The 201,901-nt window shown below is 38.9% G+C and overlaps 4 protein-coding genes across 20 annotated transcripts; 2 read left to right on the top strand and 2 right to left on the bottom strand.

Moving 5' to 3' along the window:
- The first annotated feature begins 20,982 nt into the window (after positions 1–20,982).
- RBBP7 (RB binding protein 7, chromatin remodeling factor) lies at positions 20,983–29,103 on the top strand. The gene is made up of 12 exons (XM_067297000.1): positions 20,983–21,206; positions 21,566–21,710; positions 23,683–23,825; positions 24,290–24,463; positions 24,773–24,888; positions 25,490–25,650; positions 26,103–26,229; positions 26,323–26,400; positions 26,963–27,039; positions 27,473–27,530; positions 27,686–27,796; positions 28,618–29,103. The coding sequence occupies exons 1-12, from the start codon at positions 21,191–21,193 to the stop codon at positions 28,684–28,686; spliced, it is 1,275 nt and encodes a 424-aa protein (XP_067153101.1). The 5' UTR covers positions 20,983–21,190; the 3' UTR covers positions 28,687–29,103.
- Positions 29,104–35,072: 5,969 nt separating this feature from the next.
- Positions 35,073–58,195, bottom strand: TXLNG (taxilin gamma). Its single transcript, XM_067296989.1, has 10 exons — positions 58,055–58,195; positions 51,720–52,014; positions 49,363–49,454; positions 45,602–45,772; positions 45,046–45,240; positions 43,495–43,614; positions 42,330–42,404; positions 39,991–40,083; positions 39,392–39,487; positions 35,073–38,442 (listed from the first exon to the last, which is right to left on the bottom strand). Exons 1-10 carry the CDS (start codon positions 58,175–58,177, stop codon positions 38,122–38,124), a joined length of 1,581 nt encoding a protein of 526 aa, XP_067153090.1. The 5' UTR covers positions 58,178–58,195; the 3' UTR covers positions 35,073–38,121.
- Positions 58,196–68,539: 10,344 nt separating this feature from the next.
- On the bottom strand, positions 68,540–92,059 carry SYAP1 (synapse associated protein 1). The gene is made up of 9 exons (XM_067296980.1): positions 91,773–92,059; positions 87,459–87,577; positions 82,723–82,789; positions 80,940–81,013; positions 80,447–80,586; positions 78,570–78,715; positions 72,043–72,101; positions 70,830–70,977; positions 68,540–69,717 (listed from the first exon to the last, which is right to left on the bottom strand). Exons 1-9 carry the CDS (start codon positions 91,963–91,965, stop codon positions 69,590–69,592), a joined length of 1,074 nt encoding a protein of 357 aa, XP_067153081.1. The 5' UTR covers positions 91,966–92,059; the 3' UTR covers positions 68,540–69,589.
- Positions 92,060–92,153: 94 nt separating this feature from the next.
- Positions 92,154–183,417, top strand: CTPS2 (CTP synthase 2). 17 transcript variants are annotated; one of them, XR_010884215.1, is made up of 25 exons: positions 92,194–92,339; positions 94,524–94,610; positions 94,940–95,073; positions 96,458–96,520; positions 98,598–98,803; positions 100,910–101,080; positions 101,370–101,470; positions 103,441–103,557; positions 104,422–104,505; positions 107,890–107,970; positions 110,623–110,774; positions 111,035–111,167; positions 116,977–117,065; positions 117,850–117,944; positions 118,860–118,922; positions 119,487–119,530; positions 150,764–150,860; positions 153,513–153,568; positions 155,135–155,231; positions 158,587–158,731; positions 167,880–167,990; positions 168,637–168,794; positions 169,698–169,739; positions 173,121–173,250; positions 177,512–177,823. XR_010884215.1 is itself a non-coding variant. In XM_067296929.1 (22 exons), the coding sequence occupies exons 3-21, from the start codon at positions 95,036–95,038 to the stop codon at positions 167,947–167,949; spliced, it is 1,902 nt and encodes a 633-aa protein (XP_067153030.1). In that variant the 5' UTR covers positions 92,154–92,170; positions 94,524–94,610; positions 94,940–95,035; the 3' UTR covers positions 167,950–167,990; positions 169,698–171,245. The 17 variants fall into 17 exon arrangements, 5 of the variants coding, with proteins under 5 accessions (XP_067153030.1, XP_067153023.1, XP_067153071.1 ...); XR_010884210.1 differs by lacking the exons at positions 168,637–168,794; positions 173,121–173,250; positions 177,512–177,823 and adding exons at positions 181,649–181,820; positions 183,062–183,417; XR_010884208.1 differs by lacking the exons at positions 168,637–168,794; positions 173,121–173,250; positions 177,512–177,823 and adding exons at positions 181,649–181,820; positions 183,018–183,417.
- Positions 183,418–201,901: the final 18,484 nt, after the last annotated feature.

The raw sequence follows: 201,901 nt of genomic DNA, 5'->3' as shown, positions 1-201,901 counted from the left end.
CTGAAGTAAGAGGGTGTCATTTCTCTGCTCTGACATTATCCCCTCTGTAAAAATCCACATAGACACAGAGATGCACTTTCTTCATGATTAAATGATCGTGAGAAAATACTTAGCAGTAAGATTGTAAAGTAGAGGAGGTGAAAGTATAAATCACAGTAACTTGTCTCTTACACCAGAACTCTCTTCACAAAGTCAAAGGATGTTTTGGTGAAATTAAAGGGCAAAAGCTGGCAGTCTGCCTGGTCTCACAAACCTCTGGAGTGCTACAGTAAGTTCAGCAAGCTGCTTATATGTTGCCCGGTCTGACTTCTAAAGATATGATGATTTTTAACAATATTTATAAATAAAGTTTATTTGTATTTGTATTAAGAGAATACAAGAAAGAGAAAAACAATCAATCTTTTGTTTTGCAAACAGCCTTTTTGCAAATTTGTCCAAATTTAAACAAGTAGGCAGCCAGTGTAGTAAGAATAAGGCCCACACTTGCTACTCCATAATTGAATCAGTGTATGTGCATCCCAGTGCTGAAATTAGATGAATATGCAAAGACTGTTAAGACTGTTGTTTCCATGTATAGCCCTGCTGACTATTTTGGGTTCCTCATGAGTAAAGATACATAACAACATACTGACCTAATGACAGGGCTGATCTGTCATGAAATACCTCACAGTATAGCAGAGTCACATGCTAAAGAAAGGGGAAGAAGAAAGAGGAATAAAAAGCTCAGCTCTATCTTTTCAGCACTGTTCAAGACACTAATAGCAGAAAATGAGGCGCCTAAAAATATCTGAATATAGATTTCCTCACACTACTGATGAGTGGTTATGCTCGTTTCTCTCCAATGTATCAGTTTGCCCAGTTCTGTTGTTCTTTTATTTCTGCTGCTCGACAGCAGAAGCTGAGGATGTTACTGTCTTACAGTACTAGCTGGTAAACAGATGCTTTTCAAAGCAACAGCTGCCATTTAACAAAAAACTTTAATTTTCTTTTACAAAATTTGCAATGAGAAAAAGCAGCTGGAATGCTTTTGAGATAAAGGAGCTCATGAATAATACATTTGACACCTTTATACTGAAGTATGGGTGTCTTCATTAAATAAAATTGCCTCCTGTAAGGGCAGTGAGGGACTTTTGGGAAGAAGGAAAAATCGTTTCCCCTTGAGACCCCAGAAAATGACAGTTTGTGGCATAGTGGAAATTAATGTCAGTATCATTTTGCAACTTCCTGTGTATTATGACCCTTTAGATCCCTTCAATAGAACAATCACTTGGGTTCAATACTCCGGAAAGTAATGAAGTCGAAGAAAAATACTACAGTGGACGTGTAGATTACAAATGCTTATGGCCATCTAAAAAACCAGAATATGCATATTTATATACATGATTAAAATCACATACTGCTGTGTACAAGGTATTTCATTCACTTTTAGCATGTGGTGGTGCTGCACGCCCCCCAGGGTGTTAGGGAGCGGGGTCTAGGGAGGCCATTGCCCCAGAGTGGTATAGCTCCTTGGGAGCTGGGAGTTGCTGAGCTTTGGGGCTGTGAACACCTGCTCGAGCACGGCTTTGTTAGGATCCAGCAGGACCCTGGCCTTCCTGCAACCCCTAGAAGCAGAGCATTAAGTTGCAGGTATTGTGTGCCATTGCTGCTATCTTACTGGCAGCATTATGAAGGATATCATTTCAGTGAACAACTGCAGAGCAGGAGTGTAGATCTGACTCTGGTTAGCACAGGGCGAGGACAGAAGGTGCAGGGTCTTTATCTGGAGGGTGGAGAGGACTGCAGGGATCTGACATGACATGGCAGCCTGCTGCTCTCCTGCAAAACACCTGCCTCCTTGGATCCAAGAACACACTGCAGCTCTTCAGCAAGCCCCTATAGCTCATACAGCACAGATAAGTTACTACTTAAGGGGAGCAGGCAAATTCCTTAATCAGGTAGACAATTATGTATTTAATAAATTACACAGGGAGAAAAGACAGGACTATGCCTATAGCAGAGAATGATCCTGAACTGCTATCTGAAGCGATACAGCCCTTCAGTTAGGCTCTGCCAAGATGGAGATGTATGAAGAAAGCCATATCAAGGTATCTATGAACAAATGAAAAAGGGAGTTTTGGGAAGGTGGTTGAGAAGAAAAGTGACAGTGAGATACCTCCTTCCAACCTGTGAACCTGCAAACTAGTCCAGATTAAAATAGGATGAGAATTTGCAGAAGAATAGCTCTTCAGAAGAACTCCATGTGTGATCAACTCCTGTTACAGAATTAGGAGTCTCTTGCTAGTGTTGTATTACTTACTGGCAAAGTCTACTAAACTAATTCAGAAAAAAACATTCTTATTCCACACATCATTTCAGAATAATCCTGTGTCAACAAAACCCTTTGGGGAAAGGGCATAAAATCCTCATTAGCAAATAGTTTCTGATAGCCAGAGCTTGACCAGTGAAAGTACTGAGTAAAACAGAATATGTTCCCATGCTGCAATCAATATGTGACTGCAGCTTGTAGGGAGAGTCTGGAGTTAGTTTCTGACTAAATTATTTGCAGAAAGTTGTGGTAGCAGCTCAGCGTGGCTAGCTATGCAAACATTTACCTAGATTCTTAAACTGGCTTTGCAGCCTCTGCTAGATGGCCTGACCTAGATGGCAACATCTTCTATACACTATCTAGTTAGCTTTAAGCTAGCTTCAGTACATCTACTTAAGCTATACTTACGCCTTTGCCTTCAGGGTAGAGATGCCATGAACTATGTTACTTGATCATGCTCCCACAGCTCATGAAGGAGATGTAAATACTGTGACTACAGCACCACTAAAAATCTTCCACTCAATATTTTTTCTTGCTTCCACCCTTGAAGGCATGTGCTTGTGTATATTACAATCAGCTACAGCCTTCTAGGCAAATCTATTGTATTGTAGAGAGAACTCCACTATCTGCAAGAAGCATAACTGTTTCACACTGGCCAGCTCTTGGCCAGACTTAGTTATCTCTCTTCTACTTGCAGCCACTTTTTGATGTGCACCACTGCTATTTTGTGCACAGCAAAGAATTTTGTTCACAGTGATTCAACTGCACCGTTGTTGGCAGTTTTAGCATGGACAGCGCTGCCAACAGAAGCCTCAGGAGCAAGGATAATTGACATAATACCAAGCACAATGCCAGCAACTGGCAAGGCTGTCTACAAATATGGCTCTTAGTACCACTGGCTGTGCTAAGCAAGGATGGAAAACTTCCTGCAGCTTCCTTGGTACAAGCATGAGTGCAGAGTCATTCCTTGGGTTTTTCAGTTTGTCTTGTCGAAGCAAAGAACAACAGGGGAGGCTGCTGAGTGATGCTGTCTGGCAATGTTCCCATACTACAAATACAGCAGAAGATAACTGCAATTTTGTCAGGAGAGTTTTCCTCCTCGGTTTTGTTTGTAGATTTTATACTGTGCAAATACAATACTGAATGGGAAGTATAGCAACTTTTTTTTTTTTTTTTGCTCAAGCTCAAAAATTTCGTCTGTCTAATGCCTCTTCGCTGGTGTATATTTTTGTTCCTAGGTACACTTCTGTTGAGGTGTTTAATGGCCTTATCATTCTGTCAATTATAATTTATTAAACACAAGATAGGTCTTTACACATTCCTTTACCTCTTACTGAGAATGGTTGATAATTTATGGGAGAAGAAATAGCATCTGTTAAATTTTGGAATCAGTGGACTTCTAACCTTGCATTCTTCAACACCGATTTGCTACCTCAACATTTTGAAAGCTGAATTTCAAGGCACAAATCAAATGGTATTGCCTTTTCTGATGCAGCACAAAAGCCAGACTTCTTAAACCATCTCATGAGTGACTGATGGCCATACTGCTGGAATGAACGCAAGTGAGCAGACTATTTATACTGAACACTCTTATCAGCTCTTCCAAGGGGTTTGTAAATGACAAAACAAAGTGGTGGTACAATAACTACTGTGACAGCAGACTAGAATTTTAAGGCTCATGTGCTTTTTCATGAAAGAAACAGTTGCAGTGATTTAAGATGTTACCAGTCCTTACTTTCCCTCCCTGCCCAATCCCAGTTGTCTTACCCAAACCTTTTGAAAGTAATGTTTAAGTGCTCCTAAGCCACAGTCATACTAAATCTGGAAGCTTAGCATCAAATGCCTCTCACAGCAGTTTAAGTTCAGGTACTAGACTATTAGATTTCACATGAAAGTGGCTGAAGGACCATTCTGCTTTACTGATTCAGCAGGGGAGGATGTGAAGAATGTGGTTGTGTTCATCTCTGGCAGAAGGACAACAATAAAGATTTGGGCAGTAACAATTTAAATTGTTGCAGCTATTTTTTTTACTGAATGTGTATCTAAGTCCAAAATTACCATTTTGCAAAACTGAAGGGAATAAATCTGGAGTTAATCTCTGCAGATGATCATCAAGTTAATTACTGCATCAATATTTTTTTAAGACCTATGTAATTTTAGGGACTACTAACTGGTTACAAGCTACTTTAATAAACTTAATCAAATAAACCAATCATTTTTAAGAGGCATGAAAGAAAAACTATTCCCTTTGGCTATGCAGTTCTCCATTATTGGCTGGATGCATTTACTATTGACTGGAGACAGAGCCCTACTAGATGGACTCAAGCCAGGATGACAAATTCCATATTCCAGATGGAAAAAATATTTTCCACCAGGCTAAAGCAAAGAAATCCACAAACAAATGAATGATTATCTTTCAGAGACAGATCTCTCTCATACAGAAGATTCCAGTCTTGCGACTACAATTTGTTGGAGTTTGAACTTAATATTCTTTATTTTCAAAGATAATGAGTTTGGGTTTGTGCTTGTCAATAACTTACAATAACTGTGAAAGTGTCAAAACCTAATGTGCTTAATGTTAGGATAAAATAGTAAGGGACAAATTCTAAAAGACCATCATCAAAATTTTTCCACATGCACTAAGAATGGACTCTTACCTACTTGAAGAAAGGTTTGAAAGGTTTGATTTTAATTTGCCACTGACCTAACATGTTGATAACATGTCAGTCTGCACTCCTGCATGAATGCAGCAAGAAGAAACAGCTGAGTGAAATATGTAAATATTTGAAAGACTTACGTTAATCATCATTGAAGTGTTTTTGTACCCCAAGTGACCTGCTGGAAGAACTTTGAGCTTGACCACTTGTCTCTTTTTTCCAGTTACACGAAGAAGTAGTACCTTTTGTTCGTACAAGCTTTCTATCTGTCAAAGAATTCAAGGCATTCCTCCACCTTTTTCTGTGTGATAGTGGGGGGAATACTGGTTTGGAAAGCAGGAGTAGTAGCCTTGGGTCAAAGGAAAGTATCCAGGCTTATGAAATGACCTACAGTTGACTTCACTGCAGAGTGAAAATTATTTATGTTCAAATGATGTCCCCTGGAGGCAGTGCACTTTAAAATACTTGCATGCAGCACCAAGATTTCTGGAGGAGTATCCCAGGATTCTCAGCACTCTACTAAGCTAAGATATACTGCAAGTTTCTTTACAGTGAATCGCAGGAAAAATGGTTTGTCATTTCAGGATGCAGAGATATGCAACAGTCACTTAGATTGGTATGGATGGAAAGGTGTGTGTAAAAGCACCTGAAGAAACAATGGAGCAAGGTGACAAAACTACACCATGGCGGAAATACCATTCCTCTTCCTGTTATCTCAACATTTAGACAGACCATAATTGTAAAGATATGAAAAATGAAGAAGCAAATAGAATGGGCAGCAGCCTTGTTTAAGATTCATGGAGGATGAAGTAAACAAGCTTCTGAGGCAAAAGGATCACCCCATAATAATTGTTGACTCCTAAATGGTATAAAAAACTGCCCCAAACCCAGTTTATTGTCACCAATCAAGAGGAACCCAAGAGATGTAGCGAAGATCTGACAGCCAGTTGTCCGTTGCCCTCTATATTACACACAGTGATCCTGGCCAAATTGCTTGGGCACGCACACATCTTAGTACTTGTAAGTATGTGGGCATGAGAATATGAATGGGTAGAATCAACTTATTTAGATGTTTGAAAATTACAATCATGTTCTGCCTTCAAAAGGTCTTGTATTGCCTTTGGTTCCTGCAAGGACAAGTATCTTTCATCGTGTGATATTGGGTTACGAACTTATTTAATGGGTTTGCCTTTGTCTAGCAGAATGCCTCAGAAATTCTCTCTGATTCTGTTCTCACAATACTTCCTTCAGCATTTTCAAATTCAGATAATTGTGGGAGAGTGTTGGAGGATTTCCAATATATGCACCAAGACAAGCTTAGCTAATGGATATAAAAGTGGAATCTGACAAATCTGGATGGAAATGTACAGCATGATTGCTTATGACAGAGTAAGGGCTAGTTCTGATCACTCCATTGGTACCTTGCAAATCAATATCCTGTACTGCTGTGACCATTGTGAATGATATTGTCATATAGCTGTGTATGGCAGAATTGCTGTATGAATAGCTGAGGACATAAACACGTCAGCTTTATGCACTGCTTTCTGCCAGCCCAGACAACTTGAGTTAAAAGCTCCACTACGACTAGAGATATGCATTCTTCTGTGAACAGTAATTTTAAGGCAATATTCAGTAAAGCAAAGCACAGAAAAATTTGGTTACAGGGGGCACAGCCATTTCATGTCACTTGGTTGTCCAGAAGGGACAGAGATGATACTGTTACAAGATATGCCAGCTATCCATTTTTCTGATGTAGTCTATATTTAAGATGAAAAGATTGCACCTGATGTTAGCTTACGTGAAGTATAAATCTCACATTTTTAAGCTAATTGTTTATTTCATTTTTCTCTGCTTTTTCAAAACAAGGAGTAACTTCATCTGGATGTACTTCATCTGGATGCCCCTAAATAAAAGAACACCCCTTAACCTTTAGTGAAAGATACCCCCTCTGGAAGTAGCAGAAGCCCCTTTCCAGAAGCATAGAGAGAAGAGTCCTTACCCAAAGGGATATAGAAAAGAACAAGAGCAGAAGACCAAGAGGAAATTAACCAACTGTATCAGCTGTTGACAACCTGACAGACAGCATCTGGAGTGGATATTGTTCACTTTAACATGAAACTCCCGGTACTGTTTGCCCCTTTTGCAGTATCAATCATAACCTTTGCTGGCCTCAAAGGTACTGAGCAAGAAGCTTAGGAAAAATGCAGTGATCACATCAGTTTCCTGCCTCACCTTTCTGCTACACAGTAGAGTCCTGCTTTCCTCCCTCTACTTGCTAGCCTAAGTCCTGGTGGGAAGCATTGCTATCTTTCATTGTGCAACATTGTGTCATGGATCTATTTACTGGGTTTGCCTTTGTCTTAAGTAGAATGGCTCAGAAATTGTCTCTGACTATTCTCATAGTTCTTCATTCACTAAACAAACTGTAACCCAGCACATCACAAGAGATGGCATCTCATAGCTAGGGGACCTGTGTTCTTCCATACTCCTTTGCTTTTGTTTCCCCATGTGCTTCCTTTTGGGGAGAAGTGGGCAATCTTGGTGAAAACCAGAGCGTGCACAAACACAAAAAGAGATGTTTTCATACCTTAAAAAAAATTGAGAAATATAGCCTATTTCCCACTTCCACAGAATTCTGCAGCACTTGCTGGTAGAAAGCTTGGTTAGCTAAGTCTATACCCAGCTGCAGCCACAGATATAGTCTGAGCGCTTATAGCCTTCACTTTCCCATGAGAGAATCAATTTGCAATATGCTGTATGTGTATTTCATCATTACTTTATGCAATAAACCAAATGCTAGTTATTATGCAGTATATTCACTAACACCCATTTGTGAGGAGTCCTCCTCTTCCTCCTCTTTCTTTTCTCTTAGCTTAGCAGGAATTACTGTGCTAAAAAGGGTTGGGGTTTTTATTTTATTTTTTTTAATGCAATTTCATTTTCTTGGTTAGAGTTTCTGAAGTGATCAAACATGACCTGCTTAGAGGGGGTCTGGTTCCAGACTCATTGGAAGTCTGTGCCTTACGCAGAAAGATCACCTGGGTAATAGGCATTACCCAGGTCCTGCTGAATTCTGAACTCAAAGAAATGAGAATACTATTTAGCATTGTACCTTCCTGTGTGGCAACAACTCCCAAACCAGCTTATTGCCCAGCTTGTAGGATATAAGTGGGAGCAGCTGATCACCCATAGCTTGCCTTTCTCTGAGCCAATAGCTACCATGGCACTTCTTCAGGCTTCCTGAAAGCTGCTGTTATCCAGAAAAGAAGGGGCAAGCTGAAATAAAAAATAGCAACAGGGCATATCGCCACATGCTGCCCCCACCCCACTCCAAACACGTCTTTATATAGGCTTAAGTTCATATTGGTATGTAACCAACACATTTAATGCCACTATCAGTTACTTAGAAAAATACCACTCAAATATAATACCCTTTGATGATTCTATTCTACTAAAGTACTTCTGTCGTCTTCATAGCACATTCTTGAACTCCTTTTAAGAATGCATTAAGCAGTGTGACTGACACTTGTAACAGTGGTTTGGTATTCTTTTATCCTTTCTTAGGAGAAGGGTTATATACTTAAGTGTTTCAGCATGATTTTTTTCTTTCATGCCATTGTTTCTTAATGCCTATATTGTTACTTACTTATACTATATTACAGAGGCTTTGTTGAAGAAGTGTGCCTGGGATCTGGGGTGACAGGTGGTGTAATTTATTGTCATACTTAGTTCTTGCAGGAGTTCATTCCTGATGTAATGGATTATTCTGGGACCACACTCTGTGACATTTTATGCATATTTAAGCCCTAAAACACAGCACTAAAGCAGAGGCTGTGAGCAGCTGTACTAATCCAAGAAAAGTCTGAGGGAAGAACTAGGTTTCATCTGCCTGGAGCCCTCCTTTTCCCTGTGACTGATTGTATGTGCTATGTTACCCCTTAACAACCTGTGGAAAATCCTCCCCTTCTTTCCCCTTTTCCCTGCATATATGGAGACAGGAGAATGTTTGCACATCTCTGCCTTCCACCTTCTCTTTGGGTTCCACATTTTATCAGAACATTACTCTTCTAAACCATTCTCTAGGATCTGAAAATGTGCTAAGCCTTAATAAAACACATACAAGATCGATAGTATTCTGCCCCTAGATACCTCCATTGTGGAGCCACATAAAGTAAGTGGGGAGGAGTGACTGATAAATGACTCTATGGCCACACGTGGAAAAAGGGGAACAGTGTTTCCAAATGTTTCTGTTAAAACATGTAACATATTTTCAAAAATTCTAACATTTCAAGCAGAAATCCCCTGAGACAGAATTTCTGACCTTTACTATCTTTAAGAAGGGTTTTCCATATGAATCTATGCCATTACCAAAATACTGATAATGAATAGGCATTTGAGACATATCTTCAATACACCATTTACAAGATGCACATCCTTATTGTGAACCTAGAAACCTTGTCCTGAAATAGGTGCAATTTCACTGCACATACTGAGCAAAGCATATGACGCTACCTGAGCAAATGCCACTGAGGCATTAGAGGTGAGAGAATATCAGCATACTTAAGAAATAAAAGCAAAGAGGCAAAGAGCACTTGAAACTCTATCAAAAAGCTGTTCTCCTTTCAAAAAAACAGATAAAAGAAACAAAATAATGTATGTCTACATTAGCAAATAATGTCATGGAAAAGGAGTGGATCTGTAGAGCAGAGCAATTGGTTTTGAGGAGCTTTGCTCTATGCTAAACTTTTCTTTTTTTTTTACTTTAGACTATCTCTAGTTTGCTTCTGTATGACTAACCATCATTGGCAGTTGGAGCATATTTCCAATTTAGTTTCATCCGAAAGGAATCCAGTTCATGTGCTCTGAGACCACTCTGTGCTGTAAACCAAAGTGCGGGAAGTGGGGAAAATCAGAAGGTTTGCTTAAAAGTGCACTCCTGATCCAAACTAAAAAGTGAATTTTAACCCTAGAAGACTAACGACCAGGATACTAAAGCAACTTTTGGGGGAGGTAGCCTAAATAAAAAATAAAAATCATCTGCAAAGTCATCTACCCTTTTTTTTCCCTGCTACTTGCTTGTTTTACCTGTGAAGAGATCCCCCCCTAAGCATTCACAAAGACGCTTTGTGTCTCTTTCAGATTTGTTCTTTATGTATTATTTATGCTATCAGGGAAGTTGCAACCATGATGAAAACTGCTTATTTTGCTCACCAATAACTGTCTCCTTGGACAGCCTCATCTTCCTGTATCCAGCTGTTTTCTCCTCAAAATATAAGAAGGTCTTCAGGTCAACAGCTGACTTCTTCCTATGATGTTTGCAGAGTGCTGACAGAATCAGATTCTGATCTGATTCTGATCTGGTTGTGATATGCAAATGTAATTGTAGCACACAATTAATAATAAAGCCATACTGACATCCAGCTACCTACATCTCAGTCAATGCTCCGATAAACAACTTTCCTTAATTTCACATGTGCAAACTTTTAAAAAAGTGAGATATAGCCAAAAATGACTTCTCATGCAGAAATGTTATCATGTAGTCTGTTCTTGCCTCCCTAAATCTCAGCAAGAAACAGGTCCTGCGTAAAAAAGAGAGCAAAGATGCCCTGTTCACAGTCTTCACTGCTCTACTGTCCTCACAATGCACCTCACAGCAGAAATTAAGGAAGGCAAAACACAAAATAGGAAGTCCAAATGCTAGCATTCTGAGCAGGCAGCTAGAAACTTGAGCTAGGATTAGAATTCAGCAGTTCTGATTCCCTAAATTATTTTGGCCAAGTCACTTAGGCCCTGCTTACATTACATTTCCAGCTGTATGGAGAAATAGTTCAAATATGTAAGCTTAGATTTTTCTAAAGCCTCCTGTGTTAGGGATTTCCTCAGTTGATGCTCAGTCTCAGACACCTTTTAAAGAGGTTCTCTGCAGCATTTCAAATCTCAAGGTGTTTTTAAAAGTCAAGCTTTATTTAATTAGACCCAGTTGTGCTGCCTTCCAGCAAAGCCATCATTTTGCTAAAACTTTTTTCCTTTAAGGAAACTCTTTAGATAATATTTAAATGTATGTCAAATAAGGCCTTGACAGTATCCCATGATACTGGGAGTCCCTGTACTCATATTTAGCTCAGTTGTCTCCCACTGAAGTCCTACCTGTATACCCCAATTTACTCCCATGTCAGCAAATGAAATCATATGAATGGAGTTTTCACCTTCTTTATCAGTTTCCTCATCTGCAGAAGAAAGACAAGTGGTAGAGAGAGAACAATACTTGCTGGCTGTTCAGTGGACTCAACACTCCAGCTATTGCAGTGAACTAGCAATAAAATGCTAACGGTATTGATTTGCGTGATGTCTATGGTGCAGTTTCACAATCAGTATAAACTAATCTGTCAGCAACAGGGTTTTGGTTTCTATGACCATGGGATCCTGTTTGAAGATCAACAACTGATTGGGAGAGATGGGATCCACCTCACTAAATGGGGCACACGTGTCTTTGCCAACAGGCTGCCCAACCTGATAAGGAGGTCTTTAACCTAGGAAAGACGGGGGAAGGGGAGAGTTACAGAGACCAGGCAGTCAGCAAAACACAGCTCAAGTGAGGACAACTCCAGCAATTGTATGCATCTAAGGAAGCACCTACAAGACAAGACCATGGGGAATCCTCTTGCATCCCTCCTGGGAAACCAGCATGCTCAGTCACCTCTCTGAAATGCCTGTACACCAACGCACACAGCATGGGGAATAAACAGGAAGAACTAGAGATCTGCGTGTGATCGCAGGGCCATGATCTCATTGCAGTTACAGAGACATGGTGGGATAGCTCACATGACTGGAGTGCTGTCATGGATGGCTACATGCTTTTTAGGAAGGACATGCCAGGAAGGCAAGGTGGGGGAGTCACCCTTTATGTGAGAGAGCAACTGGATTGTATTGAGCTGTGCCTAGGGGTGGACGATGAGCAGATTGAGAGCTTATGGGTAAGGATTAAGGGGCAGGCTAACATGGGTGACACTGTTGTGGGTGTTTACTACAGGCCACCTGATCAGGAAGAGGAAGTCGATGAGGCCTTCTACAGACAGCTGGAAGTAGCCTCACGATCCCAGGCCCTGGTTCTCATGGGGGACTTCAACCACCCTGATATCTGCTGGAAAGACAACACAGCTAGGCTCAAACAGTCCTGGAGGTTCCTGCAGAGCACTGATGATAATTTCCTGACACAGGTGGTGGAGGAGCCAAGGAGGAGAGGTGTGCTGCTGCCCCTTGTACTAACAAACAAGGAAGGGTTGGTTGGAGATGTGAAGGTTGGGGGCAGCCTTGGCTGCAGCGACCATGAGATGGTGGAGTTCAGGATCCTGCAAGGAAGAAGCAGGGCAAAAAGTAGGATCGCAACCGTGGACTTCAGGAGAGCAAACTTGGCCTCTTCAGGACCTTCTTGGAAGAATCCCATGGGATAGGGCCCTAGAAGGAAGAGGGGTTCAAGAGAGCTGGTTAATATTCAAGGATCACTCCCTCCAAGATCAAGAACAGTGCATCCCAATGAGAAGAAAGTCAAGCAAAGGGGGCAGGAGACCTGCATGGACGAGCAAGGAGCTCCTGGCAAAACTCAGACAGAAGAAGGAAGCGTACAGAAGGTGGAAGCAGGAACAGGCCACTTGGGAGGAATATAGGAACGTTGTCAGAGTACTGTGTCCAGTTCTGAGCTCCCCAGTACCAGACATTGAGCTACTGGAGCAAGTCCAGTGAAGAGCCACTAAGATGATGAAGGGACTGGAGCATCTCTCATATGAGGAAAGGCTGAGAGCTGGGCCTATTCAGCCTGGAGAAGAGTAGAATTAGGGGAGATCTTATCAATGTGCATAAGCATCTGAAGGGAGGGTGTAAAGAGGATGGGGCCAGACTCTTCTCAGTGGTGCCCAGCAGTAGGACGAGAGGCAATGGGCACAAACTGAAACACAGGAAAGTCCATCTGAACATGAGCAAAAACTTCTTTACTGTGAGAGTGACTGAGCACTGGAACAGGTTACCCAAAGAGGTTGTGGAGTTTCCTTCCTTGGAGATATTCAAAAGCTGTCTGGACACAATCCTGTGCAATGTGCTCTAGGTGACCCTGCTTGAGCAGGAGATTTGGACTAGATAATCTCCAGAGGTCCCTTCCAACCTCAACCATTCTGTGATTCTGTGAAACCAGATGCTTAGTGGTGCCATTCCTGCTCTTACCCCTGGCAATGTGTTCCCCCTTGTGCCAGGCTTAGACACCCTGGAAGTCACACAGTGAGTATGCACAGCTTGATGATCTGGCTGAAAAGAAACTCCGCTAAAAAAGAAAAACAGCTAGACTAGGAATGTGATTCAGCTCCCCATTGACCATATGAACATTCGTGCTGACACAATGGCAGGGGCAGGAACAATGGCTGGCAAGAGGAGAGATCAGGCCTACTCCTTTCAGCATGAATATGGTCTTATATTGGCTTAAGCTGCTCATAAAAACATACTCTGAAACTTGTTTCAAAATGGCATTAACAGCGTAATGACCTTTGAACTGGCCCACAGGGTTTATAAGACAGAGTGCTAATTGCAGAACACGTTGAAGTACAGCTCTGACCTGACAGGCCAGTGCTGCTGTCTTTCTTTTCTCCCATTTCTGAACATGTGGCTATGCTGCTTTAGCTGCAGACACCATTGGGAGTACCTAGCGTAGTAAATAGCAGCAAAGTGTATTTGCTGGATACCCCTAAAACATTGGGTATTGTTGCTTTTTGGTCATGTGGGTAAGGGATATATCCACCAGTTTTAGAACTGACTGCAGGAATGCAAACAGGCATCCACAGGGCCTCAGCAGATCTTCCATCTGCCTGTTCCTTCTTTACCTTATACGATGTCCTTAACACACTGTGAATTAGTAAGTAACCTGACCCCAGCCTCTGCCTCCAAAAGTAAAAATTTTCTGGCCATCTAACATTCTACCTATGTATTACTAAATACGCTGTACAGTACTGTGGTTCTCAGCATCCAGAAAGAATGGAGGCTATAGAATTTAGGATCTCCAGAGCTTCCCAAGATTGCGCCTGAGGGTTATCTGCCATGATGACTGAGTAAATCAAGCAAAACAAACAAAAATCTTCACTACCACAGAAGCTGATCAGTGAGCTAAAACAGCTTGGCACAGTTCCTGTCTCAGTGGATTCACCTCTGAGATATCCAGAACCTTGAAGATAATGCTGTTATTAATTGCTTAAAGTCTCAAAAGAATGAGAGTGAAGAACAAAGAAAAGAAAAACATATGGTGACCTAACAAAAGTTTCTGAAAAAGATGGCCAGGCAGCTCAGGTGAAAAGAGATTCCCAGATATTACAATCAGAGATCGCCTTCCTTCACTGAAGACTTGAAGGAATTTTTAAGCCCTACAGTGGAAGACACAGAGGAAATGGATGATAATAAACATCTCTCTTTCACCTCCTTTGGCACCTGTAGTCACTCATAGAAGACTTATGCTTTACTATGCTCACTAAGCTCATTATGGAGAGCAGCAGTTTGCCTTGACTCCCTCCCACATAACTGAAAACTACAGCTTCTGGATTACAGTCTCCTCTGATCCCTGTGTCTCAGACATGGGCTTGGAGCTATCCCATTCTAGCTCTCAAAATTCCTCTGAGATCACAAGGGGAAAGGCCAAGGCAACACGCAATGAGGAACTTCACTGAACTGAGCCAAATGCTGGAAGCCTTGGAAATGAGATGTCTCCTTCCATTTTACAGAAAACCCTTGTTGGCACTCATTTAAGCACTTGTACTTTTAGGGAAATAAAAGATTCTTGTACAAATTTGCAGTCTGCTATTTCTCTCTAAAAGCCAAAGTATTTTCTGCAGACTAAAATCTTATTTTTCATTTCCTTTGGTATCCCTACAGGTGAAGACTCCACATATAGGCAATAATCTGTCTGGGTTGCAGGACTACAACAAAATATATGATGAAAGCACACCCCACATCCTCCTGGAAATTTACAGCATGCAAAACAGCACATGTTGTAGCACTGTTTCACAAGATGACATGTCAAAAACCATTGACAAATCCCCCTGCCCCCCAATAATTCAATCAGTTCCACTATTCTGTGTAAAAAATAAAAGTGTATCAAGCCAGTTACACAAATGTTGTTACCTATGATTCAGAGAATTTATGCATCATTCTATATGAATTATTAAAAAATGCATAGAAAATGATAAGCAAATGCTGCAGAGCACAGAAATAGCCCAGCAGGTCAAGGTGCTGAGGGAATGCTGTCATGCCCATGACAAGCAACAAAAAAATATTCAGTGGGACAGAACTTATTTTGGGCTTATTGCCATGTTAATGTTCTTTTTTTGTGGGGAGGGCTTGTTCTATGAGCACAAGTTTAGTTTTCCCATGACTTATCATGTAAACATATTCCACATCAAAGGTAAAATGCTGTATATTCCTGAGTACTGAAGGAATGCACAAGACTGCCTTCGGATTCCTGCCACGGGCTCCTGTGGTGGCAGGGCAGGGCCTTGCCAGCCAGGGCCCATCCCACCACCCCATGAGGGAGCAGGGCAGCCAGGGGCAGTAGGGGGCAGCCCCAGCCCTGGGCATCAGACACCTCCATGGGGATGAGGCCAGGATGAGGCTGGGGATTGAGGTCCAAATTAGGCCTGGTGAGAGTAATTGGGGTCAGACACAACTGGGCAGGGCCATGCTGATGGGTCCAGGCCAAGGCCAAGGCCAGGCAGTCAGCCTGTGCGTTGGGGTCTGGATCAGCAGGGCCCTTGGCCAGGCAGGGTACACTATGGCTGAGCTGGAGACTGACACTGCTATGTCATTGCTGGGGCAGGGACTAGTGGCCCTGGGTTGTGGCTCCTGTGCCCTTGGGCAGGGGATGGGGGGAGGCCCCAGGTGAGGCTGCTCAGGGTCAGGGCCAGCAAGGCCTGCTGGTGCCCTCAGGGCCCTGACACAAGCTAAGTTTCCTATGCAGAACTGAACCACCAGAAACATGCTGGTTTTGCATTAGATGAATCCCAAACTGCATGCCACAGATGGAGAACAAGAAAGTCCAAAACACTGCTAGAGTTCAAGATCTTATGCAATGGCAGGGTATTGATTAGGTGAGATTTATGCTGGGGAGATAATAATCACTAGGTAAATACAAAGAAATAATGGTTAAACAGTGGGAAAAAGGATGCAGTCACATTTCAGGAAATTCTGAATGGAAGTTTGCATCAATTTATCTGAGGCATGCTTTGCTTATCTGCATTTTTGATGAAAATGATGCTTTATTCGAAGCCAACCTTCACGACTATGCAATGATAGTAAACATATTAGAGAATACTAAATGCTGTGGCCGCTATTTTACTTTCTGGAGTGCACTTTTGAGTTTTTGTACAGACTTGATTGCCTTTAAACAATCTTCTAATTGAGATGGTCATTCATGGTAATACCTACATCTGCTTGCTGAGTTGAACATTCATCTGCTCTGCATAATGTATAAGCTGTAAGCATCAGCAAGCCAGCTAATTCTTTGCAGAGTAATAAATCAGCACATGTCTTCAAGCTGAAAATTACTAAGTGCGGATAATTCCTCGCAAGTATATCTGGCAATTTGATGCACGATGCAGCACATACAATCAAGGATGCAGAAGACAGTCTTTTTTTTTTAACTGAAATGAAAATGCAGTATTTCATGCATAGGTTTGAAAGAAGTATAGCTTAATAAAATAAAGTTTATGATTCAAGTCACTGTTGTACCTCACAACTAATTTATCATCCATTTTACACATACTGAATGTGATGAACAATGGCCTTCGATAATTATTTCCCTTACAAAGCATTGGAATCAAAGGATATGTTTTAAATGTTTGGTCACAGATATGACCATGCTGATGAATCGCAAATAGCCAGCCTTAAGTGGCTGATATGCATTCTTTGATAGTTGTAATGTTTATAAACTGTCTTTTCCATAGCAATCCTGATGGGTGAAAAGCACTTAATAGCAGGATTATTGGTGTGCCTGCATATAAATTAAAATAAAATTTGGCTGTGTGCAAGTATAATTGCTAACGAAGGAGAAGACAACTGCACAGATCACTTAGGAGCTACTTTGATGAACAGGTGTAACAGATTTTGTTCACCAAAACTGGTACTATTCCTCACAGCCCACTAAAACACAACTTGACTTGCAGAGTCTAAATTGAGTCTTCCAAAATTGGTGGTGGGGGAAGAATGCCTCTCTTAATTTATAGTTTAATCAAGCCCTACATGACAACATTGAAAGACAATTTTTTTTACTATTCTTCAAAAATAAATCACACTTTGCCAATCATATTCCAGGCAAGCAGTGGCAAAAAACCACTGATGTTTACAGAGAAATGCACACACAATATCCCACCCAAACACTCATATTGGCTTAATCCTTCAAGGGGCCATGTAATTAAACTTCAGTGAGAGCTAACAGAACTCACTTACAGCCAAGAAGCCTGACAGAGATTTCCTTTGTTCAGTATCTGAGTTTTAACAGATCAACACTCTGTAACAACGCACAGGCTCTGAAAAGCTCAGTCTTCTCTCTCCTAGCATTTTAGGAAGGCATCAGCACTTTGTAGGTTTAGACACATACTTGGCAGCAGATATCACAACAACTAGTAAATGTTGCCAAAAGCAAGCTGGTAATTTATCTTGTATGATCATCCATGTCTGTGTTAACATATTCATTAGTGCATTCCTATGTAGCAGATTATTCCACAGCTTCTAAGTAATTCAACAAAATTCTCATTTTCAATAAGTAAGCCATACATAGCTTTAATTTCCATTTGTGCAGGTTCAAGAAGATTAATATATGGTTATTTGGCTTCTTCACCAGAACATTTCTGTTTTTCAACACTCTGGCCTGTAAAGGAATGGTTCATTACAAATGTTTCCTGTTTGAGGAGCTGGCTGTCTATCTCAGCCTTCTCCTCCAATTCCCATGCTACAACCTTTGGCTGCTATTACTAGCCTCTGCACTCCCCAGTCTCTCCTAGACATAAACATTTTCCATAACTGGATTCCTTCTTCAAAAAACTGGAGTCCAGACCATAGAAGGCTTAGCCCATAAGGAGTTCCTCACAGAGTGAATATAAAAATGCTGGCTCTTACTTTTCTGTGCATTTCCTTCCCTCTTGCCACTATATTGCTAGCTGAGCACAATGAACTCCACTACAGAGCTAATTTTAGCCCCTTCTGGGGCTCAAGGCCTTAGTAATACAGGAGTCTGCTTCCCGAGTTTAATACCAAAGCAAGCATTGATTGAAAGACTTTAAGTCATCACATGATAAAAGAACTCATGCAATGTGGAAGCAGAACGTTCCTCTGAATTTTTAGGGGCATTTCGGAGAATTTAGCCTGATTCCTAACTGCCTTTATTTCCATTATTCTGTTGGAAGATGTTATTAGCTGCCCTCAAGATCTGCTCTGGTTAAGGCTATTTTATGTGCCAAGTACTGTTTATTCAAGCTGAGTAGAAAGCAGTTAAATTAAATGGCCTTTTGGTTAGTAGTAGCTGAAACAAGTGAAGAGAACAGAAAGGTTGAGTGTGAAATGTATGGCAAAGCCACACATTTGATTTGTATGTGACTGCTTAAAAGAAGCTGTGTCACTCACCACAGTAGTCAGACAGTACTACAGACCCTAACAGACAACTGTAGCATTTAAAACTTTTGTAACCCTGACTGCTATTATGTGAGTGGGAATTCAAGAATGCAGTTCAGTTTATTTGCATGCCTTTATTGCAACAAAAACATCTTTCAAATAGGTATTTCTTGTAGCAAAATAAAACAACATATTGTCAACACCATCGCTGAAAAATAGTAACTATTTAGCAGTGGTCTCTCTAACCATTTTTAGGTATATTTTTCAAGCAGTAAAGTGGGCTTAAAATCTGAGTTTGTAATGTAATTTAGTGCTTATTAGTTAAGACATACTAAATAATGTCTATCACCATTCTTTGCTGTTGCACCTAAGTTTGTTTCAAATGTATAGAGGCTTCCTGATAGTTGCTGGATCTCCAAGAAATCTTCATTTTACTACCAACGCCCCAAATATACATGCATCGTGGAGCATGGACCAGAATAGGGTGTAACCGATACCGATCAAAGAAAGAAACCAACTTCTGCGGTAAGACCCTGCTTCTTGTGCAAGGAGTTGTGACTACTTCTTTCCCTGCATGGCTTCGCTTGCAGCCCGCATGTAGCTGTCTGGTGTCAAAGTAGTGCCACCTCCTGCTCAGACTGCTGAACTGCACATTGCAATCTTGCACGTCCCCCCACTCTCCCTACTTCTTTCCCTTCTTCTTTATCCCCTCTAACCCCCTCGTTTCCTGAACTTAGCTACCTCTGCTTGTTTACATAAGACTAATGTCTATTTTTCATTCCTGAGATTGTTTTTTAACTTATGTTAAATATGTCAGCTGTTCTTTTCTCTTTTAACGACTAAATTACCATTTCTGATTGGTAAAAGGGAATATCTTGTATTTTGGGCATTTCTGTAGAAAGAGTCTATTTGTTTTCATTTTGTCTTCTCATTGACTGCACTATTCCTCCTTTCTGGATTTACCCAGAGTTCTGCTCATGAAAACTGATAAATGAGTTAAGTTCCATTATCACTTCTGTTTCACAGTTTCCACTTTCAATGTGCAAACAGTGATTCCATATTCAGTAAGTCTGCCTTAGAGTTGCAGTAACAAATAAGATAGAGAGCCATAGTAATATTTTCATTCTTTATCTACTCCTAAGTGCTGTACAGATTTTAATACTTCCAGAATTTTGAATTTTTATTTTACCCCTCTCCTAGGAAGATCAGTGTAAATCATATTTGTGAATAATATTTTGGTACTTTGATCTTCTACAGTGGTACTGTTGGGAATGCTTCCCATTTTGATCTCAGGCAATACCCACATTCGTTCTTCTGTGTTATTAAAAGGGAAAGTGCTTGTGCTCTTTGCAGTAATTGTGCCTGCAACCCAGGGGCACCGTGTGGCTGTCAAAATTGTGTGTCAGGCTTCCCCTTGGGGTATTGTCCAAGTGGCGAAACTGATTATTAAGCGTAGGGTCTGTATCTTGCTTACACTGCATTATGCACGATGCTCAACAGCTTCTATAGGGGCTTCTCGGTAGCAAAGATGTCCCTTTTCTATATTGTATTTTTTTACCAAATGCAAGTTCTTGTTGAACAGATCATGAACACCAAATTCATGAGTTTAACGCATGTTCCTTTCGGATGTCTCTGCAGGATGAACTCAGCTTGTTTTAGATGTTCTGAGGCAATTTTTGAAACGAGCTGGCAGGTTGCTCTGTAACGCCTTTAAACATGGTTAAAAAGCAACAAAAACCATTTGCTAAATCCCACAGCAGTACTGTCAGTGGTTTATTTTACTTAAAGCCCCACCTCGTGGCATAAACATGTCCACGCCAATCTTACCTTTTTCTGAATAAATAGACGCGCACTTGTATGAAACCCTGGCTCCTCCTCGCCCTCTGTAACCCACTCGGTAACGCCCGGGGAGCCGTCCATTACACGGGCACGCCTGGGCGTAGTGACTACCCGCTGCGAGTGCGGACCCGGACTCCCGGCCGAGTCCAAGCGCCTTCCTGGACGAGGAAGGCGCATTGCAGCTGGCCGGGAAAAGTCCAGAGCCCCTCAGACTCGTCTGTCAGGCAGGAGCCCCCTCCCCGTTCCTGCCCCCCCCCCCCGCCCGCCGTCGCAGTGGATTCAGGGGGACGAAGAGCTCCGGCGGGGGCTCCCGACCGTTAGAGGCCCCACCCCCGCCCCACGCGCGTGTTCAGCGCGCGCGGGCGCCTCATCAGGGGGCCCCGGCCGGCTCGCAGCCCCGCCTCGCGCCAGCCGTTGGGCGCGCGCGCAGCCCTCTCACCCTCCTCATTGGCCGCCGCGGTGGGTGGAGGCGTTGCAGGCGCCGCGGGAGGGCGGGGCGGCGGCGCATGCGCGGCGCCGCGAGGCGCGGGCTGGAAGGCGGCGGGGCGCGGGCGCGGAGGGGCGTCTCGCGCGGGAGCGGCCGCAGCAGCGGCGGTGGCAGCGCCGCGTCCTCACCTGCGGCCTCACCTGCGGCGCTAGCTGCGCCCCCTCCCCTTCCCCCCCCTCCCCCGTTCCCTGCCGCCAGCCGTTGCGTCCTGCCGCCTCATCTCACCTCGCCTGCGCGCGCACGCTCACACGCACACGCACGCCCAAAATGGCGAGCAAGGAAGGTAGGAGACCCCCCGCCTTCTCCCCCGCCCTGGGCTGCGTGGGGCGGCGGCGGGGCGAGGCGAGGCGAGCGGTGCGTGAGCTGGGAGGGCGCGGGCGGCGCGGCGGCACCCGGGGCCCCTCTCCCGGGGGCTTCTGGCTGGGCGGTAGTGGGGGCGGGGCGGGGGTGACTGTCACCCTCCCTCCCGCCGCCCCTCAGAGGGCTTCGGGGCCCCCCTTCCCCACCCCACTCCCCCGGGCAGCCCCCGGCGCGTGGCGGCGCCTCCCCCCGCAACCCCCGGCGGCGCGTGGCGGCGCCGCCCCCGCGCGGCCCGGCGCGCGCTGAGCCGTTGGCTCTCCTCCCTGCCCGCCCCCCGCCCAGCGCTGGAGGACACGGTGGAGGAGCGCGTCATCAGCGAGGAGTACAAGATCTGGAAGAAGAACACCCCCTTCTTGTACGACCTGGTGATGACACACGCCCTGGAGTGGCCCAGCCTCACCGTCCAGTGGCTGCCTGACGTGACCAGGTGAGAGGAAGAGAGAGGGCTTGCTTGTTCTGCTGCTCTTTCGATCTCTGTGCACAATGTCTGCTACATAATTTGAAGGTAAAACCACAAGAATACTTTGGATTAGATTCCCCTCTCAGTAAGCTTGTAAGGGTTTATTTTACTTGCAACTCTCAAAACCCTTTGGATAGACAGAAGCTTTGAGGGGGAAAAAAAGGTACAAATTAATACTGTAGAGAACTCTAGTCTAACAGAGTAAGACCTGCCTTGAGATGTGAGGGAAGAAGTCTTACTTATTTATTTATTTTTTTATTGATATGTAAGAGAACTAATTGTTCTATAGTAACTTCTGTTCAGAGAAAGAACAAACTTACTAAACTTTTACATGAAAAATGTTTTTCCTCATCTGCATTACAGATTGCTGTTCTGTAGAAGACATAATCTCTCTTCCCTTTTTCTTTTTTTTTTTTTTTTTTTTTTTGGTCTGGCCATGTTTAAGGGGATATTGTTCTAATAAGACTGTGGTCCTTAATATTGTAGTTCTGTCCCTGGCATCGTTAGCCTCAGATATTTTAATTTTGCCATTCTTCTGCCTCCCCCTAAAAATTTGTAGAGTAGCTGGTTAATTTCTTAAAGAATTTTTAAGATAGGGATAGATTCCATTCATGTGCCAGCTACTAGAAAACTTAAATTGTCAGAGTAACCAATCAGGACTCCATAGAGCTAATGGACAGGTACTGGGTCCTTCATGCCACTGTATTGCGGATACAGCTCGGCTTTAAAATATCTTACCCTTAAAGTTCATGCAGTAATCAGAAGACAGTCTCTTTCCTCTGTAAAATTCCACTTACATAAGTGGTGTTATACTTGGTGGTTAGATGATCACTTAATTTTGTGTGCCAGAATGTTTGGGGAAGATGTGGAGAGATGTGAGCTAACTAATCATGGCATTGGAGGAAATGAAGTGGGGAATTTTTTTGAGGGTATGGAGCCCTTATGAGGAACACTTCTGCTTGCCTCGTATTTTGCAGATTGACTTAATATTCAGTTAAAAACCTGATATTTCCAATTATCCAGTGTCAAAATATGTAAGCCATTTAAGGCAAGGACTGTCTCTTTGTATGGCACCTGACATGATGGGACACCTATTCCTGAGACAAGTAAGTGCGTGTGCATTGTGTGTTTTTTATTTTATTTTATTTTTACTTCCCCCTCAAAATGTATGATGATGCCCTGGAAGAGGTGTAATAATACCTATGGTGTTTTTTGATTGCACACATGATTCCTGTTTACTCTTTGCTTGGGTTCAGACAGCAGAATTAATTTATTGCTTTCAGGAATGCAGAAGTTGCTTGTTTTTGTTTGAGTGTTCTAACTTTCCTTTCACAGATATATGACACTGTCTTTCTGACCTTTCACTTATTACTAAATATTGCGTTTAACTATCAAAAGAAATTTAATTATAGTTAGCTAGGATTTGTGCAGTGTTTAAAAATGAACTTCTGAAAACTGTTATAAAATACCAACTGGTAAAAGCTTATTGAAAGGAAATTAACTGAAATGGGGTGCTGCTTTTCTCAGTTTTTGTTTTTTTTATAAAACAGAGAATTGATTGTCTTCTAAACTGATACTATGACATTGCAAGGAAAACTAAAAATAGGAGAAGGTACTAATATTGCCTGTAATTACTGGGCAAACTTTAATTATCCTATTCAAGTGGCAGTGTTTACTGACTTGTATTGTCACTCTTGGCTTGCTGGATGTATCCTTGGCTTGCTTATGTCAGATAGTTCACTTAATAATTCACAAGTCTGTTGTGGTAAAGGAAGGGGTCTCTTACTTGAGTCTTTGTTTTGTTTTTTTGTGGGTTGGTTTTGTTTTGTTTTTAAAGCATCCTGAAGAATTTTGGATCTTCAGTGTTACTGACACTAAGCAACAAACTTCTGGAACTGAACATTTTAATTTTATTCTGTGTTTTTATTACTCTAAACAGGCCAGAAGGAAAGGATTATGCTCTACACTGGCTGGTTTTGGGAACACACACCTCTGATGAGCAGAACCACCTGGTTGTTGCAAGAGTCCAGATTCCCAATGACGATCAGTTTGATGCTTCTCAGTATGACAGTGAAAAAGGAGGTGGGCTCTGCATGCATTCTTAGCTGGTGTTCTAGCAGTAGTATTAACAGATGTCCTGTCCAATGATATTTTAACTTAATCTTGAGTAGTAAAGCTTACATGGTCGTACATTAGTTTGCACTAATTCTACATTATTAATAGCAAGAGAAATTACTTGTTTCAAAAGAATTTAAGTAAGATTGTGGTATGCATTGTCAGCATCTGTACTAGATCTGTCAATTGTGATGAAAACTGACATGCATCTAGCTCGAATAGACTAATACTCAAAAAGAATTTGTATCAGAGGATTCAAAATATTTAAAGTGTTAATGCTGTGGTGCCATGTGGTGCTAGTCTTTCATAGGCTTGTATTGCTCTGTTAAGATGCTTACCACTGCTTCTTGAATTGGGGGGAAGCCTGAAGTGCTGTTTAACACATTTAAAATAACTGATGTGATAAACTGACCTTTTTATGACAAATACAGAGTTCGGTGGTTTTGGATCTGTGACTGGCAAAATTGAAACGGAGATAAAAATTAACCATGAAGGCGAAGTAAATCGTGCTCGTTACATGCCTCAGAATCCCTCCATCATTGCTACAAAAACACCATCTGCTGACGTGTTGGTATTTGACTACACTAAACATCCTTCAAAACCAGGTTTGCCAGATTCCTTGAAATTGTGCAAAATGTCTCTTGGCATTGAGGAATAAACTTGTATTTGACAGTAATTGGGAGGAGAGATCATGGGCTCTGGAATCAGAGTATGAAGGCCCAGTTCTTTGATGACTTTAGCTGCCCGGTTATGTTTAATATCATAACTCAGTCTCTACAAAAGCAGCATTTTCCTATGAGGTTGATGCGTAAAATATGATTTCTGCAACTGAAATCAAAGTTCTTAAGCAATAATGATGCTCATATGGATTGATGTGAAGGATTAAGCTACATGAAAGGAATTTCTTTTTTCAGACACAAGTGGAGAGTGCAATCCTGACCTTAGATTAAGAGGGCATCAAAAAGAAGGATACGGCTTATCATGGAACTCCAATTTGAGTGGACATCTTCTGAGTGCATCAGATGATCATGTAAAAACAAACTTCCCCCTAAAATATACTAATCTATGCTGTAATAGATAATCAGGAAAAAGTTGGGTTGCTATAGCTTTATATTGTTACTTGGGGAAGCTCTCATATAGTTCAGCATTGTAACATTTCTTAAGGCTGTAGTCAGCTGTGTGTGGTTTTGCTTGTTTGTTGTTGTTGTTTTTGCTGTAATCAACAACCAGTTCTGTATCACGTTCTGGGTGAAGTAAGAACAGAATGGTTTAGGTCTGAGGCTATAAAATTAGTAAGACTCTTGAAGATTAATATCAGATTGAATTAATAACTAGCAAATTTCTTTGTGGCTTTACAAGTGAAATGTAAGCTACTGGAATAGGGATGCTTTTTGTAAATTGCTTTTGTGACCACCTTAGAAATAATCTTTGGGCCTTGAACCTGCAGAAAACTGATAACATAGCTCAGCTGAGTTCCCACTTATGGCATAGTAGATGTTCCTTTTCAAAAAAAAAAATACTGTTTCAGGAATGCCATCTCTATATATACATCAAATGTGATTTGTTTTCTTTTTTTGAAAGATAACACAGTTAAAACTTCCATAACAACACAATATGGCTCTTATTTGCAGACTGTCTGTTTATGGGATATAAGTGCAGGACCAAAAGAAGGCAAAATTGTTGATGCGAAAGCAATCTTTACTGGGCACTCTGCAGTTGTAGAAGATGTGGCATGGCATCTCCTCCATGAATCTCTGTTTGGATCTGTGGCTGATGATCAGAAGCTAATGATGTAAGTTGGGTTTAAGCAATTTTTGAGTAGTGCCAGCTGTGTGCTGTCAGTGGACCAATCCAGAGCACTTCTGGATTACTATAAAAATCTGAATTCTGGAATGGTTTAATGCATCTCTCAAATGTTATCAACAATAGTAATGCTGCAGGATCTCAGAAATCTGCATATTGTTTAATGTGTGCACATTGTGTGTGTGTGGGGGGGGATGAAATGGAATTAATATGTATTTAAGCTTCCTGATGTGAACTATTAATGTACTTTCTACATACAACAGACACAAAATTCCTGAAGGTTTTAGATTAAAAACTGTAGCTTTAGACTAATGTAAGTAATGATGGACCTAGGGTAGCTTAGGTTAAGGTGGGGGGAACCCTCCTCTGAAAAATCATTTGTTTTCTCCTGACTCTTTTTTGTTCTGTCTCTCCTCCTCCCCCAAACCTTTATCCTGACAGTTGGGACACAAGATCTAATACTACATCCAAGCCAAGTCACTGTGTAGATGCCCACACAGCTGAGGTCAACTGTCTGTCCTTCAATCCCTACAGCGAGTTTATTCTAGCAACTGGTTCTGCTGACAAGGTTTTTACTTGTGTATACTTTACATTTATATGTATTCTAGATAGCAGTTCTACAGCCATTATAGTCTAAACAATTTCTTGTTCCTTCTCCCAGACTGTGGCTTTGTGGGATCTTCGAAACTTAAAATTGAAACTTCATTCTTTTGAGTCTCATAAGGATGAAATTTTTCAGGTGGGTAAACTTTTCTCACGGCCTGTAACAAAAACTAGAAGAGTAGTGACTTGGACAAAAACAGGTGGATTTTTGTGTGGTGACTGGCCTCAGTAAATAAAATAGATTATTAAACATGGAATATTGAATTTTGGTTCAATAAATAGACTACCATGTATTTCTACCCAACCTCACTTTACTTTGAAGCAAGTAGCCAACAACTTACTGTTTAAAAAAATACTGGGAGCTTACAGCTACTCAGTATGGCTAGAAGGTTTCTCTGAAATGTCCTCCTATAGAGAGGATGTGGGTTCGAATCTAATACTGTGAACTCTATCTAGTTAGCAGTGTGCAAGTAACAGTGACTTTTAGGCCCTTAAGTTTTGTGATATGGTAAATCCCTAACAGGGGAATGATGTTAGCTCTTCACTTTGAGAAATCTTAAGTGCTCTATTTGAGCTGCAGGGCATCCTTTGTGCTGGAAGAAACTAACTCACTGAATTTAGTTGCTGAAAATTAATGGTCAGGATATGCATTAGAAGTCAGTAACTGTGCTCCAGTCAAGTTGTTGTCTTTTCAATAGGTTCACTGGTCCCCTCATAACGAAACAATTCTTGCTTCAAGCGGTACTGATCGTCGGCTTAACGTGTGGGATCTAAGGTGAAGAGCAATTCCTTTCATTTAATATCTAAGAAGGTAATACAAGGCAGCAGACCTACTTTATTTGGTAGACTTCATTTGTGCTGTTCTCTAGTTTTGCTTGGTTAGTTAACTCGGACTAGGTTTACAGTAGAAACAACGCAGTATTTCTAACTTTACTTATCTATGAAGATTTTTAGCTGATATAGTTGTGTTCTATTATCTTTAGTAATAAGTGATTCCTGCCTCAAGGTTCTTCACAAGTCAGATTCTATTTCAGTAGCAATAACACCAAGCAATTGATATTCTGTGCCTGAGGCTTATAATTCTTTGACAGTGAGAGAAACAAATAGCAAAAGCAAATACTGGCAACAAAGACTAGGAACTAGAAAGTTATACTGATATGGGATGCAATTTTTGTTGTTAATAAAAGGTATAAACTACTTTATTACAGTAAAATTGGAGAAGAGCAGTCTGCAGAGGATGCAGAAGATGGGCCTCCTGAACTCTTGGTATGCTTTTATTTAAATCAGCAGTCAGCCAATTACTGCAGTAATCTTCTGAACCTTCTCACCTGAATTTAACTTCTGAATCTTGGATTTAAGCAGACTTTCTCTAGAGATTAAATAGTTCGCTGATTTTTTTTTCATTTGTTTGCTTTTAACAGTTTATTCATGGAGGACACACTGCCAAAATTTCAGACTTCAGTTGGAATCCTAATGAGCCTTGGGTAATCTGTTCTGTATCAGAGGACAACATAATGCAAATATGGCAAATGGTGAGTGTCAAAACAACTCCTGAGTTGCTCTGAAGCTGATTACATAAACTAAACCAAGATGGTTTGTCCTTAGGACAGCTCGTGTCTTCAGTGACTGAAAGGAGGCTTTCCTCTGTATTTGTTGTACCATTTGAATGGAGAGTAGGACTTTCAAAAGAAAATAAAGGGTAAAACAATGCTGTTAAATGCAACTGGTAATTATTTTCCTCCAAGTCTTAGGTACTAATTAATATTAAGAATAAATGTGGCAATTGCAAACTTCTATCTGATGCTACCTAGGGCTTGGTTTCTTGTCTAACTGTTGAATGTGAACCCAGATGCCAACCCAGATGCCTTCTAGCTCGGCATATGGTTTATATTACTTTACATTGCAACATGATTGATCAAATCCCTATAAAGACAGAATAAAATCACTTGGGAATAATTGAAGTCTCATCTTTATATCAAACTATAACGGAGTTAAATGTGTCACAGGTCAGTCTTTCCACTTTTAAAATATCTGTTCTTTAACTTGTCATGTGTGTTCAAGCTGGGGTTGAAATAAATCACAGGAATGAATGTCCATGGTAAAGAAGTAAAAGGATAAGGTTCATCCTACTGAAATAAGATAATGCAGGAAGACAACTGCTGAGGTCTAGCCATTGTACATCCATTTCTAAAGCTGGCTGCCCTTTAAGAAAAGGCAGGGAGAGGGTCTCCTTAAGAAGAAGATGATCTCTGTATCTTCTTGGGATTATCATGGTTTTACTGCAGTAAGTGTAGAAGACTGTTTAAAAACCAGATCTGTCTACCACTTGTAATGAAATAATTTGTGTTTTTAGGCAGAAAACATTTACAACGATGAAGAACCGGATATAGCGGCAGCGGAACTGGAAGGTCAAGGAACGTAATTTTTCTTCCTTAAGGAAATACTGGGTGTGGCATAATATAATTTGACTACTATATACATTAAGAATATTCTTGTTTGGATGTAATGCTTTTACCCAATGCTTGATTTTTGTCAGGCATAAAAAGCTTGTATAGTCAAGTTGTAATGGTATATCCCTGGTTACTTGGGCACTCTGAGCTATTGTATACTGTACAGCATTTAGCTTTTAGGGAAGATGAGAGTGACTGAATACCTATGTCTATATTTTTAAACAGACTTAGTAGCTTCCTGTAAATAAGACAGTTAAATACTCTTCCCACAATGAAATTTCAAATAAGTTTTTATCACTATGTAAAAAGAGCTTTTCACTTTTACACAACACTTTCTGATTGGCTTTGCATAAATAAAATTTATTAAATAAAATGTTTGGTATGTTTAACCATTGTCTGTTGACATAAGGTGAATGCCTTTTTGCTTGAATATAAAATCTCATAATAGAAAGGAATCTTGTCTAATTTAGAGGAGTCTTATTTAATTTCTGCAGATGATAAAGGTATGTAATTCTGAGATAACGTTTTACTGCATAATTAAGGATCTGGAGAGATGAGAATTGTCTTGCTGATATGAAAAATGTAGAGAAAACAGAGACATTGTATTCTTCACAAGCAGAAAGTAGTTGTCTGGTATAGAAAGCTGTTTAGGCAATACCTAAGAATGACCAGTCAGACTCCCTTGAAGTCCAAGGGTAAGTCTTGAGCAAACTCAAGTAACTGCTTTTTGTGGAGTGGTGGTGGAAGCACTGTCCTCTAACCTTTTCTTTCTTTATCTAAGATGGCAGTGCTGTCTCAATGAATTGATATCACCTGTTTTTAAAGATGTCTTGTAGCTTTCTCTGATTAAAATGATGTGGGGGAGGGGTCAGGCAGTTGTCTAAAACACATTAATATCTAAACAGATATAAGACAAACATACTGCTAGGTTCTAAACCCCTGCTGCCTGAAATCAGGCTGGAGGACTTGGACCATCTAGAATTAACAGATCTTCATATTTACCATGGTTCTAGAGGCAAGTTACAGGTCACTTTTGGAATTTTCAGTCTAGCTGATTCTCAGTCTGACAAATATAAAAGTCAGTGTCTGTTGATGAGTTTGAGTTCAACTTCAAATCAAAGCTTTTAGTTACTTAAGAGAGGTCTCAAGATTAAACAAATCGTTAGCTGTATTGCTCTTTCTGCTTATTCTGAAAGAAATCCAAAGGCTTGGGTGGCTGATACTGAAAATGCGGTTTTTGATTGTGAAAATATTACTTCCTTTGATGCATAGCTTACCATTGTCTTGAATTTGAACAAGTTGGTAGGCTACAGAACTCAAGTTGCATATCTCAAACTACTGTTAGCTAATGGAAAGCTGCTATTTGGGTAAATGTTTCCATTTTTAAGGGTGAGATTTGAATGGATAGGTATTTTGATTTAACTCCTCTTTGTGTTATGTGTGGAAAATAAGTACCTTGGACACTCCGTGAGTCTTGTAGACTAGCTTAAATATTACATCCCATTCTCGTAAGGGTTGATGCTTGGGAGCAGGGTGGGAAGGAATAAAAGATGAATTTGAAAAACTGAGCTAATTGCATTTGCATGAGACAATTAGGTACTAGTACTGTAATGCTGATTACTGGTTAGCTAAAGCTAGCTCTTTCCAGGATAAATGCAGCAGGTGTTAGCTGGAACATGACTATAGGCATCTGTGGGTCAGCATTTTCTTCCTCAGGAATGTGTTCTTCACCATGTCACTAAAAGGACTAGCTCCCTTCCAACATGCACTCTCCTGGGCATATCTTCTGGTCACTGACTACAGCCAATTATCCCTGTGCTATTGCTGTGAGGGAATGGAAGTAAAGTTGTGGAATGAACTTGTTGCTAGCTTCCTCTTTTTACTATTTGACTAATGGTCATTCAGCTAACACAGTCAAAGACCAAGTCTTAGAAAATTTCTGGCAAGGCAGATGTACCAACTGTTTCTTGCCCCACAAGTGATTCTCTGCTTATAACTCAACAGTGGTATGTAAGGGGCACTGTGTTTTTTCTGGATGTGAATTTAATTTGCAAATTACTATAAATGATAATCATTAAACATACTTAATTCAAGGACAGCTTTGGCCAGGCCCTGCTTCCTTTTGACATTCATCTCAACATGCACAGCTCTGCAACCAACTCCTGGTTGAGGACAGGATTAAAAAGTAGAAAATTAAGAGGTCAGTATCTTGCCTCTGTGCTACTGTAAAAACAAAAGTGCTTCCCAGAGAGCATGGTGGTGGTTCTTCTTGGCACAGATGCCACTGTGGACTCTTATGCAACCCCTCCCACTGCTGTTGCTCTCTAGCACTTATTCCACCCAGACATACTGGCCACTTAAAGGAGTACAGTGCAGTGCATTGCTGTAATTAGTGATCTCAGCTTTGTGTTACTATTACAGTGGTGGTGTTTACTTTGAGTCTTCTTATCACCTACTAACTAGAGTGGGATGGAGGTGATGAAGTACTTACTGCAGCTTTCTTCTAGGTGTTAGTCTAGTGCTGCTTATTTTTAATTCCCTGCCTGCTGTTACCAGGATCCTTGGGGTTGCAGGCACTGGATTATCATGCATAAACACATCTTCCACTCATATTTCCAGAATGGATCTTCTAAAAGTGCAGAATGAAGCTCTTGACAAAAATGCTGATCTTTCTACGTTTTCCCAGCATCAAAGGTCCTAGACCATGTAACCTGAACTGTAAGATTTCATAGCTTGTAGAAGATAGGCTAATTATGTGAGCATCTTGAGAGTAACCAACTGAAGCAGCTCTTGGTGTTAGAGGAGGTAGAGTCTCTAAACTGATGCAGGTAAGTGCAAAAACACTTAAGCCTTCCTGTGGAAGGCTTAGATGCCATCCAAGATTGATGCAGATAGAAGGCAGCTTGAGATGATGTGCTAAACAAAACGAAAGGTCAAAGCTGCTAAAGGACAGACAGGCCACTGGCCACTATCCATTTAACCAAGTTTCATTCTAACTGTTACTGTTCATGTGTTTAAAAACACTAGTGTCATGTCCAGGAAGGGGAGGTGAATGTATTCGCTAAGTGTGGTTTTGGTTTGACTAACAGATACTACTGTGTGTGGGAGGCATCTGTTGCTAAAGGGTGTGATCTAGCCTGAGACAGCCAGTATTGGTGCAGTGCTGCTAGTTTCTGTCCTTGACTGTCTGACCTGCTCACACATCACCTTCAGAACCATCTTGGGTCCTAGTCTTTCCCAGTGCTGTGACCTCAGGAGAATGGAAATTGGTATTAGAGGCCCTCGTGGTGGATTGTCTCTGTAAGTTAGATTTCAGCTTCCCTGAATTCATTCCTGTTGGAACAAGAGGGAAGTGTGCCTGTTGAAGTACCAAGATGTCTGGCAAGAAAAGGCAAGCTGTTTGGGTCATTCTTAAAAGCCTAAAGGCATTCAAGGTTGGTTTTTTGTTTTTTTAATGACCTTGTTTTGACTTTAATTGGATGAAACTAGATCATGCAAAAGCAAATCCATCTGATTAGCAGCATAGCATTGTACCAGCACTAATATTTTTGTGATGGTGTTGTATAGATCTATTTGCCTTTAAAAAAAAAAAAAAACATTGGCAGTGTTCCTGACTTATGGTACTGAGATCCCAAGAGCTCCAATACTGTATATGCTAACAAAGTATTTAAAATGCTTAATTCCTCCTTACCCACCCATGCTGCAGTAAATACAGCCTCTAAATTGATTGATTTTCCCCAAGTCTGAGTTGTCTTTCAAACTATATATGTACAACATACTTTCCTTAAATATGTAGAAAAATTTCACAAGGCTTATGAAGGTAGCCATAGGATAGCTTGGTCCCACAGCCAGTTCATGAAGCCAGAATGTAAGTCAGTCTACATCTTATCTTAAACCTTTTCATTACTGAGAATATGCTGCCAAGACTATTAAGTTTTTTATTTGCAAGAAGACCTATACTTTTTTTAATTGCCTTTGTAGAATGTTTGCGAAACATTTAAAGGCCATCATTTTTAAAACCTATATGCATGTCTGAATGCCTTAATTTGGTTTTAAAAGTTGGTGACTGCCATAAGTAAATACTGCTTAGGCACTGCATTTAGTAATGAGAATAATGGGATTTGAAGTTAAAAAAAAAGTGAACCTGAACAATGGCTACAGCAAGATATGGTTTGTTTTGTTTGTTTTTTTGCATTAAATAGTAGTTGCTTTAGGTGTATTTATACAGTGCTTGACTGTACTTAATTCAACAAGTTGTTACTTCTGCAGGTTCATACATGCTGGGAAGAGGTGTAAACACCAAGGGTGCCCTTCACTATCCCTTATTTTCAAGGGAATGGGATATTGAGTTTTCAGACCTATCTTCTATGCCCTAGCTATTTCCAGAAGCTTGGGCAGAGAGCATAACAAAAACTACACAAGGTAACTTGAAGTGAAGCATTGCTGGTTTAGGGTGACTTCCTCACTTGACCTCATCCCTGTATATATTTAATGCAGTTTTTCAGCAGAGAGAGTGACTGCATTGAAGAAATCTAACTCTTCATTCATCTTTTTACTGAAAACGAGTGACAAAAAATATGCAGCTTCCTGAAATTACACTTACAACCTATTTTATTTCAGCATGGCTCAACCTTGCAAACACTGGTTGTCTAGTCACATCAACTGAATGCTTCAGAACTGTGGTCAGTAACTGCAGAGTGCTTTAGCACTGAGTTGCAACTGGTTAATTACTAATAAAGCCAATATGTGTTACTAGTCTGCATCACAGTATTTTTCTACTTGTTTTTTTTTTCCCCTAAGGATCTGAAGGTTTGCATCACCAACTGGTCCAAATGTGAACTTGAAAAACAAAAATGTCTATGTGAGGAGTTGAAAATGGTACTTCAGATAAAGGACTTTCAAATTCAAAGTTGCCTGCAGTCCAGGCATGGCCAAACATGCATAACAAATGGTAACAGGGTTGACTGAAACCTCAAAATGTGTTTGAGGGGTGTGTAATATTCCCCTGTAAAAGGCAATTATCCTCTGCTTTAAAAGTTCAGCCTGCGTAAGAGCCACATCCCTTAAAAAAAGAGAGAAAAAGTCAGTAACCTAGCAGGAAATAGCAGAAAAGTCAAAGCTAGCAAGGCTTAGATGAGCAGGGTTTGTAAAAACAAAACTATGACCAAGATCAAATGGTTTTATAAAAATGCTGGAGGTGTAAAAATCAAATTAGTCAGAAAAACATGGAATAAATACCAATAAGACATCTTGGACATGGCAGAACTGAGGTAGTAATTTGGACACAACATCAGGGCATAAATTCTGTGGAAGTGACAGTGAACTGCATCAGTATGGAACAGGTATTACATAGCTAGAGTTAGAATAGGGTGAATATTAGACTACACTACAGAATGTGAGGACTGAAATTCCATCTGAAACAGGTGAAGTTTCACAAAAGCATCATAGCCAGCCCACAGTTATTGTAATGACCACAGTACACCTGGGGATACAGGAGAGACAATGAAGGTTAGAAAAGGGAGGCTTCCATTAATCTCCTATCACAAGATAAGGTATTTAAGTTGTTAGATGCCATAAGTGATTGCTTTCTTGAAGCAGTTAAGAACAGTATTCTTGGCATAGGCTTGGGCTATGTGCAAGGCCTGCTGTAAAATAGAACCAGCACAATCCATAAGCTACTTGAAACCCAAATCCTCACTGAAGCAAGAATTCCAAAATAACATCCAACCTCAAAGCTAGATGCTAACAAATGATTTAAAGGGGAATTCAAGTAGTCTTTGCAAGCAGCACAATATTCTCAAATACACTTTATTAAAGGCTCAGGCTAAATGGGTGCCAGAGTCAATAAAAGGATCAATAAAAGCTAGTTTATTTAGATGAGAGACTGAATTAGGCTATTAGAAGAAAACAGATACTTCTTCCATGAAAACTTGTCTAAACAAGAAGAAAGAGTGGATAATGGGTAATGTAAATGCAAAATCATAAAGGAAGCAAAAAGCAATTGCATGCAGCAACTTATTAAAGGCATAAAAGCAAGCATCTTTTTCAAGTAAAAGGATGTGCACTCCAGCTTAGGAAGCCCCCAAACAGGAGCCTGCTGGAAGAGCATAGGAGATCCAGCAGTTCTGTCTTATCTGTTTCTCCCTGTGCAACTTGTACTGGTCACCATCAGTGACATGCAAGTCATCAACATGACTCCATACACCACCATTCTTGTCATTTAACTTGAACAATGCACTTACTCTCAAATTTCACATCTTTTAATTTTCATTCTTGAATTTTTAAACAAATACAGTAAGAGTTCAGTAGATCCAGTCAGACATGAATATGTTGTTAAAGAAAAACTCAGAGTCCAATATGTTAAGCATACTTATTTACTTAGTCTATACAGAATTGAGTAGATAAAATTTCAGATTCACATTAGTGAAAAATCTCTACAAAATGTTTTTGAAAAGCAAAACAAAGACTGCCTGTTCATTTATCATTTTTTCTCATGAAAGCAGACATGGGTTGTAAAAATAAAGCAGTGTGTTTAGCACAAACTAGATTTCTGCATCACTTTTTTCACAGTTATTTCCATCTACAGTCCAAAGAGGTAGATTTTCTGCAACACCTGAGAATTGAACTGTAACATAACCAGGTGTAAGTGTAATGAGAGGAAGGACAAAACATTAGAGAGATACAGTCCTAACTTACTTGTGTATGTATACACATATTTGGGTCTTGCATCATGTATAATTTAGTTTTGCAGCTTAATCATGGTGAAACTCTCAATCAGGCCCCAGAGTTTTGACAATTAGACATACTTATTTCAGGCTATATAAATCTACAGCCCAGGTTAAACAGTTTATGGTAGTGGAAGAAAGGCATTAATACAAGTTTAATCTAAAAACCCTCCTGGAGCCAATTTGGCTGCAGACCGGCAGTGCAATAGCCTGCTGTATGGCAGATCAGTTAGAGTGCTGAACATATCCCATATATATATATATATATATATATATATATATATATATATATATATATAAAAAATATATATATATATTTTTTAAGAACAATACTCTTCAAGCAGTTCATGAAATTGCTTCCTGAAACCAGTCAATGCTAAGTATAGCTCACCTTGGCCAGATGGAAAGTTGGTATGATGTGGGTATGTCACAGGTAGGAGAGAGAAAATATCCCCATTTTAAAAGCCTTTTACTTGGGGCACTCTGCTTCACTTACACACTAAGTCAATAACAAATATATTGTATTGCTGTTCTATACGTCACATCTCTAAAAGCCCTTTAAAATATTCTTGCAGCAGGGTCCAAAATTCACTCTTACTTCCATATAGAACAAGCACGATAGAAAGAATTGTTAAAGATACAAATGTTCAAATAATAAACTGTAAAAATAGAAAACTGCATGTCCTACCTTGCCAAGGGTATGATGCATCATATACAAAGTTTTTCACTTTCCCTCAGGAAAATTATTTCATGCTTAGTGTTACTGAAAACCAGTTCTTGCAGTAACCATTTTTAAACAGTTTGATTCTATAAAATAAGTCATTTGAAGAGCAAGTCTGAAATACTTCTTTCCAATATTGATGCCATATGGTTAACGTGATTAACATATCAAAGCTCTGAGCCTAACTCAGCTGACTGCTCATTGCTACCTTCTTTTCATTCCTGCGTTGTGCTTGGACCACAAACACAAAAACTGCACTAATCTGGGAGAAAAATGGCCAGCTCCCCACCTGCTCCTCCATTAAAGAAATGTCAGTTTCATACAGTTCCCTTCAGTGGTATGAGCTAAAAAACCCACGTTTATCAGGCCTTATATAACCTTATTCTCTTTAAGAGACAGCTACATTATTTCAATGTACATTACAACAGAAAAAGGATCAGGAGCTCAGTGCAGCCTGAACATTCAAGTAAATTTAGCCACTAAACTGTCAAGGGCAACGAGGGTGGGAAGCTCCTTAAGAGATGTGCTTGATTCAGAAATCCCCCCCCCCCCAAGTAAGTGCAAAGAACATTAAGTACCAGAAAAGACTACACATTTTCATATTTCTTAAAATGACAGCAACAAAACTGGAAAGCAAATGCATGTGAACTAAAGTTAAGGGTAGCTTGTGGTTATTTAACACATCGCCTTGCCAAAAAAGTAGTTGTTGGTCCTCATTTCTCTCAGAGAGAGAAAATAACTCAAAATGCAGATATCAAGTTTTCTCTGGAAAGACTATGTGGTTTAAGTGTGAATAAAGGAACTTTGCTTGTAACATGTTAGTTTAACAGAGTCTAAAGTACCATTTTTACCAGATAACCTTAAGGAACTGGTAAGGCACTCTGCCAACTGGTACAGCTTCAAGGTTGAGTGTGCAAGAAATTTCACATTGTACTTTGGGAAAAATATATGAATCTACATGTTCAGTTATAACCAGTATACTCAACTGATGTTTCAATACATTGCATATAGGGCTATTAGAGAAGCCTATATGCCAGAGACACATTTTTCTATAGCTCAAGCAGCAAGTATCCATGTTCCACACCTTCAGATAAGACACTGAGAAGCGTGTAGACAGTAATAGATTTCTCTAGTCAGAATTAACCATGTTATGGACACACTGTAGCCAAGACAAAAGAATGTGACCAACATCTGTGTAATAAGATACACAACTGCAAAGTCCCACTCCGTAACATTGTTGAACACTTTCTCACACATTTATATTTAATTTGTTCACAGGCAGGGCAAATAGTCTAAACTAACCTTTACAACACAACCCTGAGAAGTCTGCAAGAAGTTGTACACCCTGTTTCACCAGCTGCAAATTAAGGTATTTCAAAGTTGTTTTTTCATACCACAAAGTACACTAAACCCCCTTAACATAACTTTTACTATATTCTGGACCCATACTTTTTCATTCATATATATGAAAACATACTAGGGGAGAAAACTGAAATTTTTACTGGCCATTAGACATCCTGATGTAAATTAATTTACTGAAGAAATTGGTAATCATATTAGTATACTGAGTGGCAATTCAATGGACAAAAACAAAACGCTGTTCTTTAAATCAAGGAAGTGACATGCTGTCACTACTGTCCCCTGAAACAATGTTATATCTTTACACAGTCTTCAATGACAGTGATTTGTGTTGTGGGGAGGAAACGCACATGCATCCTTTTATGGAAAAATATTTTCTTTTAAAAAATGAGGCAGATGTGCAACACAGTTGTGAAAAATTTATAGTTTAAGCTATTTAAAGCTGCTATGCAGCTTCCTGTACCACATAAGTCCAGTAGTTCTAAGAAAATACAGATATGGTAGAAAAAGTAAGAAAATTTTCACCACAAAACCAATAGTTACCACCAACAGAGAAAGTTATACACAAAATATATCTCTCAATACAGTGTTTACACTTCACTTTAGTCAACAGATTCAGTGCCAGGAACAGGACTTGTTGAGACAGTCTTTTCAGAACTACTTGCTGCACATGATTCAACATCAGGTTGGATTCCTGGTTCCACGTCAGTGGGAGTTCCCAGCTCCTCATGGGAATTGAGTGTGCAGGACTGCAGCACCTGCACAGCTAAATCCATGTCTGCCTCCCTGAGGGAAACCTGTTCCTTAAGGACTTCCACCTTCTCATTCAGCTCGTTCCTTTCTGTCTGAAGAGCCCTGCACAGCTTCTCCAAACGTTCCAGTTTTATTTGAAAACCTTTGTATTCTTTATCTCTTACTGTTTTCTGAGGGACAAAAGAAAACAGAAGCTTTGTGATCCAATTAAGTGTTTTTTGTTTTGTTTTTTTTAAACATAATGAAAAGAATCACCACTATTTAATCTTGTAGATTAAGTCTTAATGCATCTGGTAGGTCAAATACTAGCTGTGCTAGAGCAAATTTGCTCAGAGTACTTGACCACTGCACTTTATTACTCCAGTCAGTTACAGCCCAAGTAACTGCAACGACAGGAGCAGCAGGGAATAAAGGCAGAAAATCTAGAATCCAGCAGCTGTTACAGTCAGAAGTTACCATACTGATGACTCGCCTAATTAACTCCTTAAAAAATACGGAAAGATGAGCAGAGCTACAGTGGAACTTATATGAACAATTAGGTATACCCTAGTAAGGTTTAGAAAGATTACACCTACTATACCTCAACTAGAAATTAGAAAGTGTAGGAGAATGACTCAGAACTGTATGGGTAAGGCCTGTGTAAAAATGTTTTTTAGCTTCTCTCTTACTGGAGAGTAAATAAATATAATGGCACCTCATGACCTCAAAAGAAGCAGCAATGTAAGCAAAGTCTCACAGGTCTTTTCCTTCAGGTAAAGATTAAATATTTAAAACAGACTTCTACTGCAGAACTGACAGAACTTTGCTCAATAGATTAAAAAATTGTCAATACATTCAGCTTGTATAATTTCATACACACTATCCCACCAACTAAACGGTGAGCAAGGTAAGATGACTATTTTTTTGTGTCAGGCAAAGCAACTATGAAAAGCCAAATTCATCTTCTGTGTTTTGGGAGAAGAACAGCACATTTACACAACAGAAAACATAAGAGAATCCATGAACAGGTAGTGATGCTGTATCGTTTCTATCCAAAACTGAAAAACTGTATGAAGTTCTCTGGAATGCAGACTCTGGTTTAGCCATACTGTGGCTTAAGAGACAGCGATAATTACTCACCTCTTCGGCCATTTGCAGAAGAGCCTTGTTGTTGTTTTCCCATTTTGTACGCCATACTATTGTTTCCTTTTCCAGTTTCTTAATCTTCTTTGTCATCTGCAAATAAAAGGCTTACTTTTTTGGCTTGCACTGTAACATAGGTAGGTATACATTACTGATTTGGCTTTTTGTCCAAACTGGACTTTGGAAGTAACATTACAAGTTACTTTACAGAAAAATCTTTCTGCACCAAATCAATCCCACAAATTCTGGGTATGCAATTCAAAGATGACAAGATTGATTCCTCAAAGAAACAGATTATGAACCTTCCTCAAAAACAGCAAAAACTGTTCAAAGAAGTTTTAAAACATAAGTACAGCACACAAAACCAGACAACTACTACTGCCTTTGATAAAACACTGGAATTAGGATGTAGATATTATGGAAGTATTTCAAAAAACAGAAAAATTACATCATATTTCTCTTCCCTGATATTGCAAACCCTTATTTCCTGTCTTAAGATCCAAAGAAGGCAAATGCTGTAATGAAATCCAAAAATGCATCCTACTAACAGCATACATTTTTATATTACGTTTCATGCAGGTCTAATATTAAAGTACCTTTTCCATTTCCTGCCTGAAGGTTGTAAAGAGTTCATTACTCTTTGCCATGGTGGTCTGGAATTCTTCAAATTTATCCATGTAAAGAGAAAGCTGTTGAAAAATGGCAGGAACATTACCCTATACATCTGTATTTCCATACAGAAACATTCATTAAGGTACAGGAGGAAATTCAAGTCAAAATGATGGAATATCAACTTTTTTATAGTTTTCTCATACTATCCCACAATTTTAATTTGAGGAGCAAGCAGAAGCAAGAACAGCATGCTATTCAAGTTCTATGTATGAGCAGTGACCTATGTTTATAAAACAGCATTATACATTCTGAATAAAAGGACATCACACCAGCTCAATTAAACATGTTATCTTTCAACGTTTTATCACCACTATTTCATTTTGCTTCCCCTTTAAAAAAATCTTGTGGGTTTTAATATACAGGAAATACAGTTCTTGTTAAGTGAAGTGAAACTTGAAAAAGACCTACCTTCCCATCTTCCCAAGCAACCAAAGCTAACAAATAAGGCTGGGATAAAACAAACCTGACTGAATCCGGAAATTGAGACACACATTCATAACCTATGAAATCTGGCTAGTGAGCAAAAACCACGGAAGCTGAATATTGACAGGAATTCATTTAGTAAGTGAAAGTGTTAATTTTAACTAGTGAAAAGCATTGATATTTAATGAGAGAGAAGTTTCTTGTTCTATACAAGAAATTCATTCATCTGGAATAGCAAAATATGTTAATTAGCATAGTTTTTCAAGAGCAGGAAGTTTTAATACAAGAGAAAAACCTATAAATAACTTAAATTACCATTGTATAATCTAATGCTCTGACAATAGACAATTACGAAATGCCATGACCTTTTACTAGCAACTTCTTACTCTATCTGAAGAAACTCCTCAGAGCTGATCAATTCTCTCAGTTCTTACATGGGGAAGGACAGTAACATTCAGAGCACAGAAATAAAGTTTTTCTCTAATAATGGAGTGAAACTAGAATTAGCCTAGCTTATCATCAGTAGGTCATGACTCTGCAATTTTTGTGGCTGAACTTCCCAAGCTCATTTTATTCTACAAAGGTCTGCTGTCCCAAAGAAACCTCAAATTATATCATTACTATTAAAAAAAAAAATTAAGAGTGAGTGAGAGAACATAAATAAAACAGAAGGCACTGGGAACAGATTTTAACAAAAGGGTTATCAGCTTGAAAGATTTTGATAAAAGACTACCCATGCAAAAGCTATTTGGGAGAATCCAGACATTAATGAGTCCAATTTCAAAGATGTGCTGTATATATATACAAAATATATACATATATGATAATTAGCTACACACATACTTTAAATATAACTGTTGGAAGCCTTGGAACAGAATTAGGTACAGTAAGTGTTAGAAAGGGCATGAAACAGCTTGCAAGATGACAATCAATACAAAACTCAAAAATGAAGGAGTAAGAGGCAAGGTAGTTACTTAAGATACACTGAAAGGAATAGCTGCTGCTCCTCAGGTGCTACCACATTAGCTTAAGCAAGCATTTTCCTTTGCCTTAACACAGTCAATGACTGCAGGTGATCTGAAACAGCAGCACAGTCACTGGAGGCCACCTCTCTGTCACAGACGATTTGTCTGCAGCATTTACAGTGAAAACAGAATTTGAAGACAGTGAAGTTTACAGACAGAGACTCTTAGTTTTAGGTTACTGAGTCTGAATAACTACATGGATAATACCTACTATTTGCTCCCTTTCCTCCTGAAGGAGGGAGAGGATGGCAGCAGGGGGCAGTAAGGAACAAATTCTAAAACCCACATGGGAAAAAAAACACCCAACTCTTGACAATCACAAGGGCCCATCTGGTCCTGAACAACTATAAAAAGGATAAGAATACCTTGGGAAAAAGAGAAGAACAGTTTCAAAGAATGCAAGGAATGGTAAAGTAGTAGCCACAATGAACAGGTTCTTAAGCTTTCATGTATTCTAGTCTTTGTAATATTAACATTATTAATTTAAAAGGATACCAACTCCAGCAACTCCATGTTTAGCACCTTCCAGGAACAGTACTTTTCAAAGGTCAGCAACTACAAAACACCAAGTCTTTACAACTTACACTTCATACCTCACTCTTGAGGAGTTGCTTACTAAAGATTAAATTTAAGATTTGTGAAAAATACTTGCTATTTTTAATTTAAAGGTAGATCGTATCTGATGAATAACAGCATGCAGGTTTTGCATGTTGTAAGCACTATATTTTAACCATTCCACAAGTCTCTCGATATTTTCATTTTGGAACAACTGCACTGAAGATCACTCCATGAAAAAAAATAAAAATAAAAATTACCTGCTGTTTCAGCTGGGCTTCCTGCTGCTTCATCTGTTCACATTTGTGTCTGGACTCAGTAGCTTCTTTTAGCAGCTAAAAAGAAAAAACAAAAAAAAGTCATGTATTTATTGCCAACTGTAGGAAGCACAGAATAAAAGAAGTACTCATTTAGAATGGCTTAAAAGAACTTGATCTGTAATGAAAAGTGAACGAAGTTTAACAAAGGAGGTCACTTCTGAAAAGCAAAAACTAACCTCACCTAGGGGTCATTCACCATGTTTTCTCACCAAGTTTTTTGTTAACTATTTTAAAGTATGTGCTAGCACACAGAAATAGTTTTTACTGAGATGTTTTTTCTAATTGGTAGCATGATTTAATTTGTTTATATTTTGTTAGCAAGTTTGAACAGCTAAAATTATACAAGCAGTTCACTAATGAACTGAAAGTTACATAAGCCATTTTTCACCGTTATTTCTAGAGTCACTAATATTATCTCTACAAATTATTTCAATATAGTTTTACTTCATTTTTGAGACCACCCCGCATGTGAGTCTAAGAGATTTTCATCAGCTTATGATGCCAGAACTATGGTTTCCTAATGTAGGGCAGTCCACTACAGTGGATCATCACTTTAAGAATATACAGGAAAAGCAAGGCTTTTTTTCCCCTAACAGTTACAACTCCATATGGATAAAAAAAACAGTCTTTTCCTAAGGCTTTTTAATTGACAGCTAACTTCTTGGAAGACTACTGATGATCAAAATACAGTCAAAATATCAGGCATACTTTTGGGGACAGACAGTTTAGAGAAGCATATACTTTATTCTGCTTTTGTTATTTCCTATAGCACAAATATAAAAGTTAAAACCACAAGACAGCAAAAAAGCACATCCTTGGTGTTTCAGCTCAAGACATTCCTAGTTTAAGAAAAATCTAAATCCAGCACATTTGTCAAGGAAATGCAGATAGAAACACTAGTTGCCTGTGCATATGGGTGTTAACATTGTAGGCATAATATACACATAAAGCTATTTAAAAAAATCCTCTGTCTTAATGTTGAAAGCTATTCTAACTTTAAGAACACACTACCCTCAGTTTGCTGCCCACTGTATTCACTTTAAATTATGAAAAATCTCTTCTGTTGGGTTTTGTTATTTCTCTAACATATACAGCAGTTACTTACAAACTCTCTTTCTCGCTGATGTTTTTCCTCTGCTTCTTTTATAAGCTGAGTAGTTTGTTGAAGTTTGGCATCCACAAGTTGCTGCTGCAATTCTTTATGTTTGAACACTTTATCAATATGCTAAAGAGAAAGAAAAATCAGGTTAGTCAAATATGAACAGTGCACAGGTCAAGTAAGATAGTATGGAGGGGGCAGGGAAGAAAACGAGTATTCTTGAGAAGTTTCATGCAAAAGTAAGCAGACAGACTGTTTTACACGTGAATTTTCTTCTCCTTTCATCTCCATCCATTATAACTAGACTTTTTTTTTCCATCTTTCATAGAAGCTTTAGTTACAAAGCTGTTTTATTAAATTGGCAGAAAATTGTCAATCACTTTGCAACAGATGTTTCAAAAATCCTAGAACAAAAACCCTACATTCTTCCTTCAAAAGCTAGTATCTACTTTTAACCGTATTGCACTTTAGATATTACTTTTAAAAGCTCTAGTCCTCATAGTTAAAAAAACTTGAAACCAGAAAACTTTGCAAAGGATAGGCTACTTGGCCGATGAAATTCCACAAATAACCAAACAATTACGTAGTCCTACTTCCAGCTGCTAAGTAGCATAAGTCAACTTCCTGCCTTTTCCCCAAATCATCTCATGGTAGCTACAAATATTCTGTGATCACAAAAGGTGGGAAACTAGAGTCCACAGTGAACTTTCCCATTGATCCAGATTTAAAAGAAAAACAACAAAAAAACAAACAAAAAAACTATACCCCAAACCTCCTATGCCAACTAAAACCAAACACTAGCCTTAGCCACAGAACTCCATGAGACTTAGTTTAAGCCACAGAAGTGTGGTAACTTGGGGCTGGCCAGTTCTTCCTGTCAGAGAACTATCTACTTCACACACTGGTGCCAATTAAAGCTAGCTCAATTAGCCCCAATATACAGTTACTTCTGTGATGCCAACCCAAATATATTCTTAAAGCATGACAGCTTAAGATGATTGAATGCCAATAACGTGAGCTTATACAATACAGAGGAGTTTGCCAAAAAATATTCCATATCTTTACTTGTTTTGGTTCATTTAGATTAACTCTTATATCTAAATTATAATGAAAAGTTGCACTTCTAAATATACATTTAATATTTGAAGGTCTTTTGGTTGGAAAGAACCTTTGGAAACCACCTAGTCCAATCTCCTGCTCAAACTAGGGCCAACTTCAAGTTTGATCAGGTTGCTCACACCTTGTCCAGTTGAGTCTGAATATCTCCAAGGACAGATTCCACAGCCTCTGGACAACTTGCTTATATTTGACCACTTTCATTGTGAAAGATTTTTTTGATGCATCTTTAATATATATGTGCAAAACCACAGAGACTGAAGAGGTAGATACTGGGCCAAACAGCCACTTTATTTTTCTAGGTAATGAAGTAAAAAATATTTTACATTATCTACATGATAGGTGTAAAATATAAAGGGTTTCTCCCCACCTCCCCTAGTAAATAATTATCTGATCCCTTTAGCCAAGGAACTAAGAAGATCCCATCAGAAGCGTAATCACCTCTTCTCGCAAAGCATACTGCTCAATGAGTTTCTTCAGTTTTTCTCCCAGTTCGATATTTTCCTGACGGAGCTTGGCATTGTGTATATCGTGCTGTTCCAGTTGAGCCTGAATTTCATTCAGTGTAATCTGGAAGTGTGCAGTTGCTTCTTTACGTCTTTCCTCCTCTTCACGTGCTTGCTGCATGTTTTCTTCCTTTTATGAAAGAATATTAATCATGTTCAAGTCAAAACATGTACCTTTTTCATATTTGAGTTAGATGTGATGGTAATAACTCGCTTCTGTATAGTTTCAAGTTCTAGAGTTATCATAAACCAAATTCATAATATGTTATGCTGATCTTCCCCTGTAAAGGGCATGGAATGAAGAATCTAGAAGTTCTGTAACTTTTACAGAATCTTACCTTATGCTAACACCACATGCCCCTTATCTTCTATGGATACAGTTAATGGACAAAGAGATAAGTGAAAAGCAGCAGCTTTGATTTTAAGCAGTAATCAAGACATGGGACTTCCCTTCTTCCCCACCTTCATGCAATTTATGTAAATAAGTTAACCTTTAACGTCTTGTTGTGACGCTGAAGCTCCCGGCAGAGAGATTCCAGTTTGCTACGTGCTAGAATGGCCTTGCTATGCTCACTCTGTAAGTGGACTTTCTCCTTCACAACTTGTGCTTGTTTCTTCTGCAGTATCTTCATTTGCTTTTGAACATTTCGGCTCTCCTCCAACTAAAGGTAGAGAGTATATTTATTAAATGAAAATGGGTGTGATGAGACTTTATGCATATAGACAAGCAATTTAAAGTAGACTGAACAAAAACATTTCAAATTAATTTCATCAAGACCCCCGAAGCTGCTCTTACAAAGAGCTCCCATCATCCTACAGACATTTTTAAATGCGTAAGGATAGACGAGGGGAAAAAACAAACAAAACCCCATACAAGTTCCAATTTGACAAGCATTTGCCTTTGGTGAAAAGAACAATAGATCTGTTGACCATGGGCTACCAGCTTGTTTTCAGCTACTGGAGTAGGACTAGCCCTGAGAAGGAAGAATGTGGCAGTTTTAATAAAAGCCAGCTGAGATTACCAGCAATTATCAGTCCATTAAAATTTGTTTTTGCTGTAGAAACAATAAAATTAAGTGTTACTCAAGATTAATTTTACAAACTAATTTGAAGTATTACCCTCTGGCCAAAAATATCTTCTTTATATAAGATCTTTGCGCTCAAAGACCTTCAGCAAGTCACATTGTTTTTCATTCTCTTATCTGTAAGGTACACACAACTGTTCAACTAACAGGTAGTTAGCTAAACTACCTGTAGTTAGCTAGGTAGGCGAGTTTTTACTATCAAGCCTTTTCAAAAATGCTCAGAACTGTGTATAGAGTCCTTTAATGTTAGGAGGAGCTCCTATTGAAGGAGGCAGCAGTTGATATGAGCTTGTAAAATGCTAAAGTATTTCAGAAGTGGACACACGCAACCGGCAGCCCTGATGCAAGCCAACCCAAATTATGTTAAAGCTGCACAGCCCAGGCTTTGATGGCTTGAAATTTACAGTCTCAACCATTTTAAACAAAATTCTGATTGTATTTCCTTCAGGCTGTTTAGATGGTAGAAAAAGGTAGAGCATTAAACTTGGCACAAACAAAATCTGTTCTATGAACATCCAGTGAATGGGAGAGTTTCTTGCTTGGATAGCAGGTTGAGAGTAAATACCATTGTGTATGATTTTTTTGGGCTCCCTGAGAAACCATATTGTTTACAAAGAGTCTGCTCTATTGTAAGGAAGGTACCATAATGTTAAATGTAATACTGCTCCTTATTAGATAGTGCCTCAGCCTCTAGACAACACAGCAAAGGAAGGCTGGCAACCAGGAACAACATCATGACAGAGAAGAATACAACGCTGGTTTTCTGAAAGAGCTCAAAATAATGTTAAAGCACAGAAGAAAGAATAAAGAAGAAAAAGAGTTAATGACCTCCATGACAACAAGTTAAATTCATAGCTCACCTAGTTTAGAGTGAAGGAATGTTAAGGAAATGTTTTGATATCCAAACATAAAAGCCCTTTTCTTAGGTGGCATGAAAAAACACTTCAGGTGGCTGTCCTGTTTGCATACATAAGAAACTTCAGACAGACCTGTAAAAGTATTCCTGTCTGACATACATATCACCAAGGATGCAAACTTTTCCGCATCACAAATTGATCTTCTTATAGAGTCCAAAATAGGGAAAAAATTGTGGAAGATCTTTTGCCAGGAGAGAGGCATTCCTACCTTAATTGTACAGTCCTTTTCATGAGACACCACTGAAAAACCTGATAGTGAGCTTTAAAGATGATGAATCTTTAAAAAAAGAAAAAAAGCATTGTAGGTGCACTGTCATAAACAGTTCAAACCTCTGCTGGCATTAGAACTGACACCTGTGCCAGTGGTTCACCACCAGTATCCTAACGAAAAGAATGCATCTTAAAAGGAGGACAACTGGATCAAACTGGACCTTTCTAAGGGTAACAAAATACCCCTAAGAGTCAATCAGCTAAAATGGGGCCACTATCACACCTGGACAAGCTCCCACCCATCTTCCCAGCAGTTCTGAGCATCATGGGGAAAGCAATTGGTTTTCTAGGATGGCGGCTCTACCTGTAGATTGTGGACCCTCTTCTGGGAAAGCAAAAAAACCACAACAATGAATACATCTCTCCTGATGGCCAAACTTCTATGGACTGAAAAACATACCGAAAGAGATTACAATTCATTTAGTCTAGCTGTTCTCCTAACCAGTTTGAGATCTTTTCTTCAACAACAAATTCATACAAACTGAAGGTGGTGCAGAAAATCTGTTTTCTTTATGCATAAGTGAGGAATTCATCCCAAACTAACTGCTTATATAGGCCATTATCATCACATGGAAGCTGTCTGCTCAAAGAGAAAAAGCACAACATCCACAAAGAATTGGTCAAAAGTTTAACTCATTTATTGCATTTCCTCTCTCAATATCCAAGTTCATTTTTACATGGGCTCCTCATTCTTGAATTGCACTATGAAAATATATTGTTTCTCAGTTAAGCAAAAGTGATAAGCCACTATCTTAGAGAAGTTGTTGGGTTCGGAGAAAATTCACTCATCCCAACATGTGAGAGAGAGTAAGAAACAACAAGAAAAACAAAGCAAAAAACAAAAAACAGACCTCTGAGGAAGACTCAGGTTAGTTTTGTTTATGAAATTCTAATTCTGTTCTTAAGAGACTATTATTGTCTTAACAATTAAAAAAAAGACCATCTCCTAACTCATTCTCAAAGCTCTGGAGACAGTATTCATCTCAAAGCAAAAAAAAATGCATATATATATTTTCAGCAAAATTATGCTATATTGGCAAGCATTATGTCATTTTCAGAAACATTTCCAGGTATAAAACACTTGACAACTAGTTTAGAGAAGACAAACCTCATGCTTTTTTCAAGCTACTCAGGTGTCATCTCTTTACTTTTGTATTTGTTTTATATCTACAAATGTGGTGGAAAACAGAAAACATACACACACTATTTCCAGTCTTTCTGGATGTCCTTGCCTCAGGATGAACATATGAAGTATTTTTGTCTCCAGACTCATTCTGAAAAGTAAACGCACGAGCCAGCTTTTTTTCTTCTTTTTTTTTTTGCTATCAATTTAGAGAGGAAAATATCCTTTATCCTACTCCTCATTGTGGGAATGTTCTCTATGACAACTTACTGCTAGTGTTCTGTCTTTTTGGTCTGTTACTGAAGAAAGAGATGCAAATAAGTGGATTTAAAAAAAAAAAAAAGAGTATGATCAGAAAGCACAAAGCAAAATTAAACCTAGATCTTTCCAACTTCCAAAAAATAACTTGGAATATAAGTAGTTAAGCCGTTACTTAAGCATAACTAAGCTTTTTTTTTTTCTCTCTCAAATCTCTATCACACTGTTCTTTCCCTTTATCCTAAAACATGTAAATTACAAAATGCTAGCACAAGAGCTAGCATACAACATAAAAAAACTAGGAAAATTTTAATTGCTCCAAAAACCAAACTCTTAGCTTTTTTGTTAGTGTTATGCTTTAGTACCAGGTTATGAGAAAGTTATCATAGTCTAATTTTTCTTTGAGTTTATGCAGTCATGCAGAAGTGAAATGACTGCATGAAAGTTTAAAGCAGTATTCATAAGAAGCCTGAGTGCTCATCATTTTTCTAACGCTGCAAAACATCTGAAAAAGTTAGGTGTCCTGCGTTAAAAGTTCTGTCATCCAACAGTTAATATTAACAAATGAGTAACTCTTGCTATCTTTACAAACTACTTACCAGATCAGCATACTTTTTGCACAAAGCTGCCAACTTCTCTTCTGGAGTAGAAAGCGTGTTCAAGGCTTGCATTAATAATAGCACTTCTTTTCCTATGAATTGAATAGGAGATGACTATATTCAGGGAAAAACACTACCACCACACAGAAGAGTAGCCTGTTCATAAAAGCAAACTGCATAACCACAACAACTTAGTATGATTTAAACTGCACTGTGTAGTATCTGACAAAGGGAGGACAAATGGAATATCATCACAAAATAAGAAACAGTCGTCTTGACTATGTGCCATTATACAACTCGGTGAAAGTAAATTTAATCTTAAAAATCACGAAAATATAATTTATAATATCAAATACAAAGATAAAAATCTGAGACAATGAAATTTAAATGTTGAGTTTTGCCAATAAATGATGTTCACATGAGTATTTTTAATAAGCCTTTGAAATTTAAATATCAGCAGTGGTGTGATAGTATTGAACGCAGCACTTGCAGATTTTAACATTAATCTGCCAGCAAAACCTCAGAATAGTTGGGGTTGGAAGGCACCTCTAGAGATCATCTGGTCCAAATCCCCTGCTCAAGCAGAGTCACCTAGAACAGGTCATTCAGGGCTGTGCCCAGTTGGATTTAGAATATCTCCAAGGATGGAGACTCCACAACCTCTCTGGGACAAGGTTCCAAAGTTCAACTGCCCTCACAGTGAAAAAGCGTTTTATGTTCAGATGGCATTTCCTGTGTTTCAGTTTGTGCCTGCTGCCACTCATCCTGTCACTAGGCACCACTGAAAAGAGTCTGCCTCCATCATCTTTACACTGTCCCATTAGATATTTATAAGCATTGATCAGATCCAACTGGAGCCTTCTCTGCTCCAGCCTAAATACTCCCACTTCTCTCAGCCTCTCTGCCTATGACAGATACTCCAGGCCCTTCATCATCTTAGTGGCCCTCTGCTGGACCTGCTCTAGTAGGTCCATGTCTCCCTTGTACTGGGGAGCCCAGAAGTGGACCCAGCATTCCAGGTATGGTCTCACCAGGGCTGAGTAGAGGGGAAGGATGCCCTCTCTTGATCTGCTGGCAACGCTCTGCCTAATGCAGCCCAGGATGCCCTTGGCTTTCCTTGCCACATGGGCATGTTGCTGGCTCATGTCCAACTTGATGTCTACTATGGCCCCCAGGTCTTTCTCTGCAAAGCTACTCTCCAGCTGGTCAACCTCCAGCAAGGTGTTATTCCCACCCAGGTGCAGGACTTGGCACTTCCCTATGATGAACTTCATAAGGTTGCCCATTTCCCCAGCCTGTCAAAGTCTCTCTGAATGGCATCACAATCATCCAGTGTGTCAGTCACTCCTCCCAGTTTTATACCATCTGAAAACTTGCTGAAAGTGCATTTACTCCTACTGCCCAGGTCATTAATGAAGATGTTAAATATTATTTGCCTCAGGATTGACCCCTGGGGGACACCACTAGTGACTGGCCTCCAGCTGGGCTTCATGCTGATCACAACCTTCTGATCCCAACAGTTTAGCCAGTTTTTAATCCACCTCACTGTCCAATTACCTAGCCTGTACTTCATCAGTTTGTCTATGAGGACGTCATAGGACAGTGTTAAAAGCCTTACTAAAGTTGAGATGAACAACATTCACTGCTCTCCCCTCATCCACCAAGCCAGTCATCTCATCATGGAAGGCTATCAGGTCACTTAAGCATGATTTCCCCATTGTAAATCCAGGCCAACTACTCCTAATCACCTTCTCATCCTTCATGCACCTGGAAATGGTTTCCACAATTAGTTGCTCCATCACCTTCCCCAAGATCAAGGTGAGATTAATTGGCCTGCACTTGCCCAGATTCCCCTTCTTGAAGACAGGGGTGACATTTACTCTCTTCCAGTCCTCTCCTCTCTTTTTCCAGGACCTCTCTCTCCCGATTGCCGCAACCTTCCAAACATAATCGAGAGTGGCTTGCAATGACATCAGCCAGCTTCCTCAGCACTCATGGCTGCATCCTATGAGGGCCAAGGACTTGTGTATGTCCAGTTTCTTTAAGTGTTCCCTAACCTGATCCTTCTTCACCGAGAGCAAACAAAGTTTAAAAAGCCAATTAGTAGTAACATGAATCTTTTAAAGCTGCTATAAAAATAACAGTACCAATAGAAGGACTCTTACATTAAGATCTATTTTTTAAGCAGAAGTACACATTTTCTCAGAATATCCTGTTAAAGATGACAAAGTTTGGCTACAAAGTGAATTTAAGATGAAGACCTAGATAAAATATGTAACTATTTTATGAAAACATTAAAGCCCTTTGAAACTAAAATAATTTAAGATTTGAAAATCAAAATACCAAAGAAAACATACCTAAAGTTTTCTCTTTGTGTTTTTCACTCTCTGGATCTTGTTGGCCATCAGGTGGATCAGTACGGGCTTCTTCCCTCCCAGGAGTCTCCTCACGAGATTCCTGAGAGCAGCATGGGGATCCCAGGAGCTTTCTATTCCTTGTGATATACTCAGCTTCTTCCATGCCATCGCAGTTGGACTGTGTAAGCTGCAATGCTGTATCAGACAGCTCATTGCACTTGCTGTTCACCAGCTGATCCTGGGTATTCATTCCCATTTTCTGGGACCCAGCTGCTTCCATTGCACCAGTGATCAGCTGGGTAAGGAAAAGGAAGAAGTCAGCAGTCAAGAGACTGTATTAAAATGAAAAAACATTCACCTTTCTTTCACATGGAAAAATAAGATCCAGATTCCACTGTTTTACTCAAGTTGATCTGCCCACTGTTGTCAAGACAAGTATATGAAAAGCAACCAAAGTAACTGTAAACAGAATAAGCCTAAAGAGCAATGAAGGAACCAACACAGAACAGCCTGAAAGATTAACTTCTGTTATGAAACAATTTCAACACTTTGTCATCGCAAAATATTTGTACTCTAGAAATAAAAGTTCTCATGGAAAAAAAAAGAGTTCCCCCCCAAAAAAAGTTCTAAAAGCTCCAAAACTATTTAAGCGTCCTTTCAGCTGTTAAAATATAGAGTCTTAAATGAAAACATTTCTGCTTCACAGACCAAAGAATATTACAGAAATCAACACCAAGTATAGAGCATTTAAACTCAGCAAAAGCATAACTAGCTTACATAGTGTATTTGAAAAAAAATGGTCTAGAAATTGAGGAAGGAGGACATCATTATCAAAAACCAGATACCAACTTTATTCCATACTAGTTTCAGAAAACTGAAAAATATCAGATTTAAAATAATTTGAGACATACAGCAAAGACTTTAACACTTAATCTGCTAGGAAATCCAAAGAAATCCATAGAAATACTTATTGTATGCCATTGAAATAATGTAAAAGTTTAAATAATAAATTATTTCAATGTCAAACTGTTTAAGCACTACTTAATCTCAAAAGCGTGTCAATTCTTAAAACCAGGAGTTTGCACTGGTTTGTATATTCTATACAGATGGATCCTTTCTCTCTTCAAAAGAGGTTATCCAACATAGCTCAAAGGAACACAGCCAACACTAGCAATATACTGTTCAACTCCCAATTTCTTCAACCTGCCTAGAAGAAAGTTATTTAAGATCATGAAATAAACGTGTACTAACATTGTAAAAATATATACACACACAACAGTTTAGGTCTTCTCTACACTCAAAGCAAATCGTCTGCTTCACACCTTATCTCAGGGCAGTCTTATTCTTGACAGGATGGAATTCATACAATACCTTTCAGGTAGGACAATAAGCTTTGTAACTGCAAATCTGTATAGACACCAAGGAGCAACATTCATTTTATTAAGGAAAGCACACTCCCTCAAAAACTAAAGCTCAATGACTCTTTTTGTAATAATATTCAATTTTCTTGCTTAAATCTCATTAAGAATTGGTCTCCATAGACTAGAACACCAGTGGTTCTACTAGTAGCTAGAACAACTTGGTAAGATACAAAAATAACTCGCATCTCGTTCATTTCATCGAATTGTAGTCCATAAACTCTTGCAGACTGATTGTAGTGGTCAAACATATTAACATCCTAATGCATTTAATCTAGACTAGGAAGTGGGGTTTTTTTGTTTTCATCAATTTGTGAAGTCTGCTATTGCCTGATAGGGGCCACAAATACTAATAGCTAGATAACTTCCTGCATATGATTAATATTTAGTATTTTCTACATTAGTGTTGAGCTTTCAGTCACTTCACAGATAAAAAAACATAACCAAAAGTCTAAACAGCCTTCTTAAAGTCTTAACTTTATTCTTAAAGCACTCTATATTTCTAACTACATAAAATTTCAGGTTTGATTTGTTACAATCTTCAAGTTGAAGCATAGCAATAATAAATGTCACTCTGAGAATGTATTATGTACCAAACCATATTAATGTCACTGAAATTGCCCCAAATACTGGGACAGACAGACTCAACTCTTACCATTATCTTTTTAAATACACATTAATCAGTAAAGTGAACTTCTCAGTTTAACATTCCAGCCAGAAGGGAGCACTTCCAACAGCACATTGTATAATAGTGCTGATTCAGCCACTACTGAACTAAAAATAAAAAAAAAGCCACCATCTATTGAAATCAGTACTACCTCTTTTAGCTGCTACCATGACCTTTCCAGCTTCCAGCTGACTTCCAACTTCCAGGTTCCAACCAGCTTTAATGATACTCAGTTTAAAATCTGACACAAGACCAGAATAGCATTGTTACATACCCAGAAAGATTTTTCAGTAAAAGTTAGAAAGAGCATGTTGCACAGGAAGTGTGTCACCCCATAACAGACCACAAAATTACTTACCAAAATTTAAAGGTCTACCATTAGGAAATAAAATACTTGATACCTATTTAGCTGTAAAAACAGCTATTACAAGACACCAAGACACTGACATTTCTGAATAAGTATATCATCTTCAGGCTATTTAAGATAGTTACAGACTAAACAGATTAAGGATGCCTGCAGGAACATTACCAGTAATATCACTCCTGCTCAGCCCCAAGCTTTAGTTCAGTATTTTGCTCTGTTATCCAGACTTGTACCTTGATCAAAAAGGTGCAAATCAGAACAACTCTACCTTATTTCACATTTAAAAGATAACAGTACAAAGATAGCCAGTTTCATAAATAGTACGCCTATGATCATAAGAACCTAAGCCAACTTTATTCTACTTCAGACAGAACTGCTTTAGCAGCATGCAATACCCACATAAGGACAAACAAGCCATCTAGATAGAATTTATCCTACCATGCCAAAGCATATCATGAATGTGTTTATTTGTTCTAGAACCTACAGTAAGCATTTAACATACAGTGCTATCTAAAAATATATTATCCACGGTATTGATGCTATATATAAGGTACTTGCATTTTACACTTCATGTACTAAAATATATACTTTACATGCACGCATACACATACTCTTACTATCCAAAACATTTGAAAATCCCTCTCTGTATCTCTGTTATTATAAGAAATCATAATGAATAACTGTACCAGTCTACTTTTATCCTAAACACTAGCAAATTACCCTAAGAAAATCTAAGCATTAACATTAATATATCAAAAGCAACTCCTATGTTCCTGGAGTAGTAGTTGGCCTATATCATGAACAGACTCCTACCACCTTAGCCTTCAGATTTAATACTTTCAAAAAAAAAAAAAAAAAAAAAAAAAAGCCTAGAAGCTTTAGAAAGAGCATATGTACATAAACTCAACTTTCAAACCTGACTATATGACAACCTAAATATACAGGCAAATATGTAATCATCTGTTTGGTATCAGGCTACAGAACAGGCCGTTCGAATGACACTGTTCAGCTGAATATTTGCAAGCCTGTCACATGTGCAACTGTACAGAGATTTTTACTTATGCTGACTAATTATATAGAAGTATTGTGGCAAACACAGTATATCATCTTTATCACATATGTTTATGGGAAAGTTCTGGGCTTCCTGCATCCCAAAGATTTACTTTTACTTGCTAACACAGAAAAAACTTGCTTTGTCAACCTATACACAATATACTTTTCCTTAGTGCAGACATTCAAGAAGACTTCATTTTTACATTCTGTGCAAAAAATTCAGCTTAAGGTCATTCTTGCTGGTAACTTTATTTGTAACTTTTCCATAAAAATTAGCATGTTGGGATGTCACAAAATTGAAGGTTGAATTTTACAGCAGGTGCATCTTCATCCCTTGGTCTTGCAAGAAGAATTCAGGTGCTTGGGTCCACTAGTTCATTAAGGTTATTCCTCTGAGCAATACTTCTCTATACTGTGCTCACTGAGCTAAATCATCCTGCAGTCTAATTATACCCTTTTAAAAGCATGATGGTCTCCGAGGTAGCTTCCTAACTAAACTCTTAGTTGCGAGGTCAGAAAGTCATTTTAAACAAACATTTCATCCTGTTCTGTAATCACATTAAAAAAAAATATGCTCTATGCACTCAGTTACCTACTTCAAAGTATCAGACTAAGGCATTAACAGTATTGCTCATCATCAGTTTCAGAGCATTGCACAGTTATAATTCCCAATTCAGCAGAAAGAAGATTATGACACATCTACTTTGAAAACCTGTAAGTATTTGATCCTTATAAGAGTTAATTCAGAGCCAGCCTTGACAGGGTTTCATTATGAATGCTGTTGGCCTTACATTCAAGATATATCCTTTGATATTGGTTCAGACATGTATGCTCCCACATCACCTCTGCTTATGGACCTTACTTTTTTCTATTATGCTTTCCATGTTTCTTGCACTTTCTTTCAGTGGCCCTGTGACAAAGATTCCTGCCCTTAAAGATAACTTTCATTTACCTCAAATATGACATCAAAAAAAATCCCACCAAAAATCATTAAAAAAACAGAGACTGTGTTTGTACCATTTTTCTTCTCTGTGCTGTGGAAAAAAAATATATAAATACATATATAAAAATAAATAAATAAATAAATATGAAAGGTTTCTTCCATGTTTTAGCTTAAAACATTAGAAAATTTCTTCCTGTAATTCTAGCAAGAATTTCACTGGAAGACCCCAGAGTTTAAAAGGAAGCTTTCTGTACATTTACATGAAGAGCAAAGTGCTGCACATTTCACCAGTCCCTTTTTAATGAAAGCATCCAGGACAGGTGTTAATTAAATACTTTATACAGCATGACTCACTTCCCCTCAGTGCAGTTTCACTTCCTCTTTACTTTAATCCTAATAGTTTTCCAGTCATCCATACAACATTTCTGGAAAAAACAGGGTAGACAAGTTCTGAATTCCCAATACAAACAGGTCATAAGTAACCTAAAATGAAGAAGCTTCTGTGTACCTAAAGAAAAAAATTCTGCAAGAAATGGTTGGAGGATTTTACTTTTAATTCTCAAAAAACACTCTAGAATTTGCTCAATACTCCCTGCCACTTTTCAAGCTCTTCTTTAATATTATTAAATTCCATTTGATTGTGTGTACATTCAAAATACAGCAATGCCGATTTTTTAGAAAACACCTGCTTTCATAATGGACACTGAAGTTACTCACAAGTCACTTCCTACTAAAGAATCTCCTAAAACTCACAGGAGAAAAGATGTGTTCTCGTCAAGGAAAATTAGTTCCACAGCCTCCTAAGTGTTCTTCCAACATTCAGAATAAACAAACAAAAATATCATTTTTAGGATGTCACTATCCTTCATACCATTGAAGAGAGTTACCACAAGAAACACTTGAATTTACGTGTGGGCACAGGATGAGATACTAAAACAAAACATGAGGCGAGATTACCAGAACAGTTCGGTTGCACAAAATATTGTACTGGTGAGATCAAACACGACAGATGAATTACATTTTAAGACTTTGCTGTTTGGTGCCAGAAAGCATGGATGAAGTTTTAGGCCTTTCTTACACTGACGTGGAAACAAGAGTTACTGTAAATTCACTGAGGGCACTATGACCGGGTTAATCTTTTAAGGGTCGTTTCAATTAAAAAATAAATAAGCAAGCAAACAAACGAGACCAGTTTTACCTATTTCTCAGGTAAGGCAACACTCCCCAGCACCACCTTGCCACAGGCAGGTAGGAGCCGCTTGTACTCCGGCGACAGCACCTGCACCGCCACGCGCAGGGCGGCAGGCAGCAGCCCCGCAACCCCGCGCCGGAGGCCCCGGGGCCGCAGCACCCCGGCCCGCCGCCGCGCCGCCAGGCGCTGAGCCGCGCAGCCTCGCCCCGCGGGGAAGCCCGCAAAGGCGGCCGCCCCCTGCCCCCCCCGGCCCCAACGGCGCCCCGCGCGCGCGGCGGGGCCGCCACGTGCCGCGCCCGCCCCCAACGGCCCTCCGTGCGCGCGGGACCGGCGCCGCCCCTCCGCCACCCCCGGGACCCGGCCCCCTCCCCCCCCAGGGGTAACTCCGCCTCCCACGGCCGAGCGCGGCGCCCCCCGGGGCGACGCTGCGCGCCCCCTCCCCCCCCCCCCCCACGCCGGCGGCGACGGCCCCCCGTGTCCCGTCCGGGGGCGGAGGGAAGCGGAGCGCCGCCGCCTCTCTCCCGCGCAGCCCCCGAGGGCGGCGGCACGGCCTCCCGCCGCTCCCCGGCAGGAGCCGCCGTCTCCGGGGCGCGGAGGCCGCACGGGGGACAGGGCGGAGGGGAGCGAGGCGCTACGAACCGATAATGCAGGTAAGGGGGGCTTCCTGCCCCACGGCCCCGACCGCGCGCCGCCGTTACCTCAGGACTGCTGCACGGGACCACTGCCGCCGCCTCCTCGCCGCTCTGGCGCCGGCTCTGTCCCGCCGCCGCCGCGCTGCTGCTGCCTCCTCCGCGCGCTGCCTCCGCTCCGCGCGTCGCCATGATGTGACGGCAGCATCCAAACAAGCTGCCGAACCGAGGGACACCGGAAGCTCTCCCTGAGGGCCCGCCCCTTCTCCCGATCATAGCCAATAGCCATGCGGAATTCCGTACCACGTGGGAGATTTGCCCCTCCCTCTCCCCACCGCCCCCAGGCTCTCCCGGGGCAGGAGAGGTGAAGAAACCAGTCTTGGTTTCCCCAGGGCCAAACGGACTACATTTCCCAGCGCGCTCTGCGTACCATCACACGCCGCCGAGTCCCAGCATGCACTGCGCGGACTCCCTCTGCTCTAGGCAGAGCAGGGCATGCTGGGAGCGGTAGTCGAGTCTGCCTCAGGGGGAGCCGGGAGTTGTAGTCGCGGCGGCAGAAAGCGCTACCTGGGACGGGCTGATCCCGCCGGCGACGCAGAGCTCAGCGCGGACCTTGCGCCCTCCAGCCGCGCTGGCAGCGGCGGGTGTGCAGGGACTGCTATTCTCCTCGCTCGGGGGAAGGACGGGGGTTGTGGTGGCGCGGGGGGGAGAGCGGAGGACCCTCCCCGCAGGGCTGCGGTGCCGCAGAGTCGTTAGGGGCGGCAGCCGTTAGAGCTGCCGGGCGCTCTCTGCGCCCCCCCCCCGCCCCCCGCCCCGCGCGGCGGCGGTGGCCCGGGCGGCGCGGCCGACTTACTGCCCGCGGCGGCCGCGGCGCTCGGCTCCGCGAAGCTGTGACCTGCCGCTGGCGCCGGCCGAGGAGCAGGGAAGGAGGCCGGAGCTGCGGGAGCGACTACATATATAAAGCTTGATTAACGTCCGGTGATTGAGGGCAACTTTGCCCCCTCCCTCTCTCGAGCTTTATTTTATCTTCCTTGTAGCTATTAAGGCTTATGAAAGGCATTTGTCATAGCTTTGAAAACCCAGCCAGCTCAGCTACCCGACTGTGACACGGAGCCTGAGTGTACGTGGTGATTCCTGCGGTGCCATCCTTTGGTGGTAGTTGTGGTTAGCGTGACCTGGTTCTCCTAAAGGAGAAGTAGGACATCTGTCAGAAATCTGAGTTGCACAAGGAAGTTTTGTAGGAAATCACATTGTGTATGTAGCCAAGACCAGGACTGTGGATCTTCTTAGATCAATACAGCTGGAGAAATCACTTTAAACCATAAGCCCTTCTTGTGAACATGGCAATATGCTAGAACAGTAAGTACCCTCACCTTAGCCAAACCCTCCTTCTCTGCACGTGGCTTCTACTTTCAAGAAGGTAGCTATGGTTTTAAGGATCACTTCTGTGGATGACATGATGACAACATATGCTAAAGGAAAGACAGAAGTTGCTGAGGCACACATGAAGTCCTTCAGCCAACCATCACTTTCATAAGCACATATGGGTCTTGTTCTTCTAGAAGACTATTGTAGAATAATTTAACATAAAACTGACACATGCCAAACACAGATCTTGGAAATACATATGTTCCTGCTTTGCAGGAAAATAAACTTATCCCCTTCATAACTCAAAGTCTTTATGTTCTTTTATGTAGTTATTAAATAGAAGCATTACACTAAAAATCTTTAAATGCTTATTACCTCCAGAAAATAGGTAGAGTGGATACTTACCTTGACTAAAATAACTTCTGTAAGGCAATATCTGCTTAAATTATTTTTGTCCTTACATCTTAAATCTATTCTTATAAGAACTATCCAATTGCTAATTTCAAGAAGAAAATTTTAGATTTTTGGGGTATCATCCTGATTATTGTATAGGGTTTTTTATCCCCAAATAAGACTTGTTCTTTTATAAACATCCATAACAGTGGTATCATTCTTGGAAAAAGAAAAAAAGGACCCTCACCTCCCACTTCTGAATGTTGATGCTTCAGAATCTCTCCCATGCATCCCTTCTATTGAGAGTAGCAAGAAGTCCATCCAAATATGCTCCTGTTGATCCTAGAAGGGCTCATGCAATCCTTAAACCTGGATTTAAGATTAATTTCTCCCAAGCATTATTTGAAAGTATACACACACACCCCTACATATATACCTGTGTGTACTTATACATACATACATACATACATACATACATATATATAAACATAAATTACTCTTGCTCGTTCCCTCCCCTCCCCTAAGTAGACCCTTTCTGGAAGTAAAGGAAGAAGGAAATTATACATTTGAGCTACTCTGAGAGAGAGGAGGAAAGAAAGGACCACAGATTTCTTTCTGGTTTTAAGTCTTTACTGTAATAAAATTCATTATAAGGCCTGCTTTGGTGAATTTAGGTGCCAAACAAGTTAGAATGTATCATTCAGTAGAAGTATGCATGAAGCCATTATGTCAAGTAGAACAGTTTTCCTCAAAAAGTACCAGATGTTAGAGAACATATTTTCAGCAGTAATTCTTTTCACACTTAAATTGGCAGCTATTTTTTTCTGATGATACAATGACAGAGAGCAATTATAATTATTTTGTGAAGAAAAATACGGCTTCCTAGTAAGTCAGTTTTTACACAAGTTTAGTATTTTTTGAGGACAGCTGATGCAGGCATCTTGGAGAAGTAACATCAGCTTGCAAACTTAGTTACAGATCTGAGGATGCAAAGACTGTTTGCTGTGTTATTGTCCTATGAAGAATACTGATGTGAAAATGGATTAAGTAAAAACTTTTAGTATTTTCAGTTACATTTATGCTTGCAACAGAAGTAGTTATCACTCTATATCTCTTTACATGTTTTAGTGAATTATTTTCTTCAAAAATGCACTTTATAGCAAAGTGTATGCACTTTATATCACTAATACTGGGAATTAGTATTTCACTCCTGCAAGGACAGGAACACACTTGCAGTTATACCCTATTAATGACTTTCCTGGAGATACTAAGTATTAGGGATGGATTCCAATTAATAAACTAAGAGCAGTCAAGCAGCTATTCCACCAAAATGGCCATTTCTAATAAGCACTTCCAATAAGACCACCAAAAGTAGTGGCCTCATGTTTTAAAGTGCAGGAGGACAAAATTTTAGGAAAATTACTTCATTTTTTGAATTAAGATGTACTAAACATCTATTTGTAAATATCTTTAATAATTCATTTTTTATATATTTTTCAGGCAAATCCATTTTTTCCAAATACATCCAAGATATGCCTGTACTATTACCAGACTTAAAAATACCCTAACTTCATGAACACTGTACACATAAGCAGTCAATCTGAAACTTTTCAAGCACTTCATTGCCCCCAGAATTGTGATGGAGACAATGTAGTGAAAAATTATTGCTTCAATATTTTTTTAAACACAGTAAGAATCCTATGGTGATAACTAGAACAAGATGTTTACAAATCTAAACTATGACAACTAGGAAACTATGAAATAAGGATAATATTTATTTACAGCATTATTAAATGCAAGGCAGTCAGGAAACTTAAAGTACAGCACCAGCTTTAGTTTTGTCCTTTTCATCGTGATTACCATTAGGATTACTTTCATGAAAATTTCATCAAGAATTATGAAGCTAGGATTTTTCTTGTAATACTTTCTCCCTGGTACTGAATAGGAAGTGTAATTCTTCCAGTGTTACTTTTCACAAGATGGCCAATCAAAAATGAAAATGAAAGAGGGGGATGACAAAAAAATTACTATTCTTATACTTCACAGGATACTAAAATTCAATGATGGCAGGTAGGGAAATTGGCCTGGGTTCCAGTGTGGACACTGTTGTAAACATGTACTGACTTAATGTATGGCTGTAAATAAAAAGCAAGCAAGATGTCAGGATACTCAAGGAGCAGGATGAGAAGTAATACAGAAAAATAAAACCAGCATGTGTCAGCTGGGTGGTACATCTTCCTACACATTTGTTCTATTTGTCACACCTCCATCCCAGTAAAAGAATCCTGAAGTTAAATGAGCTCTAAAAAAAGCTGGAAAAATTATTGGGGGCATAGAAAAACTCCTGTAAGACAAGACTGAAAAGTCTGAAACTGTTTGTCTTAGGAAAGTAGCAAGGGGGACATGGTAAAGAGAAGGCAAGTCAAGATCTTCTGTTTTCCTATATATCACAGAGTTCAGTTAAATTAAAAGGTGGCACATTTAAAACAAATAAAAAGACTTCCCCATTCACAATTAAGAAATTCATCACCCCATGATACCAGTGAAGTCAGAAACAAGTTTAAAAAAGGAACTGGACATTCATATGGATAGGGATCATAGCCAGTTACAGGTTCATGCAAATGTAATTTGAAAGAGAATACAGATGTCATTCATTAGGGTCTGAAGGCAAATCTTTGATCACTCCTGACTACGATCAGTCTGGGGATCTGACTAACCCTGCTCTGCTTAACGCCACACTGCTCGTGTCATTGATTACACCAGCCAGCACTGGAATCGGAACGCTGCAGCCAGGAACTGTGCTTCCAGCAGCGAGTGAAATCTGCTTGGGGTTGTTCTCTGCCATTGAGACCAACTGGATGGAGACCATTCCCTATCATACCGCTAACCTTTCGGCCTCAAAAACTGGGTAGGTAGGCCACCTCTTCTGGGAACAGTGCCTGGCCCATGCCAGCTTAATGGCCAGGAACAGAGGGAGAGAATGCCAGTTGCCTCAGGGCAAAAATGTGCTAGGGGTCTTTCTCACAGTTTAGCACTATAGGCATTCACATTTCAGCACATGCTCAGACACTGCTTAATTGACTAGCACAGACATAGCCAGAGAGACCAGAAGCATGGCTGTTAAACAAGTTCCTCTGCCTTAATGATCCTCTGCTCCAGTATTTTTGCCTGCTGAGGCAATGGCTCCAGCTCTTTCATTCATGTTCCCACTAATTCTTTGACTCCACATCCCACCGAGAGAGATTGTTGTTTCCACATCTGCACTAAATGCATGCAGAGACTGCTGTCTACCTCAATAAAGCTCTTATACTAGTACTTTTCATCCACCCAACATGATGGGCTTGAAAGTCTTGTTATACATGATACAGGATGCATGTTGATGATGATACAGCAAAAGCAAAACTGTTTGATGTTTAAATTACAGGCATCAAAGTCTTGTAAGGGCACATGGCCAGCATTAAAACTTTTCTGAACCACGTGGGATAAGAAGTTAGATGTAATCAGTCTACTCTCTGGCCTTTGTTTGACTGTTAAGTAAATTTGGCTCATTTCTCAGGAAGAACAGGAAATGCAGAGAACCAGTAGTTTTACCTGGCTCTGAAACCTTCACTTTTGCACAGGAAAACCATAGCTTAAGAGAACAAATAAACAATAGTAATTGCAGAATTAGGGTTTTGTGCCTGCATGCAATTAAACCCACACTAAGCATGGTTTTCTTTATAGTACCATATATCAAAGCAAGCATCAAATCTTTATTATTCTAATTTTATATGTAGCCCTTAACTAATTGCATTATTCTTTTGTCTTTCCCTAATTTGTCAGAACCACTTGAATTGAAAAAAAGCAACCTTTCTGCCCATGTAGTGTTGGGTTAAGCATAACTCCTAAGTATATCTGGAGAGGTTTGTCATAGCCTCATGAATCCCTGAATTAGCAAAGGAAAACATTCACAATCCCTTCCATAATGGAAACCACACTTTCATGAAATGAAGCATGTGATTCATTCTTCAAGAAAAGTTCTGCATAGTTTTGTATCTCATTAAAATTGACAGTGACAAACTAATGATAATTATTTTGGTTGCTGCTCCTCTTGCAATGGTTTTGAGTTTGAAATAACAGCTGAAAGGGAAAATACACTGTGATTTTTGCAATATATTTAGACACAAAAATACATGTGACTGTGCGTTTATATATATGTATATGAAGACCATGCAATCTTGAGCTATACTGAGAAGAAAATGAAGGCATGGACATCTTCTGATGTTTTACAGAAATTGCATCAGTGCTGTTTTCTGAAATAATTAACTTCAATAATAATACAAAGAAAATATAGCAAAAAATTCATTCACTGATACCAGTCTGTTTAAAAAATTGGAACTCTGAAATAAACAAATCCTTATGTTTAAAACTAAGGAAAAAACACTGAAATTGTATAGTTGAGAACAAAAATCCACAAACATAACATTGTTTAAGGCTACCGTACAATTGTTATCATAGCAATATCAGCCAACACTCCCGAGTCACATTATGCTGGGCCATACGATGCCTCCTTCTTCTAAGCTTCTGCTGAATCAAACCCCAGCCCATTACCAGGGCTGTTCTCCTGCTCTGATTCTACAGCTAGAGTCTAGACACGGCACGTGCATCCAGGGCCCAATCTGGCTGCTGTTGCTTGTCAGTGCACCAGCAAGTAGCTAGATGATACACTTCATTTGCCTTTATATAACAGCTATCACAAAGAAAAAGTCAATAATATCTGAGTGCCCAACAGTTCAAGGATGCATCCCATGGTCAGGCGATAAGCTTCTGTACATAGTGTTATTCTTTAAATGTATGAGGTTAAAACTGACATACTGTGCTTCAGCACTACATACAGAGCCCCACTAGACAAACACAAAGATATCGAATAGCAAGGGGAAAAACAGCTTTATGATCCAGCTGAAGTGACAAAGTAAAGAAATTCAGAGTTTACTGAAACAATTCAGGAAATGGAAAACTTCAGTTAGCTTTTTTTCTAGCGAACAACTGTAAATAGTTTAATAAAACAAAGGGGAACATTTTATTACTTAAAATTTTTTTTTTCAAGCTTTTATGATCTTTCCTCCTCCAAACAGATACCTGAATCAAAAATCACATAAGTGTGTTAACCAATAGCAACTGGACTAGTAAACGAATAGTTGAGTAGGATGCTTGGTGCACAGAATAACTGAAGATGTCAGTATTCCAGAAGAAAGCTGTTTCACTATTCTGAGATGACCTGAATGGCTTCCTGGTAATCTTTTTCCAGTTTCTCAGCTCTGCGAGTTTATTTTCTTCTGAGAAAACTTATTAACAATCTTTTTTCGTTTGCTTTTCCTTGATGTTTTAAACAGCTGCATTTTCTCTTACATTGTATTTACAGTTTGCTATTATATTCCTGTTATTCAGATCCACTTTTTCTTTTGGTTTTGTTCTGGGTTTCTTACTGTAGTTGTTTTGCTGGACTTCAGTGTGTACCCAATCTCAGTGCTTGGAATGATGCTGGTAAGAAAATGCCAGTATACTTGCTTATGTGAGTGAAATGTATTATTAACACACATTTGGGATACAAAGGCCTATGAAATTTACTGTGAACACAAAGAGGTCTACCTGTGTTCATCTTGTTACAAGAACTGAGCATAGACCCTCTTCCTATGTATAAGCAATTAGAACTGTTAGACACTCATCATGCCAAATTAAATTAAAGGCACTGGAAAGTCCAGAAAACTGTGCAGGATTACAACTGTTTTCCAGGTTAAAATCAGGTAAGCAGACTTGAAAATATTAAGATGATTTTTGAAGATAGAGACTTTAAGTATCAGAGCTCAATCAGATTCAGCCTTGTTACATTATTGCCTTTTAAAATGTAAAAATACTTATTGGGCTGGGTTTTTTTAAACATTTGCTTTCAGAGACTTAGTAAACACAGGGTTTTTTTTGTATATAGGAAATACCTTTTATAAAAGATAGGATTTTTATATATATAACCATTATATAGGCTATGATTACATGAAAAGAAAGATGAAGCTTGATATAAAGGCCCTGTGCACTTAGCTCTGCTAAATTCAAGTAAGCAGGTCATGAATTTGAAAACATGAGAAATGATGGCTGGTTTTCAGGAAAGCAGACGTTTGACACAGTGATACTCAGCTATGAGCCAACCAGGGAAAATGTCCACTGTCGGAAGAGAACTACCTGGCTTTTAAGAGTTGTGTCAAATGTTGTGTCAAATTGCATAATACATAGATGATAACGTCTCCAGCTTAAATCTGTGAGCACCTGTACTTGTCAAAATGTAAAAGTAAATACTAAGCTTTGAATAGTCTGATTTTTATGAATGTAACTGGTTTAATGTTAATGACCTTTAATTAATTCCAGAATATAAAGAGCTCCTAAACAACCTCTTATTTTACCACGACTTGTATCACATCTGTTAATTAGAAGGGAAAGTAGATCTTAAAAGTGAAAAACAGTATAGAAATACAGATTATGCTCAAGATAAGTTGTTGTTGAGAAAATGTATGGTAATAAAGACAACTAACTTGAAAAGCCAAAAATATGCAAGTTTAAAAATTCATTTTCCATGATGAAAAATACAGGAGGGCTTTCTGTCCAAGTTTCTAATAGAGACTATTTTAAGTAATCCTTTCTTACAGTAACAGTAGTTAAAGCTACTTGGTAATTTTCCATTCTCAAGTGATGAATGTTGACTGAGCAGTTACAGCTATAGTCTTTTCAGTCTCTTTACAAAAGTTTTCTGCAAAATGATGTCATCAAGACCCTTTCACCTGCTTGACTGCATAGTGTTGCATGGCCCCTAGGTATTTTATGCATTTTATTTTTTGGAAGATTTTAGAAGACACTACAAAGTGAGATGAATGAAGTTCAGAGAGCAAGATTAAGAACTAAGGACAGGAACACTTGTCTTTGGGTCACATGCCAATGAAAAGGCATTCCTGGAATAACAACCTTATATGAAGGGAGTCACAAGTTTGACCAAACTCTTTCTATAGTTCAGGAAAGTCCACCAAGTACCATGCCATTGCCACCACTTTGTCTCCTTGACTGTAGCTCTATTTCCTTTTCAACACACTGACTTAGCAAACAGCAACAGCTTAATAGTTCATATTATCTTATGAACTATTCCTTTTTAATATTACTGTTAACCTGGATACTACACTACCTGTCTGTTATGCTAAGAAAGAATGTGTGCGTATGTGCACGTGTGCATATAAGCTCCTGTAAAATCCACAAGCAGGCACTAGAAAAGTTCCAGTGTGGGAAGAGCCATAAGCATCTCAGATTTTTCCCACCTTACATTACTTGAGTTTCAAAGAACACTTTCATGTTTACTGTCTGAAATCCCTTTAATCTATGTTACTAGCAATATTTTACAAATTTAGGTCCTATCCTACAGTTGTGATCATGCATCATCCCACTAGGCTAACAGAATCTATTTCTATACCTGGTTTTAGACAAACAAAACATCAGTTTTTCTTCATTTGGACAAACTCTTCCTTGACTATGAAAATGCATTAAAATAAAAACCTGCATGAACATGATTACTGGTTGCCTTGAAGAGCAATACAGCAATAAACAAACATGGAAACAGCAAGTGATTTGAAATAAGGTAATAATATCTGAATTATATACATATTACTAAATCACTCAAGTTTGGCTATGAAGATTATTTCTGTTATGTGCCATGAAATCCATCTGTTTCTATGCAAGCTTTGATTTTTGTTCTTGGTGCTTCTACATTTAGTTGCACTTGTGTTTTCTAGTTTGATTCTAGTCTACATCCATCAAATGCCACCTTGCGAAACCAAGCTCAGCTCTTCCCCAAACCATCACTGTTTTTCTGGTTTGCAGATCTACATTTACACAGCAAACTTACTTATCAATATTACTTTTCATGGGAAAACTGCCAAATAGTTGGATTTTCATAATGAAATGAAAGCATCAGATTTCTTCTGCAATGTGACAGTGCTAATGAAATCTCATTATCAAAAATCACTTAGGGATAGTGTTTTGGCAGTAGAAGCAAACTCGTGAGGTCCTTATCCCAGTGTTCCCAGCAGTCTAGGTTTGATTTTTCCCTATAAGAGATTAATATCCAAATTCTATATACTTCAAGCCCACCTGCTGTTCATATTGATGGAAATTTTATAATTTACTAACAATGGAAAAAAACAATTCTTGAATTAAAGGATTTGTTATGCCATATCTCAGCAGTTATTGAACTACAGGCACATTGAAAAAAATCCAAACAGGTGCAGATTTCATAAATTTTACAAGAGATAGCTATTTAGCATATGTAAGCTTTTACTCTCTCTCTCTTTTTTTTTAAAACACATTCTCTGAAGTACTTATTGGCTCCATGGCTCAAGAATGGAAAGTACTGTAGAAAACATGTAAAAGTGGGTTCTATTTAAAAAAAAAATTGAGAAAAATGCAAAGTTGTTCAGTAAATTCCAAATTAAGAAATTTAGAAGAACTGGTCCATTTTGCAGCCTGAACAGACTAGTAAGGGAGTATTGCCAATGCGAACAGAACTTACTGTATATAACTTTCATATAATTCAATTGTGCTCAGTAGGTCCTACTTCATTTTACCCCTTTTCCTTCATATTTAGACTCTTACAGGTGTTTTGTTACAGGAGTTTATGGAACAGATGACAACTAGAACATTAAATTTTCATTTATATACATAAAGGTACTAATTTAATGGGGAAACTATATGTAATATTCAGATGTCTAATAAGAATCAAAAAAATCTTTTAAAGAAAACTTTTTATTTAGATTTCATGACTTATGCACTGTGACAAAGTATATTTTTGAAATATGCACAAGTCTGAAGTATCCAGCCAAGGTCAGACATATTTCAGTATGTTTGCCCCTCACCCTGCCCTCACTCCAAAGAAACGAACCAATTTTATACATATCTACAGTATTTAATAAAGTAGTCCAAACCAGCCAGAGTTTTATATTTTTCAGCAGTTAAAATAAGAAGAAACATTTAATTTGCTCTCACACAGACAGCAAAATTAAATGGAAATATAACAATCTTCTGAAGAAAGAATGCATTGAACCATCTCTCTCTGTGGGGAAAGGCAGTATCTTAACACGATGAACTAACAAAAACAACAGGTTAAATCAAGCAGGAACTATCCTTGTATTTAAATGTGTAAATATTTGCCAGTTATATCACCCGATCAATAACAAATCTGTACTTTTTTGGAGTCTGAATTAGTATTTTTTTAAACACATTATGAGAAGTTATTCTGATAGGATTTTATATAAATTCTTTGGCTAAATATGTTAGGGAACTTAAATACACACAAAAGCTACTAGTTACAAGTACCTTAATAAATGGTACACATTTACAGATCATATAGGGATGAGAGTGCAAATGTGATGAAATACAGTTATTTTCAAGAGCTAAGTTACTTACAACATCCAATTTTACATCCCAAACAGAAGGCTGTAGACAAACTTAACTTGAGATTCTTCAATTTAGAAGTGTTTCTGTAGAACAACTTGGCCACCTAAGAATGCCTCACACTAAACTGTTGCTTCATGTAATACTCTTACCACTTTTAATTATTACATGTAACCTGTAGTGCTTCTCTTTTTTCTTTTCTTTTAAAAGAATGGTGAAGAAACTGCTCGTATAAAGAACAGCAATACTAGTTATATCCCTATATGGAATTATAATGGTTTTAGATTCTTTCAGGTCATTTGAAGATCTTTCGTAAGCAAAATAGCAGAATTTCATGTCAGTTTTTAGAAAAAGTTTAGGGTTATAGTGATTTCATGAAAATGCTTAATTTTCTTCTTGCAGCATTTCTTCTATTTCTTTGTCCCAGTTATCATCACGTTTTTCTGATTCTGTCACCACCTCATATTCTTGAAGCTCTTGCTGTAGTTCCTTTTCCCAATCAGCAGTCTCTTCTACAAGAGATAAATGATGTGTGAGAATCAATTTGGTAATATCAAATGTTGCCTTTTTTTTTTTTAATAGAACTAGATGAATTTGCATTGAATTAATCTTATTTCCCTTGTATTCTATGGAAATTCTCATTCAAAATTAAAGAAACGATCAAGATAAAAAATTTTATCTTTTGACTGACCATAAATAGGAATTAGTACACACATCTGGATTCCCGTGTGCATGCTATAACAAAGATATAAAGTAAATAGATAAAAAAAGCAAATACATGGCTTAGCTGTAACAAGTTTCCTTTTCCAAACTCCTTTCCCATAGTGAATTCAAGTCTTTCACTCTATTATCAACTCAATCTCTATCAAGTCTCACCAAAAAAATTGTGTGCTATTCAGGAAATGAATAAAAGTTCCTAAGTTTGTAGAATAAACATTTCTGAAAAATCAAGATCAAATATTGTGGATGATTTTAAAAAGAAGTAGGTATTTTCCACACTGACATTTGTAGCTAGGCAAGTTAATTTAATCAGGGTTAAAGGTAATCATATTTCATACTTCAGGGCAAAAAATGAGTCAGAAGGCATTCCTGTGTTGTTAATCTCTGTTTTAATTGACTCTACCTATCATATGCAAGAGAGTGGGGGAGGAGATGAGCATTTGAAGTATTACATAATAATTACTATTATAATACTTTGGATATGAAGGTAAGTAATTCCATAGTCCAAGTCAGTAAGGCCAGCTGAGATTTTTCTAAACAAATTGCATGTTAATGGCTTACAGGTTCTTTGGACTTAAACTCCTCACAAATAACATTCTGCAGGAGACATGGCTTGACTGTCCTAATAACTATTACTAATTTCTGTAATATTTCCTCGCAGAAAATGTCTCATACATTTTGAAAAACAACCATAAATTTATTTTCCTAAATTTAACTATAGTATGTTTTTTCTGAATCAACCAATCTTAAAATTACTCTATTTGGTAAATAAATATTATGGTAAAAAAATAAACTGCTTATTATGCAGCCCTCTATGACCATTAAAAAACCCCAAGAACAGATGTGGTAAAATAGCTGTCAAGATAAAGCAATTATCTTTTTTTTTTTTTTTTTAAAACCTTACCTTCTACTACTGAAGTCTCTTCTCTTTTTTTGTCTAGCACCAGTTGTTCCATTTCTTTTCTTAGGTCTTCCTGATTCAAATTACAGGCATCAAAAGCATCACTCACAAATTCTGATACACCTGGACTTGTGGAAATCTCCTCCTCATCCTATAATAAGATAGTTTTGTAGAAGCTTATCCAAAAAGGGACAAAAAAGTGCCACCAATACATACTTTCACTTGTGTGGCTGCCTTTTAGATAGAGTCACCAAACAAAACAAATGCATTACAAATGCATTTTTAAAGAGTATTTTTGTACAGACAAGAATGTTAGATAGCTGTACTGAAAACAATCTGCTATCCATCCTAGGTTCCTTTTTGTATTCTCCTAAAAACTTTAATTGTGTATTTGTAATCTTCAGGAACAATAATGAACTCATAAGTAGTTCAGAACAGTAGCTATGGCTAATATTAAGTTTTGAACACAATTCAGTAACAACTTTCTATATACAAATAAGATTTAGAGAGGACTGTTCTTTGGAAATATGCTTGTTTAATTTAGTGCACTACGTATTATTGCCAAATGAACACACAGCTCTGCTTCTGCCAAGAGAGCTCTCTGGTACTGATTTTACAACACAGAAATGAACAAGTGTCATTAGGTGGCCAAGTTGATGGTTTTTGCAGTGTCAAGCAAAGCGCTTATTTTCACAATAAAATAATGTTGCTATGGCAATGCATAATTTAGATGTCCTAAACTTAAGCTGGCTACTGCTAAAGAGTCGGACAAAACATGGCACACTGTCTGTGTGTGCGTATATGTGTGTGCGAGAGTCTATATTCTAACGAAGCTATCATATTTAAATACAATGCAAACTTTGTAATCCAAACATGTTGGAACCCCCTTACTCCTCAGAGTTGGAAAACAAAAACAAAAACAAAAAACCCCTTGTATTATTACAGTGTGGAGAATACTAATGAAAGTATTTACTCTTCAGATACACTACTGCTTTTTCTACTAAAAATGAGCTTTAAAGTATATATACTAAAAACAAATATTCTCACAACAGAGCAGCAGAGGGAACAGCAGGAACAGCAGCAAGTTAACATAGAACTGGCAGATATTTATATTATTACAGTTTCATAGTACAACTAACTCAAAAGGATGCATAATTACATATTAAATGACAGTTTCACATGCTAAATACCAGATAAAATATAGAAGCATTTTTACCTCTTGAGATTTGAGCTGAGACTTTATTGTAACAGGTGGTGTTTTGGGCCGTACTGTTTCTAAGAAGGGGGGGGGGAAAAAGGTAAATTATATTTAAATATATAAAGATCTCATTTAATCTGCATAGCTATTAAATATACAAGGAAACACTGTATTTTCAATTTTAAGGAATCCTCGTGGTGAAAGACTGAATTCAGCCATGGGTGAAGCATTTGCACTAAAAACAAGACTGTGAAGAGAAGTGATGTTATATGCCTAATTAATTTTAAATCAAATTTAACAAACTATTTCCTCATTCTGAATCCAAAGTTAAACCATAGGAACTGCTCTGCCCACCTCAAAATGATCCAAATAACTATGAAATATGAACAGTTGGGAATCAGGAAGAATGTCTTTTATAAAACACTCATGGTTTACACCATAGGGCGCAAAATCTATAACGTTATAAAGATGTAGACTTGCTCCTGAAATCCAGTTACTGCCTAGAATAGTTCCCAAACTTATCTGGTTGGCCACCACTACAGACATGGGCAGTAGCTAGCTCTTAGATCTACCAGACTACACCTGTATGCACATCCCTAAAAGCACAGGAGAAGGGTGCTTTGCAGCCTTACCTTTTCTTTCCACATGGGAGGAAGGAAATCGCTGAAAAACAGAAACCCTAGAAGCTGTCCCCAATTTCCTAGTAACGCTTACTGTGCATTCTGAATTTAGTAGCATGGTGCTAGGTGGGCATGATCATTTATATGCATGGACAGATCTTATTCTTGGTAGGTAAAGAACATTCCAGGCTTCCTCCTCCTCATCCTCCTCATCCTCCTGCAACTAGAAGGGTAGAGGAGTTGCCATGAAAAGCCATATGGTTGCAAGAACAATTAACATACTGGGCAGATTGGGGTAGTGGTTATGTGCTTGTTTAGCAGTTTTATTTGTTTAAATGTGCAAAGCAGCTCTGACCTTACAGCTCCGTGTACTGTGATGTGCCCAGATGGACCTCTTCTGCTTACTCAGCAATTTCTGAAGGGGGAATTTTGGGGGGTTTAATTTGTAAAATTAAGATCAGCTCTAATTAAAATAATTCTTTAATTGGTGGTTGCCATTGCTTATACAGCTCATCTACTCAATGGCTCCTGTCACACCCTCTTTATTCCCTCCCCTTTCCAATCTGCAGAGGATCTGCTACTGTACCCAACATCACCCCTACAGGGGTGGCAGCACCCCCGGCAGAGCAGGCTGCAGGACTCCTGGCTGTTCAATGCCTAGTGCCCAACGCACAGGGCAAGAGAGGTGCCTCAAGTTCCATCACCCTCTCTCACGTAGACGCAGCAGAGCAACTTGGCCCTGGGCCACATACCAGTCTGAAGTGTCTAGCATACCATTAGCACTGGTTTGGAACCGCTGGCCTAGCATCGTCTCCTACAACCACCTCCTTTCTAAGTAAATAGCTCCTGATACCTGGAGAAAGATTAGAACCTGGCATTTGGTTACATAGCTTGTGCATATAGCTTCTCTGTTAGAATGTGGGATATCTCCAATTTTTCCCTTCTTTTTTCCTCCCCACCAACCATGCTAATTAAACTTGGTGAAAATAGCATATAAGGAAGAGACAGATGGAGATAAAATGGAAGGCAATTAACTCTATTTTATAGACATCAGTCAGCTTGGAGGAGAAACTCTGAACATCAGGAAGGGTTACTAGCAAACAACTACTTCTAGTTTTATCCACCACTTAGGGAATCCAACCTTCTAAAAGGTCATTTTAATCAAAAATAAAACACAGATGATTCACAGCCCCCAAGACCTGCTAAAACTCAGACTCAAACAAAACATAGTCTAGTAAATATATCTTTGCCATTACATAAAATGTAGTGATTAGGACAGTAAACCTATCTGCATATCCTATACTGGTCTTCTGAATTGTATGAGATACATGTCAGGTCAAAAAACATTGCATTTTGTAAACTTTTGCTGAAGATATGTTTTGTTTTCAGCTGCGATGATAAGTTTTACTAGCAGAACTCTTTGGGTGTTATCCAACAGATTTCTCTTTGATTGCAATTTCTAAGAGTGTGGATGACTCAAAGATAAGAGGTTTGTTGTTCAATAGGGTGAGTTGCCCTGTCTCTCCTGCAGAGTTGAAACACATCCATTGAAAAAGCCATGTCTTGGCTTTGCAAATGTGACCTACATACTGTACTACTTAAAACCAAGGTTACATTGTCCTAGGAACTTACAGTTTAACACTGGCCATTTAACTACAGGTTTAACTTGCGTAAAGGAAACATTCAGCATTGTAATTAATGACAGAAGTACTTCTGTCTATTTGACGAGCCAATCAGCCACAACAGTAGCAGCTTTCTATTTTCTGAAATTGGTTTACTGAAGCAATGAAATGCAGAAACAGAAATCAAATAAGAAGCTCTGTGATGAGAGGAAGCATACTAATAGTAACCAGACTTCACAGTGAATATGCTTAAAAACAATTGTGAAGAAAATTTCTTTTGGCAGAACTTATGCTTTAGTAAGCGCAAAGAAATCTTTTCAAATGTCACCTTTTTCTCTACACTATGGACTAAAAGGCTCAAAGATCATCAAGATATATATATATACACTCAAAGATCTATTGTAAGGCACTGCAGAAACCAGAGGAGAAGACAGTCACTACTCCTAACAGTTTACAATATAATTCTCAGTTGATATAATGAACAATCCAAAGGAAAAAAAATCCCCAAAAGATAAAGAAAAAAAATCCACAAAAAGAAATCCCCCCAAAAGAGAGAATGATATAAATGCATTCATATGCCAGTTAGTTGTTGAGGTTCACAAAATACAAATATCAGAGATTCCCTGAGTTCATGGTAGCTGCACACAGAAAAGAAAACTGCACATAAAACACAAGTTGCTTGTCAGGAAATGACAAAAATGGGAGCTGAATGTGGGAAGAGCATAGAAGTGATATGACATGAACAGGTGAATAGGTAATGGGCCTAAATGTAGTGCACTAAAAGGTAAAGAACAAGAACTTTGTTATGATGAAAGAGTTGGTGTAGGACATTAAAGAATAGCTCTTTTACACAAGGAACAAAAAGTCACAGCTTCCATGAAACTGCACCTTGCAAGATTCTGAGGTATCTGATAAAAAAAAGACCTTATGTTGTCAACTTGCTTGTGTTGGAATCAATAATACAATATCTCTCCTTTACCCAGACACCAAGTTACATGAAATACACGAAGAATTAATATCTTTGAGGCTTTTTTGCTCATATTGAGTTGACATTATCCACTAGTCTCAAGCTATTCTTCCTTTATAATTTTTGGCCAATTTATGACTTCCCGAAGAAATGATTTTCTTTGCAATTTTTTTAATCCTGCTTTTTGGCCAACATTTGAATAAGCACAAAAAGAGCCAATTAAGATGTGGAGGTCTCAGTTTTGCATGAACAGATAAAAAAAATTATGAAAAAAATCAGCAGCAACACTAAACAACAATACCAGCTAACAATATTATTATCCATCTTGTCAGGCTTCTAATTAAAGTAAATACAGGGAATGAATATAAAAGGAAAGAAGAAAAATGAGGTTCACAGGTTTGGCCAAGCAAAATAAAAGTTGATGATAAGATACCTGGGAAAGGATGTTAGACTTGCATGAAAATACAGAACTAGATGACACATGAATATTGGAGGGGTAGATTTACTAGCCACTGGGTTAAAAAAAAAAAAAGGAAAAAAAGGTGGGGGGGGACAAAAAAAAAAAGGTACAACTCCAAGGCCACATACACAGTTAAGATTACACAAGAACATGAGTGCAAGTGGATAGGCAGAGTCAACCAAAGACAAAATCCTACAGCATAGCATAAAAGGGCAGGAGAGTATCCACTGAAAAAGTTACCACAGAGGCAGGCAAGGTGGGACCAAAAGACAGCACCTTTAGTAGTGTAAAAATGATCTGTGATAGTACAAATATGGGATATATACTCCATTGGTCAACACAGGCCAAGAGATTGTTAGCGTTTTTGTTAAAAAACACAGCACAAAAGAAAACAACAACCAACAGAAGCGGCAACTTGGAACAATGTTCATAAATGGTACATACAGGGCATGTACAGAAAGAGCAAATGAAAACAAAATGGTAACTGGAGAGGAACCTGAGGTCAAGGATTTCTTTTTTTAGGATATTTTATCATCTACTGAAAAAAATCAACAACTGAATAAAATGTTTAGAAGCACAGGTAGGTAACCAAACAGATTAATACATAAAATAAAAACAAGCCAGTGAAAGCCATTTCTCATATACATCAGGTAATAAACAGACACTGCCTACAGAATAAGTCTTCACTTTAAAACGGAAGTAACTTGAAGCAACTCAGGAAAACTCGAATATTTTAAACATTTTCTAACAAGTCTCTCAGTTGTTTCCCTATATAATCTTATTTTCTCTATTGCTTCTCTGTTGTATAAATAAAAAAACTCCATGCTTACAAAACCACCGAAACAGTAGGAATATTCACTATCATGTAGCTTGCAACTTCATTTTTTGTAACTGGCACATTTTTAAATTAAAGGTGCAGAATAAAATACACAATTTTTATACTCCTTTGCTTAAAACGGTCCTTTAAACTACACTCAGGAAAAGAATGACATAATTACAGTAAATAGATAAATCATGCTGGGCTACCTCTATACTGTCTTTGTTGACCTCCTCAGAGAGAGGAACCCTGGTCCCCACAGCCCACTGGTGTGGGCTAATAGTTACTCTGCTCAAGGGCTAGCATCCTCTGGAGCCCACTGCCTGTGGCCACATTGCATAGATCTGGCCTAGATCTCCTCTGTGCTCCACGTAATACTGTCATGGGCCATAATTTCTTTTTTAGCTTACAAAACCTAAAATAGTATGAGCAGTGTTTTTATGATTGACAGTGTGCTGTTCAGCGCGGGGACATGCTGCAACGTCTGAGTATACACAGCCCATTGGGACAGCAGAGAACTGTACTGGATAAAATAAGTCAGAATTGGTGCCTTCCTGTCTGGAGTAGATTCCAGAGTGAACTGTCCTGTCAATGTTGCTTGGATTTTGACTGAGAGAAAACTACCTGATTCATTCTAGAAGGGGGCCTTGCCTGGGCTAACACGCACACACTCAAACAGAATCTATGAGAAACAGAATTAGCCAAACTGTTGGCAAACTACAGTCTGTTTTCAAAAAGTATCTTCTACGCAACGCAAAAACCTTGCTCTGTAAGCCACCTTGCAACCTCCGCCTCACCCCAAGATTCAGCTGCTTGTGCCCAAGGAGTCAAGGCCCAGCTGCGTAATGTCAGCTTAGACCACTGAGAAAACTGCCCAGTTGTACAAGAGCTGTGAGAAAGCATAAAAAGATAGGAAAGGTGAAACAACAAACTGAAGTAGGATTACAGAGATGGGATCATTAGTTGCATAAGGACTCAAGAGGAAAAATACCAATATAGAAAGTTGTAATATCCTGAGAAAGTTGTAATAAAAAGGTGGAGGGTGGGAAGAATGAGTCAACTTGACATTTATCGTTTGGTTGTCAGCCTGCCAGCGTCATCAGTGTCAATGGATTTGATGGAAGATGACAATTTGGGGATCTGAGAATTTGTTGAGGGAGCAGTGGAGGCTGACCTTTCTCCTTCTGCTAATGCCTGCTGGGCTGGCAAAGATTCTTCGGATGTCTTATTGAGGTGGTGAATGTATCTAGCTTAAGTTAGGATTTAATGAGCTACTAGGTATCTTTTGTGTGTTAGCCAGTAACTGTTTTATACTCTTAAGCTGTACATACACTGCTTGCAGAGTGTCTTTACACATGGCTAAAGATGCCCAGTGACCTAAAAGGGGGCCTATAACGATACACCGTATAAACTGCTCAGCCTAACAGAGGAAACCATAACAGAGAACCACCTAACCTATGGTGGCTTTTTCCATCTCAAGGTTGAATCTCAGCTAGCCTCATGTCCCCCCACCTTTCCCACCTTTCCCCATTTCTACAATACATTCTGTCCCTTTCCACATCCTGTACGCTTCTGTGCCTCCCCCGTCTACAGTAATCCTACCTCCACATCACCAACTTACTTGTTTGGCCTGAGGCCTAAGCAAAAGAACATGTGCTGAGACAAGCCTAGAGCAACAAGCATGGCAGCTGGCTGGGTTGGCTAGCGCCTCTTGTCTATCAGATGTACCAAAGGTACCTCCTATTTCTCTCTGACAGGTCAAAAAAGAGCTCCAGAGACCACTTGAGTTTGTGTCTTGAGCTGTTATAGGCCAAGGACAAAATTTTCTCTCTCAAGATTTCCACTATTCTGTGAAAATTGGTTGAAATTGGAAAATGGGTTAAAAATGCTGGGAGCACCATCTCCTCCCTGACTAGACAAAAACATCCAGCAAGATGCCTGATTTCATAGGAAACCCAGGATAAAAATTCTATGTCACCCAATGCATATAGTCAGCATGCATGACAGAAGTCACACTATCCAATTTCATGAGCCATGTCAAAACAAATCCTTTCCATACCTTTCAGTTGACTATCCTCTTCTCTCCCTTTGTTCTCTTCTTTCCCTACTGCTTGCTGTTGAGCAGCAAGTGCGGTGAGTTGTGCAGACTGTTTAATTAGGGACACCCTGTAGAAGTAATTTCTCCAGAACACCTCCTCCTTTACACTAGAGAAAACAAACAGGTTTTGATGACTACATGTGGGAATGTGGTTTCTTCTACCAACTAGCGATGAAATAAAACTAAACATGTTGAGGGAAAGAGTAGAAAGAACTGCCTCTTAAGTAAAAACTTAGAAATTTGTGAAATAAATGCAGTTTAAAAAAACCGCAAAATTTTGGTCTCTTACAAGATAGTTACATTGGACTTGAAAATACAATGGTAACAGGTTATTTGTTTAAAAAAAGCTTAACAGCAGGCAGCAATGCATATTTGGAAAAACATTATGCTGTTCTATCCCTCTTTCCAAATCATGTAAACAAACTCAACAAAACAATAACCCTGTTCTATTTACTTCCTCTCTAAAACCTACATTTTCTCATTGTGAAAGATATATTCACGTACATCTTCTCTAGACCTCAAGTGAAAATGGTATCTTTGATTTACAGACAAAAGCCCTTCTAAGATTGCGGCAAGACTATTTCACTTTCTGCATGACTTTCAGCATGCCCTAGTCTGCAAGTGCAGGACGTTCAGTAGCTAGAAACTGCCATCTAGTAAACAATCAGCTCTGATAAAAGGAAGATAATCCCACCTCTTGGGTGACATTTCCCACTGATGATCCTCCAGCAAAGAGGAGGAGACCCAGTTTTAACCCTGAAGAAACAGAAGCCAGAAAAAGCTAGGCAGCTTGGGAAGGAAGCCATGTAGGTCAAGAAAGAAAGAGGAAAGACTGGAGTTACCTTTGTTTTTTCATGTCCAGGCAAACAGCGCCTACTGAGACTAAGAACAGAAGAAAATCTATTAAGCAATGGGGTAGGCTAGGCAAGGATAGCAGGACCAGAGACTGAAGACAGCATTGGAGCAGATCTGAAGAGCCAGAATACAGGCAGAGCATTAGGTCTGACAGACCAGAAAGAAACAGCAGGGAAGGGGTAAATACAATGAGAAGCTATGAAATTTTACAAAAGGAGAAGACTTAAGACAGAGAAGCTCACAAAGCTGTTTACTTTCCAGTTTCCATCCTCAGACAAGGAGACTAATGCTGGAAACTCCTACTTAACAAGAAAGGTGACTTGTGAAACAAGCTTAAGGAGCAGAGTCTGGGACTGGGTAGGGAAGGAGAACAGGACTAGAATAAAACTGAGATTAAGAAGCCATACTGGAACAGGCTAGAAGTGCTGGCACAAAAACATCACTTATCTTTTAGTTAAGTCCGCTAGAAGGCAGTTACAACACGGAACTTTTTCCCTAGCTGTTCAAAACTAGTTTTTCTTGCCTGCATTACTTCTATTAGAATCAGTCTCTGTAATGTGTTCTTTTGTCCTTTCTTCAGAGGGCCTCTATCTCTACTAATCTCTTTGGGGTGTCAATTACAGCACTAGATCTGAAAAGTTCTGTTGCAATATTTACCTTTCTTTGGGAAAAAAATTCTCAATCAATTTAATGCCTCGAACTTGGAAAAATTTGAGATCACTTTCATACTCAAATCTTAACAGGTCCTTAGTCCTTCTGAATTCCAAACAGACCTACTTCTTTTTAGCTTTTCTTTTAATTGCTAAACTACAGTGCACCTACAATATTCCATGTATTTGAAATTAGCAGATACAAAATACATACAGTGGAAGTACATACTGGAAGAATTGAAGGAAGTTAAAAGAAGAAAGCGTAATCTACAGATATTAAAGCAGAAATATTACAAGTACAATGATATATAGTTACCAGCAAAAATTACTTACTGTTTAGGAACGAGATCAAACCTCATCCTATTGAGAAGTTCATCTTCTTGTAACATAACCATTGCAACAGGGTACATTTGATCAAAGTCAAAATTAAACTGAACACCTGCTGGAGGATCCCGCAGAAAATTTCGTTTATCCTTTGAAGAACATATTATAGTTGTTAACGGATATCAAAAAAGGGATATTGCATTCAACACACATGACCAGCAAAGCAATCCCACTTTCCACATATTTCTAATAATAGCACAAAGCTGCATAACCTTAAAAAAAAATAAATAAAAATTGTATCAGGGATCTACTTTAGCTCAAGTCAGTGCTGGAAGAACTCCCATTTACTCTTGCATGTTACCGGTGCAGTGACAGACATCTAAAAAAAAATGCATATTGACAATACATAACTTAATAATGCCAGACAAACTTACTTTGAAAAAAAGGAAGTTTTAATATCTACGACAGAAAAATTCCAGATCTTACAGCAAACAATACTTACTGCTGATAAGGCCAGTATTTGTTGTTGAATTGTTTCTTCTTCATTGCTATCTACCCAAGGAGGCACTGCTGCTTCTATAATTAAAAGGGGAAAAAATAATTACCTTTTTATTACATTTAAATACAAAATACAAAACCCTATCACTAAACAAAATAATGTAAAACGTCACATATATCAGTACACCAGTTCATTGTTCCTTTATCCTAAACTAAGCTCAAGGCATAAGAGATGAGCTCTAGTAATGGATCTTTGCTTAATAAAAGTAAACAGAAAATTTAAATAGCTGCTGATTTCTGATTTGCTGATTTTAAAACTAAAACTTCAGGGTTTTCTTCCCACTGTTCTCAGATTTGCAGTTTTTTAGTTTAGTTACTAAAGCAGCGTTGTATAACGGGCTGAGCGGTCTGCACACAGAAATTTCTAGACGTACTTTAAACTGTGTCTGATTTTTAAGTTTTCAGAATAATTTACTATTGAATCAATTTTTTGACATCCAGAAGGCTGGTATCAGCTAAGGAAGCAATTCCTTAGCTATGGAGAAAAAGAAGTTCTAAATTTATAATATATTACAACATGTTATACACTGAATAAGCATACTCCAGTTGATCTGATTTACATATCTACACAGATATTTCCAGAACAGTTCATTCTGTAGGCCATAAGCAGAAAAAGTGAACTGATCTAGATGCACAAAAATAGATTAATCTCTTCACTGTCTATACTGATTCAGCCTGCAGAGACATCATGATGCATTGCTAGTAGTCCACAAATAATTCTTGTGCACTAGAACTAATGAAGCTTGGTTTCCTATGCACCTGGCATATTTAAGATCTTTCTCCCACATGGATTCACTGATGTCCAATAGGTATGTGCTGATGCTAATGCTTCTTTCAGTTAGGCCACCTCTCTCTCTCTCTTTTGTCAAGCCAGCTACCTATTTTCATGAAATTTGTAGAAATGTATTTATCAGCAGATGTCAAAGTTTATTAATAGAAACAAAAAGACAGATATACAGACAGCATGATCACATGAGCAGCACTGCAAGAAGAAGCCAGATTAACATATTAACTACAGACAGTATGAAAAATTTCATCATGATCCATTTAAAACTGTCTCATATTCAATGTTAAAAACAGAGACACTACTTATTCAAACTGTAACAAATTATGGTATTCAGGTTAACACATTAAAGAAGATAAGCCAAAGATGAAACGTAACATAGAAAAAAAATTTGTTTATTAGAGTCTCAAATAGATCCACTGATCTCAGTAATACATGGGTGGATAACTCAAAGAAGGATTTAGATCACAGATAATTACAAAGCAAATGACTTATGGGAAAGCAAAAGAGCAATTATGCCTTTAATATAAGTGCAGCAACTCCCACAGTAAAACTAATTAAATACTATAGTGCAACCCCCACCCCATGTTTTTAATTTTATTATTAAAATGTTACATGATTGCTAAAGCCCAAGAGAGGTAATCAGTGTGTCTCCTTCCAATAATACACACACTTGAAATTCAAAACAACAATAAAGGATCAGCTTTGCTAACACATTGATCTTTGTTTATATAATGGTAAGTTAAATTTGGTTAAAAAAGCAATCTAAACTAATGTAACACTATTGTTTTACTAATCTCGCATAAAAATGGCATCTTTTTTCCCAACAACACGCATTAAGTTCTGCTATAACTATGTTTCATTAAACAGAATGAGCTTAATTATTCAGCTTCCAGTAAAACTTTAGTTTATGCACAATTACCCTAATAAAAAAGTACAGTACCAGATTTTTTCGTCTGTTGCTCTTGGACAAATTTCTCTTGTTCCTTCTGAAAGTCTCCAATAATTGTCTAGAATAAAAATGAAAGAGCCACAAGAAATAAAAAACTTCACTTTTTTCATGTTTAGACAGAAAATACTTTCAAATACATTGCAGTGTCATATTCTAATATCCCCGATCTTTTTTTTGTAAGCTAACCACAGATGTTTCATGTCAATCACACATTACCCTTTACTGAACCACTCCATTTTGCCTTTAAAATCCTAGTTGACAAACTTAATTTGAACATCAGCATACTATGAAATACACTTATCTCCTTACCAAATCAAATACAAACAACACAGATTATCTGTTTAGACCTATATAGAACAGCTTTTTAAAACACTATAAACACTCAAATATACCCTTGGCCTTACAACATGTTTTAAGGATTGACTAAGGAAATATATACATTGCAATAACAATTTTACAAGTCAAATTTAAGTATGATTTTCAGTTTGACTCAGTGAATCTCTGAAATTGAATCATTTCTCCTTTTATGATGCTGACAAATTTTCATCAAGGACTTACTTCCAGGAATACCCTATATTGAAGTTAACCTTAAAAATGGAGAACGGTCATGGAAGAGCTATATGCATCACACAACTTTACAGCATAAGATTTAGTGTTTTCAAACATATTTCCAAAGTCAGTATGCCATAATCTAGAAGTAACAATGTGAATGCCGTTCTGCAGTAGAGAGCAGAGGCAAAAAAGGAATCAAGCTAGAAGTTAAAACTATAATATTTAAATTACTAGTAAGATAAAAAAAATGTGAAGAGTGAGATCTACTGATCAATTAAGCAAGTTGCCAAAAAGCATATAAATTCTCAAACCAAATCACGGTGAATCCCTATAAAAAAGTTTCCAGCTAAAAACCACAGCATTTCAGCACAAGGTAACATCAGTGAGAGAACTACTGTAGTGCCTGTTATGCAAATAATCGCATTGTTTCCTCCTGATCTTAAGTGATATAAATGTTTAGCGTTTAGAGAATAAAATACTTCACATGGTACAAGAGAAAAGCTTTAGGATGCTATAGAAACTATAATCTGATTTCCCAGTATGCAAGCTTTTTAGTCAAAATAGGGAATTCATGTATTTGCAGGTATTCGCAGAAAAAAGAAAATGCTATTTTAGGCATAAGAAATTGTAGCTAAGTTACCTACAGCATATTTTATGAGCACTACTATTTCTATAATAAAGAAGCATTATCAATAACCTTCTCAGTCTATTTCTCCTTTTTTCCCAGCTGACACACAGCTGCAGATATTCTGTGGATCAAAAGCATGCCAGGTAGACTCTGGTATCCTGGGTAGCAGGGAGTATAACTTTGCTATTACGTACAGATAGCTGTCATTAAAAAGTCAATGAAACCTGGAGATAAAATACAGTCATAAGAAAAATTTAAGAGTCATTTGATGATTATTTTGAGAGAGGGCATGAACACCAATTATAGCAAGAAACTTAAGCTCACTGTATTTTATTTCAGGGGAGGAAAAAAAAAGTGCAAGGCTTTATTTCCCCAGGCAACCAAATCAATGCAACAGCTCACTGATGCTGAGACAGGGAGGTCAGAGAGAAGAGGAGTAGGGGTCTGGTTGCACCTCTCATCTCTGACACTCTCCCACTACACTTGGGTTGACTTTGGATGGTTCCCCTCCCCTTCCAAGCTGCCTTTGCCCACAAAGCGCACAACACAGACTTTTTGCTGGATTTTTTTTCTGCCAAACTTGTGAGTTAAAGCACTGAAAAAACATAAAATTAAGCAATGGAGCCAGCAGCCAGGAACAGGGAGAGGAAGCAGAGATAAGTGGCGGGATCAGGGACAGAACAAGATAGTAGTGAGCTGTTTCTTTAGCTCACTGGGCCTTATGAAACCGTAACTATACAGCTCTAAGGGCTTCCTAGACAATATCCATAAAGCTGACTTAATTCTGATTCTTGCTTCAGAGATGCATTTAAGAGACAGGTTATAGCATTTCCTCTTCCCACTTAAGTAAACTGAAGACAACTGCTGGGAAAAACAAACAAAACACACCTTACTTCTCCCAGACATCCCCCAACTGCCTGTCTCAGCAGGAAAATTACCTTAAACAAGCAAAAAGTAGTACCTGAGCTAGATCAACTTAAAATAAGTTTAAGTCAGTGAGCTGTTTAACTGAAAAGCACTGAAGAGCAACTTCCCTGCATCTCTTCCTAAGAAGCAAGAAGGCAGCTCCAGGCAAAAATGTCTTCCTCTAGCACAGCTGGACACAGAAAATTATGCCTTCAAAAATACAGCCGGATCATTTGGTCAACAATTATAATTGAATCTGCTTCTCCCCTATGACCCTTCAGACCTTTTGATCAGGCTCTGATTAACAACAACATTGCAACTAACCAAACTTCGGTCAAAAGAGCACACACTTTCCTGTTTTACATCTTAAATGTGAATTCAAATTTAGTTAAGAATTGTAGAAGATTCTCTCATAAAGCATATTAAATGTTCCATTTCCTGGTTACTGGCTTACAGAGGATAACATCATGATATGCTTCCAAAGCGGGAGGGACAAGCAGTTCTATATGCATTTTTTTTTTTTTTAATTACAGGATCACATTATACACCTCCCTCCATAAGAGTTCTGTCTCACTCATTGTACCTCGTTTTTCCTCTGTTGGAACTAAGGACTTTAAAAGGAGGCAGCTGTTGTCAAACCAGAAGACATGTCATAAATGATGCAGAAGACTGCAGAGAGAGAAAGGACTGTCTTAATTGAAATAACTGAATGCAGCCCTGGAAGCTGATTTAAATCCCTGAGCAACAGAACTGCTTTAAGTGTAGGCAATTAAACCTAATTTTTCCACAGAACTGACCTGCAAATGTGTTGAACGCAAATGGGCTGAACACTCATTACTGCATTTAAGTTGATGGAAACTGTGTGTTTATACCCTGCTATTCACTCTGGAAATTTAGGTCAAAGTTGTCTCCTACTGAAGACTCAAATTAGTGAAATCTTCTGAACATGTTGTAATCCCCCAAATACACATAAATCCAAGCAGTAATACAGACGTTTTGAAAATGTGCATCTCAGAAGGACCCCAATGGTCATCTAACTCATTCTTTTGCTGAGACGTGATCAATTTTGCCTCACAGCCATATAATTAAAGCTTTAAATCTCCAGTAACAGGGGCTCTATATCCTAAGTTACCCATTCCCAAACTTACTCATCTGCATTGTTGGAAAGATCTTAGTTATTTCACCCAAGATTAGCAGCAAATTAAGTTGTTTACTACTTGAACAACGATCACTAGAAATGGCAGATAGTTTATCACAGGCATCTTTGTTACACCCCTTCCTTAACCCTTGTAAAAAGACTAAAACAACCCCAATTCTTCCAGCCTTTCCTCCTATGTCATCATATCTAAAACTGTGTTCTGGTCTTTCTCCAGTTTATCTACATCCTGAAGGATACTGAACACAGGTGCAATATTGAGTAAAGAAGCGTGTTAGCACAATTTGAGACTTCCCACAGTGATAAATAATATACACACACACACACACACACACACATATATATATACTTTTTGCAACAGCATTCATGGATGACTTGTATACATTTTCTGGTGAACAAAAATCCCCAGATGATTTCCAGTAATACTTCTTCTAAATAATTTTGCTTCTTCTTCATCTCTTCAGTCCTGAAATTTCCAAAAGGGAAATGCAAAATACTGTCTTACTGGATCTTAGACATGTTTCCAGTCTTGCAAGGAATTCAGAATATAGTATGGAGATTGAAAATGATATTGTAACTTTTCCTACTCTGGAATAGTCTGCAAACTTTAAGTGTACTCTCTCTCCTGCAACAGTTGAGCTCTAAATGCAAATATTAGTGGAACTTCAACTATTATGCCTTTAATTTCAAAGCAAACCTTTTTTAGTGTGTGTGTGGCTTTTTTAATATAACATAGTTGCAAAGAAATTTTTTTAAAAAACATAAGCTGTACCTGACTTACAATAACTTTACCAGGTCATTTTCATAAGCACAATACAAAAACATGCTCACGTGAAAACCACATCACACTTTTCAGTCACACAATGAGGCGTGGTGTTCAACATATAGACCAGATGTCACAACATGAAGAAAATTACCAAAACTGCCTGCCATCTCACCACAGCAAAACTGAACTGTTTCCTACTCCTAAAACTTTCAAATGACTACTGCAAGGGACAAATGTTTTAGAAAAATACATGAGAAAGTCAATTGTGCTTTCTGGTAAGAACTTGAATGCTGTGAAGTGAACAGGGCTAAGGACCACAAAATGAACAACGTGAAGAAACCCTGAACAACTCTTCAGTTAGCGAGCACTGTATAACAGTAAGCCTTTAAAGTAATTTTATTATATTAAAGAAACCCACCATGGTTAGATATTTAATGTCAGTTGTTTTAACAAGTGCATATATTATTAAGCTAACAGAGAAGCTGTTCTATTAACTGCATTTTCATGTACAAGTTATCTATTAACAAGTTTTTGGCATGTCTACACTGTACACACACTTCAGTCAAGCTGTTAGTCATGACAGGAAATAGCCGCGCTTGAACCATCGAATTCCTAAAGCAAGTTTAAAGAAATAAAGTGTCATGTGCCAGATTTGTTACACATTCCAGTAACAGTAAGCAAGCAGATGTTACAGATCAAGTAACCGAAAAATGAAATACCTTATCAATTATACTGTCGATTTTTCCTTCTTCTACAGACTTCTTTATAGTTTGTGCTGTTTCTGCAACTGATTCAGATATCTTTTTTGTAGCAGCAGTGGCAAAATTGAAGAGGTAACCTTTCACAGATGAGAAGAGAAAGAGTTGAAAAATCTCTCTTTACATCCAATCTTACTAGATTTCTTTTATTTTTCTACGTTTGGCTACCTACCTGAAGTCTTCTTTCAGAATCATTTAACTTAGCTTCTTGTCTACAAAGAACTCCTAAAATCCTATTTATCCTTTTCTAGTTCTTGTTATTTAGTTATGTAACTGTATGTTTGATCAAAAATTTCTGTAAACCGTAAACTATCATACCTTAAACTTGTTTACTAAACCAAACATTTCTAGTAGCCTTTGAAATGCTGCCCTCCAATCAATTTTCTGAAGCAATGTCTTTTATAACTTCAATTATTTAAGTAGTATTCAGACATTAAGCAATGAAGTAGCTTTAGCAACATGAATAAAACAGTTTTTTTTTAATTAAGAAAATCAACATGCACAATAAAGTCTCATGAAGTGAGTCAACAAACACATTAAAAATTTCAGGTAGATAAGACTTCAAACTCCTTCGGAAGTCTTAAGGTAGAATATCGCTCTTGATGTGGCCCCTTTTCTACTTTGCATTGTCTTTTTTAGCTTCATTAGAAATAATGTGGCTCTTTATTTGTTACTGCTATTCTGATGCCATTCAGAAAAATACTTTTTAAAACTCTAATTACCATCTTTTTAAAATTCTAATTACCATCTTTTATACCAGCAGTGCTGAACTGAAGAAAGGTGGCAAGAAAAGAACCATATAGCAGAAACAGTTGTCCTGTATTGTTAGTTTTTAACTAAGGGGTCAGAACATACTTGAGAAGGCAAGCATCAAAATGTAAATCATTAACCTTCAGAAACATTAAAAATCAATTTACTGACAAAGTACCTTAAAACAATATTGAATTAGTTTATTTCTCAGATAGTTACACTATGTCATAAGCACTGTATTAAACAGATGTATTATTGTCTGTAATTTCACAATTACAGTATATACAATGTCAGTATCTATAATTTAGGCTTGTAGGAAGATGTAATGGTGTTTTTAAGCTGTATGGTGATTATCAGAGACATATTTGAGGCATAAGAAAGAACGCAAAGCATGTGGGATAGCAAGGATCTTTCAGTTATTCCAAGAAATTTACTTTTACATAGGGGACTTAAAAACAGACAGCAGTTGCAGAGGGTGGGGGGAGAGAGAGGGAAGAAAACAAGTATCTTCCTTTTCAGGACCTCGAAAATTCAAGTTGCCTTATAGGTTAGAAATGTAAAAAATAACCTTAGCATGTGAAAAAATGTGAGTTATTTTAACACACACAGCTGTTAACAACTAACAGAATGAATTGCTTTGGAGTAGTCATGTCACTTTTTGCAAAGCTGGCTGCTGTTCTTTGCGGCTTATAAAATGTTCTTTCTTAATGACATTGCCAAATCCGTACTGAAAAATGTAGAGGTCTAGTCAGCCCTTAAGAAAGACAGTTTTCTACACATAACTTCCATTTATAAGTCACAGAATAGTGACAACCAAAATTCCTCCCAGTGCTTGCTAGCATCTTTGGTATCTCTTATCAGGCTTCACACCACATCACAAGCTTCATATTGTATATAAAAATGCCTATCTTACACTATATATATACACACATACAGTATACTCCTTATGACAGTAGAGGAGAGAGCAGCCTACCGGATTGCTTCCCCCAACCTTTATTTGTTGTTTTATGCATCCCTGGAAGGTTTCTTGTATACAATTGTTTCGGATGCAAAAGGTCCTGAAACATTTGTCATTGCAGGTGGTGTATGTTACACTACAACATAGCAACTTCTCGGTATAGTTGAGCAAAGTGTTTTTGCCAGTCTTATGGCCAGAACTGAAACTAGTCTGAAGAGCAAAATGTTTTTTCTTTCTATTAAAGACAAGTATTCTTCTTATTTCTTCTTATACTAAGGTACTTATAAAGCCTCAATAGGAGGCAGTACTTGGCCTAGTGAACTAGTGGTGGAAAAACAATGCTTCCACTTTCAAAGACCGAGAAAGTTTCCTTCCCTCTTCCAAAACTATGTCCCTATTAAGATTATTTGATGAGCAATATTTATATTTTTAGTTCATATTGACGAATTCTCCAACCACGGATGATACTATGCTGGCAATGCTACCTTTTGTAATAACTTGATAATGAGCATACAAACAATATATGCAAGATTTCAGTTTTACTGGTAGAATTCTTTATGTGCTAGGGAAATCTGTAATGTCCAACTGCTTTTAAAAAGACGACCTTTCTACCACAATCTTCTGTTGTGTCACAGACACGGATGGACACAGACATGCGTCAAATCCATGGATCACTAGATCAAATTCTCACTTCCAGAGCAAATTAATTCACTGAAATTGAATCTAAAGGAGTTACATCTTTTACAGATTACTGTGTTTACTGTTATGGGATGGACCTTTAAATGCATAATGGTCAATACTTATTCTTCCTCTGAAAATTCAGTCTTTTTTCTGTCTTCCACAGTCAGAGTGACTGCTGGATTAGGATCTACTTAAAACACTAATCAGACAAGCATCTATGAACAATTTAGATAATCTGCTGCAGTTCAGAAAGCCCAAGGCAAACCATTCATGAACCATCTCAGACTAAGCTTTCAAAAGATATTGATCCAGTATTTCAGAGCATTAGTAACAAACATTTTATCAATGGAGTTCCACTTTGTATGAACTAAAATTCTGAGAACCTACTATAGTAAATTTTGCCTACATCTATTCTTGCCTACACCTAATTACAACCCTGTCTTATTACAGATGAGTTTAACAAAATAGTTAAAGTATTTTTACATAAAAAATCGTGCAAAACCCACAGCACTTCACAAAGTACATTATTCTGCATGCTCACATCACTTCTCCCATAGTTAGAACAGAAACTTAAAGAAATACTGCTCATTTAATAACTTTTCTAAGAAAGATAACTGACATGTTTGTAGTCAATGCCTTGATTTGTATTTCAAACATCCAAAAAGATTTTTAAATGATTTTTGATTTCCAGTGTGGCAACATCCTTCAACAGCGCACAGAATTGTTAGCAACTCACTTAAACACTTCTTGTTGTCAGTTATTGTTATCTAAAAGGAATATCTAACTACATCTTCATTTTTTGGACTTTATGAGAATCAGCTCACTTTCAAGCTTTCAGCTTTATCAATTGCATGGGACTGTTTCAGAATTGTGGAGCACATTGTAGGAAAAACTCCAACCTGCGAAATGCACGGTAGTGATGCATGTCATAGATCACAGTTAACAAACATGATTTAAAAGAGATGCAAAACAGGAAGATATACGGGAACATCAAAGAACAAAAGGGTAGAGAAGAATGGCTTTTAACACATTCTTCACTGAGAGAACTTTACAGACTAGCTAACCTGATCTGAATTACTGTTTACATCTGGAAAGATATGCTTTTTTTTTTTTTTTTTTAAAAGAGTATTCTGGTCATCTTATAAGCTTGCATTCCCCTTTTTGCATCACTAAGCAAGCTACATCAGAGTTGTAGTTATCTAGATGCAAAAAAAATTTTTCTTTTAACTTTGGTGAACTGAGAAGAAACATGCTTAATTCAATTTAAAACCAATTTGTGCCCGCTTAGTTCAGTTAAAGCTTTGCTTTAAAGGAAAATGATAACTATTTTTAACTTCTATCCTAACTCCTAAACATGCTTTAAACTGTCCTACCTTTGCTCCTTCAGTTGTTGCCCTGTGTTACTGTCACCATACAAAGACAGTTTTACTGCTTTAAAACCACTATGTTTTTTTTTCTCTCTTTTTAACACCACTATAAGCACCACTCCCCAGGTGAGGTGGCCAAGGCAAGACACCCCCCCAACATGGGAAGCTATTCTTTTACTGAGACCTTTTCCGTTTCCCCTGGCGTGAAGCCCTCCCAGCAGCGGGGTGGGTGGGTGTGGGGGGGTGGGTGTGTGTCGCGGGGGGGGAGAAGCACTACTTGGAGCGTCCCCACAGCTCTCCGCTACGTCGCAGGCCGGCCCGGCCGGGCGTACGGCGGGGGAGCGGAGCAAAGGCGGCGGGGACACACGAGCCGCCAGGGCCGCATTGAAGGCGGGGGGGGGGGGGGGGGAAGGTGGGACACGCTTTTCGGTCAGGTGCAACGGCCCCCCAGCCGGTGTCAGGGCCGGGTCGCCTCCGCCCGGCTCCCCCGGGCGGCGGCAGCGCAGGCAGGACACTCACTGCCGAGTCCTTTGGCCTGGCTGAGGAGCGGGTCCGAGTCCGCCTGCAGCTCCGCCTGCTCCTGGCTCCGCGCGGCGGGCTCCTCACCCGCGCCTGCATCCGCAGGGCTGCTCCGGCTCCCCTCCTCGGCCGGCAGCAGTTTCTCCTCGCCTGCTCGCTCTAGTCCCAGCCAGCTGCCCAGGCCGCGCAACATGGCGCAGGGGCGGCCGCGGCCGCGCTCGGCGGTTACCGGACACTCCTAACGGCACGGGCAAGCGGCTCGCTATGCGGAAACCCGGGCCGCCTGCTCCTTCCGCGTACGCCACTTCCGAACGTCGCAGGGAAGGGCGGTGCTCTAGCCCGCCTCCCTATGGCCCCAAGGGGCGGGGACGGGCGGAGCAGCTGAGCTGGCGGGCGAGGTAGGAAGAGCGACGCTCGTGAGGGGCGGGGAGGCGTGACGAGCTGGGCGCGCGGCCGCCGCGGGGCACCTGCCCCACGCGGGAACCGCTGGTGGCGCCGTGTGCTCAGACACGCGCGCACACCCACGCGGTTTCTCTGTATGCATCTCGCGCGGAAGACGTATGGCAGGTAACTCCCCCTTGCTGCCACCAATGCGTTAGGGTTTCCTCAGTCTCGACTAGCAGAAAGCGAGTGAGGCTCGTTCGCTGTTTACCGGTGGGGTCTGGGTAAGCGCTTTCTGCCAGAGGCCGCAGGAGTCTTCAGCCAAAGCTAGGGAAAGGTGGGCAGAAAGCAGTAGGTGCCCTTGTATTTCTCTTTCAGTGTAATGTGTCTGGTCTTTAGGGAGATGCTTCTTTTTCCCCCCAAAGACTTGCTTCTGTATGAAGATCTCCTGCTGTGTGGTTATTTCAATATTTAAAACTGCCTAAAGAAGCTGGTGACCTGGTTTATCTGAGTACAGAGTTTGATTCTGGTCATGTGTGCCAATACCTAACTTCACTGCTTTAAATACGGTGACTGAAGCTTGTGCACCCTGGGGTAAGCGCTTGCATGAGGGTTTGCCTGGCTGAGGCCATAGGCTGTAATCAGACCGTACTGGCAGCCAAGGTAAGTCAGGCTGTTTTACCATGGTTTTTGCGCCTATTTTGCAGCAGAGCTGGCAGAAGGTCATGAGTGCTTCCCCTTCGCCTCAGATGGTCTGACACCTGACAGATCCAACCGAACTGCATCCTTATGTGGTGCAGGAGGATGTTTAAAGGTCTCAGAAAATGTTAAAACCAGATTTTTGTCAGTTAGCAAAGTTGGGAAGACAACTGCTCTGTATTTGAGGACTGAATTTAGTATGCGCTCAGAGCTTCAGGCCCTACAGCAGAGCCCGAAAGACAGCGGGTTTGCTTCCTAGTAATGACATCTCATCTTCAACCTCGGGCTGTTGGTTTAATTATCCGTTTTTTTTAAAAGCCGTCTGCCCAGGCCGTGAGCCTGTGCTGGCTCAGGTGAGAGCAGGCCCGCACCAGCACCTTCCCGTCTCGATTCTGCCCTCCCGCCCGCGACGGGAACGTGGCGCCCGGCGCTTTTCTCCGCGGTCTCCCCGCGCCCTCCTGCGGGCCGAGGTGCCCCCCGCTGCTCCGCAGCAGCGTTCCTCGGGCCGCCCCTGGGCCGCGCCCGGGCCCCGCGCAGCGACGGGGACACCCAACGGCCGCCGCCAACGGCCGCCCTCGCGCCGGCACCTGGGCGGGAGCAGAGCCGAGGTAACGGCCGCCCGCACCGTGTCGCCGCCGGCAGGGGGGGGATGGGTGGAGCGGCCTCTCTTCCGGCGCGGGCTCGCGGCCGGCCGTGGCCGCGGAGGGGCGGGCGAGGCCGGGCGGCCCCTGCGCAGGGCGCGCTGCTGAGGTGAAACACAGCGGCGGCCGCGGGGCGGGGCTGTGAGCCGCCCCCTCGCTGTGTCGGCGCCATGTGGAGGCCGGTGCAGCCCGGCCCGGTCGTGCTGGCTCGTGGCGCTGTCACTAGCAGCAGGGAGCACATTATTCTCCAGCGATTGTCGTGACTTAGAAAGCGTGTTCCCTGTCCCGCTGAGTGCTGTTTCCAAATCTCAGTATCAGCAGCAAGCACAAAATAAATATTTGCCACCACGGCTATAGTTTATTTCATAGTATAGAGCAGCACATTTGGGGTAGAGTTCTCCAAAATCTGTACTGATCAAAGTACAGTCCTGCTGGTAGGATTACGTGGAGTAATTTGTATTTCTGTGTGTCCAATTGTGCTGATTTACAGTACCCAACAGAGTGCTTGCTTCTAGTATTCTGTTTTTGCTTTTTCTCCTCAAACTATTAAACTCCTTCTCTTTTTACAAGTGCTATTGTACTTGTACTACTAGTACTGCTTACATTATTACAAGTAATATAGTAATTGGAAAGAATTGGAATATGTGTAAGTGGAGTTATTGAGTGAAACACAGAAAGTAAAACTGCAATGTGCATCTTAGCTACTGAAGTTGATGAAGGAAAGGCAATAAGTTGAGTTGCTGCCCAGAGGAGCCTAGCTGCCATTTTCAACAGCACTTGTGACTTCCCAAACAACCTTTTGTTCTCTCTTTTTTTTTCTATTGCAAGTAAACAGTGTGTTTCCTTAAGCTGCTGGGCAGTCTCTGTTCCTGAAGAAATTACAGTGAGCTTTTCATTTTGTGCATTTTCAGCTTTTCATGCCAGTCAGTGAGGTGATGGGGTTTGCAAATTTTGATCTGTCAAATATTCAAGATTTATACCTGTTGTTGCCTAAATTTATTTCTTTTTTTCCCCTTTTTTCTGGAAATAGCTTTGAAAGTGACTTAGATGGTTACAAAATGCTAATGTTGAGAACTACGTTATCTGATTTGTGAAGGAAGAGTCTGAAACAAAGGAGGTATGCTCCAAATCTTAAAACCTATCCTATTAAAAAAAAAAAAGTTACATATTAAGAAAAAAATAAATGGTAAGGAAAAATTAATTCCTGGTGACATGGAATAATTTTTCTTTTTTCCTGTGTGGACCACACTTTCATGCTTTATGGGTCTTTAAAATTTGTCGTAATTACTTCCTGATTTTGCCTGTTTTATGAAATTTATGCCCATTAATTTTTTCATTTATTGATTTGCCTTATGTTATTCTGAATTCATGTCATTGGCATGTTTGCAAATAACGAGGGGGAATGTTCCTCTTTTTTTCTTCTTTTTTCTTTTTGTTTTTCATTAGTGTTTGGTGTGAGCCCACCCATGACCAGTCCTGAATAAATTCCAAGGGTCCTTTTCTCCTGAGAATCATCTTTATGTTTGAAGTTACATACTTCTGATGGCTATCATCTTCCCTTTGTCCACACTGACAAGGAAGTAATAGTTTATTAAATCATGACTTCCTGTTATCAAGAATAAGCATGTCATTGTTGTTATGTTCTTAAACTCTGCCTCCTGAAGATCTAGGACCTTATTTATGTTACTTCAGTATAGTTAGAGGAAGAGCTATAATGTTCATTCACCAGCTGCTGCATACTACCAAAGTTTGAAGAACCATCCTGCTTAGATTTATCCTGAGCATTGTTAGATCATGTGGTGTTGCATGTTGTAGAAGACAGTAGTAGGACACACTTATTGCATTTCTTTTGAGTGGATTAGGTAAAGTAAGGTACCTAGGTAAGGAAAGATTGTTCTTGACCCCAGAATTTCAGGTCTGCGGCATGCCGTGCTGCCATTATTCAAAAATCAGTACAAGGGTTAGTGCCTATAGACCCCTGAATGCAATGTGAATGCAATTATGGTAAGATACACGCAGTGCCATCCTATTGCAGATGGGGCCGAGAAAAGATAGCAAAATCTGTGCATGTGTAAAAGCCAGAAGACGCTGGAGAACAGCAGAGGGAATTGTAGAGATAGCCTCTGCCTAGGCTATCATCCGTAACTGGATGATGCCACAGAGGCAGAGCATGCTGCAGTCTGAGTTGCACTTTTGAGCGATGTTTAACTTCTTCCTCCCTCTTCCCAGCGGAGAACATGCCATTACTTGTGTGGCTGTGAGGGAGGAGAGAACTTTCAGGGCATGCAAAGCAGGCCAGAGAAGGGGGAAGGAAGGAAGAGACAAGAGTAGGATAGAATTTTTCTTGGAGGACCTTGTTGCTTTTCAGAGTGAATTTGCCTGCTCCGTACCCCCAGTTTGCAAAATTAACTAAGATGTTGTATTGAGAACACCCTTTGTTTGAGGAAATAAAGGAGAGGCTCTTTGTCTCATGCAGGCTCAACTCCACCATTTTACTAGCAACTATGTTCTCATTAATGATAGGGTTAGATATATTGTTAGAATAGTTCAGCTAAAATCCATTAGTGTTTTTTTTAACATGTATTTTGGTCATCTTTGACTATTAGGCATCTAGCAGTAGTGTTATAAACTGTAGTCTACCAACATGATATTCCAAAGCATAATTTGTAATTAGTTTTTTGGGGGATAGACAATACTTTACTAGACAATATTTTCTTAATCTACCATGTAACTCTAGACCTTGATACATTTATAGCTGTATTTCATGGTATGAACACATATTTTAATCATAAAGAGGCCTGTTAAACTTTAAAAACAGTTTTCTGTAATTGTTTTGCAGTTAACACTTGAGTTTTGCACCCATGACTGTGTCTTCTATAGGAACCTTTCTGAAGATGTCTCTCTTCTGTGATTTGTCTTATGGACTTGCAGAAACAGTGATGTGCATTGGTTTCTGCTTTTCAGGCTTGTCTGGGATGCTGCAACACTGAGAAGGTCCACATTGCTTGCAGCTGTATATCAGAAAAGGTAGAATTTCAAAGTTGTTTAACTTCTTATGTATATTTGATAACACTCACTTTATGCTGTTTTTATGACTTGTTGAACACTTGTAATGGAAACACTGAAAAATGGCTTTGTTTTCACTGTTCTGTGTCTGGACATCTATGATTTTGTAACTTGAAAGATCTTTTCCCAGTATAGGTATGTATCTTTAAAGGTAATCTGTCACTCATTTGCTCCTTTCCAACATCGTGAATAGGAGTGAATCTGTTTAGTTTGTTTCTTGTTGAGGATATTATCACTATTTAATTTCCATGTTTTTCATCTGTCATCTAGTAAAATAGTGAGTAGAATAATCAAATAAAATATTTATTCTTAAAATCAGGAATTTAAAGAAATTTATCTGAAAACAAGGTTTCTTTAATTCTAAAGCAAAAAATGTCTCAAAGTAGTAAGTATCAGTGATAAAGCTATGTCAATTAGAGGTGAAGTTGAAAGGCTTAGGAGTGAAACGCAGAGGTACCACAAACAACATGGAGCTAAAGAACCTTTCTGTAGACCTTTTTTACAAGTGTAGATATATTCAGGTTTTGGACTTGCAGTCCTAAAGCCCTTTTACTGTGGTGAATAGAAAATGTTGGGTTCATGGTCAGTTTTACTGTCCTGGAAGGAGAATAATCTAAATGTACTGGAGCCCAAGCCCGTGTATTGTGTCTTAGCTATCCTTTTAAGAAATAAATTTGGACTGAATTGGATTTGCCCCTGAATCCATAATAGCACTTCTAATCAAAGCAAAGAGCTGTGTTTGCCAGTACATTCTTTACCTGAGATTTGCTGTATAATACAATTTTTGTTAGTTCAAAGTGTTTGTTCTGTGCACAGTATTAATTAATAAATAAAAAGGTGAGGAGTACTTACCTCCAAGACAAGCAGAGAGTTGTCCAAGAACTTGAAAGTGGGTCCTTAATGCAAGAATTTTATTAGACATTTACTTTTGGTGGAATTATACATTTCATAAATGAAACTAAATAACATTTCATGAAAAGTATGTGTCTTTTTTTTGTTAATGTAGACTTTCATGGGTAATGTATGTACTTCAGTATTGATTGTAATGGTTGGAATAATCTCTGTTCAAACCTCAAAGTTCAAAAAAAGAAAGTAAACACTAATTTCAGCCTATTTTCAAATAAATGTTAGTGATTCTTTTCTAAACATAATAAGAACAAAAGACCATTGACAGTTTACTTTATGAAAAAATTGATAAGACTAGATGAAATGACTAACTAAAGGTTTAAGCTAAACCGAAGAGATAAGAGGTAGTCAGTGCAAGATGGCATAGCAATTTTTTCCCCTAAATTTTATGGTGTGCCCAGTATTGTATTTAAATCATACCAGCGAGTCCCTTTTTTTTTTTTTTTTTTAGCTTTAATTATCCAGGCTTTTTTTGAAGAGCCAAATTTTCAAGAGAGAAAGTTTCTGAATACCTGTTGTAGTATATGCTGGTATTATTGTAAAGCATTGTGAAATATGATGTTATATCTCTTCTGATCAAGGCTTTAGCACCATAATATTCATTAACTATCATGTCTATATCTTCAAGTAAGCTATAGTCACTATTTTTTGAAGGGAAAGCTACTGGGGAGAGAGCATGAGTGTTTTGGCTAATGTGGCAATGAAAAATCTTTGAGCTAAGTTCTTGGAACACATGTGAAATGATTAACTACTTTAACTTGGAAAGGATCAGGAGTGAGATTCATCTTGCCTAACTTGTGTTTCTAAAAGTTAGCTGCCTTTTGCTGTCACAGGAGAGAAATAGGTCAGATGAACCATCTTTTGGAAATGCCTATCTTTGGCATCTCCATGGGGCAGTGTATCAAAGTGGTACCTGTTCTCCACTTACTACGGAGAGGACTTAGGAGCTTAGCTTAGATATTGGTATGTAAGCTGGGAGAGAGGAATCCTGCTCCTGGAGTTCAAAATGGTGAGAGATGATTTTATTTTTTGTCTCTGAAGGCCATTTCAGCTTTCATTCTTTGCATATTGGGCCTGTGCTCTTCCCTGGGCTGAACTGGTATTCATCACAGGCATGTCTTTGTCATTCTAGATTTCCAGCTCAGGATCTGTGTGCTGCTGATGATTTTCCAATGAAGTACATCCTGGTTACTGGTGGTGTCATCTCAGGCATTGGAAAAGGGATCATTGCAAGCAGCATTGGCACCATACTGAAATCATGTGGTCTACGTGTCACTGCAATCAAAATCGATCCTTATATAAACATAGATGCTGGAACCTTCTCACCATATGAACATGGTATGTTAGATAAAAGATTATTTTAGACTCTTGGGAAAGACTAAATCATCTTAAAATTTTAGGAGCTGAATTTTCAAAGCACATGTGATTGGTATCATTCTCCAGGTTATTACCCATGGATTCCTGACTGGAAAAAAATTGCCAATGAGCTACAAGACAATCTCGCATCCAGAAGGTTCTCATTTATAATGGAGAACATTACTTTAGCTCTCTGGCATATTATTAGTACATTCATTAAAAACAATTGTTTTCAAAGTTCCAGAATGCCTTCATCTAATAGGTGTTTCTAATTCTTTTTATTTGTCAAATTGTATCCGCTTATTTATAGCATTTACCAAAATTTTTGGAGCTGGAGACAAATGTGTTGGTTTTATATAGAAACTTTGCTGCCTCTACCAAAAGTCCATCCATTTTTTTTCCATCTCCAGAGCTTCCAATCTCCATATATCCATACCTTCCACTATTAAAAGCTAGCAAAAAAAAAAAAAAAAAAAAGAAACCCTGTGGCAGAACTGAAAACAGACTGCTTTGCTTCCAAAGTGGAGGAAGAACATAGTGCAGCAGCCCTCTCTCAGAAAGCCAAATTTAACTAATCCAGTAGTCATGAACTTTTGGAAGCACATCTGGTGCAACTTAGGCACTTGACTAGGGAAGTTCTGCCTTTACCTTTGGTGGTAAGACTTCTGCAATGACTTGAGATTGTCAGGACGTATTCCTACCCTGGCTCAAACACAGGGGAAGAGAGGGCAAGTGTGGCATCTTATTCCCACCTGTCATTTTTTTCTCTCAATTTGCAGAAAATTTTCTTATTACTTGTGAAAAAGCACAGGCCAGCAAGCTAGTAAGTACAAATTAACTGAATGGCAAGCCTCTTTTATTAACATTTTGGTGTAAATATGAGCCAAGTGATAATAATTCAGTGATTTCCAGATTTCTAAAAAGATTATTATTAAAAAAACCCCTTTATGCTCCATGGGCCTGCTTATGAGAAATATTGGCTGTGCTCTGCTTCTGTTGACTGAGATGGCAATTTAGGAGTACTGAGGAGGAGCTCAATGCTCCACAGTATTAGGCATAAGTCATCCACTCTGTTATATGTGCTTTTTCTTTTACTATTTATTGAAACAGAGTGTTGTATCTAGGTGGAGTACTTATTTCCATAGGCCAGAGTAAACCTTCAGGGGAATTACTGCTTTTTTTCTTTTTTTCTTGGGCATTAGTCCTGTAACTTGTCTAGCTGTTGATTCATTGGCTCATGGCAAAATGCTTTAGGGTTCTTCTGAAGAGCTTTCCAGTCTTACCTTAGAAACTAGAGTAGAGGCAGTAAGTTTAATTGCTTCAGAAGTTGACAAGATTCAGAGTTTAGACATTCCTTAGATGTTTAAGAAAAATCTGAACCCCAAAGCAAACTCCACAGCAGTCAGTGGAAGATTCTCTCTAGATTTTTCAGGGTCAGAAATAACCCTGGCCATGGATATAGTGGACCAAATATATGTGATGAAACAACTGAACAAGAAGCAGTGATCATATTTGTGGAAGTATTTATGTTCATCATAACTTTACTCCAGATCTAAGTCTTAATGATTAAAATAGATCCAAACAGCAAGAATTTATGATGAAGCACTTTGAAAATACATAATAATTCATGCTTAGAAAAGCACAGTTTTTGGCTGCCATATGAATTAATATGTTATTTGTAGCTGATTTATCATACCTGAAAATTGTTTTCTTCCCATCAAGGATTGTAGCATGCTGTTGAAATACCTGTAAAATATTTTTAAGTGACTTAAATATTTTGGCAATCTAACTTAAGTTCTTTTTCAAAAGCATTTGTGACTGAGGGATAGACATTCTTTGAAAAAGTAATTGTATCAGATATTCAGTCACACACGGTGGCGACACAGAGCTAGCTGTAGCATGTACTTTATGATACAAAGTATTGCCCTGTGTCACTCTTTTAAAATCAATTCTTCAGTCTTAAGATACATTCATGGTACTCCTGCTGTTTGCTTAATTTCTGATTATTTTATTGCTTTTCTGTCTATTAAAATTTTCCTCGTAAACTATCTTATGTTATTTTTAATGATTTCACTTTCTTTTTTTCAGGTGAAGTTTTTGTATTGAATGATGGTGGAGAAGTTGACTTAGATTTGGGAAATTATGAGAGATTCTTGGACATTAATCTCTATAAAGATAACAACATCACCACTGGGAAGATATATCAGCATGTCATCAATAAAGAAAGACATGGTGATTACCTGGGAAAAACTGTTCAAGGTGATATTTTTAATTCTGTGGGTTGTTACTCTGTTCAGTCTTCACAAAAGAGTGCTCTGGCTAGAGCAGCTGCTCCTTGCTGCATTGGCTTGCTCCTTCTCTCCTTCCCAGGAAATGTGGTCCTATTCTTGTGATGCTGGGCTTCTGCAATCAGGGAAAGGCGGAATATAAATAGGGGCTGATAGTTCCCTTTTCACTTCCTGCTCATTTTTCCTCCTTTCCTTTGAAGAGTGATATATGGGCCTAAAATAAGAAGTGCTTCCCTTATTTGTTTTGCTTTGTCTTGCAGTTGTTCCACACATCACTGATGCGGTTCAGGAATGGGTAATGAATCAGGCAAAAGTTCCTGTGGATGATGACAGAAAAGAACCACAGATTTGTGTAATTGAGGCAAGTGTGGAACCTTTTAGCATATATATCTGTAGTGAACACAAAGACCTAGCTTTCTTTCTTTTTGCTATTTGCCATAAGTAAATCAGACTGAAATTTTATGGGAAGCAGCAATACGAAGAGACATGTTGTATATTCTTTATGATTTGTTCTGAGAGTGATAGGCATGCTCTACGGCTTCTCTTAACCTGGCTAAATCCCTTCCAGAATACTGCTGAAACTGAATTGCTTAAGAGTTTATTAATTTATAAAAATAAAGCAGTCAGTAATTGTAAAGTGAAGTACCTGCCACAAGACAAAGATATTGGACTGAAGCTACGTGTACTCTGTTAATAGTATTAAGAAAACTTGTGTAGTATCTCCAAATCTCCTACAGTCAGTAGGATAACCCATAACATTTTAGCTTTCCATATGGCTTCAGATGCTCCATTATGTTGCTCATGGTCCTATTTGCAGGAATATATTTAAGCACTGTATGAGTTAACTTTTGGCTTTCTGGTTTTATTTTTAAGATCTCCTAAAGTACCTTAGTTAATCATTTAACTGGTTCGTGTTCTGCACAATGGAAATAATGAGTTTCACCTATCCTTGGTAAGGTGTTTCAGACAACTGGAAGAAAGGCAGCCAGTAAGTGCTAGGTATTACTATTACAACGTTAGTGGAAAATGCAGAAAAACATGATACCTGGGAATTTGGCAAAAGAATATGTTGTAGGTTTTAATGCTAGAAGTGACCACTGTAGTTGCTAGTGTGATAAACTGTGTGACCCAGGCCACAGAGAATTGCTTGTTATTTCTTATAGAAAGCCCATAACTTCTTTTTGCTTTCTAGCACATAATTTTGGAAGTGATTCTGCCTTGCTATCAAGTATTAACCTCAGGTTTTGCCTTGATTAAAATATACTTATTTATATAGCTATAAATCTTTTTATGAAGTGTGCAGAAAACTCAAACATTTCATTTAAAATAAGTGGAAAAACAATAAATAGAAAAGTTGCACAAGAACATTAACAAGTGGTGGGATTGTCAGTCCTTTAACTTAAAGCTTAATTTTCTGTTTCTTCCGTGTAAGGTTTTTTTCAGTATGGTTCAAGACTCATAAAAATACTTTTTTCGGGGCTTTCTGATACATGTAATTGTCTTTCAATTGTGAAATACTGAAGGAGTTAGATTGAATGTGTCTGTCAAGTACAAATGTAGTTGTCAGAAGCTTTTCCAGTCCTGGGTCAACACATACATGCATTTCTGCCAGCAGCCACATGGGGGCACAGGAAGACCATATTCTGAAATATGTTCACTCCACAGACTTAAGAGACAATTACTTTATTCAGTGTTTAGTGTCTCTATTACAGCTCTTTCTGTCTTTAAGAGAAATCTAATTCATGTCTTTATAAATCAAGTTCGTCATAGTCTTGGTCTGTATCCCCCTTTGGTTTGGTAATAAATGTTTAAATGTTTTTAAAACTTGAAAAAATATTTCGTATTGTCCATATGGCATTTCCTGATGTTGGAGAGCTATGATAATGTTGCTAGATGTCTGTATCTTGTTGGCCCCAACTGTTTATTAATCTGGCAGTCAGGAAAATAAAAACAGCTTCTCTGTACAAAAGCCTTCACATCAGCTAAATGATGGTTACTTGTTCACCACTTTGAAGGTAATGAAAATCATCTGAAAGCATGCATTTTTCAATAGCACCACATGTCTTCCTGTGCGGAATATATATGTTTGGTGTTAAGAGAGTGTAATGAGCGTGGAAAGTCATTTAAGTTCTCCACAGGAAGCAAAACATGCAGAACAGATGAGAGTTGGGCTCTTTGCAGAGTAAACTTGCAAAAGCAAATTTCAGTTGCCCCCCTTTTGTCCCCCCTTTTTTTAGATAAAGATAAGAGAAATTGATGAAGCTGTAAGAAGTAGACTTTGTTTTGTTTTCACTTTCTGCCACTCTGACAGGTCCAAGCTTTCTTTTTCAGCTGGGTGGAACTATTGGAGACATTGAAGGAATGCCATTTATTGAGGCATTTAGACAGTTCCAGTTCAAAGCAAAAAGAGATAACTTCTGTAATATCCATGTTAGTCTAGTACCACAGGTAAGTTATTAAAATTATTAAAATTGAATATATTTTAATTTTTAGCTAACTTTTACTCTGTATTGGATTTTATATTTGTTTACTTTGTCCCCTTCAGAAGGGATGTTGGAGGGGATTAGAGATTAAGAGACACAAAACCCTGCCCTACTGGAATTAAAAAAGGCCCTGGCACTTTTTTTATTGATGCAAGAATCTGTTTTCATGTTCCAAGTTACAAAAAAGAAGAATTTATCAATATTAATTTATCTAGAAAGTTGCATATACTTCTTGTACAGGGCCGAAAGTGTTTTTTTCATTCTAACTCTAAATTTTACTTCACAAAGAGGTTTTGTTATTATTTTAAGAGATAAATATTCATTGGGAAGATTTTGGTAAGCAGATGTTTGGTGGTGATGACATGATTGCACTTTGTATAGATAAAAAGAGAATATTAACCACTGCAGCTGATTTTCAGTGGGATTGATTCTGTGTATTTGAGAACAGAATTATTTACTATATCTGATTATTTCCAAGGATAGTCATTGAAGGCTTTGTGCTGTGTTGGACATTTTCCATTTATTAGCAAAGTCCAACTTTTGGAATTTTCTCCTTCTCCTATCTGAGTCAATTATATTGAAATTTTTTATCTGAAAAAAAACCAAAACAAGCCTCACTTGAATAAGGGCCGTATGTTTCTTCACAGATTTTCTAATATATGCAATAACAGTGTTTGAACAGTGTCTGTTTCTGGCATGTTGCAGCTCTGTTTAGATGTATGCTTACCTCCTGCATGTATTATTACTTGTAATGACTTTTCTCTTTCTATCTGTAACTGCTCTGTTAATAGATATTAGTTGTTTGAACTTTCAAAATATGTCTTTCCAGCCTAATGCCACTGGTGAACAGAAGACCAAACCAACACAGAACAGTGTTCGAGCATTGAGGGGCTTAGGCTTATCTCCAGATTTGGTGAGTTCATGAGTCAATAAATACAGATTTTTATCTATATTTCATCTAGAAGTATCCTTGCATGAGCAGTGTTCAGAGTCTGCCTTATTCTCTCGTGAGAGATGAGAACTTTAAAATAATTGCAACATATAAGAGGCACTGCTGCATGAAAGCCACAGGAAATTAAATTACACAAACTCACTTTAAGTTAACACAGTCCAACTCCCTGCAGTATCCTGGGACTGTAGCTATGTTCTTCCTGTAAAGGGATCTTTATAGAAAAATCACTTTTCACTGCTTAAAAATTGTCAAAAGTTCAGATTTCTCAGTTCACTTTGTGGGACGACCTAGAATGCTTTTGGGATCAAACATTCTTCCACAAATTTCTTTTTATGCATGAGTAAAGAGAAGCAATCTTACCTTTGAAAATATACTGCCTTTAAAAATATTCCTGATTGGAACTATAAAAGCTATGGATTCATTTTCAAAGTAAGGCTCCTTATTCCTTTTGTGCAATGAACTTGCACTTGTGGTATAATGATCCCAAAGCCAGCAAGTTTTAGCTTATGCCAATGGGCAGAAGATGTCAAAGGCTGAACTCCTTCCATTCTCACTCCCCAGTGCTCCTGTTAGCCAGTATGTGCTTATTCTCTGGATGCAATACTTGCTTCTCTGGGACTTTTCCTTGGGAGCAGAGAGGAGATAGAAGTAGTTTGCAGCTCCCTGTTGTCATATTGGCCTGCTATTGAGAAGAGAGCCTGGAGCTCACTTTAATTTGCTTGCTCAAGCGTTAGTAGCAGGGAGGCTGGGGCAGCACAGGCTTCAAATGCCAGTATAACCTCAGTTCAAACTTATTCTTCACATCTTCCTGAGCTGCAGCTGACACAGTTGAAGACAGTCTGTTTCTTGATCTCTCCCTGGAAGAGAAGAGGACGATTTTGCCCTTTTCTGTAAGGCTGCTTGTTAAGTCACAAGTCTGGAAGCTGTCAAACATTTTCGTTCCCTGTGCTATTTCCATTCACCTACATTCCCCTGGGAGAAAAGGCCTCTTAGCCCTTCTCAGAAATGAAAGAGCAGTGACACTAGTGTTCACTGGTTCTGTATAATAGTGGTATCCTCAAAAAGGAGAAATGATTCTTAAAAGGATATTCACACAATTAAATTCTGTTGTTGTGCTTTTTTCTGTGTTTTTTTTTTCTTGAACTTTTGCAAGAGTTGACTTTTTGGTCTATGTGTTTTTCTAGTTGAAAGCTATTTTTTCAACTGAAAGTTAAATTATATGGTATCTCACAAGCATGACATAAGGGGCATCTTTTTTCTTTCTTTTTTTTTTTCCTGTTTGTGGAGGGAAAGCCTGATTTATTAATACACTGCTGCTCTACATTCCAAACTTCAGGGCCTAAATTTCAAAATCCCTCATGTGCTGCTAATTGCATATGGAAAGTTACACCTAATTTCTGGAAGCTGTTAAGATAATTGCTGGTGCCTGATTTTTTTTTTCCCCCCCAGATCAGTTTTTAAAAGCCTGTTAAATGTGTGTGTGTGAGTGTGAGTGTAAAATAAAAGGAAAATGGACTAATATAGTTACTTTCTCACATCTTGAGTTACTGCCTGGGGCAGTCCTGGGACTGCCAGAAGGGCAGTCAATTTTTTTTTTTACTGATGCTGTTGACCCCTAAAGCACAGAGAGATTACGCTCTGAACAATGCTGGTCTGCACTGTCATAAAGTTGCCAGGGCATTGTTTCAATAAAACTTTTAAATTGAGTGCTCTCTTGGCCAGGGGCCCAACGCAAGACAGCCCGTGGGGAAGGTCCTAGGACAGCAGTTAGGAGGGCTTCTTCTGTAAGCTCTGCTGCCAGGCTGCCACGTCTAAACCTGGCTAGACTTGTTCTTGCTAGCTGCTGCCTCACTGTTTGGTCCCAGGCATCCTTGAGGTGGCGTGCTGGGCCAGTCTCAGCTGTGTGTATATGGGGGACTGCTCTCTGTGGTGTGTTCTGAGAGCTTAGTGAATACACTGTGTCTGCAGGTTTAATGGACTTTGTTATGGCATTTTGAAAAATGATTGTATGTTTGCCAATGCTGCCCTATTTGGTTGAATCATTCCTCTTCCTTTTTGTATTCTGTTGCTTTGAGATGCATCTCTCAGCCACTGTTACTATAGTTTTGCGTTTTCATGATGCTTCTGATGCTTCTAATTTGACTCCATTAACTCTAATTTTTAACTTTAAATTTATTGCAGCAAGATGAATCTTAGATTTCAAAGTGGATGTGATCATGTGCTCATACTATCGTGGTTATGAATAATGTCTTCAAACAGTACCCAGTTTTTAAATACAATTATATGTTCTGCTGTGCTTAACTGAAGAGAATGTACAAGTTATGTCAAAATTCTTTTTGATTATTGAAGTATTTGCTAATTTTCCCTTGCATTTGGCATTGTTTTTCTGATTCTCAAATTTCTTGCAGGGGTAGGGGAAGTTGATTAGATTTTTATCAATTTAAGCATAGCTAAGTTGCATTCTAGAAGGTGATCAATGATCAGCCACAAGTTTCTGAACAAAAAAAGGCTTAATGTGTTAAGTAATTGCATTTAATGTGTTAAGTAGTTGCATTTACTAGACAGAAGGGGAAAATAATAAATTACTCTTTTAAGAGGATTGTTATACTTGAGGCAGGATTCCAAATAAATGACAAAGGTAAGTAACCTATAGGCACATTCAGACAGCAGTTCAGTGTTCCTAAGTTAGTTGCCTAAAGTCAAATATTGCAAAAACCTTCCAACAAACTCCAAAGCACATGCTTATTTTCTTTGTTGGAAAAAATTGCAAGTATTTCTTAAAATACTTGAGTTTTACTTCTATCAGCAAAATAATCACAGAATAATTGCACCAGAAAAAAATAGAAAATTGTAAAATAGTTTCTTTTCATTTTCTGCCTTCCTTTTTAATCATGAATTAACAACTTCAAAAAAGGCATTGAAATACTGAAGGGATAGAAAACACACATGTAAACTAAGTGTGCTGCTCTGAGCTCAACTGATAAGGTCACAATACTTCTTTTGATTCATTGTATTATTTGTACTTACAGAGATGCTTGACTTTTACTTAAATAGTGTTACAATAATGGCTACAAAAAAGGAGAGCACGAGAAAGCAACATTATAGAGGAAGCTATAGAAAGATTAAGTAATAAAAGTGGGCCAGTATGAGTGAGTGTTCTTGGGGTAATTGATTTACTTCAGCTTTGCTAGCAGATATTTGCGAGCTATGATGTATAGTAGAGCTCAAAAAAAAAAAGTATATTTGCACTGGATTTCTGAAGGAGATGATCTTCATGAACAGTATTGAGGATCTTCTCCAGGTTTTCCTAGTAAAGATTTATGATTTTTCTTTCTATTGTGACAGATTGTCTGCAGAAGTGCAAAGCCTATAGAAATGGCAGTGAAGGAAAAGATCTCCATGTTTTGCCATGTGGAGCCTGAACAGGTCAGTAATGAACAGTTTGTTCATCATTACATATGTAGGAAAGCATCCAAATATTTATGTGCATTTCTATTTTCAACTTCAGATAATTTTATTAATATGGTATTGTTTCTACAATTTTTCTCTTGCTGTCATATGCACTATAACTCTTAAAAATATTGGGATTTTATATTTTAAATTTTATACATCAAATAGTCATTAACAGTGTAAGCACATTTTATATTATGGTACAATTATTTAATAGGTTATAAAGAATTAATAAAAGGAATAGATTTTGAATGCATGGTTAATTGTTATAAATTGTCATGAAAACTGTGCAGTTCCATAGACTGCTGAAAGCTATGGTTGGTGACTGTTCATAAATCATCTCAGGTGGTTATAATAATGGATGAACAAAGTGTGGTTGAAGTTAAGGATTTTGCTTATATCCATAGATCATCACGGTCACGTGAAAATTCCTACAGTGATAATGTGTAATAGGCTATTTGTGCCCTTTAACATGCTTAGAACATCTATGGTATAGTTATATATCCTTTTGTAATTCACGTATGATTTTGACTTTAATTCCTGTGGCTAACTGCTATTTGAATACTAATTTTGGTAAATCAAATGCCCTTTAATATTTTTGGAAGTGAAAGCATGTTACTCTTTAATGTAGCAGATAATGTTAAAAGGATAATAGATGCTAACACTGATGCTGTATTTCAAATATGTGTCAGTGTTGACCTCTCTGCAGATGTGTAAGAAATAAATCTTTTTATAGTAAGATCCCAGATGAGGACATAGAGGACAGCATGGCCATTAGTTTTCCCCCCCTTGCCCATCTCTGTCTTACTATCTATAGGAAACAATCCCTTTGAGCTAGCTTCTGGAAAATCTTCCGCTCATCTGCATAACCATACCAAGAGTCCCATGCATACCTGAGCTTTCAGAAGAGCTCAGTCTCAGGGAAGGAGCTCTCTGCCTGGCATTGCACTGTTCCAGAGATCTGCCTTTGCGGGTAGGAGTTCGATAGCTGTGCTGCTCACAGCTTTCATGAGAAGCTGGCTGTATCAATCTGGACAGAGTGCTGCACTGTTCCTGTACTGTTCTGGTTAGCTCAGATTTCTATACACAGTAATACTGTGTTGTGTAATATAGGTGTGCCCTGGGTGGTAGGACCCAGTGGACTGACATGTCATTCTGTCCAGGTGCCATGCTCTGTTGCAGCCTTATCTTTTTCTTTTTGTAACTGCTCCCATCAGAATTCTGGAAGGCCATCCTTAACTACCCTGTGTGTCTTAAAATTAATGAACCACTTCTGGATTTCTGAAGATACTGGCCATTGAAACAGTCTTTCCAGAAGAGACCACAGATTCCATGAATTTCAAGCTCTGTTGGCTAGATCACTCAAGATGTGCTTCCCTGTAGTTGGAATAGTACAAAGACCACATCTCTAGATATTTCCTGAAATGAACCTGGATTTTTTGTGAACTGAAAGATTAGGTGCATTATCAGTCTTTTTCCTGGAGCTATGCTCACTGCGGGCAGAAGAGAAGCTGCAGATTTAATTTGTGTCTAGAGCTGTGGTTTATTACCTCAAGGGGATCAGGCTTTTTAGCTCACCTTCCCCATTCCATTTCTTTGCTGTCATAACTAGTCCAAGACCATATGCTATTTTGTCACAGACTTCCTCTAAGTGGATTTTTTGATTTGCTTTTATCAAGTGGCTGTTGAGTGGCTTCCTCCTCACTTCAAAGTATGTGCCACTGAAACAAAAGCAGTGTCTTTGGCTTGTTTCAGGATTTTAGCAATCTCCATCGTCAGCAAGACTGTAATCCAGGGCAGCCAGTGGTTCTTTCTAAATATTATGTCCTTAACATGGTAGCTTTTAGCTGCCAAGTTTGGAAGAACAGTTGGATAAGCCTTACTTCCATTGTAGGAGGGTTGTGGCTGCCCTGTTCTTTTTGGTGTGGAATGGGCACACAGAGAAGCGTGTGTACATACTTTACTTGGTGAACAAAAATAAGTAAAGGATAACTAAGGAAGCATCCTTTATTTCTCATGTGTTTCGGGGAGAGGACACTTGTGGTCATGATTCTGAACTCTACAGTCTCATGTAGGCTAAATGCAATGAACTTAACTGCAAGCAGCTTGGACACTGTTTATAAATACATGTTCTTAATTAAATGACCCGTGAATGGGCTACATTAATCATTTAATTACATAATCTAATTCACTAAGGAAATCCTTTGTAGGAGATTCTATCACAATATAGACGGATCTGTTTTGTGAGGTTCCATTTGTGTTCATTCTTTCCCAGTAAATATTTTCTGTGAGAGAAGAAAGTTTTTTTTTTTTTTTTTTAAACAAACACGACTTCTTGTGGTGCCAGATGTTTGTATTAAAACGGACATGTTGATAGGCTTGACAAGCTGTGTTTGTACCATGTTGCAATGAAGAAGGGGAACTCATTTTTACTTTCAGGGTAACTTTTTCCTCATAGATTTGTAGAACCTTAAACATTGGCTGTATTGTCCTGCTCATTCACAGAAAAGTGTGTGAAAAGTATAATGTATGTAGAATACAAAATGCATGTGATATACAAAATGTGGAATGTATGTTTTCTGTGAAAAATATTTAGATAACTTTTTTATGTTATGCTTTTTTTATTAGGTGATATTTATCCATGATGTTTCTTCCACTTACCGAGTACCAATCCTGCTGGAGGAACAAGGCATCATTAAGTATTTTAAACATAGGTTAAATTTACCTATTGATGACCAGCCAAGTGATCTTCTAATGAAATGGAAGAAAATGGCTGACAGGTATTCTAAGTCCTGATACTCTTTCTGGAAGTGTTTGAATTCAATCAGTTAGATTCTTAGCTGCTGTGAAGTGACCAAACTGGACTGCTGCGTTTAGTAGAGTGCTGCTGATCAACACCTGAGGATGCTTTGAATTTAAAAACATGGATAGTTTTGAGATTTTAGAAGGTGTTTTGTGAGATTAAAGACAGAGCAAGCATTTGTTAAAGTGCTTTCTTTGTGAAAACTAGAGTAATAACTAGAAAACTTGTTTTTGTCAGGTATGAAAGGTTGCTGAAGGTGTGTTCCATAGCTCTCGTTGGCAAGTACACGAAACTAAGTGACTGCTATGCATCTGTTTTCAAGGCTCTGGAACACTCAGCGCTGGCAATTAATCACAAACTGGATTTAATGGTGAGGATATGTCTGCTTTTTGCTTTCAGGAATACTTTGAATACACTGTGTTAGCTTCCATCACATGAGGCAGTTTTAATTCATATTATAATTAGGAAATAAATCATGAAGATAAATACAGAATGGCTATACATTTCACTTTTTGAGAAGTCTTTAGAGATTTAATTTTTTTTTTTTGAACTGAACTTATCTGAAAAGAACACTGCAGTTACCTAGCATTGGAGCTGATGAAAAACAGACTTTACCTGCAAATTTTTATTTACTACCAAGGGTAAGTTTTATTTGTTCTAATGAGACTACTTATGTTGGTGAGATCAGCCCAAGAAAGACAAGAGAAAATAAGAGAAAATAAATTTAAAAAGCAGTTAAGTTTCTTTTTAAAATCTGGTGTCAGAAGCTGCTGCTGCTCTTAACTTCTGGTAATATTCTGAGAGCAGCCCAATATCTTTTCATCAGGATTCTCCATGGTGTGACATGTTATTCAGTGTTTGTGGGTAATGACATCAGAATTGGACCAGAAACTTGGTTTCTCCAAGAAGATAACTCCTCAAGTAAGGGACTATTTAATGACTTAATTTGCCTCTCACTTTAGAAATAGAATCTTGAACTCTACATGGAAAAGTGTTACCAGCTCTCTTACTGGTGGAACTATCTGCTTCCATTGCTGAGTTTTGCTGCTAGGGTTGGCAAGTCTGGAACAGGAAAGCAGTGCTGAAGTATATGTTAGTATCAGTTAATGGGTACAGAGGACATTTTGGTAACTTACAGTAGCAAAACAGTAATAAGTGGTCACAAAGTATCAGTAACAACATGTTGCTCTAGTATGGTATCACTACGTGATTTTAGAAAAATTCACCAAAGTGAGCAGTTGCAGGCTGTACTGTACATAGTGAAGAATTTATGCATTGTGTTCACTGCTGCAAAGTATCTATGAAGTTATAAGGAATAAGTGGGATTCAAGTAAGGATTACGTGTTTATGTGACTAAGAAGCCACTTAGTATGTATCATGGAAAATATATTAAAAAACCCTCAGCTTAGGGAAAATATAATAGCTTACGTTTCAAGGCTAAAGCTTGCTTTTTTCCCTTGGCGAAGGGGAGGAAACCTTCTGTTACTGGGTTAGGTGCTCTCCTTGTGTATAGGGTTAGTACCAGGCCTATGGACTACTTAAGTTCTACCTCAGTTCAATTCAAATATTTAGGGATTTGCTTGACAGGATCCCATGGGAGATGGGAGAGCAAAGAGGCCTAGGAGGGCTGCTTGATCTTCAAAAACAACTTCTCAAAGCATGGTAGTCAAGGAGGAATGGCAGAAGGCTGGCATGGATGAACAGGGAACACCTGACTGAGCTCAAATGCAAAAGCGAAGTACACAGAAAGTGGGAGTGGAGATGAGCTACCTGGGAAGAATATAGAGACACTGCTTGAACATGCAGGGATGGAGTTCAGCTAGAGCTGGAACTAATGACAGATGCAAAGAAGGCCAACAAGAAAGGCTCCTTAAGTACATTGTCAACAAAGGAAGGTTGAGGAAAATGTGGGCCTGCTGCTCAATGGGGAAGGAAACATAGTAACAAAAGATGTGGAAAAGGCCGAGGTACAGGCATACCTCATTTTATTGTGCTTCACTTTATTGCGTTTTGCAGATATTGCATTTTTTACAAATTGAAGGTTTGTGGCAACCCTGTGTCAAACAAGTCTGTCGGTGCCATTTTTCCAACAACATGTGCTCACTTCATGTCTTTGTGTCACATTTTGGTAATTCTCGCAATATTTCAAACTCTTTCATTATTATTATATCTGTTATGGTGATCTGAGGTCAGTGATCTTTGATGTTACTATTGTAATTGTTTTGGGGCACCACGAATGGCGCTCATATAAGACGGCGAACTTAATCGATCAATGTTGTGTGTGTTCTGACTGCTCCACCGACTGGCCGATCCCCCATCTCGCTCCCTCTCCTCGGGCCTCCCTATTCCCTGAGACACAACAACATTGAAATTAGGGCAATTAATAACCCTACCATGGCCTCTAAGTGTTCAAGGGAAAGGAAGAGTTGCATGTCTCTCACTTGAAATCAAAAGCTGGAAATGATGAAGCGTAGTGAGGAAGGCATGTCGAAAGCCGAGACAGGCCGAAAGCTAGGCCTCTTGCGCCAAACAGGTAGCCAAGTTGTGAAGGCAAAGGAAAAGTTCTTGAAGGAAACTCAAAGTGCTACTCCAGTGAACACACCAATGATAAGAAAGCGAAACAGCCTCTTGCTGATGTGGAGAAAGTTTTAGCAGTCTGGATAGAAGATCAAACCAACCACAACGTTCCCTTAAGCCAAAGCCTAATGCAGAGCAAGGCCCTGACTCTCTTCAGTTCTGTGAAGGCTGAGAGAGGTGAGGAAGCTGCAGAGGAAAAGTCTGATGCTAGCAGAGGATGGTTCATGAGATTGAAGGAAAGAAGCTGTTTCCATAGCATAAAAGCACAAGGTGAAGCAGCAAGTGCTGATGTAGAAGCTGTAGAAATGACAACAGAGGATTTAGAATATTATTAGAACTTAGCAGCGGCAGGGTTTGAGAGGATTGACTCCAATTTTGAAAGAAGTTCTACTGTGGGTAAAATGCTATCAAACAGCATCGCATGCTACAGAGAAATCCTTTGTGAAAGGAAGAGTCAATTGATGCAGCAAACTTCATTGCTGTCTTATTTTAAGAAATTGCCACAGCCACCCCAACCCTCAGCAACCGCCACCCTGATCAGTCAGCAGCCATCAACATTGAGGCAAGACCCTCCATCACCAAAAAGATTATGACTCGCTGAAGGCTCAGGTGATGGTTAGCTTTTTTAGCAATAAAGTATTTTTTAATTATGTACATTATTTTTTTAGACATAATGCTATTGCACACTTAATAGACTACAGTATAGTGTAAACATAACTTTTATATGGACTGGGAAACCAAAAACTGCGTGTGACTTGCTTTATTGCGATATTCACTTTATTGTGGTGGTCTGGAACCTAACCTGCAATATCTCCGAGGTATGCTCATACTCCATGCTTTTTGTGTCTTGATTTTTCACTGGTCAGGTCTGGCCACTGGCCTCCTGATTCTCTTAACAGAGTTTGTGGGAATGCAGCATTACCATAGCAGAAGAAGATGATACAGTTAAGGAGTACTGGAACCGACTGGATGTATACAAGTCCATGGAACTAGACAGGATGCATCCCAGGTTCCTGAGGGATCTGGCTGATATCACTGTGAAGCCACTTGCCAACTCTGAGGTGTCATGGCAACTGGAGGAAGTTCCTGATAATTAGAGAAAGGCAAATGTCACACCCATCTTCAAGAAAGGCAAGAAGGAGGGTCTGGGGAACTGCAGGTGGTTAGTCTTCATTGTTCCCTTGGAAGGTTGTGGACTAAATCCTCAGCATTGTTTCTAGTCACATGAAGAACAAGAAGGTGATTGGGAACAGCCAGAATGGATATACAAAGGGCAGATTTTGCCTCACCAATTTGATTGCCTTCTGTGGTGAAATGACTGGTTGTGTGGAGACAGGAAGAGCAGTGTATGTTGTATACCTTGACTTTAGCCCAGACTTTTGACACAGAGTCCCATAGTATCTAGTAGTCAAATTGATGAGATAGAGACTGGACAAGTGGATGATAAGGTGAGGGGATAATTGGTTGGACTAGCAGGATCAGTGGGTGGTGATCAGCAATACAAAATTCAACTTATGTTTAGCTTGCTTGATCTAATTTGCATGCCTCAGGAACTGATACTGGGACCAGTACTGTTTAATGTCTTTATTAATGACCTGAATGGAGTGCACCCTCAGGAATTTTGAGGATGATACCAAACTGGGGGCAGCTGTTGGTATCCTGGAAGGCAGGGTTGCTATTCAGAGGGACCTTGACAAGCTGAAGGAATGGGCTGACAAGAACCTCATGAATTTCAGCAAAGGTAAATTCAAAGTCCTGCATCTGGGATGGAATAACCCCATCACTAATACAGAATGGGGGCTGGCTGGCTAAAAAGCAGCTTGCAGAAAAGGACATGGAGATCCTAGTAGACAAGTGTAACGTGAGCCAACAGTGTGCCCTTGCAGTAAAGAAGGCCAACAGCATCCTGGGCCATCCTATTAGCAAGAGTGTAGCCAGCAGGTTTAGGAAAGTGACTGTTCCTCTCTCTTTAGGACTTGTGAGTCTGCACTTGGGCTACTGTATTCAGTTTTGGCCTCCCTGTACAAGAAACACTGACATACTGAAGTGAGTTCTGGGGAAGGTCACCAAGATCAGGGGGCTGAAGTGCATGGCATGTGAGGAGAGGCTGGGAAAAGTGGGTTTGTTCAGCCTGGAGAAGAGGAAGCTTTCAGGGGGGATCTTAATGCTGTGTACAACTATCTACAGAGAGGGTGAAGAAGACACATAGTCAAGCTTCTTTCAGAAGTGCACAGCAAAAGGTTGAGAAGCAACAGACCCAGTTAGGAACATGAGAAATTCTGACTCCATAAAAGGGGAAAAAAATTACCGTGAGGGTGTCCAGATGCCCTGAGAAACTGTGAGATCTTTGGCCTTGGACATGTTCAAATCTTGACTGGAAATGACCATGAGCAACCTGCTCTAATTTGACGTGCTTTGAAAAGGGGGTTAGGCTAGACTCCCAAGGCCCCCTCCAACCTGCATGATTCTGTAATTCTGAATAGTGTCTTATACTGGCAGTTGCACAGTGGAAAATTTTTATGATATGTAAATAACTCTTTTTAGCAAAAACATGGAAGACACCAAGTCTAGCATCCACATACCTGAATGCTGAAATGTATGATGTTCCTAAAAGTGATAAATGTGCTGGCTCAATATGTTTGACAAGGAAACCAGAATTAATTTTAAGTGTAATTATTTTCTTCCTCCAACCACCCAGCATGATAAACTATCCTTTTAGTCTATCTGTACTATCCTGTTAGTATAGAATAATAACTATTTATGAATGTTGTTACTCTGTTGCATTTTTTGATACCTTTTGGAGTATGGAAAAAGTAGAAAATATTTGCTAGAAGGCAATCCTATCATATCTGGAAAACTTCAGACAATTTTTTCCTCGATTTCATTTCTCTGCACACAAATGAGTTCTGTCAGTCCAGATGATTTATTTTTTATGGTGGATGGCCTACAGCAAGATGTTATTAATTAAGTTATTCTCAGAAAAAGACTGTGTCAAAGCCAGGAATCAAACCGGAATCTTTTGTCCTCAATGCGGTACTTAACCACCTAGTCATTTGCTCTGTTTGTACCTCTGGAGCCATGTTTGTTAATGGCAATAGAGACTAATGCAAGATCTCTGGTAGATCATATAATGAGGCTGGCTCCCTCTGTACAGTTAATGTTTTCAAGTTAATCCACAGTAGTGCCTTTCTTGCAGGCTAGACATTCTAGGTTTATCTAGTTTTACAATAACATTAAATAAATTGTGGCACCCAAGAGCTGTGAAAGTGAACACCCTGACCACATCCCAGTTGGATGTCAGGATAAGGTTGGCACCATCCCTCAGTTGGTGCCTTGATTTCCATAGGAAGCAGATCTGGGCAGCTGTAGAGCACTCTGACAAGTCTGCTTGCCTGGAGAGTAGGAGAATGAGGACTGGAGACAGGCAGCACTTTCAAGCCACATGCATACTGGGTCTTCATTGTAGTTGTTACAGGTCTACTGGAAAATTCACTTGAAAAATGTAGTAGATTTGTCTTAATGCTATAGAAGTTGGTTATACAGTGTATGCTGCTTTTTCTGTGGAAGGAAGTACTGTTTTACTGCATATTTTTCTTTCTTAGTACATAGACTCAATAGATCTTGAACGTTCTACAGAAGTTGAGAACCCAGTGAAGTATCACCAGGCATGGCAAAAGCTGTGCAAAGCAGAGTAAGTGGCATCAGGTATTCTGTATACCAAATGCGGACTGTGATTTACTTTACATGATGTAAAATGCTTCAGTGAAACATTTCTCAGTGCATCCAAACTTGTGTTAGTTACGGAAAGAGATGGACTTGTATGGTGATAAGCATCAGACATAGCAAATTGTAGTGTTAGGCTGTATCCTCAAACTCTGTTTTAATCTCTTTAGACAAATTACAGTGTTTTGGATAGCTAGGCAAAATACTTTCTTTAGAGTGCAGATCAGTTGTCAATAATTTTTCTTTGTCAACATGCATCACAGTAAAAGGCAGTTAGATAACAGCTGTGTTTGGACTAGTAAATGCTTGTGACACTTGGCAAACCTCTTCTTTTGAGTGTCATCATTGTCAGAATTTCAGTTTGTATATGTGAAGGGATGTTATCAGTTACCAAAATGCATTCATTTATTTAGATTTACTTAATAGCCATCAGATTTTGCTGTTAAGATCCTAAAGTGATGAATATATAGCTGGTTTATTTAAGCAATGTGAATTTTGCCGTGAAGGATGAGGTTGATCAGATGAGAACTAGGATGGGAAGATGAGACAGAAATCTCTAAATTTAGATCTATATTCTGTGTACTCTGCATGGTAATACAAAACAGGCATGTCCATGTTGAATTGAGGAATTGGAATGTATTTCTTGCACTGTGCTTGCTTTATTGAAACCTGAAGATCTTTCTTCTTGCATGGACTTCTTTTGCTGGCTTGATTTTACATGTTGGTCACTTTATATTTGGCTCTCATTACAGTGGCATTCTGGTCCCAGGAGGGTTTGGAATTAGGGGAACAGAAGGCAAACTCCAAGCTATCTCCTGGGCAAGAACAAAGAGAAAACCTTTTCTTGGTAAGATAGTGAAGGTTGGAAATTATTGTGCTTTGGAGATGTATAGCAAGCTAATTGATCTGATTTTTAAAAACTGTATAGTTGTAAAAAGCAAACAAACATCTGCTAGAACAATTGAGAAGGCTTATTAAATGATGTGGTCAGTGAGTAAAATGAACTATAGTAGGGAAGGATCCTGTCTTGTGGAAGTAGGTGTCCTGTTGTGAATATCTGCCTTGTAAGGAATGCCTGTGGTCATGTACTACGGTGTTGTACAAGGAAGGAAGAAAAACTCTCCCCTCCTCAAAGGCTTTATTTGATGTTTTATCTAGAAAATCATTCCTTCTCAATATAATTAAAACAGCATCATTACAGTTTTAATCAGTGTACACAAAACATAGATCTCTATGTACACATTTGTTATATTAAATAATTTATGTTGATTTAGTGATATATCTTATTGTGGTAACATCCAAAGAACCCATCTGGCCTATGAACTGTGCTGTTTGTGTAAATGCCTCTGAAGCTTTGGTTCCTGCTTTAGATTTTTTATAATTTTATAAGTAATAGTGACTACTTTAGCTAGTTGCCAAAGCAAAATTTGAATTTGGACATACTGAGGCTTTCGGCTTTTATTTAGCTTTACAGTAATTATTGCTAAAATAGACGGGAAGAAAAAAAACAATATTTTTAAAAGGGCTTAAAGCGCATAATTATGTCACATATATTCACAGTATGCCAGGTCTGAATTCTTCCAAGTGCAGATTTTACATTGACCAACCATTTTTGTTGTTTTAACTTTTTGGAAAGTTTGTGTATATACACTGGGTACCAAGATTTCTGAACAAAAAGTCAAGTTTAAGACAGAACGGCGAGTACTTTGTCAGTCCTGCTCTTTATCTTGTTAAATTCTGGGGGTTTTGTTTCCTCTTACAGGAGTTTGCTTGGGAATGCAATTAGCAGTTGTGGAGTTTGCAAGAAACTGTTTAAACTGGAAAGGTGAGCTCTGTATGCTAGCATGGATAGGATTTGTTTAGAAGAGATTTTGTTCTGTATGTGCAATGTATATCTATTAATCCATCTAGTATATAGGTTATATGAACTTTAGATGCTTAGTTCAGAATGACCATGTTGCAAGAACTAAGCAGCCTGTGTTACCTTTCTATACAAAGGAATAGGAACTTCTGTTATGCAGGTTGCCTGAAACCTGCTCTTTGGTCTCAGAAGTGTAGGTGAAAGTGTATTTAAAGTTAACCTCTATAGTCTTTCTCTGGAGCATGCGGGTGTTTTAGAGGAAAAAGTGAGATGTGGTTTTCTTATTTACCTTTGCATTCTTTCATTGTTCGGAGTGGTCAAACCATAGCAGTTGCAGTAGTAGTGACTGAGATCATATGCTCCCTATGGTTGCTTCAAGAGTGCTGCAGCATGTGTAGTATTTCCATCTATGAGGTTGTAGCTGGAAATGCACACAAGCCCTAAAATGCCCCAGAACTGTTCTGGTGAGTCTGTAGTGCCTGTAGGACAATGGAAATGTATTATATTTGTTTTGAACTTCTGTTTCAGATGCAAATTCTACAGAATTTGACCCTGACACAAAAAACCCTGTTGTAAGTACTGGTTTTTCTCCTGCATATGTTTTGTGAGCATACTCTTGTATTAAAATGTAGTTACCTCTGTTTAAATTAAAGACTATCTAGGTATTTTATGTGTTAGGGCATGCATAGATGTCCACTGTCCTTATTCAGTAGTGTTTAAAAGGTGCTTTCTTTTGCATAGTCCCTTGCATTCACCTGCTCATATCTGGAGTTTGACATAGTTTTTTTTGTAATTTTTGTAATAATTTCCTTGGTTGTAGACCAGTCTTGGGAGTAGAGAATAATGATCAGGTTGGCTTTACTAGAGAATGAAATATAAAGGGAAGCTGGAAAGTGCAGAACAAAGCTATTATCAAAATAAAAATATAAGTTAAAAAAAAAAAAAAAAAGAGAGATATGGAAAGCTGTTGAAAAATTCTTGTATTTCCTTTATATAAATAGGCAGTACTTTTCTTTCCAAAATGCATCTTGCAGTCGTTTTGAGAAAAATTTCAATGCTGTAGATTTGATAGGGCTCTCTGTGTGGTATGCCAGTGGTGGTATTTTAGACTGGAGTTTTTCCAGATGTTTCCTAGTTCAGGAGAGCATGATATAGCATTCTTATAATGGTAAAACTTGCAAATGATCTGTAAGAGAGAGTTTTTGAGAAAATGAAAAAGAATAAAAAACTACATGTGGAAAATGAGGTAGTATCTTACTGTAAGATGTAAACCTCTGTTTTAGTGATTAATTAGTGGATTGCTCATGATAAACTACTGTTTCTGTATCCATTTTCTTCAAAGGAGTTTTGGGGGTTTTGAAAGTAAAAATATGTTTTTGTCTCATCTGCTTAGTTTGCAAAGTGCAAATAGGAAAGTTTTAAAGCATTTGACCTGTTTGCCAATGTTGTTTCCATGTATTTTTATGCATAGTGGGAGAGATAATCTAGTCTGAACTTGAAGGTAAATTAGAGACCTTTGGAGCTTTAGTCAGTATGAGACATGCAGCTAAAACTTGGTGGGGTTTGGAAAGGTTCTCAGATGGACAAAAATAAACTTAAATTTGATGCCAAATGCAGTGGTTTTGGTATTGGAAGAGGTCTTTTTCTTTGCCCTTCTTGAGTATATTAGAGAACATACCTTTTCTTTGAAAGGGTCAACTTGGTAATAGCAATATATTGTAAAATATGGAAGATTTTGAAAACTTACTGCAAATTTTTGGGTAGCAGGAAGGTTAGTACAGAGGGTTGATTCTGGGACATCTTTGGCTGTAGTCCTTTTTAGTGCCAGTTTTAGATGCACAGGATATTCCACTGTTGCTGGGTAGGAGAGAGCAGCATTTCTTATTCTGTCAATACCATATGTTTATTCACTTCACCCACTAACTAAAAAGTGACATCTGCAGTTTTTAAAGATATTTAGCCTTGGTTTGAAACATGGAAGCCTGTCTGCTGAAGTCCTACTGGCAGTTTCTTCTGTTATTACAGTAATAGTAGTGTGTATTAGTACAGTAACTTATATCTAGGGGAAAATTTTTATTGCATAAGTAATTGACTGAGTGATTAACAGTTTGCATTTTAGGACAAGCAAGATTTATATGTTATAGAGAAAATTATGTGGACATAAAATAATGGAATGAATGTATGTGTCATGGAAGATTAATGCAGTGTGTACAATTGAAGCAATATGCTTGCAATATATATAACAGATATTCTTTTGTTCCAAGGAAGTGAAATTGGTGATTACCAGTCATGTTTCAGCATCTTGATTTGACCTTTGACATCTTAGTTCTGGGTGGGAAACAGCTGTAAATTGTTCTAAGGGGGAAATTTGCACTATCAATAATTATAACTTGTAAATGATCTGTTTTAGTAGAGTCCATGTTGTGCTGAAAAGTATTTAGGTATTATTATTCATAATAATAAATCAATAAAAATGGTTGAAAGAGAAATAGATTAATGGAGCTTATGAACTATTGAGATGATGTAGATGTTTCATTATCCATGAAAGCTGATTGGAAACACCATTATCAGCACTGATAATATCCTGTGATGCCACTGTGTGACTCATCTGAGTGCTAACTTAGGACCAAAACAGTGTTTTTTTGGTTCCTGCTCCTTTGGAAACTGGAGAGGGAGAGGAAAGGCATGGGTGAAGCAGCAGTTGTATTTCCTGTTATTTTTAAGAAAAAGAAAAAAAAAAAGTTCAAATATGCAGTTTGGCAGGGAGACTCAGGGGCAACCAAAGAATATGCAACTTCTTGCCTCTTTTCTTCATTTGCTAAACATTCAAATACATACAACTGTACATACCAAAATTAATAGATTTTATTTCAAAGTACATTTAAAAAAATCTTGGTGTACTTGCTGCATTATTTGTCTTTTGATTTTGAATCTCTGAAAGTTGTTTTCACCCTTTGCTATGCATCTGTGGAAACTTGAAACTTTTTTTTTTATTAAAAACAAAACTGATGTCATGTCATCATGTGACTCAGAATTACACGGGGGAAATATAAATACTGCAAGAACTGTGACTGGCATGAGAAATGACGTTATTTGTAACTCTTCTCAACTAAAACGGCACATGTTATCGTACTGCAAATAACATTGTCTGTATTAGGATAAAGTTGTTGAGTATTGTAAAGGTTTTTGTGTGATGAGGTAGCTGTTGTGACTTGTTCTGTTCTGAACAATCATGAGTACACAGCTACACATGCAGATGTAGTGAGTTGCCTATAACACTAATGACCTGTATTATTTTAGCTGTTCACCTATTTCTTGTTTTATTGACTATTATTACAAGAATGATAGTCAATCTGGATTCTGCAAAAGCATCCATGAGTCACTTTCTACAGGAGGGAAACCTGTATAACCCGTTTTGCTTGTTTTGGGGAATACTCATAGAAATTATATTGGTGTACAAATGACTGCAAGTATTTTAGAGTTGAGATTTAACATGCTGAGACAAAGAAGATGGAAATTAATGTCTTACTGATGTAAAATATAGCCAAAATTTTGTTTTAAACAAAATACTAGAGGAAACAATGTTCTGAAATATGAATACCTATGTAATGAAAACTTAGAGGAAATACAACGTAGAATTTGAAAATATTTTTAAGATGTGGATTATAAGCTGTGTCTGAGAGATTTGAAATCTGATATTTTTGTGATAGATTGGAGTTATTTATATAGGCTTAAATTAAAAGTGTGTACTCTGAAGAAAAAACAATGAGCTTCAATTTGACAGTGTTTTTCAGTACTCACCAGAGCGTACATGTTATAGTGATAGAATATCAATTTAAGGTTTTGGGTCCAATTTTTCTTTAATATAGGTTTGATTTCAATAGGGAAAATGGTATATGAGGGCACAGGTATATGAGCACTGATCACAGTCCCCCAAATTCCTGATCTCGGCTTAGCTGATTATTTGAAGGTCATGTTGTGTTATATATTCTTAAGCTTCCTGCTCCACTTTCCAGCCTTTTGGATAATAATGATAGGTAAATTATTATTGTGCTTTGCTGTGAAGAAAACTCTTCTGAAAAGTAATGCATCAGCTTGAGAGTAATGTTTAGTATGAATTTTATGTTGCAAATGATCATTTTTAGATTTTCTTTTAAAAGTGGACTCTGTATAGTGCACAAACTGCCAGAGAACTTGATTTACTGGGTGGCAGAACAAAGTGGTTTTTTTTTTTGTTTTGTTCCATATCCCTCCTCTTTTCTGTTCCCTTTCTCTACTATTAAACTTTGATTTTTCATTTTTCTGATGAGGCTTTTCATTATGTTCTTTGTCAGTTTTATTGTAACTGCATCTGATATTGTTCTTGCGAAAATGAATATTTCTGGAGATAATTCTAACTTTTTTTTTTTTTAAGATGCTAATTTTAATTGTGACTATGGTTCTTCACAGCCTATTGCATCTTGCGTAGGGTGATGAAATTTCAGATACTACACTGAGTAAAATAAGTACTTTTTCTATAAATTCTAGAAATTGTGCAGAAATAGATTTTGCCAGTAGGTGACACTGTCATAACATGCTTGTTTCCTGATGCCCTGTTTTTCTATTCAGAATGTCAGTATAACCTGATTGAACTCAGAAATTTCTAATATTGTTTAATAGATGAAAAGGAACCGATGTGCCACTCATGCAAAAACACCTCTTGTAGTTCTGTGGTATTACTTATGTGTGTTGAGTTGCTAAAGGAGATGTGGAAGTAAATGCTTGTGTGGTATACATAGATTTGAAATCAAAATATATTGTTAATTTAAGACAAATAAAAATGTCCTCATAACATACAAAAAAGTAGTCAGTATTATGATTTTTTTTTTCCTTAAAGAAACATAAGCTACAGAAATAGTGGAAGGATTTGTGTAGAAGTATGGTCCAGTAGTCTGTTTGAACACTCATGCTATCATGTTTGAATCTCATAACCTTTGAGGTTTCTGTCCATGCAGCACTGATGTGAAGTAGGAAGTGCTTTAATCCTTACTTTATAGAGGGGATGGGAACACTGATATGGAGTCTCTAGTGCACTTGATACTCTCTGCAATTAATTTGAATCTTTTAAGTCCTCTGAGGATCTGAGCCTAACTGATTTATCAGGGTAATGAATGATGTTGGTGTTAAAATTCAGTCCACAGTTTCAAGCTCTATGGTAGCATTAGTGTCTGATCCACTGTATTACTTTTCTTCAAAGTCTACTTTCTTCGTTTTTTCTTCTTTCTCACTAACTTCTTAATAAAGTAAATAATGTAGTAATATAATAAAGTAAGTAAAGTAAATAAAATCCCATGAATTATATTGAAAACTCATGTGTCTCTGGGAATTATGCAATGAAAAGGTTAAAACTGTGCCAAATGTAGTGAATGTTTTAATTTGAAGCAGCTTAGTTCCTATACATACCTATGTATTAACAGTTACAAGAGTCATAACAAAAGCAACCTGTTGCTTTTAAAGGGGAATGTATACTTAGATGAATATAACTTGAAACCAACATGGAATATTGCAGTCATCATACTTAATAAAGTGTGTTTTCAACAGTGTAGCAATACTATAAGTGTTTTAAAAATTTGAACTGTTTACCATATGGAAATGTCTCCTGATGTGCATGATGAAACTGAACTGGGCAGAGTATTAGATAGTGTGCACTAGAGGACAGTCTCCAAATGGAATGATATATCTTCTTCCATTGTACGTTTTTTATGAAGACATTTCATTTGCATTGCTCTAGAGGTCGAGATAATAACTCACTCCAGTAACATTTTTGTAGTGTGAAATAAAAACACATAGTTCTGCACTAATTGGGAAGCAGCTTAGCTGGAAAGCACTGGATAGCCAACATGCAAGGAAAACAATATAAAACTAATCCATTATATGTCAAATACATCTTTATTTTTTGTTTTTTATTATCACAACAAGGAAATCTGTGAGTGCAGGTGTATGTATACTGTATATGAACACCAGGTTTTTCTCCTTTCAAAGCAGTGATACTTCTCGTTCTTGCAGATGCCTTACTGTCCTGTACCAGTTATCTTTTTTATAAGCATCACAAACTCATCAAAGGTGACACTTCCATCATTATTTTTGTCCAACGATTTAATTAGGTTATCAAGTGAGAATGTATCCTGTTGTTTTTATAGGAAAAGAATAAAAAAAAAAAAAGTAAGATCTAAATATATAAATTGCCACAATTGTTTTCCTGAAAGGAATATTGCCAAGAAATGATACAGCCAGTAAAAGTCAGTGTTACGTGAAAATGTTACTGGTAATGTTGTGTTTACCAGTTTTACTGGTTAAACTAGAAGTACAGTGCCTGCCATCACCTGCCAAAACTGTTAACAAAAATAGAGTAACCATTTGAGAAGTATGAGCTATTTTCTGCCTCTCACTTGACATTTCAATGTGTGAATGCAACCTGATCATTCTTAAAATGTAAGCTATACTATCAAGAAATTCACATACATCAGTGGAAAAAGCCAGTGCACCTGTCATAGCCAAACCACAAGTATTACTTGGGCAGGGTACTTCAGTCTCATGTAGGTAAATTTGATTTGGGTTACATTACAGAAATGAGGAAGCGGAGCAGGTAGAACAGCTGCAGCATGCACGTAATCATGTTTAAAAACTAATATGCATTACCACCCACTGCTTTTATTAGATACTAATGCAGAGCCCACATAGACTATTTAAAAACATGTTGCTACTTTCAGTAGGCTTTGGACCAGGACTTGAGAATCTCTTTTCCTCCCCTTTCTCTCTCTTTGCTAGGAATATTGTGCTTGCTCTTGCAAAATTCTTTGCTGATGTATTAAAATCTACTATAGATTATTAACTCCTTTTATTCATCGTGTCTGGGAAGAGTGCATGTAATATTCTGATGCAGCAAGTATTCTGATTATGTCCCTGAGCAAGCTAGTTCACAAAATAATATAAAGACAGTTTTGATTATAATTTAAATCTTTAAACTGTTTTCTTTCTTTGTGTTGATGTTTTTATGTTTGTGTATGTTTTGCAATGTCCTTCCCTACTTTATGTTGATCTGTTGTGGTGCCATATATTTCTGCGAACTGAGCAGAAGGCAGATGGTGTCTAACATCCAGATGAAAAAGATGAGTATTTCTTTTTCTGAACGTTGGCTTTTCACCAAATCTAGATTAGTTTTTGTCCTGGGCTGAAATGTCTGCAACCAATATGCAAAGCAGTATCTTTCTGAATTTCCCATTGTATTTCCTATTAATTTGGGAGTTAACTTTGCAAATAATTTTTTTTTGAAAAGAGGAAAAAGACTTAGTTTTTTTCTTTTCTTTTTTTTTTTTAATTTACCACTTCGTGTTAGTGAAATGACTAAACTGAATTACTGTTGTTCTCAAAATACTGGTGTTTCCATTGAACTCCAGCTTCTTTCAGACCTTTAGTAAAAATTGCTTTCATCAGTCGTATGTGTAGTATTTACATAGTATTTAAGGATTTGTCTAGCAAAGGAATCTAAATTCAGGAAAGGTCTGGCAAAGCATATTTATGAAGTCAGAATCAAGATTTTTTTCTGGTGCTGTGAAATGTGTATTTCTCTCTCTAGCTGAAATGCTTGGTGGCATCTCTTTTCTTTAATTGACATCTTTCTCCAATGGCAAACCTTTAATTTTGTGAAGATGGGAACCTAATCTAGATAGAATTTGACTTATATGCAGTACTTTTAAACTTGCCCTACAAGATACATTATTTAGACTGGAGCAAAAAATCTTTTATATGACTCAGATGCACTATTCTAGGTGAAATTTGGCTGACATAAAAAGTTTCTTTGATTTTTGCATTTCATAGAGCTTTGTTATAAAATCCCTACTTGGATATCTGTTTGGAGCTACTGCTCATTAATATGAATAAAGTTTCATAAACCTACCCTTATTTAAGGATTAGTAATGGAGTTAGTGAAATCAGGTGGGGCACAATTACCTGCCTTGCAACAGCATTACCTTTATTTCCTTTTTCCTACCCATTTCCTAGGAAGAACAGTGAATATGAAAAGAGTGAGACCTACCTTCAGGTACTGTGCAAATTGATTCTGAAGCAAATTTTTCAGTCCACCAATGGACAGTGCACTGGTGCTACCCTCCATCAAAGCATATTGGGTGAAATACTTCAAAAGGTTATCATTGAGTAAATGTTCCATGTTCCTCTGATGCTGTCCTGAAGAATAACTGAAAACAAAGCAGACAGTAACAATTCTGTACATCAAAATGTTTTGGAAATACCTCTGATGCCCAATTCATTGCATTACCAACAATGTGAAATGATAAATATTTTAGTTAGAGGATAAAGAGCTTTTCTCTGTAAAACTAGTTCAACTCTCACAGAAGAAAAAGAATTAAATTAGGATCAAAGATTTGAAATACGCAATACGTTTAGATCAGGCTTACCTCACTTGCAAAATCCAGAGCCTTCAAATGTATCCAGCAGAAGTGAGAGTCTGAAGGTTGGAGCTACCTTTATAGTTGCTTGCATACTCCAGCTCCACCCTGATTATGAAACTAGCTTTTAGTCAGTGCACTAGTTTTATTGTTTTTTAATAGGCAAAGGAATAGGGTACTTGAGCAGTAGGTATAAGTAATTTTTTTAACACTGAAATGGGTCACTATCAGCATACACCAGTGCACTTGATATAGGCTTCCCTGGTCTTTACAGGCCATCCTGGAGAGGTTTTCTCTCTTCAATTTGTGTATTTTGCACTTCAAGATGTGCCATACCCAAAGTAGCCTGAAAAAGGCTTCTATAGAGATATGCATAGCATTTGTTATTATAATAGACATTTAGAAAATAGTAAATATAGATTTGTTCAAAAAAACCCCCAACAAACAGGTTTATATCTTAAATACAAACATGCCACTTGCCCTTTGCATGAGCTGTTAGTCACCAATGCCAAAGCTTGTTCCTCTCCAACTTTTGTGTTGTTTTTTTAGCACAGGAGAACGCTGAAGGTGTTCTGAGATAAAATTGTGGTTGCTAATATTAAGAATCAAAACACTCCATGATGTGAATGGAAAAAACACGAGCCATTTCAAATGGGAAAGGTGAATCCAAGGTACTGAAAAACTATTCCTTTTTGGGAGCACCTTCATAACTGATTATCATGTTCTGTGGGTTCTGAAATCATGATGGTTTGTGGGGCATTTTTAGCGATATTCTGCCTAAGTGGCTGATGCTTCGTGACCCAGCAGAGGGTGAAGTACTGCAGCTATTTTTGCGAAGTGTGATGGATTGCTGGTTCTGACTGTGGGTTCTGCCTGATGTTATTCACAATTGTTTCTTGGTGCTTGGCTCCAGGCCCACCAGCTAGATATTTCACCCTGTGCTTCCCTTATTGAGAAAATTTTATAGCTCTACAGAGTCAAGAGCTTCGTGGGTATGTAGGATATGGATGGGTTGAGAGGTTTGTGGAGCTAGTAGGGGTTTTCCTGAGAAGACTATAGGCAAACTTTGCTAGATGAGCCACATGTATGTACACCTTGCATTAGTAGCTTTTTTGCATTTCATTTCCTAAAGAATCATGGAGAACAGAATTGTAAGGGCCCTCCAGAGATCATCTAATTCATTCTTTCTCTTCCACCAAAGTGGGATTGCTGGTATCGATGTTGAATGTTTGCTAAACCTATTCTTAAGTGCCTTAAGGAAGAGGGACTCCACCTCCCTTATCTGGTCCATTCCCCGTGGTTCCTTGTCCTCACTGTTAGAAAGTCCTGCTAATGTCTGAATTCTTTGCTGCACTTAAGCCCTTTACTTTTTCTGTCTCCAGAGACAAGGAGAACAGACTATTGTCTTCCTTCCTAAAATGGCCTTTGACATCCTGGAGAAGTCCCCTGTCCGGTTCAGAAATTCTAGCTAGTTCAGTCTTCCTTTGGGAGTCCTGCTTCTTAGGCCTGTTGATCTCTTTACTTTCTCCAGTTGGTTGACATTCTCCTTGAGATGCTGTGTCCAAAGTTACACAGCTTGTTCACTGCTCTGAAGGGGTTATCATGGTGCTGCGGGTGTAGATAGTGCCTGAAGCACCTGGTTGATGGAGGGAACCTGTATGTCATTTTGCAGAGAGGTAGCAGGGTGTACTGGTGGCTGGTCTTTCATAGTGGTCACTTTATACTGGGTTTGTTGTGGGGAGGACAAATACACTGATTTCAAATCCAGCATAAAAGCCTAGCATTAGCCTGAGAGTCCAAGATCTGGGGTCAGGCATCCCCAAAACTGTGTCTAATCTAGCTGAGAGAGAAAGCTGGAAACAGACCACCTCCAGCATTTGTATTTGGCTCAACAGAGAGCCAGGGGTTGTGGCCATCATTGCTAGCAGAACCTCTCTTGCTGTTTCTGTAGCTGGCGGTAGCAGTGCAAGCAAAGTTTGGGAGTCCTTGTCTAGAATTCAGTGTATGGGTTAGAACTGTTCCATATGTCAAATGGGCCGTGAACTGTGTGCTCGTCCATGAGGATAAGATAATCAGAAGCCCTTTGCGCTTCCCTTCTCAGGCTTCCCAACCCCCCCCCCCTCCCCCCCAGCCAAAAACAATGTTTCTTTCTCCTTTTGTCTCATCTTCCACTTTTGGTAAATGATGAAATTTTTAGTAGTGGTGCATGAACAGATCATTTGCTAAGGGTCCCGCTCCCCACCTGCTAATTCTGCTTGCCTAATCTTCCACCTGTGGTAGCCTTAAAACACCCACTGCTTTGTCATTCTTGGAAGCAGTGTCAGGAAGCTGGTGTGCTTCATGCATATTGTTGAGGTTACAGTATTTGCAGAACTTTTTTTTAAGTATACAAATTACTTGTCTTTACTTGTACCAAAGACACCTCCCTGCCACTTCTCTTCAAGATGTACTGGCTTAGTAGTAGGGGAATTGAGTTGGATTTTGAGGGATCACTACTCAAGGAATTCAGCACTTTAGCCTTGTTAATTTAATTTGTTCAGTTATGCAGAACAGCATAATTGGTTTTGCTGAAACATCTTCCCATGGAAGTGAGAGATGGGTGTCCAGAAGTTTAGGTGACCTGATCAAGAGTCACACAAGAGTTAAGTTCATCCTCAGATGAATCCATTTTCCTTGGATCAGTCATATTCACAGTGCAGTCACCTATAAGAGGTTAACTGAATGAGACAGTGGCAGAGTTGTACTTTGATCTCCCAAATTCTTATCCTCTTCTCTCTCAATTAGACCACAGTGCCTTGTCCAATGGCTTGAGTGGCATCTCTGAAATCTGCATCAGAATCGACAATAGGATTCAGTTTGACAGGCCCTGGTTCATTGTCTTGGCTGCAGGACCAACCTGTGAGACATAACTGCTATGCTGAATTAGGTATGGAATTTATCCAGCACAACCCAGTGATGGCAGAATAATATCCAGGAGTAAGGAACTGTTGTCACTGTCCAAGAAATTGAACAAAAGTAGGAGAAGATAATATGTCTCTGTTGCCACTGTTAGGTGATGCGTGACTATCAGGCAGCAGCATTTTTCTGTGATGAAGAACAGTGCTTGGTATCAAACTTCAAATGATACCTATGCGAGCTGACTCCCAGTATGGAAGCTGCAGTCCAGATTTGGTTGCAGTGCTTTTGCTGCTCTTTCTTGGATATATGAATATATGTTGTTCCTGCAGTTTATGACATGGTTCAATTGGATTTGCCCTGGACTAGAGCAATTGTTCTAGCAAGTATCATATCCTTTTGGAATTGACATTTTTATTGTAGCTTAGATGCAAGCCAAAGAAGAAACTAAGCTGGTGATGTATTGTCAGTTTAAGGGATGCACATCACATGTGTGTCCCTGTGATGACCATATGTCATTTCTTTTTCTGTGATGGTGTCTGCAGATTAAAAATTCACTCAAAATAGTCTGTTGCTCTGAGTGTTCCCCTAGTAAACTCATTTGCTGGCATATTTGAAGACGGCAATTGCAATCACATTAGAGAGTAAGAGAATTCATCTCTGTAGTTGCACGGTTGACTGAAGTTGGGGCACCACAACTGATGGTAGGAGTGGTGGAGCTATGGCATCATGGTCAGAAGGTCTTGATGCATGTTTAACAATGGATTAAGTGGGATGGTAACTCAGGCACGATCTTTTTTGTTCCTGTGGTAGAGATTGTTACCATCTCTTCCCCCACTCTGCCATCATTGATGGCTGAACAGCATGTGAATCTGTGCTAAATGTACTGGACTATAAACAGGGTTAGTCCACCAATGGATTTCCATTCCATTCACTGACCCTGCTAGAGGGACAGCACTCTGTCGCAGGGGTGGGGCTGACACCTGGGGCAGTTACTGTCTCAGTCATCCTGTTTAATCCTCTACTGATGTGTCAACGCCCTAACCCTCCAGTGTTTTTCCAGCTTCTCAGATGTATTTTGCAGTACTATCACCACTGTTGGAATATGAGACAACTAGTTTAAGGCTAGTTGAGGAACCTCTATGAGACTTATAATTACAGTCTGACTGCAGTATAGAAACATCTGCTGTCAAGGTGAAGTTTTTTATAATTGAGAACATGTATTTGTGGATGTTGTGTATATGGAAAGAAAGAGCAGGGGCTCTTTTGTGCTTAGTGTTCACTTACTTGTACTTGTATGCTGCTTGTGCAGTCTTATTCAGCTGATGTCTAGTTTCCAGACGAAACCCTCTGTTAATTTTGTTATATTCTAGATTGAAAGTGGAGAAAGATGACAAGACAATTTAAATGAGTTAGTCTGGATTAGGGACTATGCGTAGGTATGTTTTCTGATGCAGAGATCTGTCATATAAGAGTGACTTTTCAGTGAGTAAAGCAACAGAGCAGTATTTGTATTGACCCAACACTAGTAGGAAGAATGCACGTTTTTCCATGCCTGTTGTAAAATACCAATCCCCATGCTGCACCAGGAGTTAAATGAGATATATACAGTCATAATTCAGCAAGAGTACACCTTTTGAAATGGGTTGTACCAAAGATAATTTGCAAATAGTAAATGGCGAAAACCATGGAGATGCAGATGTCTGTTGCTACCACAGTGTGGGTTCCCCTTGGCTGTAAGGGGATTGGTCATGGCTTGGTGAGTTCTGCAGAGCATCAGTCCTGTAACCACGGTCATCTTTAGACATTTTTGCCCCTTTTGCAAGAAGGAAAAGACATTAAATATGGGGTACTGATAATCAGTCTAGTACATGGGACCTTTTTCAAGGTGTGTGCTGCTAGATGTGGGAGCTCACTCTAGTGCAAATAGGGGAGTTGCGATAAAACTTTCTAACACTGCCAGTAGCATGAATTGTAACTGTGAGAATAGGAGACAAAAGATAAATTTGGAGGTAAGGAACATCCAGTTAAAAAATAATTTTCCTAAAATTATCCAATAATTATGGGTGAGAAGTTCACAGAGAACTGCACTACAGCCACTGTAGAAAACCTGGCATTGCTCCAAGATATGGAACTGTTAGATGAAGTTAGGTGGGTTGTAGAATCCTTTATGTGTCACAGATGATGCATTACTTATGTTAAAATCGCCATTATTTGTAAAGCCTCCAGTGGTGACTGTATAAGGGTTGCCTCATCTCACAAATTAAACTTGAAGTGTATGGGTTATCCTAATGGTGAGGCAGTTTCTTCCAGGCCCGCCCTCATTATACTGTGATGTATACCTAATAATACGTTGAAGGTGTCTCCCTAAACAGGACTGGGTGCGGCTGCTACAGGGATGAACGATTTAATAGAATGCATTGCTTGTACTCAGCTTCACATTGGTGATGTGTTATTCAGTCTAGCTATATGCATCAGCTTTTGCTGTCATATGTACATATCTGGCAGACAAAGTATTACATTGCTGAAGCTCTGTGGGATGTAGATATTCTCATATGCTATATGAGATGTAGTTTTGAGGAAGAGTGTGTTTCAAGAAGAGGGTCTGTCCTTCCACTTACTGAACCTCTCGCTCATGCAGCAGCGCAGGAGGGTCATTACCGCCACAGCTGAAAGTTACAGTTAGAGTAATTACTAAAACTTTTTGTTCCTTTCTAAACTCTGATTTGTTTTAGGAACTTTTAAGAGGACTCAAAAGTGCATAAATCTGCAGTCCAGCAAGGCACATACAAATTTACTGAGTGCGGCAGTTTGCTGAGTTTCAGGTGGGGGGAATGGATCAACTGTAAGTAAGATAATGCTGTACAAGGGGCATTAGGAAGTTTGTTATTTCCCTATTGAGATTAAGTCTTAGCTGTCCTCTGACCTTGGAGATGCCTGGACTCTCTAGATATCAAAGCTATATCTCAGGACACTTCTTCCTCCTGAAAACAAAGTTGACAAGGAGAGGTAGGATCGGGTTGTCCAGTCTATGTTTTCAAAGCATTGCTGCTCTCTACAATGCAAAGCCTGATAGATAGTTCAGAAGAGGTGGATCTAATTAAGAACATGGTCATATAAAGTAGGAATTAGATGGAATTGAAATGCCTAGCCATGAAAACAATAAGAAACTCCTTTGCCCAGCTTCATCCTTGTGCTAAAGATGTCTACATTCCCTAGTACATCATATTCTGCTTTCATGCAAATCCAGAGCTACCCTCTGTGAATGTAGTTATCCAGCACAATCCTATTACTGAGGCAGAAATTTCACATCTGACTGTCTCAGCCCTGGAGAGGACCTAATCCAATATGTATTCGTACAGGTTATCTAATATGGTTTGATAGAATGGGGCCTGACATAACATGCATTAGTGATGTTTTCTTTTAAAAACACATTTAGAACTTGAGTTGACGTTTTGTATAGTGATCTGATAGGTTACTCTAGGTTCTCCTTTTGTGCATGTGGGGAGGATGGGGAATCCTGAGTTCTGGTCTCTCTTTCCAAAGCTATTTTGCCTTTTATGTTAAACAGCAGGAACTGGGAGAGTGATCCTCTCTGTGAGGATTCTGAATTTTTGACCACGTGTGCCAGCCTGTACTGCTGAACAAGACAGCTAGCTGTCTTTGTACACTGAGTAGGGAGGATGGGCACTCAGCACAGTTTAAAAAAAAAAAAAAGCTCAAGCCCCTAGAAATCAGGACAGTTCTGATAAGACTTCAGTGCTTACAGTGAGCCATAGAACCACTGTGGCCCTGCTGCAGCCGTTCGGGCCTTGCTGCTGAAGTAGGAGGGAATCCAGGAGACAGTGCCACAGTGCAGGTAAAGGTGCTTGTGCTAGGAAGTGACCTCAGCTTACCTCCAGAAACAACTGAGATGGGGAAAACAACAGCAGTCATAAGAGGTGCTCTCAGGGAGAAAGAAAGGGTGGTTGTTTTGTAAGGCTAAATCTCTCTGCTCAATTTCTGTGCCTTCAGCACTCTTGTGAGAACGACCAGATCTTGGTCAAGCCTCTCTGACCTAGTCAGACTCAGCAGCACAAAGTGCAGAGACAATGAAATAAAGAGCCAGGGTGGTTAGACAGTGGAAGAATAGGGCCAAGAGACTTTAGAGCTCTCCCTTTAGTTCAGAGAAAGAGCTGCTTATTTGCACTGTTTGAGTAACACGACTTGCTAATTCTTGGTCAGAAGTCTGTAACTGTGATATCCTGTGTAAACTCAGATTATTAGCAGTATTCCTGGATATGTTTGGGTATCTTCTTTGACCACATGTAACAAGTACTGAAGATGACATTATGAAGTAATGGCTTTACCTTTTGCAGACAAATCCTGTGTATGTTAGCACCTCTGTATATTGATTTATAGCTATAAAAGATATTCACTGATTTGAATAACTTTTTCAGTCATCTCTGATATGAGAGTTTGGGCCAACAAAAGCAAAAGGCTCTTTGTTTTGTTTTGTTTGTTTGTTTTTTTGTTTTGCAGAGTCAGGCATTGCCCTGGGGCATGAGGAGAACCAAAGATTAAATTAGGAAGAACTAATTAGGCTTGTAAGAAGAGTGGCAATTGTCTTAACTATGAATATTGAGTAGTCAGTTGTCTAAATGTTTTATTTGTAAGCATGGTCCTTTGAAAGAAATGAATCTATAGCTACTTAACATTTTTGTTAAGGGGAAAAAAAGGATAGTCAAGGAAGGATATCACTTGTGTATCTAACTTAATTTTAGCATTTCTAATTAGGTAATGTAGTTACTAAATCAAAGCCAAATTATAATCAAATAAGTAACAGCAGTAGTAGTTTGAAAGTTCTCAGTTCATGAAAATGCATCAAATTATTAGTTTTTATAAATTATAAAACAGAACTTAGAGGTGGATTTGCATTTTGTTATAAATTGAAGTTAGCAAATTATTTGTGTCAGTCATAACTCATCTGCTAGGTGTGCTGATGGGGAAACCAGACATATCAATTAAGTGGAATCTAAGTTCAACCTCAGGGCTAATTTAATTTGTTTTAGATTGGACTTGCGCTCAACACAGGGAAAGGTTTTCCTTTTCTTACTTTTCTGTTATATACAGAAGTTCACAGCTTTCCCATAAAAAGTTACAGTTTTAAGAAGTTTCCTAGGACTCAGAACCAAGAGTGCATTTAAGAAGGATTTTATGAGAAAGTTTTAAGCGTCTTTAGGTTATAAGACCCCAGGTACCTTATGGAGCTCAACCTTAAGGCTAGCAACAATTTGGAATAAACTTGTGTAAGCCAGAGGTACTTGCATGTACTGCATGTCCTATGTATGTCTGAACCCCCAAAACATCAAAGAAGGTGAAGCGTTAGTTTCCCTCTGAGACATTATTAAAGTTGACTTCCAACCATCTTTGCACACTCACCTTTTATTTTCCTTCATTCCTTCCCAAGATTGAAAAGCCATAGTATCTGGCTTTGAAGAATATGGATTTATACATCTGAAATTAATGAAAATGTATATAAAAGAATACACTTGGTGATTATTCTGTTGTGGCTAAAAATAATACAGGTTTAATTAGATGCAGCTTTCAAAAAAACTGAGAACAATACAGGTTTGGGGTTATTATTTGGCCTGGTTAGTTAGAGAAAGCCTGTGCAGGAATCAGAGATATATTTTGCCATGAAATTGTTAACATTGGTCTCTATTGATGAGAAGGAAGCCCAACAGTTGCCCAAGAGCCTGGCAAAAATACCAAAACCTCAACATTGCTCAATCTGTAAAATGAAAAATAAGTTTTGACAACTCACAGCAGACATGCTGTGTCTGCAAACAAAGCAGATGAGCAACCATTGCTTTCTTGCACAGCTTGACTTTGTGCAAAGCTTTTTTGTCATATGGCAGAAAAGTATTCTAAACTTTCTCAGAATAATCCATTTAAAGTAGAGATAATTAGATTTCTTGCAAGGTGTGTATTCTCATAGTTGCTGGTTCTCTCACAGTTAATGTGGAATTTTATATGATTGTATACAGAAGCAATATGAATTCTGTAACACTAAATAAATTACTGTTTTTGAAATTCAGTATCATTGGCACCATTATGTGGTGAATATATTCCTATTAGCACCTTCTCACCCAGCTTACCTGCTTTTTCCCTGTGTAGCCAGAGCTGAAACTGTCTCCAACAGTGTTATAAGTAATTATCTGTGGAACAATATAGTAGGGCAGGTATGCAGTGATGCTTCCCCAGTATATTTCCCCCTTTCCTCCAACTTAGAGCTCAGGTGTTTCCTGAGCCAGAGGAGACAGGAAGACCTAAACTGCACAGTATAAATTGAAGCCACCATAGATACGAAAAATGTTACAACGGTCTCCTCTGTTGCGATCTTTCTTCCTTTTGTAATTACTGCTAATGTTGAATGGCTTTTGATGTTTACTGAGCACTGAACTGACGTTTTCGTAGAACTATCTGTTGTCTCAAGGTCCTGTTCCTGAGTGGCAGTGGTCAGCTGAAAGCCTGTAATTGTAATGTGAAATAAGGATTGTGAAATTAAGGTTGTTTTATCCCCTGTGCATTGCTTTGTGTATGACTCTGCTGAATTTCGTCTGACACTTTAATCTTTAGTCACTGAGTTTCAGAAGATCCTTTTGTGATTCTTTGTAGTAAGCCCTCATCTTTATTACCCTTGATAACTTATGCATCATCAGCAGACTGTCACCTACTGTTCATTCCTTTTCCTTTTTGTCAGATAGCTGAATGTACTGATCTTAGAGCCTTGAATAACTCTACTGGTGTTTTCCTCCACTGTGAAAATTGCATTTTCTCCCGCCCTTGACTCTTAACTTTTTTTTTTTTAATCCTGTAGCCACTTAGCTTTTCTAAGAGCCTTTGATGATAGTCCTTATTGACTATCTGTTAGAAGTCAGAGGACTGTATTAACCAAATCTCCTGTATCCAAATACTTCTCCAAAGAACTCTAGCAGCTAGGTGAGATGCAACCTCCCTTTACAAAATGTATGTTGGCAGTGTTCCAACCTGTCATAGTTGCCCAGGTGCCCACTACTTTACAGTTTCTGCTAGTTTGCCCAGTATGGACAACAGATGTAACAGTCTATAGGTTTCTGGATCTCCTCTGAAGCACTTGCCACTTTAAAGTCTTTAGGTAACAAGGCTGATAGGAAATTATTCACCACAGTTACTAGGTCAGCTATTTCACCCTTCAGTTGCCTTAAAATTTTTGAGTGGATATCATCTGTTCCCAGTGATTTCTTACTGTCCATTTTGTTGATGTGTTTTGTAACCACTTCTTCTAACACTTCAATTTGAGCTGTGTGTATCAAAGTCTCCTGTGAAGGTTTCTAGCTTGGGAACACCTTTCAAACTCCTTGACAGTGAACACAAGAAAAATGCTCATTTTTTTCCCCACAATGGTCATAATTTCTGTGAGTTTTTTTTTTTAATCCTGCTAATTTATTAGATTTACAATGGCAGATTTTCTCCTCCTACTCTCTATGAAAAATAATTCACTCTTAGTTATTTAAGTCTTTTACAAGTTTCTCCTCAATCATTTTTTTTGTGGGGGACATAGTGTTTTGGTATTTATACATTTAACTTACAAGTATTTGTGTTGTGTCTATGTTTGGACAGAGATTTAGTTTATGTGAAGTATGCTTTCTTGCTTTTAATAGCCTCCCACTTTTCTCCTGTCTTAAGGCTTTCTTCATAGGAAGGATTTTTATGAATAGAATTGCATTTTAGATTTTCAGAAAGCCTTTGATCTTTCCAGTACTTAAATAAGAAATTATGTGTGGCTAATTGTAAATCAAATAGGAATACTTATACTATGTGTAGAGCAATTTTCTGGATGAATTAGACCCAGGTGAGTATCTGTCAGTGTCTGATCAAACAAGCAGAAAACACTTATTTTATGGAGGACTGTATGCCCAAGTCTGTCTTAGTAATACTCCAGTATGTTTGAATTGTGTGTCACTTCAATATGAGCTATGCAGCTTCAGGGGTGGTATATATAGTGCTGACAAAGTATGGATGCAGAAGGACCATTCAGCAAACACAGTCTTCCGCAAGCTGGTTTAGCTGTTAGGGCAGAACAACACTGCTTTCCTCATGGCCTAAATGAGAATTTCAGGCTGCTGCATTTTTTGGTGTGATTATCAGGCCAGAATGTATTGGCTTCTGGATGTGTTTGTCCCTGTATGGAAGGGCACTCGGACGACTGGCTTAAGTTAGCTGCATAACTTTCAAATAGCTAAAGTTAGGTGAGGTGATTCCCATCCACAGAGACTGACTCAGAAATACTGTGGTAGACTGTGGTTCCTCACAGCAGTCCTGTTTCCCTTTGGCAAGTTAAAAAGGCAAAACTGATCAATGAAATAAAGTAGATATTGGGAGGTTTGCCAAAAGATCTTAATCGTGTGATTGTATCACTGAAAATAATAAGAAATCATGAAATCATATGTGGAAAACAGCATCAAATCACCTTAGATTATATGAATGCCAGTTTCACAGCAGTGTTTCTCCTATCTAGGTAACTGACACAGTTTTATTAAGACGCTGGCCTTGTTAGAAGCTTACCTGCGAATCTGTCAGTTTATATGGTAGTGAGACACCTTGTTAGCCATGTGACTTTTCTAAAATGTAGAGAAAAGATTAGATGTCACTGAAGTCCTTGTTTCTGTTTCTACAAGGGCAGATAAATCACTTAATCTGCTTTAATTTTCTCATATACAAAATAGTGAAACATACTTGCCTTTGTAAAGTGCCTTGATACCTGCAAAGGAAAGGTTCTGTGCAGCAGTTGAGGACTTCCATCATTTTTATAACAGCCTTGTAGACATCCAGGAAGTGAGAACTGGGATAGAAGGTGTGCCTAAGAGCACATGGAAAAGAAAAACCTGAGGAATTCAGAGCAGTTGCATAGTTGCATTGGAGGGTGGATTTAATGAATGATCTAGCCATCATGCTCTTAACTATGTCATTTTAATTAAAAATGAAGAAAAACTGTTAGCCAAAGTTTTTCTTTTAATAAATATGAAAGCCCCCCTCCCCGTTAAGATACCTGATGAAAGCAAGGTAGAACAACAATACACAGGTTCTCAGAAAAGGATTTTTTTAAATTAAATACAAGGTTTGTTGTTTTCTTAATTCTGTATTTATTTGCCTTCCATCCTTTACTTGTATGTGATGATAAGAGATTCCATGTCACACAGGCACAGAACAACAGACCTTTATTTGCAGTGGATCCTCCAGTGAGTTACTGTAGGCCTGTGCTTTTTAAGTTAAAATTTCTTTGTTTGTTTTCTGATTCTTCATTGTGCCATTGGAGACATAAGCTATTAGAGGTGCAAGTGAAGGATAACAATGACTTTGTATGGGCAGCATTTAATATGAGACTATTTTGCCTTTGCAAGACTGTAACAACTCTATGTTACTTTATACAAGAGTTAACTGCTGTGTTAGCTGCATGTTATGTATGATACTATCCCATTAGGTGACACAGCCTAGAACTTTTTGCTGTGTGGCAATACTATCATTCTTTTGCTGGCTGCTTGGTAAACATTTGTGTGTAGCATATGAGTGGACTGCTGCATTATCCGTTGAACTGATCTGTACCCTGCCACCCACTCTTTTCACAGAGGGTGTTCAAAGTATGCTGGGTGTGCTCACCTGATGTCATGCTAATTAAATACCTACTTGATTTGTGGTAGTATCAAGGTGATTTCGTTCAGCAGATGTTACTTGCTTTGAAACAATATTGGTAAAATACTTTTTATTTCCTGTAGGCTTTCACCATCTTGTTAAATGACAAATGATCTAAAGATGCATTTCTTCTCCTCTCTGGCCTTTTTGCTAATGGTTCTTCATGTGCATGCATGTATCCTCTTCACTTCTCTCTTTCTTCCTGTTTTCCTCTTCTTACTTTCTCATACATGTCTTCTTCGATCTGAGGTGAATTTTATATTTTTTAAATGTGTATTTTATTCATTTTTACAAATGAATAAATAGATCTGTAATTCTTCTGGTTTTATGATGTGTTTGCACACTAGGACTGCACAGGTATTTCTGTACTGTCATGTTAACTCTGAGCTGGAGCTCATATTTGAATCCAAGCATCTTAGTTGTCCTCACTGCTGCCTTGTGTGGGGAGGAAGAAGAAGTCATTAACATTTGAGCTCTGCTGGTGTAGGTAGCATGGATGCAACTGGTCAAGTCACTTGGCTCTGTAAGCTCAAGTCTGAACTTGACCACAAATACCTGTATAGGCACAGTTAAGGAAAGCAAATTCAAAGCAATTCATCTCATTTGATGTTGATGGGGGAGAAAGTTAATATACCATGGGGAGGATCACAAGGAGTTCAGAGATGCATTAAGATCTGGACAGTGATGTTTATCAGGTTTTTGGAGGAGGCAGAACAGATGAAGTGAGATAAGGATACTGCTCAGAAGGAAGACATCATGGTTTCTGCTTGAAATGAAAAGGATTTGGATTGTAGGTGATGAATTTTCTACCAGAGATAAGATTCTGGCAGTTCAGGACAAGAAGATATTTGGCCAGCTGAAGCGTCTCTAAGTAGAAGCAGGGAACTATTAAATGTAATGCGGAGCATGTGACTCAGAGCATCCCTGAAATGTCTGGCAGAGGTAATTAATCCCTGCCATAGGATTAATATAAATCATTCCTTTTAGTTTTCTGAAATTGATGAGAGGTGTTCTGCTGTTGGACAGATAATAATGAAAATGCCAAAATACTTTTTTGTGAGATAATCTAACTAGTCAAAATTCAATTTTAATTATCCCTCTGTGCTGTTCTATCTTTTGGTTCTAATAGAGTTTATAGTATTCTTATGAAATCCTAGAATTAAAGGTCAGTGCCTCAATTGCCATTATATGATATGGAGTTCTTGTTGTAGTTCTTCCAGTTTTCCACCTGGAATGAGAAAGGTTACAACATGTGTGTGGGATGGACGATAATGACTCATGAAAGTAATCTGCCCTGTTGCTGTTCGCTTCATGGAGGGAAAGAAAATCATATTACTCATTGCTGGAGAGCTTTCCAGAGGACTAGATGTCCGTTCTGTATGACTAATGAGATATCCAGCATTCAGATTGTTCTTTGTAATTTGGGAAAAGTAGCAGCCATCAGAGATCAGATAAGCCAAGAGACTTTCGTTGTCCCAGGAGTACCATGGAAGACAAGTAAGAGTAGTTAAAATTACAGTGATTGTGCTAGAGGCTTTCTGCCCAGAAACTCCCTGTTAGTATGTCTGTTCCCCCTTGGTCCATAACATTATCACTATTGGAATCTCTTTCATTAGTAAATTACCTAGGGGACCTTGCAGTTACTTAATGGGGTAGCCCACTGAAGCTCTATAGTTCCATTTGTTTTGTATGCTTTTATTAGGAGAAACAGAGTGTTAGGGGCCAGGGAACTGACAAGACATTTAGACAGGCATTAAACAAAACCAGGAACTTCCAAAGAGGAAGAGAGAAGGGCAATACAAAAATGCATATAAAATCTACATAGTAGATAGGAATCTCTGTTAAAACAGTTAAATGGTCCTGCTTGCCTTCCAAAAACACTGTTACTTAAGCTTGCATGGAGTTGTTCCTGGTTATAAATCTATGTCAGATGCCACTTCCAGATGCAAAAAAGAAAACAGAGAAAAGAAGGAGATAGAAGATAGGAAGAAGCATGACTGTACTATAAATGAGTATGAGAATTACTCTAGCCTTCATTATCTTCTCTACAAAATTATAGTTTAAATATAAAAGAAGAGTAGAAAAGAAAACAGACTTGCTCATCAGAACAAATTGCTTCAATTAAAGCTACAGTGATTGGCCTGAGTTGATTGCTCTGTGGTTTTGCAGAGTGGACTCATCTGAACTGCTTGTTAAACTAATTACATTTGTCACAATATTTTGGTACCAGGAGTAGAGCAATGTTTACTTTCACAGCTACCTGATATGGTTCTTTACATCTAAAGTTTAATTTTTTTTTGCATTGATATACAAAATATCATATAGAAGAATTTTAACGTGTTTGCTCAGCAGTGTCTCTGAATCATTTCAAGATGTTCTCTCAATAACTTGTCTTTGCTTCAGTTGGTTCAGATTTTGGATTGTGTTGTAGGTGCTTTTTTTTTGTTCTTAGTTATAAGTTATATAACAACAGGGTTCTGTTCTGAGTAAGTGTATTCTTTTCTCCTCCTATTCCGCTGATTTTCATAAAAGGCATACTTATCAGAGATACTAATTTAGCTCAGCTAGTAGAGACTCCTCTTTTTTAATGTACATGTGTCAAGTTTTAAGCTGTGATGTCCATTTTAAGGGTGATTAGTCATTGAAGCCCGTGGCTGCCACTGCTCAGTTTGGTCGTGGTATGAAGCCTGATATCTTCATTAGAAAGAGTGGTGGGTGGTAATGGACTTGGTTCCTACAAATCTGTAGAACAGAGCTTCTTATGGAGGTAGAATCCATTTTTATTTCCGTTTCATTCATTTACTCCAAATTTTAAAGAAGGCATTTTCTTGTGGCAGTGTTAAGCAAATGTGTTAAGCAATCTTTTTTCAGTTTAAAAACCTCATTTTAGTTGTATATTAAATATATGTGTAATAACTAAAACTAGTTGGTGAATTCATCTTAAACTTAATGAAGTTGTCAGTCTCAGTCAAGCATATGTTGTCATGTTAAGAAAAAATGATTTATCAGACTGAATCACAGACAGAATAAAGCAGTTTCTCTTAAAACAGAAACCAAACCATGAAAAATATAATAATGTTTAGGTGTGTTTTCTTATAACAGACATGGATTCCAAGCTGTGGATAGCATTTGCACTTCTTATTTTCTTGTGGGATTAGAATTTTTACTTGAAATCCTATAAACTTTCAGTCTCTTTTTCAATACTGAAGTACAATATTATACCATTCCCTTTGCTTTTTTTCTGTTCTATAGGCTAGCCTTTGGATAGGATGTTTTTCCACCTCCAGTAAATAAAAGAAATAGCTCACAGGTATATTTTATTTCCATTGCATGATAACTGTTACATTTCAGCATGCACACACCAAGATTTCAGCAGATGGTGGCAAATGGTGGGCTCCCCACATGTCTTTTAAGGCCAGACACAGAAGGAGTACTTAAAAAAAATTAATTAGAAAGAAATAACTGTGGCTTACTGTTCTGATTAGTATTTGAGAGAGATTCCTCAAAAGAAATGTTTCAACACCCATCAAGAACATTTCCAGGGATTTGTTCTCAATTCAGAAAACACCTAGCAAGTTTTATACCACAAAAAAGTACCTTCCAACTGGAATAAAAACTAGAATAGGATAATCTATAATTTTCTGCTTGCTGCCCACTCGCTTCCTTTTTAAAAGAAATGACTCATTTTCTGGGTCCCAGAGCATCAGGTACAAAATTGTCGCTGGGCGGATCAGGAAAGATGGACAGGATATTAGAACAATTTGTGACATCAGTCCATGAGAAAGATCAGCAGTTGGAATCCAGGCAGTCTCACTTGCAAGTCTGAAAGCAGTCTGATCACGTTAGGGAAATGGGATGGAAAACAGTTGCTAGTTCTCCCCATGTTCCCTCTGAGGATATTGATTTTTATAGGAGATCAAAGAAATTTATTAACAATTACTAGGAGAGTGCAGGTTGTGATATTCGTAACTGCCTGGAAGCGGCTACCAGAATTTCATCTCAGTGAAGGTCTGGAGGGATGAGCATTTGAAGTGAGCCATGTTTTCCTGTGGTTCAACTCCTGTTGAAGTTGGAGATAACTGTTAATGAAGTGGTCCTAACTGACACTACCCTGTTAATGAATGAGAAATAAGTGGAATGGAGACTTGCTCATGCATGATAACTCAGGGTAGAGAAGTACAGAACATGGTGGTCAATTTTGAGATAAAAGTATGTTTTTATTTCTGCTAAGGACAATTTCAATCATCTCCTTGACTGCTTTGCGTTGCTTAGGTAGTGGGCTTGTAAGACAGTCAGAGACTATGAACTGTATTGTTGTTTGGACAATCTCAAGGGGTAGGTGTTTGCTAACCCCTATATTTTCTCTGTGACTGGGGTTCTTGATGAAGAGAGCACCAGACTTGGTCTCTCTCTCTAGGTTGTTTCCTCTGCTCTGGAATGCTGAGAGAGAGGAAGACTTGCTTCACAACCTCCTTTCTCTGATACATTTCATGTGGATTTAACTGAATTTGATAAGGGAATTATACCTAGCAATTTCAGTTGGAGAAGTCCCCCTAAAAGGCACTAACAGAGTTTTGATTTTGAATAGATGTACGCGGCAAGGTAAGGTTTTCTCCTAGCTGCAGATGTCCTAATCCTTCTGAAATGAAATCAGTGAGTATTAGGTCATTAATTATAATGTCAGCTGGACCAGTCCAAAGTCTGCAAATGCTCATCCACTTAATTTTATTTATTTGGGTCTGTGGCAAATCTTGCACTTACTGGCATGACATGACCAGCACTCCAGTGTATTTCTTATAGCTAGCACTGTCTAAGCTTGTTCCCTTTGCTAACACTAACAGTCTGAAAATGTCTTCTTAATCAAGTCTTTAAGCTGACTCTAGGATGCTTGACTGGAATAACTTGAATGAGTTCCGAAATGCTGTTAAGCAATATTTATATGGGCTTTGCATATCGACATCTCCATTAACTTTCTCAGTTCACTGTGCTGTGGTTATGAATGAGTAAGCACTGTTTGAAAAAGGAGCACACCCTTGGTGTTTTGTCTGAAGGAAATGTTACAAAACATTCCGTACCAGAATTTCTGCTTCTCCAAGCAGAATCCTTCTTAGAGGGTTTTTAGACTTTAATTAAATAAATGCTGTAGGGCAGTAACTTAATTCTAGAATAAGAAATAAAATTCTGGTAAGAGGAATGTCCAAACTAGAAAATGGCTGACAGTAACATGCTATTGGATGGTCATTAAGATTTAAAAAAAAAACTGAAAACCCTACAAGGAGTCCAGTTACTTGGGGCATGAGGTCATGCAGGTTAATTTCCAGATTTTAAGAAATATAAGCTGAAATTTGTTGGAATATTTGGGTGCCATGCTATAGTTCAGTGAAGAGAGCAGAGGGCAGGATTTTTCATACTGGTTACTCATGTAACTGTGTAGCTGCATGAATCAGCTATTGCTGATTTCTGCTTTGAGCTTATACATGATGGTGCTCATCTTTCTGAAAACAAACATTATTTCAATCAAAGTAAAGGAACACTGAGTGGTCTGACATTTTCAAGTGGCTTTATGGCAATTAGCGAGACTCTGGAGGGCTGAGTGCTTCAGACAAGAGGGCAATGATGTGGTTTACTTGGAACGCAAAGCTTTGGGGGACAGGGGAGTAAATAACTTCTGTCCCGTGTGGTGGTGTCACACACTTAGTGTTGGGGATTCTGGCAGATGTGTGATCCATGCACATTCTTTCAATAATTGCCAATGCTAAATCCCTGATTTTGAATGAATGGGGAAAGAGCATCTTTTGTATTTACTTACCAAGTTGGAAGCTGTCAGCACTGCTCTTACTGTTGCATCTGTCTTTTTTTTTTCCTTAAACACTTTTGTACTTTTGTTTCTGTAATGTCACTTTAGCCATCCCATTTGTTGGTGGCTGAGCCTGTTTACTGGTGAACTTAATTTGCTTGAAACAGATCAGCCTGAATCTAGCAGGTATTGATTAATCCTTCAAGGAAATGATTCAAGAGTCAATAAGTGAATGGGTTCCTCTAGGCTGAGTCCTTGCCAGTTTGTGTTGCTGTTTTCTTTCCACAGCTGCACTCAGCAGGGAGTAATTTTCAGCAGGACCTGCTGCTGTATTCCCTGCTCCCATCAGCTTTCCCTCTGCACACCTCTTGTGTGCTCAGAGCCTTAGAGCTTCTGGTCAGTGTTCAATTAATCTTTAGGGTCAGCGCTTCTCCTGATGCTTTGATCAGCATGTTAAATAGTGATTTCTTTCAGCAGTGGCAAATTGTTTGTTCACCAGGCAATGCGGATTATGTGGAGTAAAAAGGCAGAAAAACCTAAAAACCTACTTCCAAGGCTGATTTACCAAGTAGTTATTCAAATCAAGGGATCAGTTCAGTGTCAAGACAGTGCACTGTGGCTGTTAAGTAGTGCTGGGTGAAAATGCTAAAATACTGCATCTACCCCCTCTGTGTGCTGTAACCCTCTCTGAGTGTAGATAACTCAAGCATGGCTGGCTGCTCAGTGGCACGCTCCCCTCCTGAAACACCATTCTCAGCTGGACTCACTTCTAGCTGGTAGGCAGGAACAAAGATTTGAGATTTGGGTTTCAAAGGCAGAGGAAGGAAAATCTCTGTCTTTCTGCAAAAAAAAAAAAAGAAAAAAAAAAGTTTTAACGCCACCCTCCCCTTTCCCCCAATTCCAAGATAGATGTGTTCTTCAAAATGGCATTGCAAGATGTGAGGCGAAACAAAGACAAATTTTAATGGTCCTGGGGACATTAGCAAAATGACATGTGGTGGGTTTCCAGGGGCTTGGCTTCTGTATGTTGTGTCTGGGCTTGAGAGGTTTTCTCATTTGCTTTTATGAGTTTTCTAATAAAAATGAAACAATCCAGGCAGTAGATTTCCGAAGGAACGTTGCATTTCATGGATGGTTAAAGCCACTGTTCATCAGTAGTGTGATTTAATGCCAATCAGACTACTTTATATCTAGAATGTGCTTTGTGTTATGTCAGAGTGATTCATTATCTGTTTCATGTTGGCTGTCTGCTGTGTAATATGTGTGATCCCTGTAAAATCCCTGCGGTGTTAGCGGTTTTCAGAGATTGGGGCAAGGAAGATGTAATTAATTCCTCGCCTCTTGTACCCTCCTTCCTGATGCTCGTGTTGCTTGTGGTGCCCTGTTGTTCAGTGCTGTTCTCTGCTCTTTGAAGAACTATTGCTTTGTAAGAGATGATTCATTCTGTGGCAGGAAGCATAAGCTCTAAGGTCTTTGAAGAACTTGCTCAGTAGCACAGTTGTTTAAAATAACCACCACTTGAAAATTCATATTTTATCTGATCAAAAAAATTCTGTAAAATATGGCAAAATTTCCCATAATGTGAGTTGGCTTTCTGATGCTCATTACTGTTCTTTGGCAGTAGGGTTGCAGTGCCACTTTGCTTTTGGAAGCTTCTTAGCACAGACTTTGTTGCAGAAGAATTCACATAATAAATAAACATTGTGGGTTGTGCTGTGATAGCTGCTGAAGTGGAGCAGAGCCACAGAGCATATCAAAAAGGAAGAGTCAGAGTAGCCCTGAGGCATTAATTCATACAAACTCCTTTCCTCACCAAGTCACAAAAATTATTATTTGAAGCCTTGCCCATTCTCTTAAAATAAACCTAAAAATCTTGGGGAAGACAGAGAGCTAGTTTATAATGCAGCTATCAAAGAACAACAAAACATGAACGTGAAAACAACATAGCCACACACAATAGGTTGCTTGATGTTTAAACTCAGTACAGCTCTTTTCTCGGCAGAAAATCTGCCATTGATAGAAATAAGATTGGACAGTTGTATCATACAGTGTTTCTTAAAAGATACCTCAGTCAAGACATTAGCAGACATTAATGCAAGTTTTAAGGGTTGGGCCTTCTTCCAAGTGTGTGCCCCTGGCCACACTAACGTAACTGTTGAGACAGGGAAGAAGGTCTTCTGGAAGGCAAAGACTAATTGGGAGAAGTGCCCAAATTCTTCCCTAAGAGCCCGCTCCTGTAATGGGAATTTTGTTGGACTCTCAACCTTGCACTGGGCTCTGACCTGAAGGGTGGGAGATGCCCTTGGCGGAGCAGATGAAGCTGTGGTTTCACATGCCGGCCACGTTCCAGGCTGTTTTCTAGAGCTGGAGGGGGGACTCACGAGCATCCCGTGTTTGTTTTGTGCCTACTGGAAGAAGGAAGCGCAGAGCTGAGAGTGTAGCTGTAGCCTGTTCAAACTGGTACATCCTACTTAATGAACAGGAGACCATCTATTTGCGAACTGACGTTTTTGAGTCTTCCTGATGAGCACTTTTAAGCACAATAACTTAGTGAAATCTGCTATGGACTGCATGCACTGGGCCCTTTGATTTAGGGCCAGTGGTCTAATGACAGAGTCTAAGAATTGAGCAGCGCCTCGCAGGAAGTTACCCTCCCTCATCTTTTGCCTATGCTTCCTTCTATTTTGTGGCGTTGCTATCAGCATGTTTTGATACAGAGAAGATCTTAGCTCAGCAAATACTGAAAGGCAAGAAAATGGTCTAAGTTTTTTCTAAGAAGGAGGTAAAAAAGAGATATGGATATTATCAGGGTTTAGTTAGCAAAGTTAGACCAAAACTTTCTATCCAGAATTTTTAATAAGAGAAGTCTAAAGCTGAGGTCAGTGGACAGTATTTGGACTTTTGAGAATGAGGGGATATCAGATCTTGACTTTAGCCTCCAAATTTAAAAAATCTCAATCCTTATGGTCTTTCTTGTCAGCTGCAAATATTCACTAGGCAGCCATTAAATGAGAATTTTCATAATTGGAAAAGAAGTATATACTTAAAGACTGGAAAGCTGTTTGTCACCACTTCAGTCCCCATTTGACAGAAAACAGGAGCATGACTTTAAGGTTATCTGTAGTCTGGGTACAGGCAAGTAAACAATACCTCATAGAAAACATGTGCTTGATTTCAGGTGGACTGAGTATATTCCACTCTGTCATATACATTCTAACTGCTTCTGAAGTTCTGTGCATTTTTTTAATGTAACGTTGGCCACTGGTGTGAAAGAAAAGTGAAAGTAAGTGGAAGGATATAAAATAAAAGTAAACAATCTCGTTATTTTTGGAGTAATATGGATTCAGTGAGTGTTTTCTTTGAGTTTTTTGGGGGGAGTTATGTGGGATTTTTTTTTTCAGTTGAAAATGGTGCATGGTCCTCACCTTCGTGTTTTTGGGAGGTAATTAGAGGATTTGTAATCTTCTGCTGGTTTGATCACAACTTCTGCTCATGACATTTTATAATGAGTATATAGCTTATAAATAACATTTTGAAGGTATGAGGTTATACAGAGATAATTGCACAGCTGAAATACATTGGCAAAAGGCCAAAGGCTAAGCACCTTCCACCATCCCTTCCAAATTGAATAACTTCACTTTATGAAGTGTATCATCAGAAATTGTTTTTATTACTCCCAGAGGGCAAATTAAGGTTAATAAAAATCCAATTCCAGACTATCCATATATGTGAACATTTGTATTTTTAGAACCTTTCTTTGTCAATTGCATTCCTCACCGGGTGTATGTATGCAAATACAAGCATGTAGGTTGTTATTTCAGCTTATGTGTTTCTACCATTCTGAATGATTTTTCATCTCTGCAGCAGACTTTCTCTAAATATAATTGAGAGACCCGGCGCGATTTTCAAACTGAGCAAAACTAAATGTAGTCCTTTCATCAAGCAATTGTTTGTCATATCCACTTACTGCCACCATCTTGGAATCCATTTGACCCGTGTGGCAACCATTTGCCTCATATTCTTCAGTCCACAAAACCACTATCTAAGTATGCTCTTTGTTAAAAGTTGAAGTGTCGTCTTCGAACAAGGCAACCTGATATTCTGTGGATTCTTCAGCAATCTAAGGAAACCTTTTAGTAAAGGAGAATTAGAAGGGAAAGTTCATCCTTACTCTCACTGTCATAAATTAGTTACGTATGTCGTCTGAAATAGTACCACACAATATGTTCAAGTCACCTCTTCTAGTACTCTGCTTTTTTGATGTTGGATTAGAGTCTTGCTGCAAACGTTTTCTTCTCTTACTCCTCACTCTGGTGCCCCATGCCCTCCTCCTCTCCCTTCTCCCCCCAAAAGTGGACTTGCCCTGTCTTAAGACAGCTGTTTCTGCCTCTCAGTGTAAGAAACAACATTAGTATATAAAGAACAATATACGGACAAATAAAAGAACGGGGCTAATGTATACTAATATTTACCCAGGATAATCTGTCAGCCTCTATCAGTCTGTGGTGCAGGGATTTACTATATGACAGGTGGAGTCTTTATTACCTTTTGGTGGATTTTTTTACTTCCATGAATTTACCAATTTAAAAAAATCTATGCAAACTTTTAGCACCCATAATACCTTGTGACAGAATCAGCCCATTTCTAGCATTTTGATTTTTTTTGCAGTTTTTTTTTCTCCATCCAAAACAATTAAGGAACTCATAAATTGCTTTTGTTGATCTTAACATTCAATGAAAATGTTTCACTCATACTCTTCCTCCAAGCATTCCTAATTATGACCTTGCTTTGCCTTTCCTAATGCTTTGTTCTCATTATTGTGACTTTAATACACTGAGTATATTAATTAACTAAATAATGTTACCATTTATGTATCTATGCAGGCTGTTGTATGATTGTTGCATATTTTCTTTATTTGTTGGACAAAAGAGTATTTAAACAATTTTCCTCTAAAGGTCATTGACATGCCAGAACACAATCCTGGAGATATGGGTGGAACAATGAGACTGGGGAAGAGGAGGACTGTTTTTAAAACACAAAATTCTGTTTTAAGTAAGTTATGGTTTTGCTGTTATCACTCACCTTTTGGATAGGAACTCTAACATGCCAAAGCAAAAATGCCAAAGCACTTTTTGTCAAAGGACCAGAGCCTCAAACAAGCTGTTGGATGACAGGTTTTCCGAGCTTGTTCGTTCTGATCCTCTTTCATATACGTTTACCCTGGACAAGAATGAAAAGGAATAAATGAGAGGTACCTGGAAGTCCCAGTAAAAAAGTGAGTTAGGACTTGATATGTTACATTGCTTTAAATAAGCAATGAGACTGTTCAGATAACTGAAATAAGTTTTAAGTAAATAGTTTTAATTTTAATACTTCATTATTTTCATAGGAAGGTCAGAGTGTAAGGAAATACTAGGGATATGTCTCTTCTCAGGTTTCCTTCTGATTTTCTTTGAGTTGATAGGACATATAAGTGATGCATCATAAGAACAGTCATGTTTGTCAGAGCAATGGTCTATCAAGCACACCATCTTATCCCTAGCAATATCTAAAAGCAGATGCTTGTGAAGGACTATGGGAACAGGACATGCATGCAGCAATACTTCCTTAGTATATTCTTGCAGTAAATTCAGTGTCCAGTAATTTGCAGTTAGGACTTCCTGAGATGTAGAGAGTAACTTTGTGCTTAATGGAGTCTGATGGATAATTTTTATTAAATTAATCTAATTGGTTTTTAATCTATGCAAACTTTCAGTATCTGCATTTTCTCCCGGGAGTTCTGCATTTGTGTGTGTTGTGTGAGGATGTATCTATCTGTTTTTGTTTGCTTTGAGCCTGCTTCCCAGCTATTTTGTTTGATGTCCCTATTTCTTACATTAGAGCTGTTTCTTCTATTGAATTAAGATACAGCCATCATCATGCTGTACCTTCTGCTATCTCCAGTGTGAACCAGAGCTTCCTGTTTCTTGGAGCTTCATTGCGAATCATTCCCTAGGATTGTCAGTATACCTCAGCCTTAAACATCATCTAGTCTCGTGACCTTAGTCCTCGTCTTGTTTTGACAATATTTGCTGGTCTGTATCCTAATAACAGTCAGGCCCTGCTTATCTCCAGTCTCTGACCCTGCACTGTTCTGGGCCTAACCCAGCCCTGGAAACAGTCTTGTTTTGAGAAAGAAAATTATTTGTTGTAGGAAATGAAAGGAAAATTATTTGCTGTAGCAGAAAACTTCAAAAGGCAAATTAGAGCAACCACAGCATAGAACAAATGATTCCGTTTGAGCTATATGTATTTTAAAATTGCAGCAATATTTGATTCAAGTACCCTATTAACAGGCCTATTTTTACAGTAGTAATATAAGCAGTACTAAAAATGTATAAAATACAGTTTCTTATCCATGAACAGGTATGGGTATATGTCCTGTATTACTCTGCCTCTGACATTGATCTGAGTTATTAATATATTTAGCTTTGTTGAACTTATGAAAAGTATCCTTCTGATCTTAAAAAATTGCATCTACTTTGTCAGAAGACCAAAGTGTAAAACATATGCATGTTTAATGAAAAATCTGCCTTTATACAGAATGTCTTTGATAGTGATCTGACTGGCACAGATGACAGTTCACCTAGGTGTGATATACATATCACAATGTCCATTCTTTCATTTTTGCTTTACTGTAATCATTCTGTGTCCTTACTACTTAATAGAAAAAGTTAATTAAAAAATTACAACATATTGTAATTCTTGACCGTTATTGTGAGTTGTGTGGATGACAATATTTGTGAAAGGCTTGTAGAAAGCTTGGATAATCTACTCAGGAAACCTCATTCCTGTTCCTAATGCTTTACAACTTGAATGTAAATTTTGTTTTTTAAAAAGTGATTCATTAAGATTAACACATTTATCTCTTTTCATAAGGCTACAATACTATCACACTGCAATTCTGGAGATTTTTTTTCAGTTCCAGTTTTTCTACCAACCCCTAAACAAGACAGTAGTCTTAGTGACACTGGGATAAACTGAGAGCAGGGTATAGACTGTTACTTTAAGTGAGAGCTATATTAAAATTCCATTTTAGTGCACATCTCAAACTCACTCTTTGTTGGTGGACAGTGTAGTCTTCCATATTAGGCTCAGAGGGCTGCAAGAGTCATTTGGGTAAAGAGATCAGGAAGAGGGAGAAAAATAATATTCTTTTTATGTAATTGCACATATTATGCCAACTGCCAGGCATAATCTGTTAAAATGAAACAGATGCAAGCAAAAGGCTGGGGATCTTCCTTCACTGCACCTTTTGCATACAGCTATCGTAAAACACTGCAGGGATTTTATGCTGCTTGTTCACTGAAGCATTTGTTTTGTAGCTTTGGCTTTACAGTTTTAATTAATTTAAACCTGGCTTTCAGATTCTGCAGTCTACCTAAGCTATTTGTAGTCTGGAAATGCTGAATATGAATCTTGAATAAGCTCAGGTAACAATAAATTAAAGTATACAGTCATGACTCAGAAAAAACAAAAGTTGTGGTGAAATGAGTAGTGTCCTGTTGTTTATTTTCCGTGTGAAATTCTTTTCAGGTTTAAATTCCACAGCATTGTAGATCAGTGAATTGGTATTTGGAAGGTAATGCTGTAGTTTCTAGGTCTTTCCTAGAAATAGTTGTAAAAACCATTAAAGCGTTTATTACTTTCCTGTTGTATATGCAGGGAAACTTTATGGTGATGAAATGTTTGTAGAGGAACGACACAGGCATCGATACGAGGTAAGCACTACTAACACAGTTTATATATTCAGAAGTTACAGCTTAAGCAAATTGTGTTTCTCCTGATAGGCAAGATTCTCTTTGAAGCAAATGGGAGATTTCAAAGTTAGATTTTATTGCACAGGGTTTTGTCCAGTCTGATTTTGAATATCTCCAAAGATGGAGATTCCACAACCTCTTTGGACAACTTGTTCCTCTGCGTAACCACTTCATTGTGAACCATTTTTTCCTTATATTTAACTGGAGCTTTTCTGGGGCAGTTAGTATCGCTTATCTCTCAGCCTTTTGCTATATACCTCTGAGTAGAGTCTGGCTCCATCATTTCTATACCATCCCATTAGATAGTTGAGGACAGCAACTAGACTTCCCTTTGCCTTCTCTTCCGTAGGCTGAACAAGCCCAGCTCCTTCAGTCTCTCCTCCTATGTTGCATGTGCTCCAGCCCCCTAACCATCCCAATGGCCCTCCTGTGGAATTACTCCATTTTGTCAATGACTATTGTGTACTGAGGGGCCTGAAACTGAACACAGAGATGTTCTTGCAAGTGCTCATTGGCAGGGAATAATGTAGTGCACTGATCCTGTCGTGGAGACGGTGTAGCGTCTTAGCAAAGTTGTCTTGGAAAACAATGTTAGACATGCCCCGACTTTCTGTGAAGTATTCAAAAGGTGTAAGATTATAATCCTTAAGTGTATTGCTCCTGGGCTGATTGGGTTTAGTAAAGGCTTAGATTATGCTCAGGAAGTCCACATTCTTCCTTAGTCCAAAAATAGGCAGATATCGGACATCTACATCTCAAAGGTCAATTCAGATTACTTACTTCTTGACAATCATCCAACTGGCCCCTGGTTTAAGTTTGCACTTCTATTTGAAAACATCTGAGCAAAGGTGTTTGTGCATGTTCAAAATGCTGTCATCCAAGGAGATGCGCAGGAGCCAGACCTACAGTTAGCTCTGTTCACAAAGATAGTTCACAAAGCACCTTAGTCCATCAGTATTGCCAGGGGAGCCTGAACTATGAGGTGTGTGCATGCCACAAATTTATCCAGACAACTTTAAGTTCCCTTAAAAGCTGGGCAGAGAATGTGACAGTGGTGAAGGTACTCTGATTAGTAACCCAGTGGTTAGAACATCACTAAGGAAGTGGAACAGCTCCCTCCAGAGCTCCTCAGTCTGAAGGGTTTTGAACCACAAAGCTTGTGTCCTAGACCACTAAACTGTGTGGCGTTCAAAGAGGAGATCCCTGCTGTTGAAGATGGGCCATTTCAAAAGTGAGGAATGTAAGCTGCTAAGAATCAGGAGGACAGCAAGCAAGAGAGACCCTGGATTTAGTATTTTGTATGTATTTATTGTAAGTTTTTAAAATGCTGATTCATCTCATGTTAAAAAAGAATGCTCACTTTTACAAATTTCAGACCAGAGTTGTTAAAACAAGAAAGCAATAATTCCCAACTCTTTTCCCAATTCTTTTCATTCTCATGTACTTATTAAAAGCATTACAATTGAACTACTACTGTTTGTTAAATCAAAAAATAAGTAGAACTACTTTTTTTTTTTGATATTTCAGGTGAACCCAGAATTGATTTGCTGCTTTGAAGAGAAAGGTTTGAAATTTGTTGGCCATGATACAGAGGGGAACAGAATGGAAATTATTGAACTGGAAAGTGAGTGTCTCATTTGTTTAAATGCACTTTATGCATCCATGAAGACTGTAAACTATAGGTAATTAAATGACATGTAGGCACAACCCTGAGCTGTCACAACAGCCAGGGTACTGTTGGGTACTGTTGAGTCCACTTGTGTATTCCAATGGATGAAGATTGAGAATATTTTAGAAGCCTTACACTTCTCCTTCGGGACTATGAGTATATCTGATTATCAAAAAGACAAACGCTACTTTTGGAAAAGATCATAATTCTAGCTCAGTGGCATCATGTAGTCATATATTATCACAGAATAATTTAGAAGGTAATCTAGTCCAACCCCATGCTTAATATGAGGCCACTTTCAAAACAGATCAGGTTGTTCAGAGCCATATTCTGCCAAATTTTGAGTATCTCCAAGTATGCTGTTGGTTGGACCTCAAACCACTCACCACTGCTCTTTGAACCCAGCATTCCAACTAGTTTTTAACCCTCCTTGTGGTCTACCCATTAGTCCATATGTCCTAACTTGGCTGCTAGGAAACCATATCAAAAGCTTTGCTAAACTTAAAATGACAGAGGGCCACTACTCTCCTGTCATTCACACACTGAGTGTTCTCAGGCTGACAGTTCCCAGTTGCCTTCCTGTCCTTCATAAGCCTGGAAATGGCTTGGAGGATTTGTCTCATAATCCTGCCATGAACTGAGGTTAGGCTGACTGGCCTGCAGTTCCTTGGATCCTTCTTCTTGAAGATGGGTGTGACAGCTGCCTTTTTCCCATTATCAGAATCCTCTCCTGATTGCCATAATGTTTTAAAGGTAGAGAACAGCTTCACAAGGACATTGGCCAGCTCCCTCAGCACCCTCCAAGGCATCCAGTCTGGTCCCAGGAACTAACGTGTCCAGTTTGCTTGAGTATATAAAGTATATACACTTGCATATGATGAAAGTATAAAACATCACTGGATTACATTACCCAAAGAGGTTGTGAAATCGCTGTTGTTGGGAACATTCAAAACTTGAAAATGACAAAGCCAAGAGCAACCTGATTTAACCTTAAAGTTGGCCCTACTTTGAGTAGGAGGTGGGACTAGAGACCTCCCAATGTCCCTTCCAAACTCAATCAGTTTGTGAGTCCTTCTTCCCCTACCCCACCCCCCCTTTAGAATCATAGAAACAATCCAAGGATGAAAATCCTATAGAAAGCAAACTCCTTTCTTTCACACAAGCGATTCAGATAGATGAACTTTTGAAATACTGTGGAAATTTGGTGGGTTTGTATGACTTTACCAAGTAAGGCTTGCTGTCTTTCTTATGAGTTTCCAAGAAGAGCTATACTGTGTATTTGCTTGTCGAATGTTTACATAGAACAACTATTAAACAGTCATTCTGATTTTGCTTGAACCTTAAACCCTTTCTTTTAAATCACTGTTGGCTAGATTGATAGTAGGCACCAGAAGGTGCAGGCTACGGAACAAGATTTTTTTTTTTTTTTTTCAAATGGCCCCTAACTGGCATTGTCTTAGCTAAACTCCATGTACAGAGAGAGAAATTTGTTGTAAGAATGCATGGTCATCTTACAGAGTGCTATTTCTGACATAAAGTTCCTGATAAGTAATTTTATACTCCACAGCATGTTGAATAACAGTGCTGTAATTTTGAGCAAGAGTTTGAATACAGACATCTACTTACCATTTCAACAACTGCAACATTGAGAGTAAAATGAGACCAAAGAATACAGTTGAATTCATATTAATTGTCGTGGTGATCTTTGTTTAGTTTGTTCCTGATAACATACCTCTGTTACACATGCTGGTGAATGGTGTTAGGAGGCTATTTCATCTGCTCTGCATGGAACAACTTGTATAGAGAGCACAGTGAAATAAATCAAGCAGGATTTTAAAATTGCATGTTACTGTGAAAAGAATAAAAGCAACAGTAAAGCCTGGAATTATTTCACATTGGGCTGTAAGGAGACTCTGATTACTGAGGAAAAACAGTCATCATAGGGAGGAGGGTGGGATGGAGCGGAAGCACAGAAATACAGTACACCAGATAGCTTTGGCAAAGCTTTTAGCAAAATATCCTCACAGGACTGTTTGGTGCTTTGTCATTGTCTTGTTTTGCTGCTTTAAAGAACTAAATTGCACGATACAGAAAAAGAAGTTAGGGGATAAATTCAGAACCCAGGTTCTTTTTAAGACATAGCAACAGAGGTAATAAGAACATACTAGATGATATTCATTATCGTCATAGAAAAAAAAAAGCCTGCTTTCTTATTATCACTTATTCTGTATTACAGAGAAATTTCTTGAATGTTTGGGATTGTCTTGGAAATTATCAAACCAGAAGAGATCTGTGGTTAATTTAGTCCAATGTCCTGGCTCTAGAAGTGGTTTAATGTTAGCTCTATTAAAATATTCAAAGAGGGAACAGGTGCACAGCATGGAAGAGTACCAAAACATTGTTTCTTAGTTATCCTTCCAAGGAAGACAGGAGGGAAGCAGAAGCAGTAGTAGTGAAGAGGTGCTTTGATGATTGGAGATTCAGAGAGCTAAAGATGTAAGAGAAGACAAAGCAGCGTGGCTCATTTAGTTTAGCAGACCTGAATGACATCATTGTCATCCTTAAACATAGAGGACAAACAGCAGGAAAGAAGAGCACCGTAAGAAATGAATATAAGTTGGCTGTGAAAAAGATAGCCTGTGAATTAGGAAAAGGTTTCTAAGCGAAAGGAGAGAGTATCTGAATAGCTTTCCAGTGGGAACAAAAAAACCTGGGGTGGGCTTAGGGCAGAGCTTTCACCCTCTGTGAGTGGGGACTGTATGATGTGGCTGCATTCAATAACAGGACTGGTATATCCCTTCCAGGCCTCAGTATTTGAACCTTGTTTTTCCGAATTTTCTGTGTATATTACTTCTGTATTTATCTGTTAGTGCATAAATAGTTGCTGTATGGTAATGCTTGGTCCTTTAGGAACTGTTCTGTTTTTCCTTCAGATACATATATGTGCATGTTCTGAATATGCATGCGTAGATACGTATTGGAGACTAACACGCTTTATGAAAATAATATGAGAAATGGCAGAATTGTTGCCTATGCAGCCTTTGTTTTTCTCCCCTTGCATGCCCATGCTATTGTGCAGTTTTATTATTCAGCCTTTAATTATATGATTGTACAGATTAAGGTCGAAACACAAGATGATTTTTCTTTAATTTGCTTTACTAACATTCTGCCTCTCTTGTCAGTTTTAATTTGTTCCTTTTCCATTAAAGAAATTTCAGGTCTCCGTTCCACCTTAAATCCCCATATACTGATCTGGTTTCTAGACTCCTCTGTGAAATTTTTATTAAACTTCCTGACATCTGTCTTTTAGATCACCCATATTTCGTGGGAGTTCAGTTCCACCCAGAGTTTTCCTCCAGGCCTATGAAACCTTCACCTCCATACCTTGGACTGTTGCTTGCAGCAACTGGGACACTCAGTGCCTACTTACAGCGTGGATGTAAATTGTCTCCAAGGTAACCTTTCTTATTTACTTGCCTGAGGATTCACAGTAACATTTTCAGAGGGATTATCCCTTCCGTCAATTCAAAAATCCAGAAGAGGAAAGGGAGTTCTTCATGTATTGATTTGTTCCTTTGTATGCCTAACGTAAACCCTGGTTTAGAAGTACCTGGAAGTAGCGAACACACTTCTTGATTTCTTGACTTCTTCAGAGGCTAATAGGAATAAATCCAGAATCATATGTTCTAACTAAAAGGAAATCAAAAACCCTTAGAAAACTCAAGTAAAGTTAGTTTAGCTTTCTGGCCTCCTGTGTTAACTTTTATTAGTGGTAGTTACCCAGGGAAAGAGATTTGCTAGGGGATCAAGCAATTAAGTGACATTCTTATCTAGTTGTATTTGAATGATTGTAGAAACAAAATAGAAAACACCAATTTTATTTTACAGTAGCCAGATAATTAATAGTGTCTAGCAGAGAAGGGCCTGAAACAAAACAGTTGGGCTATCTTTTAAACTTAACAGAAGTGTTTGGATCTAGATTAAAACTGTATGGTTCAGCCAAGCCAAAATCCTTTGTTGCTGTTGCCTTGGACACCAGCTTCTTGGTGTGTTTGTTGAATGTGGCAATACTTTTCAACCTGTGTTAACACGTCTTGTTTTTAATGATCCTATTAATCAAAGCTACCATTTCATTACAATAGCAATAATAATAAAGAGGTCAGAGGGAAGCTAGGATAAAATAACAATTTAAAAAAATCATAGAATGACTAAATATAATACAGAACATATCCAGCTCTATTCTTGTAGATAAAGCACTAAACTCACTAGGTCTGTTTTCTTTGAGTATTGTTTTCTGTTTTTAAATTGAGCTCTTTTTCTTGAGAGAGAAATAGAAATTTTACTCAGTTTACAGCAGAAACGGAAAACAGCCAAGCCGGGCCAGGTCAGTCTGTTTTGGTACCCTGCTCCTTGTGGTAACCAGTTGTCTTTTATAAGTGCACTTCATCTCTGTTCGTCTTTGCCAATTGTGCAATGATGTACATACAGAGAAAATGTCTTTCTGACTTCTGCAAACTATGGCTTCTGTTTTATAGCATGAGATTAAAATATACCTATTACCTTGGCCTGTCTGTCATTGTTAATAGTGGTCATAACATTATCTACCTTCTAAAATTTGTGCCAGTACATTACACAGGTCATATTTTTGTGGTGCTTAGAAGGAGGGGAGTCTTTAAGCCCAGTGATCTTCAGGCATTTCCTCTCTTGTGGGTGCTCTCTGCCTCACAGCTCATTATTTTCCAGTTCCCAATATCCTTTCTCTTATCTCTTCCTCCCATCAGTATACCTATTTATTTATCCGAGATAAATAAGAATTACTTATTTTGATCTAGTGATCTGCATATGCCCTGCTAATTTCAATTTAAATCCCTCAGCAATACAGAAAAATGTTTTCTCACCTTGACTTGAAGTTTCAGCGGTTACTGAATGTGCTACACTCAGTTTTTATTGACTAAATCTTAATCCAAAGAAGCGTATACCCATTTTTTCTTCATGTTCATACAACAAACTCCATCCAACACTTGATCATTTAGCAAAGAGAAAAATTCATAGCCAAAAACCCTACATAAAAATATACAAATGTTACCATTTACCTTGTTACACAGCAGTCAAACAACCCCTCTCTCTCCACCCAAGAGAAAAAGCATTGGAATCGAAAAACATTTTGAGACTAAAAGAAGAGCATTTTGCAGAGAAGAACCTTCAGGAGTGACTTTCAGTACTAATTACAGCGCACCTGCTCGCATTAGCATATCTACCTACTGACTGGAAGAGATTTCCAATTTAAGCCTTTAAACCCCAGAACACTAACGATTTCTTTGAACAGTAAGCATGTCATAACAAGATTTTTTGAAGCAAATCTGAGGAGAGGATTCTCTGCCTACCTCACCCAGTACTGCCTGCATGAGTTGTGTTTGCACTACTGACTATGGCAAAGACGTAACCTGAAAGGGAATGCATGGAGGCCAGCAAGTTGAGCAGAGTACTACCTAATGCAGGCTATAAAAGCACTAAAAGGAGGGTTAGTATTGAAGTCCTGAGACAAAGGGAAGTACTCATTTCAGCATGAGATTATTAAGAGGGACTAGTCACTCCAGAATATTAACAACCCCATAATTAGGACACTATTTTAGAACATCTAACACCTGGGCAGAAGCCCCAGCTTTTAAGAAAGCAGAGAGTGGATTTGAAGATAAATCACACCCTACACTTCTCAGGAGAGTGCCCTAAGTAACTATAACCAAATAAACCTTCTCTTAGTGTGGTGGGTTTTTTTTTTTGGTGAGGCTTAATCTGGTAGACACACTCTTTATTTCTTTTCTTTATTTCTTCTCTTCCCCAGCTAACATCTTCATTAACGGCCTGCAAGAGTAGGTTACAGCACATAATTGGCATTTGCAAATAATACCAATTAAAAAGGAGCTGGAAGCACTATTCAGAACAAAGAAATAGTATAAAAAGATGTAGAGAATTTAGAAACATGAGCTGAAAATAATGAAATGAGGTTTTACTTAGGGACAGGGTGAAGATAAATAATTTAAACACAAATGCCCAATAGGTAGGGGGAAATGTGGGAAGCATTCCTGTGAGAGAAGTTCTTAGGTGAAAAAGTGTAGGCAAGTAGGGCTGCTGCCAAAAGAGATTTTTGCAAGTCATCAGTGAATATGCCAAGGGAAGGGACCAGTTCTACTCCATCTAGCCACAAAGTAGTCTAGTAAGGTCTGGACAGTTTATTAATAAAAGATGACTGATGAGTCACATTCAGAGACAAGCAAAAAAGTGACCAAAGGACAGAAAGTCTGGTGTATAAAGAAAAAAAAATAGAAGACTTGCTCACATAGTGTTTACTGCATTAGCATGGTCCAGCTGATTCCCAAATCAGCTCTGTAGGGAGTTTTGGGCAAGCACCTATAAACAACTCAGGAAGCAGCCTTTCTGACTTGTTTGACCTGTATGAGGGCCAAAGGAAGTACCGGCAGGGCTATCTCAGATATCCCGTGTTAGTATGTGGGTTCACTTTGTCTTTAAGTGGGAAGAGGCAATGGCTGTCACAGGACTCCCACAGGATCTCACAGAGTTGATTCAAAATTACTCTCAGGTCTATAGCACTGAAAGGATTGGACCCCTTGAGAAGTGACAGTGGTGAAAGAGGTATGATATTGACAGTTTTAAAGGGTAAAGGATGTTATTAATGAAAGGAATTACTTAATGTTTACAAGTAGCTGTAATGGAATTCAATTTGTAAAGGGGAAGAGTGATCTGCATCAGGAAAGATTCAGTGAGTGAGATACACTTCAAAGTAATATACTTAAGAATTTGTGTTGCTTGATACTTAATAAACTGGAATGTGTGATGCTCTGGGCAGTGTAAGTTAGTAGGACAAATAGGCCAGAAGGAACTGTCCTACTTGTTCTGAGCAATAATCCATTTGCTGCACCACCATATCTCTGCTAGTGGCCAAAACCAGACATTGCAGAGGAAAGTGAAGGCAATTTTGTGGCTTGAAGACTGTCAGCAGCAAGAGAGGGGCTGCCTCACAAAAGGAGACAAGCTAGGAGCTGGGGCGGGGGCAGCTGTACTGGCAGGGGTAGTATCCTCGCCAGCAGGATAGCCATGCTTCCCTGAAGAAGGCAAGCAGAGCAGGTCCAGTGACAGTGACCATGCTGTACTGACGGTCCAGTAATTGCCCGAGAATTGCAAAGTGGCAAGTCAGGTCTGAGGTCAATCCAGGAATTCCAGTCAATAAGTGAGAAATGGCAGGCTGGCTACAGGCAAGCCTACAACGTAGCTCAAGCAAAGACTGGGGGCCAAAGCCTGAGTTTAAATAGAGCTCCTGGGCCCATGGGTAGAGGGTGCCTGGGAAGAGGCTCCAGATGAGTCTGGTCAGAGCAGTTAAGACCTATTGGTGCCCTCAGGTCTCTGACAGAAAATGACAGAAAAAGGAAATCTCTTCCCAAGCATAGTGGTGTTTAGCAATAAACTTAGTAATGGTTAGCTATGGTATTTATTTCATCTCTTTAATGTTAGATGCTTGCAGTGAAGACGTTTATATCTGAGCTAGTCACCACAGACTTTTTGTATAGTCACTGACTGAATATACACTTTAGGATAAGATGAATGATCCTTTAAGATAGAGTAGGTTAAAGGTATTGTGCCCTAGAAGTGCCCATTTCTTTCCATTGACTGTAAAAGAAGCCTGTGATAACTAGCTTAGATGAAGATATCTAAAGCTGTTGGAATGAATCCCATGCATGGGGCCTCGGCTGAATCTGAGAGGTTTTATTCCTTCCAGATATGTTCTGGCCTCTCTGTTTTGATATTTTATAATGCAGTGTCCTAATTAAACATTATCCTAGGTCTATTCTGTGAGTGCAAGTGTCTGGCAGGTTAGAAGTGGGGAGTCTTAGGTATGTGCTGAGGGTATTCACTGGTGAAATGATGTTTTGTATAAGCGTAGGATCATATAAGGATGGTACATAGTACTGCTTTATAAAGATAGTTAAGGTAAAGATCTATAAATATGTACTGAGAAATATGGATACCTGCGATTATAACCACTGCACAAACAAATATATATTTATTTTAGATATTGTTTTAATAATTATAATAATTCAGATTTCTTTGTGGGGGAATAATAATATAATTGACAGGTTTGGGTTTTTTTTGCTAGGTTCTAGAAAGCTATAACAAATTTATTTTTTTAACAGCCACAGTCTATATTAAATGTAGTTACATTTCTCTTCAACTTGCAATAGGGAAAAACTGCACTTAGCCTAACTCCTGCCTTTGCAGGGAATAATATTACTATGACAGTTGTTTAATTTGTTTACATCTCTGGAAGAAGGCCTTTTTCTCAATTATATGTTAAAAAAGGACAAAAAAACCCTCTGAAACTGTGTCAAATAATTTTGTTTTTAAATACATTGGAACATTGATCAGGATTTTCCAGATGAAACAAACAGGATTTTTGAGGAGTACCGTTTCACAGTGGCTCATGTTTCTGAATAAAAACATTTAAAGCAGGCAGTTCAGTGCTTTCGGGCAGCTGTTTGAGAAATACTGATTTAAAATTGATCTTGACTGTTAATTCTAGTATCTTTGCAGCTGAGATTGGTTGCTGAGGTGATGCATTCCAGCTTCAAGCCGCATGTCCCCAGCTATCAGCTGACTTCTATATAATACTGATGGGAAATCTCATCTTGCCACCTTCTGCATGCGTTTGACTGACTGATGGATAGCAGGGGTACATCAATACTTCTGTCAGTAGAATAAAGAGGTCTAGAATGGATGTGAGTTTGGTAATAATGGAACACATGCAGGAGGATGCTCTTTCTCTTGCTTATGTCCTGAGAAGGCAGGGATGAGTGAACCTTAAAACAAAACAAAAACCCATCATGTAATACATCAACAGAAAATGTTTTCTTTGCTCCAGTCTGGAAATATCATGCTGCAACTCTTGCCCTAGCTAGTATTTCACTTTGCAGTGAATGTATTTCCATTTACAGTTAGATTAAATAAGGGTCAAAGTGACCAAAAGTCTTCATCTGTATGCTGTCAGGAGACAGTCTTGAAGATGGAAGTGATTGACCAAGTGCAGTGATACCACTTGCTGTGTGTTTTGTTGTTTTTCTCTTGGCTGTATCCTTATACTCCAGATCCCATGAAAAGAAGGATGGAGTAGAACTACTGTAGTGGCCTTACAGCTGCTCACTAGTTCCCTTTTGATTTGGGAGTCCAGTCTTGCCAGAACAGTTACAAACCAGATGAAGTGAGTGTCAGGATCGTGCCCAAGATATTTATTAATTGATTTGTACACAAACTGAGAGAAAACTTGATGAAGGAAATGTAAGCATATTTTTTCAGTTGAGGATTCAGTGTGAAAAGAATTTCATAGAGGAAGAGCCAGGCTTATTTGATTTTTTTTTTTTGCTGCTTTTGTAGCTGGTACATTTAAATAAGATTTATACAGCACACATAATATTAGCAGCTGTTAGCACAAAATATCCATTTGATTTTTATGTTTAATATCTGTGTAGCAGCTCAGTGTAATTTGGAGGAAAGTGCACATTTATTCCTAAGAGAGGTGATGACTCTTTTGTGGCTAATACCACATTGAGTTTTTCTTCAAATTTTTTCCAGTTGAATACAGTTCATATCATAGTAAATCTTACAAACTTGACATCAGTATTGCTTTGAAGCTAAAGCACCCAGGCCCAGATCTGCCATAATTTGTGAGTCCCCGTTTGCTTTCAAGTTCACCAGCAGCTGCTTAGCTCTTGAAGGAGTTCCGGTTTCCTTGGAGCCTAAGTTCCTCTTGTTAACTTGATGCTACAGCTTCTGGGGGTGCTTGGAGCTCTCCTTCAAGCACATGAAGCCTTGAGAGCCTCAAGGACAGACAGTTACTGAGGTAATTCCCCTGCCTTTGTGGCCACTGTGGCCTGCTCCTGCACTCTGTGCTAGGGCAATGGGTGGGTGGGGGAAAGGAGGCATTCTGTGCATCTGTCCCATCCCGTGTTTCCTTTTGCTCTAAACTGACTCAACACCCAGCAGAGCAGCTCCAAAATAGGGGAGACTGTGAGAATGCTGCAAAATGGTCAAGGGTGTAGTGGCAAGAGCCCTTCTCTGGGATGTGGAGTCAAACCTTGTACTGAATTGGGCAGAGTGGGAACAAGAACCAGGCTGATCCCCACCCTCTCCTTCCCCCAGTGAGTGTTTTAGCCTCTGGGCTAATGGCTAATTAAATGACCCTCAACTTTTGCAAACTGGAAACAAGCCTGAAAAGTGGGGGTGGATAGGTCAATGAAATGACTGAAGCATCCAGCATTGTGTGACTGCTACCATGGGTGACTTGTCTCCAAAACCATGCCTCACTGAGGAGGGGAGGAGTGGTGATGAGAATACTGGGTGGAGAGTGATGCCTAACTGCCTTGAGAGATGAAACTGGCCAGTTCTCAACTCACTTCATTGGTCCTTGAGCATTTTTACTTAGTCATCTGTTTCTCCTACTATATTGCATAGGGAGCTTTGGCGGATGTTTTTGGTCTGCGAATGTCACTGAGCAGGAGAGTTTGTAAAACATAAAAACATAATGCAGCACTCAACTCTCTGAAGGCTTTGGGCCTAAACTAGAGCTATAGTGAGATTATACAACTTGGTGCAATCAGTAATTTTATTCTGCATTCTATGGACAATTTTTGCTATTTTGCTGTGATGTGAAAATGCAAAGCTGTTTTAATAATGCTGAATTTTTATTACATGTTTCCATGGGTACTTTCAGAAAGAAGTAAGTACAGTATCAGTGATGTTGTGTGTGTGTGTGCAATTGGCATGCTTGATCATACTGTTAACAGCACTTTCCTCACTTGAGCTCTGTAATTGTTTGCCAGCTGGTGAAATGATCAAATTGAGCATTTCTAATTAAACTGACATGATCCACTCTTTACAAGAGCAGCATTAACAACATGTATGTAATGTAAAGAAAGTGCAGAATGCCTTAGGCAAAGTCTTAATAGATGTTAAAATATTTGGAATATCAACTTTGTCTTGTACAGAATTTGCTACAGTGATTTGCTGTAATTGTGGGAGGCTTTCTTAGCATTCTGAGGTAGAAGTTAAGCGAGATGACTGTTGGTGCTGCTTACACTGTCCCACTTTTAAAATAGCTGTGTTTTTACTTAATCTTTAATCTTCGATTATTCTTTTGCAAAGAGGAGAGGGTGAGATTCAGGCTGAAAAGCAGTGCTCAGTAAAAAGCACTAGTATAGCTGGGTGTGGTTTATTCATTATTCTAAATTACAGTCCAGATCGAAGATCTCCCGCTGTGGGGTTACATAGTTCCTCCTGAAACATTACATAGCAGGCGGTCACTGCAGATCAGTTGAGAGGGTTGGGGTGGGTGGGTCACATTCTGCGAGGGTGGTGGACTGGTTGTATGCTTGATGTCCCAGTGGGAGGGACATGGCCAGAGGTAGGGAGAGTTGCGAGGTTGAGGTCCTGTTGGATGGAGTTGTAGTTTGATGAGAGTGGGGTTTGACAAGATGGAGGCATGCAGCAGCTGGAGTAGCATTGGTGCCTGAGGCTGGCACTGGCATACCCACACAAATGAAGTCTGAGATCCCTAGGTCTGTTCTGTTAACTGAACCCTGCTCTCTGAAGTATCACAGAACTGACCAGAATTATTGCTCCTCACATGCACTTGTCAGTTCTCTGGGCTCCCTGAGCTGGCTTCTGATCTTGGGAAATTCAAATATCTGAAAAATAGACTGTAGAGATGGAGCAGGGTAGGGGGAGGTTGAAGCTGGGGATTCCTCTGAAGAGGTGCAATTTGTCATTTAGAAGAGTTAAGATAAAGCTAGAGACCTGATAGACATCAGTGGCCACAGACTGCACAAGGCCCTGTCCAGCTTACTGAGAACGTGGTTTGTGAATGGTTCTTTCTTTCAGTCACTGTGGTGCTTCCCATCCTTCACTGTTTCCTTGTTCTAGCCACTTACAACATGATCACTTGCATGGCAGTTTCTGTCCTGTGGAAAATAGTGTATTTGTCTCAGGAAATAGTCGAAGGGGATAAAACCTCAGGGAAAACTATCAGGCTGTTGCTTGGTGCAATGGAAATGATTTATGTTCTGACTCTGGAAGAGCATGAATTGTAATTTAAATATAAATTGAAGTTTTCTGAGTAAAGAAAGCTACAGCTGTCTTAAATTTTTCTTTGGTTAAAACAGTCATTTTTTATCATAAATGAGAAATTCCTTTTAGTCTTATGCTGAACAGCCACTATTCTCCATGCTGTTAATTGTGATTGCAGGCACACAGCACCACCAAACTGTAGAACTAGCATACAGTATCCAAACAAAAGAATATTGAACATACTGTTTATGTGGTGGATTATTGTTTCTCATCAGTTCTTAGACCACAGACTTAAGCCCATTCCTGCTGAGGAAGGCATTCTAAAATACCAAATTTGATCATGAGCTTAAAGTAATTTTCTGGAAATAGGTTGCACTTGAGGAAAGTGTTTGTCGTATTCATCTTGTGGGTTTGGAGGGTTTGAAGTAAAATATTTGTTTGAGATGCTTCTCACTGATGTATTGCTTTTAACAGTGACAGCTACAGTGACCTCAGTGATGACAATTCTCCAGAAAAAGAGTTTCCTAACTCAGGAGCAAGCTAAAATGATTGTATGAGATCATAGAAATGGATGATGCTATTGAGGTAAACTGGATCATTTTGATACTGCTTTATGACATTATTCTTCTTGACTTATAACAGGAGACAAAGTTATCTTGATTCTCCTTTTTGTTTCAAATCCCGTCTGAGAGCTTATCTTTTCTTCCTTGCCTGCAGCACTTAATTGTTCTCCTCTTCTGCTGCTTAACTCTGCAATTGTACTATTAAAGTCTGCTAAGTGTTTTGGATACAGCTTATATGTAAGATGCTGTACAAAACCAAGTTGTTTTAGTGTTTGAAGATACAATGAAAGTACATTCAAAAATTGTGCTTTTTTTGGTTACTTTAAATTGCATGTTTGGATCATTGAGTACATCATACTGTCACGTCTTTTTATTTTGCCTTAATATTCTGCTATAACTGCATTTGATGCATTATTATAACAAAGGCATCCCAAGACAAATAGTTGGATTTAATCTACATTGAGATGCAAACGAGTTTTATAATGTTGTAGCTTTGTTGGCTGTAGGCTTTGCCAAAGTGATGTTCCTTCTAGGGTTAGTTGTTTTTTTCACCTGTAAAGATGATAGCTATAGGTTTCCTTTTAGTTTGGAGATCACGTTTACTTTGAGCTACCTGACCTCTGCAGGCTCTTGGTCTGAATCTCAGTCTTACTTTATTTTCCCTACAGTGATTCATTGGAGTTGTGACTGGTGTGGTACTCTGATCCATGTGTACATTCATGATTTGCGGTATTTCTGAGCACTTCTGTATGCAGGACACAACTTTCCCCTCCTCTGATTTCATTCACTTCACATGGTGTAGTCACTAAGCAGCTGTGCCAAACAGGTGATTAAGGTTGCATATGAATGATGCATCTCCATCTGATGGTCTCATGATTAAAACACTGACCTGAGATGGTAGAAGTCTGAGCTTTGTCCTTAGCCACAGCAAAGGCTTCTTCTGTGAATCTTAACTGGTTCCTTTTCTCTTGTGCACCCCATGTTAAATAAAGATACTAATAAGTCCCCAATCATGAGAATGGAGAGGTGTTAGGTAATTCCATGGATCTGGTGCATTCAGATACAGTACAGATGCATGTCTTAAGAATGACCAATAAATAAATAGACAAAAGGCTCCTCCTTGTCACTTTTTCCTTTTGCACAGATCCTTCCTACCTCCAGACATCACTATGGCTCTGTTTCTTGCAACTGACATCTAGTTCACAACAGCCCCTTTAGCTTTGACCTTGCTTTCCTCAATGGAATGTATGAATGGCAATTCTCTTTTTACCCTTGCAGTTGTGACTTTTTCAGTACTTGGATAAATGCACTTTTGTGATGCTTTAAAGTAGTTATCAGTAGTCAAGCTAAGTTTTTTGAAGATGTTATTCATGGGTACCAACTGTATTCAGCAGAGTTACTCTAGAAAGGGGTAAATAAGTAATTGCAAGTATAAACATTGTATAAGTAAGCATTGGCTCATTTATTTTTATTTCAGGGATAATTCCACCCAGTAATCAGAGCTGTATACACATGTAGACTATATTCAATTTAGTGTTTTTGCTTTATGCTGTTTGACCTAGATAAAATATATCTACTTGGAGTATTTACCATAGAATTATTTCTAAGTCAGTCTTCAGATTTGAGAGAAACTGACGTAAACATGAGGTAAACTGAGTTAAAGAAGGAATTTTTATAATCATTTTTTTTTTCCTTTCCTTCTTCCCTCCCCTCTCCCTTTTTGTTTTAGAAAGTTGGAACAGGACAATATTGGATAGAAGAAAGTGGAAGAGTAAGCTGCTTAATTTCCTCGTAGTATCTTCCCCATACTATTTTCAAAAAATCTCTTTACAGAAGACAATTTTATTGTCCCATAGCAAAAATTCTTCTGTATGAATGCTGTTTCTCTTTAAAATGATATAAATAGCTGTTTGTCTTAGCTGTTAATTGTTACTGATCTTGTCCTATATTTCAGAATGATCTCAGGTGAGTATGTCTTAGTTCACTAGTTCACAGCTGTTCTTGATTTGCAGGAAGGATTCTTTGCTTTCAGTTATCCTTAGAACAGTAAAATAAAATACATTCATTGTTGTGAATGAGGAGGGAATGCACTAAAAAGTTTAAGAGAAAGTTATCTTATCCATGAGCAGTAGAGAACTGTCTCAGGTTGTTTCCATATTAAGCTTGTTGTGTATATATATATTTTTACTTTTTTGCTGTTCATGTACAAATGAGAAATTATGTTACTCCAGCCCTTTGTGATTATAATAATTGGTGTGGAATATGCATGTCTTTTAACTTTGCTTCTTAAGTGATTTCACTTTGCAAAAGTTGAAGTTTGTTTGCTCCATTTCCCCTGAAAGTCTGATAATACTGAACATAATTCTGACCTATCAAATTACAGAAGTGATATTAGAAGGCATTTTTGTATTTGTATTTTGTATTTGTAAGAGAGAAAGTAAATACACTCAATGCAATCTTTACATTTGTGTGAAAGTTATGGAAGAACCAGTCATAAATCTGGAGCATAATCTGGGGTGCAGTCTTATAGCACACAACTAATGTCAATAAATAAGTTCATCCTTGCTCTCCCTCATCTATTGACCACTCCATGGGGCTCATTCCCCAGCAGGACAGAACAGTGTATTTTAATTCAGAAGTCATGAGCTGCTCTTCAGTCTGACAATTGGAGGGCATCCCACAAAGCTGGGACTGCAGCCTGGAATCACTGAGACAGAAGGAGGAGAGAGGTGCTGTACTCTGTATAAGGCTGGATCCCACCAGCCGTATGATGTCAACAGGTCTGTCACAGAGTCTACACCTGAGCTGTATGACAGGCCCCAAATGCCTGAGGCACCCTTTCCTAAAAAGAAAATTTCTGAAATTTGAGCTTTATCTTTCAGTTTGTTTTGGGCAAAGTTTGTTTTTTAATTGATCAAAAGGTAAATATCTGTAAAAAAATAAAATGCACCTTGTACTCTTTACATATTTGTAGAACAGTGAGTTTGCATTGCCGTAGAAAACCTCAGATTATACAGCCAATTTCTCTATTCACTAAAAGAAGTGTAAATGGTAATCAAATATAAACTATGCTTCTATAGCAGTGTTTTTCTAAAGTGGTTTACAAATGTGTGCCTTAGAAACAGCAGGTATTAACGGAATTGGTATCACTGTATGTCTTTGTGTCAGTGAGAGATACCGGCCACTGGTTTGTAAAAGATGAAACATTTCCTAATATTGTCTGTAATGTTCAAATATATTTTCAAATATATTAAATTGTGTTATTCAGAAGTGTTTAGATATTGTGTTAAAGAGTCATGATGCCAGTTGTGAACTGTGGAGTCAGGGAGAGAGTGTTCCATTCGATCATCTTCCAGTTGTATTGTCTATAATTGTGGCCACATCTGTTTATATGATTTATATGTTCCTGGTTCATCAAAATGAAACAGCAGGAATCAAGACTTTCAGTATCCCAGGAAACAACTAAAATTGGTTCTGCGTAGCTGTGTTACAGAAAAGCTGTAATTTATCCAAAATACAGAAGGGAAAAAAAGACGTACAGCTTGCATTGTAACTGAAAACAGCACCTTAATCTCCCAGGGCCTTTACCAACCCTCTTTCTGCTAACTGTGCAACTCGAAAGACTCAGTCCTGGAGATCAAACACATCATAGCCACAAAGGATTCCTCTCCAAGCTGAACTGACAGGCAGCAGCAAGTCATTTCCAAAACTGATTTCTATATCCTTTCACCCCTATGCAAGGCAAGGAATGAGAGGGTGCTCTTCAATGTTCAGTATCTTCCTCTTTTCATATAACTGCTCCTCCAGTGTTTGAGCTGCTTATTTTTCTCCACTGGTCGGCCCACATGGACTGCATGATGGGCTGTCCCCGGTCTCCTGCACTAGCCCAGGCCCCCTTAATATCTCAGAAATGCCAGAATCTACCAACGTTGCCTGTCTCAGTCAATTTATTAATTTCATTTTAATTTGTCTCTATCTCCTCTTCCTGGCCTCCCTTCCATTTGCTTTCATGACATTTGTCTCTAGCTTTTCCTCTATTCTTTCCAGTCTGTCCATCCTTCCTTCAGATTTCCTATACATACTCTCACTGCCACCCCTCTGCCTTCTGACATCCACCCTCTTCCACGCAAACATGTGTGGGTACCACCAGTAATACTGGCAGGTATGCCCTGTCATGGCAGAAATAGCTCCTGGGTCTGTCCTGGCTCACATGCAGGAGGAAGCTAGCCTCCAGCCACGTGTGCTCTTCCTCTCAAGTGGATCAGGCTCAGACTGGCAGACTCCCAGAGGTCTCAGAGCCGCAAGTGTAACCCAGGAATATGATAACTTCCAAAACAACTTCTCTTTCCAGTTCACCCTGTACCCACTGTTGTCGTGGTCACAGCTTTGCTGGAAGATTTCTCTCCTGATCCCGATAAGCATCCTTTATATTTTTGATGGGGCAATGAATTTAGTGGTCACAGATATTTCTCACTGGGTCAGGGTCTCAGTACTATCTAATTATTTTCAAGCATTCATCTGTATCTGAATTGTTGCCCATGATGTGCTGGCAAGGTGAGATGAATTAAGGACTCCTCTGAAATAAGGATATGAAAAGAGTCTACATGTTTTCCACTGCAAAAGGAATTCGTATTTGGTGTAATTCCCCTATAATGACTTAGAGAATATTTACATAAACATCTATTAGTTATCTGAAGAAAAGTCAGATATTATTTCAATTGGAAGTTCATTCTGAGTAATAATTCCAGGAGTGTAGATTTTTCAGTCTCTTTCATTGATTCTCTTGATTTTGTCTGTAACTTTTTTTTAAGTATGCTTTTTTTTTTTTTTTTTTTTTTACTATGAATTAACCTCTCACAGAGCACAGAGGTGGACTATTTCTTTTGTTCCTTATTCCTGTACAACTGAGTCATCTTAAGTACTGTCTGCTTCCTTGCACAAATTGCACTAAGTTTTCTCAATGCTCATGTTAAAATTCCTCATGGATTACAGGGTCTAATAGCCTAGTCTGACCTAGCTGACCTTATGCTAGAATTATGTCTGTTAAACAAACTCACTTTCATTTTGTAAAAAACTGCATACTGTAATATTAATTTACACTTTGCTGGTTTGCTTGTACATGAAATATTTTCTTTCCTTGTAACATCCATAGTTGACTGAGGAAACTGGTTGTCTTATTAGACTCCCACTAACATGCTCTCACAGATTTGGAATCATAGCCTAGAAAAACAGCTTTGCCTGAAATGTAGACAACATTTTGTTTCAGGAATGCTCCTGGAAAGGTAAGCATGCCTTTTGTACCTCTGTGGACTGTCTGGTTAATAATTTAAGAAACTTAAAATTTGGAATCTCCCAGTGAAGTTACAGCAAAGTAGTTTGGATAACCTAAGAATTGGCTCAAGTCTTGGTTTAAAACATAATCCAAAACTCAATATACTTAAAAGAATGGTTAGGATAGTCTAGTTTGAGCTCCTGCATAACATAATCTCACTCAGTGATAGCGTCATTAAACTCCTGATTTCACAGGCTCAATTTGAGAATTGAAAATGCGAGCTCAGGTGTTATTTAGTTTGAGTACCACTTTTGCTGCCTTTGGAACATGTTCTTTACTGGCTATGTCTTAATTAGAAAATTGGAAAAATAATGCAGTTTTGAAGCAAATTCTCTCCATTTACCATATGTGGTTTTTGTGCACCAGACCTAGGTTCCTTTGGGAGGAAATAAAACCAGAAGATCCATTCTAAATGGGGAGTGATTTGGTTCTGAACCCAGATTGAGGAGGATATGGCCACAGGGTCCTCCAATATGCAATTTATATCTATGTGTCAATAGAAGACTCTCAAACCATCAAGTGCTCCTGTGACGTCCTGAAATGGTTCCCATTCTATATAATGGACCAAGTGCTGTGTTCACCTTCCTATTTGCCGTTTGGCTGCCAGACCTCATCTGTCTCTTGCAACTCATTTTCAGCTTCTAGTCTCCTCTGCGACATTGACTGCTTCCCCTTCCACCTCTCAGAAAATTCAAAAAGGCCCGATTTGGGGCTGCAAAAAACACTGCTCATGAGTGTATACCATGAGAGGGTTTCTTGGGCAGATTATTCCCACTGACTGTGATGGGAGGTTGCTAATCTCATGACTACTGCTGGGTGTAAGAGGGTTGCCAAACAGTGTTTCATTACATTTTAAAAAAAGTGAAGGGAATGCTCTTGAGTGAATGACTTCCAGGGTGGCCTGGCAAGGGGGCGTCTGTTATGGAGAGCTTCCAGTAATCTTCCAGTTGCCTGCTGGAGAATACAGAGGAGATCCACTGGCATTGCTTTGGGGTTCCCATACCTTGGCCCACAGAGGATCTCTGTGGAGGCACATCCAGGAACATCCCTTCAGTGTACTACTCTCATGATTTACATTAGCAAAGCGCTGTGTCACTACTGCTGATTCCAGCTACCATGGTTTTTATTCTCCTGCAAACTCTGCCATTAGGCATAGGAATCTGGGAAGACTGAGAGCAGACCATGCTGGTAGAGATGAAAGCAAAGAGAGCACTGAGTACCCCAATCTTTTCCATGTCCTTTGTCACTAGGTCCCCTGCCCTGTTCAGTAGATAACATGCATTTTACTGGGGCTTCAGGATAGTCTTCAGCTTTCTTTCTTTCCTGCCCTTTCCACATTGCAACAAGCATGAAATGCCACACCATCAGGAGCCCTCAGTCAAACTCAGATTGGGAGGGTGGTGGTGGGTGAAGCAGCAGGTGCCCCAGTGTCACTCAGAAATGGCATGAGATGGAACAGAAATATGACTTTTGCAAGTGAAGTACTCTGCAGGCAGTGGTGATGTGGAGGCTGACATGCTAGTGTTAGATGTTGGAGGCAGACATAGGAACAGGGCAGTGCTTCTCCAAACGGTCTGCAGTTGAGGAAGCAAAGATTAGTGCAGGACCTTCCTGCCAGAAAGTTTCAGTGCAGATGTGTTGGAAACATCTGGCTCTGGGTCAGGCTCTATCAATTCTGAAGTAAATCCCAAACCAACTATTAAGGGAGCACAAGTGGGCAGCACTGACCACTTCAAACTATGATCCCACTCCTGTTGTGCCAGGTTACTGGATGAGGTAGGTAGAACCAAACTGAAGTCCAGCTCTGCAAAGAAATACCCAGTAAGATCCAGGAGGAGCTTGCAACCTAAATATCCTAAAATAGTATTAAGGTAGGAGCTGGATACCTGCATTCAGTACTGTGATGCAGAGGTTTCTCACTCCAGCTGCCACACAGCCCAGGCCTGTAAATGCACTCTGTGTCTGCATATTTTGCTGAAATCTTCTCCAAACTTCCACACAGGTATCCTGCTCTGAGTTCCCAGAACAGTATTCCCACATGAGACCCAGCAAATAGACACTGCAGTGCTCAAGTCACCTCTGTGGCCTGTTCTGGATCCTCTTTGAGCCTGATAAGTGTCCTATCTGAGGGATGCCATTAAGCAAAATGCAGTACCACAGTCCTTGTTCTAACATATGTGATGCCATGCTCATTTAAGCACCTGCACAGTATCAACTTAATTAAATGTCAATGTCTATATGAGCTACTCACCACAGGCTCCTTTTATAGTCAGCAGAGAAAACAGGCACTTTTTAGTCATCCTTAAAAGAGCACAAATCACCCATGGCTATTGCTTCTTTTTTTTGTCATAGACTGCAAAAAGAAGCTGGCCCAATAATCTATTTCCCTGAACACTCCCCCAGCATGTAGGAAACTCATGGCTGACTTCCTCCTGAGTTCAAAATGAAGCCGGACCCCTTCTCCTTTGGGGAGCTGCCCACTCAACAAGGATAAAATCAGTTCTAGATGAGGACGGTCATTGCTTTCCTAGTGAAATTGGGCCAATCTGCAAGAAAGACATTCCTGTGTCAGAGAAACACCAAGTATACAATCCTGTAGGCTAGGCAATAGGTAGCTGTGGGAGGAAGGGCGCCTGAGCCCACGTCTTTAGGGACTGTGTATGTATTTTATGTGAAATAGTCAATGAATAAAATACACAAACTGTCCTTGCAAAGGAACCAGAGCACAGGACTCCCCTTTGTTAAGCTAGCGACATAATAAATAGGCTAAAGAAGCCCTCTTGCTTTCTCTTTTTGGCCAAATAACTCTTGAATCTTTTTCTCTAGGGTGGCGCAGATTCAACAGGAAGGAATGACAGGGTCTCTTTTTCTCTCTAATGGTTGGAATTTGCTACATCACTTCTTTGTCCATCCAATTATTATCCCTGCTGGTTCATAACAGTCTGTGCCAACTTCGGTTGCTGCTAGTGGCAGCCTCAGGCTGGGGAATGCTTATCATCTTCTCTGCTGTATGTGCTACTCATTCATCTGTCCTACCCAGTATTTTAATTGAGTTTATTCCAAAAAAGATAGAAGGAAGCTTGTAAACATAAAAGAAAACTGTTTTCAGAGTAGTTTCAATGCAAGCACTCCTGGGAAGAGCTTTAGCTTGTGTTAACATACCTGCCTAATGATACACCCTGTTTAAGTCTCAAAGTTTGAGAGATCTGATTAAGCATCCACATTTTTGAGCAGTCAAAGCATATCAACCTCTAAGGCATGTGGCTGGCTAATGTACTTTCCCTGAGTTTAGTCTTGTGAGCATAGTGTGACATCTTTTACAAAATTTAGTCAGTACTAATTTATTGTAGAGTGTAAAGCAGAGTCCCAGTTTAGAATTATTTCTTCGTACACTGCATTGAAAGGTTTCCCGTATCACACTGGTAACATCATTATTACTGCTAGGCTTGTGCTTACAGACTTACAAGGATACTACTCTGGGGGGAGCGTATTCTTTCAGTTTTGCATAAGCTTTAAGGAGAAAACAGATTTGACCAACAAACATTTCTCTCTCGCTAACTGAAGACAGAAAGACCTCTTGCCTGTGTCAAGTCTGATAGCAGCGTAGCAGTGTGAGCAGGAAAGTCAGGCCTCCTGAGGGGTCTAAATTAGAAGGTTTGCTACTGGCATAAGTACATGATTTGGGGATGAGATTATATATGTAATGATCAGCTTTTTACTCAGATAGGGTAATGTAGCTCTGAGCTCACTGGGGAATAAAGACAGGCTTGCTTATTACATTGAAAAGGGTGTAGATGAAGTCCTAGGATTGTTTTAGTTCTGGGACTTTTGCTAGAACACTTACTGGGGCAAGTTAGATTAATCAAACAAAGCAGGCTGATGGCGTTTGTGTGCGAGTGCTTTTATATTTAATGTTGCTGTGATGCAAATGTAAAAGTTTATCAAATAGCTTAAAATATAACTGTGTAAAGTAAAAAAATATGTACAAAATAACGTGTAAGAGGCAATTTGCTGAAACTGCTTTTTACGAAGTGATACTTTCAACATCTGTTGGTCATTTTGTCCTGCCAGGCAGAGGAATATGCAAGTGTGAAAAGGGTATAAGGCTGTTAACCAGTCTGCTTGCTTGAGTGCTTGCTCTGATTTTTAACAACAAAGAGCCTTAATTTACAAGGGTGCTAATTTATGTCTGTTTTGTTTCTACTGTGCAGACTTCTGAACATTCTAGTAGTAATATTTACTCCAGTGTTCAGCAACATGAACTTGATAAAAGAACGGGTGTCTGCTGCTGTCTGAACTAATAACATATGATTTGCCGACTGACACATCTGCTGACATATCATCTATAAAGTTAGAGAGAGGAGATACAAACTTGAAGGAAGAAGTAACAACCTTCCCTAAAATAACAGATTTGTCTTGAAAAGCTTTGACAAGCTTTCAGGTCATCTGAAGGAGAGCTTGTGTACCTGAAATCTTGTTTGTTTTTCTCAACAATATGACTTGGTCTAATAAAAATTATTACTTCCCCCCACAAACTATGCCTCCCTTTACCCTCAGTCCGTCATTGCTGTGATAACAAAACTGCAACAAGTTTGAGATTTTTCCACTATATTTCTCTCTAAGGTAGCCCTGATGCTCTATTACCTTGTTTTTATTCTTTCAAATATTAATTAGATTTCTAAAGGTTTTTAAATACCTCAGTTTATTTAAAAACATTAACAGGTCCATAATCAGTTTCTCATTCATACTTGTTTGATAGATCAACACTCCTTTAAAAGCTAAGTATTTGCATTTGCTGTCCTCCTGAGAGTTTAAAATTACATTTCTTTGGCCAGAAAAGGATTAGATTTATAATTATGGCAAAATAATCACTAAAGATGAATACTTGATTCATGGATTGCTAAGTATCTGCCAGTAAATTTTGTCCATCATTATTTTCCATGGTAGGGATGTTTTGTGTTTGGGAGAACAAGGTGAAGTGATTCTTCATACTGAAAGACAAAGATGGTCTTCATGTCTGAAAAAAGAGGAATTTTGCCTGGTAATAAAACTTGACTGGACTTTTTTGCTGTTACTCAGGTTGGATTTTAAGAGCTGCGTCAATGATATGAAGTCCAACCCTACTGGTGCTTTGTTCATCCTGAGAAGGCAGAGGAAATGGGCACTGAAGATGTGGACATATCAGCAAGAAAATATTGTGCTACTTTTGTAGCTGGTCTGAAATAACTTTTTCACTGTGGCTGTGAATTTGCCTCTACCACCAGTGCGGGGCACTTCTGTGTCAGTGGGTTACTGTGGCTGTGTCCATGTTGGCTGGCCAGAATTTCTAAAGAGTTTGAAAGGCTTAAAGTGTGGGCTCTGTCGTCTAGCTCATACTGAATGGTGTAGAACTGGTTTGTGGTCCAGCATCTCATGGTACATAACACCAAGCATCTGCAGCGGAGGTAGTGCCCCTGCTGTCAGGCTCCTACCTTGCTCACTGCCACTGCCCTTGAGGTTGGCCTAGCCTGAGGCTGTCAGGCGGGAAGGAGCACTGGTCCACCAGGAAAAGCACCAGCAGCTCCCCAGTGGGGAGTGTCAGTCAAACGAGGCGCTGTGCCATTTTGCTGCTCTTATTTGAAGGGGATTTGGTTCCTGAACTGTGTGCTGCTACAATCTGAGGGAAACCCTGGGTCTGCTGCCCTCTGGGATTAAAAATTAGTTGGCTTCTGCAGTCAGCAGAATGTCAGCAATTCATGAGACACTATCACAGCAAGGTACCAGCGTCTTCAGTGTTGTACCCTTCATCACTTAATCTGTATGTTTTCTACTCTTCTTTCTACTCTTCTACCAAGATTTATGGTTCCTCTTCCTCCGCTACAAGGAATTACTGAAGAGCCTCTAAGTTTTGGAATAAGGGAAAGAAATCTTTCAGGGTCTTCACAGTGCTACGCATCCCAGCCACAGGACTGACTCTTTGACACCATGAGCTATGCTGCACATAACTGCCTGTGTATCTAACTAGCACTGAGATTTCTGTAATTCCTTTGTTTCCTGCCCCTCAGACTTGCCGTGCTCTTCTTCATCTTCTGACTCATAACATAACAAAGCAGGACACCCTATTTATTCTCCCAGGCTACCTTTTGATCCCAGGATTAGAGAAGATATTCTTTTACTTTAGGCTCTTTCCCCCAGAGTGTTCAGATATTTGAGTCATAGGGTATTTACTTCCCAAAAGATTGCATTGTAACACTGCCTAATATGCAAGCTGTTTCCTTCTTTATCTCATGCCATGCACTTCAGGTATCTTAGCTCTCACTGTCACTGAATAAGTGAGAGACCTGAAGAGGTTTTTAAAGTAAGAAGCATTTGTGGTTTGACACATAAGTATTGCTTCTGGCAAAATAATCTTACTGGGATTTCTGTTTTCTCACTCCTCATTTGAGACTTTGACCAACTCAGTCTGAGGATTTATTTTATTTTTTTTTTCATTTTTAATTACGTGTACCTAGGGGCTTTTACCTATACTTTCCTCCAAAAAGAGTTTGAAGTTCTCTGCTGCGTCAGCAACTGGGTATCTAGTATGCTTTCTTTCCATCTTTCTCAGGTAGTCCCCATCTCTTCTTAGCTGCCCTGCTTTGTAAGTCCATCCTACCGTGGAGGAAATTACACCTTTCTGTCCATGCCATCTGTGAAACCATTCCCAAGAAATCATTCCCAATATAGCTGTAGGTCCTGCTTCTTATTGCCATGGCTATACAGTTCCTGAGATAGCTCATTTAAAGGTAGCTTTAGTATCTCTGATGTATATTGCAGTCTGCAGGATAGATATAGGATTGTATCTGGTTTAGGCTCAGGAGAAGATTGCTGCAATGCGGAAGTGAGATTTGGGACATCTGTTCTGTGTTTCACTATGTTACTGTAGGCAAGTGAATTTATTAGTATATGCCCCAGTTTAACCAACTGGATATAGTACTTTTATCCCAGATGGATGAAAAGTACTATGTAAGTAATGTGTGAGAGGAAAACTGCTGAAGAAAGATATGGGTTTCACATATTATGACCTGAGCTGAGCTGTATTTTAGATAACTTTGGGTCAGATCATATATAGCTCTTTTGGATTTGAATAAGAATTTATGACTTCAAATACCAAATGAAGTTCACTCATCTATCTTTGTAACTTACATTAATGTGCCCAAAGGCAACATTTGGCCCTCTGCTTTCGGCTAAGATGAAAATGGTAGGGAAAATTTATGTTACAATGGCATTAACAGCTTAATTACCTTAAAACTAAGTTACCACAGATGATTTGCCACTGATGACCTACAATTAAAGATTTGTGCACTATGGTGAATTGGAAAATGAAAGTCCAACTTTGGAGAATGATCTAATATTTCTTCTTATCTACTCAATAATACAGAACCGAAACACCTACAATGATGTTATCACTTTAGTTACCTGAACAAATAACTATTCAATAATGAGTTTGTTCATTAAAAAAATCCAATTCCAGAGCATATTCCAGAAATGTTTACATTGCACTATTTTCTTCATAGCTTTAATTTCTTCTACTAAACAAAAATCTCTTTACAAGTGAGATTTTTAAAAAATATCTATGCTAGTCTTATTACTCAGAGGGAAATCCCTTAGTATGGGAGACCTCAGACATGGAACACCCTTGTTTTCACACAGTCTGACCATCTTTAGTACCATATTTTTTTTCTTTTTTTGTCATTTATTTGTAGGAGACTCCAGTGTGAAAGATATATGCTGCTCCTCTTTTCATGCTGTTTTCTTTAGTGATCTGGAGATGGGCAATATCATAACTCCACATTCTTCTGAATTCCCCTTTGATTTCAATTCCCACCTCTAAACCATGTATTTTGACTCCATATTGCTTCCCACAGCAAAGGAGACTAGATTCTCATTCTGGCTTAACTGTAATAAAAATGTCATTGAAACAGTGAAAAAACAACTTCTAGATCTAAAATCCCAACCCTCATTTGAATCTGAATATGGTATAAATGTGCTGCAGACTAAAACATGGTTGGCTTGACCTGCTTCTCATGTAATCATCATTGAATATGGGATCTATACTGAGTATCTTAGAAATGCAATCCATTTGGATTCTGCTATTCTAAAGCTGCCCTTATTCCACCCATTTTAAGTTTGGAAAACTGAGATCCATCCATGTCAGACTGGAATGATTCTCATGTTAGAATCTGATGGTTGGAAAAGAATTAACTCCCTTGTACAGAGTTAGGCCTATTTAGAGGATGACCTGAAAACAGCTCCTTTTAAGCTAATAAGGCTTATTAACCCAGTACCTGATTATCTAAACTGATATGTATGTTGTTTTGTTGTCTCAGCGCAGGTCCCCTTGCCCGTGTGGGTGCAGGGAGGCATGAGGAGATGAAAGTTTAATGCCCCTGGCTGGGGTCCAGGACCAGCTTCCGCTCCCTGAGGATGGCTCAGATGGTCTGCAGGGGCCGCTCTGCTAGCCCATGCATGTGGCTGGCTCGCTGGGGCCTTTTGGAATAGGTAGAGAGCTGTTTACCTACTTATTTCTATCCAGTTTCTGCAAAGTTTGGAGGAACTTAACATTTCTGACATTTCTTTGTTGCACTTGATTGAAAATTTCCCCAAAGTTATCAGAAAGAAGCTCACTGAGAGACAGAGAAAGAAATGGGGAAAAAATGGTGCAAGGACAAAAGCCTCTCTTTCTTATGAAACAGGGCAAAAATTATTATTATCATTGTATTTTTTTAACCCCCAAGTCTCTCATCAGGATTGAAGCCTTATTGCTTGCAGATGTGACAGAGCTCTTACCTTAAAGAGCCCGTAATCTATTTTAACAAGATAGACAACAGAGATATAGACACAAAATTCCAAAGTGTTTAATGTATCACTTCAGAAACAATTGTATTTTCAGAAGTGGAGTCCAGAAAATGCCTGCTGCTGTGTGTGTTCATAGTCATTTCCTTTTAGTATAGATTTAAAAATCCAAATATTGAATTTGGATATGTGTAATGCATTTGGGAGAAGGGGGCATTAAAAAAAAAATCTGCAAATGCTTTGTCTACCCTATGTAAAACAATATCCCAAAGCCCAAATTACACTGTAATGTTACTTAACAATGCAATGAGCTGTAAAATAGACAGTTTTTATGCAGCTGAGCCCTCAAGCTTATTCTTGCTTCTAAGGCACTGCTTTTTGGAAACAAACAAGTGAATAATATACATTGCTTTCTTTAGTGTTCTTTATGCCACTATTATTTTTGACCAGGGAGGATAGTGAGATAATTTAAATGATATAGATCACTTGTTTTCTTCCTTAATAGGAAAGATAATGAATGGATTTGTTTTGATGGCTTTATTGCCTGCAAGATAATGAAATATCCCAGCATGGATTTCATTAAGCTTTTTCTAGTCTCACTATGATAGACCCATTAAAAGGCCAGATCTCTTCTTTGATGTAAATAGATATTTCAAAAAATTTAGCACACTGTGAAAATCTGGTCACAGGTGTCACCAAAGAAGTTGCTGGGTCTTTAGATCTAGGCTGACTTTGTCAGTGGGAGAAACAAAAGCACTAACGCTGCTTATGAAAGTGAAATAATTCATGGTGCTGTAGGTATGAGGCTATGAGAGCTTTAGGATTTAAACTTCCTCATTATTTGCAGGGTTCAAGGTTAGAGAACTTACGGTGTTTAAATATTCTAATGCTCGAATATCCCAGCGCTCACACCAGTTTCATTTGCTGCCTTCCTCTGGCTGGTGAAGAGGACTGCCTCCTCTCTTCACCTTCAAGCCTGGTCCTGTGTAGAGAATCAGCATCAACAGAGCTGCAAGGAGGGACTTCTCAAGGTGTCAGCCGGGAAGCAGCTTAACAACCTGGGGTCGAGAAGAGACGAGAAGGTTGCAATGTGCTTCGAGTGGTCAAAATTGTCTGTATTCTCATACCAAGGATGAAAGAAGGCTAGGACTGAGGGAACAAGGAAATATGAGCCTCCTGAAGTATTTTTCTGCTAAAACATCATATTCTTGTTATGAAGAGCTGCATGTTTTATTTCCACAGTGTTGGCAATGATTACAAGACCCATGCTGGAATAAAACCAGTAACTGTATGAAAACATGAATATTATCTATTTGATCCTTAAATGAATAGGAAAAGTTTGAGGCTGGACACATGGGAGGCCAGAAGGTAGTGCTATGCACTGATTTAAAAAATTGGCAATTTGTTGTATTTCTCTTTTTTGGCAATTGTTCATGGGGAAAAAACAGCTCATCATAGTTTGGAGATATAATATACACCTTCTGGATTTGGGGGAGCAGGAACCACAGAACATGACACAAAAATATGTTGCAGCAACTAAAATAAAAAGAAATGAAGGCTGAGAGGAGGGTTTGAACACCAGAAGGATCAAGGTAATGGGTTGTTCTATAGCCAGCATTTTGTCCTTTCTTTCTTTTCTTCTTGTCATCTTTACAATAGGTAATTGTCAGCTCCTATTGGAGATTATTTTTTCCTATCAAAGTATTATAAGAATGTCCCAAATCAAAAATTGGCAGCAATTCTCTTATGAATTAGTGTGGGGGAAGAAGAGTTAATAGTACTTAAAATTTCTTGCTGTAGTCTCCTTAGGGAGGGCCACACACACTCTAAAGCAAAATGTGATATACCAAGGGAAGAGGGTCATAGGAGTGATGCCTACCCAGATTTTTACCTGAGTTTTCTTCCTTTCCATGGAACAACTTCGGCAGGTGATTCCCAGCCAGACTTGACTGCTGCATTGCTGATACTGTTAAATGTTGTGACCTGAAATGAAGAGAGGGAAGTGGGTTTCTGTTCTTCTCTCCCTGTTCTTCTGTTTGCCTGAAATTGCATTAGTCCTTTGCCGTGGCTGAAACCACAGAGGTAGCTTTCTAAAGGTGGCTGTGGAACAGTCCTTGCACCATGGCTATTCCACAAAATATAAAGCAGCTGAAAAGCTGCTGTTTCAGAGCTCCTTTCATATCAGTGGGGACAAGGAAGCTGAAAGAGGTGACATAATACTTACATGGCCAACCTGCCTCTCTCCATGACTGCCATGGACAGGAAGCTGTTGCATTAGCTGCTCTCTGTGATTTAGGAAACCAGCAGAAATGTAATGCCAGGTTGGACTGCTGTCTAAGTTTCTCATCAGTCACAAGCTCTGCACATCTGATGTAGTATTGCACAATGGCACCTGTTTATAAGAATGCTGAAGCCAAATTATTTTGGGATGAAAATCAGAGAGAAATTCGCCCATCAGTCTGAGGACATTCAGATGCTTTCCATGTGTCTGGCCTTTTCTTGTCAAAACTATGCAGATTTATGTCAATTTTATGCATATTTGAATTGGCTTCATTTTCCTTCATGCATTTTCAGAATTCAGATTCACAGGACAGGTGATACAGGGAATAGAACTGCCTTCTCCCATGGCAGCTGTGTACCATAGGAAATCCTAATATGAATAAAGATTGCAAATTACTTTGCTCATCTGCAGGTGTTTGTATGCTACCCTACCAACATCTCCAGACCAAATATTTGTCAACTGCTATCATAAAACAGCATCTGAGTCATGCTCTCTTTCCTCTTTAAGCTTTATGTGGACTAAACTGTGGCAGCAAACAGATGCTCTGGGACCAAAGCTTTGCACTAAGTATTTACACAGCATAAGTTTAGGTTATAGACAGCTGATTCCGGCTGGAATACCTGTGATGATTTCAGATGTGATTGCTCCCCCAGCTGGAGGAAACATGAGACCTCTTCATCAAAGTAATCCAGGTTAGTTTAAACTGCCTTCTGCTGAAAATTAAATCAACTTAACAGATGACACAGGACCAATTAAGAGAGCTCAGACAATCAGTACTCCTGATTCTGATGAAGCAGTGTTAACCTCCAGCAGAGAAGTGGTAACTTCTGTATGAACTGTAACAGCAGTATGATCTGGCAGTTATTTCTGCAGAACATGTCTGACCACAGTCACAATAGTCCCTGAGGCCACTACCCAAGGAAGTGGAGCCAGTCCTTGGAGGGTTGAATTTCTCAGATAAGAAATGAAAAAAAAACCCCAAACCCGCAGCAAGTCAGATAACAAAATGTTCTGTTTTATTTCTTCCCCTGTGGCCTGAGAAGATGATTAGAACAGATCATCAAAGTGTACTCTGACAGCTATTTCCAAACTCTTTGGGACTTGAACAGGTTAGGAGAGAGTCTTTGTAGGTGTCCTGGTGGCTCAGTGATTGATGGCTCTGTTCCACGGTTGGATGATGCTCACTTGCCTCCTGCATTGCGGAGCAGGAACGCTCAACGAGCCTGTTAGAAGAGCAAGAGGATTAAAAACTATTAACTATTAATATAACTATATAGTTATATAACTATTAACTGGTACACAAAGTATTCATTTTGCCTTATCGACTTCTTGATATTTATTGATCTGAAATTTGCTTTTAGAAGAACATTTCGTCTATTTCTAATAGTTCTTCTGTCTGGTCCTTTCCTTTCTTGTTATTTCAGTTTGTGTCCCCTGTTCATTCAAAGTGAGACTGCTCCCTCCATCAGGTTGGCTGGGAGCCAGCTGAGGTGTAGGTGGTATAAATTCCTCACTTGTCTCAGGCAGGTCCAGCATGCCTGAGAGGGGCTGTTACAGAGAATTTTCCCTGCGCTGCTCCATGGCCAGGCAGCCTCTGGATTGTGTTAGTGAGGGAGCTGAATCCAGTGTGCTTGGTGAGGGCTGGACCTCCAGACATCACAGCCATCAAACTTTCCATAGCATCTATGGAGTGGGTGAGGACTTTGAAGCTTAGCTGATTTTGGCTAGATTTTATGGGGATGAGAAAGTCACATTGCTGACGCTAGCTTCCACTTTCTACTGAATTTCAAATCCCTCCCCCAAAGCAAAGGGCAAGAATGTGGAAAGAAAAAAGTCCTGATAAATAACAAGGCCAAGCAGGATCCTATTCACTGTTTTCATTCTTGGAAGTGGTTGGACTTGCTAAAATTTTCCAGAAGGATCAGTCGAAGTTAGATATCATGTATGGAATATTTCATTCCAGACAGATGAAGTTTTGCAAGTAATAATTAACTCAAAAACTGGGTCTTCTAAGAGGAAATGTCCAGCCACTTTCGTAACAGGCAACACTGCTAGATTTAGTGTGACTAATCCTTGGTATTGATTATGTTGGCTGGTTGTTAAAAGGTAGCTTGTCTGTCTCTTGCAATTTAATTCAGTCATTTAGAGTAAATGAGTATGCCATTTGCCAGGACCACTGCCTACTTGCCTGTGTTCTCATTTCATGTGCAGCCTCCTTCATGCTGCCCCAAGGACCATTAAATCATGGAATAAAGTTCCCACAAATGGGAACTGTCTTTTTATATCCTAATGCTATCTCTTTGTTGTAGCTAAGCCAAATGTTTAAGTAACACATTGTATGATTTCCAAGATTTCTGATGGGAACTGCTTGCAAAGATATATTTATTGTCTTACAAGCATATTCTCCTGCTATCCAATTATGGCATTTTAGCAATGGTGCTACTAGTGCTGAGGGTCGCACAGTACTAGGCCCTCACTTTAAAAAGAAAAAAGAAAGCTATAATGGCTGTTCCCATTTGCTTTGTGAGTCAAAGGACATGGAGATAAACTTTAGAACAAATGAGAAGGAGGATTTTAAGTTTTGTAACCTTGTCACACTGCATCCTAAGCCATTCACTGCCTGGGCATGCCCCTGTTCTAATGCTGTGTTTGAAGAGTGGTCAGTCAAAGGGTGTTTTAAGGCAATGATAGCACAGGTTTTATGTTATTCTTGATTGCCCTGTTTTTCAGTTCTGGAGGCAGGGAGCTAAATTTGTTTCTGAATATTGTGGATGACGCTGCACTAAGGGCTTCTTAGTGTAGGGACAGAGATGAAAGAAGGTCTTTCTTCCCCTGCCTCTTTCCATGGAGAAAATTCAATCAAGGTGTTATTTTGCTGTTTCTAGAAAATGGGAAACTTCCTGTGTTGCTCACAAAGGGCAGTGCTGATGAGGAGAGAACTTGTACAGTGAGTGCTCTGCTGGAACAGAAACGAAGGAGAGAGGACGACCCAGGTTGTGTCTCCACAGTGAATATTGGCAGTCAGTGTTGTACTAGGAGTTCTTTTCTCCTGCCCCAGTCCTTCACTCCAGCATAATCTTTTTCCTCTTCTCCCAGAGACTCCACTCTAACACTGGGCTGGGAGCCAGCAGAGCTGCCTTTAGGGGAAGGTGGAGGAAAGCACAACAGTCCTTCTGCCCTTCCTCTGTTGCCCAGCTCTGGAAGCAGCTTTTCCAGCAGGAGGGGGATGCAGGAATTAAGAAGCACATGGTCTGGGTTGTGCAAAATGCATCTGGGCTGGGCTGGCCCGGGCCATGCTCAGTGATGCAATGCAGGGCGTAACGCCTGTATTCTGAATACCACATATTTATTTATGAATATGTGGCTGAACGACTTCGGGATTGTTGGTATCACATTAGTGTAAAACTAATACAGTCATGATGTCAGACTGATGTTCCTGCCTCGATTCTGTATGAAAGCAGAGTACTTAAAAGCCTAAGTCTTTCTGAAAAGTAAACTAAATGTTCTTATTAAAACCCAGGTAACACAAGGTCAGGTAATGTTAACCCTTTGTCACAGCACATTTTATTAATGAAAATATAGCTCACGAGACCATTCTGGTCTCAACTTTCCTTACTGATTTAACAGGTCTTTTGGCTCTATCCATGTGAGTCTCAGACAAACCACACCTCCACCTTTCCTTGATGAAGATTTTTTTAAAAGTTGTTTGATGTCTAAAGCAGCCTGTCATCACAGCCTTGTGCATCCAGAGGGAAAACTGGTGACTAGCCTTGTGAAACAAAGCAAGGGCTAGAACAAGCAAAACAATCTGACAAAGAAAGTAGTGATATACAGAGTCCTCACTGAAACCTAAATTATGTTGCTAACACCTTGTGGTGTGCTAAGAATCTGTAGCCATCAGCATTCAGAGAACTACTTGGATATTTCTAAGATTACATCCAGCATCAAATGCTGTTGGGTTCTCCTGGTCCCAGAGAATACCCAGAGGACCTCAGAAAATATGCTTGGTAGTTGCTATGCTATGATGGATGTAATTTGGTTAGAGGGACCAAGTAAAGAATTTCCCAGGCAGAAGAAAACTTTCTACTGGCATACAAAGCTAAATAGTGCATACACCACCATAATCCTTCTTGCCCAGAGGATAGTCCAAAAGAAGAGGTATAACAGAAGTGTAAATAGGCTTCAGCCAAGCTGTGAAACTCTTAAAGCCTATTATGAAGTATATTATGAAATATCAGGAGTCAACTCAAATGACACCATTCTAGGAACAGTACTGCAACATCTTGACAATCAAATTAACTTCTTCAAACCAAGGTCATCTCATTCTTTTTATTAAATAAAGTATTTGGTTTGATAAGGAGTAAGGAACAAAATGAGCCAAAAGCTATATTGAGCATAGCATCTTGTATTGCCCATAGTTTATAAATGATATTCTCAGGATGTGCATGTGTGCTTCTTTCAGTGTGGGGGCCCACGGAACAGCGCTGGAATGGTTCAAGTGTGGTAGGGAGGAATATTGTATGAGCAAATTCATGTAACCCTGGCAACAGTCTGCGTCTAAAAATCTCCAGCTTCTTGCTTTGTCTGTCTTGTCTGTCTTAAATCTAGCAATTGGGTTAAATTTTCTGGTTCTCTTACAGCACCAGAAATGCATGTGAAGCTAAACACTTAAAAAGATTGTAGAAATATTAATAAAAAATGGCAATGAATATATGCTTTTTGTTTCTAGTTTTACTAAAGCAAATGTTCCTACTGTACTGTATACTGCAGAATTATTTCATACACATCTCCTCACTTTTTTAAAGTGTATATCCCTGTGCTTGCTTGCTTGAGTGCATTTGAGTACATTAATATTTGAGTACTTCTCCAAGTTAAGAACATGTGAAGAATTCCAACCTGAATGAGGAAACTGACTTCTTGGGTATAGAATGAAGAACAATGGTAATAACAACAAGGCACAATTTTTCCTGGATGTGGCTAGTGACAGGTTTCTTCATTATTTACCTACATAAAAGTCCAAAGGGACCGTTAGCATTGCTTACGTGATTTTCACACCACAGGCCTCAGAGCCTTATTTTATGCATCAAGTACATAACTTCTGGGTTAGTTGCAGAATATTTTGAAAGACTCACAGGCTAGGTTTCATTTTACCTGGCTTCAGATATCCATGATGAAGATGAAGGCTTGTTCCATACCAGCAAGCCATTTAGAGTTTCTTTAGAATCTGAACAGAGAAACAGGCACCTGTAAGACTGATCAACAAGAAAGAAGGGATGGGTCAGAAAAGAAAGGTACAATTTGGAGATCAAGAAGATTATGACCAAAGTCAGAACTGCTAAAAATGCCATTCATTTAGACTTTGTAAAGCACAATAAAACAAATAAGAAAAGTTTCTTCCAGAACATAGAAGCCCAAATAAATGTATTAAGTAATCTAAAGATAGCCTCACAAATAATTCAAGTTTACTTCATCTGCAGTTGAACACAACAATTCTGAACTTGATGGTAAAATATGCTACTTCCCATTACCAAATTTGAAGCAAAATTCAGAGAGCTTAATGCAGTCAAATTAGAGAGAGGGGCAATATTCATCCCAGAATTCGGAAAAAATAACTAAAGGCGAGGAACTAGATGCGGAATGGGCTAAAACATAACACAGATTTACTGACACCAGAATAGAATGTGCCAATCGAACCTGGTACTTATCTCTCATGAGTGATCTAATTTTCAATACAAGGCAAATGAAATAGCTCCAATTTGTCTGAAGTTCAGTAAAAAATTTCCTCATTGTAAATCAGTAATTGGTCTGGGGTTTTGTATGTCAGTTAGTATGATGGCTGAGGAAATGGCCAATAAGGAGATGCAAGCAAGCATCCAGGGGAAGGGGAACTAATCAATAAGAGGAAAGAGAAGACAGGAATTCCTCAGGGTTTGGATGTGGAACTCTGAAATATCTTAGCGTTTGGCACAAGAAGTAGGAACATGCTGATGAACTCTTTTGATCATAACAGCTGGGAGGCAGAATCATACCAGAACAACAGGATGACCTTACATCTTGACATAATAGAGAAGTAATGAAATTGTAAAAGTACAAATTACAAGGTTGCTAAGTAGCAAAAATTCCTGCTGTAAGCTGGAAATCATCAACTGGAGACAAAGGAGGAAGAAAAAGGACCTTTTTGTACTAATCAGTTGCAGGGTAAATGGCATGTGATGCAACTGTGGAAAGGCTAAAAACGGGTCTTCGGTCAGATCAGGCAAAGTACTTCCAGTAGAGAAAGAAAAAGTCTTAATTACCTTGTGTGAACCACTGGTAAGTTCTCATCTGAAACACTAGGCACAGTCATGATGGTCCATTCTTTCTGAAGATGAATAATCACTGAGGCAAAGGGAGAGGGTGATCAGAAGAAAGGAGAGTCTATTTTCTGACAGTTAACTAAAGGACTTTGCTGTATTTAACTGACCTAAATGCTGATACAGTGCTGATACAAGAAGGACTGGGTGTAAAAATGAACGAGAACAATTTCAAAGTGGAGATGAAACCAATGTTCCCAACCAATGGCTGATTTTCAATAGGAGTAAAAATAAATGTTACATGATTATCTCTTTATGAAAAAGTGCACATGACATGACTGATTGAGATGACAGAAGATCTTTCTAGTTGTCTTTGCTTAATCAATCTCCTCTCATGGTCTTTCTCTAAAGAAAAGGAGAAGAACAGGGGTAAAAATCCATTGAGTTCTCACTTCTTTCAAGTGGACATGCAGTGGGAATGAAAAAAGGGGACATAATTAATGTTTGTTTAAGTATTGATCTCATTAGATATCCAGTGTAGTGCTTTACACTGAAAAACTGTCCAACTAAAATAAACCAGAACACTGTACAAAATGCAATTTTTCAGTAAAAAGTAGTAGGCAATGAAGAAATGTTCTTGTTATCTTTATGTAATCTAGCACTGTTCTTAATATATTCAACTTTGCTAAGGAAAAATCTAACTTATAAAAGATGGATGAGGCTGCACAGACATGTATTATAACAGACATGCCCAGGGATATTCAATATGATTTATAGAGTAGAAACAGGCTCTATAATAATGTAGCACTTATTTAGGTAATCTTAACTGTGGATGTTGTCTAAGGAGAGAATCTATAAATGCCTATTTACTTGTGTGACTTCATTTTAGACACATCATTGTGATGCTTATGCAGCTCTGCAACAAATGGAGGAGCATCTTGAAAATCCAAGTATAGAGCATACAGGGTCAGGGTCATGGGACCAAATCATAAGAGAGGTGGTCATGCTAACAGAAAAATTCACTTAATATAAAAGGTATGCTGAAAAAGTAGAGGTGCTGCAGGACCCAGATGTGAGGTTGCACTTGACAGAAATGTCCCTGAAATCCAGCTGCTGCTTGTATTTGAAAGGCATCTTGTGAGCAGCTGTATAGTTTACAAAGTGAAATATGGGCATGATGAAATAAAAGGAAAGGACTTTTTATTTACTGAGTTTGACAGATAGCACTAGCTTCTCTTTTCTGCATGGTGTTGCTGCATTTTTCAGGGATTCAACAGTGTATTTTGGGTCATTTTTTCCATGAATTTGGATACAAAACCAAAAGCTGCATTATATAGTTGTACATAATAACAGAAATGACTGTCCTTTTGTATTTATTTCTTGCTCTTTTAAGTAGAAGATGATGCTAAATTGCTGTTGCAATTATTTCATGCCTTTGTATCTGTGTAATAGCTTCTACTTGGCTATGAGGAGATCTTTATGATAAAGACTTTTTGTTTACAAGAAGCAACAAAAGTATTGATGTTATTTCCAGGAATGATGACAAAATTGTTCTGTTAGAAGGATCCTATGTACTTGTAATTACTTTTATATTTAGAATCGGAAATGACAATCTGAAATCAGAATATTTCATTAGTGAAAATGAATCTTAATTTCTGACAAGTAAAGTATTCCCAAGGAAATTACAGATGTTATTAGAATTACAGTTAATGACATGTGGATTAAGACATCTGAATAACTAAAAGCCAAGAATTTAAAAAGTATGAAGACATAACACATCTTTAATTGCCCAGTGTAACAACACGAATCAGATTTTCCACATAACCCCAAATTTTACTAAGTGAAAAGAGATTCTAAGACTCTGTGGGAGAATGTTAAAGAATATGTGGTTTTTAGCACTTGTTTTGGTCTCTTTTTGACAAATAACAGCAATCAACAAACACACCTCTTTTGTTTCATTGTTTTCAAATTTAAGAAACACAAAATGCATTTTATATTAAAAGTATTAATGATCTGATTTCAGTTCATAATAAGGTAGCTACAGTGAAACATGTCTGTGTCCAAACAGACTTTTTTCTGCATAGGAAAGTTCACAAAGAAATCTGACAAATGGTTTACATGTAACTTCAGTTGTTCTGAAGTTCAAACTCAGGACATAAGAAAACCTTAGCTTAACCTGAAACCACAAATTTTTTTTGAGACAAAGCTGAGCTTGAAAGAAGTTTAAGATATAGTGTCTGCACCTTCTGGGCCATTATCTTTACATGAACATGAAAGAATAATGCATTACCTATTTTGGTAACTGAAATAAAGTTGACTGGAGTGCCAAAAAAGAAGCTGGCTCTCCATGAAATGGCTCAGTGAGAAGAACTTTGTTCAACAGAGCCTATGGTCATATGTTTTCTGGGAAGCCCTTTGGACATATCACATCATAGCATGAAACTTCTTTCAGACTCTCTGATTTCTCTAGTCTATGCTACTTCAGATGTGGGGCAATGAGGAAACAGTCTCCAGGACAATTTCCCCTTGTCCCCATGAATTCACTATGTAAAAATCTTGTCAACAGCAAGGTCAAGCTCCATGCCCAGGGCAATGATGGAGCCATGCACTGTGGAGTGCCTTTTATTGATTTATACTCCTTGTTGGCTGGATGGCTGTCCTGTCCTGTCCTGTCACTTCCTCTCCTGCTCTGTGTTTTACTCTATTTGTCTCTCCCTTCATGGAGTTCAGAGTTATATCTTTACAGAAGAACTTTTGGGGTACTTTTCCCCAAAGCCTAGGAGGTATGTGCCATAACTCACTGTGCCTCCAACCAGTAATGGCCTTCTGGTTGTGATCCACAGGTTGTGGACTGCCAGCCCCTTAATTTGAGCAAGAAAGGGGCCCTGAAGGCTTCAGCAGTGAATATTGCTTAGTTCTTCTCCTTTCCCTCACTAAGACAATGGTACAAAGTATGTGAAATCCCACAATGAAATCATCACACCCAAGAATTTTTTGCTCCTGCCTATCTTCAGAAAGTTCAGCCTACTACGTTTCCACAGCCTTGTTGGTGATGACTTATCCTCAATGAACCAAAGTAAGGTGAAGCAGATCTATAGGGAGAGCTGAAGAATAAACACTTTCCTCTTAATCATGGAGGAAAATATACCTCGACTGCTAGGAAGATACCTAAGAATAAGTAGCAGAGAGCAAGTTTGAACAGCATTAAGTGCAACAATAAAGCTCCCCAGCAAATCAAGAGGGAGATGTTACTTTTCTGTCTGCATTCAAGATACAAACTGAGAAAGGAATGCTCTTAAATGCAGCTGCTTTGATTTGAAATAACCCAGGCACACTGACCTTCTAGGTGGGCTATGAAAGCCATCTGGGTAAGAGAGTGCATGGAGAGAGCTAAAACTCCTATTCCCACAACAACAGAGAGTAGAAAGGAGCTCTTGAGAGTGTGTGTGGCAAACAGTCCCATTTCTGTTTCAAGTACTATTTTGTCAATGTTTGTGTTGCTGCTGTGATCAGGGCACTTGCGCAGAGCAGGATGCCGGCAAGCTGGGTGCTGGCCAAATACTGTCCTTGCCCTCCTGCCACTGGGCAATATAATTAGCTGACGAGCTTCCATGGGAAGACACAGACAGATGGGCAGGATGGTAGACAGCAACGGTGGGAACAGCAGGTGCTTTTGCCATGTCAAGGTTTCAGCAGTCACACAACAAAAGAGAATTTGGAGCTGACAGTTTTTGTAGAAATAATTGTGTGCCAAAGTGCCTAAGGGTGCTTGAAAAATTTCAACAAAACAGTGTTCCCTGGCTTTTGCAGAGTGACAGAAATCGAAACATTCAGTGGAGAAGGACCAGTTTCTATCAAGTCACAGCAGAAACCAGGGAGAAACTCAGTACCTGACTGCATGCCCACGTGGCTCACTGGCAGCTGGCCTGCTGGGCTCCCAGGTCTTGGGGCTCTGAAGCGACCAAGCAGGCAGGCTGTGTGGGAGCTGCACACTCCCACATTTCCCTATCATTAGCACTGTAAAACAATTCTCCCTATTTGAAATCAAACAAAAGATTAAAAGGCTGGGATCACCCCTCCATCCCCCAAATTAGCCTTTTTCATTCAGACATCTATTTTTTCTGGAGTAGCTGACAGTCAGTTTGGAAACAGAGCTGTATTTTAACGGGGAATCAGTCTTTAGGAATGACTGGTGATAGAAACACACAAGCTGAATGACTTATTCCTTGTCACTGCTTCCTGAATGCTACCAGTATTTTCTAGGGGTATAAAAAGTATTTTCTCTAGTAGGAAAAGACTTTTCCAAATCAGGAGATAAACTACAAATCAAATGACCTGTCAGATTCAGGAGAAGATGTATGCGTGTAGGGATAGCCAAAAAGCAATCAGTGAAAAAGGGAGAGAGGAAAAAAGAAGACACTACCTTAATCTTGCAGCAATGCTTTGAGTGCTATAGAGTACTCGGTACTTAATTATGCTTTGCTTGTACAAATGTTCTATCTCCCTATAATCACATAAACCATTTAATTTCTTCTAAAAAGGTTTAGCCACTCCACAGCCAGTGCCATTTATGATGAAACACACTATTTTCATCCAGAGTTATGAACTATTTTTGCAAAACAGATGACATGCAATTGTGAGATGATTATCTGACCATGCCTCCTGTTCTTTTCCCCACTCAGCAGACCACCTTCCTTCTCCTTCCTGGCTGTGTATTAGCTCTCTAATAAATAGAACAACTGCTTGTTTAAAAAGTAGTTTATAGCTTATTTTAATGCAATTTAGCAAGTTAGCAGGGTTGGCACCGTGTGACTAGGCAGCTCTGCACAGCACATTGGCAGCCGTCACTAGATTAGTCTGAGATCTGGTTTGCAGCAATATTCTGCCTAATGCAGGACATTCATCTCCTGTGGAATAAACCCTACACCCTCACCCCTTAAGTGTGGACAAGATCTACTTCAGAGATGGCTGGAAAGCATCTGGAAAGCTATTTAAAAGAGTCCACTTTCTTACAAAATCTTGTACTATCTTTGTCCATTTATAAAGTGCTATCCCTTGAGTGTTGTCACTCATGCATGCAATTTTGATATTCACCCTCTGTGAACTTCGCTCTAACAAGTGCCTTTCCCTCCCATGTTCACATCAAGCAAATACAAAAATACTGTGAAAAAAGTAAAAAAATCAACTTTCCTGCTGCAGGAGGCAACTACATCATATGATGCCTTTCAGAAACGTGTCAGGCTCCATCTTAAGCACGACTTATTTTTTTGCCCCATAACTGACAAGGAGGTTGCTCCAAAACCTCATTGCTTTGATGTCTTTTCAGCCTGATTACACGGTTATATGCAATCAAGGATGTGATGATCTATATATCCTGTGGTCAACTCATTCTCAAGTGCATACTGTACAAATCTTATCATTCTCTGATTGCCCCCAGCTCTGGCTCCTTCTGTCATCTATTATTTCAGTTGTAAGCTTGTTAGAGGTCAGGCTATTGTTGCATTTGTCTTAAGTACTAGGTGTACCCAAGGAATTGAATGAATCATGTGTGTTGCACTACTGAAGTCCAAATATGGACTTTGAAAGGTCAAGTGAAATGAAATAAAACAATTGGATGGCACAACTTATAAATAAAAATGAAGCAATTTTAGTATCTACATCTTAGGAAAAACATGGATGATTAGGTATTTACATAAGAAACAACTCAACAGATGAAAAATAAAATACAGTAAGGTGCATCAGATAGGGGGACTATTGGAATAAATAGATGCAGAAAGACATTTGGAAAAGAGGAAGCATTATATAAATGAAATAGAAGAATAGTTTGATATAGCTAGTAAGAAAGGTGCTGACTGCTATTTTTCCCACTTGGGTATTTAATTTAGAAAACATGATTGTTTACAGTCACAAAGAAATTATATCACTAGTTCACAGTCTATATATTCTCAATATTGCTAAATGTCAGGCTGAGTTTGAAAGTGTTGATCTTCTTCTAGAGGTGTTTGAATGTGGCTATGATAAATAATACAATTCTAATACTGCAGTAGAAAGGGGAACTGACCCAGGATTTCCTTAGTATTCCCCCAGCCTTCTCACTAGCCCTTTTAGAAACACCATATACTTATGCCGATCACTTCATCTATTCATTGCCTAATGTAGACATATGTCTGTTTTTCTTTATTTTAAGATTATATTTTAATGCTTGTTTTTAAGCTTTTATTAACTGTTTGCTGCATCAGGGTTCTTTAGCATGGTCATATTTGTCAAGAAATGTTTAGGAAAACTTATCACACACATGCAATTTATGAAAGAAAGAAATAAACCAGAATGAAATAAAAAATAAACCAGAATGAAATAAAACAGTGAGACTGTATAGCCACAGCTTGCAGAACACAAGAGGCAGAAATGCACAGCATACATTAATACTAAAGCATTCATCAACAATTTTAGTTATGGGAAATAGACAGGATGAGAGCTGGGGCAAAGTCAGGAATGAGGGAATCTCATGAAATAACGGGTGCTTGGGATTCTTTGGGAACTTTGCTCACTCAGAACTATGAGGTTTGATGAATTAAAATTAACAAAGAATTGGAGGAAAAAATAAAAACCTCTCCAATAATTAACTGAAGCCACAAACCTGCGAAGTGACAATTGAATCTGTATGCTTCTGCATGTGCAGCAGGGCAACGATGGCTGATTAACCTAATCAGATTTTCCTATTAGTATATGAAATCTGGTTGTATAGAGAATAAAATGAAATGCATTATAAGCAGCACTTTACTTAACAATCAATCAGCTTTATTTTTAATAGGAGTCTGTATAATAACAATTGCCACCCTTCCAAATACAAACTGATGGAAACCTGACCTGTTTTCAGGCCTTCACAAACAGCAGTGAGGGGCAACATTTTGCATGCCACTGGGATTTGCAGAGTAGTGATTAGCAATTAATAGTCCAGCCAATATTTTCTAAGTGGGGTAAATAAGTTTTCTTTGTTAGACTCTTTGTAGATGAGTCTTTTTGGCAAAACCTCTTCATATTCTTTTGGAAATAGGAATAAAGAATGAAGGCAGAAAGAATTATGTTTTGAAAAGTGATGAGACTGAGTTCAGCATCCCTGAACCAGTAGCTGCTTACCCCAGCTACATGTCTGAAGGAAAAGGAGTCTCTGTGGCCTCCTGTTCACAGAGGACACTATGAACACCGGCCACATATATGCAGTACTTTTTCATTGACTTTTCCAGCACACAAACAAATCAGTATTGAGCTAAATATACCTGCCAGAAGTTTCTTGTCCAGCTGATCCAGATGTCAGTACTCCCTTTTCCCCAGTGAGCTGGAACAGTGATCTATATTAAAAGTCATGTGATTTTGGAGTCTAGAAGGTTTCTTCTTTAGTATTTGTCCAATGATGAGGAATAAATGTATTAAACTCTTGGACTTTCAAAGACAGAGAAACTAAAAGGAATATAGACTTTTGCACAGAGTGCAACAATTTGGTGATACCACTATTAGTTGGTCTTTACAACCAGAAAGGTGGCAATAATGAAAGCTTATCTATTTATTAGCCTGGTTTCCTAAGTAATGGAGCTTATTCTAGGATGCTGCACAGGTATGTCCGGCTTCAGTTCCCTTCGCAATAACTTTCAAACCTGTTTTTCAATTTCAACCAAATTTGACAGAGTGGTGAAGGCCTCAAAGACATTGCATTTCCACAGATTTCACAAATATAGGCCATGGAAAGACAGAGGGACCTTATTAATCCCTTACTGAAGGAAAGAAATTGCATCATGAGCTCAAATCCTACTAGGTGCCAGAGAATCTGTGCAGAAAAGAGGTACTTGAGCTGACTTCATGGCCTGCTGGTGATTTATGTTTCACAACTGACTTTCAACTGAACGTCCCAAAGGGTGAGTATCAAGGGAGGGGTCCCCTCTTCACTCAACGATTTGCTCCTAAGGGGATTCTCTGGCATTCAGTAATAATTAAAAAAACCTGTCCGACTGAAGTTTTTCTAATAATTCATATTATTTCTTTCTCCTCAGTGGGTTCTCTAAAATCCACTGACACAGTGAGTTCATGCTGCAGCCTTCATGTAATTCAACTAACTATAAGATACCATTGGAAACCAGGCTCCTCTAGTTCTGGAACTACTTCTTAAAACTTTTTGTCAGAGGGATACTTTCTCTACAGCTGTTAGCAAGTTCAATTTTAATGAACTATCAATCAGGGCTCTTCTTCTCTCCCACCACTATTTTATATGATGAGCAATTTGTAGATTCCAAACCAGCAGAAATGCTCCTGTCTTACTCTTTTGTACAATTTGCTCATGAAAGAAAACAAACAAACAAACAAAAAATGCAAACCATAACCTGACAGTGGAATTCATTGCTATAATTTAGGGAGACAACTTGGCAAAATTAATGAGATGCCATTACCACAATAACATGGGCTGTTTTCTGCATAATTACTACTATTTATATAACCATTGCATCCAATGTATTATTTTCACATGCTAGAAGCAACCACCAGGGCCCTTTGTGTTGGTGTGCATGCATAATACATTTCAGTGTCCAGGCACACCCTGTAGGTAACGAATAGAGATGAGTTTAAAGTCACAGAGCAGCTGTCTGTTGGTTCTCTCAAGAGCGAGGAGTAAAAATAAAACAGGATGTGAATTAATAAGCTATTAATTTTATTATAATTTCCCATTGTTGTTAATCAACAACAGCTGTGTGGCAAGTTGTGAGACACCCACTTCTGGAATGAAACCGCTCCAACTGCATTGAATGTATGGGATCCTAAAAAAAGGCAGATACGTCATTGAGAGAAAAATCACATCCCCTTCTGCTTCTATGAGGGAAGTTTGTTTTTTGTTTAGCTATATACAGCATCACTACCTGTTCTTGAGTAATGCCAGCACAGGTATGTGGGTATGTGTACATTTAATTCTCTACGCTACCTAATACATATTGATGCCGTCAGGGACTGACTGCTCGTAGGCCCAAGGGCAAAATGTTCTAATATTGCCTTAAATCAAGCAGGCTAGAATTTGTGGGCAGGTGTGTGTGTATGTGCTAGTCTGCACACTTGTGGAGATTTATTGAAAATGTATCTTAACTTCAGAATAAATCTTGCTACAGTTAAAAAACAAAACATCTAATTACTCTTGCTAATACAATCACTACCCTCCAAAACAAAGCCAAAACACTGTCAGAGCTTGTTTCTCTGCTGCTGACAGAATTTATTCAAGTTCTCCGCACAGATGTTAGTGCAAAACACTCACAGATATTTTATTCTGCTAGTGGAAGTAAGAAAGAGACATGTATCACCATCTTAAAGATAGGTAACCACAGCAGGCTGGAATACGACTTTCTACTATAAGGGGTCAGAACAGGGTGAGAGCAGACACTGCTTGGATGGTACAAAGTAAGCTGAGACCTCTGAAGCTTAATGAATATGAGTCTGATCCATGGCACCATGAAATCAGCAATTCCCACTGACCTTAAGGGACTTTCCCTGGGCTAATATAGAGCAATTACTTTAAATGGCACTAGTCAGACCAAACTGACACAATACGGTAGAGCTTTCTTTTCCCCTTAGTGACCTCTTTGCCCTACCCAAGAAAAGTGACTATCTCTTAAGTGGTGTAGAAAATCTTAACATGAGTTTTCTTCACTCCATTCAATTCCAGTTGATTCTGTTCCTCTATGAAATGATTTTGCACCTCACCTATGTCACACCCAGCAGTATACTCTCTCCCTGGGAAATCTCTGTAAAAGGAAAACGTGCCTTTTTCTCTATTTAACTGCTGACAATAGGTTAAAGTAGAAATAAAAAGAGAGTTAAAAGCTGTGAGGAACAGTCTCTGTGTTGCTCTATAGTAGCTAAACTTTTCAACTCCACAAGAGAGAAACCAGTAAGGGAAATGAAAGAGTTGCTGATGTTAGGAAAATATTCTTAACGTGCTAACTAACAGGCTTTTCAGTGCAAATTGAGTCCACTGTCATGTATGTCCTTGATTTCCACATGAGATATCTTGTAGTACACAAAGATATTTTACCTTATTTTACCTTCTGGATCTTCCAGGAGTGCACCTTGTATTCTAAGGCATGCTACATAATAGCAAATGCAGACAGGATCTGCAAATGGAAAAATACTTCAGCTGAAACTTCAGTTTATGGCCTTGGCCAGTGGTGTTAGAAATGTCTCAGGTGGATTAATTTTCTGTTCCTACTCACAAAAGGAAGAGGTTGGGGAGATTTTGGCTGGTGGTGAGGACTATCCTTATTGGGCAAGCCCCAAAACTCCCCTACGTGTGGGCAGAGCCTGCCTGGGTGGAGCCCAGCACATCAGCAGCTCAGTGCCTCTCTGCCCTGTCCCACTGCCTCAAAGACAGTGCCTACATGAGCAGGAGTCATGAGCTTGACTTGTGAATGCTCAGCAATTGGACCCTGTTCTAGGCATGTCTGAGCAACTCTTACAGCTTGGTTGGGGTTGCTGAATATTGGTTAATTTTTGTAAAATGTCTGATGTTCTTTCCTGTGAAATTTAAGAACTGTTTTGTGAACAGCAGTTTGTGAGAGTCAGCCTTCATCAGCAGTTTGTGTCAGATCCATCTTACCTAATTCTGCTTGTCTACCCCCACTGAACTAGTTGACTTGGAGTCCCTGCTAAATGCAGTGAACCAGACGTGCCTAAAGCACTATTAATCTGATGTGTTGCAGATGTATACCTTGGAATGAGCTGATTCCCACCTTACAATTGTCCTTATTTTTTCTGTTGTCTAGAAGAAGAGCCTGGAGTCATTGAGTGAAATTCTGGGTTGAACTACTGAGATTGAATGAGCATAGTGAATTTATAATCTATTAAACTGGGAGGCTCTACTTAGGACATTAGCTCCAAGAACAGCCTGGATGGTCAGCTGCTGAAGCGGTGTACTGTGCTGGATGTGACTTAATGAAGAGCTAGATCCTGTCTGATATACTGTGGCAGGACTGATTTCCACCATCTAGTCCCAGTTTCCAACTTCAGCACCAATCTCTTGGGCAAACTCACCAGAGGCAAGCTCACTAGCTGGCCCATGTGTCTGCTGTGGCTGTGACCTGCCTTTCTTATACATGTCCCCAGGCTGCCTCACAAAAACAGTTCCTAGGGTTTGATCCAGGAATTAAACAAGAAAGAGGGAGAAGCAGTGTGGACAGTGCACCCTG

This window comes from Apteryx mantelli, chromosome 1 (genome assembly GCF_036417845.1).
Source record: "Apteryx mantelli isolate bAptMan1 chromosome 1, bAptMan1.hap1, whole genome shotgun sequence".
NCBI classification, from domain to species: Eukaryota; Metazoa; Chordata; class Aves; order Apterygiformes; family Apterygidae; genus Apteryx; species Apteryx mantelli.
Note: the sequence above shows the minus strand (reverse complement) of the source record. Positions and strands in the feature narration are given on the sequence as shown.

Bases quoted from the DNA above. Each gene is read 5' to 3' on its own strand.
- RBBP7 (XM_067297000.1), top strand. The intron at 21,711-23,682 runs GTGAGAGGAAGA...TACTCTAAACAG, and splicing joins TGGCTGCCTGACGTGACCAG to GCCAGAAGGAAAGGATTATG. The intron at 24,889-25,489 runs GTAAAAACAAAC...TCTTATTTGCAG, and splicing joins TGAGTGCATCAGATGATCAT to ACTGTCTGTTTATGGGATAT.
- TXLNG (XM_067296989.1), bottom strand. From the start codon at position 58,177: ATGGCGACGCGCGGAGCGGAGGCAGCGCGCGGAGGAGGCAGCAGCAGC. The intron at 40,084-42,329 runs GTAATTTTTATT...ATTTTTCAACAG, and splicing joins AAGCCCAGCTGAAACAGCAG to CTTTCTCTTTACATGGATAA. The intron at 39,488-39,990 runs GTACTTTAATAT...TTTTATTTGCAG, and splicing joins TCAGGCAGGAAATGGAAAAG to ATGACAAAGAAGATTAAGAA.
- SYAP1 (XM_067296980.1), bottom strand. From the start codon at position 91,965: ATGTTGCGCGGCCTGGGCAGCTGGCTGGGACTAGAGCGAGCAGGCGAG. The intron at 81,014-82,722 runs GTACTGTACTTT...TTTTAATTATAG, and splicing joins GCAACAGACGAAAAAATCTG to AAGCAGCAGTGCCTCCTTGG. The intron at 72,102-78,569 runs GTATGGAAAGGA...CCCCCTTCTTAG, and splicing joins AGAGGATAGTCAACTGAAAG to AAACAGTACGGCCCAAAACA.
- CTPS2 (XM_067296929.1), top strand. From the start codon at position 95,036: ATGGCTATCATCTTCCCTTTGTCCACACTGACAAGGAA. The intron at 104,506-107,889 runs GTGAGTTCATGA...CTATTGTGACAG, and splicing joins TAGGCTTATCTCCAGATTTG to ATTGTCTGCAGAAGTGCAAA. The intron at 155,232-158,586 runs GTGAGTGTCTCA...TCTGTCTTTTAG, and splicing joins GGAAATTATTGAACTGGAAA to ATCACCCATATTTCGTGGGA.